This window comes from Chrysemys picta, chromosome 13 (genome assembly GCF_011386835.1).
Source record: "Chrysemys picta bellii isolate R12L10 chromosome 13, ASM1138683v2, whole genome shotgun sequence".
Taxonomy (NCBI): Eukaryota; Metazoa; Chordata; order Testudines; family Emydidae; genus Chrysemys; species Chrysemys picta.
This window is the reverse complement of record NC_088803.1, coordinates 33,159,309-33,447,666: the sequence shown is the minus strand read 5'-3', so window position 1 is coordinate 33,447,666 and position 288,358 is coordinate 33,159,309. Positions and strand designations below refer to the sequence as shown.

The following is a 288,358-nucleotide window of genomic DNA, read 5'->3' as shown; positions in this document are numbered from 1 at the left end:
GAATTAACTTTGTAGATACTAATTTAAAACAAATAGATTATGGGGGGATTAATTCCATAGGAGTTGGAGGGCTGAGCTGTTTCAAGGCCAGGATTACACAACGGAAATATTAGTGACAGCCTGGGAGCTGCGGGTCAAGTTGCATCTGGGAGGTGGGAGAGCTGGATGAAGTTCTACAGTACAGCAGATCCTCAAAATTGCCCCCCTCTTCTGCTTTAGTTTTCTCTCGCTCTGCTGCTGCTAACGATACTCAGCCATTTTCAGTGAGGGAATTATCTTACGCCCCCCATGATTTGCACAGTCATTTGAATCTGTGTACAACAAGCCCTTATATGCACAAATGGGTAATGGGAGCTTCTCTTACAGGTCTGGTGATTTCCACTTATCACATTTAATGCTAGCAAGGAGGGGGCATCACTACTTCAGGTAGTCGGCTGGAGGGTCTCTCTTAGACTTATGGTGAGGTTTGGAAGGAAGACATCCTCCACTTTTCAGATGTCATTTGATAGCTCTGGGAGGGAGGAGCTCTCCCTTTTTAGGGGATCAGTGAAGCGGTCCTAATGGTTTGAGAAACCAGTAGTTAATATTAAAAAAAAATCTCATACTTTTTTGCTCCAATGCAACACGCTATCAAAAGTCAGCCCCTTAACAGAAAGCACTGGGGTGGGGGGGAGGAAAGTGGAGCCCATTGCTTTCTACCATCATTTACATCAATACTAAGTAGGTAAAAAAATGCTATCCAAGCATAATGGTAAAGCACCAGCATTTGGTGGCTGTAGCATTTCACACACACGGAAGGCAGGTTCCTCTCCATCCCTGTGATGGTTTCTAGTGATGTAGGGGTGACTCTTGCTCTCTCTTCTATGTTTGCAGAGAGTGTGGCTGCAGAAGAGCCAACCCAAGAGGTTGGGTAGATGGTCTGCATTATGGAGTTCAGTTATGGGGTGGGAGGTCCCTACACAGCCACCAAGTGGGAATTGGAGGAGGACTAGTGGATCCATGGTTTCATGCATCCACCAACCAGGTGAGCACAACCCAAGCAGTAACTAGTGTATCTCTGATGCTCCAGTAGCTGCAGATAAGCTGTAATGCTGCACCACAGCCACACCTCTCACCTTTGTGATGGCATTCTCTGTTTGTTCTTCTGTTGGTTTTGCAAGCCACTACTAGATGACTTCTTGAGGTCCCTTCCAACTCTGATATTCTATGATTCATGTCATCTTTGGCCCATTGGTTAACTGCATAGGCCAGATATTATATTAATTTTCTGAAACACTACCATCCTCTGCTAAGAGTAGAAATAATGTTTCCTACTTGCTCCTCACAAAGTTTTGCATTACAGGGTAAGACTTTTGACACCATGTCATATTTTGACTTTGCTGACGCGGTCACACTCAGTCAGCATCAGCTCTGAATTTAGGAAGTGATTCCAGTTAGATTCTGGCAGTGAAGAACAAAAGCAAAAAAATTACTGTTAATAAGCAAACAAATTCTAAGAACGGCACTACAGCCTTATATCCCCCGCCCAAGATCTAACTGCCCACACATTCAGTTAAGTAGTATTTATTTGGCCATCCATAATCGTGCCATCTGGTGACTCCACATAGCACCACATATAGTTTTAGGGGGGAAAATTGTGAGAACAAAAAAAAAAAAAAGGCTTTGTGTATGTGTGTGTGTATATATATATATATAGTGCTTTATGTAAATGAGGGTTAAGGTCCACCTGAGGGGGCGGGGGGCATGAAAAAAAGTTTGACTTGACCACAGGCTCTTCCCCACATATTATTCCCAAGCCAGTCTATGTGTTTGTTGGCAAAACCCTTCACACCATGTTTTATCGTATTGCTAAAAATAAATCACTTGTAAATTGTTTTATAAATTATGTATAAGAAGAGACCTCATAATCTAAGTGTATTCCACAAGATAACACGATCTCCAAAGGTGGGGGGGGAAGGGGAGGGGAAAAGGAGCTTTTATAAATAATATATTCAGTGGTCAAAGAAAGTTATCACCTTTTTTATGAAATGTTTGGGATTCATTATGCATACAAAGTGCAGCCCTGCTGCTAGTGTGCATGATATCAAGGCCTGATTATTAGGTGTCGCAGCCATGAACTAAGTGATTACTGGTGTCATTTGTTTATCTAACCAAAAGCTAGATGGCCATCTCTCATCACTGGAAACAAACAGCTGATGCATTGACCAGCCCAGCAGGAATACCAGTGATTACTCGTTGAAAGGAGACGTGCCTATCACTGTGGATTTCATTTGGTATTCATTGTAATACCACTGATCTTAATGAATTCATTTGGTATTCATGTGGATGTCACATGTATTTCCAGAGATGTTCTGCTGTAATTTAGCATGGGTTAATGGACACCTCTATTAAAGTGTTATTGAAAGTTTGACATTCAAATAACCCAGTTAAAAAAAAAAAAAAGCAGACAGACCTAGATATTAAAGCTGAAGAGGGGTACGGGAGAAGCCACTGAGTTAAAGTCAAGTATGAAATGACAATTTAAGATAGCAACATTAATCTGGCTGCTAGGAAGGAAAATCTGTTCCATCTGATTCACTTCCCCCCCCCACCCCACTCTCTTCCACTAACTGAAACTAGAGTGTGAACTAATCACCATAACTTAATGGGACCACTTTTCACTCCTGACCCAGTACTTCTGTGCTACCAGTTCACAGATCAGTGTCAATATCACAATGATGAGCACAATAAAGTTTGAGAGCATGTAGACATGACAGTCAATGGTTCTTAGCTGACTTATCTGGGCTGAGGCATGGAGAGGTCCCACCCAGACTTCTGGCCTGATATGTTTAATTTTTTCTAAATTTTCACAGTATGGAATTTTGGTAAATTTTGGGGAAAACAAACAAAAAACCCACAACCTATGAATTTTCACCCTTTGACCAGCAGTATCTTGGAACAAACTGAGGGTATGTCTACACTGCATCTGAGAGGACTAATTCCCAGTTCTGGTAGACTTGCCCATGCTAGCTCAGATCAAGCCAAACGCCTAAAAATAGCAGTATGGCTGTGGTGGCACATGTGACGGCTAAGCCTCATACTCCAGGTCCCAAGGGTTGGGAAGGATTGCAGTCGGGGGCCTAGCCTGTGCCACCACTTGCGTAGCCCTGATAATTTTAGCACGCTAGCTCAAATAGGGCTAGTCTGTATGGCTATCCATGCTGGGAATTACACCTCCCAGCTTCTCTCTAGCTGCACCCTAGGAAAATGGGAATGGATTAAGGTTGCCAAAGGTCTAAAGGGCAATACTCAGTTCTGCATCACTGACACGTTTGAGGGCCAATATCTTGTGACCTATCAGAGCTCAAAACCAGAGCATTATACAGTTGACCAGAGGAGATTCTTACTTTTCTTTCAAGGGGGATGCACAGCACTTGCTTCTCCTGCCAGAAGATATTGTGATAATGTACAGAAAACTTTTTAAGATCATTCGTAGAGGTTGTTATGATGGAATTATTTATACTTCCTTACCAACAGACACCAGCTTGTTCAGCTGAACTCATGGTATTTAAGTTGCCAGTCTTTACAGGTGCCAGGATACCAGAAGTTGTCCCAATGACATTTGGAATATCTTAGGGCTTTAAAATGTTGTCTCTAAAGTATGTGCCATATACAAAACATTTGATGGTGGAAATGGGGCATAAAGGTTTTACTTCCATTCACTTGGGATGACCTGCACACATATTAAGACTTTGACCAAAAAGAAAATATCAACTTGTGCATAAGATGTCCAGCCTAAAACAAATGCCAATTAAAGGATTTAAACCACACCATCAAGTTACATATCCCCCACCCCTACACATCCCATAGATGGTGACTGTTTTAATTACATTCAGAAACAGTCTATTACATTCTTGGGCAACAGCATCATCACAAACTGATATTTCACTGTAGGAGAGCACAGCTGGCCCTCCTGACTCTGCTAGGCTCAGTTAAAGTCACTCAGAGACCCTCGGGTTGAGGAACCATTGGTGCTTTTATTCACAAGTTTCTGCTCCCACCACCTTCTCACCGTACAGCGTGCACAGCTCTGGGTTCCTTGTGTCTGAACACCAGTGGGAAGGGCTTTCTCCCTGCCTGCCTGCATTCCCTCACTCTCATCCATCCCAAACACCCCAGCTTCCTTCTTCCCAGCCTCTTATATAGTCCTGGGCTAATTGGGCTGGCAGCTGGCTCTCGTTCCCCAATTAGGGCAGGTTCTTTCCAGCCAGCTCCACTTTATTCACCTAAATGGGGTTGGTATGGCAGGGGGCTGATTCTGCAGTCTTTCTGCTCAGCACCCTGTCACACACCTTCCCCCCCACTTCTCCAACCACCATGTTCACCCATCCACATCCCCTCCCCCTACCAGGCAGGGCCCTACAAGGGAGTCCTCCCTTATCTTTCCGGTCTACCTTGCAGGGTTCCACCATCCCCCACCCGCAGACACCACAATGTATGTGAGGTGGATGCCCCCATAGCTCTGCTGCCACCCACAGGTCCTCGCACCATTCACACTCCCAGGTGCATCCTCCTTCCTTTCCCCCCTTCACCTCTGAAAGGGGTTCAGGGCTGCCCCCATTTCTCCTCTGGACACCCAGGACTTCTGGTTCCCCAAACCCCTCAAGCTGGACCTGGTCTTGTCTTGTGGGTGTCCCCTAACAGGGAGTTCCGTTGGGCCTTTTGGCTCCGCTGAGGGCCCTGGGGTTGATACCTCCTCTATCTTTCGTTCCTCCAGTCCTTCCTGGCCCAGGCTCTGTTGCTAGAGTTGTTGACCTCAGGGACCTTCTTCGGGGAGTGTCCCCCCTTTTCCATCATGGGTTTCCTCCACTGATTTCTCTTCCCTCTTGGGAAGGGGTCCTAGTCAGTTCCCACTACCACGGGATACAGAAGGCCCTCTACTACCCCTACCTGCTTCCAGCAGAACCAACCCTGGACTTCCAGGGGCACCTGGGCCATTGGGCATTGCCTCTTATCCCAGTGGATGCACTCCAAACTCAGTTTGGCTCCAGGAATCACATACTCGGGCTTTACTAGCCCCCTCCTTATGAGAGCAGGCTGAGGCCATATCTACTAGACCACACTGGGGTCTCCTCCCCACCATCAGAGGAATGGTGGACAGCTGCCTCTCTTTCCCTGGCCCTCCCATGTTGGTTCACCCGCAGAACTGGATGAAACTGCATTCCATGTCCGGGCAGTCCCCATTTTTATGTCTGGGTTGCCCGCACTGTCAGCAGATTGTCTTGGTCCCCATGGGAGTTCCCCGGCTTGTCTCCATTTCTTCTCGGGACCCTTCCTAGTCGGGGGGTTCCCTGCTTCTTCTCCCAGTGGCCTCCTCTTTATAGGGGCATTCCTCCTTCCTGGGGAAGTCTGCCTCCACGTACTCCTCTGTCAGTTTCACTGCTGCCTCTGCCGTACTCGGTTGGTGCCTTCACACTCAAACCCTTATGTTCTCGGGGAGCCCATGTAAAAACTGCTCTAAGGCGAGTGCGTCCATAATCTCCCTCACTGTCTGGGCATCAGGCCTCAGTCATCAAGTGGCCCAGTCCAGTACTTTCTGGATGAATGCCTGGGACATCAAACACCCGTCCACTTTGCCACCCAGAACCACTGGTGGTATTTTTCAGTGGATAGCTCCACCCACTCTAGAACAGCCGCCTTCACCGCATCATAGCTTCTGGCTTTAGGACCATGTAGGGTGCTTGGGCTTCACCAGCCAGGTAGGGAGCGAGCTGCAGGGCCCAGGTTGCCCTGTCCCAACCTGCTCCCATGGCTACCCACTCAAATGTGCCCAGGAAGGCATCAGGATCATCCGCAAGGCTCATTTTACCAAGTCCCAGGCCCAGCCCCCAAATACCATCCCCCACCGTGGGACTCACCCTTCTCTGGAGGAGCTGCTGCTGTACAGTGGCCTGTTCTTTTATAAAGTCTTGCAGGCTCTTCTGCTGCTCACCCTGCCAGCTAAGCAAGGCCTGCCTCTCCTGCTGGGGGGCGCTGTTGAAAGGTTTGCATAGCCTTTTGCACCTCTTCCTGCTGATTCACCAGCCACTGCAGGGTCTCCTCCATCTACGGGCTGCGAAACCCTTGCTCTGGCACAAGATCCCGGACGAACCCCCATGTATAGCCGAGCACAGCTCGCCCTCCTGCCTCTGCTAGGCTCAGATAAGGTCACACAGAGACCCTCGGGTTCTGAAACCCCTGGTGCTTTTATTTACAAGTTTGTGTTCCCACTACCTTCTCACCATACAGCGTATACAGCTCTGGGTTCCTTATGTCTGAACCCAGGAGGGCAGGGCTTCTCCCTGCCTGTACTCCCTCGCTCTCCTCCGCCCCAAATTCACCAACCATGAAATAAGTTGCAAACCATGGAATAAATTGACTTCATTGTGCACTGTGGGAACAGTGCTACACCCTACCCATCCTAATATGGCATTGTTTCCATAGTAATTAAAGTATTTGGAATAGGAAAAAAAAATCAGGGAGAGGCTAAAAAATTCCCCACAGAAACCTAAGAAAAATATGGATCATGCACAAAATACATGATGGTACATTGTGCCATAGAGGTTTTAGTTGCCACATGCTTGTAAAGATCTTTTCACTCTGTGTGAACAATGCACTCATCCAATACTTACAGCAATAAAAGTCTTATTGCCATCATGGATTCTGTATATTAGTACCCACAATGAAAACTGCAGCCGATAACCCAGCATGTGCTGTTTGAGGGTATTTTTCTAACTACTCCCCTGGGAACCAAAATTCACAGATGCCTAATGTAAACTCGAACATCCCACAATTTTCTTCATTGGGGAGAAATTAAACTCTGTGCAGAGGCACTGCACAAACTTAGAGATTAGTTACCACTTAAATACAACTTAAGCCCTATTTTGAGGATTTTAGGGTACTAAAAAAACCCCACAAACAACAAACCACCCATGGCAGTGAGTTTCAGAGCCTGGATCTACAGAGCCTGGCTTGCAGGACCCTCATTACAGCACTAAACATAGCCATGTAGACATTCCTGCTCAGGCTGGACTCAAACTCTGAACACCCCTGAAATCCCCACCCAGAACCAGCACTCCAACCCAGTTTTTTTTAGCACTGTAGCATGAGCCCGAGTCTAGGTCTACAGACTTTGTTTTCACGGTTGGTTTTTGCAGTGTAGACATACCCTAGAATAGTGCATTATCTTGTGAAGGCCCTTTGCACAAGAGTTCATCTCACCTTTTGTTTTTATTTGCACAGTTTTGTGCCTGTTCTGACAACTAGTGTCTGATGTTTTGGTGATATGTAATAACTGTTTGTTTTTTCCCCCAATGCATCATGGGTGAAATCCTGCCCCCCCCCCCCCCAAGTCACTGGCAAAAACACCTAATGTCCGAAGGAACGTCAAGATTTGGCTTTAGGCATCAAAACCACTCTCTCCCTGGTGCCTCCATATTTACATGCATACTTATTTGTGCCCACAGATGGGAGTTCCAGTCAGTAAAACTTGATCACTCAAATGTTGGTGGAAAGGATACAGGAATGAATTTGTTTACAAATTTGAGCAAGTGTTCATGTGATTTTTTTCCCTGCAGTATTTGCAAAGGTCCTCAGATACCAAGGTGAAGCGGATAGACAAATAAAGAGAAAGATCCACCTAGATCTGGTATGTAGGCATGGTGTGTGTGCACGCACAAGAAAATAAAATATCATTATTATGACATTGATACTAATGTAATGGTTAATGTAATGCATATCTCCCAGGTAGAAAGCTCAGGGACTTTGGAAGAAGAAGACAACAGTGTTTTAAGGGAGTTAGGGTCAAAAAAAGAACAGTGTTCTAACATCATAGGCTCTGGAACAATTTTTATAAAGGGGGTGCTGAAAGCAGAAACTATGTATTTGGTTATTGCTATTACTTCAATCCAAGAGGTGCTGTCACACCCCCAGAACCCCTAATTCCAGCACCCCAGTTGGAGATGAAGAGGGTGAGTGACCAAGGGAGTTGTTTCTTAGATGAGGTTTCTTCAGAAACATGTGCCATTTCGACTAGCTCTGTTGATGATAAACAGGATTTATGCACATTTTGTAAATAAACAAGCACTGGAAAATATCCTGACTTCATATCACCCATTTCTCTACTAATGGGAAATTAACCCACTTCAAGGACTCAAAGTCTTCTACTGCTTGGCTAAGGGACAACACTATATTCTGCATTCATGGTGTATCTGTAGATGGAGAAAACTCAGAATAGTTTTGGCAGTGAAAAATAGGAGCTGTGAAAAAATATCAGACCTGGGTTCCACTGTATGTGAACCCTCAGTTGAATGCTTTGCATTTAGCCCACCTCCGATATATATTCTCTTATAGCAAAGTACTATACAACTTGTCACAAGGTCTACTGCAGATCTAGGGGCCACTACTGTAGAATTTAGTAATATTTTCAAGAAGGGTTCATAAGCTGAACCAAAAGTTGCAGTTCATTAAATGCAAAACAAGCTTCCCTTCTAAAATGGTGTCTCCACACAGTCTGCTATAATCAATTCCCGTCTACTGTCAAATTAAGACAGAATCCAATGCTTTCTTTCCAGTAATAACTGTCTCACTCTCCAGCCATCATAAAAGGCTGTATAATTGGGTACTGCTCCAGCGAAGAGAGTTTTAATACAGCCATGGTTCCTACCTCCAGCCAGCAGGGGCCCAGAAAGGAATTTTCCCAGCCTCATCTAGATAGCTGCACATTGACCAAGCCCTCTTACTTTGCATTCCCCTCTGGGATTAATGAGAAATGAAGGAGGTTGCCTTTAAACAGAAACTGCCTGAAATAAAGCATAACAAACATATCCTTCCATATAGTGTTGGAAGGAGATTTTCATGGAAAATGTCTCTCTCTAGAAGTGATTCCTGTTAGGTGGAAGGCTGAATGGGTGGTCTGGCGGTTAAGGGAATAAACTAGAACTCAGTAGATATGGGTTCCATTCCTGCCTATGTGGCTCAGAGTCAGTCACTCAATATCTATGTCTCAGCTTCCCACCTGCAAAATGGGGTGATAATCCTTCCCTACCTCACATAGGTGATATGGCGACATTAAATATTTCCAACCCCAGGCAATCAAAAACCATGAGTTAGATTTCCCCCATCCATCAAAAAAAAAAAATCCATGACATTATCTTAAATCTCATCATTTTCAAGTCAAACAAGCAGGCAGTTCAGTTTCTTTGCCTTTGGATGTCTTCAGGTCAAATTTCCCTGCATTTCTCCACCAGCCATGAGAGCTAGAAACTGACTTTTTTTTTTAAATGAAAGAAGAGATTCCCACGCAACAGCTGTAGGTCAATGCAAAGCCTGTATCCTATTACATGCAGTGCTGCATTTAGCTGGCTGCACCACATTTATAACAGCACACAATTCTTCATTTTCCCTGTAAGACCCTCTTTACAAGGGTTGCCCCCCTTAGGACACCACCTGATGTGCTGACATACCGCTGAGCCTGCCTGTTATGCCAGCCTGGGCACCCTTTGTACCGGTCTTGCTGAACCAAGCTATTAAGCCTCCTTCAGCACACACACAGGCAAGGTCACACCCAACTGCAGAACAAAACACAAACTGAGATCAGTTCTGGGAAGGCTCAGCTTAAGGGACTTGCCCCAGCACCCAGGTGTCCATCTCCCTTGGAGTGCAGACCCAAAGATATATTATGAAATCTGCCTCCTCCCTCAATGTGGAGGAAGGTATGCACAGCCTCTTGCCTCCTCCCCCCCCAATTATGGGACCTAATAGTGTCACAGTTACATCCCCGGATGCTTCCCAGGAGGGAAGAGAGATTGGTATCTTCATGCTCTTCTCGTTCCTTCCTGATGGCCCATCAAATTTGATGACCTGTTATCTGGTGGGTGTCTTCCCAATACACACCCAGTTGTTACATAGTCCATATTCCTAACTTTAGATACATGCATACAAATTGATAATCACATTCAGTAAATCATAGCCTTTCCAATGATACCTTGCAAGACCCATCTTGCATAATGTATATCTCAGTTATGTCATATCCATATCAGAAGCATATTTCCATAAAGTATATGGAATGTCACAAGACCCCTCAGCACTTCATGTCTACCATCTCCAGCTCTGGGGTTTCCTTACATTACCCAATGAAAGTTTATGCATCAGTACACATTTCAGGAGGGAACTGAGCTCCTTTCCATGCTGGGGAAATTACAGAAGGCGATTTCTGAGTTTTCCCACGTTCTTCCTGCTATTAATTCCATCAGCTCTTCCTCCTCTTTGATATTCTGTGAATCTTCGAGGCAACTGTCATTTCAATTTTTCCAGTCACAAGAGTTTAAAAAAATGCAAACAATTTAGAAAATCTGTTTGAAAATTACTCTAATTTCTCAGTTTTATGAACTCAAGAGCAGGCAAACTTACATGGGGGGGAACTTATAACAAGAAAATGGGTTATTAATTATAACCCATTAAAGAAGTTTGTTATTAAATGTTTCCATCCATCCAATTCTCTATACGTGTCTTTTGAGACAGACCAAAGCAAGGTTTGGCCTTCCTCTGTACAGGAAACACTGGTTTCATTCCCCCCCCCAAAGGCACCTCACAATCACAGGGCTTCAAAAATAGCTTAAAGATAAAAATATGCCTATTAAATGAACAATTTTTAAAAACTGAAGCCAGCTGAAGCACTGTTCAGTACATTCTCAGGGTGGCAAAGAAATTCAGAGCTTTGCTTTGTTTTTTGTTTGTTTTTTAAACACACACTGAAAATGAGCAAAGTGATACTGTCAATTTGTCAGGAGATCCTAAAATGATAGCCAGCAAAAGCCATTGTTCTGCTCCATATATTGTGTACAGAATATATTGCGGTGACACACTGAGCCTGATCTTTTGAAAGGTCATAAATGAAAATATGTACAGTACATGCAATCACATAACACCATGATTGCATATACAAATAAGGCAAATGCATGTGCAAGTGACACCTTGGATTCAGAATTAGCCATTTGCTTTGGCAGGTACCCAACTTAGGGTATGTCTACACTACAAAATTAGGTCAATTTAATAGAAGTCAATTTTTTAGAAATCAATTTGATACAGTCGATTGTGTGTGTCCCCACTAAGCGCATTAAGTCGGCGGTGTGCGTCCACAGTACCGAGGCTAGTGTTGGCTTTCGGAACATTGCACTGTGGTAGCTATCCCAAAGTTCCCGCAGTCTCCACCGCCCATTGGAATTCTGGGTTGAGCTCCCAATGCCTGATGGGGCAAAAACATTGTCGCGGGTGGTTCTGGGTACATGTCGTCAGGCCCCCCTCCCTCCATGAAAGGAACGGCAAAAAATCATTTCTCGCCTTTTTTCCTGGGTTACCTGTGCAGACGACATACCACGGCAAGCATGGAGCCCACTCAGTTCACTGTCACCGTATGTCTCCTGGGTGCTGCTGGCAGATGCGGTACTGCAGAGCTACACAGCAGCATCCCCTTGCCTTGCAGACAGCAGATGGTACAATACAACTGCTAGCCGTCGTCATCGTCCCATGGGTGCTCCTGGCCGACCTCGGTTAGGTTGGTCGGGGGCGCCTGGGCAGACATGGGTGCTCCTGGCTGGCCTCGGCGAGGTCGATTGGGGGGTACCTGGACAAAAATGGGAATGACTCCAGGTCATTCTCTTCTTTAAGTTTCGTCTAATAGATTCAGTCCTGCCTGGAATATCATGCCAGCTGGAGGCTTCTGCCTCAGGCTGCTCTCACAGTTGGCAGCACCGCACAGTCGCACCTACCCCAGACTATCCCTTGCTCCCATGGCTCATGAAGCCTGGACAGCAGTAAGGAGCAGTTCAACTATAGGCTGAGCAAGTGCAGAATGGCGGTACAATGTGCCTTTGGACATTTAAAAAACTCGCTGGCGCAGTTTACTGACTCAGTTAGACCTCAGCGAAACCAGTATTCCCATCGTTATTACTGCTTGCTGTGTGCTCCACAATATCTGTGAGAGTAAGGGGGAGACGTTTATGGCGGGGTAGGAGGTTGAGGCAAATCAGCTGGCTGCTGATTACGTACAGCCAGACACCAGGGGGATTGTGCATCAGAGAAGCTTTGAAAACCAGTTTCATGACTGGCCAGGCTACTGTGTGAAAGTTCTGTTTGTTTCTCCTTGATGAAAACCCACCCCCTTGGTTCACTGTACTTCCCTGTAAGCCAACCGCCCTCCCCTCCCCTCCCCCCTTTGATCTCCGCTTGCAGAGGCAATAAAGTCATTATTGTTTCAAATTCACGCATTCTTTATTAATTCATCACACAAATGGGGGGATAACTGCCAAGGTAGCCCAGGAGGGGTGGGGGAGGAGGGAAGCACAGGGGTGGGGTAGTTGTAGGGACACCCCCTAGAATGGCATGCAGCTCATCATAGAAGCGGCATGTCTGAAGATCTGACCCGGAGTGGCCGTTTGCCTCTCTGGTAGGCTTCATGTGGCATTGCTGCGGGGCCCTGTTATAACCTCTGGCCTTGGAGATTTTTCAAATATTCCAGCATTTCGTCTTTTGGAATGGTGTTTGGATAGCACGGATTCATCTCCCCATACAGCGATCAGATGCAGTACCTCCCGTTTGGTCCATGCTGGAGCTCTTTTGCAATTCTGGAACTCCATGGTCACCTGTGCTGATGAGCGCACTATGCTGGTCAAACAGGAAATGAAATTCAAAAGTTCGTGGGGCTTTTCCTGTCTACCTGGCCAGTGCATCTGAGTTGAGAGGGCTGTCCAGAGCAGTCACAATGGAGCACTCTGGGATAGCTCCCGAGGCCAATATTGTCAAATTGCATCCACACTACCCCAAATTTGACCCAGCAGGGTCGATTTCAGCACTAATCCCCTTGTCCAGGAGGAGTACAGAAAATTGATTTTAAGAGCCCTTTAAGTCAACAAAAATGGCTTCGTCGTGTGGATGGGTGCAGTGTTAAAAATCAAACTAATGCTGCTAAATTCGACCTAAACTCTTAGTGTAGACCAGGGCTTACTGTTGAATACCCATGCATGAGGGGCTCATTTTCAAAAACTCATTTTCAATCTCCACCAGACACCTGACATGCACTAGCAGTCCTCAGAGCACTTGCTGGTGACTGAATAACCTTCTGGTTACATAGTACTGGCATTCTTCTCCTCATTCCCAGGTGCCATATCTCAGCAAAAGCCAATGATCAACACACTAATTCCTTTCCTAATGTTACTGTTCCATGTTAAGGACTTGCTGTAGTTGCCACAAAAATGTTAACACGATCATCAGTGGGTGGGGAGTTGGTCCGTGGAATCATGAATGGAAGGGGAAGGTATCCATGAGACAATATTTCTGCTAGATGTGGCCCATGCTATGGAGATCTGAAACCCCCTTGCCATAGAGCTCTGGGAAACGTGCTGCTTCATGTGAACATTGTGTTTGTTGTCTATCTTTTTGGGTTTGAATTGAGGCTCAAAATCTCAATGCAAATAAACCTGAGGATTTTGCAGGATTTCAATAAAAAGATCATAAACTGACTTAAGTTCTCTCAAAATATTTGTGACACTAGATGAACATTTTGAATGTAGGCCTGAGTTTCAGTTTTGTATCAAAAGCCAAAACCAGATCAAGTGAATACCTGAAGATCCTCCTCTAAATAAAGCCAGACATAATGAGTCATGATCTAATAATCCAATATAATATCATGTACAGAGTTAATTTTGGTGTGTGCATAAAAGGAGAAAGAGAGGGAGAGAAAAATATATCTATACAAACACACACACACTTACTTTCCATTGGCTTTGTTATTTTTTTCCTGCCAACGCAGAGCACAATATTGCATGGAGCATAGAGAACAGATGCAAACTGAGGTCAATAAAAAAAAAAAAAAAACCCACCAGTACACAGTTTTAAGGCATTATGACTCTACACTCTAATGATATATGAAAGAACATGCTAGTCTGCCCCTGCAGATCAGTTTTATAAGTGATATATGCTAGCGCCATTTTCAGCTTGGGGGGTTGGAAAATAACTCAGCCAGTAAGAGGAAAATTCTTTTCCATTCATCTATTTAACTGGTTTTCTTCAAACTATGGGGATGTGGGTTAAAGTGGCCAGTTTAACCACATAAGGGACTGTGCTAACGAGCCTAGTCCATTTGGAGAGTTTTTTCCACCAGCTGGAAGACAAACATTCCATCCAGCATGAAAGGAAGTCTACATCATTGTCATGGGGTCCACTCACCATTGGAGCACCTCCTTCTGGTTGCTCTGGGGATTAGCTAGTTCCAGGTGTGACATCCCCTCCTGTCAGTTCCTTGCTTTGTGGTCTCTGTCGGTCTCTAGGACTCAGGGTGCTCCTTCATGATTCAGCCCTCCAGACAGGTCACTATAGTCCTCCCCTTTCAGGGTAACAAAGTCGCTCTGGACAACTGTCCTAGGCAGCCTATGCTCCACTGCCTGATCTGTGCCACTTCCCCAGTGGCTGGGAGGGGAACCTAGGCCCGCCCACTACTCCAGGTTCGAATCCAGGGACTTTATACCTGCAACTGTTGCCTGTTTTCCCTCAAACCCTGTTGTGCTTTCACTGGACTCATTCTTACTTATCAGCCCCACCTTCTGGCTCTCCCCTGGGTTTACCAGCTCAAACTCTCTCCTCACAGGGTGCACCTGCAGGCTACTTAGCACGGTAGATCCTAAACACACCTTCCTTCTCCTAGGGAGTGACTGCAAACTACTTTCCACATAACCCTTTCTACTGCCAACATCCTACTTTTATCCTAGTGTGAACTGTTCCTTCTCAGCTAGGCACAGTCATCATTCACGGGATTACTTAGGCCACCTAATTCACCTCAGCTCTGGCTTCACTGGTTAACTGGCCCCTCTCTGCCTCATTAACTCCTTCCCAGCTGTGTGGTGAACAGGTGAAGTTTCCATTTTGAAAGAGGATCCTCTTTCCACCCCCATCACTGAGATAATAAATGGGAAGGTGTGGTGTTTAGATGCTGCTTGTATTATTAGAACTGGGAGCACTGGCTGTTGGGAGTCTGAAAGGGCAGGAAACAGGAAGGAGGGGGAAGGAGTTGAGGAGGCTGAGAGAGAGTTACAGAGTGTGCAGCAACAGCATGGTAAAGAGATTTCCACTGTAAAAATAAAGTCCTGTTGAAGCTTGTTAGTATCTTGCCTGCTTGATACAACAGAAGGCACAAGAGCAACTCATTTCCTATTCCTGCCTTGAGCCAACTGCCCTTAATACAACATAAATCTTTGCCCTACCTTCTTTTATGACTGGCAGAGATTCCACATTGGCTAGATACAGTTTTCAAAGGCCATAGTTCAAAGCATGTTTGCCAAGCATGTTAAATTCCCTCCCCCCCCCCCCCCGCCAAAAAAGGTGGTAACACTGTGTATATGGGACCTGGCTATGGCATAAAACAAGTTAGCAATTGTATTGGGGGGGGGGGGAAGTTACAACTGTTGAAAATGCTACTTACTTGAAAGAAATTGGATTTAAGGAATACATTTTCAGAAGGGTGCCCTCCACCTCCTATGTTTTGTATCTTTCAAAGTGTGCACCCACAGAATGAATTGTGGACACAAAATCCGAGTCATAGCACCTCTGACTGCTCAGGTTTCAGAGTGGTAGCTGTGTTAGTCGGTCAGTGCCTTGCATGACTGCTCAGTTGCAAATGCAAATCAGGCACTAAGTGATGTAACTGCTCCGATTCTCAATTGCATATGATATAGTGGATGCAGATGTAACCCCGACACAGAGGATGGGACTCTGCCTGCCTGAAAATATATGCTGAATGGTTTGCCTAGAGATGGACTCATGACCTGAGACTTGGATCCAGAATCAGATCTAAGTTCATGCTGCCCTACTTGTCAGGGAGGATTTTGATTCAGTGTTCTGGTTTGGCTCATGAAAGCAAGAGGCACAAATTGTAAGGCCCTGGTCTGGATTCAGATCCAAACTCCCTGAAAGTTTTGGAGGGTTTGGCCCAAGTGTTGTGGTTTACTCTTTTCTCTAGTAACAGACCTTTCTTTCTACATGGGAAAAAAAAAACTGCCTGCCCCTTTAAGATATAAGGCCCTCTCATTTCCCCTTCAAGTTTCCACTAGCAACTCAGGGATCCCACACAAGGCTCTCTTAACACCTGATTAAATATTAATGCAGAGGTGGGGGCCTTACTTTTATGATCCTTTCCCTGAAAACTCCTATTAGTAAATCACAGTCCAGCACGAAGGGAAATGTGTCCATTCCATTACCCTCAGTTCACAAAGAGGCATTAATTCTTAATAAACTAGCCTGATTATAATAATACTTGAAGGATGCAAAATAATGGACAGACAGGCTTACATCTATCCCTAAGATTAAACACGGGTTTGGTCCAGAGAGAGGGATGGGGGCAGCAGGCAGAGAGAGATGTGGATGTGAAAGTGTGGTTGGAATTCTCAATGAAACAGAATCAAATGGGGTTTGTGTTGCTAAGTTCTTCTGTAGGTCTCCTGTCAGCTGTTTATTTCCCTATTTTCTCTGTAGGGAAGTCAGATTAGTTTTAAGTTAGGATGGGCCACTAGACATCCATGAAAGGGCTGCATCTGTCACACCATTTCAGACTAAGATAAAAATGGTTCTCAAAGGTTTAAATAAAACCCCATATGATCACCGAAACAGACATACTCTTCAAAAGTTCTTTTGATAACCCAGAAAACTCCTCAAGCCCCAGTTAAAAAATTGCTGCAATAGCCCAAATGCTTCTCAAATTCCTCTGAAAAATGCAGCAGCCACTCACAAAATGCCTTGTATTTCTGCAAATTCATTCCCTGCGACAACCAGCTAGACTCCACAAACAACTTTATACCACGCAGCTAAAGTGTGTGTGTGTCCCATCCCCATCTAGATGTCCATTTGGTCCACACAGAGGATAACAGCCTACTGTTATTGTTAGCTAGTGGCGCTACTCCTTCAATACCAGGTTTAAGTGCAATTTAAACAGCCCTAAGTGTCTACATTAGGTGGGGCTTTGCATTGTCGTCAACACATTGGCTTTGATTACACTGGTGCAATTTTTCTAATACAGACAAGGCCTGGTCAAATGTGCTACGGGAGAGACCCAAAAGCTTCACTCTACTCACTAAATAAATTGTTGAACTTTGAGGCATTTGGAATGTTGAAAATGCCTGGAATGCAAGTAACACCAGCCAAAAATGGCAACAGCTTTTCTTTTTATTTGTATTTGCAGCTGGAATAACTTCCAAATGAAGGATCATTTCCTGCTCATATTGTGCTCTCCAGTGGGTGACTTTAAGCCTTACTCCCATGAGGTATTTGATAGCTTAAGCGAAAGCTTCAATCAAGAAACCATGAAAGTCATTGGAATGAAATACCATTTTTTAAGAATATACATACAAGGAGCTTTATTTTTAAACAGGCCTATTTACAATGGAACTTCCTATATCTCAACTGCTTTGCTTTATGTCCTAGAGAGGTTTGGGGCAAGATACAAAGACTATGGACCAGAATGTGCCTGGCCCTTGAATCGGTTTGGAAGAAAGGGAAAGTGCAAAGAGAGTAAAAAGGAGACTCAAAAAGAACAGGAGTACTTGTGGCACCTTAGAGACTAACAAATTTATTAGAGCATAAGCTTTCGTGGGCTACAACCCACCTTCAGCCCCCAGGTGACAGCTAGTGGTGTTCTGTTATTTTCTTTGTTGGCCCTGTCTTGTAGGAGGTGACTTCTGGGTACTGGAAGTGGGTTGTAGCCCACGAAAGCTTATGCTCTAATAAATTTGTTAGTCTCTAAAGTGCCACAAGTACTCCTGTTCTTTTTGAGGATACAGACTAACACGGCTGCTACCCTGAAACCTACAAAGGAGTCTGTGTCCCTATCCCTTATCCCTCCCAAGCAGCAATTAGCCACAATTGTACCTCTTGCTAGGCACAAGGAATCCAATTAGCTGGTACTGCTAGGAGGTGGGGAAGAGCAGGGAAGAGGCAGAGCCATTGGTCCATACCAGAAGGAAGTGCACACTACAACCTCCTAGGACCTGATCCCAAACTCAAATGACATCAGTGGGAACCTTTCCATTGAGTTCGGATCAGGCCCTTTAAGGGCAACATGTGACATCTACACTACCCGCCGGATCGGCGGGTAGTAATCGATCCATCGGGGATCGATTTATCAGGTCTCATCTAGAAGCAATAAATCGATCCCCGAATCGACGCTCGTACTCCACCTCAGCAGGAGGAGTAAGCGGAGTCAATGGGGGAGCCACAGCGGTCGACTTGCCGCCGTGAGGACGGCCAGGTAAGTCGAACTAAGATACTTCGACTTCAGCTATGTGAATAGCGTAGCTGAAGTTGTGTATCTTAGATCGATCCCCCCCTCGTGTAGACCAGCCTCATATGGAGGCTTTATTTCCATTGCGGTGGTGCAGACCCACACCATCCCTAGTTCAGGGACTTGGCTTAACACAGCTAGGTAGCCTCATTGACTTGCATTCTCTGTAGTTTTGCATAGGATAACTAGTCCCTTTTAAAAAGTCCAACAAATATAATGGGATGGCAGCAGCCATCTTAAATTTATATACTCTAGAGAAGAAAAATAAGAGTTTGTTGTTAGGGTGTTCTGTTCTTTATCTGAGAGTCCAATAAATTGGCTTGAAAGGATTCCGATTAAATAATAAAAAGCAGTAAACACATTTCACTCCATACCCAAAAAGATAGTTTTCCTATTATTAGTAATCCAAATTTACAGAGGGAAAGTTAAAAAACATACCAAACTTGGAATTTGGGGAGAACTGGTGCCCACTTTTGTTGTCACTTCTACCTGGTCACCAGTTAAACCAAAAATCATTTTAGGAAATAGGATTGTGTTAGTGTTCCTGGTAGGAATCTAAACTTTTCCGCATGCTGCATTTTGAACAATCAGTATCTTGCTAAGTGTTTGGGAGAAAACTCCACAAAAATATTTGCAAATCAAGCTTCCAAGTTTAGACTGTGGCTTTAAGGCAAAGCTCATAGTTAGGGGCTGTCAAGTAGGGGACAATGCCAAGGCAGCATCTCCCAAAGATAGTGCCTTATGAAGATGCAATGCCTTCAGGAACATTAATGACCTGATCCAAAATCCAGTGGAGTCTATGGAAGTCTTTCCATTGAGTTCAAAGTGCTTGGGATCAGATCACAATACATCACTATACATAGCAGTAGCTGCAGCTACACCTTTAATAGAATGGGTTTGTATTTCCCTCAGCACCAGCCCAGATCTGGTTCAGATCATGAGCATACTTCCAACCCACCATTCCCCTCTCCCTGCATGGGCTTTCCACCACTAAACTCCCTTGATTGAGATTGTGCCTGACCCTTGCATGGGGGAGCAAGTGGTGGAATGAGGTTCCTTACACCCTATTCCTACTTGTGAACCCATTCAAGGTGAGAATCAAGCTAGCCCTGATCTTCTCCATTAAAAGATATGTAAATAACAATGAATCTTTCCATGTATAAATATTAAAGCTGGTTGAAACCTTCATTTTATAGAATATTCATTGCACATTTAGCTCTGATTTGGATTAGGGAATTGTTCCTGATTTAAGTGCATTAGTTTCCTCCTACACATTGACTGAATAGTTTGGATTAATAATTTATTGATGATGAGTTGTTTGTGAACTGTTCATTTATATTATTTGTTACTCAACATTTGTGTCACATGGTACTGTTTGTGCTCCCTCATTGGATGACAAGTGTTAAACAGAGCAACAATCCAATAACTAATATATTCTGTATATGAATTTTCAGATTAACTACTTTGCCCTTCTTGTACACAGGATTCACTTCACCTGATACCATAGGTGCTGGAACTGGGGGTGCTACTGCACCCCCAGGCTAGAAGAGGTTTCCATTATATACAGGGTTTACAGTTTGGTTCAATGGCTCTCAAGAGCCCCCACACACATACTATAAAAATTGTTCCAGCCCCCCTGCGAGCTACTGATATGTAGCCATGCTCTTAGTGAAACACCAGCAGTTTAGCAGCATACAAAAAACACCAAATAATGTAGGGAATACAGGGAAATACTGTATCTACTTGGAAATGGAAGGAGAATTTAGGTTAGTAAAATATTTTAAAGTGAGCAAAATGATTGATTTATTAATTAACTCCATAATTAGGGCCTGCTGCAAATCCTGACTCATGAGTGAGCCCATTAATTTTGGTTACTCTACTAATGTGAATAAATGCCACTCATAGGCCGGATTTGTAGGTTTGGCTGTTTAGGTATTAAGGCCAAGATTTTCACAAGCTATTAGTGATTGTGTGCACCTCAAGTTTTAGGTGCCCATCTTGACACACCTAGGGGCCTGGTTTTAAGAACATGTTGATCATCTACCCTCAGGCCCTTTGAGTGTTTTAAATTGGGCACTCAAAAATTCAGAATCCCCCTTCCCCCCCCGCAAAAAAAAAAATATCACTCGTCGCCCTCACCACTGAAAATCTTGACCTACGACTCCTTTTACTATGCACTCATGGCTGGCTTCATGCTTTCTCTCCCCCAGCCGGAGAAGTAGTAAGTGCTACAAAATCCCCTTTACACAATGTCAGTGCTCCCCAAAGCTAAAGAATTAAAACAAAAGCCCACTCGTTTAAAAGTAGACAGACAAAGCCATCAATAATTTACAACTCATAAGAAAGTCCAAGCTTTAATCTGTAAGGGAAGAGTCTGACAGATGCAGTTCCCGAGCATCTAAAGGCCCTAAACTAGCCATTCTTTGGCATGCCTTGTTGAGAAGGCTTTTAACAGATGTGAGCTCCAATAGAGCACTCACTGCCATCAGTACTTCCTCAGTTCTATTATGCCCTTATACAACCTTATTAGTGAGGGCTAAGATGTTCATTCCACCTCATAATGGCGAAGGCACAGTCTATTTGATTAACTCGGTGCCATTTGGTTTGGTCCCTAGGAAAAGTCTATAGTTGGCTGTATGGTATTTAATCCACCAGGATCCTAATTTATGCCCTTTTTGAATTTATTCAGGGTCTCCTACTGACCTTACCCATCATTATTTTGCCACTTGCCCTCAGACGGGAGGAGAGGAGGGGGGGGAATAATTGAAGCAGTTTGAAGGTGAGGTTCCAAAGGCAAGGAACAAATCTTTCAGTCAAGTGCAGTTTTTCTAAGATTCCTAGAACTCATTTTATAAAGAACCATAAAGAGCAAGGCAGACATTCATGCCCCCGATGAACCCACAAACCCTTGCATTTCCACTTGCAAATGGCATACTATTGCATGCAATAAGTTTTTCCATGTACAACCACAGTAAAGATTGTGTGCCTAAAGCTGTTTGAATATGCAAGCTGCCACATTTTGCAGTCTCAGCTGCTGCTGCATGGGCCCCTTTGAAAGTTTGAATCTGTCCACGATAATTCAGTGCTTCTGAAAAGCTCTATCAAGTGGCCTAAAGATCTCAAATGCTCCAAGGCTAAAATGACTTAGAAGAAATGTTATGATGTGCAATCAAAAGAGATCACCCCTTCTTTTATGGTAATTTGCATGATGTTTTCCATAGTGTCTTTGCCTAATTATTGTGTTATAAGAAGATGACCTCACTTGAAGATCGTCCCAACATAAATAAATCAAGAGATGTATAGTCCAAATAGTGGGCAACTACACTAGCCCTTTATCTCTGTTCCCTGGAAACCTACTGTAAATTCATATAAAGTTTGATGGCTTCCATCCAAGTTCCCTGAACATGTGCCACAGGTTATAAACAGACAATCTGGCAGCAATGATAGTTTTGGGAATCTCCAGACACGGGCATGCATGGCTGAAGGGAAGCCAGGACTGGAATAGCAAATCTCATAAATCAGGACAGAGATTACCCTGTAGAGCAATGCAAAAGAAGCTTGGAGGGTAATACACTACTCTTAAAGAGGGATTTTCAGAAGAGCTCAAGGCAAAATTTCCTCATGCTCAGTGCCACAACTGGGGGGACTGATTTTCAAAAGTATTTCCTTCAAAGCGGCTACACCAGTTTACACCAGCAGAGAATCTGTCCATCTCCCTTTTGGTGGGGGGAGGGAGGGGAAACAAGTAAAACTAAGGCTCTGCCTACTTCTGACCATTAATGATCCCGTGGAATTTGTCTTGAGAATAAGGGTGATTAAATTCAATATCCTGGATAAATTCTATTTCAGGTAAATAGTTTTAATCAGCTTTTCTTCCTCTTTCTGTCCTTAATTATTACGTAATGCTGTTATGAGCTGTTGAACAACAGTTGTGTTTCACCTTAGAGGCTGCTGCATTTTGAAGCAACAGGTGTTGTGATCAGGGCCGGCTCTGGATTTTTGGCCACCCCAAGAAAAAAAAAAAAAAAAACCCTGTGGCGCGGCCGGAGTCAGGGTGCAGGGAAACTCCCTGAGCTGCAGATGTGCCCTGGCTAGCAGGGGGAGGGGGAGGGAGTGGGGGGGGCAGCCAGGCCTTCAGCAGGGCGCTTGCCAGGCGGCCCCTCCTGCCACGCCGCCTGCCAGGAGGGCTCCACGCTGCTCTGGTCGGCTGGGAGGGAAGGACGCGGACTGCCCTGCTGGGCTTTCTGCAAGGCGCTCCCCTCCCCCACGCCACCGCCACCTACAGGGCAGCTGAAGCAGAACAACAACAACAACGCAGCCGCTGTGCCGCCCTAGGATTGGGCGGAATGCCGCCTCCTACAAGCTGCCGCCCCAAGCACCAGCTTGCTCGGCTGGTGCCTGGAGCTGGCCCTGGTTGTGATTCCTGCATACTCTTTATAAAAGTGCCTTGGGATCCTTCTGGATGTATTAACACCCAGCACTTTTCATTAGCTAGACCTCAAAGCACTTTACCAAGGAGGTCAGTGCCATATGCCCATTTTACAGGTGTAAGCTATACTATGCAATAAGGAAGTCACTTGAAGACCATTAAAAAAAATTGTGACTATACCTGAATTTAAAAATGAATTTGCTTCACTCATGTTTACAGCCTTTTTATGGCAAGCTAACTCAAGCATTTGAAAAATTGAGCTTTACACATAGATGCTCATGGGAAGGTGCACTCCTATATTCAGATTGAATCAAACTAAATTACCTGTTCATTCCTGCAAATAAGGTCAACCAATCCAATACCCTGGCTATATTTCATATGTGATGGCACATTGTTTGACATACGAGAATGGGGTTCTCAAAAGCCAAGCCCTTGCCAGAGTCCTGGCACAGAACTAATTAAAAAGGGAGACAAGGATATGACCAAACATTGTCACTGGAAATAAGGAGAAATGCATTGAAAGAGGCACAAGAAGAGTTAACCAAAGTAGTTACATTCTTTGCTTTTCCTGATCACGTAGCCAGTGAGCAAAAATAGACCAAAAGCGTTAGCATCACTCGTGTCTTGTTGCTAATTGTCCTGTTTTAGATGCAGATGTTTTTCACTTCCAGACACTTTTTTTGTTTGTTTGTTTTTTGGTGCAGAGTACAAAATGTGCTGCTTTGGCATTTCTGAACCCAGTAAAACTTTGATTTGCTACGCTGAGATAAACGTTAAATCCCATTAAGCAGTAGCCCTTTTGTCTTTCATGAGCTAAAAAGTAACAAGACCTCTTTTAAGCAGGAGCTCCTGTGAAAACAGGAATTTTCTTTGTTTCCCCAAGAGAAGGTTTGTTTTTTTTTTTGGCCTATGTTAGGTGAAAAACAGAAATTAACAACTGTGTTTGAAAGCTGTTGGGTTAACAGACCAGCCTTTGTTAATTAACTGTGATTTCTAGGTATAATGGAGTCAGGAGTAATTCCCCCTACCTCCTCTAAAAACACTGGTGCATTAGAATGAATCATCAAAAGTATGTTTGATCCATCCATCATAAGCATAAATCCTATTGGGTGGGTGAACCTCAGATTTGGAGATTAACGTTGGTTCAGCTAAGCATCCAAATATTCAGATACTTACCTAAACTGTCTGAAACTCTGGAGTTTGTGCAGTTGCAATGGACGTGTTGAAAGTAGTGACTTTCTTGCAAAATTTCAATATTTCAGACCCAGAGCTGGCAGGAAATGAGAAGAGGAAAAACATTCCGGTATTTCAGTATATTGCAAAAAAAAAAAAAAAAAAAAAAAAAAAAAAAGGGTCTGAATGTTGTTCTAATGGGCCAAGGTTAATTCCTGTGAGTCCCCCTCCCCCATTCTGTTTCAACATCCCTAGTGGCTACATAGTTCATTGATGCCATGGTTATCACATCAAAATAAAATGGTGTTTATGTTGACAGCTCATGTTTTGCAATTATGCAGTGATTCAATGTTTCAAAGCTGTTTTAAACCAGGTTCTAAAGTGTGTGCACACAATTATTTACACATGCAAATATTAAGATTTCCACATGCTAAGAGTATTTGTGCATATAAATCCACTCTGTGGGTGAAAGGAGACAATCACTACACTCTCAAATGAACTCACCCAGAAAAATGATAAAGGCAAAAAAATCCATATTACCTATGGTTGAACAATTTGCACAAAGTGATCACTCCATATCTGACCTCTCAGTCCTCATCCACAAAGGAAACACCTTCGAAAGACAAGCCTGGGACATGAAATTCATAAATTTGCCAGACTCTCAAAATCATGGACTTAAAAGACACTGGATTTATGGCTTATCACAAGCTGTAACCCACTAACTCCTGCCCCCCTTTCTTGTCCTGTGACTGCAGAAGTGTTAACTGGCCTCTTCACCCTGAATTATCTCTTTAAATATGTAGCTACTATGCTAAATCTATTCCACTTTGTATTTAGCTGTGGCACTGATTACCTTTCCCAGACCTGAAGAGATTGGTGTAAACTCAAAGGCTTGTCTTTCATCAACAGAAATTGGTCCAATAAATGATATTACCATTGTCTCTCTATTCTGGGTATGTCTACATGGCAATCAGAGGTGTGACTGCAGCATGTGTAGATGTACCTGAGCTAGTTTTGAACTTCAGTCCATCAGTGAAGCTGGGCAGTGTGGGTGGTAGCATGAGCTGTACAAGCCATCTGGGAATGTACCCGAATGACTAGGCCATGCAGCTACCTTGCTCCTATGGCTTCACTGCTGTTATTCTAGCTAGATAGATTCAAGCTAGCTTGGATCTGGTTTACACATGCTGCAGTCATACCTCTGACTAGACATACCCTTAGAATCTGTGGGCACAAAGCAGAGACACATCTGTTTGCAAGTGTGAATGATTGTGGACCCATTCTTGACATCTAGCTCAGGGGCAAAAATCCCAAGGAAGTCATTTGGGACTGTGCCGTGTGTGTAGATCAGTGACCCCTAATTGAGAGGCCACTTTTATTTTAAAAGTTTAGATTAATTTACTGAAACAAGAATGAGAGAGGACATCAACATTCTATTAGAATGTAACAACATTCTGGTTAACCAAATTAACTATTCTTGCCGAACAGCTGAGAAAAAAAAAAAGCAGATAAATTATTGCTCATAGATTTTAAAACTGACATCACTTACTGGTGTTTTTACTTTTTTTTAAATTTTAGGTGTCTTATTGATACCAGCGCCCTCTAAATAACATGCACATACTTACTAGAGAGCTATCTGTATGCATAATATACAAGATTTGTTTGCACAGTCACAGAATTGGACATGAAAATGCATGTACAAAAATGCACATACAAAACTATATACTGACCTCAGGCCTCCTTTTTTAAAAAGCCAGTTAGGGCCTGAGACTTTCAGAAGCCACCTACAATTGCTTCTGCTCAGCAGTTGAGGTTAAAATAAAAATCAGCACAGGGCCACCAATAATGCTCGACAAAACGACATGCTTGGTTGTATGTTTAATTCTATACATCAAAAAAATGCCATAAAGCGGATCTGTTCAGGCATTCAGAACACAGCTGTGATGAGCAAAAACCCACGATTAATTCTGTCCTTGCTCTTCATAAACTATTTGCCTCGTCTAATTAGAGGAAAACACAATGGAAGTTACAAACAGTTTCAGCATTTCTACTTGGCTGTCAACAACATAACAGAAGCCAAGTTGCCTTTCGCTAGCCGCAATGAATAATGTATGGACAAGCAAAGTTTCAGAACTCATCCTCTATAGTGTTGCATTGCTTATTGCCTTTTCCTCCCCAAGACTTTCTTTTAAAAAATTACCATTATTAGGTCTTTGTTTGGCCCTTTAAACGCCTACAAGAAGTATTTTAAAATAGTGTTCGGAGAAAAAAAGGCCTAATTGACTAACTTTTGGGGAGCCTCAATTTTTTTTTTAAACCTTCAAAGCCATCAGTTTCTTGAACCTTCAAGAATTCTCATTTTTTAGAGAAAGGGTGCTCAGCTCTTTCTGCAAATCAGACTCCATTAAGCTCTAAGTCTTAAGTTGAGCATCCAAAACAAAATAATAATCAAGGCCCCCCAAATCACTAGTCACTCTGGAAAATTTAAGCCAAGTTTTTAAAAAAGCTGCAGCAAAATGCAATTTCACCAGAACCTTGACAATATTTACCAAAGCCTGGTTAGCTATTGCTGTGTTCATATGCACTATGGTAAGGTAAGGTTTGATTGCCTTGTTAAAATATTCATTTGTTTCAAGATTTACACAGGATGTGAGGTTCCCAGTTAGTTGCTAAAACAAGCATCATTTTTAAGATGTTTGGATTAGACTTTATTACCTTGTAGGTTAAAAGAGATATTGCCAGTGTGCCATGGCAAGGAACGTTAACACTAGTGTATTAACACTATCTCCAAGACCTGAGTTAACGTTCTGGATAGGTCATAAGTGAAGTAGTAGTCCATGATCTCTGCCTAGTCCTTAGTGAATGTTTGTGCACATCACAATAAATGCCACATGCTAGGCTTGGTGGTTGTCCAGGCATTATCATAATACAGGAGCCAAGACAAAGCTGGAAGTTAGAGGACCTGGGTTTTATTTCTAGTTCCATACAGAACATAAATGAATAACCCATAAAGCTGATGAGAAAAATATTTTCCCTACAAAAAATAGAAAACATTCTGTGAAAACATATACACATATAGTTGTAGTTATAAACGTTTTGGTAAAAAGAGAAAACCAAACCCCCAAATCTCTTAGCAAAAATGAGGGGGTTTGGCAAAAACCTGTGATGGAAATGGACAACTGTCCATGAAAACATCTGGTTTTCCAGAAAGCTATTTTCTGTCCAAAATAAAATAAATTATATTTTCAGCCCAATCTAGAAACCAACCAACCAACTTTGCTGCTTAGTCCCTACTGCAGCCTCTTGTTGTGTTAGATGTAGGTCCTCCTATAGTGGGCTGGCATTTGGGGAAGTTTTCCAAAACCATGTAACTGAGGCCAGAATCAATGCAAGGCACATTGCAAGCACAAATGGATTCATGGACTCTAAGGCCAGACGGTACCCCTGTGATCATCTAGTCTGGTGTTTGGGCCTTTAAATCAAGTGGCTAATAAGCTGTAATGGGCAAATTTAAAAATGATCTACAGATATTTCCAGTGATATTCTGGATCCTTAAAATGGGGAATACTGGTAACATTTTTAGAACAGGAATTAGCTTCCGTAATTCCTCCACTGTAGTTAGGGCAGAATCCAAAGCCCATTGGAATGATGGGAGATTTTCAGTTGACTTCATTGGGCTTTGGATAGGGCCCTTAAATGTTTAAATTCTATCAGTTAAAGGCCAGCTTGAAGCCTCCTTAATGCCCTATTATAAGGGCTGTGACAAAGTTCCTCCTCTACCTTGGTGGGGTTTGCTTACCTCATAGATTCACCATGTGGGTCGGGAAACAGCCCGGAGACCTTCCCCTCTGGTAGAACCTACAGTCCAGGTCAATTCCTCCTGTGTCTGATCAGGAGTTGGGAGGAAACCTGGCCCGCCCTCTACTCCGGGTTCCAGCCCAGGGCCCTGTGGACTGCAGCTGTCTAGAGTGCCTCCTGGTACAGCTGCACGACAGCTACAACTCCCTGGGCTACTTTCCCATGGCCTCCTCCCAACACCTTCTTTATCCTCATCACAGGACCTTTCTCCTGGTGTTTGATAATGCTTGTACTCCTCAGTCTTCCAGCAATATGTCTTCTCACTCTCAGCTCCTCTTGCTCCCAGCTCCTCGTATACACACCACAAACTGAAGTGAGGTCCTTTTTAAACTCAGGTGCCCTGATTAGCTAGCCTGTCCTAATTGATTCTAGCAGTTTCTTAATTGGCTCCAGGTGTCTTAATTATCCTGCCTGTCTTAATTGGTTCTAGCAGGTTCCTGATTACTCTAGTGCAGCCCCTGCTCTGGTCACTCAGGGAACAGAAAACTACTCATCCAGTGACCAGTATATTTGCCCTCAACCAGACTCCTGTACCCCACTGGTCTGGGACTGTCACAGGGCATACATGTAACTAACAGAATTCTGCTAATTCTTCACCATATTCATTTGCACGGGATATCCTCTTGCCAGGGCCGGCTCTGGCTTTTTTGCTGCCCTAGGCAAAAAAGCCACCCGCTGCCCCCCCCCAGGGGAGGGCGCCGAGCCCGGGCCGTGGGCCCGCAATCCCCGACTGGCCAGAGCGCCGGGAGGAGGGCGGCGATCCTGGCTGGGGCTCTCCGCTCTCCCCGGCGGCCAGAACGCTGGGGGGAGGGCAGCGAGCCCAGCCGGGGCCCCGCTCTCCCCGACCGGAGCGCCGGGGGAGGGCAGTGAGCCCGCTGTGGCTCCGCTCTCCCCAGCGGCCAGAGGGCCGCGGGGAGGGCGGCGAGCCTGGCTGGGGCTCTCCGCTCTCCCCGGCAGCCAGAGCGCCGGGAGCAGGGCGGCGAGCCCAGCCGGGGCTCTCCTCTCTCCCCGGTGGCCAGAGCGCCGGGAGCAGGGCAGCGAGCCCAGCCGGGGCTCTCCTCTTTCCCTGGCGGCCAGAGCGCCAGGAGCAGGGCGGCGAGCCCGCCGCGGCCCCGCTCTCCCCGACCGGCCGGAGCACCGGGGGGAGGGCGGTGAGCCCGCTGCGGCTTCGCTCTCCCCGGCGGCCAGAGAGCCGCTGGGAGGGTGGTGAGCCCAGTCGCGGCCCCGCTCTCGGGCCGGAGCGCCCCGCCGCGCCGCCCTCCTCCAGGTGCCGCCCCAAGCACATGCTTGGTGGGCTGGTGCCTGGAGCCGGCCCTGCCTCTTGCCCAACCTTCTTGATTTTTAAGACTCCGGGTAAAATTTCCAAGAGTACCTGAGTAACTTAGGAGCCTAAGCCCCATTTTTGAAAACAGGCACTGAGGGATAGAGCCACAAAAGGCCTTACACACTTAACTGCCATGGTAGGTGCCTAAATCCAACATTTAGGTACCACCAAGATCCTTAAAACCACTGCTCAGCTGCCACCAACCTGGAGATGCCAGTGGGCATACACAAAACTGTCTACGTCCTTACACCTTTGAGCTGCATGGCTCTCTAGCTCACACCTAAGCCTTGGCAGGATTCTCAAGCTAGGTGTTCCCCCTCTTATTTTATCTGCAGGGCCTAATCCATTAATCTTGCTCAGAGAAAACCTTCCACATCAAACCTCATGAAAAGAGCAGCTGGGGGTAACTAGAGCAGGAATTTTCTGGGCTGGGGTATGTGTGTGTGTCCCAGAATACCCAATAGCCCACTAGTTGGGGCATCCACTTGGGATGCAGAAGACCTGTTTTCAAATCCCCATTTGGAGCAGGGATTTGAATTTGAGTCTCCTACATGCCAACTAAGTAGCCTAACCCCCAGGCTACTGGGTATTCTGCTATGGGTCTCTGTCTCTCCTCTTGAAGCTGTTTCATTTTGTACAAATAAATATTAATTGGGCCAGACAGAGAAAGAGATAGACTCTATAGCCTAGTGGTTAGGGCACCCCGCTGGGATACAGGAGACCTCTGTCCCTGCTCCAACTCAGGCAGAGTGGGAATTTGAAAATAGGTCTTCTGACCACCAGGTTATCGGCTATAATGGGTGGAGGGGATAGGATGGCAGCACGTCTGATTCTCTTGCTATTGAGAGAGGACTGACCTGGCTTCAGCATCTTACTCCAGGAGAGGGATCTTGAGTGGTGATAAGTGCCTAACTATATTTGAGGGGTGGGGCTTAGGCCACACCCCTCTCCTCAGCATTTCCTAGTGGCTAGTTTAGGCAGCTCCCCACTCAGCTTGCTGGCTTCTCTGGATCCCATTTTCAATGCCTACTCATGCTCCCCGTTCATTGTATGAGGAGCAGGAGCCTAGGCCCTAATTTAAGGCTGAGCATCCCATCAGGCATCAGGGCACCTGTCAGTTAAGCACTGCAACACATAAGGCTCCTTTTGGGATCTGTCCATAAGGGTATGTCTACACTGCAAAACAAAGACCTGCGGCTGCGAGTCTCAGAGCCCAGGTCTACTGATTCTGGCTCATGCTACAAGACTAAAAACAGCACTGTAGATGTTCCCACCTGGACTCGGAGACCCTGGCCGTGTTTCAGAGCCTGACAGCTGTTTTTAGTCCTGTAGCAGGAGTCTAAGTCAGTTAGCTCTGAGACTCATGGAACTTTGGTGCTTTTGAAAGTTTTATGCTTTTAGTCCTGCAAGGCAGGGTTTGCCTTTTATTTAAATTGTGTACAGCAGCACCAATCACAATCCTGACAGGGGATTTGGGCACTACCATATTGTTCATATATTGGGTACTTCGGGATGTGCAACTGATACTCACTCAAGGGACTGGGTATGGTTAACTCTAAGGCTACACTGCATAGCTGAACACCAGGATTAGCCTGGTCTTTTTGTGAGCCTCCCCACAGCAAAGCCCTACCTGGGTTACTGTGTCCTCGTTGGTGCTACACTCATCTGTGTGTCTGGGGGACTATCCCCTGATTCTTTGTGCTGAGATGCTCTAGGATTCCACTCAATTGCAGGAGAACTTCTCTGTCCTTCTAATAGAGAGAAGACATTGGAAGACTATCAGCGCTCAAGTGATTTTGCCTGTATCTTCACTGCAAAGAGGGCAGGTTAAAGCAGAGTCCACCTTGTCAGCCAACTCAGCCTTAAAGTACCTCCAAACCCAGGTTAGAGGTTTTTCTGTGTGGATGGTGGCCGGGTGGGGGGCCTAAGGCCAGGGCCAGCTCCAGGCACCAGCTTAACAAGCAGGTGCTTGGGGCGGCCAAGGGAGAGGGGCGGCACCTGCGGCAATTCGGGGGCGGCAGGTCCCTCACTCCCTCTAGGAGCGAAGGACCTGCCGCTGAACTGCCGCCGCCGATTGCGTCTTTTTTTCTTTTTTTTTTTGATTGGGGCGGCAGAAATGCTGGAGCTGGCCCTGCCTAAGGCCAACACCCAGATCAGGGGTAGGCAACCTATGGCACGTGTGCCGAAGGCGGCACACAAGCTGATTTTCAGTGGCACTCACACTGCCCCTGTCCTGGCCACCGGTCCGGGGGGCTCTGCATTTTAATTTAATTTTAAATGAACCTTCTTAAACATTTTAAAAACCTTATTTACTTTACATACAACAATAGTTTAGTTATTTATTATAGACTTATAGAAAGAGACCTTCTAAAAATGTTAAAATGTATTACTGGCACGTGAAACCTTAAATTAGAGTGAATAAATGAAGACTCGGCACACCACTTCTGAAAGGTTGCCGACCCCTGACCCAGATAAAGAGCCAGGGTTAAACATGTAGTGTTAATATAGCCTAAATTTTGATTAGAGGATGCAAAGCGCAAGAAACAGAGTATGTAACAATGATCATGTACCATGACTGCCTAAATGTGGGAACATGGAGAAGTAGTGTTAGCTATTTAAATAAATGAAAAGCTGAAATGTAGGACTGCAGGACTGGACCTATTATTCCCCTCTCAGAGCTCAGGATTTGGTTTGGGCTGATCTCGAATTAAAGGCTTATTTTGGGGATCATTCACTACATTTCTTCAAGTTTTGCTTTCCTACAAATGAGAGGATTTCTTTCCTTCTCTCTTCCCCTTCCCCAATGTCCTGATACCCAGAGTCTGAACTGCTCCTATTAATTTCAACAGAAATAAGTTTGAAACAACTTGTAAACTTATGAAGTCCTGAAGGTTCCAATACGGGAGGAAGCATGCACACACACACACACTTGCTTAAAACTCAGCTGCTAAGCAGGCACTGTTTAACAGTATTCTCTTGAGGTAGAGTCTCATGGAGGTTTTAAAGTGACACTCCTGGTAACAAAGAAAACAGTGAAAACAAATTTTCCAGAGCTTAACCCAAATCCCTCTCTGTTTAGGGTAGGGTTTGTTTGTTTTTTATTATTTTAAACTCAGACGCGATCCTTTGTTATTAACCAGCCTGAATAATGAAATCTTTGTCCGCTGTAGAGAAGAGCCAAAAATGCTGGATTGAACATTCCCAAACTTTCAGTAAGCTGTTTGGATCTGGGGCAATTGTCCAGCCCATTCGAGAAATCAGTACCAGCTGACCCTTCCTGACCCATATCTGAACTTTCCAAAAATGGTCCGGGATGTTTTGATTCAGGTGCATTTCTTCTTAAGTCATAACTTTGTGAAGCCCACGCTCACAGCTGCTGCAGCCTCCAAGAAAAATTCTGTGGGTTTTAAGCATATGCACTCTCATCAGTAGCAAGATAATTTTCCTCCTCTGAACCCTGAAAAGTTCCCCATTACTTCCACACATGTGATGCAGATGGGATGGGCATTCACATGGGTGGAGTGCAACTTGGGAAGCAAGCCATTAGAACATGAGGCCAAATCCAAAACTTACTTGCCCTTGTTCACCTTTCCACGAAGCACAAGAGAAGATGTATAGTGCAAAACCACCCATCAATAAGAGAATGGCAGCCATCTGCTGGCAGATAGGAGATTAGGAGAATTATCCTTTGGGGCTCTTCCAGAACTCTGGAAGTGCAGTAAAATAAAATTATAGCCTTTATGTGGAAATGGCCACCTTTGGAAACAAGACATCCTAATACAGCCCAGAAATTAACCCCACTGACCTGTGTTTTGCCAGATGACAGGACAAACAGCCCCTGGAGATAAATATTATCAGGAAGATACACATTTAAAAACAATATTAAATAATCTTTAGCATTAGCTTTGAATGCCGCGCCACCATTTTCTGAAGTTCTGAATCTTATCGAAAGAAAGAAAGAAAGAAAGAAAGAAAGAAAGAAAGAAAGAAAGAAAGAAAGAAAGAAAGAAAGAAAGAAAGAGCCATTTCTTTAATCTACAGACAAAAAGGAGCCAGTTTTGCATCTGAAAATCAGCTGGTTATTGATTCTACTCCTGTTAATATTCATGAAGCTATATCGCAAGACTAGAGATTTTAACACAGTGCCCCCAGACTCTAAATCAATTCCCATTGATTTCAATTGGCTTCTCCCATCCAAGAATCGACCTTGCCCCCTCCCTTGGAAACATGCTCTCAAGGTCCTTTGAAACACACTTGCTGTATAATGAACTCGGGAGTCAGAAGGATCACGTGTGCTTATGGTATGTTCTTTTCTCTTTCACCAGTTGAGCTTTAGAGTGGGTGGATGCAATTCTGTTTTGATGGGTCTATGTGTAAAACTTGAGCTCAGGCCCTGTAGGTCCCCCACATCAGTTATTGGAAGGCAAAATAAGTTCCTTTGATGTTGTTTGGAAAAATCAAGGCTAATCTGACCACTCAACAAGATTCTGGCCTTTTGATCCTACACAGGTGTAGGTAGGATCAGTGTACTTTAATGAAATGATCTCATTTTCTCTTTCATAGAATTCTGGTGATTATCACAGAAGCAGGTTAAATGGAGCTTAGCACCCCTGAAAGTTGAGCCCTGGGGGCCTCAAGTCGAGAGACCCAAAATTAGAGAGCTCTTGGGAAATAGCGGGCCTTCAGGCCTGACCCTGTGAGGTGCAGAGCACCTTAAAACTCTGAAGATTGAGTGCTCTCAGCAGAGTCAATGGTAGTTAAGGGAGCTCACATCAGAGGATAAGTTTCCAAATCAGATGCCTAGGTTAGGTGCCCAAATTTGGACACTCAAGCCAGCACGTAAGTACCTAAAACTAGTAGTTGGACATCCAAGTACCCATTATTCACCCAAACACAGAATGAAAGAACCCAGGTTTGAAAACTTAGGCCATTTACTACTATCTTTGTGTCATAATATTAAGCTTTCTGAGCCTCAGTTTCTTCCATCTGTGAAATTGGTACAATACTACTTGCAGGACCTACCACACAGGGGTATAGGGAGACTTACGGAATGAACGTCTATACAGTGTTTAAGTCCCTCAGTTAAAAGCTGTTATGTAAGTATAAAGCATTATAGCTGGAAGCCTTATTATAATGAGGGTGATTTTGTATCATATTGGACCAGCCTCACTTTCAGAAGCAGCCAGTTCCAAGGACCGTGGTTCATGCAAAGATCATAGCAAAAATGAAAGCTCCTGATACCCAATGCTCACATTTAGGTTGAGTATCTCTGAGGTACTTTCTAAATATATTCTACTGCCTCTTCATTTCTGACATACTATCCACAGATTAACTGGCTGTGACTGCAGCACAGTTATTTGCACTGGTCGTATTTGAAAATGATACATTCAATGTACATTATAAATTATATTAGTTTCACAAAACCATCATAATCAAATAGGCTTTTTTAGTTTAAATATGGCTAATAAAGGCTGTTGCTACATTTAGCAGAAATAAAGCACAAATATGTAGCCTTAAGGTAGCATTGCTTTCTAATTGCTCTCCAAAGGCCTACATTTATTATTGATCAAGCTACAGTTTTCCAATTCCAGTCGAAAGGTAGAAGTTTGCTTTCATCTTGAAAACTAACTAAAGGAAAAACCCCAGTGTATAGTGGGAGAGTGAGGTCCTATGTTCTCCCAAATATTACCAATTTAGGGGGCTTTGCCTCCCACCTCCATTCTAGCAAAATATCATCATTGCACCAGTCCTGGGAACCAGACTCAAAAGCTACTGACAGGTACTGAGCATTATTGACTTGCATGCAAGCTGAGAGCACTCAGCACCTTGCAGGACTGGGCCCTCCGTGAAGAGCTATAACAGCTTATTGGACACAGCCATAACCGTAAACTGGGCATAATTTGTTTTTCTTAAATAATCACCTGCATCATTCTACAGGACTCCATCTTTCTAAGGCAAGATACAAGACACTTGGTAAGCTCCCACCTCCAGGATGAGTCTATTATCCCCCACTCTCCACTGAAACATTCCTTCCACCATTCTGCGCAAAGTCCATGGCTCCCAAGAATAGGCACCTCACGTGGGGCCAGCTCTCCCTGTGCAATTATGAATCATGATCTCCCACAACATCTGGAAGAATGGAAATGCCAACCTCAAGGGTGCGAGACTTGTGAGCAAAGAAGACAGCTTTCTGATCAGTCGGGCAATGACTGTGCATGAAAGTGTGAATTATTTTTTGAATCTCAATAAATCTTGGGGCTTCAGACTGGCTTTGAATTTGAAGGAGAAATCTAGATCAGTTCCTGTTAAATGGAAACCAGTTTGTCAATCCCCAAAGTTGTACTTCAAATGCAGAATTAAACTTCAACAGCTTGAGTGATGTGAACTCTGCAGCCCAAATGCCAATGGAGAATTTATCCCTACAATTATACATCTCCCTTTCACAGCTTCCTGAAAGCCCACTGTTAGATGCTACTTCTCTGCCCTTCTGTATTTCACTTTCCTTTAGTTTAGTGTGCACTCTTCTGCGTCTCCTGACTGCCATTTTCCCTTTCTGCAGGCTCTTTCCTGTCTCTAAGTGGCCTTCTCCTATCTCTCTTGCAATCAGAGAAGGCCGGACATCACTCTGCTGAATGGAAGGAAGGCTCTGTAATTAACTGAATCCTTTGCTGTTTACACAAACACTTAAAAATACGCAGACAGCCAAAAGGTCAGTTTCATTCTAGTATAAATGTAATTAAATATGAGGGGGTTGTCATGGAATATCACTTAACTAATGTAGGCCTGATTCTCTTTAAAAGCACAACAATAAAGTGAATTTAAAAAAATAAAAAAGTGATATGTGGGGGGGAGAATTAATGACTATTTATTAATCTTTTTAATTTTATTCCAAAATTAAGTTTTAAAAATCTAAGTATTTTAATATTTAAAATATCAATTTTATTAGCAGCACACCAGACATCAAGGTGTATCTGTTTTGTGAGCAGAACTGGGCTGATGATAGAAAAATAAAAACAAGAAAATCTGCATGTTCTTTCCTTTTTTTTTTTTTAAATGAACTGGCTTTAGCCACGTTCTCACCTCTCCAGTACATGCTTTTACTGAAAAGAGAGTTCTCCAGAATAATGAATACTTTAGGATATTTGCAAAAGTGAACTTCAAGTCTGTAGTTACAAGTCATTGCACCAGAAAGCTGATTGTAAGAGTTACACTTAATTGAGCAAGGAACAAAAATCTACTATGCGACCTTTGTTTTTCTAATCAAAATAACCTGAATTTTGAAGACTTAATTTTCAAAAACTTATTGTGGAATAAACTGCATCACACATTAATCATAGGAATCCAGTGCCAAGTAATTCTGAATAAACCAATACATCATGGTTATTTGCAAACCTAGAAATGTAATCAGAGTTAGCTGAAGTGTAGTAAGTACTGTTTGTCCTTGTCTACACCTACAGCTAACCGATGGTCAGCCCTAATTCAGGAGTGCATCCCTCTTTAGGACAAAGTGAAGCACATGCTTAACTTTAAGCATGTACTTAAACCCTTTTAAAGTTTATGGGATATAAGTACGTTTACAAGCTTCCCTGAGTTAAGACCTCATATAACACAACTTCTGACAATCATGATCTCTCAGTGTTACATTTATCATGTTGATGTGGGGCCTTGTCTATGAGATAGTTCTGGATGTATCTAACTTTTAAAAACATGCTGAATTGGGGCCTTAATCCATAGATATGGGGATAAAAAAAAACAACCCTCAAAGTTCCATGGGTGTTAGTTCAAAATTAAAACAAGAATCTGTTTTAATATTCTCACGTCCCTCTTGTGCTTTCTTTCCAACAACATTTAAGCAATCAAGTTTTAACTATGGGACTGCTAATGGAAAGTAAACTTTAAGTTTTCACTACCAAAATGTTACCTCATATTGTTAAAGTTGCTTTGAAATACCTTTACTATGAAGAACTAAGTTCTACCTCATTTAGTACGAGAAGATGAAGAGTTACATTTTCAAACCTATGAACCAAATCCTATCTGCATACATATTTAATATGTAATAATTAGAGATGAGGAAGCAGCATTAAGATCAGAATGAGGCTTGATATAGGGGCCTGATTTAGGTTCAGTCCAGAATAAAGACATAGGATTCAGAAAGTTATGAGCTTCTCTCTTGAAGTTTCAGCACAAATCAGCATAATCCTGAATGATGGAAATCTTGAAAGATAAATTGTTCCTGTGGCCCCTTTCAGGCTGAAACTTTAGAGGAATGATGGGTTTTGCAACATCTGGGCTATATTCAAACAAAACCAAAGCCTGTAGCCTTTATTTGCATCTTCAGTGGACATTTTTGAGTGAGTAAGGATTGCAGGATGAGGAAGCAGCTAAAGACCCTCAGTTCTTTCTTTCATGACGTGGAACAAAGCTAGGAACTCCAGGAGGCTTGTAATAAAATAGAGTTTCTGCATGCTTTATTGTTTGTTCTAAATGGGCAGTGCTAGGGAAAGCAGTCTGCTTCTGTTAGTCACTTATGGACTGCCTCTCTGCTGCCATGACGGGTTTTAAATTTTGATTATCCCTTTTTAGCCCTTTCAGGCTGGGGCCATGAAATGTCAGAGCTTGAACAAAACTGGGTCCTGTCGGCCCATGTTCATACAAATACCCCAAACCAAGATGATTTATTTACAACAGTTAATACAATTGGTAGTAACAACTTTATAGGCAACCTCTAAGTGCAGGCGAGATGAAAAATTTACTAAATTGGAGTATAAAAATTCATAAGAAAATGTACAGAATCAATATTTCATGGACCTTGCTTTACCTTTCCTTACACAAATCTACTCCAGAGCTCACATTAAAATTTAAACCAGCTTCATGCGACAAGTTCAAATGCTGGGGCCATTTCATATTAGTTTAACTTTGGAGGTTATTTTTTTTGTTTGTTTATTTCCTAAATTGGAAAAAAGCACTTAGGGAGCTGTACAGCCAGATGGCTGCAGTGCTCCCTCTCTTTCCTTCTTTTTACAACAAACCAACCACTAATACAAATAGAAGGGATATTTAAAAAAAAGAATCATCAACCTGAAAGATAGCTGCATTTGCTTTAATGTAAGGTGGGTAAACTGGTCTAGGGAGAAAAATATCTTATTACAACTGATCATCAACGGCTGTTCTGTGTGGGAATTGGGCACCTAACTCGTTAAGACATCTTTGAAAATCCCAGGCCAAATGGGTTAAATGTTCAAAAGGGCTCATCACCCAATAGCTACCATGCAGGCACCTAAATGAACTGGGGAGATTTTCAAGAATGCTTAGCACCCAGCACGTTCCATCATTCTCAACAGGAGCTGCTGAGGCGTACTTTTGAAAATATACCCAATGCATTTAGATACCTCCATGGGAGCAGGTGTCTCCAATTGTGGGCACTAAGCAGTTTTGGAAACCTGGCCGAAGGCTTTTTATTGTCTGATGGCTGCTTGGTGTCCTGCCTACGAGCGATTTGATGGCTCTCCTTTCTGTTTTTTACGGAACAGTTGCACATCATGTCAAAAAATCTCCATGAAAAGTGGCATTGTTAATGGTAACTTCAAGAGAGAGGGTTAAGAACTGAGTGGGTCATGGAGAATGAAGTATCTTTCCACTCCAGAGATGTTCCAGTTTGATGCACAATGACAATTAATTATTGGGAAAGCCTGAAGTGCTGATGCATTTGTCACATCAACCATTTACAGCTATGTGCTGTATCTCTACTCCTTCTTATGCATTTGTCTGCTTTACCAAAATACCCAGTGAGCATGAGCTTTTGTGGCTTTATGCACCTCTTACTGCCACATAAGCCGGTTGAAGTGTTTGGCCCATACTGGCTATTGGGATTTTCTTCCCTTTTACAACAAAATGGAACAATGTTTAAAAGTTAGATATTTATTGTGTAAATTATACCCACAAACAAAGGAAAGCAGGGTCTCAGCCCATGTAAAAATTTACCCTTAATTGCTTTATTTCTACCCACAATCACATAATAAGACATGATAATAAAAAAGTGAAAAAATCTTAGACAATTTGTGTTCGTATTCAGTACACCTGCAAAGGAATTTGGAATATTGAATGTTTGGCTCTTACATTCCTCAGGGCAATCATCTTCACGTTTTAATAAATATGGGCCAGATTTTCAGACAGTTTATCTGAGCAATTATGCATGAAAAAAATAGGTTAATTACATGTGCAGATAGCCAATCAGGTAAAACTGCAATATTCGTTTGAACAATTTAGGAACACAAATGAGTTTCTAAAACTGTCTCACATTTGACCCTTGAGGTTGGCTTTACGTCTACTATTTGACAATGTCCTATTAGAGGATAATTTCTACATTAAATCAGTTATTCCACATTAATAAAGCATCATCTGAGTGTTAAAAATAATTTCCGTAATGATACAAACAAGTGTGTGTGAGAAATGTAATGGTAGTGTCCCAAAGAGAAGAGGAGACTCCAATATCTTAGCAAAAGCTGGTAATCACTTATTACTTATTATACTGTAATTCATTAAGCTTGTAAGAAATATTTAGATACTTAATTGGCATTTAACAAGATAGCTATAGCGAGTAAATGAGACATTAAATCCTCTTCTAAAATGCCCATTAGATTTGCTTTAGAAATTAATTGATCTAATTTGCTTGATGTAAACCATTCTGGTCTATGCCAGTTTAGAAGTTCAAAATATTGATGACAGACAGAAATGGAGGTATAGGTGACTTCATGTAGAGTTAGGTCTATGGCTAGAGGGCTGATCATCTTTATACATGATCACAATGAATAGGTCAATATGAAGCTTTCATGTCAAATAAAGCTGTTCTTCTCTCCCCACATCCAACTGTACCACTGCCACTATTCTAATTAGCTTTCAGAAAGGGCTTCTGCACTTTAAGTGAGAGACATCCAAAGACCTCAAACTTGCTTGCTCTCAAAGGAATACAGCTTCCACTCTCTTGGTAAACCAAGCACAGTATTTTGTTCAACCTACACTGAAGTCTGATCCTTCAGCCCTTATTTTCATGAGAAGTCTCAGTGACCAGATGGTAAGAGGAAAATATCGGGACTGCTACAAGGGGGGCCTTTTTTTTTTTTACACTCACCCATCCGGGTCTGCGGCAGAGAGTCCTTCAGTCGCGGACGGTTTTCAGCGGTATTTCGGCGGCAGGTAATAAACCTTACCGACAAAGACAGAAGCACCTGCCACCGAAATGCCGCCAAAGACCGTCCGCGACTGAAGGACTCTCCGCTGAATTGCTGCCGAAGACCAGGAAACAAAATAACAGGACAAATGGCGTCCCGACCGTACTCCGGTCGGGACGTGGGACAAACTCCTCAAAATCGGGACAGTCCCAATTTTATCGGGACATCTGGTCACCCTACAGTGACTTATATTTTTGGAAGCCCCCAAATTGGCGTTGTTATTTTGCTTTTATATGGCTTCATTTTGGCATCCACAAATAAATGTGTTTTTCACAAGAGGCAGCATTTTCAGAAGTGCCCAGTAGTGTAGGGTAACTTAACTTGACACACATAGGTGCTGGTTTTCAGTATGGCTAGGCATCTGCAACTCCTGCGATCAGTGGGGGTCAATGAGAGATGCAGGTGCCTCACACCCCTGAGAAGTAGAGCTTAGAACTCTTAGCTTAGGCACCCAAAATCAAAGGTACTCAAAATTGGTGGACACTTTAGAAAAATTAGAAATTAAAAGGGAGTTAGTTGTTTGGGGACTTTTGAAAATCTCACTAGGCTCCTAGCTGCATAGTTAGGCATCTAAATACCTTTAAACATCTGGTCCCAAGTGACTTATGTACCCATGTCCCATTAACTTTCAATTGGAGTTTGGACTCCTAACTGCCTAAGTCACTTTTTAAAAATGGCACTTTGACTTTCGTGGTACCACTCATGTATTAAGGTTGCAGCCAGACCCTAGTGCTTTACATTTAAGATAATGTATGCATAAAATTGTCAAAACAACTCTCTCAATGGTCACAAAGAAGGTTGCAGTTTACCTCCCAAAGAGCATATTAGAGACTGAGTCTCATTTACATTAACATCGCTTAACACTGCCAGGGCATTGTTAAAGGGTCTTAGAATAAACGAGAAAAAAAACAAAAAGAATCATAGGGCTGCAAGGGACTGCAAGAGCTATCTAGTCTAACCCCCCCACCAAGATGTAGGATTTGTTGCATCTAAACCATCCAAGACAGATGGCTATCTAGTCTCCTTTTGAAAATCTCTAGTGAAGGAACTTCCACAACCTCTGGCTCACTAAAGTTGACTAAGGATCCCAAACCATTAATTCTCTGTGTGTAGACTTACAATTGAACAATATATTTAAAAAGTAAAATATCTGAAAATCAGTTTCACCTCCACACTAAGATCCAAGTTCAGGGTTATGCGATTCCCCTATAAATAGTGACAACATCATACCCATGTCAAGCAATATCACAGTCCCATTCCCTGCATTATGAGCTGTTCCATGGGGAGGGGGTGGATGCTCTGCATAGCATAGGTGTAGTTATACCACCAAGACTGTGCTTTTGTTGATATAGCTCCTTTTGCTCAGAAATGGCAGGTGGAAGTTGGGACTGCTGGAATAGCACCGTTTTCCCGGTACCAGCTTTGTCCATGCTAGGAGCGCTGTGCCGGTATATTATACCAGTATATCTATAACAGCAAAGCACTCTTAGCTTAGTAATATGTAACAAAGGCCAAGTATCTGGCGTAGATTAGCCTAGTTCCATTGACTTCAATGCAGATATGCCAATTTACATTAGCTGAAGATCTGGCTCTTTAGCTCAAGAATCATATTAATGGTATCAAGGTAGCAGTGGAGAGCATAGGGATTCTAACATGAATGACTAATGTCACTTCACTATTATGATTTCCATTAGTATTGAATATTTCCCTGCAGGACCATTCACCACCAAAGGGCCCAACCCTGCATGGTGCTGAGTGCCCCCTGTGAAGTGCTAAGCACTCAACTCCCAGTGATTCCAGTAGGAGATGAAAGTACTCAGCCACTTGCAAGAGATGCTCAGTATCTCATAAGACTGGACCCTAAAGGATGCTCCACAGTCTATATGAAATACTCTAGGATCTCTTCTTATGGCAAATACCTGAGTGGCGGAGGAAGGGTATAGAATTAATTTTAGCCCTTAGCCAGTCTTATAAAGTCTTTTTGTGCCATACGGCTCCATACCCAGCCTGAAGTGGGCAGCATTTACATTCACATGGCTGTATGTGTGCCCCTTCCGTCAAATAACATGCACTGTGTACCCCAGGGCATTTTGGAGGTTAATACTGTCATCCCGAGATGCTTCTCAGATGCCAGACCAGCTCAGCATCAATTTGACACAGATATCTTTTGGGGAATCTGGGTTATTATTTTTGGGAGTGCTGTCCATTTGACAGACAGGACGCTGTGTTGCAGCATTTCCATCAGTATCCTCCACAGTGTCTGCTGTGAAAGTCTCCAAATTAAACATTTAAAGCAGCAATTAAATTAAAAAAGCAGCAATCTGATGTTTACAGAACTTCATAGGTAATTTATAAGCTTTTCATTCCAGTTCCCATTTTGCTTAAACAACTTAATTTGTAAAGGGAATGCATCTCTGCTTATGCCGGTTGTGTATCAGAATTCAGCGAGGGCTAGGAAGTGAAAAATGCAGAAGGTTGAGCAGATATCACTGGGGTGGTTTCTGACATGTATCTAAGTTTTTAACAACTGCTTGGAAAATTATGTCCATTTATTTTTAAAACCTTTGTCATTGGGTGTGTCACTTGTTTGTATATAATCTATATAAAAAGGGTGCTTTGCTAGAATTACACACAAACATTTCAGAGCGATTTTTTTATGTTCATGCAAAGCAGACTGCTAGCCCTAGCTATATTCTAACTCACTGGGCCAAATATATCCCTTGTGTACATTGCTTTCAACTTTTTTTCTTGTACTGGTATTGCCCATTATATGTACAGGAAATACCTTTTGACCCAGTTAAAGTTTTCAAATCAGAAGAAACATGTCAGCCAAAATTTTCAAAGGTGCAGAAATCCTAATTAGATATCTGAATAAGTGGCTTGATTTTCAGAGGTGCTGAAGACACACATCTCCCATTGCCTTTTATAACAACCACTCTAATTCTACTGAAGTAGTGTAGTTGAGGACTGAATATGACTCAGTTGAGAGTTTTTGTGAAACTGAATCTGAAGTTCACAGGGGTTCATGGGAATTCTGTCTTCTGTTTTATTTCATCTAAGCTTGCAACTCTTGACGTTCAGAGTCTGAACAAACTCTAGTTGTAATCAAATCACATGGAATCCATGAAAAATTGGTCCATGGTTTGCAATACAGGATGACAAAGTTTTAGTAAGTTTTTCAGTAAGCATGGACTGGGGTTTGACCTTGTTTTCCTTTAAAAAAAATACAAGAGAACATGCTTTGAGGTTTCAGAACATGCACGTACACGCATACTGTTCAGATACATTCCGATCTGCAACCGAGACTTATTTCAGTGAGCATCAGTGGGATCATCAGAGATAATTTTGGACATACGGGAACTCTAAATGCAACTACAAAAATATTTTAATAGGTCCTCTGGGGCATGGCAGGCTGTTTTAAGTCTCCAACAGGGCCCAGTGGTAGAGCTAATAATTAGCCAAAGGGCATTAAAATTTGACTTTTTCAAATGGCATGTGCTAGTCCAAATGGCATGTGACTCTTTCCAAATGGCACCAAGAGACGAAGAGGAATTTAACAAAAGTTCTGAATCTCTCCTATGGTGCTGGGACAGCGAAGGGGCATGGATTTGGGGAAATTCTTTGATATTAAAAAGGTGACAGACACCTTTCACTCGTTACCTCACCTTTGGTCTGTATTTTCTATTTGTGTTTGCAGCTTCCCCACCTAAGGATATGTGATTGAGCCTTTTCCTATTACACCGGAGTTACTTGATGCCCACATCACCTCTTGAGGCTGCATCTTCTGTCTGCAACTGGATAGGTGTTCTTTCCGGCCCCAAATTCAGCAAGACATTCAAGAATGTGCCCAACTGTAAGCACATGAGCAGCCTAAAGGAGGTCAGTCTTCTTCCCCTCAACCCTGGCCTGAATGCACAAAAAGGAACTTCAGTCTGCAGGGCCTATTTCACTTGTGTCCCCTTTGCAGAGATTGCCAATTGGGGTATAAAATTAGTGCCAGTTGTAACACGGACACCTGTGTCCACTGGGTACTAGACTGAGAGCACATTCCCTGCAGACCACCATGTCACCATCTGATAGTAACAGCTTTCAACCTCTATGTATGTCAGCTGGAATCAAGCACAGACATTCAAACCTAGATTCTCACTCAGAGGAGAGTCCATGCAGAGGCACTGATAAGAGCAAGCAGCAGCGCGCAAGAGGCTGGGAATCATGGAGAAAATTAAAACCCAAGCTTCCCCCTTCCTTTGTTCTACTGCTGCCAAACGGACATTTGATTTCCATTCACATCCACGTTTTCCCATATTTCAGAAAGCTGCCACCAATGTCCATCCATTGCACAATCTGTCCCCTCCTCCCTTCTGATCTGGGCTCCTTCCTCTCCCATCTCCACCTCCTGTGGGACCCTGTGGGTTCAGGATCTCTCCTTGCAGCTCAGCAAACTTGGTCTGACAAGCTTGCTGAGCTGAAGTATTTTCCCAGCAGTTCTTATCAGGAACCAATGTGTCAAACAGGATGAAACTAGCTCTCCATTCTTGGAAGATTTACTACAATTCCCCCTATGCTCGCAGAAGCAATGTTAACACTAACCAGCTACACAGCCATGGAGTGTAAATACAGGCTTCTCTCCCAAGTAACAAGTCCTATAAATGCTTTCTGTGATAAGGCTCTGTTGGTTTCCCCATTCTACCATTTGCTCTCTGATAAACATCTCCATGGGGATCTATTAATAGTGCTCTTTCATACGGAGATCTGTCTGGGAAAAAGAGGCACAGAACCAGAGCTTCCCCTGGAGAGAAACCATGTTTTACACCTTTGTCTAGCCTTGCTCTAAATGAACAAAGCATGTTGCAAAGCCGCTGCCATATTCTGTTAGTGTACCCGCACATGGAACATCTTCTGGCATAAGGTGTCACAAAAGACAATTGAGGTGGATAGGTGGAGGGTGAGGGGGCGGTTGCTTTGCAAGCTATTGTGCTGGGGTGGAAACATGGAGAGAAAGAGTTTGATTTTTAAAGTCCTTGTAATGCCACTAGAGGAAAGGGTGGTAAATGGAAAAAATATGTAGATACTCACCTAGCACCAAGTCTGTTGCACTATTTATGACTCGTGCTCTTCCTGCTTGGAATCAGGGATTTGAGTGATTATTTACTCCTTTAAAAATAAATGCCTATTTCTAGTTAAATGCAAGTGTATTTTGTTCACTGAGCTGTCACCTGCTTTGGGTTCTTTTATTTCTACTGACAGCCAAAGCACAAGGGTAGGGAATGGGAGTTAAATGAAAGCTGCTAAAGAAGTGCAGCGGAAATGCTTAGCAATGTATAACATCTTGACTTAGACTCATTTACTCTGGTTTGGCTTTTGTTTGTCAGCAGGGGGTCTCTGAATCTGAGCTCTTCCCTTCATTCATGGATAAACAGGACTAGAATATGCTAAACCTCATTGTGGCCGAACCCTGGAATTAGGAGAGTTTAGGTTCCTGAGGCCACAGGGCCAAACTCACTGCTGGTGGAAAGCAGGAAAAACTCCAAAGCCAGAAGTTACATCGACTTATGCAAAGCAGTGAATGTGGCCCTTAGAGATTTTGGGAAGTGCTGGTTTGCACCCGACTGTGGGGCAGAGATAACAGTGCGAAATGACATTGGAACTGATTGAAGACTGGGCTTTTTCTGGACTGGTTGGAAGGCCAGAAAAAAAAATGGAGGCAGATGGGGATGAAGTGTTGACCGGGATGAGATGGGAGGCAATCCAGACCCTGTGGCCTCTTGAAGTATGAACTAATGAAAAGACAAAGATGCAGTTCTGGCCTCATTTAGGTTGCTGATTATACTAAGCTCCCACTAGGACAATGAGCGTTGAAAGGCTCTCAGAAGCTTGTAGGTGGATGCAATACCCATTAGGCAAAATGGGCTTGAGAGCAGAGCCCTGTGTGGGACTAGTGTAGAGTCCTGCAGTGGGACTGGGATCCTGCAGGTCCCACAGGACCTGCTACCATAATAGTGGGATTAAAGAATAGTCCTGCGCAGGGCTCTACTTCAGAGTCATTACATTTGCACCTACTTTGAGGTCCTTTACACTGCCTAAGTGGTGTCAAGGGGCCTTAGTGTAACTGAGGATCAGGCCCCAATGTGAGTTGCAGAATTGGATCCAGGGGACTTCTTACAGGAATTTGCTACTCTCACACTAGCATTGGCAATGCCCCAGCTATGTTAAACCTAACCACCATGCAATAGTACTTGGTCCTGCTAGTGAAGTACTGCTAGTGAAGGCAGGGGGCTGGACTCGATGACCTTTCGAGGTCCCTTCCAGTTCTATGAGATAGGTAAACCTCTTCCAAATACATTTGACAGATTCTTCCCCAGTTTACAAAATGACATCTGCTGAAACTTAAGCTATTAGTGCAGTTAATAGAGTCATCACATAGAAAGTATTCATGTTTTCCAAGTTGTCAGGGACAATGGTTTTGCTCTTAAGGATAGGTTCTATCAAGAATAAATATTTACGTCGGTGTAGATGTCAGATACTTTAATTAGGAACTACACCTACAACTAAGATTGGTCTTTTTGACTCCTTGAGCTAGACAAAGCCAAGACTTCCATTGTTTGTAATATAAGCGTATTTGACTGGAACTCTCTTGTGGCGAGTTTTCTTTAGGCCAAAAATCTTTTACTACCATTATTTTAGTGTTGGTTAAAAATGGTAGATTAGCCAGTTGTGGCTACTTGAAACTCACAAAGAGAGTAATAGGTGCAAAAGCACAGTTAGCCAGAATGCAAGATTCCCCCTGACCCTTGTTTATATGCCTCACTCCTGATCTGTAGCATGGCAGTGTGTTTCACTTGCCCACATTCTAAGGCCAGAAAGGATCAGTCAGATTCTGTGCAGAGATGGAGATGGGAATTGAATTCCCTCCTATAAACAGGCAGAGAGAAAACTTGAATTTTCATCTCATAGGTCCCTAAAAAGTGCCTTGATCACCAGGCTAGAAGAGTCACACTCACTCCCTCTCCTTGGCCCAATTAATATTTAAGTATTTATACAAAGTGAAAGAGCTTCAACAGGAGACAATGAGAGCAATCCATCCCAGAGTAGCCTATCGCATGGTGGTTAGGATGAGCATCAGGGAGGGCAGAAATCTGTTTTCAAGTTCGTGCTCCAGATCCAGACCTGTGTCTCTCCTGCAACTTAGACAAGTGACCTAAGCACCGGGCTAGAAAAGGGGACAGATGGACACGATTTGCTGTCCCAAACCAAACTTTCCCAATTTGCTAACATTTTCAGAACAAAAACTGGATATTTTTCCTGATTTTTTAGTTGGCTGAGCCATCCAAAAACAAAAATCAGTTATTTGCCCAGTTCTGCCGTGAACGCATCTCTTGTATAACAGACTCTGGTATAACTCTACCTCTAAAAAGGCGGCCTGTCTCTTCAGACAGAGTTCAGAGATTTAAAGGTGCAATACACCAAAAATAAGGACCCTCGTTTAGGGAATAGGCTCAACTCCCCAGGGGGGGGGGCAAGTGGGGCAATTTGCCCCAGGCTCCGGGCTCCGCAGGGGCCCACATGAGAATGGCTGAGGCTCCCTCCCCGGCCCCAGCCCGACCCCGCCTCCGCCCCTCTCCCGGAGCCTCAGCGCATCCAGGAGCATCCCTGGCTCCGGCGGGGCCTGAGCTCCTCCCCACTCGGAGCCGCGTGGTAAGGGGGCAGGGTTGCGAGCTCCGGGCCAAACGGCGGGGGCTCAGGCCCCGCTGGAGCTCGCACCCCTGCCCCCTTACCACGCAGCTCCAAGCGGGGAGGAGCTCAGGCCCCACCGGAGCCACGCTGCAGCGCTGTCCAGGGACACTCCTGGATGCGGCGCGCTAAGGCTCTGGGTGAGGGGAGAGCCGGGGGTAAGGGGCCCAGGCTCGGGGGGGGGGGTTGGATATGGGGCAAAGGTTGGGGGGGGCATGGTCAGGGGACAGGGAATGGGGGGGTTGGATCGTGGGCATTCCGGGGGTCTGTCAGGACTCGGCGGGGGGGTGGATAGGGGTCGGGGCAGTCAGGGGACAGGGAGCAGGGGTGGGGTCCCGGGGTGGTGGTTGGGGGGTCTCTGGGGGACGGTGAGGGGACAAGGAGCAGGATGGGTTGGGGATTCTGAGGGGGGCGGGCAGTCGGGGAGTAGGAAGTAGGTGGGTGGCGGATAGGGGGCAGGGCCAGGCTGTTTGGGAGGCACAGCCTTCCCTACCCTAAAGCTCATTCAGCAGTTTGAGGCTTGCAGAAGAGCCAAGCTGTTAGCTTTTCCATTAGGGCTGCTGTCCCTTTCACGTCTCAAATGCCAAATTATAGTCTATATTTAATTTCAGTGCCATAGGGAGATTCATGTCAGGGGACGGTAGCTCCATTTAAAAATAGCCACTGGGGGAGGGATCACATGAGAAGAGCAATATCCCACACCACCTACCTCCTTCCCAACCCTACCAAGGAAGACCCCCCGCCCCTGCATTCCCTGAGGCTTCAGAGGAGTTAATTCAATGGTTCTCAAACTTTTGTACTGATGACCCCTTTCACATAGCAAACCTCTGAGTGCGACCCCCCCTTATAAATTAAAAACACTTTTTTATATATATTTAACACTATTATAAATGCTGGAGGCAAAGCGGGGTTTGAGGTGGAGGCTGGCAGCTCGTGACCCCCAGTAATAACCTCGTGACCTCCTGAGGGGTCCTGACCCCCAGTTTGAGAACCCCTGGGTTTATTTAATTTTAGCACCCTGTGTCCATTCACATGCATGTGCTATTTTGAGCATTTCAGTTTTCACAACATAGGCTCATCCCAGATTCTAGAACAAGCTCAAATGCTCAGTTCGTGGAGTATGTACCTAAGCTATACTAAAGACAAACCCACAGTAACCATCTCCAGTTTGTGAGGGACCCCATGGAGCCAGTCTCTAGGAAACAGATAAATGCATGGAGGTTAAGTCCATTAATGGCTATTAGACAGGATGGGTAAGGAATGGATGGAGCTGAATGGCAGAAGAGAGATCACTTGATCATTAACTGTTAGGTTCACTCCTTCTGGGGCACTTGGCATTGGCCACTGTCGGTAGACAGGATACTGGGCTAGATGGACCTTTGGTCTGACCCAGTATGGCTGTTCTTATATTCTAACCTAAATGAACCCAAAGTTATGGAGACAGATATGAATCAAGGAAGCCAGCAGAGTATCAGAAACCTGGAAAAATCTCTGAGTGGATGGGCTCAGGTGTTTGGTCACAAGCTGAGGTAGTTCAAAAGTTTTGGATTTTTTTTTAAGCAGAATTTTTTTATTGGGCTGCCATGAGAATATAGTATTGTATAGTATTGCAATTTTTTTAATGGAAGGGGCCCCCAAAATTGCTTTGCCCCAAGCCCCCTGAATCCTCTGGGTGGCACTGCAACTCCCATTGATAAAATGGGAGCTGAGGATGCAATGGTTTTATAGCTAAATATATACAGCAGTGGCCATCAAGGAGATAGCAAATTTTGGTGATGTGAACATCTAACCTCAAGGAAGCTGTGCAGAACTACTGAAATATTTTGCACAAGCCACTGAACAACTAGCACCTAGTAACAGCTTTCATCATTACTGACCTGGTCTGAATTTGACCCTCAGAACTATAGGTGAAAAGCTGTATACCCACAGACATGTACAATAGACCTCTTCACCCAAAAAGACAGAGGAAACCATCAACATAATGTGGTCTGTAAGAGAGTTGACGACTACTCTTTTTCCATTATTCTTTAAATAATCCTGTGATTCTTCTAGGGAAGACTAAAATCTACATTAACAAAAAGTCTGAGCCCTGTCCTCGGTCCTGTTGCACTCAGATTGGCTGTTAGACATTCGGCAAACTTTAGACAGAGGTGGTCCTCTGGGGACACTGCCACTATTGCAAGAGAGAGCCCCGGCAATTATGTAAAGGCACCATGCTCTTGTATTATTTAGCACAGAGAGGATTTTCTTCATACAACCCTTTTGTGCTCCCAGATGTTTTAATTACTGAGGAAAGGGAGCGGATGATTCTGCCCATATGTCTCCATTCCGCATAAATAAATATTGTCACCAGCCTGCACAGTTTCGCAGAGCTGTCGACGATCCCGCTGACACTAAAACTGTCGGGCCCGATAAGCATCTTCAATCCTTCAGTGAGCATGCTAATTCCAGGAACTCTGAAACTGATATCCCATGAAAATATTCAATCTAGAAACAATTAGGCTCACATTGCTAGAAAATGGTTCCTCTAGGAATTTGGGTGCTCGCTTGATTGGAGTCATGAGTAGAAGCTTTAAGCAGAGATGGCAGCTCAGAGAAGCAAAGAGGAAAGCGCAGGTGGAATAGTCTCTGAAGCTGCACCTACACCAAGGTAAGTACTGTAGTTACCCAAGTGCCAAGTTTTTAAGGTGCCACCGGACTCCTTGTTGTTAAAATGAAAAGAGAAATGTAAGGCTTAAGCCATAAAGCAAGTAGGTCAAATGTATCTTATCTTATCTCCTAGAACTGGAAGGGACCTTGAAAGGTCATCGAGTCCAGGCCCCTGCCTTCACTAACAGGACCAAGTACTGATTTTGCCCCAGATCCCTAAATGGCCCCATCAAGGATTGAACTCACAACCCTGGGTTTAGGAGTCCAATGCTCGAACCACTGTAATTGAAGTGACTGAGCAATGCAATAGGTGTCCAAAAGCTAGGCTGCTAAGGAGAACCTGCTGGAGAAATGCAATAGATCTGCTCTGCTCCCAAAGCCAAACAGAAAGTAGCAGGTCAGTGGTGATAGAGGAGGTAAACCTGGTCTAAGATGATCCCACCATTATCCGGCCCTGCCCTGGTATTACACACCTAAGGGGCAGCTCTCTGCTTATGCAGCACAGAGTGAACTTAAAACAGTCAAAGGAATCTCTCCAGTGGCAGTGATGGTTCTGCTGCCTTCTGCAGCTGCCATCTACTGTGCTGGAACCCACTGCATGGCATAAGGGAAAGCAAAGGCTTCTTGGCAGCAAGGAGAAGACAGAGCATGTGAGGGAAGGGGAGGAGGCAGAGCTAGGCTCTGATATACCCAGTTCTCAGCTGGCTTAAGGTCCTTGGGGGATCTTTCCACTTGGGCACAGTGGAGAATTAAGCCCAAATCTCTGAAACAGACCAGAGTAATGGATCACTGAAATAAGCATCTTGGCCTGGTATCCCCTTTTATATAGCTGTTGTTACAGGAAAAGGGTTTCTTACATTTTAGCCCATGGCTGGTCTTTTTAAATAAGTAATGCAGAAGTAAAGATGGGTCAGCTGTCTCATTGGTTTGCTGGAGATATAGCAGCTCAAGGGCATAAAATTCTCATTCATTTTAGCAGGGTTCAAGGCCAGCTAGATAGCAAATCAATGACACATTTTTGTGCACCATCTGAGCAAGACCTTGCTAATTTGCTTCTAAGTCCCCATTCTATTGCCCAATTTGCACCACCATAGCCTTTAATTTGTGCCACTTACTATCAGCAGTTACTAGTCGCCTATGCTGGCTATAATCAAATCTCATGCTTCATGGCTTCAGCTGGTCACCTAAAGAAGTCAGGAAGTATTTCCCCCCCCCCCCCCCCCGCTCCGCCCAAATACACAATTAGCTAGATGTAATCTTGGGCATTTCTTCATCTTCCTCTGAAGCACCGGAGACTGGTCACAGCTGGAGATGGGACCCAGGACAGGGTGTTTCAGTGCTCTTTCTAGATACCGGCTGGTGTGTTTTGCTCACATGCTCAGGGTCAAACTGATTGTCAGAATCTCAGGTTTCATTTAAGACAAAAGTAATTTTTTAAGCCCTCATGGTTGAAGAGAAAAGATTGAAAATGTGAGCTACATGTACGTAATACAGTGGTGTCTGCCAGGGTCTGAGGAGAGGCTGAAGCAATAGCACTGAGAGGTGTGAGCTGCCCAGTGACTTAAGAGTGGGGTTAACAACAGAATCCACTGCTCTGGGACCCTGCCAACACCACTTTAGCAGAGGACTCTTTGTGGGCCTCTCCTACTCAGCCACACAGATACTTCCTTGAGAGATAGGGGAAGCCCGTAGCAGTCAGGGTATAGGTGGGGGATAGAGGACCCCCTGCTGCTGCCCTAAGCAGGGGGCAAAGAAAGGGGCCCCATACTGCTGGCCCTTTCTCTCTGGGAATGAAGGGGCCTCTGTCTCCCTCACACCACATAGGAAGGTGAAAGGCACAGGGTTCTGTCATTGTGTGCCTAGGCCCATTGTGTAGCTGGCCTTGGCAGGAGGAACCTACTAGGCCCTCTTCTCTCTCATACCCAAATGCCCGATTCTAGGACACGGTAAATACCTGGGGAGTTCGCTTTGCTTTTAGGGACTCATGGATAACTCACACCTCATTTTCAGAGTGAAGAGGTCTCTTTGAAGTCACATATAAATAAATAAATAAATAAATTAAATATAATAACACCAATAGACTGAAATATAAAATTCCATGAATGCAGAAATATAGAAGTTCAGGACACAGTGAAAGAGCACCGGATGTTTCTCAGCCACACAACAAGCACTGTATTTTCTCCAAGGTTCTGACATCTGGGAATAACTAACTTTAATGAGTACTTACATATGGCACACACCTCAGGAGTCACTGTCCAAAACCAGTGTGGACACTGGAGAACATACGGGAAACATGCATTTGGTCTCTCTCTTCCCTGAACTCATTTCCATGGATTCTAATTCCATCACCAAGCCCCTTGGGTTATGTGCATGTCACTCTCCTGACTCAACCAAAGATGAGGAGTTACTAACACAAACCAACACACACTAGATTACCATCAGCAAACAAGCAAAGACTTCCTGGACCAGGGAGAGCAGAATACACCAGAATGTTCCCTTGGCCAATGCTATGTGAATGCAGATACTCAGAGCTAGACTGTGGGTAGGTCTACACTTGAGCTGGGAGGTGTGATTCCCAGCTCCCATAGACATAAACATGCTCTCTCTGCTTGAGCTAGCTCCTAAAAATCTGCAGCAGCACGGGCGGTTGCTCAGGCAAGCCACCCTGTGTACAGTCCTGCCTGACCCCCAAGTTCATATTTGGGCCGTTATCTCTAGCAGCTGCCCATGCTGCTGTGGACACACTGTTATTTTTAGGCACTAGCTCAAACAGAGTTAAAGCGGGTATATCTATGTGAGCTTGGAAATCACACACCCCAGCTCAAATGTAGACATACCTTGAGACTCAGACTCGATACCTGGCCTGGTGTAAGCCCTTGTCCATTTGAGAACATTTAACTAATGATATTACTTTAAACTAGAACAGTGTGGAAACTGACAGGCCTGGTTTATGCTTCAATTTATATTCACATAGCTACATAAGAATGTGAAAACACTCCCCGAGCCCAAGCAACAGAGCTATGCTGACAAAATCCCCAGTGCAGCTGCTGCAATGCTGACAGAAGAGGGCTTAGGTAACAATGCTCAGGGATGTGATGTTCTTATACCAGAAGAAAGATTCCTTCTGCCAGTGTATGCTGTGGCTATGCTAGGGGTTATCCTGGCATAGCAATGCCGACCTAGGCTCTATAGTGCAACCATACCCTTTAGTGTGAGGGCTGGTCTACACTAAAAAATTAGATTGACCCAGCTATGTTGCTTGGGGTCAGGGTGGGGGAGTTTGCTGCTGAGCGACAAAGTTAATCTGATCTAACTCCCCCGAAACAGTACTAAAGTCAATGGAAGACTCTTCCCTCCATCAAGCTACCTCTCCTTCGGGGCAGGGAGAACCCCCCGCCCCATAGCTGTAGTAAGTGTCTGCACTGAAGCACTACAGCAGTGCAGTTGCGCATGCCAGGCGGGCCGCTGTATCGTTTTAAGCATAGACATAGCCTTAGAGGGGCTTACTTGGCTTACTTTAAACAGATTCCTATCTAATTTGGACTAAATCAAAATAAGCCACTTTTAAGTTGAAATAGGATTGTCCCACACAGGGGGCTGTACCAGTTTAAATTGGTTTAAAACCACCATTAAACTTCTGCAAATTTCTCAATCCAACAAGGCCTAACAGTAGGAAGCCCCATTACAGCCTTGTGAGGGCTGCCCAGACCTTGGCATGCAAGGATCCTCAGGACTACACACCTGTTTAATCTCTCCCCATAACAAATGGGTGGGGCCCTGGGTACGTGAGCTCTACTTGCTAGCCAGCTCCACTGAGCCAGCATGGAGGGTGTCAGAATTTATTCCTGGCATAGACCAGCAGCAAGCTACTACTGTCAGCCCCTCCAGAGCAAGGAGAGGAACCGACCCTCTCAAATGTGTCTGAGGTCTGGGCTACAAAAATGTAGATCAACATAGCTACTTCATTCAGGGGTGTGAAAAAATTCAGGTCCGGAGCGCCACCGCTATGCTGACCTACCCTCCGGTATTAAGGTGGCGAGGTCAACAGGAGAATGCTTCTGTCAATCTAGCTACCACCACGCAGGGAGGTGGAACTACTACAGCAATAGAAAAATTCCTTCCATCACTGTAGCCTGCATATAAACTATGGGATTACAGCTGCATAGCTACAGGACCATGTAGGCAAGCCTTGAGGCATAATGTCCTCTGGAAATACTCCTGGAGTACAGCAACTTAATCATCACCCAGTCTATAGTCAAAATCTAGACTATAGATATTAAGGTGATGAGCATTCTAAAAATAGAATAGAATAGGTGCATTTCCTTCTGAACTGTTACTAAAGAACTAGAGATCAGAAAAGAGTCCTTCCACACATACTCCAGAAAGTATCCAAACCCTCTGAAGTGGAGAGTCAGCATGAAACCACAACTTCTGCCATCAGATCACTTACAACTTTATGTTATGTGTGTGCATGCATAACTTGTATCACATTCCCATAGAAACTTTTCTGCCTGAGCTTAGAGATAGTAGAAACTAGAAAGAACAAAAAAAGACAAAAGATGATTAGAGGTCAGAATTCCCAGTGACAAGACACTTCAAGATCTAGGTCTGTTTAGGTTAAAAGAAAGAGACAGTTAGAGCTATTTAAAATTATGAAGGACAGAGTAAGAGCTGGTCTCTCCTGCATGAGAATGAAGGGACACTTGATTAAATTAAAGGGTAATAAATTTAGAACAATTAAAAGGAATGCATCTAGCATATACTGAGAGACAGCCCGAAAAATTCACTGCTGCACAGTCAGCAAGTCAAATACCGTAGTTGGATTTTAAAAGGGCTGGAAAATGTCATGACCCTTAGCAATCAGGAATGATGGACCTCAGCTAGAATCCCACATCTGAACACTTCTAAACTTTGACTCCTGGACCCATCTCTAATAATGTAGCTATGGAAGTGACAAAGAGAATGGCAGAGGTAAACAGTTTCCATGTACTGGGTCTTAAAGTGATTGCCAAATGGTCAGGAAGGAATGTGTTCAGAACTGGCCAGATATAGTAATGTATGCTCCAGCTCAACATGAAGCGATGGGCTTGAAGCAGAAATTACTGGATGAAATGCTACAACCTATGTTATGCAAGTGATCATATAAGGTGAACATAATAGTCACTCCTGGCCTTAAAAAAAGATTTTAAAATGTATGAATCTATCATGGAATGTTTGTGATCTTTCCTCCATAGCATCACACATTGATTACGGTCAAGGAGGTGGTTCAGCAAAGAAGTAGGTTTTCCAAGTATTTTATCATTAGTCCTGGTTTAAGGCATAGGTGCTGGAACTAGGGATTCTGGGGGTGCTGTTGCACCCGCTGGCTTGAAGTGATTTCCATTATATACAGGGTTTATAGTTTGGTTCAGTGACTTTCAGCATCCCCACTATAAAAATTGTTCCAGCACCCCTGGTTTAAGGTGACAAGACAGATCATCTCCTGATGACATAATGGGTTGTGCAGCAGTGTGACAAAAAGGAAAAAATATAAGTCACAATGTTAAAGTGAGAATGTTTTTTAAGGGATGGCCAAACTTGTTGGGTGAAATTTTAGGGGAAAAAAAACCTCCAGAAAAGTTTAGCTTTGGTATTGCTTTGCACTTCCTGATATCGTGAGTGAGACCAGAATTGGAAGTCCTGAAATATTACAATATTGTTCACATATTTCTGATCCAACCAGAAAGTCCTGGAAAACTCAAGGAAAAAACTGAGATTTCCAGCTGAGTTTTGAAAATTAAAGAGTTTCAGATAAACATCTCAACATTGTTATGCTTATAGAAAGCACGGGGGAAGAATAATTCCCTAGTGGGGTAAGACACAGGACAGAATCTGGAAAGCTAGAGTCTGGATTCTAATCTGTAACGGCAGGGTAAATCAGGAGTAACTCCACTGACATTAATAATTATGTCAGTGTAAGAAAGATCCGAATCCAGCCCTGAGGGTCCATGCCCAGTTTTGCCATGGCCTTCCTGGGTGATCTTGGCCAAATCCCACGTAGCCAAATTTTCAAGAGTAGCTACTGATTTTGGGCAGCTCAATTTTTAGGTGCCCAGATTAGGCAGCCTCAGAGTGGACAACCACAAACCTGGATGCATTCAAAACACCCTGAAAATGCTGACCTTGACCTCTCTATGCCTCGATTCTCCCATCTCTAAAATGAATATTATATCTCTAGTACCTGGGGTGGGGGTGGGGGTGTTAGTCTTAAATCTTTAACATAAAGCATTTTGAATTTCTCTAGTGCCATCTGAGAATCTGTTATTATCCAAATCAGAGCAACTGATAATTCTTGCACTACTTTTTCAGATGCATCTCTTGCCATCAGTTTAGATGAGGATGATTTATATTATTTAATCCAAGAGGAGAATTTTTCCCTTTGTACTAGAAACAAATGGAAAACAATAAGAGAAATAAGACAGACTTCTTTAACGGCTCTCTTCATGTTTATTAAATCATCACAAAGTCCCTTCAAGTCAGCTAGGATTGCTTAGAATGTGCTTTTACTCACTCATAAAAAAGATGCAGTACAATTCAGTTTATAAACTGTTAAGATGAAGTAGCTTGTATGAGGCAACGTTGCCATAATTTAAGTCAGTTCCATCTTGGGTCATAGTTCTTCTGAAATTGTGTAATTATTTTGTTTAAAGCCAATTTCAAACACCTTGTAACTAGTGGTTAATTAGAATAATCTATTTTAAAAACATTAGGAAAATTAAGAAGGGATCTATTGCTGGTGGGGAAAAGTCTGGGCTAGAGTTTGCCATCTAACAAGTTGGTAGCATTAAATTCTCATCCTCAACCCATAGATGATATCCCTAAAGTGCAGATGTCTTACTTCACAATAGAAGGCTCCCTGAAGGCTGTGAATAAGAATGAGTCAAAGGGTATGTCTACACAGCAAACAAACACCCTTGGCTAGCCCAGGTCAGGTGACTCAGGCTCGTAAGCACAGGCTACAGGGCTGTAAAATGATTTTTTGGGCTTGGGCTGAAGTTCAAGCTTCTACATACAGCAATTTTAAGCCCCACAGCCCGAGCCCAAGCCAGCTGACCCAGGCCAGCCGTGGTTGTGCTGCATGTCTTTTATTCCAGCATAGATATACCCAAAGTGGTTTGAATAGCAGAATATACCTAAATCTTCGAGCAACACTCAAATTGGACCTTTGGAGATTCATTAAAGTTTGGTTAACGTCTTCCTTTCATTTTCAGGGTCATTAAAAATTGTGGGTATTTCCCCGTAGGATTAGAGAAGGATAGTGCCAAGAAAGGCCATTCCCATATTCTCTGCCCGACTACACTTTTGCTTTCCACAAGCATAGAGATCATGCACAGTGGGATGTGCCCTTCTGGAGGGAAGCGGTAGGACACCATGTAAAGCTGAATGCTAATCCCTGGTGTAATTTCAGTGTATTCCCACCCCTTCTATTGATGGGGGAGAGTAATGGATGTGATTTGTTCCTGAGGGATATTTTTTATTTATTTTGCAGTAGCACTCAAAGATTCCAATCAGATATAGACCACCATTGTGCTATAGAAAGTGTACATAGTTCCTAACATTTCTAGAACTGCCTAGGAGATTTAGAGAGACAATTCCTATTTAAATTAATGCAAATTGTGCTTCTAAATCCCCCAACAGGCTTTGAAAATCTCAGCCTTTGTGTAATTTTTGTTCATTCAAATATGAAAGCAAGAAAAGCAGCTTTCCCTGGTAATATGGGAAGTGCAGAACTTTATGGCAGAGACTGTGGATGAAATCCTGAAGTCAGTGGGAGTTCTGCAAGTGACTTGAAATGGGACCACGAGTTTACACTGTAAACCAATTTCCACCTCACTGCAACAGCCGCCATAATACAAATAGAGTGGCTCTGCTTTTGATGAGCTAGCAATTTCAGAGAGGAAACCAGTTTGTTTGTATTGACGACAGGGCTCCCCGCATAGCACTCGTTACTGACGTGGGTTTTCCACCAAGATGTCCCTCAGCCAGAGTGATTGGCTCAGCCATGAATGCGTCATTTTTTAAGAAAGGTTTTATCTTCACATCCATTTCAGAGCTGAACTTCTCTGCTGCATATTACATGTGCTTCAGGCTGCTACAGCATGCAGAGTGGATACAGCTCTCTTTTAAAGAAACAATGGCTGGCTCTAGGAGGATGACCCGACAGGAAGTCTCATAGGAAACAGCCCTTAAACTGCACATGCATTGCAAGGTAACACCTGTCTCCCTAGATGGGCCCCCATTGTGTCTGGATCCAAATGAAGGTCTGCACCCAAAATAACACTCCCTGGTATATGTTCTGAAATCAAAGCCCTTAAACTCATTAAAATAAAATAGCACTTTGTAAGACACTGAAATCCCATAGGGCAAATGCAAACACTGATCAAACTAAGCCTCAGAACAGCACAGGGGAGAATTAGTTATTATTCACATTTTACAGAAGGGAAGTGGGCCGGGCATTTTAAGGCAGTATGCCCCCTATGAAGCCCACCATGGGACCATCCCGACTTAGGGTGGCTGCAGGTTTCAGAGTTAAGATGAAGGGGACGAGTTCACAGCTCTTGGAGCTATTGTTTCAGGCTGTTTGCAGTGTCAGGCTGATATGGGTTACACTGTTCCCATCGTCAAGCATTTCTTTGCATCCATGAAGGATAGAAAAAATGAAATCTGATATTGTTCTCATCACGTGATCCCAGGAACTGCGGATGTAGGTACAGTGCCTCTCCCAATACAGCCCTGGGAAATGGAGGGTCCTATGCTTTAGCCACAAAACAACCCTCCCACTAGAAAGGTGGACATAGCATCCTTTCCATTCCCCATAGGAAGGGATTCATGAGGGAACTGGGGTTTTGTAGGGAGCTGATAGTGAGGGGCTGTTTTAATTATTCTCCAACTCGCTGCCTCCACCTTAATCAGAATATATTAAATAAAATGTATGGATGCTGGAGACTGGAATACTGCAGTTCATAACTACAATTAACCACTATTAATTAATGGCTGAAAGATAAATGAGCCATGGGATCCATTTATTCCTGGGTTGGGAGTATTTAAATTCACAGTAGGACACCAGCCCATTTTTCACTGCAGTGAATTAAAGCAAGAGTGAATCAAGGCCCGACGCGGGAGACACTTGCAGATCAGTTTGGTTCACATTTCACATCCTTGCAAGTGGCAAAAGAAGGACAAATGACACACACCCTGGAATTTTATTCCTCCTGCTCAGGGCAAGGAGAACCTCCAAAGTATGAACACGTCCAGCTTTCTTATCAAATTCTGCATGGGGGTGGCCAGAATGGATGGAAATCCCTATAGCCATACGAGGCAGCTGTTACCATGGTATCCATTTACTCAGAACTCAGCATACCACACCCAGTTACAGGACATTCCAGGATGGGGCCAGTCAGCAACGCATCTTACATAGCCTGCCGGCATTGTTCTTTACCTTGATTTCTTTTGCTTTGTGTTAAGGGTGCACCCCACCTGAGAAGGATTAGAAATTCCAATATTTCAATATTTGTTTTCATCCCAAATCAGGACAAAAAGTCAATAATATGGAGGTTTTTGTGAAACACAAAGTTCCGAACAATTTCAATTCAAGAGCGTTTAATGTTTTGCTTTGACATTTCCAACTGAAAAACCCCATTTTGACATTCCCAAGTTGAATTCATTTAGATACGCAAAAAGAAGAACAGGAGTACTTGTGGCACCTTAGAGACTAACAAATTTATTAGAGCATAAGCTTTCGTGGACTACAGCCCACTTCTTCGGATGCATTTAGATACGGTTCATGGCTGCACTGCAACCTCCTGAGTCGCTGTGGTGCCTCATGGGAATTGTAGTGTGAGGTCCTCATGGCCCTATTCTCCTCTCCGGGCTGTGCTACATTTGCATTGTAGAACATTTTGATTTTGCCCAAATGGTATTTTCTGACCAGGTGTATCTCAAACCTCTTCAGCCTGGAAAATGGGCTCTAAAATGTCATGGAAACCGGCTCTCTTGTCAGATTTGCAATGCTTCTCGTGGGATCAGAAACACAAGCCTCATGCGATATTTTGGCACTTTCATCTCCACAAATCAAGAAATTCAGAGGAAATGTAAAAATTGAAAATGACAACTAAATGTTTACTACCTTTTTCATACTAAAAAATGTTCAGGTCAAGATTTAGAGAAAGGTTTGGGGCAGTTCTTATTTTAAGAGCCATTTTTCCATCCCTTGTGGACACTGGGGCTTCCCAATGTCTGGGAATTTTGTGACTGTAAAAACTCCAATGATAAAATCATTAAGAAGCCAAAGTGTCATGCTCGGGCAAAACTCCCATTGACTTCTAAGTTTGTTAACATGAGTCACCACTCTGCAATAAGGGCATACATATTTCCCCCAGAGTAACTCACAGATGTTATCAATTCATGCAGGAAGCACTCAATCTGCTCATTCCCCATGAATGAAAAGTGGGGAATATGCATTTAATTACTGGGGTGAATCCTCAGAAGAATACAGTGTCATTAGCTAGTGGTTCTGTGTGCAATGAACTCCTTCCCAGGGAACTGCATTTTAGTATCACAAAAACAAAATAGGAATCTTTTTGTTACAAAGATTAGAACTCTGGAAATACAATAAAACATTGGATTTAGTTATTAATTGGATTAGCAAGGGCAACAAAAAGACAAATGGGCATGAAATAATTTGATCATAAACTTCTTTGACTCAGAGATGAGCTTCTGTTTTCTTCTCTGTCCCTAAAGCAAGAAATCTGCCCTCTAGACCTATTGCAGACTAAAGAAGAACTGAGAAGGAGAAAAACCAAACATTTTTAGGCGAATGTAGCTATTTCTTGTTGTCCGTACTTCACCTTTAATTTCCCACCCTTCCCCAAGAACTTTTTCCATGTGCAGAGTTCCACAGCCATTTTATTTTCAGGGTAGTCTGTTGGGGAGAGAGACACACTATGCTCTTTTCTGAACATTTTGCTTTTGCCCTTTTTTGTGGTTTTCCTTAAGCTAAAGTGATTCATTTTTGTCTGAAAGCCTATTTTACTTAGTCTGTATGGAGACACAATACAAAGAAATAATCTCTTACTGAAGCCAAAATATTCAACACAATAGCAAAGGGAATGCAAAGAGTGACTGATGCCATCTTACTTCACCTAAAAATCTTGGCTCAAACTCTGCTCCACTTGGTAGGAGACTGGAGGGGTGTAAATAAGGACACAATTTGGGCCACTCTTTCACAAAACACTTTCGCCAGTGAAACAGGGATAAAAGGACGTACCTATCTGTCTCCAGGGGTGTTTTGAGGATTAGTCAATTCTTGTATAAGGCTCTGGTGTGTCTCTCCTAACCCTAACGTCAATGAAACTCTACTTCATAGCTGCTCTTGTTTGGCATCAAGAAGGAGAAATGTAACCTAATCGAATTAAAGATCATTAACTTGGACTACAATCCCCTACATTAAATGCATGGGATGAGAAAGAGCTAAGGGATGCAGCTGAGAGTACTGGTGTTCATTGCTAACCTTGTTGCTTTATCTCCAGTAGCACAAGCAAATGTAATTATAGACAACAGCAAGAGGAGGACTAAGATCACAGACTCATCCTGATTAAAATAAATACCTAAAGCATATGGGCACTGAAGTGGAGCATATGGATCAAGTCCTAAAGTACATGGCCCACCATATGCTTGCACATGGTTCAAAGGCAAGCCCTCTTCCCTCCTCCCCATGTCTTTGGCTGGGTCTTGAATCAGCTGCTTCCCAATGTCTTGTGCCATTGGGGTAGTTTGCTTTTGATTAATGAAGTGAGTTTCAACCCAGCATGGGGAGAATCCCAGGTAAAAAGTGGACAGATGGTGGGTCCCAGCTAGTCAGGCAGAGACTGAAGTGAAGCGTTCCCCTTGCCCCTCTCTCAGGCCATACCTTACATTGTATCCTGTACCCGCTGCATTTATCTAACCCTCCTTGCCTTCCATTTCCTTAAGAAAATAGTTCTTAATTTCCTTGACCTATGGTGTTGACCTGTGAACACTGCAGGGAACATTAACAAGCTGCTAACATCGTCTGGGATATGCCATCTGACTAGCTTGCTGAGGTTCTTTAGCCTCTTCCTCCCAAAGCCCGTGTTTTTTCATGCTTCACTGGCCCTAACCAATCTCATCTGCCTATGGATGTCTAGCATATGCTACATGCCTGGCACAGCCCTGCAGGAAGTAGCCCCTTGCAGCTCTTTGGAGTCTGGCAGATGAGAAAGAGAGCGTAGTTAGCAGTCAAGGATTGTGATCACTGATGTGTAGGGCTGGGAGGGGAAGAAGGAGACAGAAAGGCAGCAATAGAAAGAGGTTGGTGCAAATGAAACTATACAATGCAGGGAACATCCTCTCCCCCTCCAGATTAATGCAATGTTAACCTTGTGAAGTTAAACTCCAAGGAGTCAGGAAATATGAACATTAAGGTTTGCACAGCAACATGGGCTCACCTGCATTTTCAATTGCTAATCAGGTCAGTGCACACAAGGGGGAGCAGACAGGTTCTGAGAGCCCTCTGCTCCTACAAGCAAGAGCAGGATTCCACGGGCCATGGCATCATGCTGGGGAGTGCACTTTGCGTCTGCTGCAAGTGGGCACAATGTGTGCTCCAGGCTAGTACTTGCTGCTGACGACAGCATTCATGCTAGCCAGCTGTGGGGGACTTGTCATGACTCCTTACCCTGGTCCACATTCCCTTGGGGAGGTGGTGCCTGGACTGGCACACAATCTGGCTATCTGTCCAAGCCCTCTAGTGCAATGGAGGGCTCCTGCCCTACTGCTTGCACAGAGAGAAGAGTGTTCTTTTCTCCCTCCCGGATTTCAGAACGGGGCAATACTGAGCCTTACTTTTACATACATAAAGTGCCCAATTGTTCAACCATACAGTGGCTGTAATGGAACTACCCAGGTAAGTACTCACTACCAGGAGTAAGGGTTGCACAACTGAGGCCAGAGCAGCATTGCCAACACTGAGCATTTAAAAAACATCATAAGATTGGCTTTAAAAAGTATTAATTTGGGGCTTCTTTTCATTTGCCTTCTAGTTTCTGAGCCTTTCAGGTGCACGGGGGTCAAGTTTTCACGCTTTCCTCTGTAAACATGAGGGCTAGAAATTCACATAGTCACAGGACTCCAGGAGCTGGGGCTTAAGAAAACTTTCCAATACCACAAGAAAATCTTGAGACTTGGAAATACTGTATGTGTAATAGGGCAATATTAATGGTGACATGAGAATACTGCATTTCCTTCCTTACACTGTTTTAATTTACAACTTTTAAGTTGCGTTAACATAAATGTTTTGCAATTCAGTTCATTGGTTTCTTTTGAAGTGGCAAAAGAATAAAAAAGAAAGGAAAAGGGATAAACTTTGAAACCCTAGTTTTTAAATTGAGCCTCTCTATAGCGTCTCAGAACTTGGTATAGGGCTATGGAATCACACAACTAAAGCCTAGCTGAAATTCCATGCTGCACATTCTTGAACCTTAGAAACTTGCTCATTAAGGACGAGCCATGCTTTAAAAGTAAGCTCTCTTTGAACTGTGTGGGCAGAGCTATATTTCAGGGCCAGATTGTGCCAGCTCACTCATGTATAGTAAAGTATGGCTTGACAAGTAATCCCATAAATCAGTGGGTCTACTCAAGAAGTAAGGTACTGCTCAGTGTAAGCAAGTCAGCAAAATTTGGCCCTAAAAGAGAAATGGATATTGTTGTTCCTCCCATCTAACTGCAAAGCCACCTTCACATGTTCATCTATGGGCTGACACCACGCACAAGAAGTCTTAGAACAGAAAGAAAAAATGCTGAAAAAGCCAACAAAAACAGGGAGTCATAACGGAAGTTGACTTGCAACCTTAATATGGTGAGAATGAATCCCCCCCCCCCCCCCCGGGAAATGTGAGGTTAAAGCAGAGTTTGTAGAGTTTTGACACCACAGTTCACTATTTTATCCCATTCCCTTACGGAGTGAAATATTTTCCACACAGTTTTAGACTGTTTCATGAAACATCTTGTCCTTCTATTTATGAACCTGGCAAGATCTAAAACAATACAAAATTGACCAATTTCCATATTATTATAAATAGTTTCTAGGAGACTATATTTTACTACACTGGCACATTAAATATACCATATAATAGTCTGGCCTCCGTGGCTTGTGCAGATCCCAGTTCTGGACCAAGACTCATTCCTAGTAACATCTGTGAATTGGATCAGGGCAGTGGCTAAAGCTCACCTTTTTAATGCACAATGTATGTGCATTTCAAAGGACCTATTTTAATTCCATTAATCGTAGCTAAATAAAGATAAATGTAAAGCATGGGAAATGCCCATCTATCTAGCCAATATTAACTATATAACAGAGCTGGTTGGGAAAACAAAATTCCTACATGGAAAATCTCAACTTTTTGCCCAATAACCAAAGCCCAAATATTTTCATCTGAAAATGTTTTTGGTCTTCGCCTGACATCAAGCAATTCTCCAGATCTAGGAGCAGAAATTGCCAACTGGAAAGAGGAGATTCCCAATGAAACACACAGCACTTACTGCTAGACCTTTTTGCAATAGCTTTACTACACCTAAAGCTATTTTAGGTCATTATTAGAGGTTTATAATATAGCCACATAGCCCCATACAAGTGGATTCATAGAGCCTAATCTGCAATGCATTGAAAACAACAGTAGTTTTGCCACTGATATCAGCAGATGCAGAATCAGGGATCTGGTTTTAGGGGCAGAAGAAACTCAAAAAAATTGGGACTACTTTTTAAAACAGTTTCCTTAACATATGTATAAAGATTTTATGCCACTCTACGCCACCATGTATTCCCTGCATATCAAAAAGTTCAGTTTGCTTTGGGTACTGATACTCAAGTTATCCATGCATGTAACCTGAACCATAACAGATTATCACAAGTTTTCTAGTTCTTCTTTGAGTGCTGAAAGCAAGAGAACAGCCTCACACATTCTCATATATTGGCTGCCCTAATTAACACAATGAAATGCAGAGATGCCATGTATTACAAGAGACATTTACTGAATTATTTTGAACCTCAAAAAAGTTATGTGATTGATTAAAGTGTTTTTTCTGAAAATTTGGCCATTTCTAGAAAGAGTAAGCATAGACTAGTGGTTAAAGCCCAGGAATGTGGATTTGGTCCTCAGCTTTCTAGGTCCTCAAATGCTACCAAAGTGCAAATTATTTTATATAAAATTTTCATTGGCTGGCTCCCCTTTTGCATGCTAAAAACTGCATACACACACTTAAGCAAGTACTTGTTTGCACCTGCACAATGTAAGAATGTCTCGTGCATTTTCAGGAGTAACACAATGGTTTATGGAGGTATGAATTTTAACAGATGTAGATGAAAAGATGTTAGGCTATTTCACATGCCAGCACAAGCATCTGTACCCGTAAAGTGCAGCCACAATGAAGTGTGCACATAACTATATGCCTGCAGTAGTGGAAACTGGGTATATGCCTAGGTGAAAATTTACCCCACTAGCTCAGAGGGTAATCTATAATTATGTCTATCCAGAAACAAATATTCTTGACAGAAAATAAATTCTATCCTGCTTCCAGGATAACCAGGGGAATAAAACAGCTACAGCAGTCCAGATATTGTATTTTACTAGAGCCAAACACAATATGAACCTCAGAAGTCTAAGTTCTGCATCAAGAACCATGTTAATATAAGCTCCAATAAAAACATGAGGGGGTGGGAAGGGAGAAGAACAGGAATTCTCAAATGGAAACGGATTGATTGGTAAATAATTATTCTCAGTCTAAGAGGATATTATCACAATGGAGATTTACAAACAATTAAGGCTTTTTATAAAAAGGGTACCTGACCACCCTCATCTCAAATAAATGCTTAGTTCCATGGTGTGTATGTGTAGGGAATGGGAAATGTCTTATGTACTTCTAGTTAGAACGAGTGATTGGGCAAAAGCCAGACCTGGATTATCTCAAACTGATAGAGAGAGCACCCGTGTGTTTAGAAACAGGAATTTGTGCCAAATATGCAGCTCTTCGCTCCCATAAAACATAAGCTGCTATATTTCTGCAAACACAATTGACTTCTATTAAATTTCAATGTAAACCACTTTGCTTTCCTAATGCAGCATGAACTTTAACTGTGGCCATTTCAGAAACATTACACAGGTACCACATTACCTCGTAGAGCAGCAGTTCTCAACTAGGGGTCCGTGGCTCTCTGGGAGGCCGCAAACAGGTTTCAGGGGGTCTGCCAAGCAGGGCCGGTGTTAGTCTTGCTGAAGTCCCACCTGGGACTGAAGCCAAAGCCTGAGCAACTGAGCTTCGCAGGGCCCAGGGCAACTGCCCTGCTTGTTACCCCCTAATGCCAGCCCTGGATTTTATATGCAGAAAAGCTGTTGTCATGGCACAGGTAAGCCATGGAGTTTTTATAGCATGTTGGGGGGGAGGGGGACCTCAGAAAGAAAAAGGTTGATAACCCCTCACAGAAGGCACATTTTTCCCTTCCTCCATCAGATGTTTCTACTTGAGAGCATTCCTTAGCTCTCACTTATACATATATATGCATATGTTATAAGCCCTCTGTAGTGTCTATATGTAATATAAATATTATAACCTTAATTAGCAGATGTTGAAAACAATCGTTGGCACTGCTTCATTTCACAGGACTCAAATAGCCATCTACTGAAATAACTCACTAACTAAACGGTATTTACTGGCTTATAATAAGCATTTGGTGAGTATCAAGAACTAGAAGTTTCCTTCCCTTCATGAAAGTCAATCAATCAAATTGTATTTGTAGTGGGCTATGTGCTCACATTAGAGTATTCCTGCTAAACAACTCAGATTATTCTATATTTAGGACAAGTACTGTAATACACATCACACTGTGTTACTTGTCAAAAGACATGGCAATACCAAGGATTACTATTTAAGTAAAAAGGGGAACAATGATTGCTGATTAGCTGGCTATTACTGTTTCCCAGGCTAGAACCTGACTATAGGTTTAAGCAACCAGTTATATAAGAGCCATGGGAAACTCAGTAATTTCAGCTGGTAAGGGTTCACAGTTTTGATTCATGACAGGTCATATGCCCTGAGTTTCAGGTTCAAACAAAAGCAAAAGCTCGGAGCAAGACAATGCAAGTGGCACAGCATCACCTAGTTTCAGTCCATATAGTCAGAAAATGACTGGCCAAAAATTGCTTGCCTTCCTCACACACTGATGAGTTCAATGAACCACTGAGACAAGTAACTCTGACTCACAAAGTTCATTTCAGACCCATCTTTAGAAAAGATAAATTAAGAAAAACCTATCCTGAATATTTTTTCTCCCATCAAATGCAGATATCTCTATAGCACTTTAGCAAGAACCAGGCCCTGCTACGCCGGAGGTTCCCTTGGGCTAATGGTTTCCAGCTGGCTTCTAGCTTGGTCTGGTTCCCCTAGGCTTAGCTGTGTCCATGTATCCTGATTGTTTCTTGGGCTGATCTGTCAGTCTACTGCATCCATACAAACAGCAGCTCATGCTCTTTGCCAGTAGCTTATAGCCTCTTCCCAGCAATTCCCTTCTTCCACTCCCTTCTCCCCCCTAGCCCCATTTCAAGCTGGCCCAGCTGATTGGCCCAGCACTGACCAAGTGGCTTCAGCAAATCAAGCTAGAGCCACTCCTCTAGAGTGGCATTCCCATCCTCCAATGAGAGGAGGGCTGCCAACTCTCTAAATAGGGCTCAAGGGTAGGGGTGAGAAACCAAGCCTACCCACTTTGCACATCCCTTGACGAAAGGAGACTCAGCCAGGCTGGTGCTTACACAACTCTGTTGTTGACACATAGAGTGGGGGCTCCATGATGCTGTGCTTGCACACAATAAAATAGAGCTACTGCCCCAAAGGCCTTACAGTCTAAATAGATGACTAAGGGTTGAGGGGAGGAAGTATTTGTTCCATTTAATTATTTGGGGGAAACAGATGTGGGGCAGTGACTGAAAATTGCTTTGGCTAGGTTCCTGCCAGTGACATACATCCCCAGGGAAACAGGGGGAGGCTGTCCAACTTAGCAGCCTGCCCAAGCTGTAAGAGTGAACAAACCCTCAAGTGCATTGGCCCTTATCCTCATCGTATCAAGCTCCTGAACTGTTTTATTTGAGGAGATGGAAAGAGGTCAGGGGACATGGCCTCCTCGCTCCCATTGTGCTAAATGGTCCAAATAAAAATGCTGAATAAATATTATATTTGGCAAAGGGAGGGAGGTGGAGGAGGAAAAAGAAATGACCACTTAAGCCTTAGCTGCCTTTAGCAGATTCTCATTGGGAACCTGGCAGTGCCGCCCTCTCAGCAGGAAGCCCGCATTATTAACAGTGGCACTGCATGTAAGCCAACTGCAATCTGCAGGAGCGGCTGCTGAACTGGCCCAGTGTTCCCTCCGGTTCTTGGCTGAAGCACCGGAGCAGATGTCTGAAGGGTTGGGCTTTGTTTTTGTGTGTGTGTGCAACATTGCATGACCTTATGCCAGAGATGGCATGTGCCAAGGTAAAGGTTGTTAATGGGTCAAGGAAACAGCCTAGCTAGGGAAAACATTTCTTTTAAATGGTACTTCAGTGGGCTATGAAGGGTCTTAAAGTCTTGTGAGGGACACAGAGAGGTGTATAACCATTCATTTGTAATTACAGTAATCTGGTATAGTCAATGCAAAACACAATGGCCTTTCCTCTCTTGTTATTCTGAATCATTTGTAGACCTTCATGTTTTAATCATATTTTTCCACATGAATCAATACTAGAGAAAGAATGATGGAGAGATAATTATGTGCACTGAACAAATACTCTATCTAGCTGAGGTTCTACTAGGGAGGGCTGTTTGCAATTAACAAAGTACTGCCACACACCTGTCAAGGGCAGCCAGCGTTTAAAGGGCCAAGCCATTGTTTAAAATTCTGAGTGCCAGGAAATGTAACAAAATCAGAAAGAAAATGAAGTTTTGCACCATCTCTGCAGTGTCGGGTTCTGAAGAGTGGAAAGAGCTATATACAAAGGGAGTGCAAAATTCGCTCAGTTTTGAGGTGCAGTTACAGATATGAACCTAAGCCCAGGTCCTCTCAAAGCCAAACCAAGGATCACAAACCTTTCAAATGAAACTGGACCACAGTTTAAAGTGAACCTGGGCCAGTGCACAGTTTCTGCACTGAAATGACTGTGAAAATAGTGAGTTCCTGAGTCAGATGTGAAACTGAGCAAAATGTGTTGATTTAATTTCACTTTTTCGTTTTTATAGATATAAATAGAGCTACTCAACATTTTTTGAGCTTGTGAATTTTTGATTAAAATGTTCATCAACATTTCCATTAACCACCAGGCTGGGCCGGCTCCAGAGTTTTTGCCGCCCCAACCGGCAAAAAAAAAAGAAAGAAAAAAAAAGCTGAGATCGGTGTGTCCTTCCCTCCAAGAGGGATGGAGGGACCAGCCGCCGAATTGCCGCCGAAAAGCCGGACGTGCCGCCCCTCTCCGCCGCCCCAAGCACCTGCCTTCTGCGCTGGTGCCTGGAGCCGGCCCTGCCACCAGCAAAAACAGTGCAACAAATATTACACGGCATTTTTTGCTGATTTATGACAAACTCCTTTTGCCATCAAACATTGATTTTACAGATGTATTCAGTTCAATGAACAATTTTCAGCCTATAAGTTTTTTGCAATTCATATTTTGCTGTTCATTATTTGTGGTGTTCGATTGGTCACCTATATCACAGGGACATTGTTTTTGTTCCCTGATTGGATTATAGGATTTTTTTTAAAATAGGAGAACAAATCATCTTGTTTGTGCATAATTGTTCCCGGTGAATATAGACATTCACATGAACAGTCATTGCCCAATCTTGTATGCAAATGGTCATGAATAAAAAGGGGCACAAACATATCTCTCTCAGACACTTATATGGCTCCCATTACTTTAGCCGATGACAGTGGTGGCCAAACTGCAGCTTGCAATCCACATGCAGCTCTTTTACAGTTAAAGTGTGGCTTGCAGAGCCCCCGACTCCTCCCCATTCTCCGACTAGCAGACTGTGGGTGGGGAGCTTGGGGTTTCTGCCCTGCAGTGGGGAGGTGGGACTAGGGGCTTCTGCCCAATGGAGGGGGTGAGTCTTGGCGCTTCTGCCCCATGGGAGGTGCTTGCTGAGACTTGGGGCAGAATCTCCTATCCCCACCACCCCACCGCAGAACAGGGAAGGAACCCTGGAAGATGTGCCCCTCAGGTCTGAAGCCACAAGCCCTGGCAGGCACTCCCAGTTCTCGAACTTCTGAAATTACCGTATGTGTCTCAGAGGGTCAGTATATTTGGCCACCCCTGACGTATGAGCGCCTCAAAATCTTTAATGTATTTAAACTCACAACATCCCTGGGAGGCGGGGAAGTACTATTATCCCTATTTGATAGGTTGGGATCTCAGAGAGAGACTAAGGGTATATCTTCATTGCACAAAAAGGATGCATGGCAGCGAGTCTCAGAGCTCGGGGCAATTGCCTCAGGCTCATGGAGCTGGAAACAGCAGAGCATCTCAGAACCCAGCCCAAGCGTGAATGTCTACACTACTATTTTTAGCCCTGTAGCGCAAGCCTGAGTCAGTTGTCCAAATCTCTGAGACTTGCTGCTGCAGGTCTTTTTCTGCAGCATAGACATCCCGTAAAGTGACTCGCCCAATGGAGCCTATGGCAGCGCAGGGAATTGAATGCTGGTCTCTTGAGTCCCAAGCTAGCACCATATCCACTGGACTGTCCTACCTCTCCCTGTTGAGTTGAAGAGTTACGTGTTCAAATGAATGTTCAGGATCCTTATTTTGCAGTATTCACTCAACTCTATTATAACACAGCTGCTAGATGTGTCAGAAACAGTTTCCTCTCTCTTTCTCTACCAGCTCCCAAACTCTCAGTCATGAAATACCCCCTTGTTCTTTCTATATATTCAGTATGCTATACAGTTTACTTTGGCAACACATCGCTCTTGCAACTACCTGACAATGCACAGTCGTCAAAAAAAATGGAAGTGTGAGAGTAGGTGGGGACAGTAGACAAGGAGAGGTGTGAATGGCTGGTAATATACTAAGTGCTACAGTGAGGCGCTAGTCAACACCTTAAGGTTTTTTGAGAAGGGGAGACAGAGCAAGAGAGAAGTATCTTCATGTGTTTTGTAAGTTTTATAAACCTCAGTGAGTTTAGATGCCAAGGCAGACACTACCTCACTGAGGAATAAATACAATAGACTTCAGTTAGCCAGAAGAAAATAGAGACCTGTGCTTATGCCAAAGTTAACACTTGATCATCTATCACCCAAGAAGATATAGCCTCCCCTCCTCACCCCAATGGTTTTTCCTTCTTGACTATTGAATGGACTGTTTCAGAAATAAACCATAATGAAGAACAAAAATCAAATCATTTCACATATACACACAAAATAGCATTTGCTGGTAGTAAACACGTGCTAGAGAAGCATGTTAAACTATTTCAGTGAAAACCCTTATATTCTTATACTTACAATTTTCCAAAGAAAATAATCATTAGAGCTAAATTTTTCCATACTTTATCCTCTGCCCAATAGTGAAATTTCTGAAAACCCCCTTTCACCATTCTTTATTTTTTGGGGGGGAGGAGGGAAGGGGAGGATATATGTCTCCCATTTAAAATATATATTTCTTTCATTTCTTTTCCTGTAAGTAAGTCGGGGTTGAAGTGTGGTCTAGCAGTTGGAGCACAGGAGTAGACGTCAGTAGAGGTGGATTCTATTCCTGAGTCTGCCACTGATGTGACCTCAGGCCAGTCACTTCATCTATTTCCCCTTCCAGCCCTTGTGTTACCTATTTCGATTGTAAGTGTTTCAGGGAGGTCCCTCACTATGTGTGCATACAGTGCCTAACACAATAAGGCCCTAGTATTGTACCAATAAAACTAACCTATACTTTTCCAACTCTGCTGTATTCCCTTACCTCTATTTCTAATTTTCTCTTCTAAAACTTATGCTAGAAAATAATTGGTACTGGCAACAATCCCATGAATCTTTAAGACTAAATTCTTAAATGGTGTAAACTGACACAGCTCCATGCCCTTCCACAGAAGTTTAATCGACTACAATTTTCACCATCAGAGAATATGACTGTGATGAATTAGTTTGCCATTGGGGGCAGTAGTGCCTACTGGTCAGCACACCCTGCCACCTGGCATAGATCTTTAAGGGTTTGGAAGGGTCCAGGAGATATACGGAGAGACCTAAGGTCCTGGGAATGTATGGTGCTTAGGGAAGTAATCCTGACAATGTACCTTTAAGGGTCTGACACATTGCAGAGAGGGTGGGGCAAGGTTCCCCTCTCATCCAACTGACTGGGAAGGAGTTGGGAGAAGGGGCTCAGCATAAAGTCTGCCTCCTCCCTCATAGGAGACAGACATGGTTGAGAGAAGCCTGGTGTGTTGAACCCCCTAGAGTGGAAGGCTAATTGGGAAAGATGTTCAGCTGAAGGGAGCTGGCAAAAGCCTTGCAGCTGACTTAAATCTCAACCCTAGCTGATGGATGGGGGCTGAACGGAGAAACTCCTAATTTGTGGAGGGAAAGATGGACTCTTCCAAGGCAAAAGATGGAGGATTACCTGTCACAGCCCAGATGCTGCAAGAGGGGCAGGGAATGGCTTGGAGGAGGTAGTTGCAGCTGGCAAAGAAGTGGTAAGGAACCATACATCCCAGGCAGGGTTGGCAGATTCCAGAGACCTGGGGGGTGGGGGGGGAAACAGGGACATCATCAAGCAGGGTGAAGGAGCAGTCCAGGGAAGGAGTGGAGAGGATGGTGAAGCAGTTCTTATCCACCTAAAACAGGGGACCCAGAGAAGAGGATGGGCCAGCGGTCCTACACTTCCCCCCAGTAAGAAGAAAAGTACAGGCATCGGAAGGTGAGGAGGCTGGGAATCATGCGCCCCTGATGGAGGTTGAGGACCAGGCTCAAAAGTCATTAGACTTTGGGGTTTTCTATTTGGGACTTTTCTGTTAAGAGGAACTTTAAGCCATGTACAGGGGCACTGGAACAATTTGTATTGTGGGGGTGCTGAGAGCCATTGAACCAAACTGTAAACCCTGGATAGGATGAAAACCACTTCAAGCGAGGGGGTGCTGCCGCACCCCCAGTTCCAGCTCCTACGGCCATGTACTATGGCAGACCATTGTGACACCACAATGATTAAAGTGGGTGCTAGAATGACAGAACCCTGCCACACTGCACTTTAGGCGCTCTGGGGAGGTAAGAGGCATGATTAGAATGGCCTTGAATTAAAACGGGCTGAATTTTGATACCTGCAAAGTAGCATGTAAAAATATTCCTCGTTCAGGAGACGGTTCACCACAACACATGGGGTGGGGATAATAAGGAGTTAGGAATATTTTACGACACTGGCTAGTCTGCCTGCACAAGAGATAATGTCAGTAGCTCTTAATCTTCACATTTTCCAGTCCAACCTTGGCAGGAGCTGAGCACTTCCCAATAGGTACTGTGTGCACACTGCAGTCAGCAGGAGTTGGGCAAGCTCAGCACCTCTTAGGCAAATTCAGCATCTCGTAGGACTGGGTACTTACATACAGTGATGAACCCAAGCCTCAAAATCCACATCCAGGTTCAGAGTCAAGTTCAAGCACCTTCCCCAAAGCGCAAGAGCGTTAGGATTTGGGATTCCCATTTCCAGTCATCTCTACTTAACGAGGCCGAGAGTGTGGCTGCCCTTGTACATGTACAGAAGAAGGGTGATGAAGAAACTGCAGGGATCCTTCTCTAGATGGGGTCAGTGCAGGAGGTCACCAGAATGTCAGTGCTCGTGTTCTCTGAACTGGGAGAAGGGAAAAACTGTAATGGCCCAAGCTCAGTCACTCGTTTGTGCATGTATTTTGCACCATGCAGTTGCATGCATGGGGTGAAATCTCAGCTCTGCTGAAACCAATGGCAAAATTCCCATTGGCATCCATGAGGCCAGGGGAGACGAACATGAAATAGAGAAGAGGAAGGAGGAGAAAACAAGGGGCAGACTGCAAATTAGTAGAAATGAAAGCTACAAATTGGTTTATTAAATGACATACCCTCCAAATAGCCAATATGGGGGCCTGATTTCCCACCATCTATACCTAGTGTTGCCTGGGCAAAGAGGGCATAAAATGCTACTATGCTGATCAAGTAGCATTTCACATCCACTTTGCACAGGCAAAGCTGATTGAACAAGGTGAAAGACAATGGGGCAACAGGCCTTCCAAGTACAATTCAGTCCTGGGGTTCTGGTTGGACAAAAAACCCTCCCTCCAGTGGTTAACAACATGGACTCTCAAGCCGATGGTCATGAACAGAGGTGGGGGTGGGAGCGAGGCCCACCCTCCCTTTCTTTGTGGCTAAATGGGAGAGGTGCTGTTGTAACTTGGGGTCATACAATGGAGAAAGTTGAGACCTTGGTGTCACTAAGACGCTTCAGTAAGATAAAGTTAGATAAGTTTATGGAGGGAATGGTTTAATGGTAAAACATAGTAGTCAAGGAAAGCCAAGCAATGGTGGGTAAATAGTATAATGGCTAACGGGGTCGGGCTGGAGACTCTTGCCTATATGCTCGGGGTCTTACTGATCGCCACATTTGGGGTCGGGAAGGAATTTTCCTCCAGGGCAGATTGGCTGAGCCTCTGGAGGTTTTTCGCCTTCCTCTGCAGCATGGGGCAGGGATCTCTAGCAGGAGGGTCTCTGCCGATTGAAGTCACTAAAAACAGGATTGGGGACTTCAACAGCAGAGTCCAGGGAAGGGGTAGGGACGGTTTTATGGCCTGCAGCATGCAGGGGGTCAGACCAGATGATCATAATGGTCCCTTCTGACCTTAAAGTCTATGAGTCTATGAAACACAAACATTTGTGCCCCACAATTCTATGCAGCATTAGTGATGATGTAGCAAAATCTACACCTATGACAAATGGCCAGTTAACAAGAAAAGTTACAAAATATGAGTTCTCTCAAGAAATAGGGGTGAGTAAAGCATCCAAGTAAAAGGAGGTGGATAAATGGATTGGCAGCCTTTTCCTAAAGATTAACAAGCCTCTCTCGCTCTCCCACTCTGTAAGTGAATGGTCTCATTCTTTTCAGTAAGGGTTTGGTGAGCCTTAGGGGTTCATAACTCATCTGTAAATATTTGATCTAGGCTGAAACTTGGCATCTAGTGCAAGTTCAGAGCCCCAGGAGCAAACATTTTCCCCACATCCAAATTAGAACAGACAATCACTTGCCTGTTTTGATTTTAGGAGAGTGAAAAGTGATTGGAAGTTAATGGTTTCAAACACTCTCCTCACAAACAAACTGGTTTGTGAAATACATTCTTTTCAGGCCATATTAGGGCCCCGCATACCAGCCAGTCAGCAGTGACTAAGGGTGAAAGCCTGGCCCTATTGAAGTCTTTGGGAGTTTTGCCACTGAATTCCATGGAGCCAGGATTTCACTCAGAGTTCTGCCTAGTTGTTATCAGATGAGGTAGCCAGTGGATCTTTGACATTGCCTTCTGGAAGCACCCTCTGTACAGAAATCTGAATTTTGACTGCTGGAAGCACGTGGGTTCATGAAGGTGTACAGAAGAGATTTTGGGGCCCAACAAATAGAAGACCAGGAATTTCAATTATGCTTGTTGGCACCATGAAGTCCAACATCAAGAATTTTTTCTATGCCTTCCATGCAGAAAATAGATTGGCATTTACACATAACCAATCACATAATTTCCTGAGGCTCCCTGTTGGCTCAGTTGACAGAGCTGCTGCCTACAAGGTCTTGAGGTTCCCAGGTTGAGTCTCAGATGTGCTGACACACCAGACATATGCATGCTCTGAGAGAGCGACCACGTGGGAGGCTCTGCTAATTGGCCAAGTCCTCCCTGATGTCCAGACCTAAGTGGGAAGACGCTAGCCTTAAGATTTGTAAGGTCTCAAGCTGTTGGAAAAGGAGAAAGCAGGCTTTGAGCTCCTCAGGAGAGGGGCCATTGAGAGAGGAGGGGCACAGCAGTGAGTTGTTGCTTCCTCTTCCAGTTCTGCTGTCTCAGGAGAAGAGCCAGCCCAAGAAACACAGATAGGTAGGGTCTCCCAAGAAGAGGGATTTCCTTGCTTTCCTTATGATTAAAACTGGTCCTGGAAGATGCAACAGGAAACAACTTCATTACATCTGCTAGAGTGAGAAAAAAAATAATAAAAATAAAAAAGAGAGAGAATGGGACAAAGAAAGCCTCAGAGCCCAGTCTTGGAGTCTGAGCTCTCTCTAATGGTATAATTCAAGCAGATGCCTCCTTCTGGGCACCACACAATGTATATCTAATGGCAGAGAGAGAGAGCCAATAAAACAGTGTACAGAAGTGGGCTAAGGTGGCATCACCTCTACACACAATTTTACACCAGCTGTAAAAGCAGGAGAACATAAAGGGGATATTGTCCAAAAATAACAACATGGCTCTCATTCCCTGGGAGAGATGCTTCACGGGGCGAGGGGGGGAGGGGTGTCTCTCATAAATCTTCCTTGGCCTGCATCTATTTGACTCCACTTCCACTGAAGTCTGCCATCGTCATTTAACAGGATCAGTTCCAACAGGGAAACTCAGTGCATGAGATGCAAGGTTCCACTATTAAGTGGTTAGAGGAACTCAGGAATCCATGTTCCCCTTCTTTGCATATTCATATTTTACTGTAGCTGCTATGTGAATATTTTAATTTTGTTTGTACATTTCTTTCCCTGTGATGAAGCCCTCCTCCTCATTTGTTCCACTTCCAGTGCACTCTTTGTGCATTTTCTTTGACTGCTGTCATATCTTCAGTGCTAATATTGACATTTGGCTTGAATGTGGGAATTTCTCTCTCTCTTTCCGGGAAACGATCATCCTTGTTGGACTCTATGTAAACGGTGAACCCTGGAAGGGTAGGCAGTTTGGACTGGATGAGCAGCCAAAAGTTCATAAAGCTGGAAATCTGGGCTGGAAATCTCGCTAGATCAAGCCCTTATATGAAATTTCTGGTCCAACCTGCTTTCACCCAAGCTGCAAATACCATGATAATAGCCTACTGCAGCAGCAGGCAGGAAGGGCAAAGGTAAATACAAATAACGTGTTAAAGTCAATGTTATACAATCCCTTTTCAAGCAGGTATCTCTTGAAGTGAAATTATCAGTGTCTCCCTTACCTAGTAACTCAGTGACGTATTGATGGCATCTCTTTTTGACAGAAAGATATAATAGGACACATCTTCAAAACTTGGCCTTTATTTGTGCATGTTCAATTGGGCATGTTATTGCATATATATACTATTGACAGAGTTAATACACATAGCGTTCATTTGCACATACAAGCTGAGAATTAAATCAATTGCAAATCGGGCACTTGTGGGATTTGTACCAGTGTACACTTTTGGGTATAAATGATTTGTTTATGCAACTGTGAGCAAACAACTAGAAAATCTGGCCCCAAGCATTACAATGTACATTTTTAAAGGGCTGAGGGCCCAGCCACCCACTTGGCAAAATCTGCAACCATACATTTGAATTCGCAAAAAGGGATGATGCATTGAGGTTGAATTTGTGTGGACTCAGAGCTCTAGGTGTATGTTTCGCATAGCTCTAAATGGAGGAAGAGAGAGAAAAACCATAGTACTAGCAGCCCTTAGCATTGTAGCGGAGCATAGCAGAAGCTAAGAGACCAGGTGAATTTGTAGATGACTTGTTGGAAACCTACAAATTATTTCCATTAGCCCAGCCTTAGGGCTGATGTAATGACTTATTTACAGAGGAGGTGGTGGGGCAGGTGCAACTCCTCCCAGTCAGTCTCTTATTCACTTGGAGTGGAGCTGAGGATCTGAACCACACTTGATCATGAGTTTGTAAAGTGGTGCTTTTTGTATTTTGTTTTTCTTCCCTCCCTTTTCTTTCTTTTCTTAATCCAAGATTCAGACAGGAAAGCAGCAGCAGCAGGCCCATTTTCCACTGAGGCCATGGTGCTTTGGGAACCACCTCAACTGGCTTCTGAAATCATATTTCCAGGATCTGGGAGAGGTTCCCAAAAAACTGCTGAGGCCCACCCACGTCCAAACAGCAAAGACTCTCTTGAGCAGCTATAGCCAGCCCCAGCGAGCCTACTGCAGGACAGATGTGGGTGGGCCTCTGAGTTTTGGACACTTATAAAAGATGGAAACACAACTTCAAAGGAAACTAGCCGAAGCACTTCAGAAATCAATTGAGCCTGGTAGAAATGATGGTTAGTGGCTTCTTGTGCTCTCTCTCATTTCTTTTTAAAGCTATTGATCTTGGACACTGAAAGGAGCTATTTCAGCCTCTACCATGGCCACAGATGGTCGTAAGGGTCCTGAGAGCCAGAAGGCAGCCACAAGAACGCTCTTGGTAACAGAACTCAGGAGCTGCTACCAAGTAGCACCCCACTGTCATAAGAATACCAGTTAAAGGGATGTATAAAATATAACACCACTTCACACTCATACATTTCCTTTTATCCACATTTCTCAAAGCACTTTACAAACATTAATTTTCATATCTATAAGGCAAATATAAGTACTATTGTCCCTCTTCCTTGGGGAAACTGAGGCAGGCAGCAGCTAAGTGATTTTCCCAAGATCATACAGAAGTCCTAAATCCCTAATCTGTACACAGACTTGGAGGGGAAAGAAGTTGGAGAGAGGGAGGGAAATCAGGTCATTGTGAGAACAAAAATGTTCATCCCCAGTAAACTGTTTGCTGAGGGCCGTAGTAAAATGTTTCTCTTGCCAATTTTGTGAAAACTGAAGTTCCCATGTGCCAAATAATTGTTTCACTAGTTCTAATGTGTAGTAAAGCCCAAATAATAATTGCTAATTGCCCATAATTCTGTTCTTGGAAAGGGCCAGTCTTTGTTCTGGGAAATATCAAATGCCCATAGTCTTTCCTCATCTCCAGTCAAAACGTAATTGTAGGAAATAGCCAATATTTCCCCATACCTATAACCATAACAGAATATATTCTGTTGCTACTACATCAAAATCCATCCAATAAATCTGGCATTGTAACCTGAGGATCCTTTAAATTGAGGATTTAAACTGAGGGCAGACTCTATCCTCCAGGAAGTCATGTTGGTGGCTCAGCCAGGAGAGCTCTTCCCTCTGAGTCAGGCCTGAACTAATGCCCCAGCCTGGTCATAGTAGATGGCACGGTGCTGCTTGAGGTGCTGGCCTTCATACCAGATGTAAAACCAAGGTTTTGGAAATCCATGGCCTTCAAGTACTTCAGGGCACTATTAGCAAGAAGAATAAAAGCACTAACCCCGTGTACAGGCCAAATTCCAATTTGGGAAATTACATCTGTCTACCTAAAATTCTCCTTGAACTTCAGTTCTCAGGTTCCTGTCCTAAAGTGTTATGTAGGGGTGAGGTGTCTGTATTTCTGTGGTGGACAAAGTGATACTGTTGTCTGTAAAATGCTTTAGGATCTTTTTAGGCTTGAAGCAGAAATGAACGCAGCACAGAACACAAGAACTGAGCCCTCTAAATTTTAGATTCAGATCCAATTCCAGGTCCAAAATATGTGACCCAGACCTTCCTGTAATGTCCTAACAATTCCAACCCACAGTGATTCGAAATTCAGATACTCAGTGAGATGTACCAGATTTCTTCAACACACAACCTCGCACCTCTTCCCCTGAACACTGTATTATATTCAGGTTGTCAAAATGTTTCATACAAATTTTCTGTTTTAAAAGGTTTTTTATTTTTTTTTAAATTAAACTTTTTTGGAAAAAATTGTTGACATTAGCTGTTTCTTTTAAATTTTCCATGACATATTTTGATTTTTTCCCCCAAATCATTCACCTTTTTCCTTTCCCAAAAACTTGGCTTTAATCGTAAAAATGTGTTTTTAGGGAGGACGGATAGCTCAGTGGTTTGATCATTAGCCTGCTTAAACCCAGGGTTATAAGTTCAATCCTTGAGGGGGCCACTTAGAGATCTGGGGCAAAATCAGTACTTGATCCTGCCTAGTGAAGGCAGGGGGGGCTGAACTCAATGACCTTTCATGGTCCCTTCCAGCTCTATGAGATAGGTATATCTCCATATATTATTAGTAAATAATTTTTTTTGATAATGGTTATGACAATGATTTTGGTTTTAAAAAGTTCAATATCTATACAAACTTTTATTTAAAACAATCACTAAATCATGTGAAATAGTAAATAGGTCCATTTCAAAGTCTGAGAAATGCAAACAACTTTGAAAATGTGAAAAATGTTTCCAAAAATTTTCCCTTTGTTCAACTGGCTCTATTTTATCTTGTCCTGGGAATATTAAACCAATATCCTTTTAGAAGGAAGGTAAAAATCTCAAGATACTTTCAAACAAAATGAGGCATATTTCAACCCAAAATAAGGGAGTTATGCTCTCATAACCTTCCCTCTCTCTCTGGGGTAAATGTCAATATCTAAAGCAGTGTGTGAACTCTCGATGACTTCCGTAATGTTAACACATTAGTTATAGCACAGTCACTGGCACTGCATTGTCGGTAACTAATTAGTTGTTTTGAACACTAGTGCGTGATCAAGTACATTGAGTATAAAAAAGTCCTATATCAAAAGAAGTTATTTTATATTCACTCTTACAATTCTTCCTCTTCCATAAAAGACACACACACACACACACAGCCTCTTGTACCTTTGTCAGGATATGCTCTGCAAAAAAGAACAGCACTAATTCAATTAAAACTCAGACAGGGGCTGAAACATATAATAAATATAATCTCACTGCCATGTTTTCAGCAAGAGGGTTGGGCTTTTTACTCATGGTTTATTTAGCCCCTGTTCTCCTGACCTCCTCCAGGGCTTGGGAAGACAAGGAAAGATCGATAGACTCAGAACACATTACCGGAAATATCTTTCAGCTACTTAGAGAGGAAAAAAAAGAAGGAACTACAGTTATCCGGTGGTATGGAAGCAATGTGGGGAAAATGTAGAATACCACATGCCAGGGGGCTGTGATCCTAATGCACTTGCTGACTGTAGAGTGGATTTGGATTTTCCTTGCTTTGCATCCCAACGAGAGGTTAAAAGAAATTGTGGTATGGTAAGTATAAACAAGCCCTAATGGCTACCTGCTAGACTGGAAAGGGATTAGCCTTCCAATTACTTTACTAAGCGGAGCTGTGAAAAATGTTCCTCCTCCTCAAAGTAAAATAAGTAAATTTGGGCTTTTTTACTGGCCCTTTACCAGAGATTAAGGTTAGAGCACAGGATTCCAAAGACTTGTGTTCTATTGCTGGTACTGTCATTAAGTTTCTGTGACACCTTGGGCAAATGGCTTAACCTCAGGTTACTCATCTGTCACATGGGTATTATAATAATACTCAGCTACATTACAGGAGTGTGGTGAGACTTAAGTAATGAATGAAGAGTGTTTTTGAGGCCTTCAGATGAAAGTGCTATAGCAGTTGTAATAAGTCTTCTTTGTCATCCGTGAAGGGTAAGTACTCTAGATAAACATATCAGCTAAGTACCTTCTTTGGTGTTTACTGAATGCTATTCCTCTGGTTCCACTCAGATTTGTAACACTGTTTTTCAGTATCAAAGACACATTTTTTTATTAGAAAACCCACTACCTCTCTAATTAAACATCAACAAGTTGTCTGCATTTTTAAGGATTGAGAAGAAAATCTCACAACCCCCCTGTGCTCATCAGTTTCACAAAATGGCTTTGACTTTACAGAAGTGACTGAAATTGCGTGAATTTTTACCTTGTGTAAAATTCTTCACTTTTGTCACCAAATGTTTTGGATGCAGTTTGTTTCTCTTCTGCTATTATCTCTGTACATGATGGCACCTTTCAGCTACTTAATAATCACATACCTGCTACATGAAGGGAGGGTCAAAAATTCCAAAGCATGTCTCCCTTTGTGCACCCACAAATCGCAGATGTAAATTTTTCACCCTCAATTGTTTTACTTATTTAGATTTATCCACATCTGGTTCCAGAGTCTCGTGACTTCTCACCACTTAAAACCTGCAGTAACTGCTACAACATTTACAATCTTCAATACAAAATTTCACTTAGCCACTCATTCAGTGAAACAATCACCACCCATAGTAGCAATAAGCTAAGCCACCAGTCTTCAGACACCAACAGTCTTCTCCATTAGCTACAACTTTTCCTTTGGTTCCAGTTTGCTTGATTGACAACTTTAGTATCCAGCTGGACTGAGACTCCAGGACTCCTGTTTAATTCAATCTTTATCCCATTTCAGAGTGCATGTGTATGCAACCCGCTTTTATTTACATGTCACTAATATAATTGATCACCTTGATTTTCTTGGTTTTTTTTTAAATCACATTCACAGTGGTATAAACTTCTGAGTTTATTCTACACTAGAGTTAACCAAGGCTCTAGTCCTACAATCAGATCCTTTGTGTTAACTTTTGACTTGAAGTCAATGGGACACTGCAAGGAGGCAGCTGTCCACACCAACTGATCCAATCGCATGATCAAGACCTAAGTATCCATCACTTCGTGATGTGGAACCAAATGGGTAACCACTCCTTGACCCCTCAGTGGGGAAAGAGCACCAAGTGAGTAACCCTTTCTCCATTTATTTTCCTTGATCACTACAGCTCTTTCAGTTGAGTCCCTCTCCATGAGGGCTCAAGACGGTATTTAATTAGGAAGTAACCCTGGAGTGTGAACAGTGCGGTGTCACCTGAACTCTGCCCTTATTACTCTCCCAAATCTCTGTAAAGAAGGGTTACATGAGCAATATTATATACATTAATTCAAATGTCTGCTCGCCATCTTCATTTTTTTTCTGCATTGGAATAAAACTTTAACACTGGATGCCCTGTTATTACTTTTATTTCCAGTTGGTGCACTCTGTTTAATAATGAATTGTCCCATTGTCCCATGTGAGCGGGCACTCAGAGCAGATCAGAAACCATATGCCATCATGTAGGAATGAAAGACGGATACTGGATTCTCTTCCACAAAGTTCTAGCTTCATGTCTGAAGCCTGCTAGGTGCTACAGGTATAAACCTACCAGATGCTGCAAAGATTTAGGTGTTCAACATACCAAAAATAAAGAAGCAGACAATGAAAGAGTCTAAGGCCATGGCTTTTTGTAGGGGTGGCTGACAAGAGTCTTTAGTCTAAGGCCATGGCTTTTTGTAGGGGTGGCTGACAAGCAGGGCTATAGGGTACCATGTCCCAAGCAGCCTGGTGCCCAGAGCCAAGAAAGGGATAACTGCAGGCAAGACCCAGTCTTTAGCACCAAAGCCACTGGACCGAAAGCCTTCAGAGGGTTTGCAGCTCTCACCAGTGCTGGAATGAATTTTAACTCATTATTGATCGAGAATTTGTACATCAATTTTCATTAAATGAAAGATTTCTAACAGGCCTTCTTCTGTGTGGCAGTCAAATTAGACCACATAGAAATATATGGAGTCAACTTGGTTACAGTGGGTCGAGGATTCTAAGCAGTTGGGGTCCGAAGGGCAGACTGGTATCTGCATCGTGGTTGAAGCCCATTTGTTACTTTATTTAAACTGCTTTTATTAGTTTTTTGCTTCTGCCATGCAAGATGATCCCATCTGCCTTTTTCCTATCGAAGCACATTTTAAATAAGAGATGACAGTTCTCCCCTCAGATCAACAACTGGAAAAGGGATTAGATAGAGCTATCTATTAAAGAGGCAAGGAAAGGAGTGGTTTTCTCAGCCAGTCAAAATACAGAAGAGCCAAATATTAATAGAATAACCATGAGGAATGGCTCCCTTAGAAGAGAGATCAGCCACCTATAGAGAGTGGTGTTTGCATGTCTCATCACTGCACTGAGACATCCTCTTTTTCTCCCTTTTTAAGTGATTCCTGAAACTGCTGATTATGTGGGAAGGGAGGAGGTGGCACTTCTGGAGATGATCTGAAAACATGGTGTCATGGATGGTGTTACAGAAAGGATGAAGGTGAACTAACTGAATCCACGTGGAAGTTTAATGCACTTTAACTTATCCACATTCACTTCACAATTTTAGTAATTCATATTAATGTTCTGAGGTATCCCATGTAGACAAGCCCTAGCAAAGTATGGGTTTTGTCCCCTTCTACAAGCAGTCCATGTAAGACGTTTGAGTCTGCTACTGCTTCCAGCTAAGGGGCTTGTCACCAGATTTTTAAATGTATTTGGGCGTCTAAAGATGCAGATAGGCATCTAGTGGGAGTGCCATTGAAATCAATGGGAGTTAGCTGTCTACATGCTTTTGAAGATCACACAGTGTGACTATCTGCATCTTTAGGCACCAACATAACTTTACAGACCTGACCCTTAAAGTCCTTTGCCTCAAGCAGTCAATCATCACACTGTTGGTGCTACACATCACAGATTCAAGTCCTTTGTGGGCCCAGTTACACTCAGATTCTGTTTAACCAAGGAACTGAAGTCAGTTTATGGAAAGTGTTTTATTCAGACACAGATGATTCTTCACAGACTCGTGCTACTTCAGTAAGAGTATTTAGCACTTACATAAAGCTTTTCATGTTCTACAGGCTTTACAAACATGAATTCATTAATCCTCATCCTGTGAGGTAAGCACAATCATACCCTGACTTTATGAGTAAGGAATTTAGGGCTAACAGGTTAAGTGATTTATCTAAATTCACTGAGGGAGTCAGTGTCAGAGCTGAAAATGGAACTCAGATGTGTCTGATTTCTACATATTTAATTCACTGCATCACACCTCTCCAAAAACATTCTATATAAACCAAGTGCCGAAATATTCTGTTCGAGCAGGCTCCATATAAACCACATGAGTGTTTCTAAGACATATTCTCTTTCTCAAGTCTAGTCAGTAACTAAAATGCCTCACTTTGTTTCCCAACACAATGCATACTACAGTATAAATTATTTTACAGCCAGGGCCCAATTGTCAAAGTGGCCTCGAATCAGTGTTGTGTAAAACATTCATCTCTCACCTCAAAATTATGCAAAATCAGCCTGGGTTTGAATTCAGCCTGCATCTATGGGCCAGCAGTGATTTGTAAAAGCTTTTCTGGTCTCTGAACTGCTGTGCAAAGGTTTTTGCACTACCGGGATATCTGTGAATATTTATAAGCTTTTGTTCACTGGTGAGTTATATATTTAAGCTGCTTTTGCCAGAACCGCCCCACCCCCCCAGATATAGCAACAATGTTTTCCACTATCCCCACTTGTTCCATCTCCAGTGAAAGACTGAATGTCATGCTACATCCATCAAACTGAAACTTACTCTATGATTTAACTGTAGGACATTTAAACATAGGACAACAACAGTAATTCAAACCTGAATCTTTTCAAACGTTCAAATGCTGTGAACTCAAAGTCCTCTGCTTGGGGGAAAAAATTATGAACCTATTTCAAACTGAATTTGGTAAGGTTCTGTAATGTTTTAGGGGCTTAGGGTAGAAAAAAAGGGATCCCTTCACATTCCAAACCAGAACTATGGAAAACCAAAAGAAGGGAACCTCCCAGGAAAATGCATACCATGATTTCCATTGAGCCCAGAGCACAATTTGCGGTGATGAGTCATTGCTGTGTGAAAACTCATGCAGTGTAGACACAATCATTACACCACCATATGGGAGGTGAAATAGTAAAGCAAGGGTCAGTCTATGACACCCCAATGAAGACATCTCTCTCTCTCTCCACTGTTTTAAAAGTATGTGCATGTAATGATGAGTGAGCCTCAAAAAGTGTTGATATTTGGGTCTGGTCTGTCATGAGTACAGTTTTTTTTCCAGGAGATTTCCAGTCATTCCTGCTTCCAGTCATAATAAAAATACCACAAGGACTGTCTGTTTTGTAGTATTTTGATACTTCTACATAGAGTTGTATCCAGAACTTGAAAGTGTATAGGAGCATTAAAAGGCAAAATATAAAAGTCAGATAAATGACCTTTATTTCAAAGGTTCCGTTTGAGTTGTAAGTATTTGTTTTGAGATAGGAGACTTATTTCCAAACCAGTTCACCCATCCCTATCTGTGTGGTATTTTACAAAACTAGTTGGAAATTAGAGGGGTGGAGGGAAGGTTTCCACAAGACATTTCTATAAAAACAAAAATATTTTGCTTTTCTAAAATTTTTCCAGAGAAAGTATTGAATTTTAATAGAAAAACCAAAAAGATTTTGGTGTTTGGTTAAAAGAGGTTTTGGTTTCTTGAGTCTTCAATTAAAAGTTTATATTTTCTGCTGAAAGCAGACACTTTTTGTGAAAAAGTTAATTAGTCAAAAATACAATTTCCATTCAAAGCAGTTTATATGGGAAATTTTTCATCCAGCCCCAGTTACTTGTTTATGCTTCTTTAAATTACTGTATTATTCAGTTTTTGGTGTTCTGATCTGTCCATTCTTCCCTTTCTTGGGCATGCTGGGAGTTCAGCATTCATAAAATTGCAGTTCAGGTTGACATATTATATGGGGTACTCTGGTCCTACAGAGCCATCTCAATGAGTCCATGGAGTTGCTGTGCGACATGTCAGGGTGACAACTGTGCAAATAACTGATTTTTTTATTTTATTTTATTTTTTGGTTCAGTGGCTGAACCAAAACAATCAGAAAAAAATTCATTTCAGATTGACGTGAAATTTCAGGTAGAACAAAAAGTTTTGTTTCAGCTGAAATTAAATATTCCTTTTTGTTTGTTTGTTCTCTTTTGTGTTGTGTCCATAAAAATAAAATTTATTTTGAATAAAAAAATTGAAATGTTTCATTTAAAAAATGTCAAGACAACACATTTTGATTTTTTGGATTTTTTTTTGTTTTTGTTATTTTTGTTTTTTAAACTAAAACAATTTGGCAAATTCAATATGAATTGGCTAAACGTTTTGGTTGACCCAAAACTGCATTTTTTACTGAAAAAGAGTTTTTGGCTGAAATTTTTTTGCCAAGGTCTAGTCTCAATGCTGTGTGTTATATTGTTAGGTAACTCAGAGTACAATAGGGTTACATTATTAATGACCTTTCATGCTTATCTTGTTGTATATAACAAGTTAACTGAGATTACCAGAATTCCCTATTTTCTTGGCTGATTTCAAAGACTGATGGGCTCCTTTTGTCACTGAACATTTTGACAAGAATTCAGATCAAAAGAAGAACCAAATAATTGTATCCAGGATACTGACTCACAGATTAAATGAACACGTGGTCACATGACTCCAATGAACCATAATACTTTCAAGATCACACAAAACAGACCACACCCAACATTCCCTCTGGGCAGCTGTGAACACAGGATCATGCACTTTCCAGAAGACTAACAGAGCAACCTCTTCCGAGTTGGATACCCAAGCATGGAGTGGCAGAACTACAGCAATTGACTCCCCTCCCTGCCCTCATCTCCTCAGCAGTTCTGAGCTCCACCAGCCCTCAGACGATAAGGCTTCAGTGTGACCTCAGTTCTTAGTTTTCCAAAGCACAACTCCACCAAGACACCAGGGGACCTATCATCCCAGGCGTTGAGCACACAGAACTCCCCTTTGAAGTCACAGGCCCCAGGGTAGCTGTTACTAGTTTCAAAGTGGCAAAATCTTTCAAATAAATCTGGTTCTGCTGTCACACAATATCAAGAACCTGTTCAGTTTTGAATTCAGAAAGCTTCGCTCTAGGAGAGAGAGAGACATTTTTTCTTGGAAACATGTAAAAATAGTGGTTGACCATTTTCTTTCTAATGAAATGTTTGCCTGATCTGGTCCTGGCAAAGCTGTGCACATGTGGCAGCCACATTAAAAGCATGGGCATTGGCAGAAGGCTCAACATGGCCTGAAGTGGTTTCCTTTGTTGGCATGTGCCAAGCATGTGTTTAATCTCTGACTCTGACACTTGGGTCTGTTGTCCAGGGCACCTATTGGAGAATGGTATTGTTTAGATTGGTAGTTTTACTTATATTTACCCAAAGTTGATGGCATGGACCTAGACTTCTAAGAACAAAAGGAGCACTCTCTTCCTTCTCCTTTAATTCAAGTCCTGTCTTGCCATTGCTTCCCATAGCACCTCTTGAAAAGGGAGACTGGGATGGCTACATATGCTGGAGTGCTTAGAGTTCACTGACCACATCCTAGGTGAATGTAGCCTTTGCTGCATGTCTTCAGTTGAGCTCTGCTTTTCAGACTAGCACAGAATTTGGCTTATTCCCAGCCCACGTTGTGCCAGCTGGATGAGAAATTCCCGTCAGTGCAACAATTGTGAAACCTCTAAAATTCAGTGATGAACTAACCCAGACAGGTCTAAAAATAAGCAGTGGGCCAAATTCATCCCAGGTGTAACTCCATGATGCAATGAAGTTCTAGTACATCCGGGATAAATTTGGTCTATTAAATTTGGTTCCACATAGGAGGTCCAATTTGGTATTGGGTAGTGACCCTTCCTCCCCTTCCCCCTGCTGCCACAGTGTAAGGACTGGTAATCATATACACCTAGGCCAACAGGGCATCCATTTGACTTCCACTGCTGGTGAGTACAGGCAGCAAAATTCAGTCTATGTAAAGGAGAAACTACTAATTCCTCTTGGCTAGTGTTTTAGGGACAAGGGTATTGCAGTGATGGTTAAAGAAGGTCCTGACTGATGCTTGGTTTAAATAAACACTGTCCCTTGTAAGTTAATCAAGATGTTGGGGTGGGGGAGCCCAAATGCTGAGGTAAAATGAAAGAAGTTCTCATGGTCCCTCCATTTCCCCCAAAGAGTCCCAGCAGGATTTAGAAAAGGTCTGATGATACTCCTTCTTTTTAAGTAGTGAATGGACAAGCTTGGGTATTGATATCTAACCAGTACAACATAAAAGCCATGCCTGCCAAAGAGGAGATACATTTTTTTTAAAGTAGAAAATCTTCAAGCTCTTATCCTGTGAAATCTTACCCAAAGACAGGAAAGTAAGATGCAGTGGAAGTGGTGTGGTATTTTTGAGTATTTATAAATGTGCTAGGCACATAACAGAAAATGATTAAAGTCATAAGCTTACAAATCTATATTCAACGTGCAACAACAGGTGAGGGTCATTAAACAGAGAAAAATGGGACGGGGAGATGAAGGATGAGTGTGACAGTGACAGGCAATAAGGCAATATTAGACTCTTCTTCTCAGAGGCAAGATGGCAGGAAGTCAGTTTTGGGGAGGGATTTGAAGGAGGTGCAGGTGGTGGCTTGACAAACAGGTTGGTGGAAGATTTCAAAGCAGATGAGGCAGCATGGAAGAAAGTATGGATATTCCTCAGGGAATAAGATGGAGGAGCTACTGCAACTGGCATCAATGTAGTGGAAAAGGCAGAAGGTGAGAGACCAGGGGAGAGAAGTAGGCAGATGTTATATGATTATAGTCTCAAAGGCAAGGGCTAGAAGTTTAAATTGCTGTGCATGCAACAGGGAGCCAGTGAAATGATTCAAAGTCAGGGCACCATGTCAAAGCAACAGGTGAGAAAGAGGATTATGGCAGCAGCATTTTGGATGGGCTGCCGGGCGGGCATGAGAAGTTAGTATTTAAAAAAAAAAAAAACACCATAGAGGAAGATATTGTCCTTTCCAGCTTATCTGAGTCTCATTCCACATCAGGGACCAGCAGAGTGGCAGAGAGGGAAGACTGATTGGTAAAGTCTGGGGACAGCTCTTGAAGGAGTGAATGGAAAGATCACAGCATAGAAACAGGTTAAGATAGAGGCCTCTCTGCAGGAAAGCTTGTTTTGCAAACACACCAAAGACAGGTAACTTGCCAAAAGAAGCACTAGTTACCAAAGATTGGATTCACATGACTTAAGTACAGCAAGGAGTAAGGCACAGGGACAGTGTCCTCTAAAGGTTTAAGTTATTAATGGCTCTTACTAGAATGGAAGTCCAAATTTCCTGCAAGAATTTGATGGAAGAAAAAGAATCAGTTGGCAATTCCTAATAGCACATATAGATCATTGGTTTAGAGACATTGATTTGTTTGTATGTATAAACTAGTTAAATGTATACATTTTAGCCTCAAGACAAGGCTGTGATCTGAAGTAACCGCATATACATTCTGCTTTGTAGCAATGGCATGTCAATACAAGAGACTGAAAAACAATAGTTTATAGTAGTCTGCACTTAAATTTGTGGTTTTCTGTTCCACAGCAGTTAGACCTGATTCAGACAAATACATTCACAAAACAAACAGCAAAATGCATAAAATAGCAGCAGCAGAGAGGTTAACACACTCCAAATTTATGGTACACATCACCACTACAAGTCAAAAACAACAATCAGCTAGCGTTGCATTTTGGCTGCATTTTTGAGGAGTAAGGTTTTATGAAATTGACTCCAATTGGCTGTGGCACTAATCTAGAAAATAATATTTTCAAAATAGAATCCACCCTTGGTGGAAAAGGAGATAGAAGGTCATAATCCTCCCAGAGGAACTGTAAACAAGAAGAGATAAGGGCAGTGAATCTGCTGAAAGTGTGCTCTTCTGCTCAAGACAACAGAATGTTCGTTCTACTTGTCCCCATCCCACATTTGTATCCTCCAAGGACACAGTCATATGCCGCTGACTCACAGGATGCTGGTGCTTATGAAACACAAGAAAGGAGGTTTTTCTCTTAATTTTGCTCGCTCCTCAGATTTAATTCTTTGTAATTGCACACAGAAACTGCAGATTAGTTACTGTAAATATATTGAAAGCAAGACCAATTCTTGTATACACCAGGGGCCTGAGTAACTCTCATTGAACTCAATGGAGTTACTATTATCCTTTGGCCTGAGACTAGAGCCCTCTATATGCACCTGTAAGAGGCAGAGCCACCAATTCTGGAGTGTGTATGAAACTCCAGTCTAGATCAGGATTTGAAATTTGAAAATGGTCCCTCTGCCTTTATAATAGAGCTTGAAAAAAACTCGGAGCAAAACACGCCAAACTATGGAGTATTTGGCATCAGGATCAGGTGTTACTCTGTAGTATGTGTTTTCACTTAATAGCTCTCAGATTAAAATGCCCAAAGCTGTTTAACACTGAGACTGTATCAGCTCCGGGGAAGGAGATAGGATCCAAAGCAGAATTTGAAACAAGGGGAGCAGGGTGCTCCAGAATTTGTATTAAATGTGGTTAAGCTCAATAAAGGGATTCCCTAAAAATGGCATCGTGGTACTGCCCATACCCCTTTTCTTTTGTATCTTCCGAGTCCTAGGTGATCCATTTTTTCACTAAAAGCAGGATTTTACTGATGACCATTCTGCAAAGCCTATACAGGCTTTGAAAAGCGAGTTTGATACTTTTTTGCTATACACAACATCAGCAACAGACTGGAGGAGTGTGTTCCAATTGCAGTCTTTACTAAAGGCAAGGAGATGCAGACAACGGCATGGAGCTGAAAAGAACTCAGTTTGATTTTCAGGTGCCAGGCATAGTTTATCACACTAGCATTTTAGGTTATTTTGTTTTGACATGTAAATTGAGGAAATTGACTAAGGAAGCCATTGATGGGGAAATGGGCATCATTCACTTACCTGCCATAACTGCAATGTAATTTTAAAAAGTTGTCTTAGATCAGTGGTAGTTATAGCGATGGAGTTGCAGATAATTAAGAACTGACTCACTTTGGCATACAGTTCAACACTAAAGTAATTAAAGTAACAGGAATATTTGGAAAGCAAAAATATGGGCAACTCCATCAGCTTCCTTGCAGTGCATTGGAAAATATGGATTTTTTAATGGGTTTAGAAGACAAAATGTATAAATATGTTTCTTGAATACATAGGGACTGTCCCTACTAACCGGGGATATTTTGGTCTCTATCTATCTGAGGCACTTACGTGGCTCCCACAAATATAGTGCTATTTTCAGTGTATTTATCATCCCAACATCCCTGCCCTGTGAGGCAGGGAAGTGCTAGTATCCCCATTTTATAGATGGGAAACTGAGGCACAGAGAGATTAAGGGTACATCTACACTGGAGCTGGGGGTGTTATTGCCAGCTCAGGTAGGTGTACGTGTGGTAGCTTTAATTGAGCTAGCACACTAGAAATAGAAGTGTAACTGTGGCCATCACTACCTTTGGGTTTCCTTATCATTATGCACAATGCATCTTACATTTACAGCAGTGTGAATGACTGTTCATTGCAGGAAATATCCAGCAACTCACACCAGGGGAAACCGGAAGTCATGCTGCTGACAGATCCAAGGAACACCTCGAAGAAGTCTAAAATGGTGATTACCTTAAGCCTATAGTTTCCCTGTTCCTCCTCAAGATATCCCAGTATGAGTGACCTCTCTGTCTGCACCCTTCAAACAGGGACTTCAGGAAACTTTCCACAAGAAAACAGCTGCAACCAAATTTGCAGTTCCTCTCAGTTCTTACAACCATTTGGGTTTAAAACCAGAGTCATTGGGTAATTAAATTATGTTTTTGCTTTAAATTAAGGAGACAAAGCTGGCCAACCCTCCATTTTATTTTATTTTATTTTATATATTTTCCCTTTTTTGTATCTATCTGGGGGCTTGATTCCACAAGAATTCAAGGTGCTCATCACTTCTCAAGATTACACCAGGCAGTGTTGTTTCAGCCATATTGGTCCCAGGATATTAGAGAGACAAGGTGGGTGAGATAATATCATTTATTGGACAAGCTTTCGAGTTTACACAGATAAACTCAAAAGCTTCTCTCTCACCAACAGAAGTTGGTCCAATAAAAGATATTACCTCACCCACCATGTGTCTGTAAAGTTCATTTCATTCTGCTTTATAAACAGATGCTTCGGTGGCTCATTATTTTTCTTTAAAAAGTGCCATCTCTTCAGTAATCACAGAGAACCCGACAATAACAAACCAGAGCCCACCAGTATGTACAGCCCACCATACTTCCTATTTTCTGTGATAATACCATTTTAACTTTGGAAGTGGCTATAACAGCTAGAGGGAAACAAGGAGAAATTTTTCTTGATTTTAAAATGACATCTCTGTGTCCAGGGCAGGGCTGTTATGTTTGTTCAGCACAAGAACCAGACACCCTTCCTTTGGGAGTATTCAGATGTAAATTTGAAATCCTCACTGTTTGTATTCAGTATTTTTATAAAACGGGGAATTAGCATCATTGCTCAAGCCAAATTCCAATTTTGGTCATTAAATGCTGCTTGCCTAGAATTCCCCCTCCAGTTAGTTATATGAGATATGCTGCTTCACTTCCTGTCTTGGAATGCTGCATAACACTTCTGCGTGCTTTTAAACAGCAGCTATTGTGTTCCACCCTGGGGTTAGCTGCATTTCAGAAAGAGAGAGAGAGAGAGAGAGAGAGAGTGTGTGTGTGTGTGTGTGTGTGTGTGCGTGTGTGCGCGCGCAAATAACCCAGACATTTAGGGTGACTTATTATGCCTGCATAGAGTTTTAAATTAAGCACAGCAGGAGACACAGGTACATCTAACAATTTCATCTGGGTTACTAAAATACAAGTAAATAGCTTGGGGCTGTTGCTAATGGAGAGAAGAGGACAAAACAAAACACCAGACCTGTCTGTCACCTGTTACACGGACTCATTAAACACAGAACTGCTCTAATCTAGCATAATGTTCTATAAACAAAACTATTTATTCATATTGTGTTGTTAGCCTGTGCACCTCTTAAGCTCTACTTTGAGGACTAAAGTAATTTATAGGCCTTGTGTTCATCCTCTGCACTGGGGTGAATTCAATCTACAATAATTACAGGAAAAAACCAACCCTAAAATAAAAATCACATGCACTACCCCCTCACCTCCCCCCCCCCCCCGTTTTAAGCATCTGGTAAAGCAAAATGGGTTTCTCACACATGCCAATCTGCTCTAGACTGCATAATCTCCCAATAACGTTCATCCTTCTCTCTGACCTGCTGTAACCCAAAGTTCATACAAATAACAAATTCACCTATCTTCTGCATCTAGCCTCAGATACCTCTTCTCCAGGAATAGGTAGACCCAGAAAGGCTCTGGGTGCGCCAATACCTCCAATTCTACCTTAGTACTTTCCTGTATAAACAGAGTTTCCACACATAGTTGCACCTAAAGGAAGATTCCTGTGTGCTTCTACATGATTAAGAATTCCTAACTGGCTACAACAAAAACCTAGAATCTAATGTGAAGCAACAGGTTTCTTTCCTCTCCACAAGTAAGCAAAGGTGAGTTTTCTAGCTTATAGTGGTGAGTATGATTCCAACAACTGAGCAATACTTCAGCTACAGTAGTCTCATCTACACTGATGTTACTCTTGAAATCAATTGACTTATTCCAAACCTATGCAAGTGTAGCTAAACAGAATGTAGCCTGAGATAACTGGGTTAGAAAGTCATCTCATCACACATCCCTCATGATGGACAAGTGTCAGAATTTTAGCCATTACCCTGCATGAAAAAGACCTGTTTATATGTGTGCTTATTTCTCTAACAATTAAAAAAGCCTTGATCCTGCAACAGTTACACATGATTAACCTTTATATGTACACAAGTAGCCTCCTTGACTTTAATGGGACTATTAGCATGAGTATAGATTACTCATGTAAGTAAAAGATGTAGGATTAGGCTTTATGGGATAGCCCCTCAGTCGACATAAATTGCTATAGCTTTATTGAAATCAAAGGAGTTATACCAACTTACAAAGGTGAGATTTTGCATTAGCATGTGTAGTGTTTTCCAAAGCTAAATGTTGCTGTTAAGACTTGTATTATTCATTTGCAACAAAAAGTAAATTAAAAGGTTTGTTTTATAGATGTATGTGATTTAAAATAATGATTTGCATACATGACTTTACACATTCATCCATTGTATTATGGCAAATCATGTGTAAATCATTAGTCCACATATGCAGCATAAAATTTATTTGCCAGTCAGTGTTGGGCTTGGTTAAAGGAATTAAGTCAAATGTATTCCAAAGTTTAGTCTTTGCATAAACAAACTTCTATAAAATTTGGGACCAAGCGAAACACAGTCTTGTTTTTTAAAAGAAATCAAAAGTGCTCAGTATTTCTTTAAAAAAAAAAATCCCTTACAGTGTTTGAAACACACACGGCAGCGTTGTGTTACTATAGGACAGTTGGAGAGTAAAATGTATTGGGCAACTAGGTTTTCATCACCCAAGCTGAGAAAAAAAAAAAAAGAAAGGTTGAAAAGTGTGAATGAAAATATGAAAGGGTTAAAAATGGACAGTGGGAATACTACAGACTGGCAATCAAATCAAATTGGCATGGGTTTAATGACTAAAAAGCGAAGGATGATAAAAGTAAATGGGCAAGTTAGGCAGAACAAGGTGGGAAGCATTTTTATAATATAGAAAAAATGGAATGGAAAATAATCTTTTGTTGTATATGGCTCTGTGTATGCAGTCATACTTTCAAAAGTGGTCCCTGATAACTCCAGTCGCCTAAACCACTGGCCATTCTTGAAAATGATGGCCTTAGAGTTTAAGTTCTTCAGGGCACAGCCCTGCCTTCTTGACTGTTTATAAATCACTGCTATATCTTAGGGCACATTATAAAATAAATGCAAGTAGCATAAATACTAATCCTAGCTAAGGGCTAGATGTTGCAGAGGGATCCATAGTCACATAGCTCTGTCTCTGTGCTGAGCCCCGTTGATCCCTGTAGATGCAGCCGGCTGTCTCCATGGAGCTATCTGCAGGATCTAGTTCCAGGGAGTTATTTGTAACGGTTCTTAAAACATGATCTTTAACCCGACAGTGTTTTCCTAAGCACCTAAATGTTCAGAAGAAATGACTGGCCCTGTTAGAAAACAACATGTGTTTTGCCCATGTGCAGTGTTGCAAAGTCTTGAGATTTTATTACAAGTCTGATGATAGTTGGTGTTTTTTCTTACAGCTCCAGCTCCTGGAGTCATGTGCTTACAGGAGAATCTCAGCTTTAATTTTTTTAAAAAGTATCTGGCCCTCAAGGCTGTGGAGTAAAGCTTGGAAATATGGCCCAAGTGCATCCTAAAGCTCAGAAGGCAAATAAAAAGAACTCAAATGCAGTATTTAAAAAAAATCTTTTTTGACAATCTTGGCATGAGGGGACGGGGGCCTTGACTCATGATTTCTGAACATTTGAGTGTATGGAACACTGCAAGTGTGATTTATCCCCCACGCCCCAAGAAATCTGGTTCAAACCCCAAACGCATTGCAAATAGCAGCCTCAAACTGTTAGGAGAATCACAGAAAAAGCACAGTAGATGGCCACGAGAATCCAGGGCCAATTTGTGGGTCCAAATGACAACCCAGTTACAGGCCCCTACTAAGTATGTAAGTACAGGCAGAACTCTACCTGCAGCTGAATTCAAACATGTTCATGGTTTGTATTTAACTTTGTGGTCAGCTTTAGTTAAAACTCAATGGTTGGCCCTCAGCATGTGGCTACAGCTTAAGTGATTTTGCAGTTTTATTATGTACAATGCCATTCCTGAAGCTTTGGCACAGAAGGAGATAAACAATCCACTACTCAGCACCCTCTCTTCTCTCCTTCCTCAGAATTTTTAATGCAGACAAACCTAGCTCTGTTGCCAGGAAGGCAAAGAAAAGGTCAACAAACTCCTTTGCTGCAAGTTAGTTTGTCAAATCCCCTTCTCGGCAGCATGACTTTACATGTTAATGTGAGTGTTTTGCCTCTGTGTCAATAGCCCCTATTGTGTGCATTTGTAACACAAGATTTATGGTAAAGCTTGCAACATTTTTCAGGCATAATGAGCGTTTATTCACCATTCCAGGTCTATAAGCAGAGGCCTGACAAGTAATTATTGACACATTGTGTAGAAATAAAAGCCGTGGGCGAGCTGCTGTTTCAAATGGCAGCGTGGGTAGGGGAGGAGGAGGGGCCGTGTCAAAAGAGTGACAGCCTTGGTGCCCAACATTGTCAAAGCCGATGTTGACTTGCACTGTTCTGTGTGTCTGACTGTATTTGTGCTCCCTGTCACTTGGGTGTGAGGTGCCAAAACATGGGGGGCGCTCCTTTTCTTATGCTAATGCTGTGTAATGACAGCTTTCTGATCCCCGGGGCTGTGTTAGTGCTCAACAAGTCAAGGTGTGACAGGCGGTAGACCCCTTTGGCAGTGTGTTCTCGGTACCGCACTAACCAAATACTGTGTTTCTTCCAGGACTATGTGGCCCTCAAGAATAATAGTAGACTATTAGTAATACTGAGTATATACCTGGGGATAGTGACTCTACATATACCTGTATGTATAATCCCTCACTCTAAATTCCAGGGTACCCTATGTTAAATAATCTACTCTAATCATTTATTTTGCTTCTCCCAGCCACATATCACTATTAAGGTGACATACGGAAGAGAAGAACGTTGAAATGCAATAGCAATAGTCATTTTTAGCAGCTTCTTTCTTCTGGGTTCAAATCGAGCTTAGGTTGCACAAGGAAAAATGATTTCGTAGTTGCAATCTAACTCTGAGTGGACATTTGTGCATAACTGGTAAAATCTGCTCAGGAGAAACCCAATCACAGAATAGCATGAAACATCACCGGTCAGGACGAAGGTGCATTAGCAGAGCTATGTGAAGGAAGCTTGCTCAACAGCTGCTTGTATTATGCTTGGCTCTAGTCAGTCCGATCAGACTAAGTTACATGAGCACCAAGTTCATCCAGAAAGCAAACCAACTGTATTTCGTGCTTTGTACATGAATGAAAGCTGGATAACAGAGGGCACAGTTCAACAGTTCCAGTAGTGATGGGTCAGCCTCATGAGGCTTTGAGTTCAGATTTGATTTGGAGAAGCACACAGGTTTGGGTATTTATGGGACACTTATCCAAATGATCCAAAACTCAAGCATCAGCAAAACTAAGCTAGGAATCCTGCCAGACTTTTTCACAAGATTTGTAGTACTTCCTTGCTTCTTGTTCCCAGGCATAACCAGGAAGTGAGCTGAGTGAAAATGGAAAATATTTTTTAGAGAACTTATGATTCTTGTTTTGAGGGTCAAACAAGTTCATAGTTGAAATTTTGTGTCGACATTCACGTCTGGTTTTCTCTTATCTGTGCTTTATCAGCAGTTAGGTGATGGATTAGATTATTATCTGGACCATTTTGCACATTCTCTATGCTGAGAAAGAGAAATCAAAGGTAAAGAAAAAGTTACTAAATTCTAAAATTCAGGCCAATCAGTAAGAAAGCTCAGATTATGGTGCTTCCTGAGGCCCATTTAAGATTGGTGTCCCGTTGTTCGAGGCACCCTACATACACAGGAAAACAAGATCCCTGCTCCAAAGAGCTTGAGCCCATATTTTTAAAGGCATTTATGTATTGCTCCACACAACATTGCAATACCTAACTGATTTAGGAGCCAAATTCTAATTTTCAAAAGCACTTAGGCACTTATGTCTCATTGAAAGACAATGGGAGTTAGACTCCTAATTGCTTAAAACCACTTTTTAAAATGAGACTTGGGTGTTGCAACACTGAGCAGAGCAATGTCTAAATACCTTTAAAAATCTGGGCCTCAGTGCATAAATCCTAGAAGTCAGTACAGTAAACAGAAGGGTGGAAATGAAAATCATTTCATCAGCAGCTCTCTGAAGTCAGATAATGTTAAGGCTGAGAGTTTCAAAGCTGCTTGACAGATTTGGATACTACTGGAACTCTTAGGTGGTTTTAAAAATCTCTAAATCAGCCTAAATATATTTCAGATCTCATTTATCCAGATGGGGTAACACACGGGGAGATAAGTTTCATAAAGTTCATACAATTTGAACAGTTGGGTAGCTCTGTAGAACCTCCTGTACATGTGGGTCTGATAATATCTGCATCCCCTGCCTTCCATTAATGTGCCAGATTCTTTTGGTTTTTTTTTCCTGTGTGAATTCAAAAGACCCAGACTGAGAGGTGGTTTTATTTTTAAAGGCATTGGATTGGGACTTATAAGATGTGAGTGAGATCAACTTCCAGAGATTCCCTGTGCCACATGGGGCAAATCTCAACCTCTGTATTTCAATTTCCACATCTGAAAATGGGGAGACTATCCTACTCCATCGGTCTGTTTTGAGGATAAATCCATAAATAAATGAGGCCATTGGAGCAGGGCTGGCTCCAGGGTTTTGGCCGCCCCAAGCAGCCAGAAAAAAAAAAAAAGCCGAGATCGCGATCTACAGCGGCAATTCGGCGGAAGGTCCTTCGCTCCGAGCGGGAGTGAGGGACCGTCCGCCGAATTGCCGCCGAATAGCTGGACCTGCCTCCCCTCTCCGGAATGGCCGCCCCAAGCACCTGCTTGCCAAGCTGGTGCCTGGAGCCGGCCCTGCATTGAAGTTCCTAGCTGGATAGCTCTGCAAATGCACCTGATGCGCCTGAACTAGGAACCCTGGTTCCAAAAACTCCCCAAACTTTGAAGTTCAGATAGTAAACAGCTCCTGGCCCAAACCTTGTATTCGGCCTATCTTTCATATGGGCCTTAAATGGAGTTTTGCATCTGAACTCTCCTGTATATGGGAAAAGTTCTGATTCCTTATTGGAAGTTCACATCCCTGGGTCATCTTTATTATTGATCCCCAGGATAAGTACAGCATGGGCAATGTAATGAAGACATCGCCCCATCCACCTGCTAGCCAATGAAATTCCAGATCAGGATTAGGGTACACAAGTACCTCTCCAGGCCCCTTTACTCCTTTGCTTTTCTACTGAGAACCCCTACAAGGGTCTCATATGTGCTTGTGACCATCACAGTGTTTACTTGGAAGATTGAAGCAGACAGGTTGAACCTTTTCCCTATTACTAAATGAACACAATTCCTCCTGAAGGGATGGATATTCTTAACGGAAAAGCTCCTGGATGGTTTAAGAAAAGAGGTGGTAGTTTCTAACAGATCTGAGTCTGGTTTTCAGTTTCCTTCAACTGGTGTAACATGATGCACCATGGACATTGGACTCCCATGATGCACAACAGCAGCTCAGCCAAAGAAGGGACCGTGGTGCATCCTTGGAGGTGCAGTCCTGTGAGGGAGTCCAGCCCATCGGTAAAACGTAGGCATGATGCACCGCAGCAGCTGGGGCAGACACAGATTAATGAAGAGCTGACCCCAAATAAAACATTGACCCTCTCTGAGACAAAACCATTTTTATTTTCTGTCAGGAAATCAAAACACTTTGGTAAAATTAACAATGTTGTGTGTATGGATAACGTCTGTTTTGTAGAAGCCATATTTTCCATCAATGTGCTGATGAAAGTTCCTAGTATTACCAGCTCCAAGCATTCAAAAATAATTTGGAGTCAGATAGGCAACTTGTTACACTGGCTGAAATATGACGAGATTTTAAAAATAATAATCCTTCTGGTTTTGAAGCCTTTGGAGGTCACTTTTTTTTTTTTATTTTTTTTTTTAAGTTTTTCTCCACCACCATAATAGCTAAACTTTTATTTAAAAAAATAAGAAAGCTGAGATTCCCAGATTTTCACATGATTCCAGCAACTGAGGCTTTAAGGAAAACATGAAATATCATGAGACTTGCAATAAAAATGCAAGAGTTGGCAACAAAGATTCCCAGCCAGCCTTAATTTATCATATCATCAATAGGGTTCAGTAGCATTTTACACTAACTTAACACTCAATTTACAAGGTACAGGTCAACAGAGAATCAGGGCCCTGGCTACCTTTCTGAAAATACAAAAGAAGACGAGAAAACATACACCCCTGGGAAATAAAGACAAGTACTGGCTCTGTCCAAACAATATAGGGAATTAATAGAATTGGTGGATGTTATCTTTTCCTTGATCAGGTCTTCTTCTAGATCAGTTCTTAGTCCAGTGCTGTAATGCACTATGAAATGTAACAATGATTTTTTCTTGTCTCTGCTCATAGTCTGCAAAATATAAATACAATGATTTACAAAAAAAATTATAAAAAAAAATCCCCCCTCTTGCAATTAAATCATTTCAATGGGCATGTGAGACTTGAATCCAGTTATGGTCTCCAATTCTACTCTGGTAGGGGGAAGCTTAGGATAAGTAGGTGAATTTACAAAGAGAGAAAAGTAATTTTCAATCTCTTAGCACAAATGATTTACTATTTTTCTTCTGATTTCTTTAAGAGGATTCCAAGATGCCCCTGGATTTCTCTGCTTTTATATACACAATTTCATTGATCCCTTTCAACAAAAGGAAAAGATTGCAGCGATCAAACTAAAGAGGGAGGAAGAGTTCACTAAACAGCTACAGATGCATTGTCCCATCACCAGCAGCCTGTTCTCTGGAGACAATGCTTTGCACAAGTACCACTGTAACTGTAATTTTCTCTAATCCTAAATGCTATAAGCAGGGTGTTCTTAGTCCAAAAGTTCAGGGAACTGCATACAACTCTTCTTATATTTGCAGAATTTATCTCAGTTATAAGTCTCCAAATGCATCACTTCCATAGACATACAGAAACAAGAATATACCCCTGAAGAAGCAAATCATCCTTGAAATTATGAGCTCCTGAAATGCATCAGTGTTCTTTCTCTGTAAAAAACAAGACCCTGCTCCAACCCTAAGTAAATCTAAAGTCTCAAATACTACTTTTAAAAAAACCTGCACAATTAGACCAAATTGCTAGAATTCATAATTGGGTTACTGCAGGCCTTTTGGCCACTGATCCAATAGTATTTCTGATAACAAAATGTGCCATTCCTTTTCGTGACAAATCTGAGGAATTGTCCCAGACTGAGATGTCAAAAGAAGAGGTTTGGAACAAATTAATAAATTAAACAGTAATAAATCACAAGGAAAAGATGGTATTCACCCAAGAGTTCTGAAGGAACTCAAATATGAAATTGCAGAACTACTGACTATGATATGTAACCTATAACTTAAATCAGTCTCTGTACCAGATAACTAGAAGGTAGCTTATGTAACGCCAGTTTTTTAGAAAAGGCTCTTGAGGCAATCATGCCAATTACAGGCTGATACACGTAACTTCAGCATCAGGCAAATTGGTTGAAACTATAGCTAGAGCCCTGCACAGATACAACTTTATATCTGTGGATGCAGATATCCGTGGATCTAAATCGGGATCCATGGAACTGCAGGGCTCTCCCAAGAACCGCAGCGGCGAAAGGAGCAGAACGCGGGGCCGCCACTCCCAGGAGCCAGCGCCCTGCACTGGCAGCTCCCCCGGTGCAGCTGTACCACCCCAAGCCCAGGCCCCAGCCCTGCCCCTGTCCCTTCCATGCAGCTGTCCGCATCTCCTGTCTGAGGGCCTGCGCGACCCTTGAACACAAGAGCGCGACCAGGGAGAGCTGCCGGTGAGTCTGGTGCCCACCCCAGTGGACAGGGGTGGGGGCAGTACAGCCACGCTGGAGGAGCTGCCGGCGTGGGGCGCTGGTTTCTGGGAACGGCGGCCCCATGTTCTGCTCCTTTCATCCCTGTGGTTCCTGGGAGAGCCCTGTGGTTCCATGGATACCAATTTAGATCTGCGGATATCCGCATCCGTGTATATAAATTTGTATCCATGCAGGGCTCTAACTACAGTAAAGAACAAAATAATCAGACATAGATAAACATGGTAAGTTGGGGAAGAGTCAACACAGCTTTTGTAAAGGAAAATCATGCCTCACTAAACTATTAGAATTCTTTAAGCATGTCAACAAGCATATGGACAAGGGTGATCTAGTCAATAAAGCGTACTTGGATTTTCAGAAAGCCATTGACAAGGTCCCAAACTAAGCGGTCATGGGATAAGAGGGAAGGTCCTCCCATGGATCAGTAACTGGTTCAAAGATAGGAAACAAAGGGTAGGAAAAAATGATCAGTTTTCTCAATGGGGAGAAGTAAATAGTGGGGTCTCCCAAGGATCTGTACTGGCACCAGTGCTGTTCAACACATTCATAAATAATCTGGAAAATGGGGTGAACGGTGAAGTGGCAAAGTTTGCAGATAATACAAAATTATTCAAGATCATTAAGTTTAAAACTGACTATGAAGAGTTACAAAGGGCTGTCACCAAACTGGGTGACTGGGCAACAAAATGGCAGATGAGATTCAATGTTGATAAATGCAGAGAAATGCACATTGGAAAGAATAATCCCAACTACACATACAATATACTCGGGTCTTAATTAGCTGTTACTGCTCAAGAAAGAGATCATGGATAGTTCTCTGAAAACATCTGCTCAACATGCATTGGCAGCAAAAAAGCTAACAGAATGTTAGGAACCATTAGGAAAGTAATAAGACAGAAAATATCATAATGCCACTAGATAAATCCATGGTAGCCCACACCTGGTATACTGCATGCCGTTCTGGTCGCCCCATCTCAAAAAAGATATATTAAAATTGGAAAAGGTTCAGAGAATGAAAATTATTAGGGGTATGGAACAGCTTTCATACAAGGAGAGATTAAAAAGATTTGGACTGTTCATTTTAGGGCTTGTCTACATTACCTGCTGGACAGGCAGCAATCGATCCAGCGAGGGTCGATTTATTGTGTCTAGACTAAATTGACCGCCAAGTGCTCTCCCATAGACTCCGATACTCCACCAGGGTGAGAGGCTCAGGCGGAGTCGACGGGAGAGCATCAGCTGTCGACTTACCGCAGTGAAGACACCACGGTAAGTAGATCTAAGCACGTCGACTTCAGCTATGTTATTCATGTAGCTGAAGTTGTGTAACTTAGATTGATCCCATCCCCCCTCCCCAGTGTAGACCAGGCCTCAGAGAGATAACTAAGGGGGGATACGATAGAGGTCTATAAAATCATTAATGGTATGGAGAATGTGAACAGGGAAGTGTAATTTACCCCTTCACATAACACAAGAACCAGAGATCACCCAATGAAAGTAACAGGGAGCAGGTTTAAAACAAACATAAGGAAGTACTTCTTCACACAACACACAGTGCACCTGTGGAACTCATTGCCAGGAGATGTTGTGAAGGCCAATAGTATAACTGGATTCAAAAAAGAAAAGTTCCTGGGTCCATCAGTAGTTATTAGCCAAAATAGTAAGAGACAAAAGGTGTGCCTAAACCTCCAACTGCCAGAAGCTGGAACTGGATGTCAGGGGATGGATCACTCAATATTGCCCTGTTCTGCTCATACCCTCTGAAGTATCTGGTACTGGTCACTATCAGAGGACAGATACTGGGCTAGATAGACCATTGGTTAGACCCACTATGGCTGTTCTTATGTAAGGATAGCTAGAAAGAAGAGGAAGGCTGGGTTTTGTTTGTCAGAAAATGCTTTACTTGTCAAATGTGCACATATAACAGAATGTATGAAACAGTAATATCTGGATATGGTAGCTACCTCTGCTGGTTAAAATACAGTGGTACTGGGTGGTGGAGGGTTATAAGACTGGGGGTGAACAATTGCCTGTGTAGTCCAATATCATACTGTCTGACAAAGACACAGACTATACACTACAGAAGGAGACCCAAAAGGAAAAGCTACCAACCCATAAACCTGGACATCTGTGCAGTGTGGAGGAAATCTGTAACGCTACTTGTAGAAATTTTGATTGAACCATATTCTGTCAGAATATGTAGTTCCATGGAAATTGAAAAGCACTGAAATCTGGTCTATGTCACCAACATTTTGTTTTGGAAGAAAAGTGAAAAAAGTTCCCACAAAATAGAAATTGCCCATTTCAATGCTTATGGAACAAAATGTTTTAATTTTGTTTTGAAATGACTTTGTTTTGATTCTTTTTGTTTTATTTTATAGTATAAAAATATAAAGTCAAAACTGAAAGGAAGAAACATTACAATTTTGTCAAAATAAAACACTGCAATTGACCCGAAACTAAAACATTGAAAATTTTCCTTTGGGGGAAATTTTAAATTTGAATTCCAAATCAGAATGAAGCCAAATTTCAAAATGTGAAGTACTTTGTGAAGCAGAACCTCTGTCTCCTGCACAGCTCTAGAAGTTTGTTCCTGACTGCAGCAGCTAATGAATTTATGTCCTGAAGCCTGTTGACTGGTAACCTCTCTTAGTGTTATAAACTCATCTATTATAAAGCAGATGTATTCTTCTGTGCACACAATTTGTATAATCCCTTTTACAATCTTACTATGTGAAGGGGAGGATTATGTGAAGGGGAGGATTACCCCTTGTAGACAGATCTTCCAGTGGCACAGAGGCAGCGGAACAGCTCCCATGCCACCTCCACTCGAGTTCAGGGTAAATATCATAGGAGTTGCTTTTGAGTTGAAAAACATGGTCCTTTGCTTGAATTGTGGGGGAGAGCAATACCCCACAGTGCCCTGCAACACATGCACCAAGGTAACATCAGATAAGGCTATCACAAAAAGATTATTTGGTCTTTGGATATATAGTCTAGTATTTCCCTCTGCTGAACTGCCCAATACTTCATGGTTACTTGGCAATCTGCATCATCTTCTACTGCGGCCGACCTAGCTCCCCATACACAGGTTAGGCAACATGTCTCAACCCTGAACTGAAATAGCTTCTGCTAGTCTAGTAGTCCTCCCTTTGCTTTTGCCCCACAGTCTACCATTACACTTCAATGTTGGCCTTCAGTATCAGCCTTGCTATTCTGCCTCTACGCTCTGATCCCTCTGCTAACAAAACCTTACTTTGAACCCATAGAAACCTCCTGCGATTTCAAATCCAGGGCTCTTCTGAATATAGAAACTCATTTCAAATGGTGTAGTGGCTGGGTTTAACATATTTGTGCCTTTCATTTTGACTTTCAGGACACATCTATATAGCTATACCTCTACCCCGATATAACAAGACCCGATACAACACGAATTCGGATATAACGCGGTAAAGCAGCGCTCCAGGGGGGTGGGGCTGCGCACTCCGGTGGATCAAAGCAAGTTCGATAGAACGTGGTTTCACCTATAATGCGGTAAGATTTGTTGGCTCCCGAGGACAGCGTTATATCGGGGTAGAGGTGTATCTAATATTTCAGGCTTTATCCATCTAGTCCCTGTCCTATAGAATCTGAGCTGAAGTAGCACGGTCTGATGCTTCTCCCACCCTCCTTCCCTGCCACCTCTTTCCTTGAAACCCACGAGGGAGTCAAAACATCCCAGCTTCATTCCCAGTACTGAAAAATTTTAAGCACCATCCAGCAAGCCAGGGCGACGGGCCCCAAATGCTGTTAGTGGCTGTACCTCTCTTTGGACAGGAATTGGAAAAACCAGAAGTAACATAGCTTGATTGGTGTAAAACTCAACAGGAGTAATACCATCAAACAGAGTTGGTTTGGCCAGCCCTTATCAGAAATACAAGATTCTGCATATTTCCAGCAACTATTGTGCTGATATAAATCTGCTTTTGTCAGTTAGGAATCGCTCTGTTAAATAGCCCTGTTCTTGGATAGTCATTTTACGTTTGCAATGAGCTTCAACTCTGCAGTGGTTGTGGGCTGGAAGGAGGACCAATGCCATCATAAGGAGGAGTCAGTTTGGTTTCAAGAGCTCTAATTGTGCCGGGGGTGCAGTTAGTCAGGGCAGTATTAATCATCAGCCAGTTTTCTCAAAACAAAAGGGATTTTTGCCACATGTGCTCTGGTGTATTAACAAAAGGGGAGCCTTTGATTTTGCGGGAGCTGTTTTTGTTTAATGATGCCCAAAGTTCCAAGACAAGAAGGGCTAATTTTGCTTTGAGTAGTATCGTAGAAACCTTTTTTTGGTGGCGGCTGCTCTGACAACATGGGAACTGGATAACAGGCTCCCACATTTGTGATATCACAATCGGTCACATTACATTCAAACAGCCTCACTGCCAGCAGGAGACAGTCAGAATTGCCAGTTTTAATTAAGGACGCTAAGTCCTGAAGGCGATTGACACAGCCTGTCTGTGGCAAGAGGTGCCGCCCAACATCTGAACTTCCAATGCACTGTGCCCAACACAACGCCTGCCACTTCCTTTTAGTGAGAAGCCATTTGGAACATCTCTGCTATTTCCCCTCCACCCCCAAAGTGATGATCTTGATGGATGGGAAAGGTCCTGCATGTGGCAACCATGAGATACAAAAACACACTGCTCAGTGAGCTTAAGCCTGTGATGTCTATGCAGTAGAGCTAATGTTGTGGTCTATTGTTAAAGGAGATTGCTTTTCAACAGGCTGACAGGGTGCAGCTGTAAGGCTCTTTGGAAGCTGTTCCATTTCCTCTCGGATAGAGACTCCCGAGGGAACTCCAGCGCAGTGATCTGACATCGATAGCTGTGCAGACTTGAGGGCAAGCAACATGCTTTCCAATTAATGGAGATTTGCATGTAATTATGACAAATGTGTCCATCTATTGTCAGTGACACCAGTGCAGCAGAAGCAATAAGAACACATTGGACAGGAGACTGTCATTGTTAGCTAGGATGATGGATGGTAATGGCTGCTGGGCAGTAGCTGAAGAACCCAGTAGGACTGGGGTGGGGAGAGGGGAAAGTGGGAGTGTAAGGAGGGATACAGCAGCCTTTCAGTTTCGAGAGCTGCTGTCTTCACATCCAGTCGAGGTCAGGCTTTCAGAAAGAAAACTGAACTAAACCAGCCAACCCAAGGGGGTGGCAGCTTTGGGGAACAGTGAAGGAATCATTCACCTCTGGCAATCTAGGCTCACATCTTGGTTTAATTTGCAGATGAAATGGGCCAAATGCCATGCTGGTGTAACACTGCACAAGGGAAGAAAACGGCTTAGTTTTCTTAGTTTAATCCCAGCAGATGTGTGTGTGGTAGGTTATTCTTAACTCCTGGGTTCAGGAATGGTAGCCTGTACCCAAACCACTGATATGTCTGCAACTAGCTCCACCATAAACTTTTCTGTTGAGGTTTATTAGTAGTATCACAGTCGTGCCTAGAGACCCTATCCAAGATCAAGGCAGCATCAAACTGTGCAAACCATAGAAAGACATGCCCCATCCCAAACTTTGTACACTCTAAACTGACAAATCAGAACAAAAGTATGTTGGTGGAGGGGGGGAAACATAGGTAGAAAGAAGTGCGTGACTTGCCCAAGGCCACCCAGCAGGTCAGCGTCAGAGCCAAGAGGAGAATGCAGGTCTCCTGGGTCCCAGGCCAGAGCCAGAGCCACCGGTTGGTGTATCATCTATATTTATTCCCATACAAAAAACATGTAAAAGTGGAGTTAATACTGAGTATACACACATCAGTAGGGTAAAATACATGACAGGGCTATGGAAGTTATTTCAAATAAGCATTATAAATCCAGAAAATTCAGAGTTAAGACTAAACTAAAAAGAAATCCACTTATGTTACAACATGGATATACACATAGTTAATGCACCCAAACAACCTTAATTCTGCCCTCTAGTGATGCAGTGAATTGACCATTTGATGACGATTAGAACCAAAAACCTTAAAATGCCTTAGTTTAACTGATTTTTAATGAAATATTTAAATTTCTCTCTCTATCCTCTCCCCCTCTCGCCCCCCCTTCCCCCCGGCAGATTTGATTCCAAACTCTTTGGCTTAGTTCCATCTCTACTGGTAACTTTTAGATTGTTTTTGGATCATATATGCATGTTTCACAGTGAGACCAAAGTTAGCCTGGGTGCTTATATCATCATTGCTCACAGTCAAGACAGGAGGCAGAATCCCCAAGAACAATAATTGCCCCAAACCTGTTAATGCTTTGGCCTGAAATCTATTAATCAACCACTCCCAACCTGGACTATATTTTAATTGGTGGTGGGAGGGTCTACAGCCCATCTACAAGCACCTAAGTGATATAGACTCCCCCGATCCCCCACTCGGAGGACTTCTGAAAAGTAATCTAGGCATGTCATCAGTTGGCCACAAAAATCAAACATGATTCTAGTAAACGCTAAGTAGTTACTTTAACAATCATACTGAGAAAGGAGAAGCATGTGTGTGCGTAGGCACACAAGGGAATTAAGACCAAATACCCATCCACAAGTGTCTGGTGGAGAAACTGATATTTCTATTCCAATGTCTCTGTTGATGCCTTGATTAAAAGCAGAGATGGGACCAAGCCAAAAATCCAGAGCCAAATGCCTCTGGGATTTTGGGAATCCATAGTGGATCCAGCTCCAAATATTACAAATCATCTCTGTCTGTACAGAGAGTGGATCCAACCCCCCTTTTTCTAAACAGCCACACGCTTTTTGTGGGGAGGGGTTTGAAAACCTGGATCTAGATCTGAATTTTGCAGCATAGGCCCATCAGTGGTTAAAAGACAGAGTAAAGAAATCCATCCTGGAATCCCTTTGGGCATTTCATAAAAGCCCTAAATTGTTGCTAATCTTCACTTCCCCTTGGTTTTTGCCTTTACCAGACTCCAGTTTAACAGTCTAATTAATTGCAATGCCCTGCAGAGCAGCAGCCTTACCTGCTGGTGACACCTTGGGGGGCAGTGATCTTGCAGAAGACAATTTTACCAACAGCAAACACAGCAGGGGTAGAGGCAAGAGCCTTCAAAGTATTACTAAGACTCTGCTTTTCAGAATGCAAATGTCTCAGGACGGTTTTATTCCTGTGAAACAGTTTGCTGGCAACAGATTATTGAGTGGTTCTCAAACTTTTGTATCCATGACCCCTTTCACACAGCAAGCCTCTGAGTATGACCCTCCCCCCCATGCAAATTAAAAACACATTTTTTTATATTTAACACTATTATAAATGCTGGAGGCACAGCAGGGTTTGGGAGTGGTGGCTGACAGCTCGCAACCCCCTGAGGGGTCATGACCCCAGTTTGAGATCCCCAGGATTATACATTGTGGGTATATGATGAAGCTGTATGCACAGTAAAAAACAAAACCACTAACTTCACTGCACCAAAGTTGTTTCCTCCGTCACAGGCCTTTTACGTCAATGGGGTTTCATATTTTCAAGAGGGTACTAGAACTTTTTGAAAAATACTTTGGGGTAATATACATCTTCATTGAACAGACTCTGTGGCAATCCCCAGCCTCTGGGGGTACCATTGTATCTGCTATAAGACCTGTGGCTGCTCAAGCTTTTGCTGGGGTCCATTTTGGGCCACGCTCAGGATAAGGGAAGTCAAAAACGTGGCTTAGAACCACCTTTTGCTAAGTTTTCTGAACACCAGAATGTTTCAGTCACAGGCTGCTAAAAGATTTCACTACACAAACAACCCCTTAATTCAGCATCTGGTGAACACAAGAGCAGCACCAATCTGAAAACTTTTCAAGTTGAACTTCCAGCAGAGTTTGGGCAACAATGGGGAGGAGTCAAGGGAGAACTTGAATAATGTTAATCAGTACAGTTCAACAGCTGCAATATCAGTCCAGGCAGTTTAGGATGATTAATGTCACTTTATAAGGCTGGTTTGTTTTTGCTGATGACGTCTTATAAAATGCATAGGATGGAGGGGCAGTCTGTTTGACCAATGGCAGTACAAAGTCCTGTGTATAAGGGCCCAGTCTTATTCCCATTGAAGTCAATAACAAAACTCCCATTGTCTTCAGTAGAGGTATATATTAGGCCCCAAGTCTTGGTGACCACATGGTTTGGAATTCTGCCACAATGCCTTCCTTACAATCATATGCTTTGGAGAACACCCACACACAGATAATATACATTGTGGGATAGGGCCAACTCCTGCTCTGCCAATGAAGTTACAGCACAATTCCTCCAATTATGGCCTGGTGTTAACCTTAGCATCAAATGGTTTGGTCACAAACAATAACTTATTCATAACTGCGAACTTAGTCCAGAGCAACTAGCAAAAGGAATGTAAAGGGTAGCAGTGCAACCCGGTCTCATTGTATGATCCAGCTTTCCAGATGTGAGGAGGAAACCACTCTTGAATTTCCAGGATTTCCTTTAAATAAAAGCCACACTAAAATGATATTACAATATGAATTTGTTTCTCTGCTTATCTATTCCCTCAGTGGTTGCTCAGGTCTTCCTGGCTAGAACAGTTCCATATGCATTCAAAATATCAATCTAATCTGCTTTTAGAGCTATCGATTTATCAGCACCATCTCTGTTTCATTCTATTGAATGCCTTCAGAAATCTGCCCAATATGTCTATCGTCTCCACTACTTCTATCGGTCCTCTAGCTTCAGTGTCAGCTCATCTATTGATCTGAAAGAAGAGCTGGTCTTCCACTCTACTAGCTCTCTCACCTCATTTCATGTTATAGATGTGTTCTTAATTGGCCCTGGAACATTACAGTGGTAATGTATGAGATCTCTCCCAAGTAGTATTCCCCTTCATAGCCCAGATGCAGCTAAAAGTCTATGAAGTGGAGGATCTGAAAGGAAAATAGAAAGTGAAAGAATTAGTTTTCCTCATGGAGTTTGCATTATTGTTTATTTAGACTGGGATTTTTCAAAGGAGCCTAAGAGAGTTAGGCTCTCAATTGCCATTGAAAACAAGTGGGAATTGGGTACCTTTCTAAGATCCCCTCTTTGAAAACCTCAGCAATATACAATCAGGTTGCTTCCATCCCTTCATTAATCTGTGGTGACACAGATCAGAAATATTTCCTCTTTGAAAATATATAGTTTCCTCCTCTAACCATTTTTTTTAACTGCACCAGTAAATAAGCCCTTAACACTCACTTCCACCATGACACCTACAGAAACTACCCTCATATAATAATGACTAGACGAATGATGAGCTGTGATTGCTGCTACTGGTTAGCTGTGTGCACAATAGATAGCCAGTCTATGGTAAACTTCCTATGATTGTGTCCTTGCTTTCCCTCCACACTTGACTGCTTGTTTGTTTCACCAACCTGTTGCATCTTATTTCTTTAGATTTTAAGCTCAGTTAAAGTGCGTATGTGGGACACCGAGCTGGCCAAGGCCTTTAGGTACTAAAGTCAATTACTATTAACAATAACTATCCCTAAATCCAGGATGGACCAAGAAGTCATTTAACTGATGGCCCAGGATGCATCCAGCACATCCAATGACTTGCACATCACATTGGCGGGAAGAAGCCATTTCTTTTAGCTCAGCACTTGCACTGAGGGAAACTAATTCTTTAGGTTACGTTTTTGAAAGAAAATCAGGAAAGCTTTATGGGATTTGGGGCAAGAGAAGAAGGAAGGGGCACTATGCAAGCTTGAAAGATTTTTGTGAAATTTTTTGCTAGCATGCATGTATATTTTGTAGATAGATTAATCGACAGCCCTAATATATATATATATATCAGGGCTGTCAATTAATTGCAGTTAATTCATGAGATTAACTCAAAAAATTAATGGCGATTAAAAAAAAATTGCAATTAATCGCAGCTTTAATCGCACGGTTAAACAATAGAATAACAATTGAAATTTATTAAATATTTTTGGATGCTTTTTTACATTTTCAAATATATTGATTTCAATTACAACACAGAATACAAAGTGTACACTGCTCACTTTATATTATTATTTTTTATTACAAATATTTGCACTGTAAAAATGATAAAAGAAACAGTATTTTTAAATTCTGTACTGTAGTGCAATGTCTTTGTCGTGAAAGTAACTTACAAATGTAGATTTTTTTTTGTGACATAACTTCACTCAAAAACAAAACAATACAAAACTTTAGAGCCTACAAGTCCACTCAGTCTACTTCTCGTTCAGCCAATCGCTTCTCGTTCAGCCAATCGCTAAGACAAACAAGTTTGTTTACATTTATGGGAGATGATGCTGCCCACTTCTTATTTACAATGTCACCAGAAAGTGAGAACAGGCATTCACATGGGACTTTTGTAGCCGGCATTACAAGGTATCTATGTGCCGGATATGCTAAACATTCATATGCCCCTTTATGCTTTGGCCACCATTCCAGAGGACATGCTTCCATGCTGATGACGCTCATTAAAAAAATAATGCGTTAATTAAATTTGTGACTGAACTCCTTTGGGGAGAATTTTATGTCTCCTGCTCTGTTTTACCCGCATTCTGCCATACATTTTATGTTATAGCAGTCTCGGATGATGACCCAGCACATGTTGTTCATTTTAAGAACACTTTCGCTGCAGATTTGACAAAACACAAAGAAGGTACCTATGTGAGATTTCTAAAGATAGCTACAGCTCTCGACCCAAGGCTTAAGAATCTGAAGTACCTTCCAAAATCTGAGAGGGATGAGGTGTGGAGCATGCTTTCAAAAGTCTTAAAAGAGCAACACTCTGATGCAGGAACTACAGAATCCAAACTACCAAAAAAGAAAATCAACCTTCTGCTGGTGACATTTGACTCAGATGATGAAAATGAACATGCGTCGGTCCGCACTGCTTTGGATTGTTATCGAGCAGAACCCATCATCAGCATGGACGCATGTCCTCTGGAATGGTGGATGAAGCATGAAGAGACATATGAATCTTTAGCACATCTGGCATGTAAATATCTTGCAATGCCGGCTACAACAGAGCCATGCAAAAACCTGTTCTCACTTTCAGGTGACATTGTGAACAAGAAGCAGGCAGCATTATCTCCTGCAAATGTAAACTAACTTGTTTGTCTGAGCGATTGGCTGAACAAGAAGTAGGACTGAGTGGACTTGTAGGCTCTAAAGTTTTACATTGTTTTATTTTTGAATGCAGTTATTTTTTGTACATAATTCTACATTTGTAAGTTCAATTTTCATGATAAAGAGATTGCACTACAGTACTTGTATTAGGTGGATTGAAAATACTATTTCTTTTGTTTTTTACAGTGCAAATAATTTGTAATTTGCAATATTTGTAATAAAAAATATAAAGTGAACACTGTGCACTTTGTATTCTGTGTTATAATTGAAATCAACATATTCAAAAATGTGGAAAACTTCCAAAAATATTTATAAAAATGGTATTCTATTATTGTTTAACAGTGCAATCAATCACGTGATTAATCACAATTAATTTTTTTAATCGCTTGACAACCCTAATATATATATATTTCTAAAGAGCACAGAGGAGAAGTGAGGTTTGTCCTTTGCTTGCTTCTCCTGCACTTCAGTGAAGTCAATGGTTATAGAAACTAACACACGGCATCACACTGCATTGATCCTAGCTACAGATATATGATTCTCACTTATTGGTCATCTTTCAGATATTGCTCTGTGCTGATAATGGGGAAATGACCGATGGAACCAAAAGACAAGCAAATAGGCTTAGACACTCTTTTTGATATCCATTTTTTTTGTTTGTAATCCTGTTCTGCTTTGGTTTTAAGAAGTGGAACTTATGAAGTTATTGGATTTTCCCTGATCTGGCACAATTTAGTGACATTTACAATTTGAGATCTGTGGACCAAACGTTCAATGGTGGATTTTGCCTAAGCAAGCACAGTATGAAGTCAGACTTAACCTCCCAGAACCCCTCCTTTGCATGGAAACTGATAACTGCATGCAGAGAGGTACTTAGACATGCAATTACCTGGACAATCGGTTGTGCTTACTTCTAGAAAAGCACAGGCTCTTAGTTATGCCCTACAGTGTTTATAGGTGTTTAAAAAACAAAACAAAAACAAAAAAAGATTGTAAGGCACTCAGTGCTCTAGATAAGCCTTCTTAATAAAAGTAAACAATGTGATTTAATTATGGCACTAACCTTATTCATATTCAAGAAAACGATCAATTTCTGGTTTTAAATCCAACTGGGAACACTTTTGTTTTCAGTGCTTTTCATTGCTGAATTGCAAAGGACCCTGCAATTTATTGTTAAATGTACTGCAGTATTACGCCTAGTCTATACTTCTAAGATTTACTAGTAAAAACTGGTTGGGGTATGTTTTTATTTTACTGATGGGGTGATTTACCCAGGTATATAGTTAGTCCCCTTTCCCTACAGAAACAGCTTTACCTTTCACAGGTATATAAATCACCTTTATACAGATTCTGCATCCACACTAGGGGGTTATACTTCTTTAACTACAGATATATAATCAAAGCAGTTCAACTTTCTAATGCAGACAAGACTAGAGCTGTGTGAATACTTGATTATTTTTTTGGTTTGGTGGCTAAACCGAAAACAAAATTCCCCTTGATTTCAGGTCCAAAAAGTTTTTTTTTTAATTTCAGACATTAATCACTGTTAATTATATATTACTTACTATTATTAATTATTATTAATAGCAAAGGAAATTTGGAAACCCCAGTCATAAGAGGAAGAGGTGATGGTAGGATATAGGATATAATGCTCCCCTGGGATGAAAGAGACCTGGGTTCCAGTCCTTATTCTGACTGATTCAGAGCAGGGATCTGAAAACTTGGGTCTCCCACACTGCAGGTGAGTGCCCTAACTGCTGGGCTACGGGGTATTCTGGGAATTAAAGTCTCTCCTGCTGAAGCTGTTCCACTTTGTACGAGACACTGAAATAGCCATTGGAGCAGGGACTGGAACCCAGATGTCTCCACTCTCATGTGAGTCCACTAATCACCAGGCTATGGAGTCTCTTTGTATACATAATTAAATATTTTGTGGACCAAAGTGGAACAGCTCCAGCAGGAGATATTGAGACCCACTCGAGAAGATATTGAGACCCACACACCATAGCCCAGTGGTTAGGACACTCGGGGAAGTAGGAGACCCAAGTTCAAATCCATACTACAAAGAAGACCCAGTAGGGACTTGAAGCAGCATCTCCCACATCTTGTGCCAGTGCTGTAACTACAGGGCATAAGAGTACCATCACCACCATTGCAAATGGCTCCCAAGTCCCCTGGTGAATATAGCCTGAATATTTTTTTGACCAAAACTATTTGGCAAATTTGGGTCGAGTTCACGAATAATTTTCTTCAACTTAAGCAGCATTTTTCATTGAGTAAATTATTTCTCCGAAAAATTTCTTCCAGCTCTAGGCAAGACCTTAGGTTCTGGTTATGTCATGAGCTGATTTCAGTGGGGCTCTGCATAAAGCTCATTGCAAGACAGGATTTAGAGATGGCTATTTCTCTATTTACATGGAAAGCTGTTTGCACTGGATTTTGCACTCTGCGTCTTTATGCAAAAGGAAGCCACAGAGGTTTGACTGGCCCTAAATCATTTCTTAGCTCTGCTTTGCTTCAAACAAACAAAAAAGAAGAAGGTGTAGGATGTGGTTGAATGGAGAGGGGATTAAAACTATATCAGCAAAAATGAGCCATCATAAAAATAATGCCAAAAAATGCAGTTGTACTTTGCACTAAAAGTAAAAAGCGCCAATAATTTTTATGTCCCCCCCTCAAGATGCTGTGAGAAAACAGCAGAGCAGAATGTTGGATTTATTCAATATGCTTTCCTATTGAATAAAACTAGTTTATACCAACACTGATTGTAGTGTAGTCAGGCCAGGAAGGCATTGGCCTGGAAGCTAGACTGTCAGAACAACAGGATCTGTCTGTGTCTAGTAACCTCAGTAAAGTGCCCCTTATGTAGTGATAATCTAATCTTGTCTCTCCTCTCCCATGATGGGCATTGCACCGACAGACCAAGACTGAATCTGACCCACTAAGTGAGTGCAACTCCAATAGAGCCCCTTTAGAGCTGGCTTGCAGGGCACCCAAACAGCCAGTCTGGCCACTACTGCACCACAAGGAGTGTGTGTTACCCACTCCACCCACCTCCTGTCCCCATATATGGGCTTTGTGCCACACAGTTCATGAATCCCCTGACTGTCCACTTCCACTGGGCACTCATCATCAGTGGCTCCTATTGAGCTCAGCCATGCTATAGGGAAAGGACTATGGATTTCCCTGTGTATGATCTCTGTGGCCTCTCTACTCCCACTTACCCCTAGGGTTGCCAGGTGTCCCGTTTTCAACCAGAACACCCAGTCAAAAAGGGACCCGGTCAACACCACTGACTGGGCTGTTAAAAGTCTGGTTGGTGGCACAGCAGGGCTAAGGCAGCCTCCTTGCCTGCCTTGGCTCCGTGCGGCTCCCAGAAGTAGCGGCATGTCCCCCTTCCAGCTCCTAGGTGTAGGGGCAGCCGGGGGCTCTGAGCACTACCCCCACCCCAAGCACCAGTTTCCATTGGCTGGGAACCACAGCCAATTGGGGATGCGGGGGTGGCGCCTGCAGACGGGGCAGCACACAGAGCTGCCTGGCCATGCGTTCGCATGGGAGCCAGAGAGGGGACATGCCACTGCTTCTGGGAGCTGCTTGAGGTAAGCGCCACCTGGAGCCTGCATCCCCTCCCATGCCCCAACCACCTGCCCCAGCCCTGATCCGCCTCCTGCACTCCAACCCCCTGCCCAGCCCTTTCCTGCACCCCAAACCCCACCCCAGATCCCACACCCTCAGCCAGAGCCCTCACCGCCCCACAGCCCCCTGAGCCAGCCTGATGAAAATGAGCGAGTGACTGAGGGTGGGAAGAGAGTGACAGAGAGAGGGGGGATGGGGTGAGGCTTCAGAGAAGGGGCGGGGTAGAGGGCAGAGCAAGGGTGTTCAGTTTTGTGCAAGTATAAAGTTGGCAACCCTACCTTACACTCCAGGGAATGCATGTGTGGGGGTTACAGTAGTTGTGTTAAAGCTCAAAGGTTTGTAATGCACCCTCCACTGCTGGGCAGATTTCTCCCTAAACAGAGAAAACTTTGCATGACAAAAACAGAAAGGGCTTAGAGCTCTTTTACAGCACAGAGCAAACAAAGGGTTAATATCAAAGGTTCTACACCTTCCATGATCACAAAAGTCTATACAAAGCAGAGAAGGATACAAGAAAACAAAGGCTGCAAGGCGTCAGCAAAAAAAAAAAACAAAAAACAAGCAATGGTGATCAAAGATTCCAAGCCCACAGCCCAGGAGAGACTCTGGAGCACAAGGATGTGCTGTGCTAAGCGTGGCAGAATCACTGCTGCAAAGGTTCCCTTTGATGGTTTCTGTAAAAACCAGAATTAGAGTCACAGACATTCTACCCTCACAAAACCACTTCCTTAGGAGAAGGACACATACGAGGGGCCTGGAGACTGCTTCCTTAGGCGACATGAAGAATGCTCAGCATTGATTTTTTTCCTGCTGCTGCAGCAGTTTTGCTCTCAACTGCTAAAGTGTGGTGTGTGGCAAACCTGGTGTTATTTTTTGAAGGGGAGGTGGAGGTAGAACCCAGGGCCTGATTCTACAGGGAGTTGAGTACTTCACTCTAGGCTGGGTGCACTCAGCTCCTCACAAGCTCAGGCCTTTGCCCACGTCTGTAAATCTAGTTCTGAAATTAAAAGGGCCTCATCAAACGTTTTAAAAACTTTGCCCTTCAGTTGCTGTGACGCACTCCCAGAAACTGGAAAGTAACATTCTTGCCCTGCCTTTTGCATAACTTATTTAAAATAGGAGGCAGTGTGGCCCAGTGGATAAAGCACTGGGCTGGAACTCAGGAGACCTACATTCTATTCCTGGTTCTGCTGTCACAGGTAACTGGCCTCCATCACTGTGGTATCTGAACACCTCATACCCTTTATGTATTTATCCTCACAGCACCCCTCTGAGTTTTGGAAGTACTACTATCCTCATTTTACAGATCAGGAACTGAGGCCGAGAGAGAGACTACGTGACTTGCCCAAGGCCTCACAGCTAGTCTGTGGCAGAACAGGGAACTGAACCTGGGTTCTCAAGTCCCTGGCTAGTGCTCTAACCACTCGACAATCTTACTAGTGGTCTGTTGACTAACCTCGGTCAAATCACTTCACCTGCCTGTGCCTCCACTATCTGTAAAATGGGGATACTGTTACTTATGTTCTTTGTAAAGCTACTTGAGATCTACAAAGGAAAAGAGCTATTTTTAAATTAGCTATTCAGGCAACTGAAGACAACACTACACCTGCTGCCTTTTGTTTACTGCTCTGTGCACCACTAACATCAGCGCCACAAGTCAATTATGCAGTGATCTCACGGTAATGAAGCTAACACCACCAACCCTATTAGAAACAAGAGCAACTGACAGAGATGAACAGAAAAAGCCAGATTCCTTGAATAAATAAATTCTCACAAATTACTTACTCAGCTGCTCCATCAATGATAAAACTGCTGACTTCTTTAATGGGTGGCAGGATTGGGCCCTGATTCTGGACACCATGAAATAATGTAGCAGTGTTGCATAACAGCTGGTAAAGAATTAGGCAGAATGAAAAAGGAAACATTTATCTCTAGAGCCAACCCCTGCACTGAGTAGATCCCCTTATAATTAATCATCTGTATTATTAATCTTTCCCCAATACTATAAAACAACAGAACAGAATGGCAGTGATGTGCCAGCATTCCTGTTAAAATCTTACAGTTCTCATTAATAAATTTAATAGCGGCATTGGGCTATCTCAGGAGTGTACTAGGTTATAGACTCAGACTTTCATTCGGTTGAAATTTTATGTTCTTGCTTCACGCAAGACTAATATATTTATTCCAGGGTCATTTAAAAAAAAAAAGTCAGTTTTGTTCTTTTAGAGATATCCCCCAAATTGATTAATTTAAGGCTGCCAGGGTTTGTCATTTCAAAGAAAAATTAAAGCAGGGATTAATCAATCTGCATTGAGTGAAGATTAACAAGCTTGGCCCACAGGTTAACGATCCTGTGGGCATGTCTACACTGCAATCAAAAGTGTGACTGTAGCAAGGGTAGGCCCACTCTGACTCTAATCTAGCTAGTATGGCTAAAAATAGCAATGAAGACGTGGCACTACAGGCTTCAACATGGGCAATACACATGTGCCCGGGACCTTTGGTATGTTAGTTCATGCCTCTAAATCTTCACTGCTATTTTTACCCATGCTAGTGTAACTCGCATACCTCCTGGGTGTGGTGTTCTGTCCCATCTAGTGGCACTGAGATCATTTAGAGAGAGATATAAAATGAGTCTGCTCTACAGCCTTAGCTAACAGCCAGTTGGCTTTTAGCTCATGCATTAGAGGCTCATGCACTAAGCTACAGAGATCCCCAGTTCAATCCCGCCTGTGCCGACTGGGGCCTGTTGGCTTTACACGAGTTCAGTTAAAGCTAGGTGGATAATAGTTTGGGTACCATTGGTGTAGCACATTTAAGACCAGATCTAGAATCCACCTCCCAGCCTAAGCAACTGGCTTGGGCACTGGGCTGATGCACACGGGATAGAGTGGATTGGGAGGGGAGGAATCCATCCCCTCAGGACTGCAGAGTAGCCTCCACAAAGCTTTACACAGCCCTTCAACTTGGAGAAGGATGCAGCTGCACTGCCACGCAGAACTGGACTCTGCACCACACAGCGGATGTGCTCCCTCAGCTCTCCCCCCATCATCCAACCCCCTGAAAGTTGGGAACGGAACTGTTCTACCAGCAAGGGGCCGCTTGGGGCTGTGGGGAAAGGGGCTAGATTTAATCCTTAGTGCAAAAAGACTATGAATAGCGAGTTGAATTTGCAAAAGTGCTCATTACTGTCCTAACTCTTCTCCCATTGAAAGCCAATGTAGACTTCCTACTGACTTCTGTGGAAGGAGAAATAGGCCTACACCGAGCCCTTTAGAAATCCCAAATTTAAATTGCTACTCAGTCTTGTCGTTGTTAAGATTTGACAATTTCCCTTGCTTGTTTACTGCTTTATAGGTTTGCCAAACACATTACTGAAAATAAACATCCCGGGAGGAAAAAAAGATGAAGTAAACATGGTACAAAAATAAAAGGCCAATAAAAAGGTTTGCCAATCTTCCCTGGGGCATGAGAAGATGTGTCCTTCAATGGTTGGAGTAAAACTAACATTTTAAAGCAATGTGAATAATCGAAGCCATCAAAAGGTGGCTACTCTAATTCACAGCGTTAATGTATTTATTTATTTCAGTTAGGCAACAATGGTGTTAGTTCATTAACTAGTTAATCAGATGGATTAGATAATGTTTGTGCAGCAGTTCGAAATACAGAACGGGCTAGTGTTAGGTTCGTCTGTGTGTGAAATCTACTTGTGACAAAAGTGATGGTGTTTTCATCAAGATGGAGTCCTGTATTATCTGCTGTGCAGGATAAACATTTGTACTACTCTGGACCAGTTTCTGGCTCCCTTATTCTTGCTGAGTAGCAAGGGTGTCATTTCAGAAAAATTCTAGGGGAGGAAAGTTGTGTCAGCATCTCCCCTTCTACCTCCCCTGCTGAGGCTACAACAGCTCGTGGGGCTTTGACAGGCCAGTGCCATCTCCAAGAGAAGTGGCATGCCGTGTGTGGAGAGGGGGTTCTCATTGATGACCAGCCCAGGGCAGGGATTGGGGTCTGGCTCTCTCCTGGCTCAGCTGCAGCCCAGGATGTCACTGCTGCTTCCTCTCTGGCCAGCGGGGAGAGGGGATTGGTGCTGACAATGTGGTGATTAGGAGCCCAGGACAGAACAGGAGCTCCTGCAAATAGCTCCTTGCCAGCCAGGGGGAAATAGCTCCTTGCCAGCCAGCACTGTGGTATGAAAAGTCTGGGAGTGGGGGGCAAACCAAGGCTTTGGGGAAGGGGTAACTGCCCCCTCTGCCCCAGTGCAAATGACACACCTGCTAGAGTAGCAAACATCTAATTCCATGAGTGGTACCACTGACTTCAGACTCCTTGCAAAATAACAAGCAATGGCCCCTTAAGGTTAAGAACAATCAGTTTTTAAAATTGCGCTTGTTGGCACATGTTCTAGCAGGTTGCATTTTCACTAATGTGGACAAGACTTTATCGAATCTAAGGAAACAATTCCTACAGTTGAGGGTAAGTTGCAACAACCTTAACCTTTAGAGAGACCCCATCCCTCCTGAGAGACTATTCCCATCTTTCTGCTTTGTAATCCTTCTTTCCTAACCTCACCACTTGAGAAAACTCCCATGAAATCAGTAGGATCCGCAAGAGCTCAGGGCCTTTGAAAAATCAGGCCATTGACTTTAAATGTGTTTTTAGGGGTGTCCAGGCTGCCATCAGAGGGCGTGATGGTGGCTCAAGTAGACACAGCCATGGTAGCTTTACTCTACCTTGCTCAGTCTTGGGAGTAGGAAGCTGAAGCGTGGGCTAGCCCCAAGAGTAACTACCCAGGGTTCCAGGCAGGCTTGTACAGCCCATGCTAACGGCTTCACTGCTCTGGGACTGAGCTAGCAAGATTAAAGCTAATTCAGGTATGTTTACTTGCACTGCAATCACACCCTGTGACTGCAATCTAGACGTACCCTTAGCTGCCTGACTTTAGGCACAGACACTTGAAATGTTTTGCCTCTTTTGGTAACCAAATACTCAATAGTCCTAGATAACATACACTGTGTGCTGCAAGTTTCTTTCCATAAGGGAGATGTATTCAGAGAGGTGCTTGAGGGGACGGCCTGGACTGGAGGCAGGGCAGGTTGATATTAGTCTAATTGCAATGGAGCTGTTTAGCTCTTTTCCATTTTTTCTTCCTTGCCCTTTGTTAATTTCACTGAAATCTGTCTGGTTGGACTGGTCACAGCTGAAGTTCTCACTGTCCACTTGCATGGTTTTTTTTGGCCCCTTAGGAAACATTACTTCCACTAGAGTAAGTGGGTTACTCTGAGATTCCTTGTGGGGATTAAAGCCTGTGTTCTGGGTCTGAACACTCCTTTGCCCAGAAAAAAAAATCATATTCTATAATTGCACATTAGATTTATCTGTCTGGAGAGCCCCCTTGCAGCAGACCAATTTCTCCTACTTAAAGCCTGAGTGTTATCCAGAAGGCACACTTGCTCAGAAGCAAGTAGGTGGAGTTCCTGTGAAGGAGGCATTTTACACGATCAGCACCATGGAAAAGGACAGGCAAGTAGACTTTGTGCCTGGGCTGGTAAATTTTGACAATCTTTGCAAAGATAAGTACATTTGGTGATCTATACTTACTTCTGTAGACACCTACTTCAGAGACTGTTTGTAATTACCATGTAAAAAAGACTTAGGATGTGAACAATTCATCTGCATTTACCTTTCCCCTGGGTAAGCTAAGTGTCCCAGAGACAGACCCAAAATAGACACCAAGTACTTTTGGTGGAAGGAACTTTTTTTTTTTTGGTTGGTTGGTTGTTTTTTTCTGTGGTGATCCTCCTGCTTTATCACATGTAAAGACAGACAGGTCAGGGCTAAGCTATTATATATCACAATCTAGGGGCTTTTCTACCACGTAAGGCTGAGATGAGCAGAAAACTGGACAATAAAAAGAGACCTCAAAACATTCGGTCATTGTGAAGGATTCCCTTCCTCCACCCCACTCCAAACACACACATCATGACTTATTTTTTCAGTCTTGTGCTGCTATTCACTGAGTCTCCTCACCCCCGCTTCCTTCCCCTGCACCGTCCCACCCACACACACTCACTTTGCCCTCTGAACTGAAGCAATGATCCGTTCCCTGTGATTAAATTAGCGTAAGTAATAAGATATCATAGAACTGATTGATTTCCCCAGCAATGGTTATTAACCAGCTCAATTCAGAGGCAAGCAGGGCCATTATTCTAAACATCGATTCCTGAACAGGTCTGCGGGAAAGGAGAGCTCTTAGATACTGTGATATGTGTAGCTTGAATGCAAACATCTAGCTAGGTCCAAAAAAAAAGGGGGGGGGGGTTCTGGGTCCCAGCTTTCTTTACAGGATCATTATCCCCTTAGAAAACACATGGCACAAACTCTTTTTATCAGCTATCCTATCACAGGACAATGACTTTTTCTATATCACCCTCTGTTTCCTTGAAAAGACCATAGCATCTGTGTGTGTGTTTCAGGGTGTTAGTGACAGAAAATTGTTACCATTCATTTGGTGAACTATGTGGAATGGGTCTGGGAGGCTCGGTCCAGCTTCTAGTGGCTAACTGCCCACATTGCAGATAGCACTGTCACAACTGGCACTGATTGTCCCCCTTTCTTGGCTCTGTCAGCACAACAACCAGAGAGTGAATCATCAGAGTCTTTCACTTCTAGACAGGTCCCTCTTGGGTCAGGATTTAGCACACCAATGGGGTAGTGTGGGCAGTGACAGCCTTTGAGATCTGGAAAGTGGGTTTCTGAAAGTCTGTAGGGACCCTGGAAGGATTTGAGGTATTCTGGGGCTTAGAATTCCCAGATGGCCAAGAGCAGCAGTAGGACCTGCCTGCCGCTGAACCAACTCTTCCCGCGATCTAGTGGGCTCTCAGCCCAGCCCAGGAAGTTTGGCAGATGATCACCCAAGTTCATCTAAGGCCCTTTGCTCTGGGTACAATCTGTGGTTTAACGCCAAATGTATGAGAAAACATCCAAACAAAGCAAAGCTTTTGCCCAACAAGGGCTACAGCCCCAGAGGCTCTCTCTCCTCACCTCTGTCAGCCACCCTTCTGGGTCCTTAGTCTGATAGAGGGGCTCCTGCTAGGGCCATCCTACTCTCTGCAGATATTTCCCAGATTGCTTTCTGAAGGATTATACTGCACAACCCACCCACCAGGAGTTGCATGTGAAGTGGGGTTTCAGCATGGTCAGGTCACTGAGGTGGCCTTGCCGTCCAAGTCCAACCCCTTCTGGGGTAACCAAAGTCCAAAGGAAAACATCAGTCTTCCATCCCAGACCTATGCCGGGTGCACAGGCTATGGTCCATCCTTCTCTTCCTGGGCTGAGCTTAGTCCTTTCTCCCCTTTATATCAGGGTCAGTGCTTCACCCCACCAGGTGGCAGCATAGGGGGAACCCACATCCACTCTCTACTCTGGGTCCCCAGCCCTGGTACCCCTAACTAACTTGGGCCATCCACCCCGTAGACTCACTTGCCCTACTTTGCCTTCCCAGAGCCTCTTTCTATACTTGCTGCCTTCCTCCCAGAGCTCAAGCTTCTTCTCCCTTGAAAGAGGGTATTCCACAGCCTGCCTTCCTTGGGCTGTGTTGTAAGCTTCACTGACTTTCCTAGCTCACCCTCACCAGGGTCCAGGATCAGGTACTATTCCAAGGAATCTCCCTCCAAGTCTCTTCAGATTCCAGCTCCCTCCTTCGCCAAACACAACAGCAGTTCACCATTCATTGGTGTTGCCTCTCCCTGCTGCAGGACTCCTTCCGGTGTTCTTTTTTTCTCCCACATCTGCTCTTATTGCCCTGCAGGCCCCGCTCCTTGTCACCTAAACCCTTGTCAACTGACTTCACTCATTGCCTGCACCTGGGGATGCAGGCCAGATCCATCACATGTGCATCCCTCAACCCTTTCAGAGGACCAGCTCACTTTGACACACCTTCCCTGAGCTAACAATGTGGATGGAAAGAGACAACACAATAGAGGAACCAAGTCAAGTCAAAGGGATCAGCAAAGAGGGAGGCCTGCTCTCATTGATCTGGAGGAGCAGCAGCATCACTACTCCTGGATTGCAGGGGTAGAAGGAACTCAACATTTCCATATCCTCAAAAGCAACAGGAGAAGCAACCTCATTTGGAGTGGGGAAGGAGGCACCTCAAGTGGGACACAAGAGGCACTCTGAGGGCACCCTCCAGAGAGGAGATAGGTGCAGACTTTAGGGGAAAAGGGAAGAGAGAGGAGGTCCGTGGGGCAATAGGTAAAGTAGAGTCATGTATTCAAACTGTTAGAAACAATAAGCAGCAACAAATAGTCCCACAATAGTGGAATTGTAGCTCCATCCATTTCAAGTTCTGGTCCAAATAGCCCTCCTCCTCTTCTGGAATTCTAAATGAGATGTATTACACTTAAAAGAATCTCTCTGTTTGTGTACCTATGGGACTTTTTCAAGTCACTTATTTGTCTGAATGCCATTGATTTTTCTCCTAATTGTTATTCACTATGCTAATTTCCCTCACAAATCTCATATGCTATTGATCAAAAAGTAATAAACTCTCCAGCAAACAAAACAAGCATTATTGCAATGTTGGGAAAACATCATTTAATATCAATACCATATTTACAATTATCTTTAACCCAAATTTCACCCGTGATGCAATGCATAATCAAAATCAGAGAGCTACCAGCAAAAGGGTGATATTAAAAAATTCCCACTAGACTATTTCCTAGTAGATTATGAGAAGAAACGCTGAACTAGGATAAACTTGAACCCCTTAAAATATACGATTAATGCTGAACAAATGCCACTGAATGAAGAATAATCTTTTTTTCTATTTTCTTTTTGAAAACAGCCACAGGAAAGGTACAGCACAGATATAGAAAGAGCAGCACGTGTGCCAAAAAATCCTCCCCTTTCTTAGGTAGATCCACTTCTAATGATCATGGCCAATGAAGGCGTTGGCCCCTGCTTTTTTGCAATGGGGGACACACCTGGATCCAGTCCAGAGTCTAGCAACATCAATCATTTCACATGTTGGCTACCAGATGGTGATATTACAGACCTGAATCTCATTCCATCTATTATCAGTCCCCAAAACTATCCAGTCCCCTTCAAAGTACCAGTGATTTTCTGTTTTCATTTTTTCTGTTTGAAATGTTCATCTCATTTGCTTCCTGTGCAGTTCTCATACATTTCCTTCTCCAAAGTATATTCATCCAAGTAACATCTCTTATAGCATGCTGGGTAAACAGGCCTGCTCTTGCTTTAACACAATATGGGCCTGACTTCCTTCTCATTTAACATCACTGTAAGACAAGGGTAAGCTACAAAGTCAATGGAGTTAAACCGGTGTGAAATTGGAGCAAGTTAGCAGAGAATCAGGCCCAGGAGGAGACCAGAGGGATTTTGAAGATTGTATCTGATTTTTATTCATCCAAAAACAACAACTTGATGTACCATTTTGTTTTCTTATTCCAAATATTTCTTGTTGGAAGATTCAAGTATATTTTTCTATTGTCTATACATGTCACAGTTTTCCTTTAGCTCATAACCTACATTTTCGAAGGCCTCAGATGGGAACTTGACCACATGGTTTTGATTGCTGGATAGAGGTAGAAAAACATTTTTGGAAGTGGACATATGATAAGTCTGATTAGTTGTGGACAGACTGCATATAAAGCCAAGCTATGGAGTTTGTATCTGAATCTGAATTCCCCCAAAGTCCAGGAGTGCTTGGATTTGGGGTCATTTTATTTAAAATATATCCAAGAGCGACAACATTTGAATTTGGATCTAGTGTTCTGATTCAGTCTTATGTTTAACATAAAGGGTTCCAAGTCATTATTCTCCCATGGCTTTGCAGTCTGGTCCTTTCTAGACAGTTTCAAACACATCTACTACAAATCCAAACACAGTCAAATCCAAAGACGTTATTTTAAAGAGCTACATGTCACAGAGCACAATGAACACAGAAATCTATAATGTGAGTGGAGATGTGAAAGAAGAACCTTTGAGTGTGGCCTGCCATTCAACTCGGCACCTGGCAAAGAGTGAAAATGATTCTAGTGAGCCAACTAATATAAAACAAAAACCAGGAATGAAATCAGCAATATCAGGGCAACTCTTGCTAATACCTTCCTAAAGTTTCATGAGTCCCACATTCTCTCCAACTGGAACTGCAACTAGGTTTCTGTCACTAACCAAAGCACTCAACATCTGTGTGACTGGCCTTCTTCTGAATAATGTTACATCACGTGAAATAAGTTGGCGGTGCCAGTCTTCTGCCTGGAGTAAGCATCAAAATTGGCATGAACTGACAATTTCAGCAGAGAAGCCAATGACCGAGTCAGCATTTGACACTTAACTACCCTCATCCATTGAGATGGCAAAGGCACACGGATGGAGCAAGGTAGGGAAAGCTTGCACTGCTGCTGCCCAAGCTGTATCCCTTCTGTGAATAAACAGGGCTGTCAATCTGTGACCTTTCACGTGCACTGAAACAAATACTTATAGCTATAGTGATAGATGGGGAATGAAACCTTTTCCCCACCCAAAACAAAAAAATCCATATTTTTGGCCATCAATTTCACTTCCAGGAAAAGTGTGTGAAGTTGCCAAGAGAGGCAGGGAATGGCCTGGACAGATGGTGTACAGTACTAAAAACTACCCAGAAGCAGCCAAAAAATGCCTGCAATAATTTGGCTTCTCCCTCCCCCACCCCACAAAAGCCAGGTGAATTGTGACAACTATTTATTTAGCTTTACGGCTTGTTCATGTTTGCTGGTGCACCTTTCTAGTTCCTGAAGGTGATTATCTTGAAGATAATTGGTGGAAAATACCTACATAGACTGTGAAAGAAGAGTACTGTCATGTCTGCCAACCATACAATTGATAGTTAGGCTGAATTCTCAGTTATATTAAGACCCTTTAACACCACTCTGGCAGTTAGGTTCTCTTTTCTGAGCAGTTAAAAGAGTCTTAGTGTGTATGGGAATAAGGCCCCCTGAGTGGACTTCATCAAACCCCTATGACATTTGTGAATTATCTGTGAGCAATTACATTTTTATGGCTGTTTATTATTTTAAATTATTCAATGAATGGTTTATACAAACATATTTCTGTCTATTGACTGACTGGAAACTACTTGCTGCAACTATTTCTTTAACTATTTCTTAATTGAATTTGCTATTTATGATGTGTGGTCGGTCACAGGAAGCTATTCTTATACTAGAAATACTTGTAGTCTTTGCTCAGCAATGCTGCAGGTGTACCATTGCTAACAGCAATGTAAGCACAACTCTAGAAAGGACTCAGGTGTTTTAACAATTGCTGTGAACCAGGTCTGCATGTAATGCAGCAGATACTAGCACTGGAAAACTGGCAATAACTAAAGTCCAGCTAGTGTGTGAATAATAATAAAACTGTCTAGGATTTAGAGCAACTTCAGCTAAGAGAGGGTTTCAGGACACAGTGAGCCCTGTCTACACTAGTGGAAGCAAGAATGCAGCTGCACCAGTGCTGGAAAACAGGTACCAGTTTTCCTAGTGTAAATGCACCCTACAGCATATGGTCTTTCTGCTCACTGATTGGACAACTTCCCTGAGGGATGATGTTCAGTCCCACAATAAGCTTTGAAGATGGCTGCATGAACATTTCCAGCATGAATAGAGACAAATTCATAAGAGCATTCAGGACACTTCCCTTTCCACATCCTTGCAAACAAAAAAGTTGCTTATATGAATTTCTTTAGAAGGTGAATGGGATTGTGTCCACTTGATTAGAAATGGATGAATACAGAAAACATGACTATCTTGGACTATATAGGAGTCAGTGCCATACACGCTGTGGACAGCATATCACGTTCCCTGATCTTCCCCATTTCCCTGACCTGGAATTGACTTGTAACCTGTATCCACAGAAGCTGTATTAAATTTCTCCATCTGGAAGCGGCTCTAAAATACCAGACAGTTTGTTTCTTACTCACTTACCAGCTGGATTACAGTTGTTACTGGTTTCCAGATCCAGTACATCCAGGCTTGATTAAAAGTTAACTTCAGCACAGTTTAATGGCTACAAATGTTCTGTAATCTCAGGCCTGTGTTACATAGGCTACATGACATTATTTTGTTCTTAGCATACTAGGAAATAAAGTGTGTGGGTTTGGATTCTAGGATCCAGACCATCTGCTAAACCTATCAGAGGTTTTTTGAATTCTAATTTACTGCCGATTTAAAAATAGTCCCAGCATTACCCTGTCATTTTCTGTAAATTATATATTATTTAGTTTGCCATTTTTAAATATTATAGCATCCTCTCCTCTTCTCTCTTATGCTTCAATTTAGATTCCTTATCAATTGCATCAATACAACTCTCCCCTCCCTGTAGCCGATACTCTCTTCTCCAGCATGGCATGAGCAATTTCAGTGTAGCACCTGGAAGGCTGATCACACCTAAGAATTGGCTCAGAAACTTCAACTACTCTTTTAGGACTCAACCAGAGTTGTCCAGAACTCAGTCACTGATGCAAGATGTCATCTTTATATCAAGGGCTGACTTAATATAATTTTGCTCAGTTATCCCAAAACAACACACTGGAAGCTGGCATAGTGCTGCTGATGTTTATCAAAGACAGTTGCCTGTAGTTACCACAATAGGTGCATTAATTATTTTATTGTGGTGATTATGTAATTATTAACTCATCATCACTGCAGGCATAAAATGTAAACCCTACCTCAGGTGTGATTTATTTTTTTGCCTAGATAGCTTTGATCTGTGCTTCTCAGATTAAAGGTGGACCTTCCTACTTCATCTGCATATTGTTCTTCTGCATCAAGCCCTGCACATGGTGTCTCTGGACTCCATTATCCTACTGTATTCTCAGCCTATCTAAACAAACATATCATGGGACCTATTTCCTGAAACTTCAAAGGGTAACCAAGAATTTGTGCTTCTGTGGCTACATAACAATTCAGCTTCAAAGTATGGCCTATGCTGGCCACCATACCTTCAAACCAACATTAGGCAAAATATGTCCCCTAACACATCTGCACCATAGTTAGTATGATTCATATAATAATACACTACTTTATTCATTCATAATTCTAATTGTTATTTTATTATGAAGGCAGTGATATAGTGAGGGGGGCTGGCAGGAGGGTTGAGTTAGTGGGAGCAAAAGAGATGGGAGTAAAAGGAAGAGGAGGAGGAATCTGGAGAAGGAAGGAGAAAAATGGAGATAAAGGCTGAGCAGCATGAAGGGCAGTGTGAGAAGGCTGGCAGTGTGCGGCAGAGGGATTCTGCAGGGTGGAAAGGTAGTTGGAACAAAGCCAATCAGCAGACAGAAGGGAGTTCCCATGGTAAGAAGTTCTAAGGTTTGCAGGTGTCCAGGGTCTGTAACTATCAGGGACAGAGAGCTGGGGTCCTAGTTGGGCCTTTCGCTGCTCTGCTGCCGCTTCTTCTCCCAGCTATTGCTGAGGAACTCCCTGCTAATTCCAGGGCTGCCCCTCTGCTCCAGGCAGGTCTTTCTCTACTTTCCCCAGTTCTTGTGGTGATCTTGATTGATCCCAGACTACTAAATGTGTTTGGTTGGGTTTTTTAAAAAATACAGTCCCTGATAATGAAGGTCCTGCTAGATCCACCAAGAAAGCAGAGGCAAAGAATCCCAAATGCAGGAAAGAGGCAGGAAAACCAATCGTTTCCTCTATTTAGGTTTCACTGTTTATTTTAAGCTATTTGATAAAAGAGGACATGATTGGCCAAACTTTCACAGATGGCCCCTAAATTTGCAAGGATACATTTGTGCACACAATCCTTTACTTTCAAAAGCATACCAAGAAGGTATCCATGAGCAAATTAGGTAGGTAGATTTCATACCGTGTGATTTCAATCACAAATCCTATTTAGAGACTGGGCTGAGGCACCTTTGAAACTTTGTCCCTACGCAAAAAAATAACAGTTTACACTCTTTAAACACCTTCCAGCTGAGGATCTCAAAGCGTTTCACAAACATCAATGAATGAAGACTCCCAGCACACTATGAAACAGCTGGTTTTATTCTTATTGATGAGTAATATATATGTCCAGAAGGGGAGACTGAGGTACTGAGTGGTTAAGTGACTTGTCCAAGATCGTACAGCAAATCAGTGGCAGATTCAGTCATAGAAGTCATACCTAAACTGACCAAACCAACTTCAGTAAGGATGGGAATGGTTTTGATCTTGTCATTTAACTAGGAAAAGATTCTGGTGCCAAGGTGACAGACCGTTAAATGGATTACACAAGGCTCCATCAACACTCCTGTGTGAAGTCCATTTATTTTATATTTGAGCTGTGCATAGAATGATTTTGCAGAAGATTTTGATATGTTGAAATTTAGTTTCATTCCAATTTGGGACTGTCTGGTCACATTGCAGGCTGTTCTAGAGCCACGGATGTTGAAGTGAGGCCAGGACCCTGGGAGACTGGCTCTGCAGCAGCTCACCAGGCAAGGTGTGGAGGAGCCTGGGAGCTGGGATTTCCAAGATCTTGGCTTCTGTCAGCCTGCTGGGGGGCTGCCAAAAAACCAGGAGCCTAGCTGTCAGTGCTCCACAGCCCCCCACCATATGGGATGTGAAGGAGCTGGGAGGAACCCAGGCAGGATTCTGACAGAACCCTACCTGGGTTCCATCACAAGTGTGACAAAATCAAGCAGTCTCTGAAACATTTGTATTTCAACAAATCCGCACTCTCCGAGTTCCACTGGAGGATTCCCACCAGCTCCATTTTACATTCCATTGACCCTTGCAGCCAAAAAACAGCAACTAGGGTAAAGAAAACAAACTTTAGTTACAGTTTGCCTGGGCGGTTCTGTCAAAGCAAAATCAATCACCTCTGTTTGTGTTTATATATATGAACTTCAAAGCCGAAAATTTAATATAGGGTCAGGTTTAGTGCTTAGTTTGTGCCAGGGCTTGCCAGGGCTGAGCCCAGCACCTCTCGGCTTGGCAGTTCATAGCCCCGGCACCTCTGGACTTGCCACATCAGTTATGAAATTTTAAAAATTGCTTTAGCCCCAGCACCTCTTTTCATTACAAATTAAGCACTGGGCAGGTTGTTGCTTTAAGCCACCGGCTCCAGTCAGGGGCAGTGCCCACTGATCCAGCAGGAGCTATTGGAGATATTGTGCCTGCCTTAGGTTTAAAGTCCTCCTAGCTCTACACCAACAATATGTGGAGATGCCGTTCTCCACTAGCACAGCTCTGCTGGTGAAAGCTGTAGCATAGATGGGGCTTGGGTGTGTACTGCCCTGCTGGCTAACCCAGCTGTAAGCAGGAACTGATGTAGACTTGAAGTGGCCTCTTGGGTACCCCACGGGAAAAAGGAACCCCTCTGTAATAAACAGGATGCATACAAGAGTCTGGATTTATTTCTTGACCCCAGTTCCTTTCGTGTGATAGGGGTATTAACCTTTGGTAATCCTCATCCACCACAGGGGTCACGATTCACTGACAAGACACACTTACGATTATTTGTCTTATGCTAGTGCCTAGAGACCATGGCTCCCATTGTGCTAGGTGCTGTACAAACAAAAAGACAGTTCCTGCCCCAAAGAATTTACAATCTAAATGTCAGACTATGGACAACGGGTGCATAAAACAGATTAGGAGAGCACAAGGAAACAGGGAAGTGACACTTTTGAACTAACTCCAGGAGCTTACTTAAGGATACTTCTGTGTTTTGTCTTTCTAAGTTTTCCATTTTGAGTGCCAAAATTCAGGATTCTAAACTTCACATTCCTGATGCCAAATTTCCCACAGGTGCAGAGCACCACACCCCACTGAAGTCAGTGGCTGTTGCAAATGCTTTGCACCTCAGAAAACCAGGCCACTTAGATTTAAATGTCCATGTGCAACTAAGAGTCTAGCTTTAGTTACCTAACTTTGCAAATTCCAGCCTTTGACTTTCGCAAAGGGCGTTTGCGTCCTCTCTTCTCTACCGGCCCTAGGAAAAACTAGTTTACTAATGACAGGTTTCAGAGTAGCAGCCGTGTTAGTCTGTATCCGCAAAAAGAAGAACAGGAGTACTTGTGGCACCTTAGAGACTAACAAATTTATTAGAGCATAAGCTTTCGTGGACTACAGCCCACTTCTTTGGATGCATAATAGTTCTTTCTTGGGAACCCAACCAAGCACTAGAAGCTATAAGGCCTAGTGGTTGGAATGCCTACAACTCCTGCCTCTGAGCTTGAGGTAATTATATTACCACTACATATGCAACAGGGATTGGTGTCTCTCACACTGACATGATGCAGCAGGAGAGCCTGTTGCAGCATAAAAAAGGCAGAGGTTTTAAGATGTTACTTTTTTTCACATAGGTTCAAACCCTCCATTCACTAGTTTGAAATGTTCAACCTGGACCCTAGTGGCTCTGACTTATCCACATCACAAAACCACCATGCAGTGTGGCCTATGATCAGTTTCTATACAAGTGGAGGTGTACTGGGAGTCAGGATTGAGGTTCCTTAGGCAACACAGCATGTGTAAGGAGCTCCTACAACACTGGTCTGTATTGTATCTGACTGTAGCTTGTGTGATAACACATTTCATAAACACTGAACTGACAAAAAAAAAAATACCAGTGAGAATCTCCTGTAAAATAGCCTCGTCCTGAAATCCTCACTCAGGCAAATCTCCAACTGGTGTCAAAGGGAGCAAGGACTGAATTTTAACAGTAAAGTGGCTCTTGATCTGGCCCAGAAAGAATCAAGAAAAATAGGAAAAATGGATGATGAGATCAGGAAGTTATACCAAGCTACCAAGCTGTTCTTTTGTAATAAAACAGACAATGACAGTCAGACAACTGCCTTTTTAGAGGGAATTATTAGGGACCGTACTGCTATCAAGGGGATTTATAATTCCCTTCCATATATCAATTCCTTAGGGCTGGAGCGACCTCTAGAATGGCTCCGTGCAGTACTTGGTGTACCAAACTTAAACTAAACACTGCAGACTGGAACGATGAAAGCCACAGCAACTGGCATTTGGCAGGCCCTCTTAGATTAATGCTGTGCCTTGCCAGCTCAGCCTTTGGTTACACTGCATACCCGAGTGAAATCCAAACGCTGCCCCGTCCTCATTCTTGCGGTGGTGTCTGCTTAATGTCAGAGACAGACACCAGAGCACCGTGCCAACACGCAGGGATGGCCGACGGCAGACTCTTCAAAACCATAACTGTGCATTAAGACTTTGTTTTGGCCAGACTCTCGTTTGGGTGGTTTATTTTTACTACTTTTTAATTACTCTAATTGAAGGGGGGATATTTCTCTTCACTTCTCCCATTCAGTCACTTTACCTCCCCCCACCCCACTATTCCCTTTCTGAGCAAATGGTTGCAAACAGCACTGCTGGTCATATTACCATGTTACACTGAGGGGTGGGTGGGTTTTTCTTCCCTGCTCCCCCTTTCCCTTTAGCTGGAAGGTGGAGAACAGATGAATTTCATTAGCTGGGCTGGTTTATAGATTGACACACCCTTCTGCACATAAACATAAGGATTAGCTAGCTCATTCTAATAAACAGAAGAGTTAAAAAATGTGTCCATCACTGGGTTTGTTTAAGGAATTTTGTGTTTACAGAGGGAGAGGGACACATGTGAGAACAAACCTACCATTTAGCCCTGATTAGAAGAGGAAGAGGAGGAGATGGGAGTGGGGGAGAAAGGCTCCAATCTCTATTGCCTGGAATTTAAGAGCAACTCCTCCGATGTAAATACTGGTAGCCATGCCAGAGATTATGTATTCAGCTCTACAGTGCTTCAGAGACATGGATCTTTTGTAGCTGCTGTTGAGGTTTAGTTAAAATTCAAGCAAGAGCATTTTGCTGGAAACCACAAGTAGAATCCAGTCATGCACAGAAGGCTTGTTCAGTAATTAGTTAGACAAACCTCATTGCTTTTAGGCATAAATTCAACCAGAGGTGGGAAAGCAACCTTCTCAACGTGGTGGGCTAAAGCAAGAAAAAACACCCACTTCCATCCAGAGAACTGGAAAGAGATAGGCTACCAGATTAACTCTGTGGACATATGGTGTCCTGTCCTTCAACCCACCCACCCTCCAGCCAACAGGCTTCCAAATTCCCCATGGGGTCTTGCTCCATGCTCAATACCCATTTTCACCTCAAACCACTAAGTAGCACATATTGAGTTGTGTGGTACTCATAGGCCTTGCTCAGGATTTTGATCTGAGGCTGCAGTAAGAGGACAGGAGGGTGTGGAGGAAATTGATGATCTTATTCCCACGTGGGCTCCAGAAGCAGGAGGGAGAGAGACAGAGCACATAATTATTAGTTGCTATAATTTAGGATTTGGAAAACCCAAGGCCCCAGTGAAGATCTAGGCAGTGTATAAACACATAAGGAGATGGAGCTTGGTCTTGCTTTTCAAGTTCTCAGTAATGGAACCCCAAGCTCTCCCCATTCCTCTGTCCTTCAGGGTCTTTGGCTTCATCTCCACTATATTTTAAGCCTTACTCATAGACTCACAGACTTTAAGGTCAGAAGGGACCATTATGATCGTCTGACCTCCTGCACAACGCAGGCCGCAGAATCTCACCCACCCACTCCCGCAACAAACCCCTAACTTATGTCTGAGCCATTGAAGTCCTCAAATCATGGTTTAAAGACTTCAAGGTGCAGAGAATCCTCCAGCAAGTGACCGTACCCCACTCTACAGAGGAAGGCGAAAAAACCCCGGAGCCTCTGCCAATCTGCCCTGGAGGAAAATTCCTTCCCAACCCCAAATATGGCGATCAGCTAAACCCTGAGCATGTGGGCAAGACTCACCGGCCAGACACCCAGGAAATAATTCTCTGTAATATCTCAGATACCACCTCATCTAACATCCCATCATATTGGGCATATTTACTGCTAATAGACAAAGAGCAATTAATTGCCGAAATTAGGCTATCCCATCATACCCTCCCCTCCATAAACTTATCAAGCTTAGTTTTGAAGCCAGATATGTCTTTTGCCCCCACTACTCCCCTTGGAAGGCTGCTCCAGAACTTCACTCCTCTGATGGCTAGAAACCTTCATCTAATTTCAAGTCTAAACTTCCTGATGGCCAGTTTATATCTATTTGTTCTTGTGTCCACATTGGTACTGAGCTTAAATAATTCCTGTCCCTCTCTGGTATTTATCCCTCTGAGATATTTATAGAAAGCAATCATATCTCCCCTCAGCCTTCTTTTGGTTAGGCTAAACAAGCTGAGCTCTTTGAGTCTCCTTTCATAAGACAGGTTTTCCATTCCTCAGATCATCCTAGTAGCCCTTCTCTGTACCTGTTCAAGTTTGAATTCATCCTTCTTAAACATGGGAGACCAGAACTGCACACAGTATTCCAGATGAGGTCTCACCAGTGCCTTGTATAACGGTACTAACATCTCTTTATCTCTATTGGAAATACCCCGCCTAATGCATCCCAAGACCACATTAGCTTTTATCACAGCCATATCACATTGGCGGCTCATAGTCATCCTGTGATCAACCAATACTCCGAGGTCCTTCTCCTCCTCTGTTACTTCTAACTGAGGAGTCCCCAGCTTATAACAAAAATTATTGTTATTACTCCCTAAATGCATGACCTTGCACTTTTCACTATTAAATTACATCCTATTACTACTACTCCAGTTTACAAGGTCATCCAGATCTTCCTGTATGATATCCCAGGAAGAACGATGTTATAAACAGAGTTCATGCTAGCAAGGTTGTGATAAATGAAGGGAAGGGGGGTAGCTCCCTTTTATGACACCCAGCCAGCCAGTAGCTATAAAATCCCTCTTAGTAGCTGCTCTCTAATTGCTCTACCTGTAAAGGGTTAAAAAGTCTCACTGCTATGCATAGGTAAAAGGAAGTGAGGGGACACCTGGCCAAAAGAGCCAATTGAAACAAGACTCCCCTTTTGTCTGTCTGTGATTGTTCTCCCGGAGAGAAGGGACAGGGCAGAGTTATGCTGTGAGAAGCTTAGGCCAGGTATGAAAAATTATAAATATCATACCTAGAAACTACTCATCTAAAACTCAAGATATGTAAGTAGATCAAGAAATGTCTAGGAAGACGTGATTAGGTTTATCTCTTTTTATTTCTTTATGGCTCGTGGACTCCTCTGTACTAACCCCAAGTGCTTTTGTTTTGCTTGTAACCTTTAAGATGGACCTCAAGAAAGCTATTCTTGATGCTTAATCCTTGTAGTTGTTTTTTTTAAATCTAGCAAAAGCCTAAGTTCCCAGATAAATGTTGTTAATACAAAAAAGAAGAAAATACACCTTTTTTAAGAACAGAATTGGATTTTTGTGTCTTAAGAGGTTTGTGCACGTTATTTAATTAGCTGGTGGCAACAGCTGATTTCCTTTTTTTTTTCTCCGCTCTTCCCTGGTGGGGGGGAGGGGGGAAGGGCTTGAGGCTACCCCACAGGAAGGAATTTCTAAGTGCCCCTTCCTGGATTCTCAAAGGGGTTCTGCACTTGGGTGGTGGCAGCATCTACCAATCCAAGGTCAGAGAAATGCTGTAACCTTGGAAGTTTAATACAAGCCTGGAGTGGCCAGTATTAATTTTTAGAGTCCCTGTGGGCCCCCACCTTCTGCACTCAAAATGCCAGAGTGGGGAATTAGCTTTGACAAAGGTATTATAACCCAGTTCCCCTGGTTTGCATTGATGACAGGAATAAACCCCCTTATAAGCCACTTTCCAAAAGACTGGCTATGCGGAGACCGTATACAACAGTGGATCTCAATTCGGGGTATGCCCGTGTAACCCTGGGGATACGCATAGGTCTCTTAGGGGGTACATCAACTCATCTAGCTATTTCCCTAGTTTTACAAGAAGCTAAATAAAAAGCACTAGCAAAGTTAGTACAAACATTTCATACAGGCAAAATGAGAAAGTAAGCAATTTTCAGTAATAGTGTGATGTGATGCTTTTGTTTTTTTATATCTGATTTTGTAAAAAAGTAGTTTTTAAGTGAGGTGGATCTTTGGGTATGCAAGACAAATCAGACTCCTGAAAGGGGTACAGTAGTCTGGCAAGGCTGTGAACCACTGGTCTACAGCAAGATCTTGGAAACCTGTTTATAACAAGACACTGTGTGGGTCAGCCCTTGTTCTTCTGCTCACAATAACACCATGCTCTCAAGAACTTTGTTTAAACGTGATTCTAACTTACACCTTTTGAACAGGCCTAAAACTCTAAAGAAACAAGGTGGTTCCACCTTCTACAAAATTGTCCTTCACCTCTGAGGAACCCTGTTAGATTCTGGAAAGATTAGCAGTGGTACTACAGAAGACAATTAGTAGACGCTTCCATTGATTGCAGCCAGGTTATGCAACCACATCTCATTTCCTTTGCACTCTCAAGCCAAGGTCTGAATATAGACAGTGAGCAATTTAGAAGCACAGCTGCTTTTAAGCTTTCTATTCACCCCACTCATAACACACAAGTGGTGCTCCTTCATCACACCGCACTGCGATCAAGACCAGCTGATACCAAGTTTGTCAAAATGTTACCATTTAAATTCCACTTGAGTTTTTACTATATTTCACTGTGGCCCTTGTAAATCTGGTAAAACATTGGAGCAGCTACACTACTAAATGTTGCCATTTGTGTGTTTCCCAGTATAAAAAAATCACAATTCTGTCTGATGCTCTCCACTGCCCCGTGTGCTATTGGTTGCCACTAACAGACTGCTGAGATGAAAATGTTGTTGCTCCTGTTCTTTCCCTGCCTCAATCAATCAGTGGCTTACACTTATATAGCACACTTCATGCTCATATCTTGGAGTGCTTAAAGTAAAATAACATACATTACAAAGCAAGGCAAATTAAATAATTCTTTAAGACTTGATTTAAACACAGTCAACAACTCAGATCAACAAACTAGATGGAAAAAGAATCTCCACTAACATATTCATTCAACTACATTATCCTAGAAGAGAAACAAAAATATTTTCTGTTGGGGTTCACGCTTCAGATGCTAGATGCTACAAGTACACCTCTACCTCGATATAACGCTGTCCTCCAGAGCCAAAAAATCTTACTGCATTATAGGTGAAACCGCATTATATTGAACTTGCTTTGATCCACCGGAATGCGCAACCCCCCTCCCCCCCTCCCCAGAGCACTGCTTTACCGCGTTATATCCAAATTCGTGTTATATCGGGTCGTGTTATATCGAGGTAGCGGTGTAGTAATGTGCTGACATTTCACCTCTAGAGATCTCAGGTGAGATGCGATTTAGTGCATAAGGAAAGATTAGCAATCTTAGTTTAGACCTTAAGAAACATTTATCCATGTGGCGTCTGCCAATTGCTGGCCAGACACATTGGAGGTTATAATACAATCAGTTGAGTCCCCCAACTCATTAGAACTGGCTGTGTTTTCCAAGACTTTCATAGCCAAGAGAGGAGCTGGCATCCATCTGGTGTGCGAGATGTTCTTCTACCCAGAAGGACTACAGGAAAAATCTCCCTCTGCCAAAGTAATTTAGGGCCTTATCCAATAGCCCTTTGAAGTCAATGGAAAGACTCCCACTGACTTCAATGGGGTTGGGATAAGACCCTTAGCACTGAGCTCAGCTATTTTTGGCTGGAAGCTATCTCTACTCAGCGCTTGACTAACACCTGCTTGTGAGTGAAATGGCCTTTGCTCACATGCAGTCCAGGGCGTAAAGTGGTGGTATGGGTTGTTAGCCATTGAATAAATGTCTGTGCTTTTTTAAAAGGTGGAGAAGGGAGGGAACATGTGCACATCCTCAAGGCTGTGTATCTCACTGTAACTGTGGCTACTATGTAATATATGACTGAAATTGCTGCTTTCAATGTGCAGTGACCATGAATCCTGCTATTCCACACATATAATCATGGTAGTTCACCTTAGATGACATAGGCAAAACACCAAATCAGTTAACTGTTCTCCTTGAACCTCCAAAGTAACAGCTCAGTAAAAAAGCAGCTTTACTACAGCTGAAATGGCTTTGCTTATCCAAGTTAAGTCTGCCATGCAGGAGACCATTTCTGCTTTATTTTACCCCATAAAAAGTTAAATTATTAAAAAAAAAAAAAAGAAACGAAACATTTTCTTGAGTGGTTGCAGGTCACTCTGGATCAGTGAGGTTTCACTTTAGTGTGTTGTGATGAAATATTAATATTGAGTCAGTGTGTTTATTTCTCCAAGTGTCTGGAGCCGCTGAATGTTTATGCCCTGAGATTAGCAGGAAGTGTGTCCATGCATAGCAGCCCACTACTTAGAGAGTTCGAGATTTCAGGACTTGAAGGGTGTCCACAGCAAATCAGCTGCATCAGATTTCGTGTCAGCTCTGCTGTTAGATGGAAGTACTCCTTTGAGGTTTAGTTCCCACAGAACAAAACATCACATTGTCAAGGCACATTTCTTCGTCCCTTAGTCTCCATTGCAAAGTGGTTCAGAGTTATCTGGAGCAGGCAAACATTTAGGTCACAAACTAACCACAAGCAACAACTGAGATGCCGTCGAGTCCCTGCTTATTCTTGCTGATGGCAAAGATCCTCAGTCGAAATGGATTTCCTCATGTTACAGTGTGTAGGAAATTCAATACCTGTTGAAAATCTAACAAGGGGCTCCTTTTTCTGGAAGATTTGAAGAAAAATTAACTCCTGACATTGGAAATTGGCTTTATATCAGGCTTTCCTCAATGTACAGGTCTCACTGGGGTATACAAGACATCCAAAATGTCTCACACAAAACATGGCAACAGGGCCTCAGAGAAGTGGGACCAGGAGGATAGTTTGCACAGAAGGCTGGGATTCCCAGGTCTGAACCAGTTACAGGAAAGTTGTACCCCATTCACACCCAGCAGGCACCAGTGCACTCAGCAAGCATCCAGAAATTGAGAAGAGGAAGTAACTTACTTTTCCTATTCTAAAGATTAGTGAATGAAGGGCAACAGTTAGGAGTAGAGGTGAAAAGGCAGGAGAAGGATTCTGAGTTCTGCTTGGAGGCAGGTCCATTTCCCCTGTTCCTGTCCAAATGGGAACACAGCTTAGATCTTGGCTGAGAACCTATCTCACATCCCATTTACAGCAGTGCCATCTCAGCATCACTTTTATGTGGAAAGGTTTCTTTCCAGAAGGATGAGTCACAAAACCAAGGTCCTGACCCTGCAGCAATGTTCTGACTCTCTACACTTCCTTGTTATGGTTTCCAGTCTGGCAGCAACAATTAATGCCAAAAGAACAAGAGACGCTTGAAAGGAAACTAGACCAAATTTGGTTTTGCTGTAGGGAGGAAATATAGTACAATACATTACAACTTTATTATGCAGAGTGTTTTCCTACAAACTGTATCCCCAAATGCCTTACAAAGCTAAATACAACATGTCAGCAGAGAAAGAAGAATTGAGAGATACAAGGAGAAGATATATGTTTAGAGATTAAGCTTGGAAACTGATGAGGCAGAGAGCTATGGGAATGCTGCTGTAGACGGCACAAGCGGCCAAGGAGAAGGCTCTCACTAACAGTGATAAGATGGATGGAAGAGACAGAGAGGAGGCTAGTGCTAGTTGTGTGGAGAAAGAGATCCAAACTCCTGAGATAGGTTGAGCTTTAGCAAGAGAAGCTGTCAGAAAAAAGGGTGATACAGGCTCAAAGAAGCAAGAACTAAGATTACACATTGACTGTAGTTGGGTTAATGTTTTCCTTGCCCCGGGGACATCTGGCACAACCCCACAGAAGTGACACCTAACCTATTCTAGTCAAGCATCATGTGCAAAACCACATAGCTAAGGACACACACAGTCAGAACTTTTAGTGTTCACACAAGGGACTCTCTTACAGTAGCTCAAATATAGCCAGCCACTCCACCCATTTGCACTGACATAAAGGAGCTATGAATCTGACCCAATTTATGAAACACAAATACAATGATCACCCTTGTCAGGTGATTGAAGTCCGAACCTGGCAACACCACCCAGTGGTGAGAGTCAGTGGCCATTGATAGGGTCCCTGCTTCACTGGGGTCCAACCCACAGCCATGTGAGTAATAGTTGGTCCAAAGGTGCTAACTCTGTGGGTGCTCCAGGGCTGGAGCACCTACAGATAAAAATTAGTGGGTGCTTACCACCCACTGGCAGCCAAGCTCACCCCTTCCCCCCAGGGCCTCCTGCCCGCCAGTGGCCCTGACGATCAATTCCTACCCCTCCCTTCCAGCACCTCCTGCACGCCGTGGAACAGCTGTTCTGCAGTGTGCAGGAGGTGCTGGTAGGGAGGGGGAGGAGCAGGGACAGGACATGCTTGGGGAAGGGGGAAGGAAGGAGTGGAGCCGGGGTGGGAAGAGGCAAGGGCAGGGGTGGGGAGAAGAGGTGAAGTGGGGGCGGGAAGAGGCAGGGAGGGTTGTAGGAAGGGGCAGGGCCTGGGGGGGAGGGGAGGCCGGCACCCTCCAGGTAGAGAGAAAGTCAGCGCCTGTGAGTTCAACAGTGTGGCTACAGGGGTGGGAGGCTCTATGCCTGCTCCCTGGGCCACTTTCTATCCCAGTTTCAGCTCCTCCACTGGCACCATGGGCTCTGTGTCTGGATTCCCCTGGAGCCCCCTCTGATCATGCTCTGGAGGGTTTCCCAGTCGTGGCCCATCATTTCTGGCCCCTGCGGGTGAAGGGTCTGCAGTGGCTTGGTGGTGGGGCCTGGCCCTGGCCACATAGAGCCCCAGCAGCTCCCCTGCTCTATCTGCCCTCTCTAAACTGAGCTGCTCCCTCTTGAGCTCAACCTCCTCTGAGAGTATGCCCACGAGGTGCAGCTGGGTGGGGCCTTCTGGGCCCAGAACTGCTTGTTAACTCTTACCTGTCAAGGTAAAAGGTAAGAGCCCTTCTTATGTCCAGTGTATGGAGGGTTGCTTCTTCTCTGTAAAAGTGAGGCTTGCAATAAAACACAGGTCCATTTCCCGATTAATGTAGAATCCTGAAGAAACTTTAAATAGTAAACAAGGTTGTGGATGTAGCTTCATCTTGTTGCAATGGAACACCATGTATGGTGGGTCAGCCATCAGGGCTCCTAGCTCCTGTACTGTCCTGGCCAATCTGATAGCTATGAGGAACAAGGTCTTGAAAGCCAAATAAAGGAGGGAACAGTTTACCCTGGGTTCAAATAGGGGTACCTTGGGGTGGGGTAGGCTCCTTGAGAGAGGAAAAAAGGTTGAACAGGCTTTAATAAACTTCAAAGCGGTCAGGTGAGTGAAGACTGAAAACTCCTTGATGGAGGGGTTGAAAAGATGTGATGGCAGCAAGGAGAATCTTGACTGAGCTCCGCGATAATCCTGTGGATTTTTAATTTAGTAGGTAACCAAGAATGTACGTCAGGAAGGACTCAAGAGGAGGTATAGATCCATGACTGTACCAAGCGTGAAGAGTTTCCATTTCTGCAGGTAAGTGTTCCTTGTTGTGGGTTTTCTACTATTAAGCAGTACTATTTGTACCTCTGGGGAACAATCTTATTCTATACAAGAAAGCCATCTAGTAACCAGGACTTGAGGTGAAGTGCCGAGAGGTTGCGAGTAGATGATGGATCCCAGTTCCTGAGTGAGAAGTTTTGTTGTCAGGAAAAAGTGGAGAGGCAGTTGTCAAGATATGCACACCAGCTCTGGGGACCAGACTTCTCTTGGTCACGATGGTGCTATGAGGCTAGCTACCAATTTCTCCTGTTTCAATTTGTTTAGGACCTTGAGCAGTAAAGGCATTGGGTACTAAGCATATAGCAATATGCCAGGCCAAGGGATGACTAGGGCATCTCCCATCGAGTTGCGGTTGTGCTCTCTCCTCAAAACAGAATCATCTGCCCTTCACATTTGATGGTGTCATGAAGAGATATACCTCTGGATGGTCCCAGGTAAGACACATCCTTCAGAATACCTCCTTGTTCAGCTCCCACTCATGGTCCAGGTGGAAACGACTGCTGAGGGAGTCTGCCACGGTGTTGTAAATTGCTAAGATCTGTATGTGGTGTGATATGAATCAGTTCCACAGTCTTACAGATCAGCAGATAAATGACAGGGATCTTGTTACCCCTTGTCAAATGATATAGTACATTGCTGCTCTGTTGCCCAGTATTATTCTGATCAGGTGGCCCCTGCTGTGGGATAGAAAGTGCTAGCAAGCTTAACAAACTGCTCTGAGCATTAATATGTTGAGATGGGGGACAGCCTCCTGAGGTGTCCACTTGCCCTGAGCAGTGAAGCTCTGAAAGTGCACACCCCAGCCTATCAGAGAGGCATCTTTAGTGATGATCCTCGTGGGAGGAGGCTGCAAGAATGGACTCCCACGCATACTTTTTGTGGATCCTTCCACCAATTTAGAGACTCAAGAGCCCTCTGAGGTACAACTGCCTGCTTGGATAGAATGTTCTTGTTGGGGGTTTAGACACTTCTCAGCCAGGCTTGAAGACACCAGGAGTGTAATCTCACTAATATATGGGCTGCCATATAGTCCAGGTTTGCAGGGAAGCCCTTGCTATGGTTTGTGGGCTGTGCCATATAGTTGACAGGAGGCTGAACATCTGTGGCAAACCTGTCCATGGGTAAGTATGCTCTAGCATGAAGGGCTCTAGAGTGCTCCCAATGGAGTCTATACTGTATCTTCTGTAACAGAGTTTGCAAAGTCTCTGCTATCTGTTTTATAAGGTCTTGAAATCGTCAGCATAAGATGGTAGTGGAGAATTTGTGAGATGGTGGTGTTGATTCTTCTTTTGTTCCTCTGTATGTTGCTCTTGTGGAGCAGGGTCTGAGAATGACCATTGTTGCTTTTGGCATATCCTCTTATGAGATGGAACCCTGTACTGCTGGTCACCATAAGGGCCCACACAAGTTCCTATAAGCCCACAGAGGTGGGGCAAAAAGGAAGGAGGAAGGATGCCCGGGTTGTCCTTGCCAGGCTTGCCAGGTGTAGCAGTTCCAGAAGGTAAGTCGGTACTAGAGAGAAGTCACTTGTTACCCCAGAGCAATGATGACTCAGGTTCTTCCAGGATCTGAAGAGCCTCCAAGCACAGGAGCCTGCACAGTATCTGGAACTCCAGATAAGGACTCTCATAGTCATTACATCAGATGGTACTAGAGATGGTACCCAAGTGTGATCCATGCACCCTTCTCTGCTGCCTGTGGAAGGTAGCACTGATGATGATTTCAGCTTAACCTTGGAGTCCTTGTGCTTTGAACGCAGTGGATCCAGGGCTGGCTTCAGGGCTACTGTAAGTTGTTTAACAGATAGCTTCCCAGTAAATAGTATGTTTTTTCTAGCTGGTGCCGGGGTCTCAGTACCAGAGGAGACGGGGCCTCAGAGGTACCCTTATTGGGACATGAGGTCTCCCGAGATCCAGACCGAAAGGGTGACTTTCCCTCCACATATCCCATTCTGGGGAATGGGATCTCTTTTTTGTTTTTGATGGTCTGAATGGTTATGAGGGGTCTCCACAGTCTTTGCTTACTGCAGCAGCAGGGATGGTAACCGGTGCTTTCTGAGAAACTAAATCCAATGTTTGGGGTTAAGGGTGGGGACTCTGACCTCATGGGTCTCAGGGAATGTTCCATCAATAGGAGTTTTAGCCCATCTTCCCTCCGTTTTTTACATCTACTTTTAACTCCTGAGCAGTTCTTACATTTGGAGGGGATACGAGTCTCTCCCAAGCAGTGGAGGCAGCTTGAATGTCCATCGCTGCAAGAAAAAGACCTATCGCATGTCTGGCAGGGTTTGAATCCCAGGGATCTGAAGCATAACCCATTACTTGAGGCCGCAAATTGAGGCCTGAGAATAAACAAGGGCCTGGATCAGGCCAACAATCCTCCCAAGGCACAAACTGTGCTAAATAACAGAAAAAATAAAAATAATGACTGAAAGAAGAAGAAAATAAGCAAGAGAGGTAGCAAGCCAGGTAGCAAATGCTCCATCTCAAGTTACAGGTTGTTGAGAAGGAACTGGAGGAACTCCTCCCTCCCCCACCCATATACCCTCTTACCAGACCATGAGGATATCTAGGGTGCAGATCCTTAGGCATTGCTGATGAAAGTCACTAGTCAAGAGGGCACGGGCATGCACACATCTTGCATTGGAGGACCCATAGGGACACTACTCAAAAAAGAATGAGAAATTTCTTTTTTCTCGTATGAAAAAGATTTTCATGCACAGGAAGAGGAGAAAAAGGAAAAGATGCAGGTTCCTTTAAGAGCAGAGCCCCCTCCCCAAACACACACAGACACACACAAGATTGTCTCCACTTGACATAAACACTTGCAGTATAAGCACTAAGACCCCCACAAAAAAGAAATTAGACAAGTCATAATTGTACATAATACAACTATAAAGCAGGAGACTGCTCCAGGCATTTGACATGCATCTTGGCACTTTTAATGAGGAAAAGCAAAAGGCTTAGAGTGCATCAGAAAGAGGGGGAGGGAGGAAGAAGGAGAGGGCGGTGGTGGTGCTGAAGGGGGTGGGGGGAGTTGCTCACTAAAGCCCATCATTCTCCAGAGTTGCAGTAATTCTCCACAGCCAGGCTAACCCCGCCTTGCTCCTCACGCTACATTAGGCATGTTGTACTCCCTTTGGTTTATGGAGGGTTGTGGTGCTAAATGAGCTAGAACAGAGCTGCAGTATCAAGGGATGGGATGGCTGTCTCCACCAACCAGCTCCACTAAGTGAGGATTTCTCCATCTTTCTCTCTCAGGATTGAAGCAGGAAAGGAGTCAGACCTTTCCCCCTGATATTTTGATTTACACACACCCCAGCTCTGTGACTGTACATTTCAGGCCACAGGGAAAGGAGCATTTATCTTGGCTGTCACTAAAGAAGCAATTGTGCTGCATTTTTAATTTCTTAAGGTAGGTCTACACTACTGCTTAAATCGATATAACATATGTTGCTCAGGGATGTGGAAAAGCCACACACACGCCCTGAGCGACGAGAGTTACACCGACCTGAGCACTGGTGTGGACAGTGCTATGTTGGCTGGAAAACAAGAATTCTGTTTGGTGAAAAATGTCAAGGTTTGGACATTTGTTTTTGTTCACCATCAGAACAAAAATGAGACCTTTCAAAATGTTTCACAGAAAAAAACAAGAGACATACAGAATAACCAATAGCTCAGGCACTCACTTGGAATATGGGAAACTCAATCCAAATTCCTCCTCCAAATCAGGAAGAACAGGGACTTGAACCTGCGTCTCCTACCTCCCCTGTGAGGCCACAGACCATCAAGCTATTGGCTAGGCCAGGGGTATTGCTCCCTCTTGCCATCCTGGATCTGAGAAACAGTCCCATTGAAAGTTTCATCACAACAGCTACATTTCTGTGAAAAGTTTCAAGTTCGATAAATCGGCATTTTCTGACTAAAAATCTTTAATCAAAAAATTCTCAATCCACTCTATTTAGGGGGCTAAATCCCATTTTCAAACTTAAGTCTCACTCAAACTAAAGATGGCCCCCAACAAACTGGATATTTTTAAAACCTGCCCCCTCTTGATCTGTGCAGTACATTACACATCACAGATATAGGGCAAATATATGCCTTCTCCCTATAAGCATTACCCCCTTCCCTCCATAGCCATGATTTTTATTGAAAATGTCACAAAAGCAGCTCAGAAGGGGAGGTAGGGCTGAGATGACTGATAAAGGAAGTCCTGTATCTAAATCACTAGTTCAGTTCTGGTATGGTCATCAGATGATAATTTTAAGTCACTACCATCTGATGCTTGGTGGTTTAATGAGTTGGTGGTCTTGGTTCATGGTCTACATGCTTAGATACTATGGTGACGAGTTTTGAATAAAAACCTAAATAGAACAGAACACAGGTCCAGAATTATTATTTAGAGTTCATTCCCCTCAGGAAATCTGGGCTCACTTCCTAGCTCTTCTTAGGTAGCCTTGGGCAAATCACTCCATCCATCTGTAGACAGGGAACAACACTTCCTATTTCTATCCTTTGTCTGTCTTGTCTATTTAGACAGTAAACTCTTTGGGTCAGGGATTGTGTCTCGCTATGTTTGTATGGATCTCTGCTGAGACCTTTTAGGTGCCATTGTATGTGAATAAATAGAACAAACAATCTACGTGGCATGGAGTAACTGAGATTTTGGATCAGTGACTGTAATTCTGCTGCAGAGCCTGAACAAAACTAAATATGCCTCAGTATTATCCACTCAGGGGAGCATGCAGGGTTAACATGCTGGAAAGCCAGGCCTTCTCCTACTGATCTAGCTTTGTACAGTTTGCATAACATGGCACCGTCTGCTATAGCCCGTTCACCTTCTGTACGACATCTACAGCAATCAAGACTTAGGGCAATTAAATGGGATTTCTTAAGTGGCAGCGAAAGAATGTTAATTGATGTGTGAAATATAATTATCCTCCTGGGCTCCTCAGCTTTCTCTTGTTCGTGACTGGTTTTGATTAAACAGCACTACTTTCCAGGCCCTATTGTGTCCACGCGCCCACTCTTTTCTTCACACAAGCCTGCATATGGAGAGAAATCTAAAGAGACTGTAGCCTTGTGCATCCCAAAGATTTTCTCAAGGCAAAAAACAAAAGGGGGTGGGGGGTGGACAGGAAAAAATCAGCCACCTTTCTTGGTATTTGGGTCCTTCGTTGAGTGCTGTTTTTGGGTGAGAGCCCTGCATCTGGACTACAGCTCATGCCAGCTGAAAAGGAAACTTTTATTTTGTTTGCTTAAAAGGCAACAAATCTCTGTTTAAAAAGGCAATCCGAGGGGATTTTGCAGGGACTTGACCCGATTGGTCCGGAAAGTAAGTTAAATGAGGTGTGGCCAAAGCCTTCTCGGAGCATGCAAGAAAATACTTTCTTACCAGGATGGTCAGGAACCTATGTGTATTGCTAAGCATCACTGCTAAATCATTTTCCTTATTTTCGGTCTGGTGGGCTAGTGTAATGCACTCCACATGGGCATTTATAGCCATCCAGGTGCAGGACTCTGCAATGAATTGAGCATCTGAAACTGGAGGCTTCTTCTGCATCCGTATATCAGAACATGAGAAATGTGAGGAAAAATCAGGACTAAAACCTACAGGGAGATTTTTTCAGACCAGATCTCTGGATTATTATTTTTTCTAAGCTTTGAAAGGTGCCAGTCTGGCAGTCCTGCCGGCGGATTATTCTTTAAACCGGTACAGTATAGGCAGCAGCAGGGCAAAGCTCCCTATTTTGCCGCAGAACTGATAGGGGGCAGCTGTCTGGCCTCGTACCCCAGTCATTCCTTGGCCTCTTTGCTGAGGTCACCAGCTGTGATATACAGTAGGCATTCTTAAAAAGTTAATTCTGGTTTGGGTGATATTACTGATTTCAGAGAGATTCTGTATATTTAAAATAGAGACTACCACTCAGGCAATTTTCCCCAAGTCCAAGTCTAGAGTCTAAACAATAGGGTCCTGTCAATCACTAGGGCTCAAAGGTGCTACAATAATTCAAACAACAACAACAAAACAAGACTATCCATTATCTTTAGAAGAGGGACCCTGTGGTTTATTTGTCTGTGAAGTACTAGGCATATTAAACTCTCCCAAAATGCTTTTCACATACACAAACAGTTAAAAACCCTTATATATTAAGCAGGCAATTTTTTCAACAGGCTGGGAAAGCAGAAAGTGAGCAAAAGATTGCTCTTATTTCTATTGTTAAATATTAGGCAGTATTTAAATAGAATGGTAACAGGTAGCAAGTCCTGCTGGCCCACTGAGAGAGTGGGTTAGATCACAAACTTAATCTATCTAGACCTCACTCATCACTGTAGCGTATGGGTCTTTCCCATGGCAATGCAGAAAATGGCTCCCAGGCTAGTATTCCCATTATAAGGAACTTTAAATGCTTTTTATATATTTTTTTCATGGAGTATCATGTGCTTTTTTAAGTTAGACTGCAGGTTTTGGAGGCCGCATTGGAATTCCCTATGCCTCCATCCTTGAATCAGCTCGAGGGGAAGAGCTCGAGGTCAAGAACCAGGCTACTTTCCATCATGGGCAACCCAGGAGTGAAGGATGGTGTCCCTAGCCTCTGTTTGCCAGAGGCTGGGAATGGGCAACAGGGGATGGATCACTGGATGATGATCTGTTCTGTTCATTCCCTCTGGGGCACCTGGCATTGGCCACTGTTGGAAGACAGTATACTGGGCTAGCTGGACCTTTGGTCTGACCCAGTATGGCTGTTCTTATGAAGAAATAATCTTGGCTTCACAACCTGCTACCACTAGGACTGACTAAGGCTTCCTTTGATATTTAAATGCTTCATGGGTTAGTTTTCTGGTGAAAATAACTGACTTCAGGACAAGGTCCGCTTCTTAGACATTATAGTGAGTAATCAGGCCTTCTAAACAGCTGCCTTTCAAAATGTCTGACTGAAGAATGGCATGCTAGTGTTTGGGCAGTACTGCATATCCTCATCGTATTTATTCTCCATCAGTGACTTCCATATCAAATTTGATTTTTACAAGCAAAAACAAATGGTTGATCTGTCAAAAGTGGAAGTTGCATGTGGAATCTAAGAAGTCAAAGTATGTTTTTTGGGCTCCGTGCATTGCTGACAACTACAAAGATTCCAGAATCAGAATGCAGCTGGTAATTCTGAAGGATATTTTCAAAGGCACACAGGGCAGTTAGACTAAAGCACTGACTAACTCCCATTTGTGCCTTTGAAAATCTCTCCCCTCTATCAATGGATGAGACAGAAGAGGGTACACTTTGGTCTCCTGCAGCCACATGGACTCTGTAGGGAAATGAATACTAGTTGTCATTAAAATGAACAGCTCTAACTTGGGAGACACGTGAGGTAGGTTCTTAAAACAAAGCTAAGTGCTTAGTCACAAAACTGCTATTAATGTTAATGGGACAAACACAGTTAAAAAAACATGCATCAAGTAGAGAGCCAACCCTAAGGAAAGGAGAAAAAGGAGAAAACCAGGTGCCCCTGAGAGTCACTTTTGTGTCCATTACCATGGGTGTTAATTGTAGGTCTCTCTCCTTCTGTAACTAGGGGCCTAGGAAGAGAGATCCTATTCCTGAGTAAGAGAGAAAGACAGAACTCTCTGAACCAGAATCAAGTACAGACATAAATAAGGAAGGCAACATATAATATCTGGAATAGATTCCAAGCACATGGCCGATACAAGGGATGAGTATCAGCAGAATTACAGAGGAGACAAAGCAAAGCTTATAACATTGTTTGCTCCAACCACCCTGAAGAAAAATGTTACAAGAATAATAAATTAACTTCTCCCCATTTAGTAAGGAATAATGGAAGTTAAACTGGCTCATCTTTACTGGGTGCTGTATATCTGATAGACAGGGACCATATTACAAAATACTGCATATTCTTGTTATTTTTAAGTCATGTGAATTTCTCTGTCATTAAGATTAAATGGATTGTATTAAACAAAGTAGTTAAGATAAGAATATATGGATTGTGCAAGCCACCAAAAGCAGGCTGAAGTCAAAAGTATTTTTTTTTCCTTCAAGGGAAGGCATTATTTACACCTAACAAGTCAAACATATTTAAATTAACTGGAGAGACCAATATTTTTTGAATTAGTTGCATGATCATTTCCCAGAACATTTGAATTCTTAGACAGTCTCACCATATGTTGCTTGGAAGTCCCCATGGATGGGTTGTAGCGCCAGTATGGATCTGTTTCAAATCAACCCATTTTGTAGAGTGTCTGAGGAGGGAGATATTTATGACATGGGATTTGGGATCTGGTGATTTGTATTTACGGATATTCTCAAGTAGCTTTCCAATAGATGTTACTTGGTATTACACAACCAAACCACTCTGATTCATTAACATTATCAATTCTGTGGCATTTTGCAATATGCATTTTTGAGAGTCCCAATTCTTTTTACAAACAATAGACAATTCTTAATATCTCATGTCCTCAGAGTACTGGACAAACATTTTACAAAATGAATTAACCACCCCTAGGAGCAAGAGAAATATTAACAACTTTGTTTTATAAATGGGAAAACTGAGGCTGCACAGAGAGGTTAAATCACTTGCCCAAACCCACACAATGAGATATATGACAGAAGCAGAATTAGAACTCAGGGGTTCCTGGCTCCCAGTCCAGCACTTATTTGACTAGACCATGCTGCTTGCTCAGCTTTGTATGGTTTCACGATGCAGTACAGGTTTGTTAAACAGAATATAACCTCCTTGTTGCATCAAAAATGTAGCTTTTTAATGGCCCAGCTGGCTTCCCTTCCAACATTAAATCATTCTAGGTTCTCTGCTGCATTTTAATAGCACACACACACACACACACACACACACACACACACACACACACACACACACAAAATGCCTTTTCTTTGAACCTTCACATCTCCCCACTCAGCCACTGAGGAGGGGGGCCGATAGGGGTTGCATGAGAGAGAAGGTGGATGAATGGGGAGAAATATGAGACACAAGGCTGATGATGTCCATGACACAGTAGTTGGGATGGGGGATTCAGGCGAGAAAGTACAGGGCAATGATGTGACATTCAAAGTGTGGGTATTATGGATCAGTTCAGGAAGGTATCCCCGTATAGGAATAGCCACATGGTCCATCTCCAGTATCCTGTCTTTGACAGTGGTCAGCATCAGTTGATTCAGAGATAGGAGTAAGGAACTCCACAATAGGGGCTATGGGATGATCTGACCCTCATGAAACCGTCCTCTTAACCCCTAAGAGCTACAGTTTGGCTAAAGCCCTGAAGCATGAGGTTTTGCAGCTGTTCTGTTTTTAGCATTAACTCTAACAGCTCTGAATATTCCTGTTACGCACTCATTAAGTGTCCAGTCCCTCTCTGAATCACGTCAAGTCTCTGCTATCAATGAGATCTTAAAGCCAAAGGGAGTGAGGTCTTGAACAAGGATGGGTTTATGCATGTGTTTAAGGGTAGGGCAATAAGGAGCAGGGAACTGTGACTATCTTGGAGGACTCGAGGAGAGAAATGAGCACTAGGGGCAACCACTGAGGGTGAGCTGCACAAGTAGAGTAATCAAAGTGGTCAAGGCCTCCCTGCTTTCCAATACAAATGCACAGTATTTAGCCATTGATTCGTTACACATCCGAAGAGTGTTAGGGCCTGATTTTTACAACTGGCCACCATTTTGGGGGGCACAATTTTGCACCTTTGCATCTGAAGACAACCACAGTGAGAGATACAACTACCTGTTGGAGCCTTTGTCTCTCCTGCCAGTAGTTAGAAACTTCACTTATATTTGCTCCAAAAATGGACTGCAGGTTCAGAAATATTAGCACATTTATTTGTGTGCACAAAATTGCCCCAGCTAAAGTCAAGGCTAGATGAGGTCTGGCTGAAAAGTCAAGTCCATCTCATTAAAACTCAAATATTTATGATAAACGCTATAAGGCTCTCTCCCTTTAAATCAAATTTATTGTAGCAGAGCAGAAACTCAAGACTTCCTAATATTGGGATCTTATACTACCATTACCACAATTTTTTAATGCAACAGAAGGAAGAGAGGAGCCCTTACTAAACTATAACTACTGTACAGAACACTCCTCAACAACATGGGCTACTGCAAACACATCACACCTGTCCTCCATTCTTTACACAGGCTTCCTATAGAATATCAGGGCAAATTCAAGGCCTCGGTCCTTCTTTTCAAGGCATTCATTGGCCTAGGACCAGCATATCTTAAAGGTCATCTACAGCTCCAGGATAAGGACCATGGTCAACAACTCTACTCCTCTTGCACAATGATGCTTTCTACCATAAGGGTGAAGGTCATCTGCAGGAGACAGAACTTTCTCAGAGCTGATCCTAGACTGGGGAAAGAACTCCCAAAGGAACTAAGGACCATCATCATCTCACCTCATCACCTTCCACTCCAAATGCAAGTGCATTTCTCTTACTATCAAATATAAATGTAGAGCATCACGTACATTTAAAAACAAACAAAAAAACCCAAGAACCAAAGGCAACCACAAGGAAACAGTACAGGGCACACAATTCTCTTCTGGGAACAGGATGAGAGAAAGAACAAATCACATATGACATATTAGTCATGTCACTTAATGCACTGCTGGAATGCAATCTCAGATACTATAATGATGAGGGCTATAAGGAATAGAATAGAATGATGGCCACATTCAGTTTCCAGCTGGCCAAGGACTTGCTGTATCACCTTGGGCAAATCAATTAATCTGTGTCTCAGTTTCCCTATCAGCAAAATGTCAGTAACACCCTCCCCCACCTCGCTCTTTGTCATGTCTATTCAGATTGTAAGCTCTTTGAGTCAAGGGAAGTCTCTTATTATGTATTTGTACAGCACCTAGCACAAGAGATCCTCAATATCAATTGGGCTATCTAGGTATTACTGTGATATAAATAGTAACGAATATTTTGGTCACATTTCTCTATAAGCAGAAGCTTCAAAACACTGCTTAAATTTCAGTTCCATCTCTTCATTTGTGTGTGGCAGAACAGGCTTCACACGTGGTGAATTTTCAGATTGCTGTGCTGGTCACAACAGGCACAAATATCTTTTAAACCCATCACCTCAGGCCTATCATACCAAGCCAAGCTCTTGGATTAGGTTACATCACCCACTGGTTTGGTGTGTTCACTGGCTGTTCAGAAAACTGTCATGGCCTGTACCAGCTTTGTTGTCAGATCAAGGCCAGCAAAGTCTGGCATCACATGCCAGGAGCTTGGCCTGCATCCCAGTCATGTTTGAGCTGTTAGAGATCTGAGAATTTGAAGAGGGAAATAAGCAAATGAAAAGCAATAAATAAAATAAATAAAGGCAAGGGGGAGTTTAAGGGAGGGGTAAGGGAAGAAACATACGGCCCGTACTGGAGATGAAAACTTTGTTCAGCATCCAAAATTCGAAGCAGCTCTTCTGTGGGTTGGCTTGTGCTTTTCTACAAACAAGTTGGCCCAGCTTATAACCTGTATCAATTTATCATACCCACCAGCAGTGCCAGAATTCATACAGATCTCTGCCCTGCTGTTTGCTAAGTATTTAAGAGACAAATAATTGTGTGTAAACTGCTGGTCAGTCACTTGTCAAGAAGCGCCTTTCAGTTATTCAAATCAAAACACTCTGCCTCCCTCTCTCCCCCCCTTTTCCCCAGGAGTAAATGATGCGTCTTGGCAGCTTCTGATAAAACCCAATGCTTAATAATTAGAATGCAATCCGAGCTTAACCATGGAATGTCCATGACGTGCAGAGGAAGCCCGGCCTTATGGCTAATTCCAGCATATGTCCTGAGAAAGGGAACAAGACACACGGGGGAGAAATGGGTGTTGTAAAAAGCACAAGATCACTGTTTTTCTACTACACATGCACACCAGTTAAAGCTACTTTTAAATGCAGTCTCATGCTCATGAAGCAGAATGATTCTAATTAGCACCAAACACTATTTATTCACTATGGTAAAAAGAGAATCTTTATTAGGTGTCACACAGAGGTCACCTCTGTTTGAATTAAGTGACAGTGTAGGACTGCCACCATGGGATGTCACCAGGGACTGAACCCAAGGCCTGAACTCCTAAAAGCTTGTACCGCTGCCACTTGAGCTAAAAGATTAACTCCTTTAGTGTGTAGCTGTAGTAAATTTATACTGTCTGTGGACCAGCCACTAAAGGTGACACACAACACATGCTGAACAACATATTACAGTGCCACCAGTATAACAGGATGCTGCACAAGAGTAGCTAGCCAGCCTTGAAGAACCCACAGATCTCCAAAGGCAGAAGAGCTCAACATGCTTTTCATATGGTACATTAATCAGCCATATCCAGTATGTGTCCAACTTTCTGTTGATGAATGGCTAAATCATCAGAGGTTGTGGGGTGAAATGTAGCCAGTGCCCAGTGATGTCTCTAAGGATGAAACCCAAAGTTGCATTGACCTTTTCTACTACCATCTCACACTGCAAATAAGTCTAATCACTTGTCTTTTGTCATTGCTAAGTCTCTCAGACATACTTCCGCCCATGAACAATGTGTTTCAGACTGTTTTTCTCCAACTGTATTCACTTGGGATTTTCCCAAGAGTAATTCAATTTTGTTATTTCTAGATTTCTGATCTCTCTCATGTATCATCACTTATTATTACCAATGCAGCTTTTGATGCAGACGGACAATGGAATCTTTGTTTAAACAAAGAGGGAGGATAGCTGGGTTTGCCTCTGCTGCACCCCTTTGTGGCCTATCAGGACACAACTCACTGAGTCTCCACTAGTAGGTCACTGTCTCTCACAGGATCCAATGAAGCAGTGATTTTAGCCCTCCAGCCAAGGCACACATCAGTCCTACCCTTTCCAGGGTGTTATAGTTCAAAGGAAATCTGGGAAAACCACAACTCAAGGGTCATCCAATGAACTTTCAGCAAGACCTCGCTCTTCTATTCAGAGCCTGACTTCAAATAATTTGTACTCTGGCCAGGCCCTTAGGGTCTGGTCATCCCTTCCACCAGGAGGCCCAACTAATCAGCAAACTGCCTCAGTCTTTGGACTGTAGTTAGGCTTCTCTCACATCAGGAGAAGCAGAGCTCTTCTCTCCCTGTTCAGTCCTGAACTGGTCTAAGTCTCCTCCTTTTAACTCTCTTCTCCATGTCTGACATCTGCAACTGATGTAGCATTGCAGAGCCAATTGTGTCCATAGGCTCTCAGTAATCCTCTCCTTTACATTGTGGGGACTGTCTGCCCCATTGCAGGATTCTTGTGAAATAGATTGTTCTTGTTTGTTTGTACCTGACAAACAGGACCGGCTCCAAGTTTTTTGCGGCCCCAAGCCCCCCCCGGCCCCGCCCCAACTCCGCTCCATTCCAACACCTTCCCCAAATCCACGGCCCCGCCTGCTCCCCTGAGCACGCCGCTGTTGCTCCGTTTCTCCCCCCTCCCTCTCAGGCTTGCCACAAAACAGCTGATTCGCGTGGCAAGCCTGGGAGGGAGGGAGGGAGGAGAAGCGGAGCGGGCAGGTGGCAGTGGAGCGGAGGTGAGCGGGAGGGAGCGGAGGTGAGCGGGAGGGAGCTGTTCCTCTGCCTCTCCCCCCCCACCCGGGTTACTTCCTGCGGCCCTCCCCGCGTCCCCCACTGCCGCAGCTCACCTCCACTCAGGGCCGGCTCCCGGCGTGCCACCCCTTGGAAAGTGCTGCCCCAAGCACATGCTTGGAGGGCTGGTGCCTAGAGCCGGCCCTGCTGACAAATGCACCCTCAGGCCCAGATTTTCAAGTGGTATAAATGGACATAGCTCTGTTGACTCCATTAGAACTACACAACATTAGAATTTGGTCCTCAATGTTGTGACTAATTTGCATATGCAGTTACTATAGTTGCATGGGCAAATCAGCTATCTGCAAATGACCGCTTGGACACATCACTGGCTACTTGCAAATACAATATTAAATACCAGATATAAGCAGATTCCAGAAAGATATTAAGCAAGCAGGATGCATATCTAGCCATCTATACATGTGCAAAGACTCAATTTGTTCACTCACTCCTTTGTGTGCACACACTAGGCATGCAATTGTACCTGTATTTTCACACGTGCAATTGGACACCACACTTTTTGAAAATCAGACCCATGACCTCTTGTCTTGCGGCCAAAATTTTGAAAGAAAGTTGCAGGTGCAACATGTTAAAAGAAAACTGGAATTTCAAATGTTCAAACAGTTTCTGTAAGGAATTCTGAACAGCATAGTCAATAGTATGAAATTCAAATGCCAAATTGGGAATAGAATATCTAATTTTGCATCAAACATGCAATTAGAAATTTGCGCTGTTGTCGATTAAATTATTACATTAAGTCAAACCATCAGCAAAGAGAAACAATGCCACGTGACTTATATAATTAACTGAGATTTTTGGATATTTCTACACTCCACCACCCCTCACCCACAGCAGCAAGTCTCAGAGCCCAGGCCAACTGACTAGGGCTCAAGCTATGGAAATAAAAATAGCAGTGTAGACATTCCCACTTGGTCTGGCGCCTGGGCTCCGAGACCCTCCCCTCTCCCCAGGTTACAGAGCCCAGGCTCCATTCCAAGCAGGAATGTTGACACCACAATTTTTAGCCTTGTAGCACAAGCCTTGAGAGACCAAGTCAGTTGACCTGGGCTCTGAGACTGGCTGCTGTGGGGTGTTTTTTGTTGCTGTTGCTGTGTAGATGTACCCTTTGTACAATCACACAAGATGTTCATAAACAATCTATAGATTAAATATTATTCACTGAAGAAACTCACAATAATTTGAAGTAATGAATGCACTAAAGAACTTCGTTTTTCATTACGGACAATTCTCAGACATCAAAAGGGGTAAAGTGTGTGTTATTTGTTTCAAATCTTTCACCCAGTTCTACTTATGAACAGTGGGAAATTTACTCAGTACTGCTTCTACTGCATGTGCAAAGTCTGAGGCTATGGCTATTTTAAGAAAATTCACACTGCTGTAACTACATCCAGTGCAACTTACACCTACACAGCTTCTTCTGGTAATTTATTGTAGTAAACTGCACTAGTGCACATGTGGAAGCTGCTCACCTACATTAGTGTAACTCCACTGATGCAGTTGCACCAGTTTGAATTTCCAAAATGGAGACAGAGCTTGAGTGTTTGCACTTAGAGATTCACCACACTTGTGTCATTTTTTCACATGTGTACATTTATTCCGATCTGTTACTAGCATATCACCTGTGGGTGAACACTTTTCACAAAATGATCATTCTATAGGACCTATCAGTCCTTGTACTCAAAGAAAACCTGCACAACACTTTCAAAAGACAAGCCTGGGAGCTTAAATTCATAACTTTGCTAGACACTAAAAATCATGGTCTTAATAAAGACACTGGATTTATGTCTTAATACAACAATCTGTAGCCCCACCTTTTTTTGTCCTAGGACCACAGGGATGTTAACGGGTCCCTTTACCTTGAAGTGTCCCTTACAATATGTGCTAACTAGTTATGCTAAACTATCTGTTTGACCTTGTAATTAGCTGTGACACTCTGAGTACCTATCCCAGACCTGAAGAAGAGGTCAATGTAGCTCGAAAGCTTGTCTCTTTCACTAACAGAAGTTGGTCCAATAAAATATATTACTCACTCACCTTGTCTCACTAGCAGTTTTAACTTTTATGCCATCTTAAGGACTTTTAATGCCTATTAAATCCTTAAGAATTAGAAGCAGCTCTTTTGAAAAAAAATCCTATGAATAATCTTTTCAGCCTTTAAAATTCTCTCACTTAGGCTTTAAAATTCACACCTTGCTGATGCAATTCTGTACTTAGAAATAGTATCTTACAAAACTTAGTTGACAGGGCAGAAGCACATCTGCTTCCATTTTCATAACTATCTTCACAGTGGAAAAAACTTTTTCATAATTAAAGCTTAGGATGTATAGAATATTGCGGAATGTGGCAAAAGTTAATGTGGGAAATGTATTTTTTATTGTGCTCTCCATTTTCCTCTGTCCTGGATATTAAGGTAATTTTAGAGGGAAGGATTTTGCCGTATATGTTTCAATGAGACGCAATCTCCATCATGCAACTTCTCCTAGAAGCAACCTGGAAGAAGCAACTTTTATTCCCACCCAGCCACTAGCTCAAGGTAAGCAGTGAGAATGTGCAGTGATATCATAATGGGAGCAGTGCTGTACTAAAGTGTGCAAAAATCTTAGCCAATGCCAATTGTGCATTACTTCCACAGCATTTAAAGGAGCTAGCTTTCAATGTGAAGTAGGGCCATGCTGAATTTCAAGGCCCAGAATTCAGCCACTTTTGCTAGAGTTGGAACTAAAAAAAAATGTGTAGTTAGAATTTTTTTCTTGCCATGTGGATTGTGGGGTTTTTTTTGCGCTCTCATAATTCAAAAAATGACTAGATGAATTTTGCACATTTTTTTGTCAGGCTGCCACCAAACAGAACATTTCAGTCATGCAGGCATGAGGGATTGTAGGCCTTAAACACAGGCCCTGAGGTCCCCTATTAGGGTTCAGACCATGGCTGTCATCTAGTAGCTCACCTAAACTGCTGGAAAAGAGGTCTAGTGAAGCTCTAGCTCACAAAGAACCCCACCCATGAAGCTCCTGATTGGGGGAGATATCCAGCCCCACCGATTGGCTGGGACCTTCAACTTAAACCCAAAAGAGGAAGATGTCTGAGCAGCTAGATTAATCCCTGGCTGGCTGTTACTATGGACCATGCCTACTTGTCTGAGTCCTGAACCCTGCCTGTTCCTGTTCTCTTAATCCCAGACCCCCCATCTGCTCCCAATACTCCTGGGGAAATTCTGTACCATTGCATAATTTTGCAGAATTTCTTGATTCCCACGCAGAATTTCTGGTCACCACTAGGGGCCGCTGGACTCTGCAGAACCCAAGCCTGGCGGGGCTGGAGGCGGCATGCGTTTTGATCCTCATTCTTCCAGGGACAGGAGAGGGTCTGGAAGACCCAGCCAGCTCTGGCAAAGGATGAGGAATAGGGTGACCTGCTGACCAGGCCATTAAAAGTCCAGTTGATGGTGCTGGGGAACTAAGGCAGGCTGGTCCCTACCTGTCCTGGCTCCGTGCTGTGCCCCGGAAGCGGCCAGCACATCCGGCTCCCAAGTGTGGGGGTCCAGGGGGCGCCGCATGCTTCCCCGAGCACTGGCTCCGCACTCCCATTGGCCGGGAACTGCGGCCAATGGGAGCTGCAGGGGCGGTGTCTGCAGGCGAGAGCAGTGCGCAGAGCCACCTGCCACGCCTCCGCCTAAGAGCCGGATCTGCTGGCAGTTTCCGGGGCACAGGGCGGAGCCAGGACAGGTAGGAAGCCTGCCTTAGCTCCCCCTTCCCCCGACTGTGCCACTGACAGGAGCTGGCCAAGGTAGGCCCATGCCCCCAATCCCGAGCCCCAACCCTGAGCCCCCTCCCACACCCTGAACCCCTCTGCCCCACCCCCCCAGCCTGGAGTCCCCTCCTGTGCCCCAAACCCCTCATCCCCAGGCCCACCCCAGAGCCTGCACCCCCAGACAGAGCCCTCACCCACTCCCGCACCCCAACCCCCTGCCCCAGTCCAGTGAAAGTGAGTGAGGGTGAGGGAGAGTGAGCTATTGAGGGAGGGAGAATGTAGTGAGCAGGGGGCAGGGCCTCGGGGAAGGGGCGGGACAGGGGCGTGGCCTCAGGGAAGGGGGCAGGGCTAGGCTGTTCAGTTTTGTGGAATTAGAAAGTTGACAAGCCTAGTGAGGGCCACACCACACCATGTTCCCAGCTGAGACAGTAAAGAAGTTGGTGTGGGGGGGTAAGGGTTCTGGAGGTGCTGGTCTGGGGGGTACCCCACCACTGGGCTCTGTGAGGGGGAGTGTTGGTGTCTAAATCAGGGGGTACCCCACAGCTGGCCTCTGGGAAGATTGGAGTATGTGTCTGGGATCTGGGGACCCCATACAGTCCCCCTCCAGCACCCTCAACTGGAACTGGATTGTTGTAGGGATTTATTTAACTCTCTACTCCTGGGGGAGCCTGTTTTGCTGTTGTCTGTATTGTTGACACACATGTTGACAGGTATTTTGAAATAAATTACCAAAATAATTGAAACTGGAGTGATTATATTGTGTTATTTTGACAAATAAAATATGCAGAATTTTGCAGAATTTTAAAATATTGTGCGCAGAATTTTTTTGGCACAGAATTCCCCCAGGAGTAGTCCCGGTTCCTGCTTTCCTGCTTCACTCCAGCTCCCTGCTCCTATCCCTGATGTGGATTCCAGCTTCGACTCCTGACTCTGTCTCCGGCTCTGACCTTTGGCTTAGCATCTGACTGACTCCAGTTCTAGGCTCCTGCCTCTAACCATGAGTCCTGATCACCCTGGGCCTTACAATATGTAAGGGGACTTTTTGCCCCTTACTGAAACTTAGTGCTTTGTTTGTTTTTTGGTTGGTCTTCTCCCAATACAAGGAGAAAGGGCAAAGAGGAATCAGAATCCTGAGACTGACAGGTTCCATAGGACCAACACTCCAAGTCAGGAGACAGGGCAGGCAGGCTCAGGAGGGAGTTCAGAGCCCAAGGCCGATCCTTCATGTGAGCTGGGGCTACCAGAGCTGAGCTTGGGAGAGTGCAGCAGCCCAGAACAGAAACAGAGAATCAGAGCTGCAGCCCAGAGACGGGAACTTTGGAACGATAGTGATGGAAAGAACCTCCTGCTCTCCTAGCAGAGTTATGTGAGCTGGTCTAGGGAGAAAGGAAGAGATAGGCCCCTTTCCCAAAGTCTGTCAAGAGCATATTAAAGTACCAGACCCAAAGGAGGAAACGGCCTGACTGGAGGGCCAGAACCAAAGGTGGTAAATGGGTTCTGTCACAGAGTCCAAACCCAACCTGGGGAGTGCCACACCAGCAGCGTCACAACAGCACATCCAGGTCCAGGAAGAACACACTGGACCTGTAAATTTGTTGTAACTGTAAAGTTTATTGCACCTTAGTGACTACTGTACTTAACCTTTTGCCAGCCATTTTCTCACTGTGCTTACACTGTGAAGTGTTCTTTAATCCCCAAAGAAATGTTTTTTGGTGTGTGTGTGTGTGTATATATATATATATATATGTTAAGTGAACTGCAACGGTTATGGGTTAAAAGGGTGACAAGTGAGTTAGGAGTATCCTGGAGTAGGGGCACCCTCATCACTGCCAGAGTTGCCCATGGAGACACTGAGGTAACCACCCAGGAACCCCTGGCTCAAATCCTCCTATGTGATGCAAGTCCTCTTCTCACAGGGCCAGGAGGGAAAGTCAAAGTGGGCCAGTACTCAGGTAAGTGAATGGGGGCAGGGACTCAGATCCTTATAAAAAGCAACAGAGGGTCCTGTGGCACCTTTAAGACTAACAGAAGTATTGGGAGCATAAGCTTTCGGGTACTGTGTACATAGAAAAACTCCCATACTATGGTGGGACAAATCCCCCACTTACAAGTAGGTGTATGTTTCCAAAAGTTCTCAGCATATGAAAACAGGGTGTCATATTGGAAACTTCTGCAACCCTCACTATAGAGTGGTTGCCATCAGCACTGACTATATTATATGGATCTATAGAGATACAGATAGTGAAAGTGTTGTGGATTATAGTGCCTTTGTTTTGCTTTTTGAATAAAATTATATGCTGTAGTCCATCAGCAGAGCTCGCTGACTAGAACTTTATCTCAAGGAAACTTTGTCCTCATACTGCAAAAGGAAACCAAAATAGAGGCTTTGGCAGTCCGAAGCTTTCCTAGCAGCCCACTCATAATGAGCCATAGGAAAGGACATGATGGCCTACTTTTAAAGGAGCCTGCTGCCAAATCCCAAAATAAGAAGAAAAAAATGTATGGTGTAACAAAAAAAAATGCCTTTAGGTTGTGGAAATTATGACTTGATGACATCCCTCACCCCTTTTGCTTATGATCTAGCTGCACATATACAAGACCTTAATTATAGAGCTGAAGACAACGATCAGGCATAGAACATGCTTTCCGCCAGAATGAAAGAATAATCCAACTGTAGGGAACCTAACATGCCTCGAACCAGGGTAGTGGACTGGATGCTGAGCTCAGAGAAAAGGTTGACTTTCAATGTCTGTCACAAAGGAAGTAACAGCCCTTCGTGGCCTTTATAAAAGGGTTTGACTTCCATGCACATCTGAGATCTATCCTACTAATGAGCCCTTTAACAAAAAAGGAAGCAAAATATTCCCACACACCAGCTATACCACTGAGGCCTCAAACCCTCAATCCATGCTGCTCGGAATTCACAAAAATAGACTTCCATGATAACATATGGGCAGTGTTGTAATCTTAAAAGGAAACACAGGAGCCAAATTCTGTCCTCAACTAGATCAGTGTAAAGCTGCAGCAACTCCACTGGAGCTAGTGAAATTATTCCAGGATTAGCCTGCTCCAGATGATTAAAGTGACTCAAAACCAGCAGCACTGAGGAAAATGGATTAATGCAACGGAGTCTTATGTGCATATTTTCCTTACCTAAGCTTAACATCTCTAGCCATAACTCAAGTAAGTCCCGGTTATTCACAACTCAGGGTTGGGAGAGCCAGCCTGCAGCTCTGCTCCTGCCTTGGAGCCAGCCCTGGCCTGGTCTTGCCTCATGGCAAGTAGTCCTAACCATCAGCTTCGATTCCTGACTTTGACTGACCGTTGGCTCGGGCACCTGGCCTCTGACTCCAGCTCTGACCCTTAGCTCCAGCCACTGCACCTAACTCCTGCTCCAACCACTGGGCCCGACCCTCCACATCCCAGTCACTGACAGTCCTTGGGTCTGTCGGTCTGGATGTCAGTCTCAGTCTGCTGACAACTCATTCAACTCCCAGCCTTCCTTCCTTAGGCCAGCATTTTTAAGGTTTAGAATCCTTTTTGGTCCGAGGCTTTGGTCTGGGAAGAATACACCTTGGCAGACTAGCTGGAGCCAGGCAGGGGGTATCCCCAATCAATAGCTTCTCTATTGTTTCCCCACATAGCTTTATCTTTGTCATTGTTTCTTTTGCTGTTGGTTTCTCCCGTAACAGCCTCCTTTGATTTAATTCCTGGCAGCCAGGCAGATTAATATCAGACAGAATACCACACAACTCCCTCATTGTCCAGACCCAAATGGCTAGACCACTGGACTAGTCTGCACTGCGCCAGGCTATGTAGTCTTATGCCACTTAAGAGAGTACAGAAGTTGATAACAAGACAGCATTACACATTGTCAATAATTTTCCTCCTTACCTCTCCTAAAGCAGACCAATCAGAGAAATTTTTTGTAGGGAATTTCTCTCTGCTTGAAGCGAGAACTTTTACCTCAGGCAAAAACAGGAGTTATAGACATTAGTAAAGCACATTAGTGATCAACTGCAGTAAATAATAGACTTTCTCAGGCCTCCAGTCACCTCCAGATGGTGAGACCTGCACATACTTTCTCCACTGAAACAAAACACTTCCTCCCAAGCTCCGGCATTGGCCACTGTCAGAAGACAGGATATTGGGCTAGATGGACCATTGGTCAGACCCAGTATGACCATTCTTATGTTCAGACAGCTATAGTTTTTCCAATGCATTCAGTTTTTTGTGTGTATAGATACATACCACTCCAGCAAGCACAAACGAGTAGCACAGACCACAGTTTTGAACCATGCTATGCTGCTTAGAATTCAACTAGTGACTTTTGGATCCCAAAGAAATAAGCTCTCCTCAGGGACGTAAAAGAAAGTCTTTGCCACACCAGCACCTACACCTTCTTTTCTAATGTCTGGTCCACCCTTAAAATTTAGGTTGACATAACTATAGCGCTCAGCGGTGTTATAAATCCACACCCCTGAGTGCCATAGCTACACCCACCTAACCCCTGGTGTAGACACAGCTAGGTTGACAGAAGAATACTACTGTTGAACTAGCTACCACTGCTTGGGGAGGTGGTGTTCCTATACGGATGGAAAAACCCCTTCTGTCACTGTAGGCTGCATCTACACTATGGGGTTATGCTGGCATAGTTATGGCACTGTAGCTATGCTGCTAAGTGCCCATAGTATAGACAAGGTCTAATCCTTTAGTTACCAGAGGATTAGGCTACTCTAATTCCACCCCCATCCCCCCCACCTCCACCCCCATCCCACCATTCACTCTCTCTTTAGGGCTATGGTACTTTTCCTTTAAAAAAACCCTCTCATGTTATTTCTTCCAGACGACAAGTACCATATATACTCGATCATAAGCCGGTTCATTTATAAGCCAACCCCCACAAGATGGATAAGTAAAAATGGAAAATTTTTATAACCCGTTCATAAGCTGACCCTATAATTCAGGGGTCAGCAAACTTTGGCTCCCAGGCCATCAGGATAAGCCGCTGATGGGGCAAGATGGTTTGTTTACCTCGAGCGTCCGCAGACACGGAGGTAAATCTAAGTAAACAAAGTGTCCTGGCGCACCAGCTGCTTACCCTGATGGGCTGGGACAGCAACTAGTGGGGAAATTTTGGGGGGGGAGAAGCTGGGAGTCAGGGCATTAACCACTGTGACCACCCCCCACATGTCCCAGGGCCAGCTCCAGCGTTTTTGCCACCCCAAGCGGGGGAGGGGGGGGGGAGCCGCAATCAGCGGCACTTCAGGTCTACCGCCGCCGCTTCATTCTTTGGCGGCAATTCAGCGGCAGGTCCTTCCCTCCGAGAGGGACTGATGGACCCGCCGCCGAATTGCCGCCGAAGAGCCGGACGTACTGCCCCTTTCCGTTGGCCGCCCCAGGCACCTGCTTCCTGCGCTGGTGCCTGGAGCCGGCCCTGACATGACCCCACCTCTAGCCCAGGACCCCCACACTCTCCCCATCCCATCCTTTCCCACCTTATCTGGGAAGGGCCAGGGGAGGATGTCTCTGACCTGGCTGGAGCTGCTCCGGCAGGCTGGGCAGCGCGGTCGCAGCCTGCTCCGGTGGGCCAGACTGGGCGGCGCGGCCACAGCATGGTCCAGCAGGCTGGGCCGGGTGGCACGGCCGCAGCATGCTCCGGCGGCGTGGCCACAGCCTGCTCTGGGGGGTGGGGCCGAGTGGCCCGGCTGCAGCCTGCCAGCCCCGGAGCTGCAGCTGCTTTGGAGGCTGGGGGGAGAGCAGCGTGGCCAGAAGCGGAGAGACTCTGGCCCCGCCTCTTCCCTTCTGGCTCTGCTGGCTGTGCTGCCTCTCCTTGCTCCCTCTGTTGGGGAGAGGGGCTGTGTCCCACCTCTCCCTCTCTATCCCCGTTCATAAGCCGACCCCTCTTCTCTGGTGCTTCCCTGTTTTTTTTTTACTAAAAAAATTCGGCTTATGAACAAATATATACTGTATAGAACAGTTTGGGCCAGTCAAGTCTATGTCACTATCACCATGCAATGACAAGACCCAATTTCTGAATTTTACTGTGATAAAACACAGCTAAGTGGTCATCAAGAGAAACCACCCAAGCTCTCAGATCATTGTTGTCCCTGTAACACTCCATAGCATCTGTCACAGGTTGGCTGGCCCTTTAAGGGTAGTTGGGCTCAGCCACACCTGTGCCAGATTAGCTACCCATCCCACTCACCTTGACTCAGTTTGAGAGAGGAACCACAGGGTGCAAACTGGTCTCCCATGGAAGGCTCAAAGGAGGGTCTAGGAGTCCTCCAGGGAATTAGCCTGGGAAACAGGGTTCTACCACAGAGCACAGAATGGGGACTGGTAACCCATAGGGGTTGAGACTGTGAGGGGATGCCAGGGAAGCAACCTGGGAGTCAGTGCTCTATCTCAGAGCAGAGAAACTTAAAGGTTGCCTAGAAGTGGCTGAGAACTGAGCCCAGAGGGAGGGCTGAAGAGCCCAAGTGGAGCAGAAGAATGTTTGATTTGTGTGGGATATTTGTTTGGACTTGTTACCCCAAATCAGGACTGAACTCAGAGTGACACAGTCAGAGGGCTGATACCCCCAAATCCCACCCTCACCCAGGAAAGACAGAAAATCCTAGGGAAGAGGAAACTGAGGCAAGAACTGCCTGCAGCACCACACTCAGCCCCGGGGGAACTATAGGGCAGGCACACCCCCGACAGTGTCCAGCTGCTGAGCAGAGTAAATACAAGACAGCTTCCCCCTTTTCCAGTAGCAAACCATATGTCCCTGTGCCTTTTTATAGGCTACCTTTGTGCCTGGAACAGCCCCCTCCTCCCGTCTGCCTTGCTACTTTGCTGCTACTTCCTTCAAGTCCTTACTAAACACTCCCTTTGGTTGACCTAACTCTCTCCAATGTACGGAGTTCATTTAACTCAATTGCTATTTATCTAGCACCCATCCAGACTCTGTGAAGAAAACTGTCAGCCAACCCTCTACTTTATGCACGAAAAGCCCTGCTAGAAATTCTAGCACTTGTGCAAACAGTAAAACCTGCTGAATGCAAATGGAAGCATTTGCACTTGCAGAACCCATGTCTCTAAAGCCCTTTGCAAATGCTAATATTTGCATGTGTAGCTGTTGGACTATTGGGTGTTGCTGACTATTATGAGCTCACAAGTGTTTGTACCTGCAAAATACAGGTACACATTTGTGTATGTCCACTTACTACAGCTCCAGTCACTCTTCTACACAGTCAAAATATATATCATAATGTTTATTTAGCTGTTCTTAGACAGAAAGACACCCCATGTGGCAATTACTGATTCCACAGTAAGTCACATTCTCCTCATGGGTGCATCTCCCACAGAAGGGATGGGGAAATTTTCAAAAGAATCAAAGAAGTTTAGGAGCACACATCCGATTAACTTTCAGTGGGGCTTTTGTTCCTAAATACCTTAGGCCATTTTGAAAGTCTTTCCTGGGAGTTGCAGCCATATATTTGTGAGGAGAATTCAGTCTTTTCCCATTTATGTACCACTAGTGCAAGACAAAATTAAACTCATTTAAAAAAAATACATTCAGGAATTACTTAATTGAAATAATTTTGCTCAAATAATTCTTTTCTCAAAACAAGCAATGCTGAAAGTGCGCAGGTGATTTTTATTTTCCCTTTTTACTAATGTCACAAACAAAATCCCTGTTTAATTGGTAATTAATCATTCACTGGCGTGACATTTCATTTAATTTGAAAACAAAATGCTTCTATTTTTATTAAGTGCAATGACACAAAATGTGATTCAGATTTTACCAAGAGGCACATGGAAGACGGGGACGGCTGACAGAACAATGATGGGTACAGTGCTTTCAAAGTGCTTTCATGTAATTTACCCTTGCTGGGACCTAAATCGAAGAGCTATTTATCACTCAATCTACTGAAAGTTTTGGTTTGGCAAAGGCAAGTCAACTGTAAAATGAACGTTCTATTTACTCTGACCATATTATTACAAATAACACTTCGTGATGCTACCATGCTTTCCATCTAATAATCTCAAGGAGCTGCATGAGACCAAAGTATGGCTTCTTCAGAGTGGATGGACGGGAATGCAACAGCCCAGGAAGTCTCCTGCCTTATCTGCATTCCCACCAGGTGGCAACCATAACATGGCTGTTTTCTAAATATGGGAATCACTTGCACTGGCACCAGTATTCAGTGTTCCAAACGGGATATAGGCGATGTCCCTGTCTACATGCAGACCAGGTTGCAGCAAGAAGTGCATGCTACTTTATGAAAGCATCACTCATCAGCGCATGCTCCCCCTACAATAGTCACTGTGGTTTATTAATTTAGGAACCAATCTAAGAATTCCTTCACCATCGCATCCCACCCCCCCAAAAAAAATATATCCCCTCCTTACTTTATGAGGAGTTTGCCCTGAGGGGAGGTTCATCTTGTATGGTTGCGACTGATTAGGATGCAGATGAGAACATGCAACATTTCTGGAGGCTGTCTGGGTGGGGTTTAGATGCAAAGTCACCACTTGGCAAAATGTTGCCAGAAACAACTTAGTTTTGGGGCTGAGAAATCAAGATTGCAAATATATTGTGAACACATATTCACTATTTTCAAACACACACACAAAAAGACTATCAGGCCTAGTCATCCAGCCCTGCACCGTCCTCAGACATTAAACCCACCAAGGAAACTTTGCTGGCACAGGGAGAAAGCTTAGGAGTGTGTGTAATGTGGGTGGAGTTTTTAGTGTGAGCTCCATTGTCACTAGAGCCAGCCAGAGAACAACAATTTCACAACAACTTTCGAGACGGATTCCCAGGACTTTGATTTAATGTCCTGGAAACGGCAACGGATGGTTAGACAAATGGGTGGGGTTCATCTATCACAAGCAACATCATAATATATGCCTGGAAACGAGCAAAGCGTTGACTGAGGTTTGTAAAATTGTGACAGGAATAATGTCAGCTGGCCACTCCCTCCTTGTGTTTTATATGGCCCCTTAATGCAAGGTCAAGATGTAACTATCACTTAACAAAATTAACAGTTCACATGAGCATACGCACAAGGAAATGCTCTCTTCAAGCAGTTGTGTAATCAGCCTGAGAATTCATGGCCACGGGAGGTCAGAGAGTTAACTACTGTAGCTGGATTACTAAAAGGTCTAGCTAATTTTATGATCGGTAATACCACATTGTAAGGGACTGAGGCATAGGCGGTCTGGGATAGCAGCCACGGCTGGGCTCGTGTCCACAAGTCAAGGACTTGGAGGTTTGTAATCAGAAGCAGGGATCAGTGTAATCGCTAGAGCCAAGATCAATAGGCAAGAGTCAGGGTCAGAGGCTGGTGATCAGAGATAGTTACCAGGCTGGAATCAAGATGCAAGAATCAGAATCAGGCTGGGAGCAGAGACTGGAGATCAGAAAGCTATGTGACATTTGGAGTTGCAGCAAGCCAGAAGTCTGCATGGTTGCCCAGACAACTTCCTGGACCATCCTCCAGGTTTACGTAGTGAGCATGGACAAATCAGAAGGCTACAGGGTGCTGTCACTCTGGACCCTTTGCACAGTACTTCCTGCAGCACTAATAACCACAGCGCTCCTTGAATATAGCTCCTCCTGGCCTCCTGGTGCCAAAGTGGGAACATCAACTGTCCCAGGCTCCGCAGACCAAAGGTCTATTCCCACATATCCTTACATTCATGTCGCTATGCAAACTAAGATTTGGGTGGTCAGATACCATGCTACAGGTTGTCATGTGATCATCAGAGGGGTCAGGAAAGAACTTCTATACCCCTCCATCCCCATGAACAATAATGCAGAATTGTCTAAAAGCAAGTGCCTCTAAGAAGTTTTCACTTTCCTCTGACGCATCAGCTGTTGGTCAGTCCTGGAGGCAGGATATCAGACTAACTGAGCCAATCAACCAGTATGATCATCTAGTATGACCTCCTGTGTAACACAGGCCATGGAATTCCACTCCTAATTACTGAAAAGGACAAAATTATTCTTCCCTATTACGTAAGTGAACATGATTAAGCCCAATAACCTGTGGTTGAACTAGACTCTTTTCTAGAAAGACTTCTAATCTCTTAAAGACTCCATGTGAAGATGAATTTATCACTTCCCTTCGTAAATAGTCCTACACTTAAATTATCCTCACTATTAAAGTCACGTCTCATTTCCACTTTGAATGGACAAAAAAGCTTCCGGAAGTTTCAGATTATATATGTGGAATTCGATATGAAGATTCTAGTTCCTGAAGAAAGGCTCTTTTTGAGGGGCAGCATAGTCTGATGGATTGAGCTCAAGGCTGAGAGTCAGGAACCCAGGGTCTAATCCTGGCTCTGCCACTTGGCTTGACATGTAGACTTAGATGTCACTTACACCAGAAAAAAGCAACAGAGGGTCCTGTGGCACCTTTAAGACTAACAGAAGTATTGGGAGCATAAGCTTTCGTGGGTAAGAACCTCACTTCTTCCCTTGCATCTGAAGAAGTGAGGTTCTTACCCACGAAAGCTTATGCTCCCAATACTTCTGTTAGTCTTAAAGGTGCCACAGGACCCTGTGTTGCTTTTTACAGATTCAGACTAACACGGCTACCCCTCTGATACTTGACTTACACCAGAATTTTTCAAATGTAGGCACTTAAATTCAAGCGCCTAAAACATCATTTAAAGCACCTAAATAAAAGAGGCCTGAATTTCAGAGCTGTTAAGTACCTACCTTTCCCACTGACAATTTTGAGAGTTGGGAAATTTGAACATTTTGTTCTCTATTTTAGATGCAGATCAGATTTGGGCCATATATGCAGAATGTAAAATATAGGTGACAATAATAGATACAGTACCTATTAGAGGATCTGCCAATGTTTGTGATATTTAAGAGTGTATGGTATGTGTATTTATGGGCTGTGAAATGTCTTCAGCCAAATACAGTACATACCGCCAACCTGTGGTTAGGGTTCATTTTGGTTGGGGAGGGGGTGGCAGGTTAAGGCCCTACAGTTCATCTGTAATGCTGACTGCAAGGTTGCTATTTTTATGTCTCTCAAGAACCTTACAGAGTGATGGACAACAGATGGAGGTGCTGTTGAGAGTTCAGGGAAAGGGATAGATACATTCTCCATTCCTGCAAGCTTCTGCTCTCCAGCTGCAGTCTCTCTTAACAGACAATGAATCATTCGCCTAGAAAGAAACTACATATCTGAATAAACCACACTCTGTGACTGTCTATGTTTGATTATTTATTAGGAGAACTGGACCAATCAAAGCTCATCAGCTGACACAGAAGCCAGCAGAATTAAAATGCACAGACACACAAAAACCCTTTGTAAACTATCCTGTAAATTAGAAGTGGGGTCGTGCAAGACCTTGAACACAGAGAAAAACAAATCTATTAATAACCAAAACATAGATAAAGGTTGTGCCTGGTTAGGGGAAAAAAAACTGGGCTGTAAAAAATCCAAGTTTTTGTGGTCACTTAGTTTTCCATCTGATATAAAAATGTGAGCGTGCATCTGTGTCCCTTGGACAACCAGGAGTTGGGGTCCAAGAAACAGTTCAACTTGAGGTAAGCATACTAAAGGATTATGAACACAGGGGGAAAAAATAAGGAAAACACTGTAAATTCCACTTAGCACATGGGAAGGGGGGCACATTTATTCACTGTCAGAAGCAGATGAGCTGGCAAAGACTGTACTGCAATCTGACTCTGATCTAGTGTATACCACTTTGTTGCCCTGGTGTACACAGTCCACTGACTTCAGTGGATCACTCTTGATTGACACCAGTGTAAGATCAGAGGCTGGCTTGTCAAATTCCCCATGGAAGGTTGCTTTTGTTGTGATGCTGAATGCAATGAAGATGCTGGGGGATTGTCTGAAGATGAGAAACTATAGGAGTAGTTATTGCAAGAACCACTCTGCGCAGCCTGCACATGTAGAATTGAAGAAGCCCGGCCCTGTTAAGCCTGTGGTGGCAGGACACAATGCCCCAGCCATAGGGGTGCAAAGGGCACCATCATCTGAAAAGGTCTGGGCCCTGCTGGGATGCCTGTCTTTGTGCTTTGCAGCTAAACACTGTCTCAGGGAACTTTGTGGCATTCGGTGCACTACAATGCAGTGTAACACAATCCAGCCGAAGCTTGTGTCATCTCAGGTCAGAAATTATAGGGAACGAATAAGTGGTGGGTTTTATTTGTTTATTTGGTTTAAATATGCGGCTGGTGCAAGGATCAGTTGTCAAATAAAGAACGCTAGTTTAGGCCAAACCTCCAACTGAAAAAAAAATAGTCGAAGGGAAGGAAGACTTCTGTATCATCACTTCTTGCCCATAACTGTTGTCCAATATTGCTGTGTGATGTCAGTTGCTGTGTTTCACATAGACAAGCTGAACATTAGGAATGGGCAAAATGATTCCTACATACAGCTTGTAAAGTGCTTTGCTATACTTTAGGATAAACAGCACTATAAAAATCCAAGGTCTTTGGGCCACATTGTGCCCTTAACTTGCCCCATCACCATTAAGACGGGGATTTTCAAAAGGAGTCTAAGGCTATGTCTACTTGGAACTAAGGGGTGTGATTCCCACCTCATGTATACATACTCACACTAGCTTTCATTGAGCTAGCACACTAAAAATAATAACATAGTCCAGGTAGCAACCAGCAGCAGCATGGGCTAGCCACCCCAGATACATATCTACGGGAGCTAGACAGGTTTGTACTCGAGGCAACTAGCCCGTGCTGCCCCTCACTGCTGCCCCTCTGAGGCTACTGGAACTACCACAGCTACACTGATATTTATAGTGCTCTAGCTTGATGAGCGCTAGCACAACCATGTCTACGAATCACACCCATCACTCCAAGTGTAGACATACACTAAGTATGTTGGGTACCAACAGCCTTAAGACCAATTTGAAAGTCTCAGCCTAATTTTTGCTGTCCCTCCAACAGCAGTGTTAAAACATTCTAGCATTCCAGCACAAACTGATGTGGGACTGCATTAGGAAAGCTAATCATAGGATCATACCCACCCTTCTGTGGACAGACTATAGTCTATCTCCTCAGCAGTGACAGATTTGCCAAATGAAGTATTGAAGCAAAAAGTTCTCCAGGAACAGAAAGCTGGTGAATGCTACAAAAGGGTTACGGCCTGCCAGACCAGCCAGGAAACCTCAGGAATGTTGAGTCAATGTCTCAGATAGCTGGTGTTTCTAAATCTATATTAAAACGGAAATGTAGCACACTTCAAAACACCACCAGATTCTGTTTAGATTGGGCCTGAGGCACTGTTTACCTCACTTTCCATCCAGAAGACAATCCAACCCACTAATGTATTGAATAAGACAAAGGAAGAGGGTGATATCTTATCTAAATGACATGTTGATTTGAAGGTCCTGTTTGGATCCAGAAAAAAAAAAATCATTGGAAAGAATAGTGGTAAAATTAAGCAACCAATAGTTGAGGTTTTGGTTTTACCTTCCGGTAGCACACAGAAATCCTTAGTAGAAAATAAAACATCCACCCTTTACATTTTGTCTTTCAGACTTGTATGATATTTGGGAGGGAAAAAGGAATTATTACAGTATTTGCAATTACAGAGCTCCAGATACAGATAGTGGTTATCATGTTACCTTTGTTACACAGGCTTAATGCTAGTTTCTCCAGTGTAGATGGGAGTAATAATTTTTCTAATACATATTTGATTCCAATTCCACTCTAAGCTTTAGGAAACGATCAGCTGTTACAGTAATGCCCTGAAGCCAGAGCAATACACAGCATTATCTTTCTTTCATTTCCCATTGAAAGCTCCCTCGGTTTCTCTTACAGTCTCATTGTGCTTGCATCACAATTCTCAAGTCCTTGAATCCTTTCTTGCTTAATTTCCTCTGTGTTCCTTACACCCTTAAATTTCACAGAAACAGTCCCTCTTATTCACTTATAAAAAGAGGCAGGAAGATACAGAAACTAAACCTACTTCACTAACATACATGTATAATACTATTATCACAAATATAATGACCTTCATCTGTTATCAAAGATTCCATTCCGGCAGTGTTTCCTTTACACCCAAGAGTTGCTGCAGGGCAGTCACAACTAGTGACACAAGGGAGAGGTATGCAACCTGACATCCTTCACATATATAGAACAACTCAAAATTCAAGGGTTCCCCCATTTCACTATGAACTTGAATACAGGCCAATTTCAGAAGAAAGCTTTACATGAACTTTTTGGAAAAAAACAAGTCAATTTTCTAATGAATTCAGCTGAGATTTTCCTCTTTTAAAAAGAGCCTAAGGGAGTTAAGCACATAAAAACCCATTGAACCTCAATGGGAACTGGGTGCTCAATGAGAGCTAGATGTCTAATATCCTTGGGTTCATTTGAAAATCCCAACCTTCATTGGAAGTAATGGGCATCCAGGAACTCTGAAAATTAGGCCACTAGTTTTGGGACCCAAATTTGAAAATGTTGACTTCAAGGGGGAAGGATAGCTCAGTGGTTTGAGCATTGGCCTGCTAAACCCAGGGTCATGAGTTCAATCCTTGAGGGGGCCATTTAGGGAACCGGGGCAAAAATCTGTCTGGGGATTGGTCTTGCTTTGAGCAGGGGGTTGGACTAGATGACCTCCTGAGATTCCTTCCAACCCTAATATTATAAGTGCTTGTCCAAGAACTGTGCCTAGAATCTAGGTTTCCTATCTTCCAATCCCATGCTTAATCTAATGGACCATGCACTACCAACAAAAAGTCATTTTTAAAAATAAGTTCATCTTCTGTTCGTTGACTGAGACTCACTTCTGTTTCCTGCCCTTTCTTCCTGCCCTGACAAAAGTGACCTACACAACTTTCAGACTGAAACCAAGAGAACAAGATGATCTGACCCTGGGAACCATCTCCACTTAGATCCACTGGGCTGTGGTTTTACAAAACAAAAACCAAACAAGGTATTTTGTGGGTGGAATGTAATTGTAAGGCACTCAGACATATTGTATATATTAGTAGTTACACTGATCACTAGATGGGTGGATAGACAGATGAAGAAAACAGAACTGTTTTTCACTCTCACTAAAACTAAACTGGGGAAGTTTTCCTCCCAGTTAATGATGAAAAAGGAAAAGTGGTAGTTTGTCCTTATTTCTCGTTAGGCACAAAATGTCCTACAGTTCAATACCTGGGACAAATATTTAGCTAGTGTAAATTATCATAGCCCCACTGACTTCAGTGACTTTCGCCAGCTGAGGATCTTCTCTTTATTGTAACCAATAAATAATACTGGAAGGCTATCGTCCAAACAAGATTAGAGGTAAATAAGTAGTGAGTCATTCTGCTAAAGGTGCCCAGTCTAAGGGACAGCTAGACAATCCCTGAAAGCAATCCAGAAGCCAGGAAGTCTGGATTTGGGGAGTAGGTGGGAAATACCAGATTGCAGTTCAGCTGTACTTTGATCTTCTCCCACCTTTTCCCCATCCTCATGACCACACCAGCAGGATGATGAATGGATTCTTCACACATCCCTTCTCCACAGAAATAGCAACCCCTCCCACTCCTTTAAAAGAACAAGGGGGTGGGAATCAAAGAATCACTTTGAAATTTCATAACATTCAGCCCTGGAGGCAGAAGGGTTTTTCCAATGTAAATTTCTTTTGGTCACTGCAATATGAACAGAAATCTTGGGCAGTCCTGCATTGCAGCAGGGTTTTCATATTTCCTTTGCCTGCCCAGCTATTTATCATTTTCCAATAATCCTATGCCCTGGAGATATTAACGCTCGGTGAATGGCCCTACTCTTCGTCACCCCACACACACACAATAATGTTTCCATGCTTGAAATTCTGTCCATCAATGCTGATTGGAGAAAGAGATAAACGCTGTCTATACTTATGGTAAGTTACAGAAGTCAGAGATGAAAAAGATCTATTAGATCATTGCATCCATGGCTCTGCTAGCGAAGGATATAGGCCCCAGAGAGAGTATGTTTTTAACCAGATTCAATAAATCCTTCTTCATGATGTGGTGACCAACTGAGATATTTCACATCTCCAGTTCTAAAGCTAAAGATTGTCTTTTGGAAGCTAGAGCAAATTAGCAGAAACCAATAGCAAAATTTAGTACCCTGGATCTATTGGGAAAGGAGAAAAACTTCCAAATTGGACAGACAGACTGCAACCACAATTCTTCCCTAGGTGCCTGATCTTAATTCAGATAAGATACTTGCTGAAGTCATCACTTGGACAGCTCTCAACTGACCCTTGTCTGGGATCACATATGGAAAGACAACAGTCACGACAATCCAACAACATCCTTCGAACTAACCCCCAAACTTTTCAGAGGTTCAGAAGAACTTCACCCTTTCCCCCCTTCCTCAGTGGCAGAATCTGGCTTACAAGGGATGTTCCATTCTGGAGCTGTCCAGATGCCCTGCACACAAAAATGGGCAAAGCCACAGAAGGCAAATCCAAAGAGTGCTACAGCTGGCCCATTGCCACTGCCTGGTATTGGGAGAGGGGAGGGAATTGAGTTTTCACCGCAGGAAAGTTTTGCAGATCTAGTAGATAGTGGGAAAGAGTGCCTTTCCCCCAAAGAGCATTTCGGAGGAGGGGAGGGGGGAGCAATGGAGCCTTTTCCTGAAGACACACAAGAGGTACTGAGACTTCTAATTTTCTTTCCTCCCTTCATGACAGCTTCCTTTTCTCTAATGGCAGCTAAGAATCCCCTGAAGACTACTGCTGAGACTAGAGGGAATATGAAACTTCTCAATGAGAAAGGTAGGGCCAACAATGGAGATATCCGCTAAACATCTGAATAAACTTCAGCTAAAAACATTTGCATTTTAGAACACAGTGATACTGTAACACCGACAAACCCTGGTAGTCAGCAGGCGGGATCAAACCTGGGACCTCTGGAGCTAAAGATATGAGCTTCTAATGCATGAGCTAAAAGCCAGCTGGCTCTTGGCTCAGGCTATAGAGCAGACTCATTAATCTTCTCTCTAAATGGTCACGGTACCACTAGAGAAGACAGAACACCACACCCAGAAAGTGTGTGGGTTACATACTTCCCCTAGCTGAGGAAGCGCGTCCCTAGCTTCAGAGACTTCCCAGTTGAAATCCCAGATGAGTCCCGACTTGTAACGCCGACAAACCCCAGTCGTCAGGATCGAACCTCAGACTTGGGAGCTAAAGACAGACACCTCTACTGCATGAGTAAAAGCCATATGACTCTTAGCTAAGATTGTAGAGCAGACTCATTAATCTTCTCTCTAAGTGGTCTCGGTGCCACTAGATGGGACAGAACACCACACCTAGGAGGTGTGTGGGTTACAATACCACAAGAAATCCATTCTGTTCAGATTCATTGGACACCAAGCAGAAGCTGGGAAATCCTGGTGAATCCCAAACCCAAATCTGAATGAGGTGGCACTTAATACGATTTTTGGAAATGTTCAGAAATGGAAACCCAAGCTCCAAGCCCAAAAGATTGAAACCATGACTGCACATGTAGTTACCGCAACTGCATACACCAATAAAGGCTAGGCAGGCACCTACCTAGCTATCTGCAAATGCATGGACACAGTTTGCAATTACACATGCAATCCCCTGAATGTATCTATCCTGGAAAAATGAGTGATGTTTTAAAACATTTTGACTTACAGGTTTTAATTGAAGTGACAAGTTGGGTGAGGTAATATTGATCACCAACTACCACTGGCAAAAGAGACAAGTTCTTCTTCAGCTCTGTGAAGCTCAAAAGCTTGTCTCTTTCACCAACAAAAGTTGGTTCAATAAAAGCCATTTTCCTCACCCATTTTGTCTCTCTCACATCCTGGGACCAAGATGGCTACAACACTGCAAACAACAATGGTTTTCAACAACATATTTTTGAACACCACTTAGCATCTAGGCTGGAATTTCCAAAGTAGCCTAAGGCAGTTATATACCCGAATCGTATTGACATTCAATGGGAGTTGGGCATTTAGCTCCATTAGAGTCCCTTGCAAATCACAACCTTCGTGTAGACAAACACAGTCATGATTAAAAATGGAGTCCCTAGGGTACTGCGACTGTCTGGGCCCAGGATACCTAGAAATCACTTAAGCCCCAGGATGAGGACCATGGCCAACAACTCCACTCCTCAGGCACAGTAGAACTTTCTGTCTTTAGGGTGAAGTTCATCTATGAACAAGACTGAGCTTTTCCAGAGCCCAGTCCCAGACTGTGGAACAAACTCCCACAGGAACTAAGGACTATCACAAACCTCACCACTTTTTGATCCAAGTGCAAGGTGCACTTCTCTCACCTGCTTTATCCAATATAAACACATAGCATGTGCATTTAACAAAACCAAATGAAACTCAACCACTTCACATACAGTCCTCCTGCAAACTCATAGGAGTGGACCCCTCAGTCCAGACCTGGCTGCAACGCTACACTATATTATTCTGGTACTGGAACATCTTGAACCAAGCTTGCCAAATTGTAAGATTTTGGGGAGATTTTGTTTCAGAACAGAGTCTATGAGGAACTAAGCAGAGACCAGATACATAAAAGGATAGATCAAGAAATTCACTATCATACCATGTCATCATCCAGAACTCGATTCAAGTCTCTTGATGCTTGAAAAGCTTTAGCTAACTCTTCTCTACACCTGTCTCGCTGGACATTCTGCACTGCCTGGCTCCAGTTGGGGATGGAAAAAGAACTGCAGAATGATCACTGGTCAACTTCTTGGCACTACCACTGGTCAAAGGAAAAGAGCTGCAAAAACAAAACAAAAAAATACACCACAATTTTAAAGTAATTTCAATTTTGTATTGGAATGAGTTGTGTTTTTTTCAAAGTTTTCCACAAACGTTTCTTACAAAATTTCAAAATTGAAACATTTCAAACATGCTAGGGAAGGGGAAAAACAAACAAACAAAAACAAACACTGGCCATTTAATGCAATACAATGTGTCTGCAGTTTTCCCTTCCACTTTTTCATTTTTCCGTTTGCCACTCTAACTTACCAAAACTTCCCAAGTCTTTTGAAAAATTAAAGTAATAAAAGAATTTTTTAAAATTAAAATAGAAAAATACCCAGATATCACTGCATTGCTTTCAATGGCAAAAAGAGGGAAGTGTACAGGAAGATACGAGGGGAACACTGAAAACCCAATGTCCAAATTATGAAATTTCAAGTTTTGATTAAAAAATTGAAGCTTTCTGCAAAAAAGTTTACAGTTTCAGAAAAAGGCTGTTTTTCCAACCAAAAAAATTTAAATGAAAAAAAAAACAAAAAAAAACCCACAACCTGATCTGCTTGCAGTATTGCTGGCCTGGCCAGGAGCACTCAAGAACTAAATAGCTCATGAGAATAAAAATCATGAGCGAGCAGATTCTCTCATGAGATTTTCAACTTATTTTTGCAGACCCAGAACATTCAAATCATGTGTAGGTTAGTATCCAGACTCATATAAATAGCAGGACTTCACAATAGTTGGAGTTGGGCCTTAAGCAAAACCTTAGAATTGAACACGTTCACACTGCAGGGACACTGGATCCAGATTTTGCTGATTTACTTACTCTGTCTCCCCACCTATCTTGAGGCCATATGTCACAGCTAAAGTTGTACTTGCCAAGGAGGGATTGAAGGAACTCATCTCATGACACCCACCTGAAGGGGGGGTTACTAACACCATTATGGACATGAAAAGCTACATTCTCCCAGTCTGAGAGCATCAGAGATGAACTGTAACCAATCCCCACCTCTTCCATCCCTTTTGCACAGGAGCAAAGCCGTCTGTTTCTTCAGCAGAGCAATCAGAACGGCAGCCAAATTAATTCATCCGGGATCCTTTTACATTTACTGTTCCGCGCAGAGTCGCATTAACTCTGAGCTAATCCTCCAGGGCATCTGATGCTTTTGCTAGGGCGTGGGTGCTATTATCCATCTCTGATTACTGGCAGACATTGAACCCACTCTCTGTACTCCACAGTCTGGGCTTCTCAGATTTCCCCTAGTTAGTATGAGTGGGCCTGTAAAGAGATCAGAGACCTCCTCCTTCTGTAATTGCATTGGGTGTAAACTGTGAATGGTCCTTTTGAGTGATTTTTCTCTTTCCCAAGTACAATTTTATATGTATTTAAAACACATGCTGTATGTATAGAGCTGATATTTCAAACATACCCAGCCTAACTAGACATTTTTAAAATTTATTTTCTCTCTCTCTTGATGTGGTGAGATTCACAGGCTGTGGAAAAAGGGGCTGGGACAAGACAGGTTTGCATCTGGAGCGGGGGAGGCATTCTTCTCTGTGGTCGTCTGATGAATTATCAAAGTCAATGCACAAGGAGTTTGGGGTCCAGAACATTTAAACAAAGATTTCTTTCTCTCTTCTTCCCCTTCTGTCTCTGACTCTCTTGGGGATTTGATTGAGTCATGTTACACTGGCTGCGATTTCACATCAGTCGTCTCTGGCTTTAATAATGTCTTTATTTTTATTGCTATAATTTTTGGCTGCAGCTAGATTCTTAAGAGCTTTGTTGTTAAACTCTGAGCAGAGGCAACAGCATGTACTCAGTGAAATAAGGACCGGGGATGGGAATGATGTGAGGACAACACCAATCTGGCCTTTGGAAGCAGAAATCTCTATACACAGTCAGTCAAACTCAACGTAGGGCTCGGTTAAAGGAAGGCCCACTTTCCTTCAAATGGAAAGCTTGATAAGGAATTTCTAGCATGCCTTTTTCATGAGACCAGCAACTACAGTTGGTCAGAAATTTGTCAGGAAGATTTAATGGGAAGCAAGGAGGAAAATGTTGAGGATAGTTTTGCAAACCATCCCCCCCACCCACCCCCACATCTCCTCCCCACATTTTCCAATCAGCTCTTGAGCTGCTTGAAATCCATATCCAAACTGTGCAGCTCGGGTCCCAATTCAAAGCAAAAAACCGCAACCAAACAAACAAGGTCAACCTCGAAGGCTCCAGATGACAGGAAATCCCTCTGGGGAGGTCCAGGTGTTCAGCCAAAAAAAAAAAAACCCCAAACTTCCCCACCCCTTTCTATAATAATTCTCAGAACCTGCAGCTACATTAGCACATCCCCATGGAGAAAAGGGAAGGAAGGGATTTCATAGGCCAACTCCCTCCCTTAAAGGGACATTTTAAAAAATAAATAAATAAACAGACAGAGAGAACATCTCCATTTTTCAAAGCAGTGCAAATATGAAGCCAAGCAGCATCCTGCCCAAGAAAAAGGAGGAATGGCTCATTAGTGACTTCATTTCATCTCTTTCAAAGGATCATCTTGGAGCCCATCCCAGAAGGATCCTGCTGTGTTTCAATAAACTGACTACAGGGTTCGAAAGCTGAGTCAAAGGCACCTCAAGAACGGAGTCAAGAAAGCAGCCTATGCAATTAGGGATTATTTATTTATTCATTCATTCATTCATTCATGTACCAGAAGACTGTGAGGGGGGTGTGGAGAGAAGCAAGTTAGAGGGCAAAGGAGAGATACACAGCAAGGTTTTTAGGAATTGCTACTCTTTGCCCCAATAGCAGAATACGTAAGCTTTCAAACCAACCCAAGGAATTCTCCTTCAGCAAACTGCCCCACTAATAAAAGGCTTAAACCTCAACATGAAGACTCTCTGGTGAGGGACGGGGTCCAGGCCTTGGAAGAGCTTTTTTTATGATGGAGAGCATTTCATTCAGTTACTTCTACAGAAGCCATAATCTCACTCCAGTAGGATTGATAATGCATTTAATTGTTTGCCATGAACGTTCAAAATAATGAACAAATTAAGCTCCCCACACCACAAGATTCACGGAAAGTCAGACTCATGCATACTCAAATTCTCATAGCTCTCCTTGATTTCCCTTCCCTTTTACACAACTTTCAGCCATGCTATCAGGGAGCAGATACAATAGGTGACCACTTTCACACCAGGACTAATGAAAAGCAAATAGTTGAAGGGGCTAGTTTGCAAACAAGCCACCAGCAGGAAATGCAGAAAGCCTAAAAATTCTGAATGAACCATTTCATAAAAAAACAGCTGCTGTTTGTGAAGGAGAAAACAGAGGCTAAGATTCATCACATAAATTATTCACTGTGATAGTTTGTTTAGCTCATTTTAGTTGGACACATAAGTAATATGGTATTGTTTCCATTCCTTGAGTCAATGGTTGTAACCTTTGTGATCAGTTTTCCAGGATGAAAACTCACATTTATGAATTCAAACTTTACTTCCATGTGTACTCCCTGATATCGGCTTAATTTGCACCTGCAAACATTCTCACTGGGAAATATTCACTAGAACACTGGTAGAAAGTGAACAAAAAGCAGATGGTAAAGGCTGACATTCACCGATGCCACCACTCCGTACCACACACAAGGGGGGGACCAAGACTGTACTGAAACCTGACATGTGGACCTGGTATTGTAAACCCAATGCAGCAGTGAAACAGCAAGCAGAAGGTAATATATACATAGCTAATTGCTGCTGACTGAGAGAGGAAGGAAAGAGCCTTGGTATTGTGGCGCCCCTAAATACTTCAGTTTGCATTACATGGTGCCCCAAAGAGAAGCGAGGAGAGTAAGAGTAGTCATGTGACTCCAATTGCCAGCTGTCCAGGGGAGGCTGAAGAATGTAAGGGGGCTCAGGTTCCCAGGTACACGTTAGTCTCATTCCACCCCACTCTGTTTAAAAAGAGCCCTATCCCAGAGCCATGGAAAAGTGTTTGGTTTGAAAGCAGCAAAAGCATACTGAAGACAACATTGGCTGGAAGAGCCCAAGCTGTGCTCTCAGCCTACTTGGCAATAGATACATTTCTGCAAGGAAGCATTTACTCTTTCTGTTACAAAGATGAATCTTTGTGCTTGGAGAAACTACATTATTTCCATACAAAAAAGCCTTTTGTTTTTGATGGGGGGGTTTTAAATCCGGCGTGTGTGGAATTCAAGGCTGAGATAGACACAGATGGGCATGGCCAGAAGTTCACTTCAGCATAATCTGGTGCTCTGCTTCCTATTTGTGTAACCTAGAGAGTATTTTAAAGGCAAGAGAAAGCAATAAACAAAGTCACTTTGTTTTCACTCGGCATTATTCGGGAGTAAAAAATTTGGATTTACTTCTAGGTGTATTTTTCCGCCTCTGTATAAACACCAGACTTATTGGCCAGTGGTCAGACTAATGTTAACACTGTGATGCCCCATTCACATTGGGCCAAACTCTTTCCTGGCATAAATCCACTGACTTCAGAGTTGCATCAGACTTCAGCAGGTGAATAATTTGACTTCAGTAGGTGACTTCAGGGAGTGTACCAGACAAAGATGACCTAGTAGGAAACAACCAGGTGCACATTCCCAGTAGTAATAAAAGAAGAAATTAGAAAGCAGAAAATAGATGATATAGAAGCACTCTTTAAAAAAGTTTTTAACCACTTTGGCTATGTCTGCACTGCAAAAAGGGGAGTGTTTTGATATTGAATTAGCTAACTCAATGCAAAATCCTAATGGAGATAAGGTAGGTTTTACCCTGTTTTAGTCAGTTAAAGTCAATCCCAGTTGGTGATATACGGTTGCCCACAACTAGCTAAATCAAGGTAAAAAATACTGGTGGTCTTGTCTGCACTGAAATTTTACATCAAGAGAGCTAACTTGATATAGATGTATCAATGGAAGTGAAGATGAAACTTTGAATGAACTTGTTGTGGAATTTCAGAAAATTTGCAAGGTTCTGCCCAGTTTTACAAATTTGCTCTGAAGATGTTACTGACAACATATGAATTATGCAGCTGGTCTTACGGCTACCTATATTTTTTGCAAAAAAATATAGGTAAGTAATTATTATCCCCTTCACACAGATGAGAAAACTCATGGGCTGAGTGGTTAAGTGACTTGCCCAATGTACTCTACCCACTTGACAATACATATAAAAACTCCGTGAACCTATGGCACTTTACAAACTACACACACGTCACCTCATGTACTCGGGGCTCGTCTACACTTACAGCACTGTAGTGGTGCAGCTTAGCGCTGAGCTGTAGCACTTAGTGAAGATGCTACCTTCAGCAATGGGAGAGCTTCTCCTGTTGGTGCAGCTACTCCTCCTCCCTGAGAGGCAGTAGCTTTGTCGACAGGAAAAGCCCTTCCATCAATGCAGAGCTGTCTACACCAGGAGTTCAGTTGGTATAACTGCGTTGTGCAGTTATACTGACATAAGTTTACAATGTAAACCAGGACTAAGGCACCACTACCACTCTGATGAAGCATCAGTAACTGTATAACAATGAAACACTGCACAACAAGGTTTAGGACAGGAAGTGAAGAAAGCCTTACCCAATGGAAACAAGAGGTGAGACTTCAGGTACTGAGCAATAAGTTACCCAGACTAAAATCTGACAACTGGGTGAGCCCATGGGGTCTCATTACCAAGAGTGATCAAGGACCTCTTTTTTGTTTCTCATTCAAAGGAACAACCCCTAGCACCAGTGGTATCACTAACTGCCCCCCGCCACACACACACACCCCCTCCCATCATCATTCTGGGACACTGAGTTGGTGGACCATTAAGTGAATCACCAATGCTTTTTCCTGCAGCACTTGCGTTTTCCTTGGAGGTCTCTCAACCAAGTACCAGACCAGGCCCAACATCTCTTAGCTAGTGAAATGTGACTTGTTTTTGGCCTGAGGTGTAGCAGCACTGAGTGTCTCGACATATCAAACCTGAGAAGGGGGATCAGAGCCAGAAAAGATGTCTGAATTACTCAGCAATTGCATTAGGTCTTATGTTGGTTTTTTGTTGGGGCCCTTTTCAGGGGTGCCATTTGGGGGGGGGCGGTGAGGGCACTATCCCTCCCTCCCCCCCAATTTTGTAGGTGAGGTCTACTCACCCTAGCCCCAGAAGGAGCTCTTAACTGCAACAGCTTGAGTGTGATATGTGATGAGTTCCGAATCTGGGAGCAGCACAGCCTTTGGGGCTGTGAGTTTGTTTATAAACAGAGGCAGATGATTAGGATAACAAAAGGCTTGTCATTAAAATAAATTAAGGATCTATAAAAGATCCTGAAAGCACTGCAAGACACTTCAATTAAAAGATAAGAATAAAGATGAAAGTGGAGAGAGGTAAATAGCGGTGTCCATTAGGGGTCTGTACCTGGACCAGTCCTATTTAACATATTCATAAATGATCTGGAAAAACGGGTATGCAGTGAGGTGGCAAAATTTGCAGATGATACAAAATTACTCAAGATAGTTAAGTCCAAAGCAGACTGGGAAAAGCTACAAAGGGATCTCACAAAACTGGGCAACTGGGCAACAAAATGGCAGAAGAAATTCAATGTTGATAAATGCAAAGTAATGCAATTGGCAAAATATAATCCCAACTATAATACAAAATGATGGGGTCTAAATTAGCTAAACCCATCAATAAAGAGATCTTGAAGTCATTGTGGATAGTTCTGAAAACATCTGCTCAATGTGCAGCAGCAATTAAAAAAGCTAACAGAATATTGGGAATCATTAGGAAAGGGATAGATAATAAGAGAAAAATATCATATTGCCTCTGTATAAATCCATGGTATGCCAACATTGAATAGTGCGTGCAGATTTGGTCATCCCATCTAAAAAAAGATATATTGGATTTGGAGAAAGTACAGAGAAGGGCAACAGAAATGATCTTGTGTATAGAACACCTTCTGTATGAGGAGACATTAATAAGACTGGGACTTTTCAGCTTGGAAAAGAGATGACTAAAGGGGGGGGTATGATAGAGCTCTATAAAATCATGAATGGTGTGGAGAAAGTAAATAAGGAAGTGTTATTTACTCCTTCACATAACACAAGAACTAGGGGTCGCCAAATGAAATTAATAGGCAGCAGATTTAAAACAAACAAAAAAAAGTATTTCTTCACAGTCAACATGTTGAACTCTTTGCCAGGGGATGCTGTGAAGGTCAAAACTATAACAGGGTTCCAATAAGAACTAGATAAGTTCATGGAGGATAGGTCCATCAATGGCTATTAGCCAGGGTGGGCAGGAATCCAACATCATGTCCCTCGCCTCTGTTTGCCAGAAGTTGGGACTGGGCAACAGGGCAACTTGATGATTACTTGTTCTGTTCATTCCCCTTGGGGCACTTGGCATTGGCCACTGTTGGAAGACACGATACTGGGCTAAATGGACCATTGGGCTTACTCACTATGGTCATTCTGATGTTCTTATATAGAACCCAGATATGTCTGCTCCCTGCTGTAACCCACTACACCCTGCTGTCCTCCCAGAGCTGGATAGAACCCAGGAGCCCTGATGGGGTCTCTCTCTCTCCACAGAGTTAGTAATAAAGAAAGAATATAGATTCAAATTTTAAATGTAACTAGTGTCCCTTAAGTGACTTACCACAAGATGTCAGAACATGTTATTAGAGCTGAGTGGGTCTAATATTTATTTAATTTTCTTTCTTTCATAAAGGAATTAGATACAGGACTCCCGTCAGCTAATTGCTAAGTTATCTGCCAAAAACCTAGAGTTTTCAAGTGCCTAAGTTGCCCCAGGAATCATGGTTAAAGTTACCGTCCCCCACCCCCACCAAAATCTGAAATGGTGCCCCTGGCCCTTTTACTCAGTACAAACTGCCCTAAGCTGTTTAGTTTGTTTATTTTTGTGGTAGTAGCGAGTGGTTAGCACAGACACCCAACTCAGTCTCTCTCTCAGAGCTGCTGGGTGCTTAACACTTGTGAAAAATCTTCTCATACACGGCGAGCATACAGGTTGGTAAAGGCTCAGGTCAGTGGCGTAGCCAGGTGGAACGAACAGGGGGAGCAATCACAAAAAAAGGCACCACCCGCTGCGGTGCTTTTACTCACCCAGCGGCGCTTTTACTGATGGGGCAGCGCTCTGGGTCTTCGGCGGCGGGTCCTTCACTCGCTCCACGGGTCTTCGGCAGCGAGTCCTTCAGTGCCGCCGAACACACCCGGAGCGAGTGAAGGACCGGCTGCCAAAGTGCCGCCGGGTGAGTAAAAATTAAAAAGGTGCAAAGAAATTGAAAAGGCGCCACTTGTGCTCAGTGGGAGAGTGGCCGCTGCCCCGCTCCCAGCCTAGCTACGCTATTGGCTCAAGTTTCTGGAAGTCTAGATCCAAGTTTTTCTTTGTAGAAGACAAGAGGCGTTAACTAACAGAAAAAATATGCACAAGAAATAAAACAATAAATGGGGGGGAAGGCTCCATCTCGGAGCCTCCACCTTCAGCTCAGCACTGAATGAAAGGGATTCCAAGCTGCTTTACGTGCTTTTGTTGACTTCCTTTCCTCTGTTGTCGCTGATTGTTTCGTCTTTTGCAAGGCTGAAATGGTGGGGAGGGGGGCTTTGCATGTCAAGTATTGAAGTTTGCCTTTGAAGGTCCCTTTTTCAGATGGAAAAAGGAGCTTCAGGTAGAGCTTCCAAAACCAACTTTGACCTACCAAGTTTGACTAATCCTTTGTCATGGTGGCATTTTGCCACATAAGGTATAAACCGCCCCCCTTTAACACTCAGGAGCCTGTGTTTTTACCCCTTTAATAGCAGTCTATTTTCTCTCATTTCATTGCATGGTTTTTGGTTTTGTTTGGTTTGTTTTTCTGTTAGGAACAAAGAAATTCTAATGAAAGTGATATTAAACCAGTAAGACCGTAGAGATAACATGCCTGTGATTCAGGAGGATCAGAGAATAGCTATATTCTGGGTCACCATCAATAATCCCATAAAGAGAATATATGCATTTTGTATATAATTCCGCATTTCCAAAGTGCCCGTCATTAGAATATCAAGGCATTCAAAATGCAACTGGCGCATGACCAGAGTGGGTATCAAAACTATGACCTTTGCATTATTAGCATCACACTAACGACTGAATAGCCAGGCAACACACATTTGCAGGCACTGTCAATAATGAGCTTACACATAGTGCTTTTATCCTAAGGGAAGTTTCATTGACAAGTAGTAACTAGTGGGGTAAAACAGAAAAACCGCCTGGTAGAACACAGCAAACCTAAACAAGCATTTAGGAAGGAGAGAGGGGAATACCTTTTCTAAATCCAAATGAAATTTCAAGAGAATTTAAATAGGCAGAATGCAATTACCCAAGTCAGAATTTACCCAGGTCCCTGGAATTAATCCCTTACTCTCATAAAAATTGCCATGAGCTCTTTAATTACCAGAAGGGGTCAGGACATCAGCTTCACATCTCAAGCCAAAATATGGTGTGAAATGTATATGCAGTGTTAATTACCAACGAGTAGTGGGAATCCAGGAGGGTTTAAAATTCTGATTCCCAAGGGAGGCTACTATTCATTTTCATGGATGGGCTTGTGTGATCAGACTTGAGCATCTGCCTCCAGAATCCAAGATAGACCACATACAATATGTTGATTCTAGCCTTGTAGTTGTCTATAAACCGACGTTTAATGCAGCACAAAATGAAAAAAACCAACGAATTCCTTATCCAAGTTGTGCGTCTGAAAAGCCAACCATCAGATAAGAACTCCTATACCAGTGAGTTTATCCTATGTCAGTGAGTTTACAGGAAAAACATGCACAAGCCTTATCTATACTAGCTTGCATTGTGCATCTGTGCAAAATATTACAACAAATTCAAGAGAAATGTCTGGGAGGAGGGGCTTCTTGGAGGAACCAACTAACCCAGTTCAATTTGTTTTTGCATTTTAAGTATTCAGAGAAAGCACAACCTGTCTCCACTCTTCCAAATTACTAACAATGCAAAATGTGAGGAAGATATCATATGTAGTTGCTCCAGAGAACAAAGACAAGGAAGAAGTGGTGGATCCCAAATCATTTCCTCCAGGTCAGAAGTTGAACTCATGTTCAGATTCAACTGGAAATCCCATGTCTAAGATCAAGAACACAATGTACTTATTTGGATTAAATAACAGATTTGAACCTTCACCCAGAGCTGAAAGCAAAATGAGAACTGAACCTTGGGTGAGGTTTAAAAAAGTCTAATTTTTTAGAGATAGGGAAAAGCCAGATCTATCCACCATCAAATATTGGGGGTCTTTGTAATCCTAGCCCAGATCCAGAGTTTGCAAACTCCCCTATCTTTAGAAGGTGCTGAACCAAAGCTCCTAATGTTGTTAGGAATTTAGATCAAGATTCAAATGTTGCCACTTCACCCCAGGCCTATTTATTGCTACCACACCCCTACCTACCATTTTTCATTATCACACTCTCTTTCTCGCTGTACTTCTAGTGGTCCAAAAGTGAAAGTGATGAAATGGTTTGAGCAAGAGCGCTCATGCAGCAATCTTAGACCCAACCAGAAGTAGGAAGAACCAGACCTCTTGCGAGAAAAGCTTCTCAAAGCTGGTCTATACAGATATAAAAAGCCAGCAGCCTCTAGCACCTTGTCAACTCAAATATTCATTATTGTTCCCACAAGTGGATCGGCCACGGTGGGAAATTCTAGGAGGTGGGGGACCAGCTAATAGAGACCAGGCCTTTTTGTTTGCTTGCATCTGTATAATCTGCAGGCAGTAGCCACATTTAAGAATGGATTATTAGAGTGATTGAGTAAAGCAGACTAGACTTTACTGGTGATATGCTCAGTTCAGCCTCTGAAAAGTGTTTCATCACACTTGAGAATTAGTATTTCTACAAGGTCCAACTCTTACACATTCAGACAAATAATTTATAGTCCAATCTGTATTAGAACCATCCAATGGATTTCTAATACTTCAGAGAACGTTATAGCTCTTATCAACTTCAGGGCCAAACGCAAGACCCATCTTCTTTGCTTCAACTTTGCTCCTAGAGAAACAACTGACTGCACACCTTTCCCAGCACTAGAGGGAAGAAAAAAACCACCAGGTCATGTGGCTAGATTTGAAAACAACATTAGAAAAAGATTAGATTAATTTCTATAAATAATCTCAGAACCCTTTGAGACTCCAGCAGAAAAATGGGATGAGGAAAAAAATGTTCTCCACCCTCAAGTCCTCCATCTACCTGGGTTTGAGGTGGGAACCAAAACAACCATGATCTGGAAAGAACTTATTGCAATCTTTGCAGAGGAATACTGGTGGCAAAAACGCAATCTACCCAGCAATTTCCAGCAGTCTCATTTTCACTCCAGCTTGCGGTTCCCTTTCAATTATCTATGTACAAGCCTATCTCCAGGATCCAATATAAATCACTACAGTCAAAGCCCTTGAAATGCTTTCCCCAATCAGCTCAAATATATGTCATTGGGTGCACCTTAGCAATATTAACTTTAGCTTTGTGGGTACTGTAAAGTAAAAGGGGATGTTTTAAAGATGTTGAGAGTCAAGTCATTTTACACCTAAAATTACTAAAAAAATACAGTCTACAAAACCAAGAAATAGTAGGGACCAAACCTTAATAATTGTCTCTCTCAATGCCAATTCAAGGAGAAGACTCCCATTGCCAATTCAGGGTCATGATTCCTCACTATTTCAGTATCATAGGGCTCTAGCTCTCATCGTGTCTTCAGGAGCATTGTGATTAAACACAAGCAAAATAATCACAATTATTAACTAGGACTATTTTATTATTAAAGGAACAGAGAAAATACAGAACACAAGCAACAAAAATGGTAACTTCAGTTCCAATCTCAGTATTTAAGCATGTTGAAAAAAAGCACAGGAGAAACAGTTATGAAAGCTGGTTCCCGAGCTTGACTCAGGTAAATCTTTCTACTGATCTGAATGAGGCAGCACTTCACATGAATATCTGTAGATGCTTGTACATGCCAGGAGCATGTTCCTTACTATTTTGTAATGAACTATATAAACGTAAGAACATTTTATTCCTGTAACCATGTTTTGGAATAATCCATTATTTCCTTTTATGTCCCTATGAATGATATGTTGTGGCATAACGCATCACAGTATGTTACAGTATCAAAATGCAACAGCAGTAACTGGATGAATTTCAGTTTCTCCTATTCAAAATCCAGGCCCTCACAGCAAGCCCCTCCCCTGTTAATAGACAGTCAACTCTCACCTCTATTCCTATACAAAAAAGATACCCTACACATACAAACATCTACAGCATGTCTACGAATCTCTGTATACTTCCATAAATATCCTTGCACCTGTATGCATCACTTCACATACATGTGTACCCAGACACCCTCCACACATCCACCCCCTCTAGTCAGGTACAGTACATTCAATGTGCTCCCTCCCAAAAACGTTCATGTGCACTCACACCCTGCACATGCATTTACACATTAACCTACATCTGCACAATCCCTACAAGGAAACATGCTCACCCCTACAGTATATGCACACTTAGTTATATCTGCATAAATATAATTCTTTCCCCCCCTCCCCTTAGCACACGTGGATATGTTTAGGTCTTTAATGCAGTAACACAAATGCACACATACCCAAACATAAGTACTTACATGTGTTTAGGTGCATGTGTGTGTATATGTAACCCACACACCTTCTAGGTGTGCTGTTCTGTCCCATCTAGTGGCACCGAGACCTCTTAAAAAGAGAGAGTTAAATGAGTCTGCTCTACTGCTTTAGCTAACAGCCAGTTGGCTTTTAGCTCATACTGTAGAGGCTCATGCACTAAGCTCTAGAGGTCCCCGGTTCGATCCTGCCCACTGATGACCATGGTCTGTCAGCATTACATACACACATGTTCATAAACTACACAGCCTCCTGGCCTTCATATATTTGACTAGCCCAGCAGGGGAATCTGTCTGTCTGTCTATACAGCATTTACCTACATACCATATGCATACATTCCAGTTTAGTTATCTGCTCTTGTATTTACATGCATATCTTCATGTCCATTACTTGCAAATCTGCATGCATTCATGAGTCATCCCAAGGACATGCACGTGTCGGGGAATTCACAGCCTTTGCATTGCAAAGGGGAAATTGAAAAGTTCTCAAATCACTGGAGAAGCCACTCTCCAGATACTCCTGATGCACCAGCTGTAGGAATGTTATTGCATGGAAATCATAGCAGGGCACATGCAGAGCAGAAAAACAGGGCATCTTGCCTTTTTGCCTTCAGTGTTTGATGACTCTTGTATTTCTCTCTCCACGCCCTTATTTTTTGTCCTTTTCATTAAAGAAAATCCAAATGAGGAGGCATTCAGGTGCTTCTACCTCTGGAGTTTAGGACTATATGGGTGAGACCAGAAACAGGAAGTCTGGTGCCACCAGCAAGCCGAGCCCTGAAGTTCAAGAATAAGAACTGCTATCAAAGAAAGTCCGGAAGAGGAATGCAACTTCTGAGAAAACAGAGTGATCTTTATCAGCAACTTATTCTGAGCAGTTTTGTTCTGGATAAACATATACAAAGTATTATTAGACATCACAGAGAAGAGGAATACAAGACAAAGATAAAGGCTGAGGATTTTCAAAGCTGCTGAGGAGGTTTTGATGCACAATTCTCAATGACATCAATCAGAGGTGGGAGTCTAAATCTCCTAGGTGGCTTTGGAAATCTCAGCTAAAAAGCACAGCAATATTATTTTTATAAATACATTCCTTGGTGAATGAAAAACTGTTCTTTCAAGGTTTTTATTTTATATTATACACACACACACACACAAGTATGTTAGAAAGGTGCTCAGATACTGAGGGAGATGGAAGTCTATAAAGAAAAATAGGTGGACTTATTACTTAGATCAGATAAATAAAAAGGAAAAAAGGCTGAGATGCATCACCTTGCAGACTAAGGCCTGATCTTGAGCAATGCTGTGCATTCTCGACCCCTATGTACTTCAGTGGAAGGGAGGGTGCACTGTAGCTCAAAGGTGCTCAGCACCAAAGAGAACGGGTCCCCAATAAAAATATTTCACCTGCTATGTGCATCCAGCTGGACAAGGCAGCCTGAGTCTTTCCCCAAGTATTAAAGGCAATGTGGAAACTGGATTAGAACCACCACCAGACAATGAAATGTTAATCGGGGAAAGCGGCTGCTTGCTTTTGGCCTTACTGGGTCCAACACGAACCTGCAATGTGCTGTAGCATCCCCTTTCTAACCGGCATTTTACTGCATAAAGCCAATTCCTCAGCCAACAACAGGAGAGAGAACGTACTGAAATAAGACAGATTTGAACAGCCCTGCATAGATGACATTAGCAGGAGAGTGGAAGGAAGATATAATGTGTTCTGGCCATTAGAGACCTGGATTCAATCTGGGCCATGTCCTACGTTTTGAAGTTTGTTTAATGGTTTTAATTTCATTCCCACCTCACTAAACGCATTTGTCAACTTCTGCTCAGGCAGTGCGGGTGTCATGTATCCTGGCAGAGCTGCAGGAAGGCAAAGGTTTGGAAGAACATGGGTGCTGTATCTGAAAGTATCTTAGCAGAGTTTTACAGGCTCCAGTACTGAGAAATGGGAAGAGCTGCTGCATCTCAGGATTAAAAGTGCACTCTGTCACATCTGTGTAGGAAAACTTGCTCAGTGTCTACCCACACTGTGCCAGAGTCTTTTCTGTTCCCAGAGTGATCAGTCCCTGCTTAAAAAAAGAGGGGTCTGAAAAATCCACCCAAAAGTGCAGAAAATCTCTTACTATGGAGGCAGCACATTGAAGATGTAAAATGTTCCAAGTTGACGTCTAGCTGCACCAGCCCGCAAACCGTTCCATCTCTGTATCTAATTGGGAACAGAGCTGCCTTGTGGCTTGGTTTTGGGCAGAAGAGCTGCTATAAGTGGGGGGGAAGGAAAAAAAGTAACCACGAGTCACTGTTTCTAAACACGTTCAAAAGATTATCTGTTCAGTAACTCACAAGTATCTGGACAACCGAGGGTTTGTACCCAGAAGAGAAAAAAGTGCCTAGATTTTATTTTTATTCCCATCAAATGCACCTAATTATAAAAATGTTAAGAAATGCACCTTACTTTTTTATTATTTGAAATTTAATCCAAAAGATTTTAAGGCTAAAAGGACAGATTTTTGCTTTCATGCTGGCCTTTTGGATTGCTCCACACTATAACTAGAGATCACAGGCAACCTCAAGTCATCATGGATGTTCAACAGAGTGAAGAGTTCAGCAAGAGGTTAGGTTCTAGAGCCACATGTTCTCTGAATCATTTAATCCAGGACAAAGTCCAGCTGCTCCGGCAGAGGGACTGTGGTCTATAGGCTAGCAAAAGGAACTGATGAAATCAGCCCTCCTGGGTTCTATTCCAGGTTCTTCTACTGACTTGCTGTTTATCCATGAGCAAGTCCCAAACCGGTCTTCCTCACATTTTAAAATGGGGCTATTACTCACGGTCCCTCAGAGGGGTGTTGCAATGAATTCACTCATGTTTGTAAAGATGAGATTCTCCTACAAAGTCCACCAGAAGGTCCCAAGATTGTTATTGATAAATGAATTGAAATAGCAGCAGTCAGTAACTCCGTAGATTCCAATTTTCTTCAGTCATTAACAGATCCAATGGGTGAATGAACCAAGAATTTTAAAATAAATGGTAAAGGCTCCACGGGGGCAAGAAGTAGTGGAGGGGGTTCCGACAGATGTTTATGAGAAAAGGAAGTGCGGGCATAGAAATGTCATGCTTCAGGGCATAAGCCAGCCTATAATGAGGGCTAGGAGTAAACTTTTGCTGAAGGCAGATTATCTCAAAACAATCCTCTGAAGCAACTGGAACCAGTTACCATCAGATAAAAGGTAGCTGGATTAGATGCACCATTGGTCTGATGCAGCAGCGCAATCTGGAGAAAAAAACCTCTTTCTGTGCCAAATCATGTGAAGTGCTTAGTGCCCCTACCAGATTCTGAACTGTTACCTCCCACAGAAATCACTTTGCAAGGAGTTCTTTAATACTACGCAGGCTTGCTCTGCTGAGCTGATCCGATACAGCTGTAGTGGAAGGAAAAAATGTCCCATTCCCTTCTGGAGCATGGATGCAAATTGGAAGCAGGGACCATCTTTTTGCTGTGTGTTTGTACAGCGCCTAGCACAATGGGGTTCTGGGCGATGGCTAGGATTTCTAGGTGCTAAGGTAATACATATAAATAATAATTGAAATCACCAATTCACCTATCCCTAGACAGGGAAAGAAAAACCTCTTTAAAGTTTGCATTTACAAATTAACACAGTAGATATGAACCCAGGGAAATGACCAGGAATTCTCTTGCCTGTAGCACAGCTAGTTTTCCCCATACAGACATAAATGATGCTCATCAATAGAAATGTGATATTTCGGAATATAAAAGAGAAACAAACTGCGCTTACTAGGTCTCTTCTGGTTCCCGTTTAATTTCCTTTGTCTAATGTAAACTCACTGGGCTATGACTAACAGCTAACATATAATTTCTAATTGTATGGCATTATGTTATGTTAGTACAAAAACATTATCAGAGCCAAGGCAGACAGCAGCAAATAGTTCAGTCTTACTGGGGATTAGATAGGAATGGAAAAATACCATCAACATCAAGTACATTTGTCGGGGAAGTAGATTAAAAGTCAAGTTTAATGGGAAAAAATTCTCCCCATCTTCCACCTCCTCCTTGTTAGTTGTTAGAACTGTTCTATAAAGCAAATGGAACATATTCACATTTACTACAGAGCTGTGGAAAAGGAAGCTGACAAACATGGCAAATACTATTTGCTTTATTAATATTATTATTACTATTAAGAGAAACACTATATATTTTCTGTATAAATGACCTAAAGCTCTATACAAAGCTATCATCGGGGCCCCAAATACCCTGGGATTATGCAGCCATAGAATTAGCTGTAGAATCACCCCTTGCTCTAGAATTGTGCTCTAGAGTTTACGTTTCAATTATGAGGCAGATCCCCAGCTGGAGTAAATACTCAGAGTTGCACCACATGAAGACCTCACCACATTGTGGAAAACCCACGAAAATACAAACTGAGTGTAAAGCAATGCAGTGTTGTGTTGCTGAGTCTGCAGACCGCCTGAAACAATAGCTCTGAGAAGAGTGAACTGCCCTGTTCATCTCAGTGGTTAAATGTGAAATCCAACGATTGACCTTTAAATGGTCTACACACTTAACAACTTAATTGCTGAACATCTTAGAAGAAACATACAGCAAAAATTCCCAACTGCCTTGCACACTTACCCAGGCTCCAAATTCTCCACCTGTCCCCTACCCAGCTGATAAAAACCTTCAGTTTCCTCTCTGACAACCTTGCCAATACAGCACAAAAATCAGCATACTGAAGATAGAAAATGTGGGGACATCATAAAATAAATTTAATTAAATATCAAAACAAACATAGGGGCTACTGCACTCATTTTCTTTTTCTGCTTCATATTTAATTCAGTGAAACCTCCTGTTAGATTTAAATGAAGCTGACATAGAATTTCCAGTACGCTACCCCACCTAAGGACCCTGCTGCAGAGTCTAGGTTCAGCCTGCTGCTGAATATATACGGCCAGAACTGTAGTAAGATCTTTGGAAGGATTGTAAGAATAAGTTAGAACAACTCATTCATTTTTGCAAGTTCCTGTCTTCAAATGACTGAAAGTAAGGACTAACGCTTACATCTCTGACCATCTTTCACATATATCTTTCACAAGTTTCCTCTTGCAATGTGTACTTAGATATACAACCCACTGCTGTGACTATGCCAGATGTTGAATAAATTGAATGGGGTCAGGCCTGGGAAGGCAGAATACATTTATTTGTTTATAAGGCAGGGGCCTTGTAGAAAAAAATAACAGATGATCATGTCATTAAAGACTATCATAATGCATACAACCCAGGGGGCTGAAGTTGCCAGAATTAAGGTTGCCCATGCAATTCCCAATTTTTGAGAGCTTGGGTTTGCAACCTTAATCTTCTCCATGTAGTTTTTTGGATGTAATTTCCTAGGTTTATAAAAAACGCAAACAAAAAACCCAGAAATGATATCATATGGAACCAGATTTACTCCCACGTTACTAATCAGCAGGCCAAGTGCTTTTTGATCCACAATCCACAGCACAGACCTTTGCCACTTAAACTAACCAAGTAAATGAGCAATAGCAAGTCACCATTCTTTATGTGGGCCAGTCATTAAAGGGGGTTTCACTGCTATTTGATGACAGCAGAGGAATGTTGAGACCCAGGAAACCTGGGTTTATTTCAGGTTCTGTGGGGAGTGTATTCAAGTGGTTACAGAGACTTCTGACCCACTATGTGACTTTGAGCAAATCACTTCACCTTCTGGGCCTATGCTTGCCTTCCCACAAACTTTGTCAGTCTTGTGTATGTAGACTGGAAACACTTCAGGACAGGGACTGTCTCTTGCTATGTGTGTTTGTACAGCACCTAGCACAAGAAAGTCCTAATGGGGCATTGCCATTATATAGATGAGTGCCTTAGGCCTTGTGCTGGCCCTCTGCCCAGGAATAACCTCATCCCCCACAAAAAGTCCATAAGATTCCAATGGATTTTAAAAGGTCATAGCTCTCCATGATTTTTCATTCAAAAAGAAATCTAGAAACTCCAGTATTCAACCAGATTCCTGTCATTTGATCTTTAATGTCAGTGTTACCTAGGATACACCTTGCAGTGACCAATCAAAAATCTTCCAGAAAACTGTAACCTTGACACTATTGACCAGCACTGCTCTCATTTAAATTTCAAACAGCCTGCAATTTTGATTCCTCCGTCCCCTAGCTCTGAAAGCAAACATTATGGATTTTATAGGGAACTAAGCCTTTGCCGCACACTCAATTTGCACAATCTTTGCATAAGCGAAAAGGCAGTCAATACAAACAGAATTAATTTTAATTGACCATAATATGCTTACAAAAATACCAGACAGTTTTCGTTAGCAAATAAGCAAGCCACAAAAAAAATATCTATTTAGTTATTTACATGTGTACATGCCCAACGGTATAGTCACAGTTAATTACAGAGCTTGCTGCTGAACTTGCTTTGTGGTGATCGCACTAGGGCACTATTTAGGTCAATAAATGAGAACGTTGTTTTTTTGGTTTGGTGTAGTAGAACCCAGCAATGAGATTTCAATTAGTAGGCCTGTCAAAGAACTTTAAATGTCCATCTAATCACTGCGTCTCCGGTGCCTGTTGGAGGGGAGGGGGAAATCTAAAGATGATTTCCCACCCTGGAAACTCCACTGGAAGAACTTCTCCCAGGTCATAGCTAGACTCAGTTGCAACCTAGAAGCAAGTTGTCTAGAGGTCTGAGTCTGCTTGGTTACTTACACCAGTGTAAATCAGAAGCTACTACTGAAGCCAGTGGTTCCACATTTGTAAGATTGGTGAGTGGAAACTCAGGAACATGGTCTGTGAACCAGGTTAAAAATAAATAATCAAATCATCAGTGGGTTTAGATCAGTGTAATTCTACTGAAATAGATGGAACTATGCCAACTCACACCCGCTGAGGATCTGGCCCAAAGTTTGCTAACAGATTTGTTCTAAGGACGCGAGCAGACAGAGGGAGGGCCTTGCTTGACTGATGGCAGGGCAGGTTTTACTAACTAAGGGCTTGTTTATATGGAGAGTAAGGGTATGTCTACACTGCAATAGAAGCCCAGGATTCAAACTCATGCTCAAGCCTAACCCCCCTTCTGTCAACACACAAATTGTGCTAACCCAGGGCTCAGACCCAGGACCCCATGTGGTGGAATGTCCAAGCCTGAGTCAAGCTGGGTCCCAGGGTTCAAGTTCTATTGCTTTACAGTGTAGACCCAGTCCCACTGGACTCATGCTCTGAGATTCGGCCAAATGCATACCACAATCCTATGGGCTAACTTTGTTTGTTCGCTGGACAGTCAAGTTTTCTTATACTGCACCATGAACAAAGGGACAGTGTGGCCACATGTTGGGAGGGCACTTGGAAGTCTGGGATATGGGTGTCTAGACTCAGCCCCATATAAAGCAGTGTAGACACTGGAGCCCCAGGTTGAGACCCGGGGGTTACAAATGAGTGTAGACATTAAAGTCCTAGGTTAACAAACCCAAAGTCTATTAACTCAAGTTCTATTAACCTTGGGCTTACATTACAGTGCAGACATATCCTCAGTGTGCAGCAAGCCAGGGTGTACCTATTCAGGGCACTAACTGACTGTGTGGACCCTGTAGCCACACGCTTAAAGTTCTATACCTTGTTACTCCAATCCTGCCATCTTTGCACAGCCAAAACTCCCACTGAGGTGCATGAGAGTTCTGGGTGCAGAAGCACTGAGGGACTGTTGTTCCTTATCAGCATAGCTTGGCTTCAGGAATCTCACTCAATCCCACACAAGTGAGCTGCATGCAAGATACAATAAAAGCCCAATAGCTTCTCAATCAGCTATTTGCCAAAAGCTAGCTCCAAATCTTGACAACTAATTACATAAAACAGAATTGCCAACCCAAAGTGTTCAACAATCAGGAGTTAGGCCCCAAAAATCATGAGATTTTACAAAAATATATATTTTTAAAAAATACATTTTGGGTTCTCTCTTTGCCTTCAAGTTTCTGAGCTGTTAGGATGCACTTGAGTTATGTTTTCAGCTATTACCCACTACTGTGAGGGCTAGAAAATTACTTTTTTATTTTAAATGAAAACTGAGATTCTCCTGTAATCACATGACTCTAGGAGGTGGGGCATTAAGAAAATCTTCAGATATCACAAAACACAGTAGAATCACAAGACTTGGCAACAAGGCAGAAAATACCATCCAGCTAATGCTTCCAGAATTAATACTGGTTAATGAACGGAAACATCTAACAATAACGGAGACTACAGATAGTTTCTTGGACAGGAATATGTGGTTTCTATAGGATGGCTGCTAGGAAGTAGGCGATTGCAATGTTACTAAGGTCCATATCCTGTTTACCTAATTGAGGACTCAATGGGTCTAATTCTAATCTCGCTTGCCCTGTTTTTACATCGTCTAAAGAATTTACCCTGATTTATACCAATGTGCCAGAACAGAAACAGGCCCAATGGAACTACTTGGGTAAGTAAGGCAAACAAGGCGTGGTCTTAAATAGTGATTAGGTTTATGAGGTTAACTGTTGGGTAGGATAATTAAATACAATGCTGATGATATTTATGGCTTCAGCATCTCCAAAACCTGGATAGGGAATAAGAGTGCAGGCTGTGAAAATGTAGAAACTGGGGATATACAAGTGCTCTATTAATTGCAATAGGAATGATCGGAATACAAAGCTAGCTGCTGATCAACAATACAACAAATACAACAAAATCCTCCCTCTCCCCCCCCCCTTGGAATTATTTGTTCCCATTATGTATTTATCTAGAGCATTTCAAGCAAAGCTTCATCAGATGTACCACTTGCACTGTCTGCAATAAATGCTAACTGGATAAAATTACAACTAACACTAATGTAACGGCCACATTTTGGAAGTGTAGAAAATTGCAATGACAAAATTGGGCTTCCAGTTCAATTGTGCTATCAGCTATCTGACTGGGGGCATGATTAAGTTAGAGCAGAAGGGTGAGTACTCGGGCTGCAAAAAATGGGTGAAAATTTTACTGTAAAAAAAATGCACCTGCAATAAAAGGGGAAACATTTTTGAAAGGCCCAAAGTGTTACATGAAAAATGTAAGGTCCAACCTGAGTAAATACATTAAAAAAACAAACCATTTGCTTTACTATTTTGTCTTCCTAACCAATCAGGAACTTTAGCACAAAAGGCAAGGGGGGGAGGGGATTACACCGCTGACATTTTCAGATTTAAATGAACAAAGCAATTTATTACCTCTCAATGGCAGAGCAAGAGATAGTGAGAGAGATGAAAGCTTTTGTTTCATTTTATGTGCAAAACAGAACAGATATCACCCATAGAAATGCTAATGAAACATTGATTTGCTGGGTGACTGTGTTACCACAGGGCTGTCCACCTTGGGCTTTCAGTAAAAATGATTCACAATTAATTAACTCCTTCCACAGATTATCTGAAATCTAACCTGGGCTCAGCCTACTTAGTGCTAATGTACATTATGTTGATAATATGCAGGCCAGATGTTTATATATTTATTGCTATATGCATGCTTAGCCCACAGTGCCATGTGCTGAGCTCCTGTCAGAGCTGACAAACTAACCGTTACCAAGCCAGGTCAGTACTCATGGGAGAACTCCAATAAACTTTTAGGTGCTGTAAAGAGTTGCCTTCTAGATTCAACAGCTAGTGCTTCACCCCCACAATATAATACTAAACCATCAACTCAACATGGTATTAGAAGCACAGGGCAGGAAGGGCTATCCTCTCTTGAATGAGATGTGAAACTAACATCTTCGACACTTAAAGATCTCATGGCACATATTGTAAGTCTAAGGGTGCTATGTCTGATGTCCTGGTCAATTTCAATTTAGACATATTAGGACAGGCAAGGAATAAACTCTTCTGTTGTGTTGCTGTGTGCAGTTGTACAGCTGTAGCATTTGACCCCAGAGCTGACTGCATTAACTAGTGTTTGAAGTGACCAGAAGCCTGCCACTGGACTGCATAGCTCAGTGGGTCAAAGATGCAGTCCAGGAAAGAGTGGGTACTATATTATGGTTTTACGTTCCGCATCTAACAGCAGAATTTCCTTTGTGAATACAAATTCCAGACATGACATGCTGCTTCCAGCATTTCCAGCCAAAAGGGCAGATGATCTGCTGGTTAATGAGAGGGTATGGAAGACAGGATTCATGGCTTCAGTCCACGTTTTCCACATGGTCTGGGTGTCTTTCCTGGGTGAGGGGGTAAAAATCAACCTTGTTGACTTCTTATACCCATTTTACAGATGCATAAGCTATCTGCCTCCTAGGGGTGAGAAGGCCTTAGACCAGGGATTGGTGACCTTTGGCCTGCGTCCCGCCAAGATAAGCATCCTGGCAGGCCAGGCCGGTTTGTTTATCTGCCGCGTCCATAGGTTCATCCGATTGTGGCTCCCACTGGCCGCGGTTTGCCGCTCCAGGCTAATGGGGGCTGCAGGAAGCGGCGCGGACCAAGAGATGTGCTGGCCACCACTTCCCGCAGCCTCCGTTGCCAAAGGTTGCCAGTCGCTGCCTTAGACAATACCTTTACATAAAGCAGTTTGAGATCCTTGAATGAAAGATGCTGTGCTAGTGTTATGTTTAGTTAGCAATTAATGAAGGATACTAATCAAGACTGATCTAAATGAAGTGTCTTTCAGTTTGGGGGGAACCACCTGTTTGCTATCTTTAGCTCCTCCTGTCATGTCTTAATAAATTGAAAGCTCAAAAAAGGAGGGGGAAAAAAGTAGTGACTGAGTAACTGCAGCACAGTGGGCACTGATCCAAAACTCCCCTTAGACTCCATAGAAGGATATATATACAGACATATCCAAATACGACAGACAAACCACATAATGGTGCTGATACCCATGTGATAAATTGCAAAGACATGCGAAAGCTCCCTACTGTATCATATACCTTTGATGGTCTCATCTGCCCTCTGCCCACTAATCCATCTCCATTCAGAGACTCAATCCAACATTCCAGCCCCCTGGCTAGCTTCAAACAGTTGCCTCTGGTTTTACCACATAAAATATTTCCCCCCATTTGTGGAAGCCCAAAGGCCAGAATGAGCCATGTTCAGTGCTTTATAAGTGACTTATTTAATGCCCACTATTTCATGAACCTGCAGAACAGAAAGGAGCTTGATTCCCAGCATTTCAGTGGGAGACACAGCTAGAGATACGTAGAGAAAGGTTCTCCACCTCCTCCCCAGAAAAAAATTTAATGAAAAAATAAGTTAGTTTTCAAACAACATTTTCTTCTACGTTTTTCATGTTTATCAAAAAAATGGAACCAATTTGGGGGGGGGCAAAGAAAACCAAAATGTTTCATTTTAAACCCCAAATTATCAGATTTTCCAATGGAAAAACCAGAATATTTCCAGAAATGGGGACATTTTTTAACCACAATTTTTCTTAAGTTGAAAAGCTATTTTCCACTAAAAAGTTTAAACCAAACATGTTCAACCAACTCCTCACACAGCACTCACTTCTACCCCGGGCAGGGCACAAGGTATTGACTTTGAAGTCATGGAATTTTTAAAGGATCATTTAAAGACTGGTTTTTTAATTGATTTTAATTTCTCTCTCCATCTGAGCCCTGTGCAGTTGGATTCATGGTAACTAAAACACCTAGATTTGCAGGTAGAAGGATATAAGAAATAGTCTCAAAAACATTTTGGAAAAACTCAAAAATACATCTCTAACATAGCTTCTGTGAAATATATGGAGGGACACATGTCTATAGTACTGTAGGTGACACTGCAAATACTGCCAACCCCTCCCTTCTATGAAACTTTAGTCAACTTGGTTTGAAATTTTTACACAGATAGATCACACACCCTGTACTCTCTCTCTCTCTCTCTCTCTCACACACACACACACACACACACGATTTTGTCCCCTTGTTTTAATATGACATGAATTCTATTAACCTGAATTGCAGGCTTGGCTCATCTTCACAACAGCCATTATTGACACGGAGTTAATGATCAATACAGAACAGATTGGAAGCTCATTTCAACAAATTGATAAAAATTCAGAACCAGGAAGGTTAGATGGTTTACAGCAAAGGTTAAATCTATGCATTCTGCTTTTCTCTAATATTCAGGGTTTCCAACAGTTATAATTAACCTAGTTTTAATAATCCTAATGAAGGCTTGGTTCACATCCAAGCTTAGTCTCTTTAGCCATACCTCTTGTTAGAGCTCCAAAATAGGGTGAAAATGGATTTTACTAGCAGTTATATTTGCTGCACAGGGGATACCACTTATGGTATGAGACAGTTTCCTTTGTGGCAAAGCTGCGAGAACCATTAAGCCGCGCATTTCAAATTCTGACATCCATATTGCAGCCCAACATCTAGCTCTACAGACAGGCTTACATATCATATTGCACAATAGGGATTCAAACACCACATCTGCTGAATAGCAGGAACCAGAGGTGCTCTCCAGCCAGCTGAGTATTTTCCAAATTCAGTCACACAATGGTTGGCTGCTAAGAATGAGGCATTCCCCTGAGCCTGGCATGCTCTGGGATGACACAGCTCCAGAGTTAGAGGGCTAGCATGCAACAATGGAAGCAATGAGAGGGAAAGGGTTTCCTGTGCTGCTGCGCAAAGATACTTGCCCAAAAGATTTAGTGGGGAGGGAGCCAACCTTGTTGCTCCTCAGTAGAAGACTCAAAACAGGACCCCTGACAACACCACTGAAGACGTCAATAGGAGTTTTAAAAAGGATTGAAGGTCATCAGCATTTCCCTCCACTCCAAAGAGCTTACACTCTTCTGCCAAGACAACAGAAAGACCAGACAGAGGTGGGGGGGATGGCAAAGTAATGGTGAAACATGTTGGGTGACATCAGCTGGAGTTGAAGGTGCTCAGTACTGCAGGGGGGGAAAGATCAGCCAACTATAATAAAAGGAAGTTTCAGCCAATTTTTCTCAACCAACTCCATACAGAACACTCATTTCCACACCTGTGGCTGAGCCCAAGGGATTGACTTTGAAGTCATGACATTTTTAAGGGTTATCAGGTCATTTTAAGAGTGGTTTTCAATTGGTTTTAATTTCTCACCCCATCTAGGCCCTGTGCTACCAATATGGAAGGAAGGACAAAGGGGAAAGGGTCTTCCCCCAACAAAGCAGCACAGGTCTGAACTCTAAATGAGAGAGCACATGTCCCAGTAGCCTCACCACTGAAGTGCCCGTCCTTTGCCCATTCTATTATAGTTCTCTCACTTTCCTCGTCTCCATTCTTTTTATCATCTCCCGCCCAATTAGATAGTAGACACAAATGTAACACTGTTTTCCTTTCCAATGCATGAACAAAGAGAGGCCCACGCGAAAGAAGTGCTGTATTTAAAATAACCAGGGAGGGGCCAATACAGAGTTCCTCTGAGTCCCAGCTCACTCCTAATGTTTATGTTGTTATATAAAAGTACCACAGTGTCTATAGGGCAACCCCATGTCTATCACAGCAGCCACAGTAATTTTATACCGTGTGCTTTTAATTATTCCATTGACACCCTTGGACTTGATAACTGCCTGAATTTTCCTGTCAACACGTCAGGCCCTGGGTTTTATTCTTTAAATCACAGTTTCAAGTTACTTTTTTTCATTTTTACCTTTAATTCCCTGAATGCCCCACGCTGTTTTAAATTACATGCTCATTTTGGGATATGCAGACTATTTATTCAGCAGGCAGATTTCAGAGCCATCTGAAATTAATTTCCCAACCCAAAAGTTCCTGGGTACCAGCCTTCAGTTCAGCCATGGAATTTCCTGGTGGTACGACGTGTGTTTCAGTCTTCATGTTACAGGTTTCTTGGCACTGCCCTAGCGCTGCCCAGCCAACTGTGAGACTAAGACACGCATCCTCTGCTGCCACTTCATTGCCCCTTTCACAGCATGGAAAATAGTATCTCCTTGGTGGACGTGTGTAAATGAGACAGGCTATACAACTCTCCGAGTTACACACACGTCTTGGGATGTGTTAGTGTTCCACAGTCATAGTCGAAGGGCCAGGGCCGGCTCCAGCATTTCTGCCGCCCCAAGCAAAAAAAAAGCTGTGATCGCGATCGGCGGCGGCAATTGGAAAGAAAAAAAAAAAGCCGCGATCGCAATCGGCGGCGGCAGTTCAGCGGCAGATCCTTCGCTCCTAGAGGGAGTGAGGGACCTGCCGCCCCCGAATTGCCGCAGTGCTGCCCCTCTCCCTTGGCCGCCCCAAGCACCTGCTTGTTAAGCTGGTGCCTGGAGCCAGCCTTGCGAAGGGCACATGACACATACACAGCAATATAAATCACAGTGTTAGCCAGGAAAATTGTGTTAGTTTACTGTTAATGTCAGACATATTAACTGATACCAAATACACCTTTTATATATCAACCTGATTTTCAGAGGGCCACGTACCATAGTTCCCCTGGATTTCAGCTGGAGTTTGGGTGCTCACCAACTCGGGCGATCAGGCCAGACAGGGCCGGCTCTAGGTTTTTGCCGCCCCAAGCAAAAAAGTGTTTGGCCGCCCCCTCCCCCACCCCACGGCTCTCCCCCCCACCAGTGCTGACTCTGCCCGCTCCCCCCTCACCTCCAGCCGGTCCAGCGGTGGCAGGGTCAGGGTAAGCAGTGGAGCTCCCGGGCCGTGCCTCAGCCCAGGGTCCCTCCAGCCGGGGCTCCCGCCTCCAGGACCGGCCAGGACCCGGGAAGACAGAGCCAGGGCAGGGTAGCCCCAGAGGGAGCGGAGTCCCGGAGAGCGGGACGCGGGCCCCGCATGGCAGCACCCCGCCCTCTATGGCCCCGCTGCTGCTGCTGTTTCTGGCCGCCCTGCCGCAGCCCCTGGGCAGCTCGGGCTGTTTCGTCCAGCCCTGGCTGCAGCGCAAGGGGGGCGGCCACCCTGTGGCATCTGCAGGCGGCTCCGTGTGCCCTGAGGGGCGGCCCCCAGCCTGAGAGTCCCCAGCTAGGAGCCTGCCCAGCCCAGCCACAAGGTGCGGGCGCTGCTCCCCTGTGGCGTGAACCACAGCAGCCCCAGGATGACACGCTGCTGCTGCCAGGGCTGACTCTAGGCTTTTGCAGCCCGAAGCAAAAAAAGGACAGCCAGAATGCCGCCCTTGAAAATGTGCCGCCCCAAGCACTTGCTTGGTTTGCTGGTGCCTAGAGCCGGCCCTGTGGCCAGACATATATAAAAATATCATCAACTGCAAGGTGGACTGTCAGCTGAAGTCAGTGAGAGCTGAGAATAGCTGGCCCACTGAAAATTAGACCTGGGTAGAGTGTGACTATACACACATTCAGCTCTTACTGCCTAGATTGGGGGTGTAAGGAAGTTCACGGAAATGCTCAGCACAGAGATCGGTGAAAAACCTGAAACCTCTTGCAATGGAAATTTTTGCAATTCATTTTGCATTTCTGAAAATGGTCTGATGGGAAACTCAAAATTCTGTGGCACTTTGCTAAAAACACAAAGCCATTTTTTAAAGGAAAAACTGATTCATTTCTCATTCCAAAATGAAAATGCAAAATTGTTTTTGTAAGAAAAATGGAAATTTTTCATCATTAGACTTTTTTTTTTTTTATAAAATGTCACATTTCACGTTTCGTGTTTTTATTCTGAAAGTGGAAATGTTCCCAAAAATGACATTGTCAGCATTTCCAGTTGGAGGGAAATGACCCAAAGGAAGTTACCAGAGCTGTTCCAAAATTTTCTGATTAAACTTTGCTGGGGGGAAAAAATTGTGGGTTTAGGCCAAATCTTTTTGCATTTCTGTGGCTAAAAACTGAAAAGTTTTTGATGAAAAGTCAAAATTCTTCACAAGGGAAAAGAGTTTCCAACCAGCTCTAGAAATTACATCACCACAGTGGATGTCTTTTTAAAAAGTCAAGATTTACCCAGAGGAACCACACAGTGGCATTCAAAATACCTTATTCTACCTATAAAAGTAATTAAGTGAATGGAGTTACACTAGTGTAAATTAATTTACAGTAAGTGAGAGAAGAAACAGCCCCAGTAGACTATATTTGCCTCCAATGTCAGCTAAAGAAAGGATTCTCTCCCATCTAGCATAAGGCATACATACTGCACAGTGGTTTGAACACTGGGAAGTCATGTTGACGTGCTGTCAAAGGGTTTAGCTAGAGCACTGTGAAATGTCTGCAATGAAACTAAGAACCAAGCAACCCTTGATTCATCGTTCCCTAGGAACTCAGAACTCATTGGAAGGTCAATGCCCAGTTTACTAGTGCTCATGAACCCAACCCATTGGTTTGAAACAAACCACGTCTGACTTATGGTTTTGCTTCAAAAATAAGGTTTATAAGCTTGGTTGGGTTTTCATTTAAAATTTTGGCTTCATTGGAAACCAAAAAGAAACACGGGGAAACTGCTATGACATGAAACTGAAGAAAAAGTTCAAAACAGGCCCTGTGAACCTAAGCACAACTTGCACAGCTCTACGATTATTTGGACTAAAATCTATTCCACCTCGTATTTAGCTCTGTGTACGTTTCCCAGATCTGAAGGATAGCTCTGTGTAAGTTCGAAAGCTTGTTTCTCTTACCAACAGAAGTTGGTCCAAGAAAAGGTATTACCTCACTCGCCTTCTCTCTCTAATTTGTTTGGAGTAAGGCAGATAATAGCATGACTTGTATTTAAGGATCCACAGTACCAGTGCCCAATTACTAGTGCATGAAAAAGAAAGGAAAACAATGAAAAGGAAAAAGTTTCACTCTCCCTTAACTGTTCCCATCAGATTTATTTAATACATGAACTGAAATTTCACCAAAGATGGCCACATACTCAATTACCCAGGGATCCCATGAATCTGGGTTCTTGCATCTTTAAAATGATTCCCTTTGTCACAATTTTTTTCCACCATTTAAAGAAACCACTGCTGACCATATAAATCTGGGAAGAATTCAAACTATGAAATCCTCAATTAAGGGAAAACATGGTCAAAGCTTCCGTGAAATACCTCAAGGAAGAAGGGATGCAAATTTTTTTTTAAATAACACAACATTATGTTAACAGTCCATGATTATTTTGAGCAGCTGTATTTTTTTTTCACTCTTAGAAAAAACGGAAAAGCCACAATTTTAAGAAAAATATACCACGCCTAAGAACTGTACATTAAAAAGAGTAAGACCTTTGCGCACATTTTGATCTTGAAGTGAACACAAAACTAATTTAGCTCTCTCTGTTTTGCTTCTTCGATGCCTCAGCTGGGTATTTTAGCATGTTTTTTCAGAAGGAGGGGAAATTTCTGAAAACATTTTGTTAACATTTAACTTTTCCATCAAGATTTTCATAAAGAGAAATTTCCAACCAGGGAAGGGCAAAGAGAACTTCCAAAAGGTTCTAACGCCTTTAAGCGTTCACAGTAAATGCCGTGGCAATAGAAAAAAATTGCTGCCAAGCTCCATTGCTTTCTGTGTCAATGCTCTTCTCTTTTTTTTCCCCAAGGAGGCTGATCCTGCAGCGTGCTGAGAGACTCTTCTGAATATTAAGAGTTCCCAGTGAAATCAATGGAAGTGAAGGCTACTCAGTGCATCTCGTGAGACATTTTGCACTTCGCACACTTGGGCCCAATGTTTCACTTGCCTCACCAGTTTTGTCACCATGCCAAAGGGCACAGATTTTCAAACCAATTAGATGTATGTAATAGCATGTGTAGTTGTGCATCTATTTGTGGAGACAGTTGATAATAACCAAATATGCAAACTGGGTACCTGCAAATTATCAGAGAGGTCCATTTGTACCTGCAGTTATCCAATGTGTTTATGCAATTACAGAAATTGTGCAAGTAACAGTAGGCAAGTAATTTTAGACCTAGCTTACTTGCAAGTCTTGCCCAGGGTATGAGGGCTTATCTACTCATGGAGGTATTCCAGATTAGCTATTCTGGAATAATTCCACATGTGGATAATATTATTTCAGAAGAGGAGTGCCTTTTTTATCTTAATCTACTTTGGAAATGGATTGCGCGAACCAGAAAACAAAACACTTTTTTTGTTCTGGAATCAGTGTGTTCACACTTGAGATATTCTGGAATAGCTTTTGCGCTTTAAAGTCACACTCTACTTTCATCCAAATTAACTTTCGAGTGTAGACAAACCTCCAAAATAATTGTTTTCTCCTGGAGAGCAAACTAGGTCCCTCCCACAATTCCTTCCTTCCCCTTATCATTACTGCTACCTGAAAACAGCAGGTTGCTGTCTATGGAAAAATAATAAAACCTATTAAGCACATCAGTGAAAACCCAGTTACATGCCCAGGTATTTGGCAAATAAATAGCTGCAGAGTTCAGTGCAATGACTCGTTCACATGACTCCATATTACAAACCTCACATAAGTATTTTTCATTTTCAGGGTAATTACATGGTAAAACCAGACTAATGAGAGAGGCACACCCAGCACTATCAAAATCTGCATGTAACTAATTAGAAAGATGAAAGCGACTTTAAAACTTAAAAACTGCCAAACTAATAAAGCTGTGCAGAAAGGTAAATGTTTCCACAGTCACCCCAGACAAATAAGTCATTGGCAGTAATGGAGAATATTTGACTTTTTCACTTGAATATGCACAAGAAAAGCTATTAACTAGGCAAGGGAAGGGTAGGAAAGGAATTAGTGCTGTTATAGATCATGAATTATGGTTGTGGCACATAGGGCATCCTGGTGGACCAAGCTTGAGTAAGTGGGCTTGGGTACAGTGTGCGGAGGGGTAGGGTTCTGCTGGAGTCAGAGAGGATGGAATCTCTCCTCCCACACCATGGTAAGTCAGTGGCACTGCAGTGGCTGTAGCCCTCCCTTGCCTTGGTAGTGGTGTTGGTGCATCTGAAAAGCTGACTTCCAATCACACTCCCACCACCCTTGCCCCTCACAACCAGTCCCATTCCACGAAGCGAGGGAAGGCCTGCTGTCAAAGCTTGCGCACTTGCTTCCGGCAGCTCAGTGCCACACAGGAATAAACACTGTTCTGATGCTTATTGGGCTTTCTGTGCCCAGGGATGGGGATGAGGGCACAATTTGACCCCTAAAAAGTAACTATGCTCTGCTCAAGAAAAGAGGAAAGCGATAATGGACCGAGTCAAATAGCTTAGTTGCTGAGTCAAATGTTCTGGCTGGATTTTAAGGAAGACGGGATTTTATTACCACTAATAAATTGCTAATTAAGGTAAGGGGTCAGGCTTCCAGGACATATAATTAATTCTTCCTTCATATGCCACTACACGTAATGGGAAGGGGCCTACTTTCCTTTAAAGCAGTAGGTACCGCCCACTGCCACAGGCAGAGTGGTGGAGCTCAGGGTCTAGGGTGAGACACAATATGGCAAATTCCACATTCCTGTTATTCTATGTACTTAAATAGCTCCCATCACTTTTGTACCAGTGCACGGACCATAACATCATTAAATTTATAAACACAACATACCTTGTCAGATGGGAAGTCAGGCACAGAGAGGCTAAGTGACTTGCCCGTGATCACACAGGAAATGTGTGACAGAGCTGGGGATTGAGTCGTGTCTGGTTGACCCCCCCAATCCACTGCCTTAACCACAAGTCCATCCCTCTCTCACAAGAGCTGATCAAATGGCCCAAAAAATTAAATATTTTATTTGATGAATTTCATGAGATATTTTTTAATTATTTGATCAATACATTTGTGAAATCTGCACAAAGCTCTACAAAGTCCTGTGCAGGTTATTCATATGAGAACCCAATTACCACATAACACTGTCAGGCTATAGTCACCGTGTCACTGACATTTCAATAGCGAGAACAAAGAGTTAACTTGCCCAGGCTTCGTCCTGTCTCAGCACCTGAGAAGCCTACACCGTTCTGTAAGTGCTCACTCTCCTCATATGGACTATATGGGAGAAGGGACTTTTCACTGCAGCTTCTCTTTCCTTCTTTATCTCTCACTTTCTTTCTCCCAATTCACCTCCCCCAAAGCAGCACTTACCACAGTGATAAATGAAGCAATAATAGGGTTAGTCATTTAACTCCTTGCATCCTACTTAAAAATCACCCTAATTACTGTGTAATGGGTCCACAGAGGCAGAAGAAGCTGGGTGAAATCTACCCGGAGGGCTCTGGTATAGTTCATCTGTCCATTCTCTAATAGCACTCCAAAGTTCACCCTTATAAACATGTCACCTAGTCTATAATTAAGTGACTGGTCATTAGGTAACATATGTGGTACCTGTGGGTCACATATCAGTCAGCTGGTGATGGATCTTTATCCGATAACTGTGCAGAAGTAGCTCCATAGCTCTCTGTCACCACAGCGTATAGCTTTACTTTCAATGCATGGAATACTCACTTAGGGTAATTTGTGTAGGTGAGTCTTTAAAGTGATATGCTCAGTTCTGTGAAGGGTGAAAAATTGTCTGGGGGTTGGAGATGGTGTCACAGTCCATTCTTTATTCTATTTGCATGTAAAAAAAAGGAGGGGGGGGTTCTATACACGCTGCAGGAACACCTGTTCCTAAGGCATTCTTCCATGCCTCATTGGCTGGCAGATGTACTCCTTTGACCCTCTATGGGGGGGAAGGGATCAGCAGTTATTGCACCTTTAAAAACTAGGAAGGAAGGGCTTTCTTTCCTGAGCACTAACAAACTCAGGTTGTGCCTTTTACTTCTTTCAGTGTTCCACAGATGCCTAAAGTGTTGCTGGAAGGAAGGGGAACAGAGATATGCAGCCCAATTTATATACCCATTTCACTTGAAAACTTAGACATGTTTTGAATATACACCTAAGGAGAGCCCTGGGCTCCCAAATAAATTGTGAACTACACACCCGTGCCGACCAGCAAGCCATGCATCAATGTGGGCAGTACTTTGATCACAGTGTACAAAGGAATACAGCCAATTCCCTTTGCATGTACTCTCTTTCACCCTCTCTCAAGGGCTTGGTCAGGGGAGAATTCAGGACAAGATCAGAACATTAAAAACTCAAGGTCCTGTCATATTGCACTGGGACTGTTTCCAGTAGATTTTGGTGCCTCCGGTAGAAAGAAATGCCTGGCTCACATGAAGCCTGGAAGTCAAAAACACAGCTCCAGACAACCAAGGCTATCTCCACACCCCTGAATATTGGTTAAATAGTTTTAAAACTCTGATGTATTCCTTTCCTTTAAAAACTTCAGAAAAACCATTTCCTGGAAGAAGGCACTTTAGGCTGAAAACAGGCCGTGGTTACATAGCCAAGGGCTGGGCAACACAAGGGTTCTAACCTAGCTGTGTCACCCACACCCTGACCTCAGGCAAGTCACTTTCACCTTCTTGAGTTTCAGTCTGCCCGGATGGAACTCTTGGGCAAAAATCTGGACCACACAGACTTCCAGATGGTGCATGTGAACTGAGCTGAACTTTCCTGGATAAATAAATGACAAGGAAAATAAATGAAAAGCTGGTGCCCACAGGATTTTTAACGGTTTATAACTGCTAGTCATTATCTCCATGAGAAGTGCCCAAGGCCATGTCACTGTGGTCACCAAAGCAAGGCAAGAATGTCAGTCTGGCCCCAAGTAATCAGAATTACTTGAACTATCATAGGTATTAGCCATCCCTGACATCTCCACTGGCAGTGCACCTCCGCTTTCAACATTCACGCTAAGTGACTGGTGTTATTTACAGTTTATAATACACACACACAAATTAAATGGACATTTGGCAGAAAAATGAAATTGGCTAACAAAATTCACAAGATAAATTGCAAATGTGTGAAATTCAGAGAATTGGAGGAACCTATTTCACTGTTGTGACTGCCATTCTGTAGAACAAGAAGCAAGTGTTAATGGAAAAGAATTGCAGGCATGAAGAAAGAATGGACTGGTTTCAAGATAAAAGGTGAAATCTATTTGAAAGCTTTCATCTCAAACAGCAGGCCTGATATATTGTGATTTAACTTCTTTCAAGTCAGTGGAGGCAGAGTCACCAGGGATGAATTTGGCCCATTGTAATTAGAGGTATTACCAGAAATAACTGATGGCAAAAGCACTAGGATTTTTGCCGTAAGAGCCAATAATGCATTTTGGTTTGAATTATGCTCTGAACAACAGGGATGCCCAAACTTTGCCCTATGGAGTGCCTCATTGGCAACTTGCCCAAAGCCTGAAATACTTTTGTGCTCAAAGGAGTAAGGGCTATCCCTCCTCCTTTGATTGTTGATGACATAACAGTGGACTTGGTTTAAACAGCCAATGGAGAAGGCCACTCTAACCGAGATGGGGAATTGCACATTGGGATATGTAGTCTCTGCAAGCCAAACCTTCCTCATTGTCCTCACGGACTTCCTTAACACTCCTGATGGTGGCACTTCTACAGAACATGCCACCACTTTGCACTTCTATAGTTGCCTCTCAAAAAGAATTCTCAGTCCCCCTACACAAAACCAGAGGTTCCACAGTAAGTTAATTTGCAAGATGTGTAAATAGGAGATCTACTTTCAAAGCATGCTCAGACAATAGATGCCTCAATCCCAGAGTCTGACAATAGGGTTTGTGTATAGACCATTTCCTGCAAGTTGCCTTAAACCATTGATTCCATAAGAATTGCAATATTGTTTAAAGGTTTCTTTCCTGTTTGTAAGTGATCAGGTTTTCCCTCCTACATTTAAAACCATTCAGTAAAGCAATCTAACTTTCTCACTTGGGGAGTCTGACTCCTCATGGTACCCCTGGGTGCAGTATCAATCACTCTATGATGGATGGGTATCCTATACCAGGGTCACTCAGACCTCCATTGCTTATTGAACTGCAACTGCTGGTGCTCATTGAATGCTGACGGTTGATCCATATGATTCAAGTCCAATCAGAGCAGTGATTTTTCAGTGTTAAGGGCTCTGCCATCTGACATGTCATGCTGAAGTTCAGAATGAAGCCCAGGAAAATACCATAGTACAGGATCAGTGGAATATTTCTACATCTGCGCATGATTTTAAAATCATCAGTCAAAACATTTTGTGCCATTGCCTTGTGATGTATGTTAAGTGACTCCCTGCTGGGGAAAAGCTTGTGGCCCAGATTCAGTATTGCTTACACAAGAGTGTGTATGCACCTAGATTGAATGCACCAGGACAATGATTTCACTTGCAAGTGCCCATTTAGACATTTAAGTGGTAATTTGCATATACAATTGTGGGGCACAAATTTAGCACCCATTTTTGCACAGCTAATTCTATAAAACCAGGTCTTAATTGTTATGCCTTTACCAATGAGGCTCTCCTACAGCTCCCCTTGTACAGGCGGCATATGGGCCATATTAATAGCCCTGGATATACCAACCAAGGGCCAGTTCTGTACCGTGCCCCAAACAGGTGTACCTGGTGGAAGAACCACCTCCTCCGGCACAGTCCAGTGGAATGGCAGTCTATGTTCAGCTGAGCACAAGACCTGCCATTGACCACTGGCTAGCCTCCCCACTGTAACTTAGGCAAATACAGTTCAAGTGTGAGAAGGTGCAAAGACAGTTTTGGGGAAGAAATCAGCATTGCATAGCCCTGGGGCAGCACTAAAGGAAGATTCATAGATTCATAGATTATAGGACTGGAAGGGACCTCGAGAGGTCATCGAGTCCAGTCCCCTGCCCGCATTGCAGGACCAAATACTGTCTAGACCATCCCTGATAGACATTTATCTAACCTACTCTTAAATATCTCCAGAGATGGAGATTCCACAACCTCCCTAGGCAATTTGTTCCAGTGTTTAACCACCCTGACAGTTAGGAACTTTTTCCTAATGTCCAACCTAGACCTCCCTTGCTGCAGTTTAAACCCATTGTTTCTGGTTCTATCCTTAGAGGATAAGGTGAATAAGTTCTCTCCCTCCTCCTTATGACACCCTTTTAGATACCTGAAAACTGCTATCATGTCCCCTCTCAGTCTTCTCTTTTCCAAACTAAACAAACCCAGTTCTTTCAGCCTTCCTTCATAGGTCATGTTCTCAAGACCTTTAATCATTCTTGTTGCTCTTCTTTGGACCCTTTCCAATTTCTCCACATCTTTTTTAAAATGCGGCGCCCAGAACTGGGACTGAAAAGGACTGAAAGAGTGAAGGGAAGGCACACATTAAGTAGAAGCCTAGTTTATAAGCCTAAGGGAAGGTTGTTAAGTTAAGAATCAACATCAGAAGAAACAAAAATTACATAGGGTGGAGGAGGAGCATATGGCATGGAATGAGAGCAGGTAACTAGGAAGGGGCAGAGTTGTGCATCGCCTTGAAAGTAAAGGCAAGAAGCTTGACATGGAAGGAGGGAAGTCAATGAAGAGAGGGGAAGCCAGTGTGAGATATGGTCTGAATGTTGGCAGAACATCATCCTGGTCTCTTGAGATATGAGATGGGATGCATGTCTGTTCCCTATTACTTTATGTATTGAATATCGGCATGTGCATGGTATACAGCTGTAAGATTACTTTGGTGTGAAGAACCCTTGCAGTTGAATTGAGATGAAGCCTGATGCTGAAGGGAGAAATGCTGGAATTTAAGATTATTTGCCTTAGCTTTTATTTCTGACTGCATATATCCATTATATAGTTTCTTTTCAAAGGCAATAAGAGAAGCCATTATTCAAACTGCAATGATTTCCTGTGCCAACAAGGTGGTCTAATTGAGTTTTTGGCAACCTGCGCTATATTCACTTCAGCGTGTGCTTTTTTTTCCCCAGGCACTTGCCATGTCTGGGGACACATCTCAACTCAATGCACCAAAATGCTGACCCTGGACATCCGTTTAAGCTTAAAACTTGATTTCCCCATGTCACTGGGAAACTGATGTGGTGAGACTTGAGATTTCAGATGTACTGGGGCTATCCTGTTAGGAACCAGCATGTAAACTATGACGAGTGCTCTGCGGTTACAGCTGTTCACGCCGGGCTGGTACAATGCAAAGCAAATTGACAATTGCTCAAGCCAGAGAGACATAAGATAAGGCAAATGAAAACAAAAGCAGCCCTTGTTCACTGAATGTGGCAAAAAAGGGAATGTGGTCTAGTGCTTAGAGGAGGGATGTCAGGCATGATTCTTCACGGCTTACTTTTTCTGTAGTCATTACTCCTGTGCAATGCGTGTGTAACACACTACCCTATTTGCACAGGTGTAGGTGCACACAGGGAAAAAAGAAGTAGATAACTGGGCCCTGAATCAAGTTTTTGGGGCTCTATTTTGCCAGCAACTCGTTGTGTGATGTTGGACCACAAGTGTAAAGTGCAGATAATATGTAACTCCCTCACAAGGATGTTACAAGGACCAGGTAGGTATTGCTTATTAATGCATTTTGAGGTTCTAGGTTGGAAGATCCTATAGATGTGCAAAATATTTATCTCATCCCTTATTAATATTTAAGGTCAATCAGCTCGTTTTGCTCAACTAGTTTTGATAAAGGAGTTTGGAAGCACTATTATCCCCATTTTACAAACGGGAAACTGAGGCACAGAAAGACTAAATCAATTGTCTTCCTTACAAAGATTTGTTTTTACTATGAGATAACTAAAACTCTAGTGGAGCTAAGGCCCTTGGACTTTACTGTGAGGTAAACCCCAGGTGGTATACAGAGCTGACCTCATCTAGACACTTCACTGTAAACACAAGTGCCTTGTCTCCAATATAGCAACCCACCCACTTTGCAGTGAGGACACAAGCTAAATCACTTGAGTGCTGACAGTTCTCCAGTGCCTTCCCACAATCCCATCAGAGTGCCAAGAAAGATGGACAAATTCTCCCACAATTCACTGGGATAGAATCAGAGCAGCTCAGCTTATTACAGTGCTAAGAACCATGGGATAGATCCCCAGAAGTTACAGCACCCCACACAGGTGAGGACACAATAACTCACGGAGGGCTTTGCAATGTGGCTCCTCACACATAGTGTGACTCCACACATTCTGGTGCCAATTTTGCAGCGAAGAAATGCCTTTAGAGTTTACAGTACAGTGATGACAGCATCTTAACCAAATGAACCCTTGGGCTTTCATTTCCATACCCAATGACCAGGAGGAACTTTTGAGTTTCAAATAAGAATCCCTGTTTAAAAGGTTTGTACAGCAAAAGCTAATCAAGAAATCAAGCTTCAAAACAGATCCAATTTCTTCTCTTAATTTTTTTTTAAAACAGAACATAATTGTGACATTTTAAAGCATGTTTTAGCATATTAATGCCCCCCATCCTACGGTCGCAATCACAAAATCAATTTGAAGGCAAGTTTGGTTTTATTTATGTTAAATGCTGTATTTCCTTGCAACTTTCAGGGGAGAGGGAAAGAATAGCATCAATTTCTAAGAAAACATCAAAATCCAATAACTATCCTCCTAATTTTAATCTACAGCCATCTCTCAATGTAAGTCACTTGATATAAACACACCACACAGAGACACACACACATACACATAGGTATAGACAGTGCTAGATGAGGTAGGGTTCTCCTGGAAGAGTTTCACAGAGAAGAAAAGCAGGTGATTATTTCCATGGCCTGTTTAGGGGGAAATAATTTTATGGTATTGTTAATTACCATGATTGGGGATCCCAAATTCTTTCTGAAACCGGAAGCCACCAATCAGAATTGTCACATAAATTATTTATAAAAAATAAAGGTTCCTTTATGGGAATTTCCACCAAAATATACATGCTGTTTAGGTTGGGAATTAGACCCCAATCCTGCAACTGGATCTGCTACGGTGGACCCCTGCACACACACAGCAGTTCACATTAGTGGATTTTATTGCAGGATTGGGAATTTAGAGTGGTCAGTATGAACAGAAAATGAGTTACAGTCTATAGCACTTCCTGTGCATGCTCCATGCTGCTGTGCATTCACTGCTCTATCCCAAAAGGCACTGCAAACTCTGGACCCAGTTTAAGCAAAGCACTTCATCACATGCGTAGCCTTAAGTGCATGGGCAGTTCCATGGCTTCTATGGGACAACCCCACATGCTTAAAGTTAAGTACATGTGTAGCAGAGCCTGAGTGTTCAGCACCTTGAGGAAACAACTCCCTCACTTAAGTTTTCTTTTCTCCCCTTTACTTGTGTTTTACTACAGGCAAAACAGATTTTAAGAAAGATGTATGCCACAGCAACTAAAAAAACCCTCTGAAAATTATTTTGGGGATTTTTTTTTTGGAAGTTTCATTGCACAAAGGTAATCAGAAAATAAACCCTACACCTGAGTAAAATAGAAATTGCAACCTGGAATTACTTCATTATTTCTACAGAAAGAGCCAGGATAGTTTTGATAATGCCACTGTTTTCAAGACTATCAAAGGATTTGCAGCATCTGACTTCAGGTAATAATAGGCAGTGAATCTTTGCCAACATACCGTTACCTTCACATGGCTATTTACTAAAGCTGATTGGACACGTATTGAAATATTCAAAGTTTCACCATAAAAGATAAAAGTATGAGGATGTTTTTGTTGCTATTGCTGAATTTCCCAGCTCCTTTTTGATGATCTCTACTGTTTATTCATAATCCTAATCTTATACTAATATAATCAATCATAATTAATAGCTATCTTGCATTTGTAGAATCTTTCACTGGCAAGGATGCCAAAAGCATATTTAAAGAGTCTACTTTTATAGAAAAGTCACTTCCCCCAATACCAATTTGCAGCCACCTTTGGGGTGGAACATGGTAGCTGTATAACCTCACACAGTAACATTGTGCAGCCATAGGACAGAAAATTAAGAATACTGGACCCAATTGGTACTTGTAAATGTTCACAGGCAGGATGCAATTATCCTAATAATAATTGCTACTATACATAGTGCAAGAAATGTGCTAGGTACTTTACAAAGAAGTATGAGAACACGGTCCTTACAACAAAAAGCTTGCTCTGTAAATAGACTACATATAGAAAAGGATGCGGATAAGTTGCAATAACAAGTGAGCAAAGAGCAATACAATGTACATGCCTTGTACATTCCACAATTTGTGTTTGTTCTATGAGGGAAGGAGTAGGATTTAATAGGCATTCTGGAAGAACTGTATTTTATTCCTGTATATAAAATTTGGCCAGGACTCTGTTCTGAACTGAGTTTGTCGCTAACACTTTGAGATAATTAATGTCCCAAGAAGTCAAAGAGTCTTGTCTTAGGTCATCTTCACAAGGCAAATTGCAGCAGCATGGTATGCTTGACACCAGACTGAGGCACTAGTTTATCTTGACTAAGAAATTAGCTACACAGGGCGTTTGAATCCTCACATAGACAAGCCTGAAGAGAAAAGGGCACCTGCCCCTTACAGAGCAACACGCACAGCTACACTTGTATAAAACAGAATGTGAACACTCGGCCCATGATTACAATGAAGTAGTTTACTTGCAACGTTCTCTTCAACTCCGATATTGCAACAGAGTCACTGTAAAACCTTGAAGTTGGAGCCAATGTGTGTCTCAGCAGCACTAGATAGAATTGTAGCGCAGCTAGTGAAATTAGAGAGTTAAGTTAGTGAAACAGAACTTGCATAACGTTTTAGGGTTGTATTTCTAACATGACAGGTGCATCTAGTTAGGTTAACCTTTTAAGTTTGGCTTTATCTTTATCTGTTTTTAAAAGGTAGGTGAGGTAATCGTTTTGATTGGACCAGCCTCTGTTGGTGAAAGAGAAGACTCTGAGCTACATAGAGCTTGAAAGCTAGTCTCTTTCACCAACAGAAGTTGGTCCAATGAAATATATTACCTCACCCACCTTGCGTGTGTCCCATCCTGGGACCAACATGACTACAACAACAACATTCCAATAATATTAAAAGATTGTATGACTTAAGCATAATAAACCAGAGAGCATTCCTATCCAGTCTGAGGTCCTGTGCACCACTTAAATCCCACTTAACAAGTATGTGTGTGTTAAAAAAAAAAAAAAAAAAGACAGAGAAAAAAATTAAGACTGAAATTTTCAATGTTCCCTAAGGGATTTGGCAGCTTTTGAAAATTAAGAGGAAGTGTGCATCCAAATCCCCTAGGCCTCTTTGAAAATATCTCAGCCTAAAGCTCATGGCAGCAGTTACAATACTTTTGGAGTACAAAGCCTGAGGGTTTGCCTAGCAGGACTTACCTAGGGAAACAGAAGGTTAAGTGACTGAATGACTGTCTGCTAAGAAAGGCAGACATTTTCCAGTTTGCCAAGGGCAGAAACGCCTTCTCACTTGCACTGCCAAGTCCTAAAAATAACAAATAGAATTGACAGTGAAAATACTCTGAATTATGTGCTTTTCACTGGGGGAAGGAAAAAAACCCCACAGCATTATTGTGTGGTCAGTATGATATGCCTAGAACGTAAATCCTTATAAAGTATTAAAAGCCCAGTGTGATCCTTTTTACACAACTGATCTAAGGGTTTGTCTACAATGTAGCTGCAATTTTCAGCTTGCGTAGACATACCCGTGCTTGCTCTGATTGAGCTAGCATGCTCCAAACAGCAGTGTAGCTACAATTGCAGAGATAGCAGGATGGGCTGGTCACTTTGGGTATATTCCCATCTGAAACCCTAGTTACTTACTTTAAGAGACTAGCTCAACACGCTGCTCACGCCATCACAGCTACGCTGCTGTTTTTAGCTTGATAAAAGCTAGTATGGGAATGTCTACTCAAGCTGGAAATTACACCCTCAGCTACAGTGTAGATGTACCCTATGATCTGATGTCATTCCATGGATGTTAGTGGAGTTAGAATATTGCCAATACTTCTTGCAGAAGCATAAAAAAAAAAAAGAATATGCAGTTCCCTGTTATCCACTGCTTTCTTCCCTGCATTTAGTAAAATTACAGTATATTGATACAAGTAGATCAAAAATTTAGACCTGTATGAACAGCCCCTCTTCAAGGTAAGTGCTTTATTTGGGCCAATATATGGGATAAGTTATTTGGTGTGTAACTGCGAAGCTCAGAGGATTCAGTTCAGATACATTTGTGCAACATATTTTCCCCTCTTGCTTCATGTGGGCTTATACATAAAGCTGGGAGAACTGTTTGGTTAGAACTGCAAAATTAAATTAGCCTTGAGTTGAGATCAAAATCTCTCCAGCAGTGGTTGGTTAGAATTAGTGATGGTCCTGAACCCGTGTCAGATCTGAATACGCCTTAATTTTTCACCACATTCCATTAATATGAGCAGGCAGACCCTGGGTCCTAGCAAACAGCTTGCAAAAAATGTCAGTTACCCAGGAAGTGCAGTGAGAACATCACTACATAATGTCAACATTCTTCAATCCGTGGCTTAACATGACCACTTTCTTGGGATTTCTGTCAATATAAGAGAGTAGACTTACAAGGTGGTTCAGTGTATCAAAGATGGGCTCCCATTTTATTGGCAGCAGCATAGGAAAGGTAGAATAGTCAGCCTAAACACCTAAGCAGCAATATAATGCAAAGTTTCTTCCAGGTGGCTTGCAGGACTGATGTGTGAAGTGTCGCGGAAATCGAGGCATTCCCAAAAACTGCCCAGAAAGGAAGTTAAATTGGGACCACAGGCCGTCCCAGTTAAAGGCCCAATTATGCAACCCTTACTGACACTGGAAATTGCATGCACACTCTCCAGCCCTAGTAGCAGTCCCATGGAAGCCATTGGGACCACTCATGTAAGTGTTCACCAGTATATATAAGAGTTGCACAATTTGGCCCTAACTGACTTCCCCATATATACTGTTCTACATTTTACACATGAATCTGGGTCCTACGTTGCATACTATGGTGTATTTAAGGAGTTTATGTAAGCAGCAGATCTTGCAAAACATAGCACGTACTATAGAACAAGAAACAGCTCAATCTTAAGGTTGAATGATGCACATTCCAATTTCAGTCTGTTTTTAATTAACCATAAAACAATTATCAGCAAAAGAACTGCCGAAGAGATTTTCAACCAATTCTCACTATTGCAATATTTATTACCTGCGTATAGGAAAAAAAATAACCAATGTAATTGGGCTAGGTGCCACCAAACCTTTCTGTGACCCCTCACCCTACTATATCTTAAAAAGAAAAGCACCTCTTACGCCACACAAATTTCATTTTCTCCCTCTTCTACTACAACCAAAACCCCACAAAATGGCCATGATGCCCATTTCTGAACTCAACAATTTTGAAGGCACTGCCTAGATTCCACAATGAGCTCCAACTGGAAACACAGTAGTCTGAACTCACATGAACATGGGGACTTCGGGGTTGCACCAAACAGTGCCATGTATGGATTCAGCGTTTGGTAAATGCATGCAAAATGGGCAAGTCAGAGGAGCGTGAGAACAGTGCCTAGCTATTGCACTGGTAGAAATGGAACTCAAAGAACACACAGCTCTGTACAATACCCTGCAGGGATCTCTGAGGTTTGGAACTGGACAAAACCCAGATATGCAAAGCACAACTCAGGTGAAGCTGCCAAATTGGGTCTGCTCTCAGTTTAAAAACAAAAACTTGTCAGGCTATGGTCACTTTCAAATTCAAACAGATATTCCTGATTGGGTCTTTGAACTATTTGCCCAGCTCTAGATTCCACAAGAAACATGTCCCAGACTGATCAAACCTCAGATCACATCTACTGAAACCCTTGTTTAAAATGACAGCACTAGAAGAAGGTTATTACCCAGTATTTATGTAAGAATTAAGGGTCAGATGTTGGCATGCCAGAGTATATACACAGCTACCTTGATATAACGCCACCCGATATAACACGAATTTGGATATAACGCGGTAAAGCAGTGCTCCAGGGGGGCGGGGCTGCGCACTCCGATGGATCAAAGCAAGTTCAATATAACGCGGTTTCACCTATAAGTAAGAAAGAAAGATTTTATGGCTCCCGCGGACAGCATTATATCGAGGTAGAGGTGTACAATCATATGCATAGATACTGAGACTTCACATGCAAACAGGCTAATTGCACATGCAATTGTGTCTAGCCACTTCTTAGCAGTTACCAAACTTGTGTATTTAATTGCGTTAAGCACATAATTGCACATCTAACATGTGAAAGTCCAGCCCTAGGCATTTTCCATTGCAAATTATCAATATATTTTAAGTAAATATTTTTCATATTAGAAGTTTATTTATTTACTAAAACATCAACAATTGCATCCATCTATCATTTGGAAAGTTAGGATTTTTTATTCCCAAATTAATTTTCAGAAAAAACAGTGGGTGTTAAACTCATTTCTCCTCAAGCCTACATCCAGTTAGTTTCTTTGGGTATGTATGGACTTGAGCATCATGGCCGAACATCAAAAACAAATACATGGATCCAGCCAGTGGCAGCAAGACCACCTTTTTCTGAATCAGAAGGTGTAATGGATTCATCAGGCCCATGACACAGACATGGCTGTGCAAATCATGTAAGGAAATGGCCCAGTAGCCACCTGCTGTATCTGATGGACTCCTCATGCCCCAAGGCACCTTCCTGAGGCACACAAGAATCTTGCATTTTGTTTCTATTTATTCAATCTCCCTTCAGTTGAAAGGGAGCATAAAGAGCAACCATCTTGAAGCAGCAGCTTGGGTTGCCAAGCATCTCAAGCAGATTCTGGGACGGAAAAGATTTAACGTGAAAAAATTCAGGTTGGGAATGACCTTCTGCACTGATTGACTTTAGTGGAATGTAAATGATAGGCAGTAAATCAGGCAACATGCAGGTCCCTCAATGAATCACGCCATTCCCTTCAATCCCATCTAGAAGGAGAGACATAAATCCTCCCAGTTCAAGCCAGGCCATGAGCAGTCCTTCATATTTCCAATTAAAGATGTACTGTCCTTTGCCTGGCATTCAGTTGGGAGGCTGAACATTAATATGATAATCAGCAACCAAGGAGCAAACCATGGGGGCCTCATTGTCTCTGCCACCTTTGTTGCCAGGCTTCTTCCCAGCTGGAAGTGGGAAGGTTCTTTCTGGCAGGCAGATCTTGGCAGATGATGAAGACCCTCTTCATTGCAACATATTTTAATGCTGCACTGCCCACTGTGTTGCACAAATCAATGATTTGATTATCAGGGTATTCACAATGCACCCTTTGGGGCTGGAGGCAAAAACAAAACAAAACAAACGCTTTCCCAGTGTTACATATATATGCACGTGGTTCGAATGCAGCCTAATGGCTTGAATGCCCATGGGCCATTTTAAAACCATTCCTATGGCATTGCATCTGCAAGACCACCCCATAAGGGAGCTGCTTCATTCCTCCTCAGTGAAAGCACACAAGGTTACAATGGAGAGATCCACTGATGGCCTTGCCAGAGAGAGGATGTGAAGGGATAACCAGCCCAATAGGGTTGGCCAACTTTTCTGTGATCCCCACAGTAAAGGCAGCATTAGGAAAGGCCTGTGTTGTACTGGAGATCATCTGAGGAAATCCCTGTCTGACAGTGATGGTCCAGCATTTTGTGGTGTGTGATGCTTCTGTATTTTGTTACATTGTTGTATAGTTCACTAGTACAGGTGGGGGCAGAAATCTAAGGCTTTGTCTACACTGGCAATGGCACGTAGGGTACAGGCACTACATGTGTAGGCTACACACAGCTGTGAAAAGCAAGCTGCGTCCATACTGCGGTGTATAGCTACACGTGGCAGGTGAAAGGCTCTAGCTGGGAGGAGGCAAAGAAAGGCTCCGGCAGTGGGGAGTGTCCAGGAGTCTTTCCGCGAGGTGAGGAAAGGCTCTGATAGGGTGGGGGGAACCTGCTGGAGTCTTTCCCCACTGCAGCGGGACACTATGCTACTAAAAAAGTATCATAGACGGGAGAGGTACTGCTTGGGCATATAGAGACCCATGTAGGAAACATACCCTAAGGTTCAGGTGAGTATTTACTCTATTCTCCTAAGCAGGGTCTCACCATCTACACTGCAATTTATACCCATGGCAAGGGGTCATGCAGAGTATGTACTCTATCTGCTGCTGTAAGGCATGTGCAGTGTAGACACACCCTAAGAGATGCAGATGACCCAATAGCATGCTGTGTAACTAAGCAAATAGTCCAAAACCACAATGGGAAGACATTGGACCAGATTACTCCAGATCTCCCTTGGCAGAAAGGGAGATAAAAATGAAGTAGTCAGATTAATGAGCCAGATTTTACCCTCATGTACACGGGTGTAAATCCAGAGAAAGCCCAAAGAGCAGGGCAAGTCCCATCATCCTGTGTACCAGGGGAGAACAGATTGTTTAAAAATGTAATATAGGGAACTAAGAAGCAGGTCAGCTGAATGTAGAATTAGAGACTAGGAAGTTTAGCCCAGAAGGCTGAGAAAGGACATGGCTGAACTCAGGAGATACGATTCTTTCACTCTGCACCAGGGCCGGCTCTAGGCACCAGCAAAACAAGCTGGTGCTTGGGGCTGCACATTTTTAGGGGCGGCATGGCCGGTGCCAAAATGCCGCCCCTAAAAATGTGCCCCGGCTGCCCTAGCTCATCTCCGTTGCTGCCGCTCGCGCGCCGCTGCTCACCCTCCCCCTCCCAGGCTCTCAAACCTGGGAGGGAGGGGGAGATCCCAAGCGGCCGCGACGCGCGAAACAGCTGATTCGCGTGCCGCTGCTACCCCTCCCTCCCAGGTTTGAGAGCCTGGGAGGGAGGGGGAGACTCTGAGTGGCCGCGGCGCGCGCACCGCTTCTCCCCCTCCCTCCTAGGCTTGAGAGCCTGGGGGGAGGAGGCAGGGCTGGGGATTTGGGGAAGGGGCGGAGCTGAGGCGGGGCCGGGGGTGGGGTAAGAAAAAAACGGGGCAGGGGGGCAGCCAAAATTGTTTCTGCTTGGGGCGGCAAAAATCCTAGAGACAGCCCTGCTCTGCACTGACTCAGCTGTGCTTCATATCTCGCCAATGTATGGCCGTGACTTAGAGTAGAAAGGGCTTAATGCCCTGTACTTACGATTTCAGACTCTGTGGTCTAATTTTCTTTGCCAGAGAGCTTGTGGTGTCACCCTGCTCTGAGGATATTCACTGCTGTCCTTTCTGAGATCTTAAGCTAACCAGGTTCTCAGTGAAAGACATGGACCCAACCCATCAGGTGCTGTTGGGGCTCTGGCTACAGTCAGCCTTTAGGTCAGGAAAACCCATAGGACTGTAGGAAAAAGAAAAATGGTTTGGCAGGACCTAGATGCATCCTCACAACCTCCTTGTACACCCACAAAGCAGCCAGGCACAATCTGGACCTCAGGCCACAGAGGGAGTCAGTGACAGAGTCAGGAACTTTTGTTGCCAATCCCTACTACCATGTTCAACCTACTAGGCTACGAAACTCTATTTAAGAGCTCTAATAAAAGAATCTTAAATTTATTGTTTGGGTGTAACTTAAAGCCATCCTAGGAAAGATTCCCCCCCTCCCCCCCCCAAAAAAAAATCTTCCCTCAGATGAAGACTTTAGAAAAATCTCTCCTTCCTCTAGGCTGGAGAGACAACAAATGATAAACCCAAACAATTAGACTTTACATAATAAATGCAACTCAACCAAAGACAAGATATTTGGCAATAACCTCCTCATGGAATGAAGAACCTCGTCATCATATAGACTTTAGATGCATCTTCCTACCCCCATACAGAGATCTTAGATGACAATACTTTATATTTCTATAGCACCGTCCTTCTGAGGATCTCATGTTCAGATAACAAATTATTATAAATCCCGACTTTGAAAACAAACAAACAAACAAAACAGGGACAAGAGCCTCTGATACGCCCAGGCAGCTCTACACTGCTCTAGTTGCTCAAAAGACCCACCAAAGCTAGTGAATCTAGCCTCATGAGGATTCCCTGTGTACATATTCAGATGTTGCAAGGCTACAAGAGCAGCTCCAACGTCTCCCTCTTTTCAGCTCCTCCCATGCAAGGGGCATGGTCTGGGTGTCCCTACCCCACCGAGATTGCTGGCTGATATAAGAGATCTTTTGATCCAAGACTTTGATCCAAGATAGTGCAGACTGGCCCCAGGATGAGAAGACAAACATAGCCTAAAACCTACCTCTGCACCTCACCGCCCTGAGCTGCAGCTGTACACGGCTCAGCCACAGCTCAGGATCCAGCCCCAGGGCTTTTAAATCAAGCACTGACAGCACCTGCTACTGTAAACAGCAATGTTCTAGCAGGTTACAAAGCTGGCACGAAGAGAGGCATTTAATTTCAAGACTGATAACTTTCTGTTTAAGTCACACAACAAGACTAAATGATCCCTTTTAACTTGGCAGTCTTAGCTGGAGATTGGATTATAAAACTCAAATGTGTGGAATTAGGCTTGGATTCCTGTGTCCCAGACCAGCAGGCGCTGGATGTTTTGAAGAGGTGAGAGATCCGATTTCGACTAGGGGCTGGGTGCCAATCCCTATTTCTAGGCAGTACCCACTGCCAGCTCTCTTTCTCTCTCCCTCCCCCACCCCGTCTCCTGAAGCAATTTTCCTCTGGCTCCAAAAAGGGATTCGCCTTCCCTAAAAAGATGGATGGGGTGAGAATTTCTGGATCCAAAAACACTTCTTCCTACTCTCCCTCCTCCCTCGCTATTTTTAACATCTCATTTCCTCACATTATGGCAATTTACATACTTAAGCACAGCGCATTAGCGTCCAAAATATAAACAAAGTGAGATAATGCTCTGTAAAGAGCTGTATAAAAAACCCAACACAGGCAGGAGCTTTCAAAATCAGGCAGTTGTTTGAAGCAAAGCAGTTCCCCTGTATCAGCAATAGCAGGGTTTCTCAGCAACACTTTACAATAAAGCAGACTTAATGAGAGCCGAGCAGTGGCGTAATTCCTGCGGAATTGCATATTGAAAGCGACATTCATACCCAAGGAGCCCATCAGGACCAGTATTGTTAGCATGAATGCCGAAGGAATTGCAAAAATGAATTGCCGTTTTATTATCAAGTGCTTCCGATCCTCTCCATCCTGCCATCTGTGTCATCTGGAAGATGTGAAGTAGCAGAGGTCCAAACGTGGGGCATCAGAAATGCAGGTCAAGGGGAAGTCATATTGCAACCCCTCTGCCCCTTCCAAAACAAACCTACTGCAGTCAACTTTCTCTTACTCTAGAGCCAAGAATTGAGTCGGCTTGGGACTTCCCTAATTTGCTGGGGAATACTATGGACTCTATAACATTAGGCAGCCATGCAAAGGCCTATGATAGATCAGATCATACCACCGAACTGAGGCGGAGGGTTGGCAGATCATCTCACTTTCTGCAGAGCATTATATAAACATGACTCCAAATGAAAAGGGTTGATCCTTTGCTGGCTTGAGGCGCCTGCTTTTTATAACCAATATGGAGCTATATGCTTTTCTTACTGATGGGATTATAAGAGCTTCAGTAGCCATGGGCCAAAACCAAAGCCCCAGACCCAAATGCCCCCAATTTCTGAGAGGGTCCAGCATCCAAACCTGGATCCAGATCCCACGTTTTGTGACTGGTCCAAGGGCACGGGCACTCCCTTTAAGGAGCTTGAGTCTCCTCACAACTTTTCACTGCTTCATTACAACCACACTCTTATTCCTAACCTCTCCCTTCAGCTTTGTTATGGGGTTGTACCTCTGAACTGGCGCCCTTTTCCTAGGATGGGCTGAAGCAAATCACTAGATAGGAGGCTGTTTGAAATCTGAATCTGGATTTGAACCGAGTGACATGCTGGCTCCTTTTTGTCATTAAGAGCCTCCACTTTTAATATGAAATCTCATGTTGTCCCGTATATATTCTACAATAGGCCTTCTGAGCATGAGCAAGGTAGTTCTGTATGTGCTACTATTCAGAGAACAGAATAAGGGACAAGTCAACTGTTAGCCTTGGGGGGGTTTTTTTTGCAAGGCTGAAGAGGTTAAGTCCTGATGTCGTGGTGTTATGCCAACTCCATTTTGATGCGTTTTCCATGCACAGAGACCGGATTCTTTGTTCCCTTTCAATTAGGCAACAATCACAAACAAAAATCTCCTTGACACTGTGCAGTGTGTGCGCCTCCTTTGTAACAGGCTGCATTTGAACTCAACACAAAGTGGCCACTATTGCCAGCAGGGTCCTAGAAATTTCTGGGAGCTCCAGTGGACAGAAAGCAAAATCATACTTGCCATACACCTACATACACCAAATGAAGCCTCTGCAAAATTACTCTAAATTAGATCAGGATTGTTTTTCCTCTGCTTCCTTTCCTTAAAGGGACACACAATTTGCAATTAGTAAATTTTCTTTTAAAAATGAGTTAAATATAGTCTTAGGCATTACTATCTGCGCTGGACTCCCTCTGCCAGTTGCTTTCATTTTACAAACACACATTATCCTCCCCTCTGTTGCTGTGTAAAAAGCCCACTCAAACAGGGGAAACTGACAGACTGCCTGGGGAAAACAGTGAGAGTGACTCCGCACAAAGGGTAACATTTTCAAAACTGTTTGAGTGACTTAGCGTTCTAATTCCCATTTTTGAAAGCATATAAATCACTTAAGAGATTAAGAATCAGAGTCTAAATCTCCATAGGATTTGACAGCACTTCAGGTAAAATTTTTGAAAGTGTTTAAATCTCATTGTCACAAGCACACTTAAGCACCTAAATCCCATTGGTAGTTAATCTTTTAAATGAGTTAGAAGTTTTTGAAAAATGGGATTTAGGATTTCAGGTAAAATTTTCAAAAGTGCCTTATTTCAAAAGCATCTGGGTCATTTAGGAGATTAACTAGCAGAGTAAATCCCAACGGGATTTAGGACTTGTCTATATGGGAAAACTCAGGAAAGTTAATCCGAATTAATTAAAGATGTGAATTTAAAGTGGATTACTTAAACTGTATTCACCCCTATTTGAACACACTCATTCTGAATTAAAGTGGCCTTAATTTGATTTAGCAAACAACTTAAATAGTTTTAAGAGCGAGCTGGACAAATTTATGAGTGTGATTGTATGCTGGGGTTGCTTGTGATGGTAGGAGCAGGGCTCAACAGCCCTGGGGCTCACTTCTGGTTTATGGCTTATATCCCTAAAAGCTCATACTTCAGGGTTTCAGGTGGCCACCTGCAGGGGTCAAAATGGGATTTCCCCCCACACACGTATTCTGTGGGGGTAATCTCCTTCCTCTGAAGCATCGGGGATTGCCATGGCTGGAGATGGAACATTAGATGGGGAGGGCTAGGTACTTGACGGGCTGACTCTTGTTCACATGCCCAGGGTCTAACTGGATTATCACAGGTAGAATCGGGAAGGAATTTTCCCCTAGGTCAGACTGACAGTGACCTTGGGGTTTTTTTTGCCTTCCCCTGCAGCATGGGCTGATTATCTAAGTATATCTCACTTCACCATTTCCCTGCCATTGGGGGACCTCGGGCACTGGTGCACCTCAGTCCCTCCTATTCTCAGCCTGTGGCACATAAGTCTAGTTTCTCATGAGCTGTAATAGTTTCACATAATTTTGGTTGTTGAGTTTAATGTGCGGGTGCTGGGTGTTGCTGGTGGTCTGTGACATCCGTGAGGTCGGACTGAATGATCTGGCCTTAAACTCTACACGTTCCATTCTAGAAGTTGGAATGTTTATTCCTGTGTGCAGTTTGTAATATTTGTGGAATATTCTGGGATCCTGAAAGTGGTGGGGGTTACATGGAAGCCCTACAGGTAACTGTATTATTTATTTTCCCGTTACTGCTTTTGGAAGGTTTCTAGTGCACCAGAGACTTCGCAAACCTGGCCCAACCTTTAAGCTACAAGGTACTTGGGAGTTAGACAGTGCATCAGGTCCTGAAAGACATACAAGAGAGTGACCAAGGCTCTTCCACACCACACCTGCCTACAATGGCAAATCAGAAAGATTAAGATTTTCCTCTTGGCTATCCTCTTAACCCCTATAGTACCTCATGCCACATAACCCAGATGCAACTTTCTATGCATTTCATACTAGCGTTAAATACCATGGTACCTGAGCACACTTGGGGTATGTCTACGCTATGGGATTAATCCGAATTTACAGAATTCAAAGTTTGGAAACAGATTGTATAAAGTCGAATGTATGCGGCCACACTAAGCACATTAATTCGGCAGCGTGCGTCCATGTACCGGGGCTAGCGTCGATTTCCGGAGCGTTGCACTGTGGGCAGCTATCCCATAGTTCCCGCAGTCTCCTCCGCCCATTGGAATTCTTGGTTGAGATCCCAATGCCTGATGGGGCCAAAAACATTGTCGTGGGTGGTTCTGGGTACATCCTCCCCCTCTCTCCAGGGAAGCAATGGCAGACAACCGTTTCGCGCCTTTTTCCTGGGTGAACAGTGCAGATGCCATACCACGGCAAGCATGGAGCCCGATCAGCTCAAGACAGCAGTCATGAATATTGTAAACACCTCGCGCGTTATCGTGCAGTTTATGCTGAACCAGAACTTGCAAAACCAGGTGGCGAGGAGTAGGCTACGGCAGCGAAAGTGATGAGGACATGGACATGGAATTCTATCAAACCGCAGGCCCCAGCGTTTTGGAGATTATGCTGTTAATGGGGCAGGTTATAGCCGTGGAACGCTGATTCTGGGCCTGGGAAACAAGCACAGACTGGTGGGACCGCATAGTGTTGCAGGTGTGGGACGATTCCCAGTGGCTGCGAAACTTTTGCATGCATAAGGGCACTTTCATGGAACTTTGTGACTTGCTTTCCCCTGCCCCGAAGCGCCAGAATACCAGGATGAGAGCAGCCATCACAGTTGAGAAGCGAGTGGCGATAGCCCTGTGGAAGCTTGCAACGCCAGACAGCTACCAGTCAGTCGGGAATCAATTTGGAGTGGGCAAATCTACTGTGGGGGCTGCTGTGATGCAAGTAGCCAAAGCAATCGCTGAGCCGCTGCTACGAAAGGTAGTGACTCTGGGAAATGTGCAGGTCATAGTGGATGGCTTTGCTGCAATGGGATTCTCTAACTGTGGTGGGGCAATAGATGGAACCCATATCCCTATCTTGGCACCGGAGCACCAGGGTACCCAGTACATAAACCGCAAGGGGTACTTTTCAATGGTGCTGCAAGGGACGTTTCACCAACATCAACATGGGCTGGCAGGGAAGGGTTCATGACGCTCACGTCTTCAGGAACACTAATCTGTTTAAACGGATGCAGCAAGGGACTTACTTCTCGGACCAGAAAATAACCGTTGGGGATGTTGAAATGCCTATAGTTATCCTTGGGGACCCAGCCTACCCCTTAATGCCATGGCTCATGAAGCCATACACAGGCAGCTTGGACAGGAGTCAGGAGCTGTTCAACTACAGGCTGAACAAGTGCAGAATGGTGGTAGAATGTGCATTTGGACCTTTAAAAGGTCACTGGCACTCGTTACTGACTCGGTCAGACCTCAGCCAGACCAATATCCCCATTGTTATTGTTGCTTGCTGTGTGCTCCACAATCTCTGTGAGAGTAAGGGGGAGACCCTTATGGTGGGGTGGGAGTCTGAGGCAAATCGCCTGGCTGCTGATTATGCGCAGCCAGACACCAGGGCAATTAGAAGATCACATCAGGAAGCGCTGCGCATCAGAGAAGTTTTGAAAACCAGTTTCATGACTGGCCAGGCTACGGTGTGAAAGTTCTGTTTGTTGAAAACCCGCCCCCTTGATTGACTCATTCCCTGTAAGCAAACCACCCTCCCCCCTTAAATCACAGCTTGCTTTTAAAGGAAATAAAGTCACTATCGTTTAAAAATCATGTATTCTTTATTAATTGATTATACACATAGGGAGAGAACCGACAAGGTAGCCCGGGTGGGGTTTGGGAGGAGGATAGGAGGGAAGTAAAAGGCCACTGAAAAAATTCAATATAATGACAGCCTTTTGGTTGGGCTGTCCACTGGGGTGGACTGGGAGGGCACACGGAGCCTCCACCCACCCACCCCCCTCGCATTCTTACACGTCTGGGTGAGGATATGGAACATGGTGAGGGGGGAGGGAGGTTATACAGCGGCTGCAGCGGCAGTCTGTTATCCTGCTGCCGTTCCTGAAGCTCCACCAGACGCCGGAGCATGTCCGTTTGATCATGCAGCAGCCCCAGCGTTGCAGCCTGCCACCTCTCATCTCGAGCGTCCCTCATGACCTCACGTTCACTGGCATCTTTCCTGTACTTAGATACCGTGTCCTTCCACTCATTCAAATGAGCTCTTTCATTGCGGGTGCATTCCATTATTTCCAAGAACATCTCGTCTCGTGTCCTCTTTCTCCACCGCCTTATCTGAGATAGCCTTCGGGACGGAGGAGGGAGGCTTGAAAAATTTGCAGCTGCTGGAGGGATGGAAAAAAGGAGAGAAGTTTTTAAAAAGATACATTTTACAGAACTATGCTTATACTCTTTCACAGTGAACAACACTATTCACATTACATAGCACATGTGATTTCAGTACAAGGTCGCATTTTGCATCTTAATATTGAGTGCCTGTGGCTTTGGTGTTAGAGATCACAGACGCAGGTCTGGGCAACAGAATTCGGCTTGCATGCGGCCATGGTAAGCCATTGTCTTTCGGCTTCTGCGCCCTCCTTTCCCACATATCAAGCAAAGCCCGTTGACTGCTGCGGTTTTCCTGTTAACCTTCAGCAGCAGAAAACAAACTAACCCCCCCCCCATCCAATTCTCTGGGATGATCGCTTTATCCCTCCCGCCACCACGTGGCTGGTATCAGGGAAGATCCCTGCTAGCCAAACGCGAAAAGCTCAGCGCCAATTCCCGACCCCCCCGCGCTTGGCTAACTGCAGGGAAGGATTTCTTTTCAGACACAGGCAAACAGCCCAGTAGGAACGGCCACCTCTGTCCCCTTAATTCAATTCCCGCATTTCAACCAGGTTACCATGAGCGATATCACTCTCCTGAGGATTACACAGCAAGATAAAGAACGGATGTTGCTTGAATGCCAGCAAACACCGGGACCATACGCTGCCAGGCTTTGTCATGCAATGATACCAGATTACTTGCTATTAGCATGGCATGGTCAAGTGTCCTACCATGGAGGATGGAATAAGGCTGCACTGCCCAGAAACCTTCTGCAAAGGCTTTTGGAGTACCTCCAGGAGAGCTTCATGGAGATGTCCCTGGAGGATTTCCGCTCCATCCCAAGACACGTTAACAGACTTTTCCAGTAACTGTACTGCCCACGAATGCATCCCAAGTCCTCAGGGCAAATTAATCATTAAAAAACGCTTGCTTTTAAACCATGTTTTATATTTTAAAAGGTAAACTCACCTGAGGTCCCTTCCATGGGGTCATGGTCTTGGGTACTGGCTTGGGAGGGTACTTCAGTCAGGCTGAGAAAAAGATCCTGGCTGTTGGGGAGAACGGAGTGCTGTGTGCTCTCCGCAAGCTCGTCCTCCTCCTCTTCCCCGTCTGCAGAATCCTCAGGTGTGGCTGATGAGATTACTCCCGCCTTGGAATCCACGGTCAGAGGTGGGGTAGTGGTGGCGGCCCCCCCAGAATCGCATGCAGCTCAGCGTAGAAGCAGCATGTCTGCGGCTCTGACCCAGAGGGACCGTTTGCCTCCTTTGTTTTCTGATAGGCTTGTCTAAGCTCCTTGACTTTCACGCGGCACTGCTCTGAGTCCCTATTGTGGCCTCTCTCCATCATGCCCTTGGAGATTTTTTCAAAAGTTTTGGCATTTCGTCTTTTCGAACGAAGTTCTGCTAGCACTGAATCCTCTCTACATATAGCGATCAGATCCAGTACCTCCCGTACGGTCCATGCTGGTGCTCTTTTTCAATTATTGGCCTGCATGATTACCTGTGCTGATGAGCTCTCTGTGGTCACCTGTGCTCTCCTGTGCCGGGCAAACAGGAAATAAAATTCAAATGTTCACGGGGCTTTTCCTGTCTACCTGGCCAGTGCATCCGAGTTCAGATTGCTGTCCAGAGCGGTCACAATGGTGCACTGTGGGATAGCTCCCGGAGGTCAATACAATCGAATTGCAGCCACACTAGCCCTAATTCGAAATGACAATATCGATTTCAGCACTACTCTGCTCGTCGGGGTGGAGTACAGAAATCGATTTTAAGAGCCCATTATTTCGAAATAAATGGCTTCGTTGTGTGGACGGGTGCAGGTTAATTCGATTTAACGCTGCTAAATTCAACTTAAACTCATAGTGTAGACCAGGCCTTGGTTCCCCATAACACTGAAAAAAAATTATATCTAATACTATGTTGTCCATAATTTTCCACAGGTTCACAACTTATCACCCAACTGTTCCTCTTCCACTCTTATTCCTCTCATCCAGTGGCTGTCAAGTCACAGAGATCCTCAAACTTTTATTCCAGCTGTCCCCGAGCAATGCCTTTGATCCACCAGCGCTTCAGTAATACATTAGCCTTCTAGGGATTTAAGTCACATAAATATAAAAAGTGTTCCCAAGATTAGGCTACAGATCATGTAATGTTTTCCATCCATTGATCCCAAAGCACTACATGCAAAGGTAGGGACAACAATGATGTGCTCTTCCATTTGAAATATGAGTAAACTGAAGCACAGAGGTGAAGTGACTTGACAAAGGTCACAACGCCAAGTAGTGATGGAGGCAAGACAAGAAATTAAGTTCCCTGACTTATATCCCCTGGCCTTTTTCCACTAGACAGCAGTTATCTCTGTGAACAATATCAGTTTATCTAACTGGCCACATATTTCAACAGCAACCCAGAATTGAGCCAAACAATACAGACTGCGGCTAGCTAAAAATGGACCAACCCTGATAATTACTCACACATCTGAGGTTCTTCTCCGGACAGATTCAAACTCCTTCATTTGGATGCAATTTCTTTGCAGCCATATGGTCCCCAGTCTTGCGTCTAAGGTTCATATATCTCAGATGGTAATGAATACCACGTGATTGCTGCACAAGTGAGAGGATGGATGTTTATGGGGCAGTGACAGCATAATACGACATAACAGAAGAAACAATATTATGGGGGTTTAGTTTAGGATTCGTTCGTTTACAGTGCTATAAAAACGAATGAGAATTTAAATGTTTCCAGATTCACCAAAATAATTATTCAAACCAAGTTCTTAGGTCTGGCTTTCCTGTACATCAGTGTGAACCAGGAGGAACGCCACTGAAGTTAGACCCTATTGTCTGCAGCCACAATGATGTGCGATGGTTTTATCAAAAAGCTACTCGAAAGGCTTGATCAAGACCCCATAAAAAAAATAAAATCAAGGGAATCTTTCCATTGTCTTCAATGGGCTTTGGAATAGACCTCACGTGAATAAGAGATCCTGAATTTAAATTTATGATCTAATGGAAAATGCTGTCCAGATTCCAGGTGTTTAAGACGTCTCCGCTACAGGATAGAGCCTCCAATTCAGCAAAGCATTTACACACAAGTTTAACATTAAAATTGCTGAATTGGGACCCAGGATAGTAAAGAAAAACATGTAATCACTATTTTGGAAGGACCCACTTAAATAAAAGGCCCAGTCCTGGTTCCATTGAAGGCAATGCTCAAAGCCTCTTCTAGTCCAACCCATATTCCCAGAGCTGTGTGTATTTCCCAGCTGGCATCATTAAATGATACACAGATAAATAAACATGAAGCTGCTACATTCACTTCTGCTTCATTACAAAACACAGGAGAAAAATTATTTCAACAAACAGAAGAATTAATGGGCTGGTACTGCAACACTTCCCATAGCAGTAGTCCCATCGACTTCAGTGGGGGGAAAAAAATCACAGGCATGAAGACTGCCAGAGTGGGCCCAGATATGGCAGAAGGATTTTTTTTTTTTTGCTTGATAATTTAGAGGGGAGAAGAAAGCAATATGTTTTTGAACTAGCTTTTCTTTCAGACATTAATTGAGTGTTATGTTTATGGCACACAGAGAAGTTAGATTAAAAAAGACACGGTTGCAGTAAGGTTGTAGCATAACACTACTTTATTTCTTAGAATTCAGAATGATAACACATAAGAACCAAAAAACAGAGAGACACAAAACAGGCTGCTCCTTAAAAAGCAGAGAGGCACAGTTCAAGCCACCTTACGTTAGGCTGGCTGGCTGCAGACTGACTCCTCTTATTGCAGGATTTCTTACAGAGCCCCTGACTGCAAGAAGAACAAAGAAACCCCATATAAATTAAAGTGATAGCCTACAATTCCAACAGTTTTCAAATACACCACAAGTTCCCTCCCTGCGTTTGTAAATGTGGAGGGAGGTTAACCCAGGCTGTGGCTTCTGGAACTTAACCATTTAAACTTATAAACACATTTTTAATGTGGCTTTTCCCTCTTCCTATAAAAATGGCTGGAGTGTACTTTTTGGGTCCATATAGAGTGTCTTGGCTTGGATCATATGGGGAAATTCATAGATGGCCCGACTGCCCATAGTTATTTAGAAAACAAAAAGGAGCATCTCACAAATCTTAGAAATTCTGCTTTTCAAAGATACCTTTGTCTTTGGGGGTGGGGGGGAAATCAGCCAACTTAAAGAAATGTCTGATATTTTAAAAAGCTTTGGTTACGGCACCTGGGGGAGCTGAATAAAACAAAGGTAATTCAGAGATACTTCATAGGTTTGTGATCTAACTCAGCTTGATTGTTCTTGTCTATGATTTCATATATCCCTTCTTGCAGGGATTTCAAAGGAAATTTTGGTACTTGAAACTCTGATCTCAGCTTCTGTATATGCAGCAAATTTTAAACCACAATGTATACAAATACAGCTCTAGTGAGTCAATAAGACCAGTCTGGTGTGTGGGTCAGTTAGTCAGGGTCAAGATGTATGCAGTGTTATTGTAGCTGTGTCAGTCCCAGGATATTAGAGAGACAACACTTGGGTGAGGTAATCTCTTTTACTGGACCAACTTCTGTTGGTGAGAGACAAGCTTTCAAACTACACAGAGCTCTTCCTCAGACCTGAAGCTTGTCTCTCACCAACAGAAGTTGGTCCAATAAAAGACACTACACCTCACCCACCTACAGTCAGGATGTGCATCTGTGCAAGCCTGCTCACCAACATTCGTGTAATGGCCCAAAGCACTCAGTCAGATGTATTTTAGTCCTTGAGTTTATATGGCACCTTAATTTTAAAAATCACATTTAAAAAACAACAATTTTCAGGGATTCTAGCCATCATAGCTTTCCACTCTGGAAGATAATGCAGAGTAGAAGGTATAACAGAAGCTAACAGACAGAGGTGTAGTCTTGTACCCTAGCCACAGGAACTCCTGGGCTCTTTTGCCACATCTGATACTGACCTCCCATTTGAACCACTGGCAAGTCACCTGGGGACAGATCCAAATCCTGCTGAAGTGAATAGGGAAACTCTTTTTTCTTGGGCCCTTAATCTCTCTGGCTAAAATGTTCAGAAGTGCCTAAGGGCCAAATTTTTAAAGGTATTTAGGCACCTGGAGATGCAGATAGGTGTCTAACACCCATCGAAATCAATCAGAGTTAGGTACATCTTTTGGTGCCTAACTACCTTTGAAAATCTATCCCTAAGTGACGTAGTAGCCTAAGACTCATTTTCAAATATGACTTAGGCTCTTAAGAGCCTAAGGCCCACTGATTTTCAGTGAGACAAGATCCTAAGTCACTTCAGCACTGTTAAAAATGTTACCTTTTGTGCCTCAATTTTCCCACTATTACCATTATCACCACCTGTTCACCTTGGGTAGCAAGAGGATTGATCAGCTGTTATCTGAACATGACAAACGTTACAGTTTAACAGCACTGGGGGAACAGTTATAAAATCTTTTTTCTGTCTGGAATAAGTTACAAATTCTCTGGTAAAAACAGTCTAACTTGTCAATTGAACAGATTTGACACAGAATCAATGTGGTACATTAAACAGGGCCCCACTATCATTCCACACATATAAAGTCACTCTCCAGAGTAAAAATGTGACATTATTTTATCAATCATCAGGGCCAAATCCAGCTGTTGGGTGAGTGAGTGCAATTCCACAGATGTTCAATCAATGGAGATTTATTCCAGTGATTTAGGCACAGGCCTGGGAATGAAGAACTCCCAAATTCCAATCCTAACCCTGATACTGGTTCCCCTCTGTGGCCTTGAGCAACTCGACCTTTTCCAACTCAGTTTTCCTATCTATGTACCTGGGACCACATTCGACTATGGCTCCTGAAAGGGTGGTAGTTAAGATTCAGGTAAGCAGTAGGTGGATTTAAGTGTTTGAAGGTGCAGTGATGTGTCCATATGCAGGATTTGAACCTTATGAATTAATGCTAGCAGACAGCTTTGAAAACATAAAGTGTTGTGTCATTGTTAGGTATAACATTCCATGGTGCTGCACAGACTTATTTTAGGGCTGATTTCTGGCCGTCTGCATCCAAAGTCATGTTACTATAGTTACATAAATAATTCCATTTCCTGTATTTATTTTATATATAAATTAAATAAATACATATTCTTATTTATGTGAATTATTAAGTTTTTGGTCCTTGAGTCGCCTATTTCTGTGACTTCATTCTGCCTCGTATGATTATGTTGACAAAATCTTATTTTGGTTTTTCTTTTCCTGCTTTTGAAATACAGTCAGACACTGTTGTGTGTGATGGGCTTTCAGAAGAGATGTTTTTCAGCAAGGAGAGTAGGGGTGGCTTCTCTCCATTTTTCAGGCTTCCTGAACTGGCTTCTCATCCAGATCTTAGATGAATGATGACCTGTTTTGAGCCACAGAGCCAGTTTAGACACTTGTACAGTTTCCCTAGGAACTGGTGCAGTGCCAAACTGATTTCAACTACTGAGGGAAATCGCTATACTTCAGGGTCAGAAGCTTTAATATCCTTGAGCCCATAACATAATAGCATTGTTCTCGGTTTGTTAGATGGTGCATAGGATGCATTACACTGATATTTAAACCAGCATGGAACTGGCCAGCTTTCATTCTATTTAAACTTTCTCTTAGAACATGAGCCTACTCCTGCTTCCATTGAAGTCAATGGGTGTTTTCCTAGAGATTACGGTCAGCGCAGAATTAAACCCGATGTCAAATATATCCAAAGAGACTGATTTATCACAAAGTAGTAGCCATTAAAAATTGGTCATCTATGGCTTCGCTATGAATGACTTTACCATGGTAACCTCCATTACTGTATACTTGGCCTAAGTTTTCAACAGGCCTCCTTATTTTCACTTCAAGCCCTGCAAGCCCATTCCATGCACACCATACACAAAACAGGGAATTGCTAGATCTGGCTGAAAACTAGAATTTCCTGTTTCATGTTAAGTTCCAACATTTAAGAAAATCAAAGTCATTGTGAAATGTAACAAAAACTGAAAATTTGGAATTTTCAGCAGAATGGGAATTCCAAAATTTTTTGCAACCTTTTGAGAACGTTTCCAAGAGGCCCCGAGCTGCCCAGGGCCCAGCAAACTACCAAGGAGTCAGACCAAGCTACCAAGGAGCCTGGAAGCCGATACCTGCCTGGTTTCTGTCAGATTTTCATCAAAATAGACATTCCCACATAATGTTTCGATTTCAACAACTTAGCATTTTCAGACAGAACAATGTTTCATTGAAATTTCCCAACCAGCTCTAGTAATTACACATAGTACAAATAAAACAGTTGGTTTAGCATTGGTATTGCACTCACTAGGGGCTCCAAGAAATTTTGCACACGATATGGACAACTGAACTGCACTCACCGTGCAGGGATGGCTCAGCTCGTCCCAAGAGGCAGGGACAGGTTCCTTGCTCCAGACACTGCAACCTGACACATGGGGTCACAGTGTCACTCAGGTTTGGCCCAGCCGCCCCTCCAGCATGATGGAGGAGTGGCTGGGCCAAATTTCAGTGAGTGGCATTGTGACCCAGCAAGCTGGATCACAGCACCAATCAGGTTTGGCCGAGCAACCCCTTCATGGAGAGACCACTGGGCCAAACCAGAGTGGTGCAGCAAATCTCCACACACCAAGTCATAATGCCACTCAGTTTGGGAGCCCTCTCCAAATGAGGGCCTGGGGCAAACTGTCCCTCCCCCTACCCCATGGCCCTGCCTCCCAACTGGCACTCCTATCCTCCAGCTGGTGCCCCGCCAATGGCATAACATGAGTACGGCTGTGCCACACAAAACACTGAAATAAAGGTATACCATGCTGACAAAAGCTTCTAATGCTAATTTGTGTGTGCAATTTACCCACCTTTACATTCAAAATACAGGTATTGTACATCAACGCATTTTTTGATGGTGTGGTTAGAGAAATTCACTGAAAGTTCCCCTTTATGTAAAAGGCCACACAGACTAACAAGGGTCTATATTCTGTGTATGCATTGGCAACTCCCATATGGGCTAAAGGGCAGGGCCGGCTCCAGGCACCAGCTAAGGAAGCAGGTGCTTGGGGCGGCCAATACAAAGGGGCGGCACTCCGTCCGCCCTTGGGGCAGCATGTCAGGGTCTTCGGCGGGAATTCGGCGGCTGGTCCCTCAGTCCCTCTCTTCCTCTTTGAGCTGCCGCCGAAGAGGAAGAGAGGGAGTGAAGGACCCGCCGCCGAAGAATGGAGCAGCGCGATTGAGCTGCGATTGAGCTGCCACTGAAATGCCACCGATCGGCTTTTTCATTTATTTATTTATTTTTGGCTGCTTGGGGTGGCAGAAAACCTGGAGCCGGCCGTGCTAAAGGGTTAAAGGTTTTCATACAATGTCCATCACAGTAGTATCAGGGTACCTTGCAGAATGGGAGAGTGTAAATATTAAGGCATTCCACTCCTCCAGTCAGCAGCATTTGGATGTTGTTTATTTATACAAATTCGGCCTAGATTTTTCAGGATTGACTAGTAATTGTGAGCATCACTACTCTTCAGTGCACACGTGGCGATGCCTTGACGGGACCTCCTTTTCAAATGAAGGATGCTCAGTAATTTCTGAAAAAAATCAGGCCTCTTAAGAGAGTTTCAAGTTGGGCACCCAGAAATCCCTAATTTTGAAAATATTGGCTATACATTTTTAATTTTAATTTAATTTTTAATTATCTATAGGATAGGGCAGTAAGACATAATTTGGTCACCATCAGGCTGTCAATGGACAGAATGAGTTGGAAGATGTCTTAGTGCATGTTTTCTCCCTACAGTCACTTGGATTTGGATATTTTTCCTTGGGCCTTTGTTGGACTTAATGAAAGGGCAGATACTTGGTCAGGTGTATATTTGATTAGATTTTAAAAAAAAAGCCACCCTGATCTCTAGCTGAATCTAAAAAGAAGCCAGATTTTTAACATATTTGAGGGGATTGTCACATCACCTGCATATAGGCCAAATAGGCTTTATGCCAGTAAAGTATGTGGTGTTTGAGATATGTGGAACCCATCCCCCGGCCACTGTACTAAGTTGGGGAGAGGATGGATTACATGAATGTTTCTTACTTTATCTGTTATTCCAGCCTATGGACTGCAGTAGAGATCACACTTTCTCCACCACTTAGCTAGAGTGTTAGGGCCACAAGGATTCTGCCACCGTATACCTATGGTCCTATGCAGTCTTCCCTTGCCCAGTCCTAAATGTCATCCTCCATCATGCACAGAGGGGATGAAGATGCCCTTACATGGCAGCTTCTTCCACTCCTCTCTGTGAGTAGCTTTGGCACACAGCCATATAACACAAGCTGAATTCTATGGTTCACATTTTTTTCCCTGACACCATAAACTGATCCTGATTAACTTGAAATCTGGCCCAAAACCTTTGTAACCTTGACTAGAAATTGGATTCAAATAATGATATGAAAATTGTACATGGCTGTAAATAGTTCTATGGTGGTTAGTAAAGGGGCTTCAGATTTTCACATTGTAATTCTTTTTCTGGTACCAATAAGAAAGGAGCCCCAGCTATGTCCATTGAAAACACTGCCCTTCTTCACTGGCAAGATTTTCCCCCCTCCACTAATCAATATATTTAATAAATAATATTTCCATTGATTTCGTTACTTATGATACGCAGATTAATAGAAGCAACAAAGAGTCCTGTGGCACCTTACAGACTAACAGATGTATTGGAGCATAGGCTTTCGTGGGTGAATACATCTGACGAAGTGGGCATTCACCCACGAAAGCTTATGCTCCAATACGTCTGTTAGTCTATAAGGTGCCACAGGACTCTTTGTCGCTTTTTACAGATCCAGACTAACACGGCTACCCCTCTGATACAGTTCAATAGAAGGTTACTGCATGATAACTTCCCATTGCTATTGCAATCCTCTTTACTTAATAAATGTTGGGTTTTTTTTAGGAATGTTTGTGTTGTGGACCAGATCACAAAAAGGCCAGCAAAGCAGACTTCCATTGGGAAACTCTGACCTAAACCAAAACCAAAAAACAAACACATATACACCAAGCAGTGGTGCTTTCAATCATTTCCAGAATTATGTGTTTTCATTCAAGTGCTTTTTTCTTTTCTTTTTCTGCGGTGAAAAATTGGATCCAAATGCAACCAAAAATATCATCAATACTTTTAGTATTTATATGCAAACAGCTGTAGTCAAGTGATGTGATATTCCGCCCCCACCTTGAAGAGCAATGGGAACAACTTGGGGTATCCTCATTTCTCTCCACTAGGGAAATATGCACCAGTGTTACTAGAACAATACTGTGTAAACCCCTAATTTAGACACGGCACCAATGCAATTTTCACTGTGGTAACCAATTGTGGTAGGTCAGACTGGTTCAAACTCTGTTTTACTTCTGTGCATAGCATCTATTCTAGGGTTTGGACCCATGTGACTACATCAGTAAAGACTAGTACAGACAAGAGCCTAAGAGAAAAAACAAAACAGAAACAAAAAACAGATGCCAATTTTGTAGCGGGATCTTCTAGCACCGAGCCCTATTAACTTCTGTTGGATTCCTTACAGAATTAACAGCGGCAGAATCTGGCCTTTAAGCACCTTGTGAGCATCATGGAAGAAGTGATACAAATAAAAGCAAACATTCCATTTGGAACAACAATACGAGGTGTCCATTCCAACGATAGCCTCAGGGACATTACTGGGTGGAATAAAATATGACAGCTGAGGCTAAATTCAACACCTTCAGACAATTGTTTTTATTATTCCATTTCTGAAAAAAAAATAGCAGGGAAATGCACATTAATTGACAACATCCTACAGTATGGCATCCAGATACACACAGAGCTTGGGGTTGATCCACATAGAAGGTTTTAATTATTCATGATTTAGTTTGTTAATGGCAATGACAAAAGATAAACAATAACCCAGTACTGATTGCTTATTTCAGAGAGATCAGTGGGAGTGCAAGTGTTTCTCCTGTCCTCTCTTCCTGCCTCCAAGTACAGATGTTAACACTACATCCCTGCAATCACAAGTGTTTAAGAAACCCTCAAATGGTAGAAACTAAGGAAAGGCAAAGTTAAGGTAGTTTGGGTACCTTGTTTGAGAAGTACAACCTTAGCTTTGCAGTTCCTGGGTTTCTAAAAGCCAAAGTTTCCCTTTTTTTAAAAAAAGCTTATGTTCTCATAAAGTAATATACACTAAAGTCACTGACATGCCTGCCTACAACCTTAACTTTACTGCAATGCATTTTTTTTTTTGGACGGGGCATCCAAAATTAAACTGAGAAAGCACTAAGAAATGCATTGTAAAAGGAATACTCCTTTACTCAGAGGGTCTGGATGAACGAATGGGTCTTTTCCATCTCCAACTTCAAGAGTAAGAAATATTAACATTGTGGTGAAACGGACCGAGGGAAAAAGAAAAGAAGTAGCAAAGGATGGGAGGTGCTGAAACCTTTTAATGTTTATCAATGTACCATGTGCTCCACAAAATCAGCACATTGTTAAGATGGATTTGAAAAACTCATGTCAGCTGGAAAAGGCTTCTGGGAATACCATCTGACCATGCTTTCCTGAAGGTAACTTGCTCATGTACTACAGAATCTCTAAAGACCATGAATGCGAACACATACTTTTCAGTGACCTCCACTGTCCTTGTCAACCCACATGTGATATTTATGCATGTGAGACGCAAATCTGAAGCCCTTCTCAAGCTCACATTCATCATTAGCCCATCACATGCTGCCTAGACCATATATCTCCACCTGCATGCTTGCTAATCTTTGACTATTAAACAGGAATAAGACAGAAATTTTATTTCAAGGCCCTGTCACTCAACTATTTAAGTGTATTTAGCAGTCAGCTCCTTTCATATGAGATCTATGCATAACCTTCAAATAGGACTTGTTTCATTCACTTATTACTACTGCTTAGCGATAGCATTTCCAAGACAGATTCTCAGCTTGTGTACGTCAGCATAGCTCTGAGGACTTCAGTGGAGCCATGCCAATTTATACCAGCTGACAATCTCGTCACACAGCTTCAAGGCACTATACACACATTAATTAAGCCTCACAACAAACCTTCAAGGTTAAGCGAAACAGGAAACCAGAGGCAGAACTGCAATTACAACTCAGGAACGCCTAGCCCCCAATCCCATGCTCAGTCCAATAGACTCTGCTCCTCTCCAGAGGCCAAATGCCAAGGTTCTTAGTTATGCTCAGCCCTTAGGCAGAGCCCCACTGACATCAACAGGAGTTTGCTCCAGTGAAAAACTGCATAAGGTATAGGTGCAAATGCCGCATCCCTCTGGATCTAAATGCAAGAGCCTCTACTGCTTGAGCTAAGAGACCAACCTCTGCTAGCCAGGACTACAGCAGACTCAACCACCTTTGTCTATGGCTGAGCTACCACTAGAGGGGGACAGCACAATACTGAGACTGTTACATAGGGCCTCTCAATAGTAACTGTAGTAAACAGCTGTTGATTTCACCTACTAAGAATTCCCAAAATTCATCCTTACTTAATGGCCCAAACCAACCCTACTGTGTGCCTAGGTTCTCTCCAAGCTTCAAATCATAGTGCATGGTCTAAATCATTAGAAATATTCTATTTTTACCAATGTGGTTTCAAAATTCAGACTGCTTGGGCTGGAGAAAGCTCAAGTCTCATGAAGAAAACTAAGATTTAGAGTGGGAAGTGAAATGTGTAAATTGCTATTCAGCAACCACTGTCAAAAGACTGAGCTAAAGAGCAAGCAGGAAGCAAGTGAGGATTCATAGATTTTAAGGCCACAAAGGACCTTTATGATCATCAAGGCTGATCTCCTAAATAACACAGGCCATAGACTTTTATCCCATACTTCTTGTATTTGGGCTGTCATTAATCACAGTTAATGCATGTGATTAATGCAAAATAAATTAACTAGATTAAAAAAATATTTGTGATTAATCACAATTTTAATCACACTGTTAAACAATAATAGAATACCAGTTTAAATTTATTATAAATATTTTTGGATCTTTCCTACATTTTCTAATATATTGATTTCAATTACAACACAGAACACAAAGTCTACAGTGCTCATATTATTATTATTAAATATTTTCACTAAAAAAGATAAAGCAAAAGAAATAGTATTTTTCAATTCACCTCACACAAGTCCACTCAGTCTTACTTCTTGTTCAGCCAATTGCTAAGACAAACAAGTTTGTTTACATTTGCTGGAGATAATGCTGCTCACTTCTTATTTACAATGTCACCTGAAAGTGAGAACAGGCGATCACACAGCACTGTTGTAGCTGCTGTTGCAAAGTATTTACGTGCCATTCGTATGCCCCTTCGTGCTTTGACTTGTAGATTCTAGCGTTTTACATGGTTTTGGTTTTGAGTGCATTTATGTAAAAAAAAAATTCTACATTTGTAAGTTTCACTTTCACAATAAAGAGATTGCACTACAGTACTTGTATGAGGTGAATTGAAAAATAAAATTTCTTTTATTTTTTTACAGTGCAAATATTTGTAATAAAAATAATATAAGGATTGCTACTGCACTTCGCATATGTGCAGTGATTTAGGAAGGGTATGGAAAGACTGCTGACACGCTCTCCTGCACTAGCACGTCCATGGAAAACTACCCTAAATATTTTGAAGACAGATGTCATTTGGTGCATTCAAAAATGTAATACACTTGCCAGAAGCATCTTTTTGAGCCCCAGATCAGAGTCCTGTCTCACAGGGATGAATAAGCTGTATCTGAAACTGGGAAGAAGTTCCATCAGTGGCAAGAAAATCTTATTCACTTCAAACACTGATATCATGCAACCAAGTCTGTGTCACCTACTGGTGAGTGTGTGTTACAAGTCCCCCTCCCCCCACAATGCTAATCATAGAACATATGAATTTTTACAGCCCCCTCTCCTCCTCTAGAGAGCTTTGACTCTGTAGCTACTAGTGCTCTTGGATCTGGAGGTCCCCATTCAAACATCCCTGGTGCATTAACCAAAATGGAGGATGTCATATACACAGATCAGGAGTGAGCCCCAAAGCCTGATCCTCTAGATCAACTAGATTTTCAGCTTTCAAAACAGCTACCACCCTTTATCTGCATGAGCACAAATATCCAACCACATTTAACGAACAGCCCCTCAAGGATGCAACTGTTGAGAGTTACGAAATAAACTCCCATACAGCTCCAAGACTCCGCTGTGCCACATCCAGTATGAAGGTTTCCGGCTGTGGGTCGGAGTATATAATAGGCCTGATTTATAGTTATCAGCATGGGACCTGATTCGAAAGCTCAATCACCGTGACTTCCCACAGTGGGGTTCACATGCTGTAACGGGTCTCGAAATTGGAGAGGAATTTACCTCCTGCTGCCAAACATTACATAACAATCAACAGAAAACAAGCGGAGAACGGTGGGGGGTCCTCATCATTAGCCTGCACAGTCATGTTAATGAAGATGGTGCACACACTCATCTATCTGGATTTATTATGGAGCTTGCCAGACTGTAGGATTACGCGGATACAAGAGACGGGAAAGACAACATACATGCAGATAGCTTCAAAATTCAAGCTAAACAACTAGAATTTCCAAGTTAATTCCACAATACATTGCTGGAGAAATCAGGGCCAACAGGTCCAAGCCTTGTGGTCACTCGAAGCAAGGAAGTAAATGGGCCTTTTGAGGTGGCTAGAACTACCTGAGTTACAAGGATGCTGTGTGTCTGTACAAAACTAAGGGCATGTCTACACTACAATCTTAAATCCACCTACGTTAGGTCAATTTTCAGTCACTGCAGTGGCTGATGTCCACACTACCCTCCTTCTGTCGGTGGTGCACGTCCTCCCCAGGAGCCCTCCCACCAACTGAAAAGCAGCAGTGTGGAGGGTGAGATCCAGGGCTCTCAGCTCCGCACAGCTCTCTGCGGGGAGCCCAGCTACTGCCCGGGGCTTCTCGCCTATCCATTCCCAGACGAAAGCGGGGGTGGGAGGCCACCCAGGACTTCTGGCTTCCGGTGAGGAGATCAATGCCCAGAGTCCATGAGGGGAGGGAAGACAGCCAGGCTCTCAGCAGATTGCTGCATGTGGAGCTGAGAGCCTGGCCACATTACCCATCTTCAGTCAGTGGCAGTGCTCCTGGTGAGGACACACACACCACCAACAGAAGGAGGGGAATGTGGATATGAACCACCACAGTAATTACTGTGATAGTTGCAAGTCTACCTAGGTCAACTTACGTCTCTAGTGTAGACATGCCCATAATAATTAAGCCTCAAGACCCAGGCAGGAATGTGTTACGTATTTTAACAGAAAGGTATTGAGAAGCACAGAGGGTAAGTGACGTGCCAAAGGTTAAATAGCAACTCAGTGACAGAGCAACGAACAGCACTCTAGAACTCCCAATTCTCAGTCCCTTGCTCTAATCATTAGAAATATTTCTTCTTCCATCCTAGCCAGCTAGTTATTGACGTTTGCTCTTGGGGGTGAAAGCAGTGAGTTCATTCTAAAACTCCAGCAATGCACAAGGTTAAAAAGGGGTCAAGACACTTTAAAACCATTCAACTTGATTTTCCATGGACTAGACCAGTCCATTTCTCCTACTCCAATGTCCCCTAAATGCAGAGCATCACTAATGGCCTGAGATTCTTCCCCTTAATGTTTCAGATATTCTTTGTAGATCATTAAGCTATGGATCCATTTCATATTATTTCTTTTAAACAAATTAAAAGTGACAGTTTTAAACAATCATCATGTTATAATCAAATAATCTGGAATGTCATTAGGTTTGTAGATTGCCACTTTTGTTTTCTGATTAATGCCATGGTTCCCATTAGAAACACTGCCTCCTCCCTCACCAACCATAAACGACGAGCTCATTAACCCATCTCAGGTGGACTATTTTTATCTCTGGGCTAGTGATAAATCAGAAAAAAATTCTCTTAATATTTTCTCTCTCTTTTTTTATTCTTCTGCCTCCATTTTACTCCCAAGTATGAATGAATTGAACTGGGAACATTTGCAAACTAATGATCATCTCATATTTTAAATGAATAGTCCTCTGCAGCATTCAGCTTAGATTGATCTGTTTGGACTGGGGGTGGGAATTTATCCCTTGCAGGGACAGGACAGGTCAAGTGAGGCCCGCCGCTGAAGATCCGCTTGTTTGCATCTTTATGCTTCTCTGGCAAACCCTCCTGAATACACAGCAAGCTTTCCTGTTAATCTGTTTGAGCCACTGATTGATGTGTCTGTTTGAAACAGACAGTACATATCAAGAAATAAGTTGGTTAAGAGAATACCAAGTAATATATATTTTTAAAAAAAGATGGTTTTAATTCTATGCTGTTGGGCCAAGGTTTTCAAAAGTGACCACTGATTTTAGACCCAACATTAAAGGGGCCAGATTTTCAGAAGGAGGTTGCTCAGCAATTTATGAAATTCAGTCCTCAAATTTCTAAAATTCAGCAGCCAAAAATGGAGACACCTTAAATCACTACTTACTTTTTCTTTTAAATCTTCACCTTAGCTAAAGTCTCAGAAAATTTTAATCAGTAAGATATCGTTCCTGATTTTGTCCCTCTGTATAGACAAACTCTGATTCTCCTCACCCTTGTGTGGCAATAGAGTTGCAGCATATTACAGCCAAATGCCCAGGTGTAAAATTGGGATAGCTCTATTGATGTCAATTTAAACCTGCAGAGAATCTGGCGCTCTGGTTCCATTTTATTTACTTCTCTTTCTGAGAGATCATTAGAAACATCCACAGATAATGTTTTTCAGAATACTACTTGCTATAGATAGAGAATTTCCCATCACTGTTTTTCCTCAGTGTTTAAAAACATATATAACTTTTCCACGGTAATGTACATTTTTTGCTAAATTATTAATTTTAAACAAAAAACAAAGGAATACATCTCTCCAAGAACATGCTGCTCTGAATTACAATGGTTGAGTGTTGCCAAGATTTGGACCCTAGATGCTAATAATATTGCTTTATCAAAAAGTTTTTGTTTTTCATAGATAAAGTGATGGTTTTTGATCTTTTGTGGAGGTTTGATTGAGATAAGCACCCAAAAATGTTAGGTGGTCAATTCTGCTCGTCGCTCTTGTTTCATATGTACCTCCAGGACTTCTCTAATTTATGGGAGGGACCATATCCACAAGCACCGCGGATATATAAGGCACATCACATAAAATTTTGAATCTGACCCATGACACTCAAGCAGAACTCCGTCTTAGTTCTATGGGCACTCAGTGTTTGAAGTTCTGAATCAAATCATTATCCAAACTATCCAACCGCCTTGACCCTACAAAATTGGATTGGAGACTGCATGAGAAGTGGCTGTCATGTGAATTCTGGTCTGGCTGGAAATACCAAAAGCCACCTTTTACATTTTTGACACTTGTGTGCGTGATACATCAGAAAGCAAGGAATTTCAAATTCCATTGGAACAGCTTTTAGAAACAAACCATTATCCACATTCGATTAAATCTCAACTACATTTCACCTTCAGGTGGAGGTTCCATATTGGTTCAAACCAGCCAGTCTTGTTCCCTAGTTCCCAGTTCAAATGAGTAGATAACCCATCATCTTCAAGTTATGGGTTGGAGGAGAATCTGAACAGTAAGTATGTGAGCTATAACCAATATTTCCTTGCCTTGTATTATTGCTTAGCCTGGAAATTCTGGTTACATTAAATCTTTAGGTGGTGAACACCACTACAGCTTTGGTGCAACACCCTAATACAGCAGCATTTGTGACAACCTAATGCTACAGAATTTGCTTGCTCTCCTTTCAAAGATTGCTATTTCAGAAGTAACACAAGAATCCCAAGGAGCACCATAGGAATTGTCTTGGGGGGGGGGGGCACATATGAGAAGTCCACAGTGGAACTTAAGACCTCCAACCCTGCAAGAGGATGCAGCAAGTGTGAACACTTATGGCCATGTGGAGTCTCATTGAAGTCAACAGCAATCTGCAGAGGTGTAAGGGTTTGCCCTTTTGCAGTTCCCATTGCAGGGCCTACCTCAGACAAAAAGAATTTCTGAAAACATTCTTTAGTTGCATTTCACTTTTGCTACGATCTCCTAAAAGCATACTGGGCACCTCACAACATGGAGAAATTATATGAACCCTTTCTTAAAGGGCTTCCAGACCAAGAATGGACAGGACATACTAGGACAACAAGACACTGAGTGGAGCATACAGCATGGTAATTCAGCAAAAACTAGTGCACAGCATGGTGAGGAAAGGGGTTCTTCCCTGTTTATTTTATTTTTTTTAATTATTATTATTTGCATTAAGGTAGCACCTAGAGGCCAACCAAGAATGGGGCCTATCGTACTGGGCACTGCACAAAACAGTTGTAGAGAAAGTTGTTATTAAGAGTTGCTGTAAAGAGCTGCTCAAAGGAAGCCATTTGCACCACCCCAGGAGTCTTATTGGTCCTACAGTACTGTACCCTGGAACAATGCTACATACTCCTGAGTGACATCTACTGGCACCCTGCCTACCTGCTAACTCTTTACACATAGATACAGATAATGCTCCTGTAACAGGTTGTAGGAAGTATCTTGAATGAGAAGAAGGCATGTAGGCCAATTCAAGGATGCCCTACTTAGAAGTGGCACAGAAGCTTCCGCTTAGCATTAAGTGACCAAACTGGGGTGGGGGGGGGGGGAGAGAATTGTCCCTGTAACACTGGCAGACAAGGTGCCAGCTCATGCCTAGGTCCCTAGGCCTCACTGAACATTGACAAATGCATAAGTAAAAACCAGTCTGGCTCACCTGTAGGTGAGTTTTGTTAAAATAGATGTTAAGTTTGTGTTTAGCATTTAGACTTAAGGAAATGCTTGTAGTACTAATATTATAACATCTGTTCCCCACATTATAAGGTTATATTAAGTGTTGGCATTGTAATCCTCTGTAATCTTGTAAGTCATCAAACAGGAAAGGAACATTAATGTAGAAATGCTGACTTGCTACAGAAGGTGCTGCCCACCAAGAAGGCCCATTGAAACCAAATGAGCCGTTGTGCAACGTCAAAGAACAAAGACATTGCTTATTGCTCCCCTGCAGCCATGAAGAGCAGACCTGCAGGTGGACTCATCCCATCAGCTCGAACTCTGGGGGAAGGGAATAAAAATCTTTGTCAAGAAGAAATTGTTCTCTCTATTCTGCTTGAACTCTGAGGGGGAAAAAGAGTCCTGAGCATAAGCAAGAGATCCCCAGCTGTTTGGCCTGGGCTAGTCCTAGAGGATTTATAGAGCTTGCTTATTACAGCAGCTTCTATTGGACGCTTCGAAGCCTAAATCTTTTGTATGTGTATATTTTCCTACTTTAACCTTGTAAATAACACATCTTTTTCCTACTTAATAAATCTTTAGATAGCTTATTGTAGGATTGGCTAAAAGTATTGTCTTTGGTATGAGATCTGAGGTACAATTGAGCCGGATTAAGTGACTGGTCCTTCGGGACTAGGAGTAACCTGAGTATTATTGTGGTTTTTGGTGTAAGAGACCATCTATCACAAAGGCAAGCTTGCCTAGGTGGCAAGATAGAACGGAATACCCAAGGGGACTGGCTGTGACTCCCTGTTAAGGCTCTCACAGTGCTTGGGGAGTTCACACTTGATACTTGGTTGGTGAAATCTAAGTGTAGAACACACAACCCATTTGGGGTTTGTGCCTGGTTTGTAAACACCTGCTCTGTGGTTGGTACTCACATTTGTGAGTTTCTGTACACAGCTTGACAGTTCTGATTCTGCTCATTGCTCTCCTGTACCCTTCTTGCTGCCCCAAATCCAGCTACGGCTTCTGATGAAGAAACCAGTAACATCAATGTTTCCTCTGGTTCTCATTGGCCCTTGTGAACTACAGGCAGAAAAAGCCTGGCCTCATTGACCCAAACTACATCTCTTACAGATTGCAAGAAAAATAAGAGCCTGTCCTCCCTTATTTAAAAGAAGGGCTGTTAGGGTCTGACCTAACATAAATAAATAAATAAATAAATCTCTGCTAATAAAGATTATAGGAGTGAAATTTACACTGGATGTAAGTATGATCCTGGAGTCTTTCTGGGTTTCTTTGTTTTTTTGGCATGCTGCCCTGGCATGATTTACACTGAGATAACATGTTGGAGCTTCCACCATTAAAAGGAATTAAATAAAAATGCAATAAAGGAGTACAAAATCAATCCGCTTACAGTTTTGTTCAATAACAATTCATGAAGGATGGGTGGGGAGGCCCATATGAAACACATCAGTTCAATGAGGGGCTCTATCAAGCCCACAGCCATTAGAGAGTAGCAGCGGGATTGGATTATTGAACATTAGCATGAGTTAGCTGAATGGCAGTGTGTTGAATATGCCTCAGTTCCCCTATCATTCCAAACTCTGTCATTGCTCCTAGTTAATAGTGCATCTATCGCCTGAACTAATGGCGAACAAAAGCACAGGAGACGGGGTGATGACCTTGAATGAGAAGCTGATGCATGAGGATTCTCCAACAAGATCTCTCCCGCCCCCCAGGGAAGCTGGAAAAGTACAATACAGCAAATCAACCTCTGAAATCAGTGGAGTTGCATCTGCTTACCCCAAAGCTAAATTTGGCCTAGTGTGATAGTTTTTGCTCTTGTGTGCCCCTTTTCCCCTTTGAAGGTTTTTCTTTATCTTTAAAATGAATTTTTACCCATTTTCCTAATTACAGACTGAAGCTTCAGTGCCCAGCCTAACAAGGATTTCCTCCCCCCAACACCAAGCTGACTCCAGCCCACAAACTATGGTATATCAAAATACTGTAGCTACTCTATTCCAATGGGAATTCTGTTCATGGGGTGGCTACAGAACTAGGCCCAGCATCTTATTCCGAGTGTCATGTCTGATCCAACAGGTTGCATCCATCTTGCAAAACTATCTAGAGTTTCTACTAGAGCAAGAAGATGTTCCACCTATTCAAAGGGGAAAAGGGGCACACAAGACCAAAAATTATCACACTAGGCCAAATTTAGCTTTGGGGTAAAGCAGATGCAACTCCACTGATTTCAGTTTAAGTAAATTCATCCCCCATGTGTTTGTGTTCCCCCTTTGGGGAGTTGCTCTCCCTGAATATTTATCCCATAGAATTCAACTAGTAGAAATATTTGTTGAAAGGGAATTTGTGTTGCATGAGCAAGCTAAGTGTGCCACGTTGCCCTCTGGTGGCTGGTATACACAAGGAGGTCACAGTCTGCTAAGAGTTCAGCTCAAATGGTAGATACCCATGGTTTTGGGGCTGAAACGCTCAGGTTCTATACTGGCTGAAGACTGGGGTGTGTGGGGGAAGGAATCATTATATTTGCAGACCTATCCAATAAGGAAATAGGAACATTTTTTGACCAACCAGAAGTATCCAATATTGCTCATACCAAAAATATTGAGCACTGAAAAAGCTAGAGATAAAGCAGAATTAAAGTTCTCCCAACAGTTTGGATGAAAACAGAGTGAATCTTGGACACTGGCCTCCTCTACTGTTCATGCCACCTGAGCATCAGGGCTTCCTAGTGCTTCAGTAGCATTCCACAAAGTGACAATACATGGGAACAGCCAGGTCCCTATCCTCCAGCGTGGTGAGTGACCATGCTGTTCAGATGCATAGAAAGGTACATGGCCTTTATACTCACATCGAGGCAGCTCAGTTTTCAGGCCCATGAGAGGTGTTTCAAACTTCACTTTCTGCTTTAAGTACTTACCCCTCAGAAATCAGACACAAGGCCATGTTAGCCTCCTACTTCCTGTACAGCTCCTGAACTTCTCTAAGAGATGCTTTAAGCCAAGCAAAACTGCACTAGCAGTGATTTCCTGGTAGGTTTTTCTTGGCTGTTCCAGTACATTGACTAGAAGGACAATAACCTCTAGCTTGTTTAACAACTTGCACAGCAGGGACAATTACACTCCTTTTAATTGGCTCCTGGGGTTTAATCATCTCCTGGGACACAGCTTCCGGCGTTTCTCATTAACTGCCAGCTCACATTTTCTTGTTCTGTGGAGGACAGGATATGCTGCAGAATGACACACCAAAGGAGGGTCTTTCTCTTTCAGAAATTATAGACTAATGGCACTGGAGCAGGGCAAGGCTCTCTCTCATTCTCACACACCCTTTCCCCAAGGCAGTGGAGTCCTGCTCTACACAACATGCAATAACCCTATTATTCCTGCCCTTTGCATGACACCACCAGCTCCACCGAGACCCAGATTTGATTGCATAGTCCACACTAAATTTCAACAAAACAACTGAAACTGGGAGAGAGAGATTTGATCGGGATACTGACCGGAGAAAAACAATTGGTAGCATTTTAACCAGCTCTCCAACCTATTACAGATCTACTGCGATGCTTACCCATTTAGGCATGGGGAGCACCTTTCACTATATATTACCATTGCCCCAAATGTCTGGATGTTTTAGCTACATGTTCCCAGGCTTAAATGGCTCCCCAACTACATGTGAAAATACTGTAGTGAGCCCCAGCTGAGAGTGAGGGAAAGAATTTGGCCAGTGGAACACACTGCATTAACCAGAGAGTAGAGGGCTCCATAATGCTGAGAGAACAGGAAAAAGGACATGACATCCTGAGGACAGGGTCAAGGGGGCCAGGGGCTGCATGAGCACAGAAGCAGCAGGATGGAGGTGGCCACTTAGGAGCTGACAATGGAGAGAAGGCCAGGCAGTGTAGGGCCTGGGAGTAAAAACTGGACAAGGGCCAGTAGGAGTTGCAGGAGGAGGATCCTATAGGTCTGAGGAAGCCTGATACTATGTTTTGGGTGTCAGCACCTGGGGTTATACGGGTTATACGGTGGTCAGAGTGATTTGTCATTTTTGCTCCCCACAGCTCCTTGACTACAGATGTTGGAAATAACCTGGGAGAATTAAGTTACAATAACCACGTTACACAGATCAATCCCAAGAGCTTTGGCTCATCCTTAACTTCCTGCAAACTTTAGAGGAGTTTTGCTGACACCCAAAACATAGTATCAGGCTTCCTCAGACCTATGGGGAGGTGGGGAGAAGGGGGGGGGGGGGGAAGAGACCAAAGAAGACAAGGACTTGCATGGAGTCCACTCTGTACAAGATTGCTGCCCCCCTCCCCAAAGGGACCAACACATGCACACTCAATATCTCTTACACAGGTTTTACACCAGTGTGTAATCTCATTGAATTCAATTGAAGTTATTGCTGATTTACACAGGCGTAACAAACTGTAGATCCAAAACATAGGTATGTATTTAGAGTCAGTTGGAAAAGGGTATTTAATGAAAAGTTTTTAGAGAAATATTATTTTCATTCAAATGTCCATGTAATTTTTTGTTTAATGAAAATTTTGGTTGGTGGGGGGGGGGGGGAAGACTGCATAAAAAGGGGGGATAAAAAGGAGAGAGAAAGTGAGGGGGTTTTTTAACCACCAAAATGAGATGAGAAAATCTTTAGAAAAATTGTCAAAAAATGAAAAATTCAACCAAAATGAACATATTCATTTGGATCCAAAAGTCATTTTCCATGGGGAAAAAAAACTGAATTAAAAAGTTTCCACCAACTCTAATAATAATGCCCAAGACATATATAGATCACATGACTTTTTCATACTCAGACAGGTGAGTGCACATGGAGTGTTATGATCTAATCACCCACAAGTCAATGGACAAAAAGTAAAATGATTATAATAGTGGTACATGTAGCTTTGCAAATGATCGGATGTTTTCTCTATACTCTTTTACATTTTGATGTACCTTGTCTGCAGAGGCAGCTGACGTTTTATAAGGAATACCTGATGCAGTATGTTACAACGGAGATGCACACTGCACGGTGAGGGTGAAATCCTGGCTCCAGTCAAGTCGGAAGTTTTGCCATTGATTTCAGTGGAGCAAAATTTAGACCACTTTTGATTCTCCTTGCTTTGTTGTTTCCCTCAATCTAAATCAAGAATTCACTCAGATTGAAGATACAGGTTGCTCTGGTATATGAAAAACATGAGTAGGTCATTTGAATTGTAAGGCCCATTTTGACTGGGGGATAGAGAGGCATACTGAGGTTAGAAAAGCAATGCGAAAGAGAGGTACCTGCTCCTTCCCAGGCAGACAGAGCCAGCAGCTGGTCACATGAGCATGAATCAAAGACAATACACAATGCAGAAAACAGAAAAGGAAATCTGACATGTGGTGAAGGAACAAACGTTGTGTGTTAAACTTACACTGGCAGGACCATGAGATCCAAGTAGTTTTCTATTACTCCTCAGCTACGCTTGGCAGGTTTGTTTGATTTTTCCCGTCAGGATCCTGCAGTTAAGTTCTCTTTACTGGGGGGAGGGGAGTGCGGTGCTGGGAAAGGGACTGAGAAGCAAGAATCTGTCAAACAGTTGTTTTATTTCCTACAGTGCTGGCTGACTGACCAAAATCCTATAAAAAAAAAAAACAAAAAAAATCAAATTCAGGAAAAAACCTGAACATGTCAAGGCTTTTGGAACAAATGGCACAATAAGTTTTTTCCTGTAGCTATAGGCATGTATTTCTTTCTATTCTTTATTTATTTATACCAACCCCTCGAACACACCATTTCTCCCAATGGACTACAAAGGTTCAAAGGGTTTGAGAGCACCGATAAATCACAACCATAGAAACGTCCTGTAGCGAAGTTTGATTCTTATTTACCCGGGGTCTTTGGGCCAGTGCTCAGTCTGTGTTGCAGGAGGCAGATTTACTTCTCCCATGATGCCTTCAATTCACAGAGTGCTCATCTTGCAAGCTGCACCACTCCAGCCCTCTGCTGCTAAAATGGAGCCCACATTTCTAGTCACAGGATTTCATCTTTTGCTTTATCATCCTTTCCCTCCCTCTTCCAGATGCTGATCTGAACTAACTTCTGGTTAGAAATATCTTGGGAGGTGAGTTGCTGAGATTCAAAGAGAATGTGTGTCAGTCACTGCCATATTCACAGGGGATGTCCAGATCCAAAAGACTTTCTCCTTAAGTCACCTGTAGTTATGACTCCCTCTTTAAGGTAGCTCTTGGAACCCTGGCATAATGTATAGTGACATAGGGTAGGCGAGTATGCAGGTATGTACATCACAGAAAGGGCGGGAAAGAGAATTTTTAGTAACAGGAGGGAGGGTACTTTACCTATTTTTAGACTTGTTGGATGGGCAATTCTGTGCCTAATTTGCATACACAATTCAGTTCAGCAGGCACAAAGGTAATTATAAATTAATTTAATTTGAGTGCATATCCATGGAAAGTATGAGCTGTTCATTCAGCTCTAACTCAAAATAAAACAAACCCAAAATACACCACCACTAACAGACGAATCTCAGAACTGAAGTTTGGCCCAGATAAGCATCTGAAGTGACAGATGTTTCTCCAGACCTTTCTCCATTGATTTGCCTCATTGGTATCCATGACCTCATCTATTGTCTTTTTGACCAACATTGGGGTGAGCAAGTTTCATTCACAGGAATATTCAAGGAAAGCAAAAAGCATTACAAGGGCTGCCATTATTTAATTGCATTGAATATTTGTATGGGTAGTGTTCTTATGGTCGTTATGAAGCCCTTTTAATCAGCCACCCAGTAGATTCATCATACAATTTATTACACACATTCACAGGTAAGTTCTGAACAGATAAGAAATGCCATGTTTTATAAAAATTTACATAATCCAATCAGGGAACAATACCTAGTGACTTAGATGAATCAGTCATATGGCACAAATAGTAACTATCCACATGCAGTGATGATGGTCATGTAAATAACTGGACAGAAGGCTGGATTAACAGGGACTAATCAGAGCAATCAATTTGGGAGCGATCCCCAAATTAAAATTTATTCACATAAATGGTTCAAACATTCACAAATTAAACATGTGGAAAATGTCTCATCACTGGGTAATTCATAAATATAATGGTCTAAATCTGTCAGATTGATTGCAATGAACTCAACTGTTGGCTACAGTGGGACCATGATATGCCCTAAATACATACCATTTCAAATGCACTGTTAAGATGTGCAGAAAATCACCTTCTCAGACACCAGTGGATTTGAACCCTTGAGGGATCCCCACAGCTCTTAAGAGAGTCCAATTATTGTCAATAATGGGATAAGAGTCTGGAATGGAAATTCTGGCAAAACCCCAAGAGCAGACGAACAGAGTAACTGCATGCCAGAAAGCAGTTTGCTTACAGAACTGGCAGCCTTGTAACAATAACCCTTTTAAAGAGATGAGCCCAGTGTACAGTAGTAAGCTAGTTCAAAGGCTCGTGAAGTGATGGACCTGGGGACCATGCGGTATCAGAGGGCACTATTAGTATATCCTTCCAGTAAGGTCTAGATGGCTCAGGGGCTTGGTAATGGGCTTTTACACAGCCAGCCCAATTGTTCAAAGCCAGCCCAAGTTGGCAGCAACCAAAAGTCATCTGGAGATGATAGTCTAACAGCCACATTTCACAGTCAAATTCCTATTGGCAGAACTCAATATCATAAAAACTATCAACAGGTTTAACTGGCAGCATCAGAGGCCAAAAATGAATTGGACTTGGAGAATGAATTACTGTGCGTCCCTAGAAGTCAGATGTGGGGCACTGTGGGGAAACTTGTGCTTCTGCTGTACCTGTTACGTGGATAAAGAGGTCTGTAGGGCTGTCTGGCCCCTTTTGCTAGCAATAAATGCACTATTATATGCCATTCTTGCATAACGTTATTGTTAACTGGAACTCAAAGCTACTTAATTTCAGCAATTAGAGTCCAGCCTTGATCCCCTCCCTGGTTCTGATCCTACCCAGAGGGAATCTGCCAAGCTCATGGAGCAGCCACCGACTCCAAGGTTGGTAGGAAAAAGCACAGATCTGGGAGTCAGAAGCATTTGAATTTGAATTTTGGTGCCGCCACTGATTTACTGTGATCTCCAGCAAGGGACTTGAACTCAGTGCCTCTGTTTCCCCATATATAAAATGGGGGAGAATACCTCACTCAGAGGGATGGTGGGAGGCTCAATCGATTCATGTTTGTTTTATAACACTGTGCAAGTGCCAGGTGTTGGCATGCAGTCTCCTCAATAATTCCTACCAGCCCTGATCTCCCAAATCTAGTCTTATTTTGATTATCAAATCTTCTGAGCAGGAAACGTGCCGTGTCTGTTTGTAAAGCCCCAAGTAATTTATAATGCAACATAAATACTTTATAATCACTCAGCCTTGCAAAATTCTATTCATCCACAATAAATCACTTTTTATGTCAAGCAAGTAAAACATTATTAGTGTTTTATTATTATTATTATTATTATCAGCTCCAGCAGAGGACGGACATGTAGGTGATGTCTGGGCTAGCAAACGTGCATAAAAAAAACTTGCAAGGCTAATATCTGAGAACTTGAAGGAAGCAATCAGGGTGTTTAACATTCTGAAAAAGGAGACTTCCCCTCAGTAGTAACAATGGAAAATTTCAGATCATTGAAGCATGTGGCTCAATCTTTTTAACAGACAAAGAGACAATGGAATGCTCGCCTTGTTGAGACCTACTTTAGGCTTAACATCAGTTTGGACTTAGTATAATAATTACAATTGTGTTTGTGTTGTGTGCAATGTATGATGAACTCGTTAAAAAAAACGAACAAGAGCTCATTCCCCAATCAATGGAAGCAAAAAGCCATCTAACATAATGGACAGATATAATCATCATGCACTCTGTTAGACATACTGAGTGATTGATACAAGGGGGGGGGGTTAAATTATGATGATCTGTAAAGATGTGGCTGAAACAGAGAGAGGGGGAGAATCATTTTTAATATGATTAATATTACAGCAGAGAGGGGAGAAAGGAAAGAGATGGGATTTGGTCCCTTTTAACACTCTACTCCCATGCAGTGCTGCTTAGCAGAAAAGCCTTCCAGCTGAGGGCTATGAAACAGTTATCACTGCTAGGTGATTAAGTTACTAATTCTTCAGGGAGAAGACATTTAGAGGCCCATATTAAAGGAGAGCAAGGCAAAATTACATTCCGTTTCAATTTGGTTTAGCAATTCTAGTGATTTAGTTAAATGAAAAGCAATTGTTCCAATTAATAGTATTGAATGTTATTCATCAAAAGTGTCAAAACAGCTGTGTTGGTGCATTAGTAACCTAGTCTCTTGTCAGAGATATGGATAATTCCCCAGGATTGAACTGGGGAAAACGGCACAGCATCCAGGAGCTTCAGAGGGAACTGAAAGATGGGGGAGGGGGGTAAAATAATCACTGACTTGTCATGCTTCTACTAGGCTCTGTATTGCATCCCATATATCATTTTATCTCCTGCAGGGACAACTGTCTGAGCTGGAGCCAAAGAGGGCAGGGGACATTCCTGAACATGTGAACTTACCTGCCATTGTCTCCAGGTCCATCATGGGGATCCTGGGCAAAGCGTGCTTCCCCCAGGCGAGCCCAGCACTCTTAACCAGAGCTGGGGGAGGGGGGTCACAGCCACCTCCTCTCCTTCATCCCAGACATCAGGAAGTGTAGCACCATCATCAGTGCTAGTTTTGCCCAGAGGGAGCACAATGAGGAGGAATAGGACCAGCCTCTGCTAGCATTTAGCAACTGTTTGGATCTATACACGTGATCTATGGTGGCCACTGTCTCATGGAACCCATCCATCAAAACAGCGATTAAGGATCTAAGAGGAAAAGTTTGGATGTAACCCCTGAATACAATGGGGTAATAAAACACAATGGTGCTGCTAGCCTGGGAATATGACACTCTGGCACGAGACGGGCCCTTCTATTTCGGGATAAACAGAGCCCAGTCTGAACACGGACGAGGGCATCCTGGAGCTCATTAATCTGTTTGGGAATGACAGAGACAGGATAACAGGTCTGATAAGGGTTTCCTCCAGCCTTTTCCTCACACAGCACAGGCCCCTCCAGCCGCTTCAGTTATCTCCACTCAATAAGGCTTTATACACTTCCTCCCGGAACCCATAATTACCGTCTCAGTGCAGGCGATACCATCATCTTCCTTTCCTTTCAAATTTCCACAGCCTTTTTATGAGAGATTAGAGAGCCTTGTCTCTTTTGGACTCCACTGTTTGTTTTCTCCCTGAACCAGTCAAAGAAGAAAAATACATACAATGTACCTGAGTTGAAGGACAGGGGAAAATGATCCCAAATGCCCAAAAGGTTCAGCAGTGGAGGAGAAGTGCTTCTCATGGACGTATGAGGCTACCAAGGTGGCCTGTTGTTGCTAGGTGAGCTGTGTGCTGGGCTCATTCTATAGCGTAACTGGGAGCGGCCTACATGATTCTCTAGGTTGTGCCACCTGCCAGTGGCCCCAAGCTGCTGAACAGCCCCAGCCATACTCCACACACTGGCAGCATAAATGTGTGGGGGGAAGAAGTCTACACTGCTCTACGTGAAGGATCCTGACACTGGGATGATCGTCCCATGGTCAGCTGTGCCATCTTAAAGGCAGCGGTTTAGCACAAAGTGGCCACACCACATAGATTTTAAAGGCCAGATTAAACAATCACAACAGACCTATCCGACCTCCTCCATAACAGGTCATAGGGCTTCCCTGATTTTATTCCTATTTGAACTAAAGCAGCTCTTTTAGAAAAACCATCCAGTTTTGATTGAAAAATTTCCCCATGATGGAGACTCCTCCACAGGCCTTGGTAAGTTGTTCCAAAGATTAAAGATTCACTGTTAAAAAATCTGCCTTATGAAAGGATCTGGGGCAGACATCTAACCACTGACTTGCAACACTACACATCCTTCTTGGAGGATTGCCACAAGGGGCTCTAACCGTAACATACGTGCAGTACCAGTTACAAGCCCATCTTGAAGTCTACAAGACAGGCTCAGTGTTCTACAGATCTTCCCCTTTCTCTGCAAGCCCAGCTGGTAGGGCAGCTGGGGAGACCCAGCTTTGTTGCATATGACAAGGCAGTGCCCCAAGGTGACGGGACCACAACAGGTGCAGGGTCATGACCTATTGAGACTCACGTGCTCTCTGCGCTCCTTACCAATTGCCCTTCCCCTTTTTCTGTCTTCCCTTCTCAGTTCTATTCCCTTCCTTCCCTCCCTCTTTCCCCAACCCACTTTGCTCCCATTTACGCTCACCTTCCTGGTGCTATTCCCCCTGGCAACATTCCTCTCCCCATAATAAAATAGATAAATGAAAGCTTTTAAAAAATGGAACTAATAAGGTGCCTTAGCAGAAACTGCCTCTAGGAGACAAGAAGTCTCCCACACATCCCAAGGATGAAGGGGAGCATGTCCACTGTTTCACTCCTCTGAGGGGGGGACCATACATCTGCTCCAAGGCCAAACACCATTGCGAGTCAGTATGGAGAGTGCTAGAGCTGTGGTCCCATCTCACTCCCCTTCCCCACTCAGTCCTTTTGGGGTGGCTTGTACCCCGGTAGTCGCTAGCAGAGAGCAGTCCTTGTGTTTGAGTGTGTAGGGTCAGAGGCCTACAAGAGAAAGTTGCACGGGTTAACTTGTGTGATTTTAATCAGTACAAACTCCTCTGTGGATGCTTATTTTGCAATGAGTGTTAGCTAAACCAAAATAAACTTTGTTTAAACTAAAATAAGAGTTCAGCCTTTGGCACTGGTTTGGCTAAAGCACGTTATCTTAAGTTAAACCGGTGTCGCTTTTTTGTTTAGACAAGGCCTAAGATCACGGAGGGTAACTGTAGCATAATGGACGGGTAAATGGTCCTGGGGGGGGGGGGGGGGGGGGAATTGACAAATAGATTTTCCTTCTTTTTTCTTTTTTTAGTTCAATTTTTGGTGCCCTGAAATTTTCTGTGAGGCAAATTTGACAAATCGGTTCATCGGGGGGAGGATATTTTAGTTTTAGTTTTTTCATTTGAAAAAAAAAAATGGGGAAAAATGGTTTGTTTGAATCAAACCAGATCCTTTCTCCCAGATTTTTGTGTCCTGTATCATAACAGAAAAATCCACTAGTTGCTCAGCTGTAATGGTAACAGGCTTTCCCAGCTTTATACACCGTAAAAATAAATAATAATGAAACATCCTCTCTAGGCAATAGCAGATCCCAGCACTTTATCGAGACCTCTCTGAGCCTTGGCTCAGAATCATGTCAATGGGATCATATAGCATAATTCTAGAAAAAACTCATGTGCACAAAGGATATTCACTCATTAGACTTGCCCTGTGTTTTACCAGACTGTGGGTGTTTTGTTATTTTGCTAAAAAAAACCTGCTGAAAACTCTCAATATTAGTTCCACTCCAGGCATATCAGCTAACAAAAACTACTATCTACCTATAGTTGCAATTTAGCCCACCTAGCATGCAGAAAGTATGGGCTTTAAAAAGAACAGAAATGTATTCTTCTGGACTACATTCTTTACTTAAAACCAAGAGTCTCAACAAAACCTCTTAAAAATCACAGCCCAGACTCTTCAGTTAGTAACTCCTATTTTTCCCCATATAACAATATATGTCCTTTATAAGGAAGGCACTGCAATTGTTAGTGCCTTCAGGGCGAGGAGGATTACTGATGATAAAGCTGAGCATTTAATATGCATGAGTGATATTAAGTGGGCCTGTCTATTTTAGCTTGGATGACTCTATACAACATTTGTATTGTTGAGTCACATTTCATATAACACTTAACGAACATCATTATGTTAAGGCCTGCTTTACAAAAGCCCAATATATATTGCCCTGATTTTACGAATGGGGAAATTGAGGCACAGAGATGTTAAGTGTCATATAGCAGTTCCATTGCAGAATCAGGAATAGGACATTCAAATCTCCCGACTCCTACTCCAGAACTCTATGCTCTGCACCACACTTCCTGGCAAAGGTAAAATGCTGCATCAACAATACCAGCAAAATACCAACTTCCTACATTAAAATGAAACTTTTAAGCAAAATACATCAGCTCCTTCTCAATGCACCAATATAAGTAATATTCTTAATATCAGAGATCTCTAAATTTCAGATTTTCAGTGCGTATGGCAGCAAGTGAACTGACTCCTAAGAACTTTAACTTATCAGTTATACCGGAACCGGATATGCTGAAGGACCACTTGTCAGCAATATAGAATGGGCCCAGCCACTCACTCCTACTAACAGGAATTGCTTCTTTACTATATGTTTTGGGCAACTAGAAATGCCACTATGTAATTATTTGCAATTGTACAAGTTAGACATGTTGTAAGTACAGCTAGTCAGCAATTGGGATTCCCTCTGCCTTGTGGAAAATTTGACTTTTTAATAAAAGAGTTAAAATAAAAATGGAATAGTTTGACTTAGAAACGCCACTGCAGAGCACCCTATTCCCATTATCCTCCGTAGCCTGGGATCCCTGAGAGGACTGTGTCCCCCATGATGCACCATTGCTTCCCTCTTAGTGAGGGGAAGAGTTGCACCGTGTGAGTGTCATGCCACAATCCATCATGGGAGATGAACTCCAGCTGAGGACCTGGAATGGAGCGATGAGGTAATTGAACTACATCTCCCAGGAAGCACCATGGTGGCATATCCAAATCAGTGTTTTTCAGTTTTTGGATGAAAATTGAACAGTTTTTGCTTTATAGTTATTTGGTTTTGACAAAAATTTAAAGGTGTCTGCTTGCCACAAAAAATGTGTGGGGAAAATATGGTTTGCTGACTCAAAAACAAAACAAAAAAAAACCCACACACCAAAAAAACAAAACAAAACAAAACAAAAAACACATAATTTTCTATCCAAACAGTATAGATGGAACATTTTCTACCAACCCTAATTGCAAGAAGAGTTGGTAAAAAAAAAACACTGCAATTTTTTGTTATTTAGATGAATTCACAAAAAGATTCTGCTAGCTCCCTTATGAATTCTGCAAGAACTCAAGAAAAAAAGATGCAGTAATCAATTAGAACTAAAATAATTATATTATAAGCACCACAGAATAATGTTTCCAAGTGTGCATTTGTTAAATACAGGGCACACATCCTGAGAATACTAATTAAAAAATAAAAACGAACATTAAACTAGAGATTTTACTTCAGTTTGGAAGGATAGGAGCTGCAGTATTGCAATTGCAGATCTTTGTATTTAGAGCACAAAACTATTATTCTCCTAAAAGATTATGGGCTTCTGTACACTGGGAAATTGATCAGCATGGCTATAACAAGTAATTATTAGACTATAGCTATGCCAGCATAACTCTGGCATGTGAACACTATTCCAGAATAAAAGTGACTTTATTCTAGAATAATTACTGTGCTTTGGAAATGGAGTAACTATTCCAGAATAAAGTTACTTTTATTCCATAATTGAGGGCCCACACAGAATTATTCTAGAAAAGCTATAGCAGAATAATGTATTCCTCTATAGCTATGCCAGTCAGTTTCCCTGTGTAGACAAGCAAATCCATTTAAAATTGCTGTTATAATCGATTGTTACAATTTAACCTCTTCCATGCCAAGTGATATACAAAGTTTTGTCCAAGGAATGAGTTTCTCCGGTCCAGTGTACCTGGTAGGCACATCTTGAAATTACATCCAAATGAGTGGGACTTGTTCTGATTGAACTTGCTGAAGACGATGTGCTTGGCAGTAAAAGGGTTAAACAGGGCAATGCAAGACTGCATGTGTTATATTATAGTGATGCTATTATATTATAAATGCTGGAGAATGCATTACTTATGTTTAATATTGAGCTTGCTTATAAAGTAAGTTTCTCTTTCTCCAGTTTTAGAGACGCCTGCCTCCAATAGTAATATGAAGTAAGGATCAGGCAGAGGTGCTTAGTCGAGAGCATTTGGAAGGAGTCACCCACACACCTGTTAGTGTTGGGAAAAATTCAGGGATGTTAGAACAGGAAACAATGAAAACATTTTGAGTCATCTGCTCATTGTATCCCATGTCCTATGGTTTAATAACTAAGGACAGAGGGGAATCTCAAAGGGTTAGGAACTCAGTTTTAGTTCATTTAAGGATTTTAAAAGTTTGGATGTTTATTTGAACCTCATCCAAAAATATGTGACCCTTTTACAGCTGCAAAGCTGGGCTGGAAATACTTTCTGATGAGATTTTTTTGGCACTTCCACTTCTCATCACAGCTTTAAGCCAAAATTGGAAACAAGTCTCTGAACCATAAAAAGTGTTCAAGTTGGTACTTTGAAATGGATCAGGGCTAGTGCCTTGCAGAGAATTTAATCCTTTAACAAGGTTGTTTTTTTATTCCTATATCAAGGACACATCTGAGAGAACTTTGATATTCTGTAGAAGTTTTGGTACTTAGAACACTCCCTGTCCACACTGTGGTTAAACCTGATTAGCAACCATGGCTAAACAGTTTTTTGACAGCATGGTTCTAGAACATGATCATAACAGGGTTCTTAAGAAAGAAATCGCTCTCCACAATGATCTGGGAAACAGTTTTAGAAACAGGCTAGCGGCAACTGTATTTAACCCATTAAAGATCCTCAGGAAACAGCCTCAAAACACTTCTGCATTTATAGTTTTGTTTTCTCACAAGGCAGAGCCAGATTAAGGCAAAGGTAATATAGGCGGTGCCAAGAGCTCCAGCTCCTCGAACCAAGTGATCACCTCAGAATTCCAGCATTCATTTAAAAAATTCAATTGCCAAGGAGGCTTTAAAACTAGAACCGATCATGACTAAAGCAGCACTACTGGACTGAGTCTGCAAAAAAAATAGGCTCTGAGAGATGTGACTTGCCCCAGGTATCTCAGTAAGGTCGTCATTGCAGGACCTGTGTAACCCACACACCTCCTGGGTGTGGTGTTCTGTCCCATCTAGTGGCACTGAGACCACTTGAGAGAGAGGGAGATAGAGATTAATGAGTCTGCTGTACAGCCTATGGGACACTTGTAACGCTGATAGACCCTGGTCACTGGCGGGTGGGATCGAACCTGGGATCTCTGGAGCTATATGCATGAGCCTCTACAGCATGAGCTAAAAGTCATATGCCTCTTAGCTAAGACTATAGAGCAAATTCAATCTCTTTAAGTGGTCTCGATGCCACTAGCTAGGACAGAATACCACACCCAGGAGGTGTGTGGCTTACAACTGCTCTGAGGGGTCTGCTAACACCACCCCTGCAGAGGACCATGTATAGCAGGAAGTGAAGACTACAGTGGGCCTGGCTCACCCACCCAAGCTGATACAACCTGGCTGCTAGGGTAAGTACTAGAGGGTCCCCTCCTTGGAAGACAGGAGCCCCCTTGCTACTGAAGGGACAGTGGCAGTTGCTGGCATTCCTGGAGAGAAGGGGGCCCTATACCACTGCCACTCCAAGTGAAGGTGAGGGGGAGGCACAATAATGAAGCAGAACACAGGTGTCCCCATGTTGTACACACAGGACAACAGGTTGCCTGAATCCAGTCCTGCCTAAGGAGGCCATTTTTGAGCTTCTACAACCAAAAGATATGGGTTTCACAGTACTTCTACCATCTGGAATTGAAATATCAGAAGACCAGCTCTCCATAATTGCCTTCCTAAGGCTTTAAAAAGAAAAACACCTGTTAAAAACCCAGTACAATGGTCCACATCCCTGAGGTCCTGTTTAAGGACTCAGCAAAATGGAGTAAAAACAGAATAAGAACCTGAACATCTGGCCCAAACACCAGCCCTTCTTATACCCCTAACAAACACTGTTAGCAAGTTCAACCACAGTTTGGATATGGCCTTTAAAAAAAAAAATAGGCCCTTTCCTTTAAGTGAGCTCCCTGTGGTTTTCTATCACTGAATCTCAGCACTGGATGGTGGCAGCCTTATTGTGGCTGTTTTTCTTCCTAGGTGCAGTTTAATCAGCAATGCCCAGCTGAGATGTAATACACAGAATAGCAGCATCCGACTTCTGGTAGATGTTTGGTTTGCTAATTACCAAGTATCATTTATAGTGTCTCCAACCAGAAGTCATTTGCTATATGCTAAAGAACCCCTTTGCCAGGGATTTTCAGAAGGAATGAGGTGGAGAATCTTAATTGTTAATAAAGCTGGAAGCCACTTTCATATAGGAATGAACTGTGAGTAGCTAACCAAGCTCAAATATATGTAAAGGCTGCAGGTCAACAAAAGGAGGGGGAAAGATTTTTCTTCAGGATAGAAAGTTTGTGAAATTGCTGGTTGTGGATGCCTCCTATGGTCTAATTTCATTGGTAGTATAAGTGAGAGTCTCCGTCACCAATAGCATTAATGAGAAGGCATCTGTACACCTTAACAAGGAGCCTCGGTGCCACCCATTTATCATCTAACACTCATTCCCGCTCTCTTGCACAGAGTTTATACTCTCCTCAGTTTTGGTTTACCTAAGTAAATCATTTAAGGAGAGAATGTTCTTGGTGTAAGCATCCACTTTAATGGCTCAGTCTCAAGATCCTAATGGATCCCTGACTGCATCTACTCATGTAGATAGTAACAAACAGCCCAGAGTCAGAGTTCCCAGTTCTCATGAGTCTCGTGATACTATGGTGTGTCTTAAAAGCCCCAGCTCCCAGATTCAGGTAGGTAAGTGAGAATCTCAACTGTCATTTTAAAAATTTCTTAGTTCGCCAAATTGCAGAGAAAAGATAAACACGTGGCCCAAGTGCACTCTACACACTCAAAAACCAGGAAGCAGATGAAAGGTTTTATTAATTTCATAATTTTAAGCACATCTCATGATTCTTTGGGGCTTTACTCATGATTGTCAATAACGTTTAGTGCTTTCTTCAATCTGTAGCTTTCCAGGGGACTGACTTTCTCTGAGATGTGGCCCTTACCAGTCAGTCAGCTTTTTTCACCTGCAGACTGGGTTACTATAATGGAACGGTCCTTGGAGACGGTAAGCTCCAGCTGGTACAGGACACAGAATTGAACTTTGAGTGGGACTGGCCATAATGCACTCAGAATGCTCATTCTTTCCACTGGCTACCTGTTTGACAAATTTCAGGTCACAGTGCAAACCTCTTTAAATTCAAAGTAAGTTTGATATTTTCTCACTTTTGTTTCTTGCAGTATAAAACACAGAGGAAACTTATGTTAACAGATAGCATTTACCTGCTTCAGAAACAAGCATTCCAAGTACAGCTGGGGAAAGTTCTCAGTTTTGATCAGTCTGTGGCAATGAGTTAAAATTTTGACCAAAAGAGGAAGAAGAAGAAGAAGAAGAAGAAGAAAAAAATCACAATTCCGCCCCCCCCCCCTTTTTTTTTTTTATTCATCTGATCTATGGATCAAGTGAATCCCAATCATTACTGCAACAAAACCAATGCCAGGATGCAACAGAATAAAAATTTAGGATTCTGCCATTTTAAAAATTAACTAGTGATTTTGGGTGCCCAAATTAAGGCATTGTGACAGGGTAGGGCTTCTCCCCAGTTTAATAAGCAATCACTGCCATGCTCAGACTCTTAAGTAGGTTTACCTGTCCAAACATAAACCCATAAAAGACAAAAAAACACAGTTCTTTAGCTCACCCTTTATCCTAGGCTTTCTTGGACTCTGCTCCCAGGGTTCTCTTGTAATCCTACTCCTTCCGAGTCCCAACCAGCTCCCTTCTCACAGCTAGCTCTCATTCAGACCGTTCGGCTCCCCTTCTGGAACACCAGCCCCAGGGCTGTTTCCCTGAGCACATACTGGTTTGTTCCAGGGACCCACTACTGGAATTAGTTTCACTCACCTGTGGTTCCTCTCCCCAGGCTCAGCCTAGACCAATTACTCCTCATCTTCCTTTCCTCTGATAGGCCTTGATAGCCACACAGGTGTATCCCTACTCCTTTTAATTAGCTCAGTTGGGCACACCTGCTCTGACACAGGGGCACTGGGCCTGGTCTACTCACAGGGACCAGCTACCTGTGACAGGCCTCTTAAAGGAGCTTCCTTTTCCAAAGTTGGGTGGCTCCACACTTGGCGAATCCGGCCCCTTTAAGATAGCTTAAGTTGGGTACCCAAAAGTGACTAGCCATTTTTGAAGATCTCGCTTATAGTTCCTAGGCACCTCCCTTTGGGGCACCTCTGAACAGGGAAGCTCCAGAGGGCAAGACATCTGAGTCAACAACATCTGGAATTTTTTTTTTTTTGAACAAAAGAAAACTAGGGAGATGCTGTTCTGACTATCACTTGATCCATACACTGCCTCTTATTTCAGTTCACGCTTTCCCTGAAAGGTTAATTAGTCGCTGTGCTCTGTGAACAGACAGTTTAGTTGACTGTACACTTGTTTTTCAGCCCTGCTCTGGCATAATGCTGCTGTTCTTATTCCTTTTTGTATTGTTTCCACACAGGAAGGCAGGAAAGTATGTTTCCAGGCTCCCAATAGATGCTTGTTTTCCCTTATTGTTGTTCACTCTGTTTACACGGTCGCTGTTTTTCTTCATCTTGTATGAAGAAATGTTGGGCTAATCGAAGGAGAGAGATTTAAATGAATGGAAAAATAAAGGGCAGGCAGAGTCTGACTGAGCAAAACACAGACTTCATTCTCAGCACTGTTTACTTGCAGAGTCAACCTTTACCCTGCAATGTTCAAATCAGTTATAAATACAGTCCATATAAATCTGGAATAGGACCAAATGCCTCATGTAAAAATAGGACAAAAACATTAGCAAGTGACCAGTTGATTTGGCTCACATCATCAAGTAACTGACTCCAAATACTAACTACCAAATTCTTCCACCCTTGCTCCCACCTTGTCCAGGAGTAACCCTGTTGGTTTCAACAGGACAACTCACAGAGTTAGGCATTACCACTATGGCCGAAGACAAGCCTAATATGTGAACCTTTATATGTTGGGAGGTTCAGAGAAGGACCCAAAAATGCAACAGCTCTCTCTAAGCTATTGGACCAAAGTTACAAATTGAAACTACCCTCAGAATTTGCAAGAGCAGCCGTTTGAAATGCTAGATCCCTCATATGTGCATGAAGACATCTATTGGCATAAAAACAAACAAGCCTGTATGTACTCAGCTGTTTTTCATTCACAATATTTATCTGTGCACACAAATGTGTTTGTGTGTGCAGTTATTGGGGGGAGGGGTTATTTGCACAAACTGAGGCACTTAAAAATGTTGTGGGTGCCATTGCAGAGGCTTGTTTGAAATGTGGGTGCTTTAAGTCTTCAAATTTGGATTGAAAATCTACTGGCTCTCAAGATTCCTGGTTCCTTCTTCGCCTAGATGAGTAAGGAGAGAGCACAAGAACCATCTCTCTTACAGAAAGAATGAGAAGTTGATGTCTATCTATCAGGAAGCACAAATGGTTCAGGTTTGATTTGAGGTTTATGCAAAAGTTCCTATTGTCTCTGAACTGGTAAAACTCATCTCTACTGAACACAGGAGTGTTTGGATTTCCCCCTGTAGCCAAAGCAATGGATGACTCTCACCATTCTCAAAGGTTCTAAATCCATGATTTACCTTCTCAGTCAGTTTAGTTTAGTCCTCTAAGTTAGGAAAAAACATCCTTTCCTGGAGGAATGGAAGTCCAAAACAAATTCCAGGCATTCACCCCCATCTCCATCAGGGCCAGTGGCTTTCTTCCAAGGTTCTACACACACTTCATCACTTCTCCACTTTCTGCAGGGAGGAGTGGAGGGGACCGCCACCCTCTTGCCCCCTCCAGGATCCCCAAAACAGGCTCCAACTTTCCCCTCCGGAGTTTCCCCTTTTCCAGCTTCTCAGCTCTTGGTGACTCCAACAGTCACTGCTGCAGCAGCATCTACCAGGGCTTCTCCTCTTCCATTCCCTAGAAAGGACCCACAAAAGGTCTTGCCTGGTTTCTCCATTGTAGGAAAGGGGGCTGCCTTTATACTCTTCCTCTTTCCCAGCATTCCTTGTGGTCGCAACCACCAATCTGAGATGACATCAAAAACAGGCCTGTGCTAGATCTGGGCCTGTCCTTAAAGGACCAGCACATCCTGATACACATACAATTTCACCCCATCCCGCCCTAAAGCATTGCTACTGTGAACAATGTCCCAGCATTAGACCAAGCCAGTTGGTCACTACAGTGATATTATTTCCAGAACTGCTACTTTACAAAGATGTCAAAGCTCAGAATGTCATAAAAAACAACAGCTTTTCTCTTCCACCAGAACAGAGCAAGCATGAGTCCATTGGATATTTTGGGGACATCCAGAAAGACCCTGAAGCATCCTCTAAAAGTCCAGTAACTCAACAGCCAGAAATGGAGGGCACAGCGGGAAGCATAAAGAGAAAAATAGCCCTCAGAGCACATCGTAACAAGTTGTTAAATATCACCATTCAAAATGTAAAAGATTAATTTCCAAGTGCTACAGCAGGTCTCAGAACCCTATTAATAGAAATTAGAGGGAAATCTAATAAGGAATGACAGAGAGGAAGCTATCCTCTCCACTGCTCCCTGGGGAAGGTGAGCAGAGACTGAGAGATGACACTTTATCTCTTCTAATTCCCCTTGGTCCCATAATCGCAGCATTCATTCAGCAAATAATAATAATAAATATGGTCTGAAGTGACTCCAGCTATTTCAGCCTTGATAAATGGGTTGAAATAGTGGCAAACTCAGATACAGAGAGCATCTTTTCCATAAAATCTGATAGGGTATTAATAACATTAATGGAATACCATGTGGTCTTCTCTTTTTTTAGTTCTCATATTCTCCCCCAGTCCATTTCCCGGCCTCTTCAGACAGTCTTCTCCCTCCAATAACAGCAAATTCAGACTATTCTGAACAGAGCTCTGTGTAAGCTCGAAAGCTTGTCTCTTTCACCAATAGAAGCTGGTCCAATAAAAGATATTACCTCACCCACCTTGTCTCTCTAATATCCTGGGACCAATGTGGCTACAACAACACTGCACACATAAATTCAGACTGTGTTAGCTTTCTGCTGAAAATGCATCTTGAGAGTGAGTCAAATACATTTGACGGGATTTTATTCTTTTATTGAACTGTCAACAGGGATCTTTCTGGCAGACGTATGTTCGGATACAGCCTGAGGGTCACAGGTCCAAATCAAGCAGCTACAGTGCAGACTTCTCAACCCAACTCTGGCAGCACGCTCCAGTCCTGACCAGGAATTTCTCTGTTCCTCCACATCTGAGTATACACTGCCAAGGGTACTAAGTAAATGCACTGGTCCCTTGCAATGCCAAGGACCAGGAAATGAGAAGTCTTTGCAATATTCCACTGTGTCACCTGCTGTGTCCTAGAAAGATCCTCTCCATATGCCTGCCCACAATGTAAGGACAAAAACAGACTGTCTCTGACTAGTCCACACCAAGTGCATACATGTTAAGGATGCTCTGGGAGTTTAATCACTTCCAAAGGGGCCCTTCAAAAAGCCTAGATGTAGTCAATATAATTGCCGCTTCCTTACTTTGATACTGTATATTAATGTGATCCTGCTCCCATTGGAACCAACATCAAAACTCCTATTGGTTTCCATGATACAAGATCAGACCATAATTAAAGGTTCATGGTAAGCTGGGACACAACACCACTTATCCCTTTTCATGTGGTCCTTTAGGGATGTTTTCCAGGTGTCAAATTCTTGCAGACCAAGAGGAATTAAATGAACACGCTCCTCTCTGTACTTCTGCTTTCAGCTTTGGTTCTTGTAAAAGGCATTGGGTTTGCAAACAGGATGGCTATATGATTAAAAGAGAAAAAAATGGTTCATTTTCCCAGCCTTACACATGGACGCAGGGAAGCAGCAGTCAAGTGTTTTATATCTCAGTGCTTCCCTTGCAGGAAAATAAAAGGAAAGAAAGAAAATTATAGAGTAGCAGGGAAATGAAATGTTTGAACAGAAAATAATTTCCCTAACTCGTAGCCTGCGGGCATAACCTGTCATAACTCTGCATGAATTGAACAGTCAGGGAGTTCAAGTTTTCTGCAGCTTACCATAAACTAATATGCTCCGTCACATCATCCTCAGGAGACAAGCGTCTGAAAGAGCCACTGTAGTTAGTACAACAAAGGTAATTCTACGGCTTAATATAATTAGGAGGAGCTATTAGGAGCCCAGTACAAGCCAGTGTGTTTAAAAAAAAAAAAAAAGAAGGGACTTGGAAGTGGAGAGCAGCAGGAAAAAAGGGAAGATTTGCCTCAGATGGAGAACTGGATTCTAATTTCTGTCCTAAATCATTCCAGAGATCATGGTCTAAAGGCCCAAAGTTACATAGATCTTATTTCCATGGTTACACCTTTGTATATCCAGAATGACTCCTATGACTTCTGCCTGGGAGCGGGTATTTAACCCTTTAAGGTTCTCATGTGATGGTGGATCATCCCATGAAAGATGCTATCTTGGGGAAAGCGGGGGACCATTCCAGGCTCCACACTGGTGGGACAGAATGGGAGTAACAGGAGCATGCCGCGGTTAAGGAGGAATCCAACTACTTTAATCCCTTTCCTGCACAGAGGGTCAGATTCTGTTCTCACAAGAGTGAATATACACTCACTCGATTGGTTTTTGCTAGAGTTACTCTGGCTAACAGAGCAAACTTTGTCCCAAAGTATGCCAGTTAGTCACTGAATAGAACAGAGGTGGAAAAGTTGGATGATTCCTGAAGATTGTGGCTTTTTCCTTTCCTCCCCAAGGAAACATGTAGAACTTGGAGTGGCTTCTCTTTTCCTGAAGTACCATCAAATATAGGGTAATCAATCATAATACAAGAGAACCTCAAAGGGGGGACATCCCCTTCTCTAAGCAGAACTCATGTGCTCCTGAACTGGGGAAGATGCTAGAACTCAAGTGGCCTACCAGAATTCAGACTAGGTTATGAACCATCTCTGCTTTTAAAGAAAAACAGGAATCAGACTACAAACAAGAGATATCAAGTGGAATAACACCTCAAAGTTCAGCCTTGGGATTTTTTGAGGGATGGAGCCAGGGCAGTGATGGCTGATTTCCTTCCCCTCACTGCAGAGGCAGCAGAACAGTGGGCAGTTGCTGGGTGCTATGTCCATATGCTCTCAGTGACACCAGCTGTTCCCTAGGAAACAGCCTGTGACTAATTCTTACTGATCTGGCATCAGGCCCTGCTGCTGCCTCAGTTTCCCCACTCTGGCCGACTCTTGCACTTAATTTGACAAAGACTCTCATGTATCAAATAATGCCCCTTCTTGGGGTCTGCTTTATGAAATCATCACAGCTCAAATGTCAACTTGAATCAAAACAAGTCTTTCCTCTATTGTACAGTTTCTCCAGCCCCTTGCCAGGCTCAACAATTCTTTCTCTAAGCCCTGCCTGGAGTTTCCTCAAACCTCTTCCTCTTAAGGTTTCTGCTCATGTCCCTCACTGCAGGTAGGTCAAACCAGGACTTTTCATCTGATGTAGATAACTCTTTGGTGAATCCTGTCTCAGCCTCCTGCAGAAGCCTCCTTAAAGGTCACTTTCCACATTTAGCTGGGGCCTGAAGCCCTGATATGAAAGTCTTTCTTAGCTCTCTTTGAACACAGGAGCTCTGCTGGACCCACTCCAAACTCTGCTTCTCTGGGGAGGCCAGCCCTAGGTCTTTCCTCCGTTCAAGTCTTCCTCTCTGAGGCAATAGATTCCGTCTTCCAGGAAGCTCTGGTCCCAGCTACCATTATATGGTGCCTGGTTACCTGACCCAATCCCAAACCTGGAACTGGATGACAAGGTACAGGAGGGACTAAGCCCAAATCCCTTGAAGGGCCAGCCCAGTCTGTGACATAGCCCCTCATGTATGCTTACTTTCATCCCGCTCAATTGCCAAGATATGCACTCTCATCCACTATGCATTTTCGCTCCTACATGTTGATCGAACACCTGCCCCCTAAGTGTCATGGGATGATTTGGCCCTTTAAGGGGGTGGGGCTCAGCCTCACATATGCCAGGTGGAGGGAATAAGAGTACAAGAGTCATAACCAAGAACCAGGCCTGCTGGGAGATAAAAAGGCAGCCTGTAGTCATTCAGGAGGGAGACTCCAAGGAGAGCAGTTCTGGGCATGAACCTATAGAATGATAGGCCAGTGGTTAAAGCACTTAGGAGATTTGGGTTCAAGCCCTTCCTTGGTGACCTTGGGCAAGCCACTTAGTGTCTCTGCTTTAGCATTTCCATTCTCCTATCTATAAAATGGGGATAATAGCACTTTCCCTACCTCACAGGCGTGTTGTGAGGATACAAGTGTATGAGGTGCTCAAATCCTAAGGTAATGGAGGCCATATAGACACCTTAGATGGAATGAGTGCTCCATTAAAGAATGGGCGATTAGCTTGGAAATGGCCAGTGAGGAGGCTCGGGAAGGACAAATGGGGCAGACAGCCCAACTGTTTAGCCTTCCAGGACCAGGAACCAATAGTAAAGTATCTTTTGTTTAACTTTTTAGAAAACATTTAACACACACAGCCCCCAATAGTTTTTCAGGCAATTATTTTCTTTCACCAAAGATCTGGTCTGCACTCATTTGGGGTTTTGTAGGAGAAACTCAGATACTGGGGGCCAGAGAGATCAGTCAGATACTCCAGTACTTTCAATTGCCCATGGAATTCTGGCAGGGGCACCTTTCCATCTCAACACCTCTCTAGCACACACAAATTAGCAGATCACTACACAGTCTGGAGCCACAATTCCAGCTCTATCCAGTTGCCCCATTTGCACAAAGAGACAACACGAGGGATGTGACCTGCTCAGTAGCAGGGGCTTCTCCAAAGCACTCAGTCTGACCTCAGCGTAATGAACAGAATTAATATAGCAAAGCCTCTAACACGGCACCACTTCCCAGCAGCGCAGCGACAGCCTCTAATTGATTAGTCCATAAAAATCTGTGCACTAGATTGAAAGGAGCTGCACTAATTCTCTTTTATGTTAAATTTCTGTCTTTCTCCTTTATCGAATCCTTCGTCCAACGTCCCTTCTGCTGCCTATTGTGGGCTTGCTGTGGGCCTGTTTTCCTCTTGCCCAGATTAAGTACCTAATCAAAATCTTGTCTCCCTTAATGGCATAAAATTGAAAGATAGATATTGCACTTTACACAGCTGATTAAACACTAGAATGTGGCTAAATGCTTTACAGGGCTTGTTACATTAACTAACTCTGTCATCTGCCAGCTATCTTATAATTGCATATGTTCATGCTGCCACTGGTGAAGCCAAGGTAAGATTTCTTTTTCCTTCTATTCCCTCCTTCCACTCTCCCTCCATTCCACAGTATGGCCCACCAAGTGTGGTATCAGTGAGCAGCTGCGAGTTCCAGTAACTTGAGGAAAAAATTTCTAAAACTCCACCTATAGTTTTCTCTCCTCTTACGTTCATTCCTTGTCAATCACTGGGTCCCAAACAGTGATTTGTAACCACCTGAGTGGCTCATGTGATGGGAATGGACAGATAATAAGTGCCACACAAGACCTTCAGAAAAGAGTAGGGCCTGCCCTCAAAACTACCCCAGTTGCTTATGGGTAGGAGCTCCTGTTCTAGCAGTTGCAGGGAAGCCCTGGTGGTAGAAATGAAAATTGTAGGGTACTTGGTGTTGAGAGCAATACAAGAATTTATACAGAACAGAATAGGAGTGAAACTCCCACTGACTTGTCATGTAGACACTGTTATAAACACAACTGGAAACTCAGGAGCTTTTCCCAGGCCCCCCACATTGTCCACCTGTGTTACTGTTTGGAGGAGAAAACTCTCAAGGCCTCTCCCACTTGACTCAGACTGTTACAACTCTGTCCCTGCCTCAGATCAGAGTTCATTCTCTCTGCAAGGTGCTTGACAGCAATTATCACCCATTTACTACAACCAGACCCAGTTTGGGTTGCCTTAACAAAAGAAAAGAAAATAAGTAAGTTACAAAAAGAGAGGAACATGCAAAGTTACACTAGGATCACTTGGTGATTGCCTGTTCTGTTCATTCCAGATGAATGGGGCTGATAACTATGAAAACCCCTAATTAGGCTCTATACTTAGGGAATATATTTGAGATGCCTGAAGGCACACCTCTACCTCGATATAACGCTGTCCTCGGGAGCCAAAAAATCTTACCGCATTACAGGTGAAACCGAGTTATATCAAACTTGTTTTGATCCGCCGGCGTGCGCAGCCCCACCCTCCCGGAGCACTGCTTTACCGCGTTATATCCGAATTTGTGTTATATTGGGTTGCGTTATATCGGGGTAGAGGTGTATTACTTGGCAGAACAAACTATTAGTCTAAAAGCTGTCCTGTCTGTCCAGTAAGTTGTGAGAGTAAACAGGTCTGCTTTTTCATTCTATTGAGAACATATTTGTATGTTCCCTAAAAGCCCCCTCTCTTTGTAACTGAGGAAATAGGCTACATGTTACACCTGTTATAAGCAAGACCAGAATGGTAAAAACTGTTTTGAATCCAGTTCAGATAGTGAGTGCATGCTTCGTCCTGCCCCCATCCTGTTAGAGGGAATCCATTTGCTGAGCAGTAAAATTAAACACCTTGTGCTTTTGGGGCCAAACTATCCTAAAACTCTCTTCCTGTTCCAAAATACACCAAGTTACTTTCCAGAAGTACAGATTACAGCAAATGAGCAAATACAGAGGGGTCCCTTCGGCCACTGCCAACCTCCTTCCAAATTCTATCGCTTAGTGCACTAAAGTTGGACTCCAAAGAGACAACAATGAGTCAAAGTGCCGCATTGGAATTGTGCTCACAACCACTAATGAAACTAGTGCTTAGCTTATCCCTAAACAGACCCAAAGGCCCAATTTTCTTCCCAGGGGATGACAGGCTAGTGAATGAAATACAAGTAACTTTTTCCATTTAAATGGTGTTAAATCAACAGTGACCAGACAGACACTGCAGTCCTGATGACAATTAAAAATCGATTAATCGTCTTTCCATCCCAAAAGGACCCTGCTCTCATCCCAGGCTCCATTCTCCAGGCTTCACATAAAAACCCACATGAATGAGTTCATCATACTACTGTTAATGTTTTATAAAAGCTTAATAGAAGCTATTATGAAGTCTTTACTAAGTGCTTGTTATTAAAGATTCATAAAGGCACAATATATATTTTAATAAGGCAGGTTGTAAGATACAAAATTCAGCCATGAACTAAATATCTCTAGGATCACAGCAAAGGTTTAGTCTGAAACCCAGTCAGGATATCCATAGACAAAAGGTGCGTTAGCTTTTCAGAATCCACCCATAGCTCCCTTCCACCCACACACATGAGCCATCTTTTCTAGGTAACTAGCTCTGACAATGACAGGTCCCATTATTCCAGTAATTTATGTAAGTTAGTTTCTTGATTTAAACTAACATTGGTTCAGCTGTGCTGAAGGACCTTCCTTCTGCATATCCTCTAGGGGTCTCTCTTCCCTTTCTGTCAAGATACAGAATGTTTGCAGTGTTGGTCCCAGGATATTAAAGAGACAAGGTAGGTGAGATAATATCTTGTATTGGACCAACTTCTGATGGTAAAAGGTACAAGCTTTCAAGCTACACGGAGCTCTTCTCCGACAACAGAAGTAGGTCCAATAAAAGCTATTACCTCACCTACCTTGTCTGTCTCAAGGCACAGAATGACTTACAGTTAGCCAGTGACATTACTAGATGCATTTCAGGGGAGGATAATGCTCCCATTCAAGACAGTGAGACCTAGATGGCTTATTTATGCACTATTTTCTAATTTCTAAATTTTGGGTTGGAATCATGGATTATGACAGATAATAAGCAAAAGTGAGTGACAGTCTTATCCTAATTCTTAGTGGACATTTGGCCATATCTGTATTCGACAGTCACACAATCCAACACAAATTGCCAAACCTTTCTTAGTAGAGGCCTAAGACTAGAACGATGACAGGTCAGAAATTAAGTGGATTGACAGAGTTACAGGGGGAAGGAACTTCATTTTCACCAGACCTGGTTAAAGCCAATGCCATCAGTCCCTCACTTCCATGATCATCAGATTCACACAGTAAATATATTAACATTTTTCCCTTTTCCTGTGCTGTGATACTTGCCAAGCTTCCATAGGTGCTGGAACTAGGGGTGCTGTCGCACCTCCTGGCTGGAAGTGGTTTCCATCATATACAGAGTTTAGTTTAGTTTGGTTGAATGGCTCTCCGCACGTCCACTAAAGAAACTGTTCCAGCACCCTGTGAGCTTCTGTCTAGAAGGAAGCACATTTCAGAGCCATGAAACTCACATGATGTATGCTAAGGCATGGGCAAAGCACCTTCAGCAGGCTGCAGCTGATTAGGTTACAGTTCATAAACTCTGATGCTAATAAGGTGCTGAGCACCTCCTGCGTGGGTGCTGAACTGCCCTGTGGCTTTCAAAGAGCAGCTCTCATCAGGATCAGGATCAGGCTCATAAGACAAAATCAGTGAAGAACTGGGAGGAGCCAGGAAAGAACAGAAAACTCAAGCAAGAGATTAGAATCTGTGGAAGTTCCTCTATCTAAGGGCATCATTCCAGAAAAAAATGGGGGGTGGGGAGGAGAGGGCAGCAAATTGTGTCAGCATATAGAACATTATATGAGATTACATTATAGCCTGCAAATTTGGGGGGTGGGGCAAAAATGAAGCATATAGTCTTATGAAAAGTCAGGAGGAGCAAATTAAGGCTTGGGAGGAGGGGGCAACTGCCCCCCTGGCCAAAAGCAACTGACACCCCTGCCTCCATCAGTGTAAGATGAGAGATGAGATGGTAATGACGTTTTAAAATATCCCACAGTCAGGAACTGATCCAACTGAGCGACAAGCTGCAGCCCACCTCATCTTCCCTCTATAGATTTCTTTTTTATGTGCAAAAACAAAAGCAGGAGGAAGACAAACATTGACTCGCTGTGGCTGCAAAGAGCCTTCTTTACAACACACTGCAATGAATGAAGAGAGTTTGCCGCTGCTAGCCCTCTGCCAACTCTTATCTGACTCACACGTTCTCCTCACTTACCTTCCAATCCCCATTCCACTCTTCCCAAGGGGTTGTGGAATTCAATATACGTGAGAAAAAGTATTTTTTCCATTTAAACTGTGCTAAACTAACAGTGACCTGAATCAGACCCCACAGTCGTGACAACAATTAATAATCGATGAATCATTATCCTCCTCTAAACAGAATTCCATGCTCTTTCCAAGCTTCTCTCTGGGGGCTTTATGTATATATAAAAAATAGTGCATGTGTAAAAATCATTGAATAAATGAGTAATCCCAGTAGAAATTCTTCTCCTAAGAACCTGCAGGGGTAGGTTATTAGGCACTAGTATTACTAGTTCAGTAGGATCTAGTTTCAAGAAGTCCTGCCACAGATATCAACAGATGCCAGAGAGACATTTAGGGCTATACAAAATCCTGGAGCCAAACAAAAAACCTGCTTCCCTGCCACTAGTGACGGCATGTATAGTTTGGATGGTACTTCTTCCAATTTCACCCATGATGATGCAATATGTGGGGCAGGGAAGTCAAGCCCTGCCATGTACGGGTGAGGTTTTCAAAAATGTTCAACTCCCATTAGAGTTGACGGGAGCAAAGTAGAGCTGGAGAAAAAAATTCAGGTAAAACCTTTTTCAATGAAAAAATGCAGATTTGAGGACACCAAAACATTTTATAAATGTATGGGTTTTTTTCCAAATTGGGAAAAGTGCGGGGGGACCCCAAAATTCCAAAAACACCAAAATGTTTCATTTTGACATTTTTCTATACAAAATATTTTATTTTTTCAGAATGAAATTTACTTCTTTGTTTCAAAATAGCCTTTAACTGCATTTAAAGTATCAAATATTTTTTTCCTAACTTTTTGGACTTGCCAGCCAAATGAAAAATCCATTATTCAGACAGCTGTTTGGGGCAGAAACCATCTTTTTGTTCTGTGTTTGTACAGAGTCTAGCACAATGCGGTCCTGGTCCATAACTAGGGCTCCTTTGTGCTACTGCAATACAAATAAATAATAAAATAGGCCAACAATGAATAGTTCTGAAAACCTCACCCTACGGTGCAATTGCTACATGAAAAGGCATTCATGCAGCCTGTCTTTAAAAGGATGGGATGAAACTGTGAAAAACTGCCTGCAAAATTTATTTTTTGTGAAAAATACCCATGTGATGTTGTTTCAGGCAATTCCATGTTGGCCAAAGTTTGTACAAAATATTTTGTGAAATGGAGTTACACACCAAGCTATACAAAACATTCAGTTTTCAGATGTTGGGATACAAATATCTAACTTCATCACAGTTAAATTTCTAATTTTAAAATGCAGCATAGTAATTTTTAAATGAGATTTTTTTCAAAAGAATGGGCCTGTTTTCACAAGCAACCTATTTTAAAGTAAAACAAAAACTGGACATTTTCTAGATTCTACAGAGTTGGACCATTTTCAAGTAGTCACAACACAATGAAGTGAAAACCTCATACTTGGAAGTTTTCAAGTTACACTGTAAATATTTTGCATCACCCTGTCAGAATATTTATTATGTTGGTACCTAGGGACCAACCAAGAATGGAACTCCATTGGTTGGCGTTATAGTATTGACAAGTAGTTTTGCATTTACGGGTATTTATTTTTGCAGAAGCATCAATAGTATTTTTTGCTTCCTGCAATGCTGCCCTGCTGAGTGGTGCCTGGTCCTGTTTATTCACAAGTAAGTTAAATGCCAAAATAGAAGAAACAATTTATATTTGGGTGAGAATCATTGTGAACCAGATGTCCATACAATTCATTTGAGAGGAAACACCATAGTCTAGACTTTAGACTGAAGTTGCACAACAGAATTTAAGATCATACACCTGATATAGTTAGTGCAGCCATCTGGTAAGAGAGAGGTATTACTGAGACACTTTGGATGAAATGTTGAACTGAGATCCTTTTGCCTGTCTGATTTCTGTCCTAGTGGCAGTTAAAGGTCCTATGGCAATTTTTGAAGAGACGTGTTTTGGGGCAACATTCCCTCTCTCAATAATGAAACAAATTCTGTTATCCAAGGTTGCACATGAACTATTGCTGAGTGCATAATGGCTGCCACATTTGCCTACGATCTCTGTGCTACCAATAACTATCATTGTCCTATAAAGTGCTTTGAGATACCTAGAATATGAACATATCTACACTACACAGTACAACTTTATTTACTGAAGATTTCAGATGACATCTGAATTTCTCCATAAAAGGGGCTCAAAGCTGTAACCCAAATGCTCCCACATTTTGGAAAGTTCAGATTCTGACTGATTTTAGTTACTACGTTACTGAAATTAGAGGAGTAACATTAAAAGGCTTGGTCTCTGCTGGTAGCTGCATTGCAGGGGAGTGGGGAATTGGCACAGAAGGGCAGAAGTGGTAGTGGTATGGGGTTTGGTTTGGCAAAGTCACAACCATGTGTGTTTTAGATCTGGATCTCATTTTTCCCCAGGCCGCCAAAGCTGAGACAGTAGGAAAGTATATTGCATTTCTTGGTAGAGCAGAGAGAGGACTCCATTCTAATGATCATGATGAGGGCTCTTTATTGAGGCTCCAGAGTGTCCCTTGGCTCTCTAGTTCTCAGACTAACAGAACTCTATGCTGTCCAGTGCTACCCTGACAGGGGATTCCAATTCTTCTTTCACACCAGTTCTACACCATCATCATACCACCAACTTCAATGATATTATTACTTCTAATTTACACTTGCTGGAGTACTAGCTTCAGCATAGTCCTGGAAAGGACTATGATACAGCAGAGGCTGCTAATAAATGGCTCTGGTTTAGCCTATCTGCTATAATTCAGCAGACTGAAAACTAAGGAATGGGGTAGTTTTGCAAAACCTCATCATTATTCTGTGGGTTCAGAGGGCATTCCGATCCAGGTCGGGTTTTCCCCAAGCCACCAAAGTTCAGAACAGGTTTGACAAAAGGTTCTGATTTTGGCCCATTGATAAGCACTGATCAGGACTGAAGGCCCAAGGATGGAAAACATTAAAGGAGATATAAAAAGCAGCTACCCATAACAAATACTTTCCCTCTTATTACAGCAGGGAGGTTGTGCTTGCAGGCACAGCTTGGGTCTTGTTTTTAGATGCAGAGAATAGTAAAATAGATGCAACGTGTATGAATTATTAAAAACTGCACAGATTCTCCCCCCCCCCCCCGCCACTCAGCTTCTTGCTTAATCCTTGTTCATTGTTGGAGGCTCTGTGGATGATTGACACTTAACATGGCTCTGCCCGGCTCCTTTACCCACTGCACGCTTGACATAGAGGGAAAAAAACTACACACACAAGCATATGCAGATTTCAAATGCTTCAACCTATTTGATTTCCCTTCCCTCCCCACTTCCCCTGAACCAAGCTCCTTGCAAACTACAAGAAGGGAGAAACCTTGCCATCTAGCAAAATGTCAAACTAATATCACTTTGTTCGTTGCGTGATTAAGAAACTCTTTGTGCTTTTTAAGTAACAGATATTGGGAATTAACACACAAGGAAAAAACCTCAGTGTTATCAGTGTTGTTTTTTTTTAATTGCAGGAATCTGTAGAGTGGCATTACCCCCTCTCCTAAGAAATGTAACTGTATAGACCTGCAATTCAAAGGTGTCTGAGGAATATCAACTTATCCCTCCCCAATAAAAGTGATCTCCAAAGAATGCAAGCTGGCAATATGAACAGCTCTGTTATTCCCTGGACATTTACAGCATTAGCTGTGATCTTACACAGCCTCAAATTCGCATGTTGAACAACAAAATCTAGGCAGGATTTAGTGTTGTTCTTTCTTACAATGAGTATGTGGAATTGGCGCTCTTACCCTAAATGAACTGAATACAAATTAAAATATGACAGGCACCAATAGCAAAGCTTATTAAATAAGAAACATGCCTTCATCCTTCAGAAAGTGATGGTCAAATCTCAAAAGATGAGGGGTTTGAGGTCAGTTCAGAGAAGCATTCTGAAGACTGGAAGATTATCTGATGTTGATCCTCACACCTTGATGTCTAAAATATTTGGCTGGTTGCAATATAACATGATAAGAACGCAGATGCCTGGTTTACATTAGCACTCCCACCATTCCCCAGTGGACCTAAGATGGCAATAGTGCAACGCTGAGAAATTTCCACACACAAAAAAGGATAATGTTGACTATTCAGTTGTGTTATTTGTGGGGGGGGGAAAATATCTGCCTGATACCGCTCAAAGCCAGCAGACAGATTCTGAAGTAAAGTTCATTGAAGTTAGTGGAAAGACTACCATTATTTACAATGTGCTTTGAATCAGACCCTTATAGAATCATAGAAATGTAGAGCTAGAAGAGACCTTGAGAAGTCATCCAATCCAGCCCCCTGCACTAAGGCAGGACCAACTAAACTAATAGGCATAACTTGATTTCTAG

The 288,358-nt window shown here is 43.0% G+C and overlaps 1 long non-coding RNA gene across 4 annotated transcripts; it reads right to left on the bottom strand.

Moving 5' to 3' along the window:
- Positions 1-100,819: 100,819 nt before the first annotated feature.
- On the bottom strand, positions 100,820-273,002 carry LOC122174506 (uncharacterized). Of its 4 annotated transcripts, none has more exons than XR_010592251.1 (6): positions 272,574-273,002; positions 264,121-264,231; positions 259,364-259,568; positions 180,153-180,332; positions 111,793-111,920; positions 100,820-101,577 (listed from the first exon to the last, which is right to left on the bottom strand). It is a non-coding gene; the product is annotated as an uncharacterized LOC122174506 (long non-coding RNA). The 4 variants fall into 4 exon arrangements; XR_010592250.1 differs by lacking the exon at positions 100,820-101,577 and adding an exon at positions 108,511-108,766; XR_010592249.1 differs by lacking the exons at positions 100,820-101,577; positions 111,793-111,920; positions 180,153-180,332 and adding an exon at positions 238,807-238,944 and having other exon boundaries at positions 272,574-272,979.
- Positions 273,003-288,358: the final 15,356 nt, after the last annotated feature.